The sequence below is a fragment of the Paroedura picta genome, chromosome 11 (genome assembly GCF_049243985.1).
Source record: "Paroedura picta isolate Pp20150507F chromosome 11, Ppicta_v3.0, whole genome shotgun sequence".
In the NCBI taxonomy this organism is placed as follows: domain Eukaryota; kingdom Metazoa; phylum Chordata; class Lepidosauria; order Squamata; family Gekkonidae; genus Paroedura; species Paroedura picta.
Window position 1 is genome coordinate 25,899,530 of NC_135379.1, and position 243,793 is coordinate 26,143,322.

General features: G+C 41.6%; 7 protein-coding genes and 1 long non-coding RNA gene across 16 annotated transcripts; 4 read left to right on the forward strand and 4 right to left on the reverse strand.

The window, feature by feature from the left end:
• Positions 1-16,256: 16,256 nt before the first annotated feature.
• CRPPA (CDP-L-ribitol pyrophosphorylase A) lies at positions 16,257-71,258 on the reverse strand. Of its 6 annotated transcripts, none has more exons than XM_077304719.1 (10): positions 71,059-71,258; positions 68,422-68,689; positions 57,425-57,574; positions 51,731-51,835; positions 50,175-50,220; positions 44,770-44,867; positions 44,496-44,588; positions 43,248-43,340; positions 41,130-41,252; positions 16,257-16,427 (listed from the first exon to the last, which is right to left on the reverse strand). In XM_077304719.1, exons 1-10 carry the CDS (start codon positions 71,256-71,258, stop codon positions 16,341-16,343), a joined length of 1,263 nt encoding a protein of 420 aa, XP_077160834.1. In that variant the 3' UTR covers positions 16,257-16,340. The 6 variants fall into 6 exon arrangements, with proteins under 6 accessions (XP_077160834.1, XP_077160833.1, XP_077160832.1 ...); XM_077304718.1 differs by lacking the exon at positions 16,257-16,427 and adding an exon at positions 21,704-23,269 and having other exon boundaries at positions 44,496-44,585; XM_077304717.1 differs by lacking the exon at positions 16,257-16,427 and adding an exon at positions 21,704-23,269.
• A 54-nt stretch (positions 71,259-71,312) lies between these two features.
• LOC143821097 (uncharacterized) lies at positions 71,313-79,155 on the forward strand. Of its 2 annotated transcripts, XR_013225665.1 has the most exons (4): positions 71,313-71,905; positions 74,655-75,201; positions 76,018-76,217; positions 77,974-79,155. It is a non-coding gene; the product is annotated as an uncharacterized LOC143821097 (long non-coding RNA). The 2 variants fall into 2 exon arrangements; XR_013225664.1 differs by having other exon boundaries at positions 74,655-76,217.
• Positions 79,156-83,598: 4,443 nt separating this feature from the next.
• SOSTDC1 (sclerostin domain containing 1) lies at positions 83,599-88,191 on the reverse strand. Its single transcript, XM_077303502.1, has 2 exons — positions 87,825-88,191; positions 83,599-84,815 (listed from the first exon to the last, which is right to left on the reverse strand). The coding sequence occupies exons 1-2, from the start codon at positions 88,018-88,020 to the stop codon at positions 84,400-84,402; spliced, it is 612 nt and encodes a 203-aa protein (XP_077159617.1). The 5' UTR covers positions 88,021-88,191; the 3' UTR covers positions 83,599-84,399.
• Positions 88,192-124,384: 36,193 nt separating this feature from the next.
• Positions 124,385-141,688, forward strand: LRRC72 (leucine rich repeat containing 72). The gene is made up of 9 exons (XM_077304009.1): positions 124,385-124,533; positions 126,419-126,492; positions 133,599-133,668; positions 134,055-134,136; positions 134,768-134,881; positions 137,080-137,169; positions 139,685-139,849; positions 140,231-140,258; positions 141,489-141,688. Exons 1-9 carry the CDS (start codon positions 124,489-124,491, stop codon positions 141,652-141,654), a joined length of 834 nt encoding a protein of 277 aa, XP_077160124.1. The 5' UTR covers positions 124,385-124,488; the 3' UTR covers positions 141,655-141,688.
• Positions 141,689-142,242: 554 nt separating this feature from the next.
• On the reverse strand, positions 142,243-161,117 carry ANKMY2 (ankyrin repeat and MYND domain containing 2). The gene is made up of 10 exons (XM_077304004.1): positions 160,810-161,117; positions 155,632-155,696; positions 153,152-153,290; positions 150,793-150,891; positions 149,470-149,630; positions 147,617-147,831; positions 145,309-145,444; positions 144,556-144,684; positions 144,264-144,405; positions 142,243-142,915 (listed from the first exon to the last, which is right to left on the reverse strand). Exons 1-10 carry the CDS (start codon positions 160,925-160,927, stop codon positions 142,701-142,703), a joined length of 1,419 nt encoding a protein of 472 aa, XP_077160119.1. The 5' UTR covers positions 160,928-161,117; the 3' UTR covers positions 142,243-142,700.
• Positions 161,118-161,295: 178 nt separating this feature from the next.
• BZW2 (basic leucine zipper and W2 domains 2) lies at positions 161,296-202,351 on the forward strand. 3 transcript variants are annotated; one of them, XM_077304005.1, is made up of 12 exons: positions 161,296-161,450; positions 178,039-178,103; positions 180,083-180,259; positions 182,628-182,731; positions 183,321-183,386; positions 189,794-189,929; positions 192,075-192,184; positions 192,559-192,729; positions 194,120-194,266; positions 195,548-195,686; positions 198,445-198,567; positions 201,906-202,351. In XM_077304005.1, exons 2-12 carry the CDS (start codon positions 178,046-178,048, stop codon positions 201,941-201,943), a joined length of 1,269 nt encoding a protein of 422 aa, XP_077160120.1. In that variant the 5' UTR covers positions 161,296-161,450; positions 178,039-178,045; the 3' UTR covers positions 201,944-202,351. The 3 variants fall into 3 exon arrangements, with proteins under 3 accessions (XP_077160120.1, XP_077160121.1, XP_077160122.1); XM_077304006.1 differs by lacking the exons at positions 161,296-161,450; positions 178,039-178,103 and adding an exon at positions 181,835-181,943 and having other exon boundaries at positions 180,148-180,259; XM_077304007.1 differs by lacking the exons at positions 161,296-161,450; positions 178,039-178,103; positions 180,083-180,259; positions 182,628-182,731; positions 183,321-183,386 and adding an exon at positions 188,929-189,070.
• Positions 202,352-211,783: 9,432 nt separating this feature from the next.
• On the forward strand, positions 211,784-225,607 carry TSPAN13 (tetraspanin 13). Its single transcript, XM_077303245.1, has 6 exons — positions 211,784-211,993; positions 217,096-217,263; positions 220,863-220,943; positions 221,951-222,064; positions 222,597-222,707; positions 224,429-225,607. Exons 1-6 carry the CDS (start codon positions 211,931-211,933, stop codon positions 224,501-224,503), a joined length of 612 nt encoding a protein of 203 aa, XP_077159360.1. The 5' UTR covers positions 211,784-211,930; the 3' UTR covers positions 224,504-225,607.
• Positions 225,608-229,305: 3,698 nt separating this feature from the next.
• On the reverse strand, positions 229,306-240,684 carry AGR2 (anterior gradient 2, protein disulphide isomerase family member). The gene is made up of 8 exons (XM_077303697.1): positions 240,560-240,684; positions 237,114-237,266; positions 235,253-235,316; positions 234,982-235,034; positions 233,809-233,882; positions 232,971-233,034; positions 231,831-231,914; positions 229,306-229,621 (listed from the first exon to the last, which is right to left on the reverse strand). The coding sequence occupies exons 2-8, from the start codon at positions 237,256-237,258 to the stop codon at positions 229,572-229,574; spliced, it is 534 nt and encodes a 177-aa protein (XP_077159812.1). The 5' UTR covers positions 237,259-237,266; positions 240,560-240,684; the 3' UTR covers positions 229,306-229,571.
• Positions 240,685-243,793: the final 3,109 nt, after the last annotated feature.

A 243,793-nucleotide genomic window follows, 5' to 3' on the forward strand; every position in this document is an offset into this window, starting at 1 on the left:
TCACAGCTGAGAAAACTGTTTTGATCAAGAAAGTCCAAAAATCTCTCTGTTTAAACAAGGTGCAACAATCCACTGCCTGTAAATGGCAAATCTTCTATTGATCTGAATGGAATTGGATGGGTGGTTTTATTGCTATTTTCAGGGGGGGGTGCATTCCAAAATTCCAGAGCCTAAAATATACCTGGAAAATGACTTTTTGGATCATCATGTATTTATGGAATGAATTTTCCCCCAGAATTATAACATGGGTGTGTGTGTAGAATAGGGGACCTATCCAGGGGACTGAAAAGAGTGTTTTTAGAGCACGGGCACCAAATTTGTGAGGAACCAAAACCCCTTCTCCCCTAAAGAGCCCCTAAGTTTGAAGTAGGCTTGACAAAGGGGTCTGACTTCATGGATCCTGAAGAAGGTGCCCCCAACTATTTGGGCTCCATTATATCCTATTTGGGGAATGCAGGATATTTCTGGGGATTTACAGCAGATGATGGCAGAGAAAATAACACCAAAACTGCAGGATAACAACTTCTCCCTGCATTTGAAGACCATCTAAGTTTTAATTAGATGGAGTCCAAATGTATGGACTCCAAATCAAAGTGTTCCCAGTCATCATGGCCTCCATGCCTTTGGGGAATACCATTCTGAAACCTGCCATCGGATCTATCAAAGCAATTTCCAGGTCCATTTGCAAGAGCACCTCAAAACACCATCAGCAAATAACAAGCCGGCACAAACAGAAACTGAGAAAAACTCCCCTCCAGAAACAAAATTCACCTTCCCAGAAGTTCGAAAAGCTCCAAACCCCCCCCCCCAAAAAAAAAAATCAAACCAAACCCCCAAATAGATGGGAAACAAATCTTTAAAAAATAGAAGCATGTAAAAATGCACTACAAACAAATCAACTGACAAGGATTCTTGCCTCTTATGTGGGACATAAGGCTTTCCCCGGAAGTGAAATCATGTTGCCTGCACTGATGGTGTCCCCAGGCCTATGGTCCCCATCTCCTGTTGCGTACTGGCCATGAGTAAGTTTGTCGGGTTTCCAGTACTGACACAGACTGCCCAGCATTTTCATAGACTGTTGGGGAGGGGAAGGAGGCTGTAAAAATACTGGGCATGTAAATGGGCAGTGTTGAGGCTCTCTTAGAGGCCCAGACAAAGACAGTCAAGCCAGGGGTCATGCAAGTATGCTGGCAGAGGGGATGAAGCCCCAGCTTCCCACATCTCAGCAAAGAAAGTAGATTCAGCCTTGTATTATTATTTTTTCCATGAGAGAGCCCAGATAGTGCTCCAAACAGTTGTTTTGTTTTCAGAAAAATCAAGGAGGCACAGTTTTAATAAAGCCAATTTAAAGTTTGTATCAAAACACCATAATGAGTCACCCAGATGCTGATGTTCAATGTACCCACCTCGTCGTGTTTTGTGTTCAGACTTAGAGTGCAATATCCATCTTCATCCAGTTCTTGGGTTCTTCAAGTTTGTTCTTGCCTCTTTGAACTTTATCTTCTTATCTGTCAACATCTAGCTTAATGAGTGCTAAATAATTATTATACTTTGCAAAGATCTAATGCTCACCTAAGGCATGACTTGAGTTGACGCTTTAATATTAAATTGATAGACGTGGAAACTGCTGACTGAGCTGACACAGTAGCATTTAGCAAGAACTCATAATAAACCCAAAATTATTCGGATCTTTGTGAGAAATCTCATGTCTTGGACATATGCTAAGGCAGGGTTAGTCAACCTGTGGTCTTCCAGATGTCCATGGACTACAATTCCCATGAGCCCCTGCCAGTGTTTGCTGGTAGGGGCTCATGAGAATTGTAGTCCATGGACATCTGGAGGACCACAGGTTGACTACCCCTGCACCACGGCACTGATAAAACTGTTCTCACAGAGCAGTGATATCAGGGCTCTCTCAGCCTCACCCACCTCACAGGGAAGGCAACTGTAAACCACTTTGAGCCTCCTTCGTGTAGAGAAAAGCAGCATATAAGAACCAACTCTTCTTCTTCTTCTAAAGTAGGATTTATTAATTCTACCTTCTGCAACAAGAAAAGTGAATCCTTCCCATTATGCGGGTCCTCTCAAAGGCTGCTCCATGGGGTTTGCAAACACTTAGGCAAACCTTCTCTGACTCCAAGCATGATCGTCTTCTATCTGCACTTTTACGAGCCTTCACCAAATTTGTGCAGGGAGGTGCTCCCATTAATTCATCCCTTCATATCACACGCTGTAGAGGTTCAGGAGAAGATGCACAGCACAGAGGGACTTCTCGTCCCTCTGGTTCTACTCAGCCAAGAATGGCCAGTTTCCTTGTGACCTATATCTCCCCATGTTACCATTAGCCACTAACTGGCCGCTAACCCACACAATTCCTGCTAAACCCAGTTAGGACCTCATCAACCCTTAGACAGCCAGTCATGCCCATCAATATGTAGGAGACACAGAAAGTTCTCTCAAATAAGCCCGCTCAGCCCCTACACAACCAGGTAATCCAACAGTGATCAAAGAAGGGGAAGGGGAAACCATCAAAGAGAAATATGCAGCATATGATACAGGATCTTATTTGTTCAAATATTTATATCCTACCTTTCCTAGTGGCTCAAGGTGATCTGGTGGTAGTGAAAATGCTGACATGGCAACCCTGTAGGGCAGTAGTCCCCAACCCCCGGTCTGGGGGCTAGTATCGATCCGTGGATCAGTCAGTACTGGGCTGCGGCACTTCCTCATACTCCTCCGCGGCTGCTGCCTTGGGGGCTGCCCTGCCGCTCTGCTGCCAGCTCTCCTTTGGTGCTCTCCAGTGGCTGCCATGGCTGGGCCTCCCCCTTGGCATGGCACTGTGCAGCTGCTGCTGGCAGCGCCCCCCAGGGGCACTGGTGGGAAAGCAAGTGGAGCAGGGGCTCAGGTGGTGATGACGTCCCTCGGCAAAAGACTACCCCCCCCGGGCCTCAGTAAAATTGTCAAGCGTTGACTGGTCCCTGGTGATAAAAAGGTTGGGGACCACTGCTGTAGGGTGTCCAAGGCAAGAGATGTTCAGGGGTGGCTTGCCATTGTCTGACTCTGCATTGCAACCCTAGCCTTCCTTGATGGCCTCCCATCCAAATACTAAACACCTGCTTAGCTACTGAGGTCAGACGAGATCGAGCTAGCCTGGGGCAGTCAGCGGAGGTACTTTACAACTCACAAATCAAAAATAGCACAATGTAAAAGCAGCATCCCTGCCCCAAAAACAGTTGCCCGAGGCTCATCAAAAGCCTGAACTAATAAAATAAAATAAAATTGCAGCACACCCACTTGCCCTGAACATTTCTAATGATGATGTTTGTCTCACCTGGGCAGGGAGACCATCCCACAAAGTGGCAGCGACAATAAAAAAAGGCACAGGCTCCAATTGATGCCAGGCTGAGTGCATGAAGAGGGCAAGCAGTTACTAGTTGTCATAGTTGCCCCTGATTGATGCATGGGTACTTATGGGAGAAAACTGTCCTTTATATATCTAGGTCCTAGGGCATAAAGGGATTTAAAGGTCATAAACAGCATCTTGAATTCAACTCGGAAACCAACTGGCAGAGAATGTAGCATTTAAGATGGGCTGGAGATGTTTGTATTGGATAGTCCCTGACAATACCCAGACTGCTTCATTCTGAACAAGCAAAAGTTTCCAGGCTGTCTTAAAGGACAACCCGAAATAGACTGCAATACAGTAATTCAATTGCAAGCTACAAATAACAGCCTTCCTGACCCTTTCTCTTATCCTGATTAAATGATGGTTTTAAATACCCTCCAGAACTGCCCCATTTCCCATTGGCTTCTGGACTAAATGGCCATGATTCCTTCCATCCCCATGTCTGCATTCCTCAAATCTCCTGGAGGGATGGGTGCCAATGTCATTGGCAGAGAAGAAATGTGCTACATTGAAATACACGCTGAAATGGTACAAACATCCCTTCAGGCATATAAAGCAATATACCTATAACGCTAACAATGCACAAACCCCTCCCATGTTTAGGACAGATTGCTAGGTTACATTTTTGTATATGTCTTTTGGCACACATATAACTACTTGCTATCTTCTAGAGAACACCCAGACTTAATTATGGCAGAGCACTAGGCACAGGGTTGCCTTTGAAGATCGGTCCGAAGCTTCAAGTGGTGCAGTATTGCTGCAAGACTAGTCAGCACACCTGCAAGAGGACATAGATCACCCGTTTTGGCAGCATCTCATTGGCAGCTGATTCGTTTTTGAGAACAATCCGAAGTGGCTGTGCTTCATTTTTGAACTGTGAAATGAAGTGGGACCTGGGACCTTGAAAACCACCTACTCTCCATCTGAGTATTTTGTTCTGCATCTGCATCTGCGGTCCTATTAGGGAAGCTTCACTCACTGGGGCAGGACAGGTAGATACAAGGGATAGAGCATTTTCTGCCAGGACACCTTGACTGTGGCACCCTCTCCTGACCACAATCCACCTGGCAACCTCCGCATTATGTTTTAGATGTAAGGGGAATTCTTTTTTTGAAAATCTATTCTGGTGTTTAGTATTTAATTCTTTTCGGTAGGCTGGCTTTTGTTTCTTGGTTGGGTGGATGGATTTTATTTCTTGTTAAGGTGTACATTGTTCATGGTCCCCTCTGCTGTGGTTCACTTAAACACACACATATTTGACAGACAGACAGATATGTGTGTATCTATGTAATATGGAAAAAGTTATTAAAAGATAGGTAAGGCAGCGACATGCTGTCTGAAGCTCTGACCATGAGGCTGGGAGTTCAATCCCAGCAGCCGGCTCAGGGTTGACTCAGCCTTCCATCCTTCCGAGGTCGGTAAAATGAGTACCCAGCTTGCTGGGGGGTAAACGGTGATGACTGGGGAAGGCACTGGCAAACCACCCCATATTGAGTCTGCCATGAAAACGCTAGAGGGCGTCACCCCAAGGGTCAGACATGACCCGGTGCTTGCACAGGGGATACCTTTACATTTACCTTTACCTTTACATAAGCTTGGACATGCCACAGTATTTCCAAAGAGGAAAAGTTCCATCCATGGAGAGCAACATTTTAACCTCTACTTCCTCAGCTGCAACAAATATCTCCAGTGCTGCTCCTGAGGGTCCCTCCCCCCTGAAAGCATTGGGGGAACACTTGGATCAGCAGCAGGAGGGGGAAGCTCCTCATTCATAAAATGACACTGAGCATAGCTTCATGCTGGGAGCATGGAAGTTGTCATTTCATCTCTTTCCCAAACTGAGTTGAGGGAAGGGGGAAAGGACTAATCCTGTGTCTCTCAGCAGGCTCCTGCCACCTCTCCAGGCTACCATCTTCTCAAGTATTTATTTTCTGTTGAATCTTTTTAATTTTCTTACAAGATGAATACTTTTCCAGAATTCTCTGCGGAAGCTGGGTGAAACAGGACATTTGTGAAGTGAGTTATGGAAAGCCAAACTCTAAGAATACCACTAAGAGTAGACAAGGAGCCATGGCCTACCTTTAAAGTTCAGAAACTTTCCTGGATAGCAGTAATGTCTACGACACCAGGAGATATCACATACACAATGGGGATATCAGATAGATGCCCACTCATGCAAATACTTGCAACATGTTATTTTCCCCATCCCCTTTTGATGGTAGACATTTCAAGGGCACTAGATATTCAGACAGTTGAGTGGCTGTTCTGGATCACCCACATCATGCATGATGCTTACATAATACATGGAAAGAGAGCACACCATCACCATGAAAGAATGACACTGAGCAAGTACAGATCTCAACCCTACTGTCTTCTCATCGGAATAGGGGTGTATATGTGTGCATGCATGCATGCATACACTTGGCATTCATCATCATTCATGTAATTAGGCTGCCAATGTCATCATGACGAACATTTACAGACAAAGGAAAAATTATACTGAGGGCAAAGTAGTGATATTCATTCCCCCCGTTTCAGACTGCATTGAAAGGTGGCAAGGGAGGGAAGCCGAAAGTCCAGTTTATTTTGTTTCTCTTAGCAAAACAATAGAAATACTTGACTTTCAAGCATGTGCAGAGTTCATGATCCTAATACAAGTCTGCTTTTTACGGAATCATTTTATTCCTGATGAGGAGTAAGCAAGCTGTTTCCAGTACTGAAATCAAATTCTTACCTTCCAATCCATGTGTGTGCGTTTGTGTGCTTTCACCCTTCACTACAATATTTCCCTTTCTTTCTGCAACTGACTGTACTTCCAAAGGAAAATTCCTGTTGGTTATACATCCCCAGGTAGTGAAAGCCACTGATGGGGTAACAATGAAGAAACAAACATGCAACGCGGTGTTTGCAGGAAAAAACACATTCTTCCCATCAGCCGCCATTTATAATGCTATAGTCCCTCTGCTGGACTAAAGGAATAACAACATGGTCTCAGGTGATGAAAATTTACACTGGATTCTACATATACATTCTTGTGATGGGGTAGTTGGAACCAATAGCTGTTAAGACATCTTTTGGTACTAGTTCTCCGTCTCACCAACGCCAGGATATGGGACAGCTCTTCAATGGGTGATCTCTTTTCTCCAGGGTTGCAAACAGAGGATAGCAATAGGAGAAAACCAATCACATCTCTGGCAACTTCCATGCATTGTGCCACAAGGACCAGCATTCCTATTTAGCATCTTTATGTGCCCTTTTGCCCAGGTGATACGGAGGTTCAGACTGGGATATCATCAATATGCAGATGACACCCAGCTTTTCCTAATGATGTTCGGCCATCCTGACTCTCCCACAGACTCATTAGCCAGCTGCCTGGAAGCAGGGATGGGCTGGCTCAAGCAGAGCCGGCTGATAATTATTCCTTCAAAGATGAAGATCCTGTGGTTTGGTAGGAAAGGTCTGAGTGAGGAAGTGTGCCCGCCCTACCTGTATGGCATGTAACTATCAGTTGTGCACTCAGCCAGGAACCTGGACATGATCATTGACACCTCCCTCTCCATGGAGGAATAGATTAAGAGTAGCTCAGCTGGCGTTCTTCCACCTGCGTCAAGCCAAGCTACTGGTGCCCTACCTGGGCCTAGAACACCTAATCAGAGTGATCCAAGCAATGGTCACCTCTAGGCTGGATTTCTGCAACTCACTCTATGCAGGCCTTCCATTATCCATGCTCTGGAAACTTCAACTGGTGCAGAATGCAGCAGCCAGGGTTCTCACAGGAATACCTTGGAGGGCCCACATCTGGCACACACTCCTGCACTTGCACTGGCTACCAGTTGACTACCAGATCAAGCTTAAGGTTCTGGTAATCACCTTCAAGGCCATATTTTGTCTGTACTCTGAGAAACCACCTACTTATGCCTCACAGAGAGCGCTTCGCTTCACCAACAGCATTAAACTGGTGATTGCCGGTCACAGGGAAGGTCAGCTCACCTCGAGTAGAGCCAGGGCTTTCTCTGTCCTTGCCCCTACTTGGTAGAATGAGCTGCCAGATGACATCAGGGCCCTGCTGAATGTAAAACACTTCCACAGTGCCTGCAAACTGGAGCTCTTCCACCAGGTTTTCAGTCCAGGAGAGTGAGCCACCACCAACCAGAGGCCTCTCCTACTGCCAGCTGTACTCATAGAAAAATCTGCTGAACAGCAAAACGGAGTTCCATAATCGAACATAAAACTGAAATGATAAAACAAATTGTTTTATTATTGTATTATGAAAGTTTATGGAAGTTCTTACTGTTAAGTGTATTATGCATTTCAAACCAATCTGTTATATTGTACCATACTAAGACAGTTAATAACTGTCAGTAAATAATCAAATAAATAAATAAATTCCAATGCATCAAATGATATTCATGAAGAATACTTCTGCAGCTGCTGCTAGTTACGTGCATCAGACATTTTGGCTGGTAGGATGGTTTTTCATACCAGACTGGGGAGTGGAGAGGGAAGAAAGCACAATTGGAACATGTATAGACATGCTAAAATAAGGGCAACATTTTGTGTGAGCCAGAGGCATTGCTCATGTCCATATACATCTGATTTGATCTCCTACCCAGGTTGCTTCAGATATAAAACCTTCTAATGCTCCCTGCTTGCTGTAAGCATTAAGAGTAGTGGTGGCTTCTAATCTAGATAACCAGGTTTGATTCCCCACTTCTCCACACTAGGTGACCGTGGCCCAGTCATGGTTTGTTTGCTTGTTTGTTTATTCGATTTCTTGCCCACCATAATCTCAAAGCATCTAGCAGTGGGTTACAATAAAAGTATATTTTAAAAACCACATTAAATAAAACCTAAACCAACCAAGTGAACTCTAGCAGCAAGTAAAAGCACCAGATACAAAAAGGACGAAATGTTAAGTTGCACCTCGGCCAGATCAGGCAAGCACGTTTCCTGCCCTGCCCCCTTCTTTCCCAGCCACAGGACCTCTGTCTTAGACGGGTTGAGTTTCAGTTGACTCTGCTCTAACCATCCAGTGAGGGCTTCCAAACTGGCAAATGTACCTGGGGGGGAGTCTGAGCGACCATCCCTGAGGAGAGAGAGCTGGGTGTCATCCGTATACGGATGACAGCCCAGCCCAAAACTCCAAACCAGCTGGGCCAGAGGGTGCATAAAGTTGTTAAAAAGCACGGGGAAGAGAACCACCCGCTGATGGAAGTTGAAAGGGGCATGAAAACTCTTTCCCCACAGTAATCCTCTCCTTCCAGTCCTGTAGGGAGGAAAGCAGTGATTGAAGGGCTGTCCAGAAGGGTGGTAGGCAAAAAGTTTGTGGTCGACCACATCAAATGCAGCTGACAGATCTAACAATTCAAGGATGGCCAAACTGCCCTTATCTGGCTGGTATCAGAGGTCATCCATCAAGGTGACCGATATAGTCTCCACCCAGTGGCCAGGATGGAAACCCAACTGGTATAGATCAAAAGCCGAAGCTTTTCTGAAAGCTCTCTCAACCTCACGTACCTCATAGGGTATCTGTTATGCAGAGAGAAAGGGTAGGTGGCTGTAAGCCACTGTGAGACTCCTTCAGGTTGTACAGAAGGAGGGGGTACAATAAACCAGCTCTTCTTCTTCTATGTATGGCAGAGGCCAGAACAAAGCCTTGGGAACAAATGCCCCAGGCACCAGAGGTGTGTGGGCTGAGACACTACACAGCCAAACCGAAGTGCGGTTCATCTGCATTAGTCTTCAAAGTCACATGACTGGCACTGCACACTAGATACCAAGGGGTGAATATTTAGAGATACAGGGAAGCACAGCTAATATGGTGAACAGAGAGGCGGCACCAGATCCCACCCCACTGATGGCATTATCAAGCCCTGCCTCAGGGTTTGAGATGGTGGTGACTTGGCATCCCCCTCCATGCCCTCATACCCCTCACCACAAGATGCCTGGTTACATGCTTGAATGCACAAGAAATGCCATAAGGGTATACAGGGGGCTTCTCACTGGGTCTGGATCTGTCTGACAGCTGAGCTTCCCAAATTGTTCAAAGCTGGGCCTGCTTTGATGCTTCCTGGACCTCAGCAAAAGCCAGGGACCAAAGCAAAATCCAATGGATAGATGCAAATAATGGTCCAACACACTCCACAAAGGCAAGGGACTTAATTAACATGAGGAAAGAACACATCCTAGCTAATAAACCAGAAATTATCATACTCTAAAATAGCTCCAATTATTAATCAAACATCATCAGAATAATCAAATAAGCAATAAGAGCCCACAATCTGAATTTCTATTAAACTATTCAGAGTATGTTGCTCCCTGCCTCTTTGCACAGATGTGCAAACAGGAGAGCAAGGTGTGTGATGTTGCTTCTGTTCCCCCATTATCCTGCAGCAACGAATTGTTTCACCTTGAAGGAAACACCTCTGAATCCAAGGGAGCCATTTTAGACTGGGGAATAGATCCCAAAGTCCAAACCACAGGTTGTTCAGCCCAAAGTCCATGTTTTGCCACTTCCTGCAGACCAGCATCTCTCTCATACACACCATTTCTAAAACAATGCCAAGGTGACTTGGTCTTTCGGCTGCCAAATGCAAGTGTCTCCTATGAAACTGCCCTATTTTCAGTAAACAAAAGTAAAATCGAAAATGTAAAGCATTGGGATTTTGGTATGAATGCAACTTAAAGTGCGAATCTGATTGATATTGTTTTGTCTAAACCTCAAAGGGTTTTAGACAAAGAAGAGTTAGTTTTCATACCCTGATTTTCACTGCCCAAAGGAGTCTCAAAGCGGCTTACAATTACGTTCCTTTGCTCTCTCTACAACAGACACCCTGTGAAGTAGGTGGGGCTGAGAGAGCTTTGATAGTACTGCTCTAGGAGAATAGCTCTGACAGGTCTGTGACTGTCACCCAGCTGGCTGCATGTGGAGGAGCAGGGAATCAATCCCAGCTCTCCAGACTAGAAGCTACTGCTCTTAACAACTACACCAAGCTGGCTCACTGGCCTCAACCACTACACCAACCTGGTTTTAGAAATGATGACGAAAGGGAAGCAGGTGGTGAAAGGGACAAGTGTTTCCTACTTCTGCCTTTCCCTGCTCTTTTCTGGAACAGAACTATGACGGACAGAAAAACCTACCTGTGTAAGCTAGCATCCCATTAACTTTATACAGGCTGTCCCTTTAAGTGCACCAGCACAATGCCTGCCTAGGCTATAGATATCTGCAGTCCTAATGGTACAGGCATAGCAGCTGTTGCCCAGCTGGGTATGCACAATTCAAGATCTCTTTGCCCACCAGCATCACTTTTAAATCAAGCTCCAAACTCTCCTTCCCCTGGAGAAGACCAAGCTGCCCCTGCTTGCATTAGGGGCCAGATTTCCCCCAAAGGATCAAGTTCTATTCACACAAGGCAAGACCCACTTTTGCACATACTGGATTCTATGGCATTATTTTCCCGCTACCCTCCAGGCTTCTCTCCAGCAAAGTAGAAGATTTCTTCCTCTGCAGCACTTACTCCCAGTGCTACTAGCACTGTCCTGCATGCAAGATCCACCTTTTTCTCTTATTGGTCTTCACCAATATAACATGCAGATTCCTCACATCAATTAATACGCAATGGGGTGGTTATAACAAGTTTCTGAAATTATTATTATTATTATTCAAGTATAAATGAAAACAAAGCATTCAGTGCAGGAGCATTTAAAGGATTTGTGGGTCCCTTAGCATCAGAGCCAGTTTAAGGATTTATGGGGCCCCAGCAGAGTACAACTGTGGTGGACGCAGTGAGACTTGGTGTAGAGCCCCCCCCCCCCCAGTGGAAAGGGGTCTGATGCTAAGGGACCCACAAATCCTTAAAATGCTCCTGCACTGAATGCTTTGTTTTCATTTATAAATCAGGCTAAATAGTTTCTATCACAGCCCTCTTTAAGGACACTGGGAAAATGGGAAAGGCAAAATTACAGCTCTCATCCATGGGGGGAAGGCACCTTGCAAGGCCCCTGGAAAAGCAGCCCTGATTCAATGGTTACTATATTACCAATCAGTTTCAAGATTTAAGAAAATCATCAACATGGAAGATAGAGCTTTAAGAGAAATGACAGAGTTCAAACAGCAGATTACAAAGCAAAAAGATCATTTACTACAATTTATTTTTTTAAACAAATTAAAATGTGTGATAAAATGGATGCAGGATTTTAGAGAGCAAGTACCCATGTGTTAATTAGAATGGTTATGGGGAAAAGAAATTAAATTCACAGCCAGTCAGGTGCTAAGAGAAAATTGGTACAATATGTTTTTTTTCAGAGGCATATTATTCCAAAGGATATTGAGAAACTTGATAAGAACTACAAAGGAAAAACTTGGAAATGGCAAGATATAGATGGAACCTTTTACCATATGTGGTGGACTTGTAAAAAAAAAAACAAAAAGACATTGGGAGGAAATACATGGAAAAATGCAGAATATATTAAAATTTAAATTCCCTATGGAAGCTAAGAATATGTTACGCCTAACAAATTACAAACATTTTGGAAGAGATATTTGAATATATGGTAACAGTGTTAGAATTCTCTATGCAGCAAAATGGAAATCAGATGTCTGTCCAAGCTTAGAAGTATAGGGAAATGAGCTTGTGATTATTGCAAATTTAACAATTTATCTGAGAAACAGATCAATTTCAAAATTTGAGGAGAGATGGCATGCTTATTATGTAAGCAGGAGACAAACTTAGAATGAGAAGCAGTTTAAAACTACATATAAATGTGTTGCAATACATATTAAAGTATTACAATGCAGAAGCAGAATGAGAACGAGTTTTTAATATAAAGGCCTAAGGATATAGATTCTGAACAAAATAATAGACTTCCTTTTGAACTTCAGTGTATTGGAAACTGCAGCTAAAATGACAAAATATGTAAAATGTAATATGTCGTAGTGGAATTAATAATATAAGTATATACATCAGTTATAAAATTTGAAATTTAAAATGTCTGAACTTGAAGTGAGGACTATTGCATTTTGTAGAGCAGGGGTAGTCAAACTGCGGCCTTCCAGATGTCCGTGGACTACAATTCCCAGGAGCCCCTGCCAGCGAATGCTGGCAGGGGCTCCTGGGAATTGTAGTCCACGGACATCTGGAGGGCCGCAGTTTGACTACCCCTGTTGTAGAGAATGTCTAGAGCAGGGGTAGTCAAACTGCGGCCCTCCAGATATCCATGGACTAAAATACCCAGGAGCCCCTGTCAGCAAACACTGGCAGGGGCTCATGGAAACTGTAATCCATGGACATCTGGAGGGCCGCAGTTTGACTACCCCTGCTCTAGAGGACTGTGATGAAAGAGATGTCTGGGAGAAATATCTTCTGTTCTAGATCTGGGAGACATATGTGATTTGTTATGTGGCCCCTCCCTTTCTTTTGTGCCTCTTCTATATTATTATCTTCTTTCTAAAATAAATGTATATTAAAAAAACTAAGCATGTATAATTATGAATGCATTTCTATTCTGTGACTGCCAATCAGACATCATCACATAAGTTTTACAATTTTGCTTTGGGTAGCATACGTGCAGAGCTTAACGTGACTGTGCTCAGATTGTACTCTGAAACTTGTACACTTCTGGGGAGGAAATAGCCTGCTCCTGTTCACCGACACCTGTTTCATGCACTGAGTTAGAAAGAAAACCTCTCAGGGTCATTTAACTGCACTCAGAATGAATAAATAGTCCAACTGCAGGGGGCATGAAAGTACTGCAGAACTGTTTGATTCAGAAGCCTGCAAGCTTTCTAAGCTTGCTTTTAGCCTCTGGAATCATGGAAATATTTTTTTTTGTTACTGATGTTTCCTAAACTGTCTTTAAGTAAAAGCGAAAAGCAAGGTGGAGGCATCCGCGAAGAGCAAGTCCTATCAGTTTAATAAAAAGGTTCCAATAAAATCACCGTCTGTTTTGAATGCATTTATTTTGTATTAGATAGATATTAGATGCTTGCTTACTGGAGAATAACAAGAAGGGACAAAGTAGTCCTTAAAGAGAGTGGAAAGTCATTAGGGGATGGGGAGGGTTAGATGGGAGGGAAACTGAAATTCTGATTATGCATTCAGTTCAATTACACATAATTAGATTTAACTTTAATTACACAGGAGGCCATCCGTGGGGTTAAGCCAAAGGCAAAACCACAGCAAAGATGGGATTTGGAGACAAACTCACTCTTTCTGAGCTCATCCCTTGTCACATTCTGAGGACACTGCTGTGGGTGTAGAGTGCTGCCAACTCACAACTGATTTACAGCAACCACAGCAAGGGGCTTTCAAGGCAGGTGAGAAGCAAGGGAAGTTTCCTTTTGCCTTCCTCTACAGAGTCTTCCTTGACAGTCTCCCTTTCAAGCGCTGACCCTGTTTAACATCTGATATGAGAAGGTTGGGTCTATTGTAGTCTATGGACATCTGGAGGGCCACACGTTACCCACCCCTGGGCTATACCATGCTTCTCTTCCTCAAAGATGTAACACTCCCCCATACACATCACCTGGCACTGGAGATCACTACAAGGGATGGAAGGAACTTTTGACTTGTGGGGGGGGGCTTATTCTGGGTCTTCTATTATGCCAAAGACCACTGACACAACAACATACTAAAACCTCAGCAAAATATGGTTCATCTGAGAGGCTGATTTCGAAAATATGACTGAGAGGCATAAGGAAAGGGCAGAATGGAGGTCTCTGCATCAGCCCTCCTAAGCACCACTGTTGCCAGGAACATCTGACCGGGAAAAAGAAAGAAGGGGTAAATGGGCATGAAATCCATGGAGTAGTGGTAGGTGTAGAGCCCAAATGTTTGGAGAGGATCTAGGCCTTGAAGAACTATGCCTGGAACTTTACTACATGAAAAAGTCATGGATTAGAATGCTGCTCAAGAATACTTCCATTTAAGCAAGTTTGGATAGGATCCTTCCCTATGCAGGTACAACATAGAATCATAGAGTTGGAAGAGGCCATACAGGCCATCTAGTCCAACCCCCTGCTCAACGCAGGATCAGCCCAAAGCATCCTAAAGCATCCAAGAAAAGTGTGTATCCAACCTTTGCTTGAAGACTGCCAGTGAGGGGGAGCTCACCACCTCCTTAGGCAGCCTATTCCACTGCTGAACTACTCTGACTGAGAAAAACCTTTTCCTGATATCTAGCCTATATCGTTGTACTTGAAGTTTAAACCCGTTACTGCGTGTCCTCTCCTCTGCAGCCAGCAGAAACAGCATCCTGCCCTCCTCCAAGAGACTACCTTTCAAATACTTAAAGAGGGCTATCATGTCCCCTCTCAACCTCCTTTTCTCCAGGCTGAACATTCCCAAGTCCCTCAACCTATCTTCATACGGCTTGGTCCCTTGGCCCGAGATCATCTTCGTCGCTCTCCTCTGTACCCTTTCAATTTTATCTACGTCCTTCTTGAAGTGAGGCCTCCAGAACTGCACACAATACTCCAGGTGTGGTCTGACCAGTGCCGTATACAATGGGACTATGACATCTTGCGATTTTGATGTGATGCCCCTGTTGATACAGCCCAAAATGGCATTTGCCTTTTTTACCGCTGCATCACACTGCCTGCTCATCAGCAGCAGCATCCACCCACATATTCGGTAGTGGATCCCACCTTGTAGAATGGCCTGTTTCCAGCACAGTGTGCTCCCTGAATAAATCGTATTGCACTGCCTATTAATTTTCTTAGTATGCCTTTCTCTTTTATACATTTTTATACATTCAGTAATGCTTGGAGCTCAGTTACAGTCTCTCTTTGACATAGCTAATTATAAGTAACTTATGGAATTCCCTGCCACAAGAGATGGTGGTGACCGGAGGCGAAAATGACTTTGAAATGGGATTAGACAAGGCCCCATGGGAAAAACCTATCCATAGCTATTCATTATGGTGATGACATAGAAGCACCATACTGAGAAGCAGTGTGCTTTGCAATACCAGTTGCTGGCTGGAAACAGGAGGGAAAGACCTCCTGCATGTAAGTTACTTTCATGGTGAACAAGTGAAAGACCATTGCTTTCCATGGTAGGCTCCAGCTCTATCCATGTTTTCCCTTCCCACGACACATACTACAAATCAGTTTACATGGAAACTGAACTATCGGTTCCTCATGGAGACACTTTCTGCCCTTCAGTAATTGTGATTTAATGCTTGTGGGATGGGGTGACCACACAAGGGCTGTCCCTGTTACCCACCAAAGTAAACTCTCATGCCCTTGAGTTTTTATGTAAGGGCAAGACTTGGCTAGGGCCAATTTAGAGAGGGACCATGACCACCCCATACTGAGAATTAGGTAAAGGTAAAGTTATCCCCTGTGCAAGCACTGGGTCATGTCTGACCCTTGGGGTGACGCCCTCTAGCGTTTTCATGACAGACTCAATACGGGGTGGTTTGCCAGTGCCTTCCCCAGTCATTACTGTTTACCCCCCAGCAAGCTGGGTACTCATTTTACCGATCTCGGAAGGATGGAAGGCTGAGTCAACCTTGAGCCGGCTGCTGGGATTGAACTCCCAGCCTCATAGGCAGAGTTTTCAGACTGCATGTCTGCTGCCTTACCACTCTGCACCACAAGAGGCTCTACTGAGAATTAGCTGGGACTTCTAAGGTAAGAAAAGGAAGAACCTTCTCTGAGAAATTCCGTTGCCAGACAATATTTTCCCACCAATTTGGTTTGATTCATTAAGAACAGGAAACACAGTAATTCTCACATTGTATTTTAAACCTTGGTGGGGAGTGGGGGGCAGGAAGAATTCATGTCCCCCAGTCTCTGGGTGGCATCCTCTACGGAGGCACACACAACACACATGGGATTAATGACGGATTGTTGTGATTTCAAACAATGCAGGAGACGGTGCCTTTTGTCCTGTGCACTCAAGGCATTACGGAAGCGTTTGTTTTCTCCAGCTTAGAATGATTTCCTTGAATGGGTGCTAAGCGGCCACTCCTCAAATCCTTTATAGACAGTTGATTTCCTTCCTCCCTTTTCTTCTCCCTACCAAACAGTTAGAAAAGAGATTACAATTTCAACTCTTAAAGCTTTTTAAATATTGTTTTCCTGCTGACTTTTAGAGAAACGTGTTGGAGGTCTGGAGTGCATTGAAGTTCGGCTCATTATTCCGTTACTGACATGCAAAAATGGTCTCAAGAAGAATTATTGGGGGCGGGGGGGGGGGAGCGGAATGAATTCCTTGGCAGAAGGATTTATTTCTCTGGCTGCTGGTGCACAGTGCTACCTTAACAGCTGTCCATGCTAGAGGTCTGGTCCTTCCACCAGCTGTTGATCATCTGGGCTCTAGTGGCAATAGAAAGGACATCTGCTCTTAGCCCCACCAAGTAGAGCAGAGAGGTGCCAAAGCCCAACAGCCTCAGTTCCTGATCCAGGCAGACAAGGAAAGGATTCTCGTGCCAGACCATGGCCCTGGATTAGAGCACAGAAGGGGAACGTTTCAGGCAGGCAGGATGGGCTGCTAAGAAGAGAGGCAAGCGGATGAAATAGGACAGGGGAAAGCCGAACAGGGAGACTGCAGGATGTCAAAGCATGACAAAAGTGACCCAGGCTCTGAGGAGGGGTGGGGAAGGGCAGGAGGTAAAGAAGATGACTAGATCACCTCCTTCTTCCCAGAAGCCCTGTCCTCTCACTGCATATTGAGCTACCACAGCCAGATACCCCCTTGTAATAGTGGGAATGGTGGGTGGGGCACAAAACAGTTTGCCAGGCAGTGGATGCCAGAGAAGCGAATGGTCTCTGTGGCTGAAGCAACCACCGATGCTCCCCTTTCCCTGTCCAGTCTCATTGGCTTGACCAGTTGGGACAACAGTGGCAGGAATGCAGCATGAAGGGACAACATCCACTGCTAGCCCTATTTAACCCTTTGCCCAACTGATTACATGCAACTGTTGTTGTTGTTGTTGTTAGGTGCAAAGTCGTGTCCGACCCATTGCGACCCCATGGACAATGATTCTCCAGGCCTTCCTGTCCTCTACCATTCCTCAAAGTCCATTTAAGTTTGCACTAACTGCTTCAGTGGCTCCATCCAGCCACCTCATTCTCTGTCGTCCCCTTCTTCTTTTGCCCTCAATCGCTCCCAGCATTAGGCTCTTCTCCAAGGAGTCCTTCCTTCTCATGAAGTGGCCAAAGTATTTGAGTTTCATCTTCAGGATCTGGCCTTCTAAGGAGCAGTCCGGGCTGATCTCCTCTAGGACTGACCGGTTTGTTTGTCTTGCAGTCCAAGGGACTCGCAAGAGTCTTCTCCAGCACCAGAGTTCATACATGCAACTAGGTGTGCTTAATTGTAGGTGGAAGCCATAAGAACAGTGAGTGCACATTTAATATTTCTAGAATTATAAGGTTACTCAAAAACAGATCTCAGCATCCATACTTTGGGTTTTATGTGTTGTCCTTAGAAATATTAGCTCAGTAGCTAATAGAAAACAAGAAAGAAGTACAGGTTCAAGAAATTGCATGTGAGCCTCTTGTGGCGCAGAGTGGCAAGGCAGCAGACATGTAGTCTGAAAGCTCTGCCCATGAGGCTGGGAGTTCGATCCCAGCAGCCGGCTCAAGATTGACTCAGCCTTCCATCCTTCCGAGGTCGGTAAAATGAGTACCCAGCTTGCTGGGGGGTAAACAGTAATGACTGGGGAAGGCACTGCCAAACCACGCCGTATTGAGTCTGCCATGAAAACGCTGGAGGGCGTCACCCCAAGGGTCAGACATGACTCATTGCTTGCACAGGGGATACCTTTACCTTTACCTTACAAACCAGAAACAAGACATTTCAAGCTCTTCGGCATTGCAGGCTTCTGATCAAATATTTGTGGATGCGCATCAGGAATGAAGTTCCCTCTGGTTTTATAATACCATATCCTAGACCTGGGTGACCCAGGCTCATCCGATCTTAAGAGCTAAGCAGGGTTGGCTCTGGTTAGTATTGGGATGAGAGACCACCAAGGACTTTCAGGGTTGCTATGCAGAGGTAAGCAATGGCAAGCCACCTCTGTTCCCCACTTACCTTGAAAGCCTTACAGTTCTGCTGTGACTAGGCAGCACTGTCCACCATTACCAACCAACCAACCCCCACCCCAATGGTCCTTGAACAAAAAAAATCACCAGTCATTTTAGAAAAACAAGGGGGACATATATATGGGAAAACTATGCAGGAAGAGCAGCAGAAGAGAGGTAAGTCTTGCTTGGAGATAACATCATAGAAACACACTTTAATGGAGCTGGGCATGAGCAACAGACCTTGTCTAACCGAATCTACTTGGCACTAATATAAAAGTCAGCAAATAACAGAAAATACTGTGAACCGGAACGCTTAAAAGGAAAGCGATCCTAAACAGTTACTCCGGTCTAAGTCCATTGATTTGAATGGGCTTAGACTAGACTACCTCTGCACAGGACTGCACCGCTGGCTTCTGTCCAAGTTTATTCAGAGGCAAAAGTTAGTTATGGGTTCAAACAAGCCATCCTTGAAACAATCAAGAGGAAACAGCATTGAATAGCATTATTATCAAAGTTATACAAAACACTGCTTATTCCTCAAGCCAGCTATTTCAAGTCAATAATATGCAGTAATACGTTTATTTGAAAAAGGAGACTACTGGGATTAGAACTAAGCGATTGTACTGTAAGAGAAGAATACAGAACCAGGTGGATTATTTAAGAGGTAAGCAAACAGAATATTTCTGAATGACATGTTAATATTAGGTTACATCAAAACTCCTATCCAGCACAGAATTGATCTGCATTGTTTACAGATCGTTTGTAAGTTTGCATTTTAGACAGAGGAGACCCGCAAGAGTTCTGTGGGGATCCCATCCTTCCCCTCTTGTTGGCAGTGGCTCTTGTTCCCCCCTCTCTCACTCACCCACCCCTCTCTCTCTGCATAGTTCATATGGTGGTGGAAGGGGCACAACAGCAACTCCCACTCTGCTGCCTGCTCACCACACTGCATTAGAATCGAGTTGGAAGGGGTCTCCAGGGTCATCTAGTCCAACCCACTGCACTGCACAAGGCAGGAACTCACAACTATTTGCCTACCCACAGTGTCCCCAATTCCATGCCCAAGTGATCCCCACACAAACCAGAAATCTCCAGAATTCAGCCTGGCCTGGAGAAAATTCACTTACCATCCCACAGTGGCGATCAGCAATTCACTTGTTGTACAAGGAAGGGCCACAAGAGACAAACACTGAAACATCCCTACCTGCCCACCCACTCACAGTCTGCCTAAGTTAATAAAATCATTTGTGTCAGATGACTATCTAGCCTCTGCTTAAAAACTTCCAAAGAACTCACCACCTCCCATGGAAGCCTACTCTACTGAGGAACTGCTCTGTCAGGAACTTCTTCCAGATGTTTAGCTAAATACTCTTTTGAATTAATTTCAACCCCTTGGTTCTGGTCTGACCAGAACCAGAAACCAACTCTACTCTATATGACAGTCCTTCAAGTGTTTGAAGATGGTTGTCATATTATCTTTTTAGCCGTCTTAGGCTAAACAGACCAAGCTCCCTCAACCTTTCCTCATATGACTTGGTCTCCATTTTCCTGCCTAATGAAGAATTTTACATTTATCACTAATAAATTCATTTTAGCCCAGTTTTCTAGCCTTTCGAGATCTTCTTATATTCTGATTCTGTCATCTGGTGTGCTTGATAACCCTCTCAGTTTATTGTCATTGGCAAATTTAATAATTTAATAAATCATTTATAAATGTTGAATACCACAGGACCCAGGACTGATCCCTGAGGCCCTCTACTCCTTACTCCTCTCCAAGATGGTGATGAACCATTAACAAGCAACCTTTGAATGTCATGTCAACCAGTTTTCGATCCACCTAACGGTAATAAGACCCATACTGCATTGTACCAACTTGTCAATAAGAATATCTTGTGGAACCTTATCAAAAGCCTTACTGAAGTCAAGGTAAACTATGTCAAAAAAGATATAAGGTTAGTCTGACATGACTTGTTCTTGAGAAAGCCATGCTGACTCTTAGGGGATTTCTGCATCTATTAAAAACAGTGAAATGCTTAACCTTTCGCTATCGTTATATTCTGGCCCCTCCATATGATGTCAACAACATGCAGCATCTGGGCAGTAACCGGCCAGCTACATCTTCCATTTTAGAGCACTTGTTGGTGAATCTGAAAAGTGGATTCACCAACCTATGTAGTGCTGGCTAATAGAACGCAACCAGCGGAGGGAAGTTATGGAGCCTTTAAAGCGTGAAAGGTGCCTGCATTTCTCAAAATAGCAGCCCAGATATTGCAATTTTTTGTTGTTGTTTTTTTTTCAAACCTGAAAGGTCTGCAAAGTTTGCATACAGCTATTTTTTTTAAAAATTCACTCAGGAGCCAGGTTCATAATTAGATCAATTTTTGAAATTTTGATTTCACAAACCTAGACTAGGTCCACTTCTGATCTTGCTTCCCTAATCTAAGGTGTCTATTTTAAAAACAAGCACACCAGATAACAGTGCCACCATCATGGTTGTTGAGGCTGCACTGGTAATAGATAAGGTTCAATTTGATTTAAGTGAGGTGCTGAAGGGAACACGTTAATATTTGACTTGTCTTCCTGCTGTGCTGTCCTCAGCTGATTTCCTGTGATGTCACAGAAGGCCTTGGGCAGCCCTGAACATTGCATAAACACATTTTGATAAATGAAGTTGCATATCTATTACCATCATATCATTGTTCTTGGGTTATTCTTCACTGGCACATACAATTTGTGGCATCTCAACAATACAAAGCAACACATTCCAGAGGAGGAGCTAATAGAGAGTATGGCTGTAGAGAGGCTCCATAATTTGAAAGGCAAATTTATTCATGTATCATTATTGAGACTTAATTTGTAAAATTTCTACTCCAATAAAAAACAGAAGGAAGAAGGCAATTTTGATGTGATACCTCTGCTGATACAGCCCAAGCCTGCAATTGTCTTCTTTACTGCCACATCACACTGTGTGCTCATATTTAGTTTACAATCCACAAGTACCCCAAGATCTCGTTCACACACACCGCTACCCAGAAGTGTATCTCCCATCCAGCATGCATTCTTCTCATTTTTGTGACCTAGATGTAGGACTCTGCACTTATCCTTATTGAATCACATCTTATTCTCAATTGCCCACTTTTCCAGCATGTCCAGATCACTATCTTCTGGGGTGTTCACTTCTCCTTCCAATTTGGTATCATCTGTAAATTTAATGTTACCTTCTTCCAGATGTTCAAAGCAATAAATGATAGAACTAACAACACTGGTCAAATTCAAATTGGTTTTACATGAATACAAATATAAGATTCTGCAGTTCTTATAATACATTTTTTCTTAGATGCTTGTTTAGCCTTTGTATAAAGCATGAAGTCACACAAACATAACTGAAGTTTACTTGTTCACAATAAATTCTTAATAATATACAAAATGAGGTTCTATTGACCTGTAACTGTTGTTTGTTGAGAGGTCATCGGTACAGGGAAACATTGGACCTGTGCTCTCACAGGCCAGCCACGGAGAGGAATTAGCAAGCTATAAAGAATTTAGCCCAACTGGGCCTTTCCCCAAGTATGGGTCTGTGGCACTTAAGGCCTTTCCCCAGAGTTACTTTTAGCCTGGTGGCTTTTCCTTCCTTAACTTTAGGAGTCATTTGGCAGCAGGCAAGACATGAGGTTATATGACCTTTGCCCAAACATAATAAGCATGTCTTATGCCATTTTGGCTCCACATTCTTCACACTTTTTGAAGAGTGTGCCATTCTGACCTTTTAGTTGAAGGAATCTCCTCAGTAGCACTAACAGGAGGTCAAAACTATGAAGCTTGCTGTGGTATGTCCTCTCCTTAAGGCGGCAGGACAGGAAACACTACACTGAACAGGAAAGGGAAGAGGGCACTCTTGGGATCTAGAATATTCTTTATATAGCTTGCTATAGTTCCTGGCTTGCAAAAGCACAGTCTCCATGTGTGCCTGCACAGAAGCCAAGAAGATGAACAAGGGATAACAACCCATAAACTTCAAGATAAGAATAAAAAGGTAAAGCACCGAGTCATGTCTGACCCTTGTGGTGACGCCCTCTAGCGTTTTCATGGCAGACTCAATACAGGGTGGTTTGCCAGTGCCTTCCCCAGTCATTACCATTTACCCCCCAACAAGCTGGGTACTCATTTTACCGACCTCAGAAGGATGGAAGGCTGAGTCAACCTTGAGCCGGCTGCTGGGATTGAACTCCCAGCCTCATGGGCAGAGCTTTCAGACTGCATGTCTGCTGCCTTACCACTCTGCGCCACAAGAGGCTCTCAAAAAGATGTCATAGGATGCTTCAAATATGAACCACCATCAGCTCTAAAAGCATTTCCTGAATTGAGAGTCCTATAGGAAAATGTCTATAGACATGGGAGTATTAAAGCCTGTCTTACTGGGGGGGGGGGGACATGACTTAACGTGCCACCCATACTATTTTGAAATAAATAACTCTGGTGATAGCTCCTTAGAACACTCTGTCAAACTTTGTCACACACCTTGTACAAAGGCAGTTAAGGCAATACTCATCAAAGCTCAGTACACCTTATAATAACTTCTGTTTCACATAAAATCTCCCTCCTAAATAACCAATGATGTTCAAAATACACTGGTACTAGATCATAATTGCAACTTTAAACATTCCACATTTTCATTAACCAGCAAAGGATTCCAGAATGCCTGCTTGAAATTTTGGCAAAGAACTCTCTCATGCTACTAGGAGCTGGCCAACAAAAGCGGGATTTCTGTCTCTAATCAATGCCATGATAAGTGAAGCAGCAGAATCACCAATCTCTTGAAGTTTCACATTGTCCTGAGGGGAAAAAGAATACCTATATCAGATCATTTTATTTCTAAAACAGCAAATTCAAAACATTCAATATTTACAACTTTCCTAGGGAAGAGAAGTCACACGTAGTAAGGTGGGACTATAGCTCTGAGATAAAGCACAAGGCACAGAGTCAAACCCTGGTGGCATGGAAATTAATAAAATAAATTGAATGGGGAATAAAATCATGTATCAAAAAGAAATGGGAATGGAGCTTGTTGCTGCCACATAAATCTTTCATTTGTTTCTGCTTCCTAAAAACATAATAGAACATAAGAGAAGCCATGTTGGATCACGCCAATGGCCCATCCAGTCCAACACTCCATGTCACACACTGGCCAAAACCCAGGTGCCATCAGAAGGTTGATTGAAGCCTGGCAGTCCACAGATTTCATAAGTATATGGAAGTAACAAAATCAGGAGCAATAAACAAACTTGCATTCTTCAATTATAATGGTCAAAAAGAGCTTGCCACAGAAAAGAATTGTGCAAGCTGTGCACACCAATAACACTGAAGGTTCTGTAGCTTAAGGAAGCCTTTCTTCATTCTGTATAAGCGATAGTGCCTATTCTCCTACACTATTCTGTTCTTTGGCACTTTGCTATTGCTATTTAGATAAAACCTTTTCTTCCATTTCCTTTCCTTTAGTAATTATTACAAGGTTAAACAACCAAGAGGCAAGGAAAGAGAAGACAAAGATGAAAATGTTGTAACTGCAGACACCAAGACCAGATGGTAGACAGAACCACAGGAATGGGGCAAAATACCAATGACTAAAGGAGAAGGATTTGAAAAATAACTCCCACACCAATCTCACAGAATGGGCAGATGGATTGGGAGGTGGCTTTCCCTCTCTTCTCCTCATATGCCTTACAGTCCTTGATCATGTTATTGAAGCCAACATATACACTCTTGTCACAGTGCTATCTGCTCCTTCAACCTCTTCACCAGGCGAAACACCTCTAGATCATGGTAGGCTCCTTTGGCCCCGACCCATACCTAGTGATGATTCCTACCAACTGTTGTCCTACACCTTCAGATAGAGATTATGTGGCTTAAGGAAGCAGTGGTAGCCTTTGCTTTACAGCTTGCGTTACCATGGAGTCCCACCGATTATGGTCAAGCAGTACCAGTGTTACCCACAAATGCCCTCATATCTCCTAGTGAAGTCCTCTTGGCCAAGTCCTCTTATCTGCTACTCTCGCAGTCATGTTTGCTAGGAGCGGGGGAAGCCTGGCCAATGCCTTTGGAAGTAGGTACACTTCTGCTCTGAAGGCTGTCAGCACAGAACCTCCCCCCTCCCTGCCATGTCTGGCACTGCATTTGAAGGCTTTTGCCTTCTGCTGCAAAGTTCTCACTGTTTCCTGCCTTCTGCCCACAAAAGTATGCACTTAATCTCAGGGGGAAGAACTTTTACTAAGGATGCCAGAAAGCCTGACTTCACGGCCACCGTGCACCTTCCTTTCCGTGCCATGGTGCACTTCTGCTGAGCCCTTTTCCTGCACTCTGTTGGTGGTCAAAAGGCAGTCCTCCTTGGCATGCTAAAGGGAAGACTTTGAACCCACTATGTTATGCTATCTCCCTTCTCTGGAGTGTTAGAAGTAAACCACCCTCTACCTTGTAACACTGCCAGTACTCTTCAGATACTATACATCTCTCTGTGCCAGCAATGCCATACAGAAATGTAAATGGCTTACAATACTAGGGAGGATTCTCCCATCAGTCTAGACTTTGGCCAGGATGATACACTGGATAAAGTTATAATCCCTAAAACCTTCATACAGACTGAATACAAAATGTTACAACTGGAAATGTGTTTCCTGTTAAAATGAATGGAAAACAAAAATGAAAGAACACACATTAAAAAAATAATGTGCACCCCTAATTCTTGGCATCTGCAGTTAAACTATCTCTGTTGGCAGACTGGGAGAAACTTGTTGGGAGGTCACAGACAGCTGCTGTCAGTCATAGTAGACAATGCTGGTTTACGTAGACCAACAATCCCCTCCTTGTACAAATTTGTACACACCAGGTTCCTTTCCCTCCTTCTTGGTTTCTTGCCCCATCACAGCATTGCAAGCAGATGGAGCAAGAAATATATATATTTTATGAAACAAGAGCTAGTTTCACAATTCATCCCACAAAACTACCAGTGAAATTAATTCCAACTGAAGAAACAGAGTACAAAGACATGCAGACAGGGCTGTTAGGGTCTTGTAAATGAGAACAAACTACTCTAATGCAAGACTATGGTGATCCAAGTGATACTGCAATTGATACAAAAATAAAACAAATATTTATGGAGATATTTATATATATCGTGTTTGAAGTCTACAACAGAATCATCCCATACTAAGTGGTTTAAAATATAGCTTTATTATGCTTATGTTACATTATTAGGCACCTTGGTAGCCCCTGAAAGGGCAGAAAACCAGGACACATATTTTTGTAAGTAAATAAACAAATGCTTTGCAAGCCTTATGCAGATGATCGGTTTGCATGTTCACTCACTGTGTGGGGAGGTAAGTGGACATAAGCATGCTGGCTGAATGGTCTGCATGGGGCAAACACTCAGAGGGAGGTGGGGGCTGGAAGAACATACTCATGCACACTCTAGCCATCTGTACGATGAGTGGCTTATTTGCATAGAGTTACAATCACAGGTTCTATTCCTCGTATCTAACTAAGGCTTATACACACAATATGTTTTTAGTATATGTAAGCAGTGCACACTCCAAAACTGAACTACATTGACCTTACACGCATAAGAGATAGCAACTTATTGGGTCTTCTTGTCCTCTTTGTATCTTTTAAAATAAGCAAGGTTGCAGAGATCACTACTAAGCCAAAGTAAAGTTCCAAGACAAAAGCCACATGATGCCTGAGCGATTCTCACATGGAGGCGTAAAACGCATGGCACATCCTGCTTGTAAATGGGCAATAGTAAAACTCATGTTTGCACACTTCCTGTGTTATCTCACCGTCTCGTCACAGCTTTCTGCCTCCTGGCGAGGAAGTGGAGAAGCAGGAAACGTGGACAAGCCGAAGTTTTGAGCCAGAGCTGCAGGTTGTCAATCAACGCAAGCCACCAATCCCTTCACAGCAGTGGTTTTGAGGACTCAAACTTCCGCCCTGAGTCGTGCGAACCACTGGTGAGCAACCAATGAGCAACCAGGGATAAGGCTGTATGGAGAGGGAAATGTGTGATAGTCTCGCAGCTTTCTCCAGCCCTCCCCTCTCCATTTCCTGCTCTGAATAAATTTTTTCTTTAAAATGGCGTGGTCTGTGTTGAAGCACAACAGCAAACCTACATTTTTTAAAGTGTCCACAGTCTCTTTGGGATCAGGCAGACAAAACAGAATCCCTTTTATGTTTTCTGGAAGTGGGGAATGAGCAGAAAAGAGGGGGCAAATGATTGGGCTGCCTTCTCCCAATCATACTGGTGTCTGAGCATCTTGTTTTAAAGCCAACCATTCACACAAAATGTCTTTTTGGCCTCCAGTTATCATGTTCAGGGTCTCAGCAATCCACACAGACAGAAAAAAAATTGCAAAAGAACATGAATTCCAAAAAACGGGGGGCATTTCTCCACAGATACTGGCATTTCTCCACAGTAATGGGGCAGTGTTGATTTCTATTAAAAATTCATCTGTGTTGTGGCATCACCACTTAACAATGTAGATGTTGCTTTTTAAAAAAATAGGGGGGGGTGCAGTGGGGAGAAAGGTTCAATCCATGAGAAAACTTCTGTGCTGTGATTGGTGGCTTGCTGTGATTGACAAGCCAAGAAGTTGAGGGAGAAGTTTGTTTTGCTTTCCCTTGCAGCCTTGTCAAGAGGCAAAAAGCTGCAATGGGGCAGAGGGAAAATGAGGGAGGGGTCTCCTGTGAGGAGGCCTCCAAATGCAAGATTTACCATCCTGCATTTGTAAGCAGGAAGCCACTCGTGTTTTACCCCTCCCTGCGGAAATGGCCACTGTTTCTCTACTAGAGTTGCACTTGGCAGGGATTTAGAATCTAGCTCAGTATTCCCTCTGCTATGTTATTCATGCCATGCTGGGTACATTCATGGTAAATGATACTCAGTGCACAAGGACACCCTCAGGGTGCTGACAGATCAATGAAGCTCTAACCTTCACTTTCTCTGCAGGGTTAAAAGCAATTATGCAAAACAGTTTTCACTGTGTCCCTAATAACTATATATTCAGCTCTTTTTTGTGAGAGACTTGTAAAAAGTTCTGCACACTTAAATATGTGTGTGTATATCAAAAGTTTGAACTGGTATTCTTGTTTACAGATGAACCTGTAGATGAATACTCAGCCCCAATGAAATTTTGACAGAAAAACTGTAATTCCTAGAATGTCAGTTGAATGAAGCAAGCGGGGAAAACTGACTTGATAAAGCTGATACAGTTAACTACATTTACTGCAACTTTTTTCCATGTCCATAAAAGCACTTTTTATTCGATGGTGCAATACTAAACTCTTCTGGTGATGTTTAGAGAATCACATATTCAAACACAGGGAACTTCACAAGCCTAAACATTTGAAAGATTTGCTGCAAGCCATAGGGCACAGAAGGATAGGCAAGCAAAATAAGCAGCCTATACCTATTATCTCACATTATCGACCACCCACTACAGCCTCTGCAATTGTGGCATTCCAGTATGTCATGCTTATGGATCATATAAAGCAAATTGATCTACTCATCAGCAAAACCTGTAACAAAAAAGACAATGATCCTGATAATAGCTTTTTCCTATGCACTGCTGGATGCTGTGGTGACCTCCCCCCACCTCAAAAACCCATCATTTTTTAAAATACTGGTTCAGCTAACCAAGTTTAGTAAAGATCCTGTTGTAAAATCTATCTTCTTGGACCAGGATAATTTACACTGTTATTTACGTGGGTGGTTTACTACACATACATGTATACCAAAGTACAAATACGGATGGATGTAATTTTCAAGAGAAAGCAGTCTGAGAACTTGCCGGTCATAGAACAATCCTCCAAGTTTACTTTTCTTTCAAGTAAGACAAGTCTTATAACTCAAAGAGGATTCAACAGCTGTGTGGGGAGCCATTCACAAATTGAAGTGAATTTGCACAGTTTAAGATTATTATTATTATTATTATTATTATTATTATTATTAGATTTATTTCCCTCCTCTCCCGATAGGCTCGAGGCGGGTCACAACAACTAATCCCATTAAAATTCCCATTAAAATATCAATCTACTAACTAACATGGCAGCTAAAAATCCCATCCCTCCCCCAATTATTAAGAGGTGAAGAGGAAAGGATAGGGGAGTAGCGTACACTCCAACTCCTAGGGGGGGAGCGATGTCCCTGATTTGCTGACCCCAGCCTCAACCATAGACCTGGTGGAAGAGCTCCGTTTTACAGGCCCTGCGGAAAGCTGACAAATCCCGCAGGACCCGCAGATCACCCGGGAGCTCATTCCACCAGGTAGGGGCCAGGACTGAAAAAGCTCTGGCCCTGGTCGAGGCTAGGCACGCTTCCTTCGGGCCGGGTAGACTGGTAGACTGTAGTCTCCTAGTTATTGTTGTAAAATAGTCTCTTATCTATCTTCTTGTGTCTTCTTGATGCTTGAAAACTTGATAAATCCAAATATGCACACCCATGGGTAGAACAGTTTTTAAAGGTTATTGCTTTATGATCTAAAATAAAATGTGGTAAGTACATGTTCAAATCCATTCACAGTGGAAAAGAAATGTAGCAGCAGTTTAGATATTTGAGTGGAGGAGTTGAAAAAGAGGAGGCATCAGAAAAGGTACAGATAATACGCACCAAGAGAAAGGTCAAGCAGAATGCATCACACGCTGAAACGGTCAAGTATGATAGGGTAGTCCAGTTTAGGACAGATATGCCATAATGCCAGGTTGCCTGCACATTAACCAGTTCAATAGCCAAAATTCCTCAAAAAGTTGACTCAGTTTGTAGACCCTGAACCCATTTTTCTGGGTAATACCTTCCCCAAACATTACCTGGACTTTTATCTGTTACAGTTCAGCTATTTGAGCTGACAGCTGAGCAAGGAAGGTCCTTCCAGGGGGAGAGAAGTGAAGGGGTTAAATGGATAGCAGCCATTACAGCCTAACAGGGAACAACAAGAGGAGAAGCTGGCGTCTCCCTGCCACACATAGACCTGAGAGTATCAGCTGGGATACATGGCGCTGAGAACTCCATGCCACATTGGCTTGAACTGGCTCTTCTTGCAGTTGGTCAAACACAGTATGTCTATGTAAATCTCTTTTTTTATCTTTCTCTTTTTTTATTCTTTCTATTTATATCTTTATTAATCACTCTCTTTCTACCATTCTTTGCTATTCCCCCCCCCCATGCTATTGCCTGTTGTATCAGCTACCAAGGGCTTTAATTCTAGTGTATAAATTTATGGCATTTTAAGATTATTATACGTTGTATATGTTAAGAGAAGCAGAAAACAAAGAGTTCCCCCATCTCTTCATCAGAATCTTAATAATTAATAGTTCTGACACAGAAGGAAAGAGATCAGTAAATTTAAAGAGATTCATTTTTTTCTTCTCACATGAGTTCTTCCCCCCCCCAAGAATTAAGCTACATATAGAATATAGAACATTAAATGGGACATGTACTTGTACACTAAAATTGCAATGATTTCAAAAACAATAAATGTGCAACTCTTGTATCCATGTATTAAGGTGAAAAGGGTGAAAGACTACCATACCATGCCATAACCTATATGTTCTGAGAAATAGACCAAGCTATGTTCTTATAATGTTGCAAACTACAAAGTCTTTGGAGAGACTGCAGTCCATTAAAAATTGCTATAAAAAAATAAGGAAGAAATCCATAGTGTACAGGACATTTCTCTTGTTTCTCAGGCACAATGAAATAATAAACAATAATCTTGTGTGATATGAAGGACTTTCCTGTCTAGACAAAAGCATGAAGATACAATAACCTATATTTATCTAAATTTACTATTAGTCTTTCAAATCTCCCATTAATCCTAACTCCTACTAACTAAGAATAATTTGAGAAATAAACAATAATTTGTAATGACTACTGAATTCATCTGAACATTCCTCTCATTCATACATAATCCATCAGAGATGACAGAGGAAATGCTGGGGAACTGCAAAGTTAAAAAAAGAGGAGGGTTGATTTCTGCAGTTGTATTCCCTTTTAGGCTTGATCCCTTTCTACGTGGAGATTAGATCTAAAGAACTAAATTTGCAAACTTCAGTGAAACAGAATCTCCGAGTAAAGAGGAAGTTTTTCCCTGTCAGCCCCACCCTGTTCCGTATCAGCAAAGCCTGATAACAGTTGATTTCTTCCCAAGTACTCCTAGGGCAATTTTATTATTAGGTACATGTGCTTCCTCAGAACCTTAGGGAAGCCAGAGTGTACATTAGTCAAATCCCTAAATTTACAAGTACACTCCTACGGCATTAAAAATAACCGGCTCTAGTGTCCACATTTTCAAAACACTGGGGGAAATTGTTTTAAAAAAAACACTATGCTTGGTCAGGCAGCTCATCAGACCTGAGTTCTGCAGAATTCAATCTCAGGACCAATCCAGGAGTGAGATGACTTTAATGCCACATCTATTATATCTGGACTTTGCAGTCTTTTTTTGGGGGGGGGGGCTCCAATGGAACAGAGAGAAGTAAAACTCTCAGCACAAAATTCAGCATGCTAGCTCTGTTGCTCTGGTCACATATACCAATTTAGATTGCAACAAGCTTAACAGAAGCAAAAAAAAAACAATACTAAGATATGGTCATTAAGGAATATGCTTTTTATATTGGATGCCTCTAGCCTAAAAATGTGAACAGAAATACTATTTACATCATTGATAAATCTGCTCAGAAACACTACCTTAAAGATGTAAAATCAAATGGTTCAATGCTATAAACTCATAGAAGGTACAACAAAACAAAATCAGAGTCCAGGGAAGAGTGCTTGCACTCAAAAGCTCGCACCTTGAATAAATCTTTGTTGGTCTTAAAGGTGCTGCTGGACTCTGATTTTGTTTTGTTGTGCTGCTTCAGACCAACACAGCAACCCACTTGAAGCTATCCTCATAGAAGGTCATTAGGGTCAAACTAGACATTATACTTAAATTCCATGAAATGCACTACCAAGTTCTTTTTAAAGAGAAGCAAAAACTTTTTTTGGGGGGGGGATAATTTTGATCAGGAAAGTGGCGGGGTATGGGTTGCCTAATCCTACCCCACCACACTTTTTCCCCTTTAAATTTGAAATGGATCCAAATGGCTTCCACCTGTTCTCTGCTATGGAAGTCAAAAGCACCAAGCAACAATGAGACTCAAAAGTTTCTCCAAACGTTTTTCATCATATATAAAACACACACCAAAAAAATGGATTTAGGCTCCATGCCAAATGTTAGGATGGCTTGCCATTTCAGGGCCCCTGCGGCTGTGATTTCATACGCCAGACTACCATAAAGCATAGCAAGCCAGTAACATCAGTATTAACATTGTTATCATCATCAAAATGGTGGTGCATAAAACCAATGTTTAGCACAAAACGGGAAGGTTAGAAATATTATTCACTACATAACTGTTCTTTAATATGCACAGAAATGAAATATGCAAGGAAAGTTGTCTACACTGTTCTGGCTGTGATTAAATCAGCTGCCCTGATGTCACTTCTCTTGGAATGGGTTGCAAGTGACTGCAATGGCAAGATCTTCCATGATAAAAGTCAAATGGCTTATTTATTTCAAGAGTGGTTTTCAGTGGACTTAAAAGACTGTAACTCTGTTTAGTATTGCACAGAATATATGAGTCAAGTGTTTGTAGTTAACAAGCTTTCATTCTATTTATCATGGCCTACTATCATGGAATACAAAATATAATTTGACTTAGTTATCTAACATCATAATTATGCTTCTTACCTAAGAATGGTTTTCTGACTTCAGTTATTTGGATTTAGCAAAACCAAGATCTTAGTCTTGTCCAAGTCCTGACCTTATCTTTTAACTATCAGTGTCCTAAGTATTTTGAATATTTTGTCTTCCCATAGGTGAACAAGGCTTAACCCCCATTATTATAATTTATAAATTACTTACTGTACAGCATGCTGTAAATTACTTACTGTACAACAAATTATAAATTACTTACTGTACAGCAAATCTTTGTAATACCAAGCAAAATCCTACTCTTTAAACCAGATGAGATACTTTTCTTACTGGCACTGTTCATTCACACTAAAACATTCAGAGATATTAACAAAGAAGACTATAAAAGTGTTCATTTTGCCAAGCATCACTAAAGGATAAAAATTAAATATCTCCAGCCCTTCCTTCTGCTAATAGTACCCAGCTAACTTGAGACAGTTTTTACCAATGTTCTGAAAAGCTAGGATTTATGAACGTAATGGAAAATCCAGTGTGGTTACAACAGTTGAATATGGGGTCTGAGGTTTACATGATCACATTAAATATTTGTTAGGAGTACAATAAATAATGCCATGCCAAAAATTAAAGAAACATAATAGCAGAGGAAAAGAAACGAACAGTAGAATGTAAAGCTCAAACACTTGAAGTTGCCTTATACTGCCTTATACAGTGGCCTTCCTTGTTCTTACAAAATAAAAGCATCCTGCACATAGGTCCTGCCCCCCCCCCCATAAAAGGATAGGTTCTGGAATATGCTTCATGACTGTAGTGTTATTTATGATGGAGATGGAATGAACCCTTAGAATTATGATTTCTTCTTTGCCCTAATAGCTTTCAGTTCCATCTTTTGTTTACAATCATGTTTCTCCTAATATTTCTAGAGGCTTGAGAGTTACAATGATGCTCTGCAAAAACTAATGAAAGAACTCGGAAATCTTTTAAAATGAAAATGCAAGGCAACAAGAGGTGTTTGGGATTAAAGTTTGACAGATATGCAAATATATAACAAAAAAATGAATGAGCCTTCATAACTTACTACTAAGAACAGCTACTGTGAATACTACAGGACCTTGTTAGAAACAGACAATTATCTTAAAATAGATAATTATTATAAGATAAGAGTCTTTTTGAGAAGGGTGGAATAAAAGCCCAAACAAAATCTTGTAACTATTTTATCAGAAGCAGTTTGCCTGTTTACAAAACAACTAAAAATACAATCGAACACATAGATAGACGGGCCAAGTTCTGTCAGATTTTTAAACAACAGGTTTAATAACAGTCATCATATGTGTTACAGGTGTTACAACACATTTCTGGTGGTGGTGGTGGAAGAGGACTGCATACATACTGCTTCTAGAAATAATAGGCTGGAAAGGACCTTCTATTTGTTCAAAAGGCTGAATGATTTCTGACAGTATTCCATGACCAAAGCTCTGTGGACTCAAAGCAGTTTTATTGTTCAACAAAAAACTTTATAACACTGTTTTCCAAATTTTGGAAATTTTACAATGTGAGCAGGTAGAGAGAGAGAGAGAGAGAACTCCAACAACCTGTGTGGTGTACCAGCTTTTCCAAATGCACTCAAAAGCATAATTTGTTTGTGGGCTAAACAGAGTGTTGCTTTCAAAGGGAAGGTCTCAAAGTTTCCCTCTGGAGTGGTTGGGAAGCATAGCCAAACACACCCCGGCATGGTGTCTGAGGAATATGGAGGAGCCCCATGCCCCTATAGGCAGAAGCTATTACATATGTTGCAGTATTATTTTGCTTCAGCCTGGAGCACTTTGGCCAACCTTTTTGTTTTTGTCAGGATGGGTCTCCAAAATATATGGCATCACTCCCATGGGAATAACTGGTAGCAGCCTATAATTGCCTCATAGTTGGCTAACCTGAGTGAGAGAACAGCCAATGTATCAAATGTGCATCCCTTCTTATCTACCTTTTGCTTATTATGGGTGGATTCCACAACCAGAACATTCGATTTTGGATGTGACAAGATACACAGATTTCACTTTCCGAATGGAAGTTGATAGGGAGGCAGGCTTCTGTCATAGTCCTGCTAACTGGTCTAGCAAACTTTGTACCATAGAGAACACCACTTGTCCCACAGACTCAGGTTGTAGGGCTATCAAGATAGAACCAGTGGCTTTTGGAGGCAATTAATACTAATAGGCACAGGTCCTTGTTGGGTGAAACTGGAGTGGGATCCCCCACCATTTATTTGGGGAATGGCTCTGAAGGAACTTTGTTGTAGTTACCAGTTAAAAGTATATTAGAACCAGTGGTGGCAAACACAATGAGACAGGGGGTAAGGAGATGAGTGGCAACACTGAAGAGAAGGTAATCGTGAAAAATCCAAAGGATGGTCACAAATCTGAGCAGAGTGATCCTTCCATATTAAAACCAATGGGAGGGCTGGTATTGTACATCAGTGGTCACAATTTCTGCAGTCTGTTTTCCTCTTAAACTATGAACAACAGCCAGTCTCAGCTAATTCCTTAGTGAAACTGGGGTGAACATAGGAGGTCCTTTGTGCCTTAGAATGGGTGGAACCACTCAAAATCTCAACTTCAATCTTGCTCTGATTGTGAAGTCAACTCCAAATCAACTTGATCTAAATGAGGAGAGGATATTTGGGAAGGAAAAAATGGTTTGGATACCACTGGTGGAGGGCTGAGTGCTGCAGAACACATCTTCCTGCTGGACTTATCTTTGACTCTTTGGTAGGAATTTCAGAACTACATGACAAACCTGAAAGAACTGAAGCTGACAGCTAAGCTGATTGGCCTCTTGTTGTCAAGGAGATAGAACTGATCCATGCTGCCCTATCTTAAAAATTGTGATGCTATTAAAGCGAGGTAGTTGATGGACTAAAAAACAACCCAGTTAAATCTTCTGTGACTAGACAACATGCTCATTTGCCCTCATGAAGATCCAGCTACATATTTGAGACCAAAATGGGTCACAAACAGGGAAAAGACACTATAGGGAAAAAAAGCTTAAGACAACACAAATGAGCAAGCCAAGGCACATTTTTAAAGAAGTTATCTAGACAGCTCCTGTTATCTAGACTGTTCCTGTTAGAAATATTGGGATTATCAGCTTTGTATATTGTACTTACAGTAATGGAAAAACAAGGGTGGCCACTTGTAAAACAGCATGAACATCGACATGTCCACAGAAATATGTTTTTAAACATCTGTCTTGTCAACATGCATGCACTGACAGGTAAGTTAATGTCTTCTGTCAATATAAAATGAAGGAACTCTGGCAATACATTTATAATTATAATCAGCATAGAATGAAGATCTATTGCCGGGTGCTGTAATTATATTAATAATATCATTGCTGACTGATGAAGAAATATTATATTTATGCTTGAGGGATTGAAAACGAAGACTCATTGACGGTCAATAGTTGAGCAATCTTGTCTTTGGTAAGGCATTTAACCACAAAGCAATCCAGCTGGTTAACTCTTACTCCCTTCATTATTAACTGTGTTATTGACTCATTGGCTTTATAACAATAACCACAACTATAAGACAAAACAAACAACACTGTGTGTCTGCAGCTCTGCACACACTTATGCAAGAATCGCACTGTCTCCAGGACTCGCCCTCCCAACTTTTTGGAAGCACTTCCATAACATACAGGAAACATTCTGAAATTTTAGTACACTTATTCTAGGCACCCCAATTAGTAGTAGAAATAATACCCACAGTTTAGGACATTTGCAGTACTTTTGCAACAGAAGGCAAAGTAAAACAGAGAGAATGTAAGCACAGTCCTCCTTATAGCTGAAAATATTTATGTTGGGAGGAGAAATTCTATTGAAAATCTATAGACTCCAATGTATGCAGGGCTGCTGGGTTCATGGGCAGCCAATCTGTATATATATACTTTGAGTGAGCCAGTGATAGCAAAATAAGAATTATGCATGTTTGTTCAGACTTCACTAGTGAAAAATATCTGCAAATTATGTAGCTGAAAGAATTATAATACATGCATGAAGCTAAACATTATACTGGCTGCTGTTTTGGTTTTAGCTCACCATTTCTAGTATGTCAAAATCCAGTTTGCATTAAATTAGAATGATTTCTTCAAAAGAGATGTTAATGACCTCCCACTAGACAAAAATGCTGTATACGTTGTCCACTAACTAGCAATTCTTTTTCCAGACTGATATTAGAACAATATAATTAACAGGTATCAAATGATTGCTAGTTATCTAAAAGTAATAACTGCACAGTAAAACTGAAAATAGAAGACTGTCGTGACATTGTCTACACTACATGCATATGTATGCTACACCTTGTTGTTGTTATGTGCGAAGTCGTGTCCGACCCATCGCGACCCCAATGCTACACCTAGATACACAATATAGTTGTCAGTAATTGCAGAAGGCAGCAATGAAAGCATTTCCCCCCTCAATGTACTGACATCACTACCACTAATTCAACCACTGCAGTCTAAGTAAAAGATTTAAAAAGTTAATTCCATTATAATTATTTGTTCACACACTAAGCAGTTTAAAAAATGTTTCAGTACCTTTATAATTATCATATTTACATAGAGAACATCAAAACAAAGAGCAATGAAATTTGCAGCCCTTTTACCCACAGCTATAAACTACCTTATGTCATTAAAAAAAACAAGTGGGTTCAAAATGCTGTTCTGGGTTAAACAATATTGACTGATTGATTAAAGGTTATGTCAAAGTATATTGCTGACAGATCACTGAAGTCTGCGGAGAATCAGGGCACGAACAGAAATGAGCCAAGAAAGACGGTAAAATCATGTAAATGGCAGTGGAAGTAATTTTAAACTGGTTATTTAAAACATTTGGAGACCACCAGAACAGAAATGTTAGATTTGTTAAAAAGTTGGAGGGCTTTCAAGGAGTCTTACTTTTCTCCCACTGTGCAAGAAGTTATACTGCTGGGAAACTGTTTTAAATTTGGACGTGTTTAAAACCTTGTTGTGTGGAACAGGAATAATCAGAAATGATACAATTCAGAAGAGACATGACACACCAAACTCGTTTGTATGCATGTGATGTGAAAGAGCTAAAAGAACCACATGCCTGTTTTGCAAGAAAGGTTGCAGTTACTGCAGGCAGGGGAAAACAAGAATATTAGTTTGACAAATGTATGAAAATCAAGGATTAGGTCCAGAGTTGGCTCAGCCATTTGTCACTAATGGCCCAATCCCAGGATGGATTTTCAGTATCTGGTCCACAAGGGCTAAAAATGATCGATCTGAGTCTGTAGACATAACTCATTTTAATAGCAAGGGTTCAAAACAGGACACCCAGTACAGCTCTCTGTTTTAAGGACATGTGAGAACAGTGACATACAGCCATAGTTCACAACTTGCAAGTCCCCAAGAAGGCAAGTCTTTATTGAAAAGCCTTTTGCCTCTTTGCATCTATTTTTCAAGAGGGAAAGGTAAAGTCTCTGCTGTGAATATGAGCTTAGTTTAGCATTACACCTAAAGATGGGCACGAACCACACAACAAGCCAAAATTTGTGCTGAATTCTAGCTGTACTGGAGCAAAGAACACAAAATTCCACACACTCATGGACTCTCGGGGGAACAAATAAGCTTTTGGGTGCAGTTTAGGGCAGCTCAGGAAACAAAACCTACCCAAAGACCCTTGTTGCAAAAATGCTAGACAGTGATGGGGGTGGTTTTCCAGCCCTGGAAACACAAAAAGAGACCCTCCAAGCTTGACAGGCACTGCTGCTTGCCAATAATACAGTTCCCATTTGTTACAATGGGATTCAGATCTATATAAGTTTAGGATGCGTGTGCCTTCCCTTTGTAGGTGTTGTGGTTTTGTATGGAGAGGGTGTAATCGTGAAAGAGCTTTGTTGCTGGGTATGGTGGGAGGAATGGCTTAGCAAGCTTACTCAGTCTGGGGCCAAGGGGCTTTGCTTTGCCCTGGGTTCCTCAGTGTTGGTATTCGGATTTTGTTTGCTTGCTGCAAAGAGTGGAAAAATCTGGATTTAATTCCTCTTTCACATATTTGTTTAGAGGGATTTTCCTGCTGTCTGGTGGTTTTCCTTCCTTTTTCTTTTATTTCAACCAACACATACACTTTGGGTTGCAGTAAGACAAGGGATTGCTCTTCAGGTATTTTGGGGCTGCTTTTTGGAGCCAGAAAAAATTTCCCCAAAAAATTGTAACACAAAGCATGACTCTCTAAAGTTCCCCTCTCCAAAAAAATCAGGAACAAGACTAATTTTTAAAAGTATCAAGACTCGTGATTCCATACAGGGTGGCGTTCAAAAAGCACTATGCATGTATGATTAGATGCATATACATTTAAATGGAGAAGTATTATTTTTTTTAAAAAATAGCGGGCATCGCAGGACCTTTAAAAATGGAGACAGGGGATTGGCTGCCTTGATTGATTGACAGGCGGAAGAGAGTAGTGTATAAAGTGTATTGCTCTCTTCCGCCATTTCCAGCAGCACTTGTGGAGGGTAAGAAGTGTGAAAAGGTAGCAGACAAGAGCAAGACAGCAAAAAGTTGCAGAGTGGCCGGGAGGCATGATAATATTTAGCGCTATGCCATTCAGCTGGTGTAACACTATTTTTCCCGATGTGCGGAAACACCCTGAATATTTTACATGCTTCAAGCAGCTGCTAATTTAACTTTCAAAATTAGCCTCTAATTTTAATCCTTTTCCATGAACATGTTTTCTTTAAAAGAAATACCACCCGCAATGAAACATGAAGCATTTTAATGATTAACATTGCCCTCAGTTGGATGCCGTAGAAATGGATTAAGTAAGGAAAAAATCAGCTTTTCAGCATCTTTACTTTCTACAGAACAGCAAAACCAAATGTCCAGTATTTTTAGTTTAAACTGGAAGCTTTATTCCTGTCATTTAAAAGAAAAGCTGTTGTACAGTTGCTACAACTTAAAAACTGTAACCCATGGTTAAATAAAAGCCCCAATAACATTTAACATGGCAATCCCTGTAAAAGGAAGCCAGGAGCTTGTAAATAGGTATGGAAACATACAAGGAACCACAGCTTCAGGAAGCACAATGTGCCTCTTGGAGCCTTTAGATGTGGTTCACATATGAGGTGGCAGACCCCACACATTCACTGTGTGCAAAGACAATGCCATGCTCACAGCTTGATGTATGAACAGAGGCTTCAGAGAGATGATATATACACAGTTGCTTGGATTTCTATGACCTGTTGGCATAAGGATGTCTATGTGGAGATTACATCTCTAAGGATGTCATTTCACTCAAAGACAATCTCCATTGTATGTTGTGTATGCTCCACTGCCTGTGAACAGAAGATTTGTCTTACTTAACAGGAATCTTCTTTCTCAGTGGTCCAAGGGTGGAGCAGTCTCCATTTCTGGGAAGAAGCTCCTCCCTATCAGCAGGCAAGGTCCCTGATTTTTTGGTATGATTCCTGAAGGGGAGGGACTTCTTCCTTGGGCTCTAGTCTGGTCCAGGAGCAGTAAACTCCCTCTCCTCAACACAATACAATCACCAAGAAGTTCACCAGAAAAGAAAGGCCTGCAGCAGGGTGAGGAAACCTAAGACCATACAGGACACTACTTCTATACCAGAAACCAGAACTGGAAAGCAACCCTTGGATGGGATTAGACTGCTCCACCCCTGGAACACTGTGAAAGAGATTTACAGTGAGACAAATCTTCCAGTCTCCTGTGGTCTGGAGCAAGGCAATCTCCAGCTCTGGAAAGGCTCTGGATGAAGCTGCTCGTTTGCTTGGGTCAGACACTTTCACCTCTTTGTTGTTGACTAAACTTTACAGAACACATAATACTATTGGGTGGATTTGATTAAAACATTTCCTCCAAGGTGAGGCACGGGGACTCAGCACAGTCACTCTGCCACTAATTCATTGTCATCATTGGGATTTCCCTTCATCCTGCATGACATCTCCTCACTACCCCCACAGCTGAGCTGCCAGCTGCCAAATATGAGAAGGGCAGGAGTGCAGATCAAGCAGAAAACAGGACTTTTTCCTGTAGCTGACCAGTGCTTGAGTTGTGATTGAGGTCTTGCTTCTCCCTACCACTTCCCAAGAGTTTGGCCACCGCATAAGCTCCACCTCTGCATATCCCAAGTGCGGAAGTCTGCACCTATCTCCGCAGCCACCCTGGTGGGAAAAGAGAGCAGCTGAGGGAGATGGAGGGGCTCAGGCTCTGCTGGGAAAGGAGGGGGATTAACACTGCTGTGGTCGAACTCACCTCCTCCTCTCCCTCAACACCATAGGTGGCTCAGGCACCAAGATGTCCAACTGAGTGCTCTGCTACAGGGGTAGTCAACCTGTAGTCCTGCAGATGTTCATGGACTAAAATTCCCATGAGCCTTTGCCAACATTTGCTGGCAGGGGCTCATAGGAATTGTAGTCCATGAACATCTGGAGGACCATAGGTTGACTACCCCTGATCTGCTAGGAGGCCAGTCACACTGGCAGCTGGTACACGACCTCAGGTATGTGCTGGGACATGAAGCACTGTGAGAGGGAGAGTGGCAGAAGAGCTGCAATTGGCCATGAGTGGGGTATATTTGACCAACAGAAAAAAGGTAGTCTGATTTCATCAGTGGCTGCTGGGTGGATCCCTCCAATTGCCTTTTTCCTATTGGTCAAATATCCCCCACTCAAGGCCAATTGCCTCCTGTTTTAAGAGGTGAGTTGTCTGTCACGGTAGCACATGTTTTATTATAAGGAAAGATAGCATCATCTGAGAATATATATATTTATGCTTGAAATTATGGATGCTGTTGAAAAGTAAACATAATCAGGCAAGCACTTTTACAACAAAAATGAAACTTGTGGCACTTGTTGCTTGGATTTTTATTCACTAAAAAGAATCAAGATTATGAAGGAGAGTATTCACAGATAATTTTTCTAGTACATACCTGTTTGTAGTGTATAATGATACCATAAAGGAAAATGTTTGCTTTGTTCACTTCCTTGGCAAGTTCAGCGAACTTGGGCATTTCATTTCTGCAAGGTGTGTCTTCTAACTTATTTAAGTGAACCTGCAAAGGGACAGGATGCCTTCAGAAAATAATTTAATTTCTCAAGAAAACACAACTTTAAGTAGAAGATTCCTTGCTGCTATTTACAAATGTACCAAAGTAAGACATCTATTTATCCTTTGTAATTTTAAGTAAATGTGTAGTTAATCCAGTAGCTCTCAAGTATTAACAACTTGTGGCATAAGATTTAAATGTTCCTGACTTTCAGATTCTCACTTAAAGTGACTTTCTGGAGAGCTTGCTGAACGTTTGTCCATCAACTTTAGGACCTCCTGGAGGACTGGAGAGGTGCCAGAAGACTGGAGAAAAGTAAACGTTACCCCAGTCTTCAAAAAGCGAGATGAGCCAGCAAACTACAAACTAGTGAGGTCTGACCTCAATTGCAGGGAAGATAATGAAGCAGATTTTAAAGAGGGTGATCTGCAAACATCTGAAGGGCAATGTGGTGATCTGGGGAAGTCAGCATGGATTTGTCTCCAGCAGGTCTTGCCAGTCAAACCTGGTTTCCTTCATTGACTGAGTGACTAGTTCGTTGATGATATCTACCTGGAGTTCAGTAAGGCAAGGTTCCCCATGATGTTCTGATGGGTGCACTGGAGGACTGAAGAATGGATTTTTGGAAGATTAGGTAGATAGGGAACTGGTTAGAAAACTTTACTCAAAGAGTAGTTTTCAGTGGTGTTTCATTAAATTGGAGGGAGGTGAGCAGTGGGGTGCCACAGGGCTCAGTACTGGGTCTTATACTTTTCAATATCTTTATCAATGATCTGGATCAGGGGTTGAAGGGAATCTTCATTAAATTTGCAGATAACACCAAATGGGGAGGAGTAGTGAACACCCCAGAGGTTCAATGAGATCTGAACATGCTGGAAAAGTGGGCAAATAAGAACAAAGACTTCAATAAGGATAAGTGCAGAGTAATACATCATGGTCCCAAAAATGAGAAGCATGCATACCGGATAGGATATACACTGCTCGGTAGCAGTGTGCGTGAACAAGATTGTGGGGTACTTGTGGACTATAAATTTAATATGAGCAGATATTGTGATGTGGTGGTAAAAATGGCAAATGCAGTCTTGGTCTGTATCAACAAAGGCATCACATCAAATCTGCAAGATGTCAGATTCCTACTGTAGATTGCATGGGTCAAACCACACCTGGATTACTGTGTCTGTTCTGGAGGCGTCAGTTCAAAAAGGAATTGTAAAAATTGAGAGAGTGCAGAGGACAGGGATAAGGATGATCCAGGGTCTGGGGACCTAACCCTATGAGGAAAGACTTGGGAATGTTCAGCCTGGAGAAGAGGAGGTTGAAAGGGGTTATGATTGCTCTCTTTAAGTATCTGAAAGGTTGTCAGGGAGCGGTTCCTGTTGGCAGCAGAGGATAGGAACCACAATAATGGGTTTGAATTACATGTAGAATGGTACCAGTTACATATCAGGAAAAGAATTTCTACAGTCAGAGTAGTTCAGGAGTAGAATCAGCTGCCTAAGGAAGTGGTGAGCTCCCCCATACTGGTGGTCTTTAAGCAGCTGGACAGATAATTATCATGGATGCTTTAAGCTCATCCTGCATTCAGCAGGTGGTTGGACTAGATGGCCTGTATGGCTCCTTTCAATGGTATGTTTCTATGACAAGCAAAAAGACAATTGGAAAACTCCATTCTGTTTAAAATATATATAGTCACAAGGCAGTCCAATTTTTGCCTGTCTCAGACATTATATGCGGCACACAGTAAAACTGTTTCCATATTGATGCTACCCTGTTCAAGTCCTGAATGCTCAGTCAAGATAAAAGATAGATATATTTTATAATAATATATATAATTATGATATATATAATAATTATATAATATTATATATATATATATATAATATTATATATAATAATATATATTATATAATTATATAATATATATAAATATTATAAAAAATAATAATATATAAATATTGTAAATTAATAAATCAATAAAAACTATGTAATAAACTACCTTACCGAAATTAGAACTATGGAGTATAAAACAGAAGCATTTGTGTTTTCAAGCATTTCCACTAACTGTTGGGTTTTTTGAAAGTCAGAAAATGTATCCTAAAGAAAATAGAAACTCATGTGAAGAAAAAGGCACCTGCATACGCACAGAAGACTATGTAATGTAAATCATTGTCTATATTTTCCCACTTCCCTTTTATAACAGAGTTATACATTCACAAGATATGTTAGGGACAAAAAACACGCGCAAGTCCAGTTGTCTCCTGCACGACAAGTTCATCTATCCTCTGTACACTCACTGATAAATGTTAATTCACTTTAGAAAGCACAGGGCCACACTGGAGTGGTCAAACACTGTCAGGCAGAGTTAGAGACAGTAGCTGCTTAACAGTAAACAAACTAAAAAGGCTATATTTCAACCATCCAAGATCTTCATAAAGACCTCCTGCTGTAGCCCAGTGATGCCAGTGAAATATGTTCTATCAGAGGAAGAGTGTAATTGGATATATCAATATCACTGAGAACTTTACGCTGTCTATTAACCACCTGTATATCTCCATAAACAAACTGCTAAACATACAGCTAGTGTAGCACAGTTTATGTCACAAGGCAGTTGTGAGTAAACAATGTTGGAAGAGAAATCCACGAGCTCTCTGGAAGGTTTGTATTTGAAAAAATAACATCATCACTCCAGAGAACACAAATAAGTCAAATTGCATACTATCGCAGATGATAAAAACTTACAGAGCCACCAATTAACCAATCTGACTGGAGAAAAATATCTTTCCAATCACTTTATTATCATTAGTCAGATTCTTTGAGTTTGATAGCAGGAAGGATTTAAAGTATATTGTATTCTACGGAATGTCTTCCTACAAAACATATGGTGTTTAGAGCAAGAAATATTGCACGGAATAAAACTAAATAAATAGGAATTGTCCTGTTTTAGAAATTCCCATCCAAATTGTTGAGCTAAATGCCAGAAAAACAATGACAACTTTGTATGGACTGTATCTGATTATAAAGTGCTCAAACAGTACTTTCACTCAGCCAACATTCAAACTGAGAACTGATGCCTAAATGAAACATATGGCCTAGTTTAACTCAGAATCCATTCTATATCATTCAGAGTCTGAATATCGTCAGACTGACGGTGAACCTTGAAAGCTGAAAAGAGGCCAGTTTTCCCAAGGACAATGATATAATGCTGTAGACATGCTTAGAAATTGCTATTGATTTTTCTACAGTACTTACATTTATGCAAATGAAGTTGTAACATTGTCCTAATAGGATATTTTGCAGATGGTTGTCACCTTTACATAGGGATGATGATAAACTTTTAACCTGCTGAAAAAGGAAATACCGCCGGAGTTACTGAAACATCTCAAAGAAAGTGCTGACTGGTAACATAATTGCAGTGTCAGTTACTTTGGGTAACAAGATGCCCAGTGTACAAAAACTCTGACAGTTTCAAACTGGAATTACTCTAATTTTGACATGCTGGTGAGAATCAGAAACTCGTACTTACTTGCACATGCTTCTTCAATGTTTTATGAAGGAGAAACCCCACCTGCACAGCATTCTCATTCATATCAGTGATAACACAAACTTGCTGTGATATGGCCTCTAATAAAGATAATTTAAAACCAGGAGAGAACATATGGAACATTTTTAAAAACATTCAAAATCATAAAATAATACAATAAAGACACAAACAAAAAATACCAGTATCAGGGAGGGAGACCAATAACAATTATTAAGGTATGCCAAACAAAACAAAAAAGTCTTCAGCTGCTGTTGGAAGATCCCAATAGTGAACTGATCTCCCTAGGGAAGGAGTTCCAAGGCTTAACTGCTACAACTGAGGAAGCCCTTTCTCAGGTTTTGCTACTTTGAGGTATTTTGAGGTTAGAAAATAAATCTGTTTGTTTGAATGGAGATTTATTTCTAACCTCAAAATACCTCAAAGTAGCAAAACTTCTGGGTGTGCATAAGGTATAATTCATAGACAACTCATACTGTATACAGGAACTAGTGTACACACACCCAGAGGTTCTGCTACAATTCCTATAGCCGATCGGATGCCCAGTTTCCAACCAATGTACTAAATTAAAAACATTGTACTAAACATAACAGTGTACTAAAATGCTCCCATAAACTTTGGCTGCAGAGATGTCTCCTTTATCCCTTCTGATGATTGTCTATGATCACTGACCATGTGAAGAAGAACTTATGAATGAGCTTTGATTTTATTTAGCATGTTTATGTGCAATCCTAAGCAGAACTACATCCTTCTAAGGCCTCTCACCTGGATAGGCCAGGCTAGCCCAATCACAACAGAGCTTGGAAGTTCAGCAAATTCTGATTAGTATTTGGGTTGGAGACCACCAAGTCCAGGGTCACTATTCAGAAGCAGGCAATGGCAAACCACCTAGGAACAGCTTTGCCTCAAAAGCCATTTGGGATCGCCAACAGGCATCTTTGACTTCCCACCACAATAAGGCCACTTAGAAAGGTGTAACTCCTGCGTAGGGCTGCACTGCTAGGCATTTAATTATGTACTGAAAACACATGCTCCATTCCAGTTCTTCTAGACTGAAGAGGCAGAGACAGTATGGTTGTCCATACTGCTGGGGATTATCTACAGCAGGGATAGTCAACCTCCAGATGTCCATGAACTACAATTCCCATGAACCCCTGCCAGCGTTTGCTGGACATCTGGAGGACCACAGGTTGACTACCCCTGATCTACAGTCAATGCCGTGCAATTAAGAATAAGAGAAAAATAATGAGCAATTGCTTTGGGGGTGTGAGCAATTGCTTTGGAGGTGGCAAGCCAAAGCAGGGCACCCTTAGGGCCAGTCCCAACAGAATGCAACAATTAGCAGCCAATTTCACTAAGTAAAGCTAAACATTTGTTACCACTTCCAAATTCGAATTTGGGCTCATTGCACCCAGAAATTTCAGGCATTAAACAACACATACAAATCAGAGCAAGACTTCTTTTTAGAAGACTATTTTCCCTCACCTATTTATGGATGTATATTTCAAGGTATACCTGAAAGGCAGGCAGAATGTTTACATGTTCCAACTAGAGGTTCAAAGATATACTTGCCCTAGGGGCAGAAATCCTTAAAGAGAATTTTTGAGGATGTTTTTGTACTACCTGCTACCTTTCTCAGTGAGTCATTCTAACTGCAGGATGAGGTTTCCCTATTTGCAGACTAATAATACAAAAAGATAGACATGCGCCACATTGTCTGCACATCTAGCAAGTTCTTACCTGTTTTGCTTAACGAGCATTAAATATTTTCCAACATTGGTTGCAAAAGACAGCCTTACAAAAGCTAAAATATCTATATCTTTAAGAAATAAATGTTCTCAAGATAGAAATTCAAACAGTTTACATGCTTGCAACCCCAATGCTTTGCATCTGAATGTTCATTATGCTTTTCTTACCTACATCAGTGCTGTTTAACAGAATGGAATGTGTCCTTGTTATGTTGCCGACAGCACTAAACATTGTTTGAGCTTTCTTAGAACATTCGGAACTCATTAGCTGTATTTGCATAGGTAGGATTACATTTGTAATACAGATTACCAAATTCTGCTGATATAATTAAAATCAGATGATATACATGTCACTTTTAAACTATTTTAAGACATCTTGAAAACTGTAATTTTAGTAATCACATTCAAACACTAGATAAGCAAGAGTTTACAATAAACCCAAGAAATATATTGTTATATATATATAGGTATTTTTTTCAAGAGATTAAAATAAATAATGTCTGAAACTAATGGAAAGGAATCCGATATATAAAGGTTTACTAACCAGCAACTTCTGATTACTGTGTTTTATATTGATTTATAGATCTATGCACCAAGGAAAAATTAGATACCACAGTAATTTTAAACAAGCAGGGAAGGTGTCAATACAAATAAGAAGAGGCTGAAGAAAAATAATAACTATTCTTAAAATGCAACAGTTGTTGTTGTTGTTGTTGTTAGGCGTGAAGTCGTGTCCGACCCATCGCGACCCCATGGACAATGATCCTCCAGGCCTTCCTGTCCTCTACCATTCCCTGGAGTCCATTTAAGTTTGCACCTACTGCTTCATAACAGTACAAAGGCTAAAATGCCACTCACAGTACAATAGGTGGAAAGATTAACAAAGGACCAGAAACATTTCATCATCTGTCTATTTCTACAAGACAACTGCATAAACAGCATAAAAACAAGTTACCACATAAGGTAAAAGATAGTAAAAAAAATTAAACTTCTGGCAAGCTATAGCTTGTCCCATTAAATCACATTAATCCAATTATTTTAATATTTTTTTAAAAAAACGAAAATGTCAAATTGTACAACTCCTGTCACTTCCAGTCAGGCTATGTCTACATTAAACTGGCTCAAAAGACTATGAGCAGAAATCAAGCTCCCACATCAGGACAAGTCTTTTTGATTTTCAGACGCACCACATCCCTTCTATTCTCATGTTGAGTGCGATGTCAAACTTTAAAATGTTCTAAACAGGAAAGTCTGTGTCATCTATATTAATCAGAGTTTGGTGTAGTGGTTAAGAGTGCCGACTTCTAATCTGGCAAGCCTGGTTTGATTCCGCGCTCCCCCACATGCAGCCAGCTGGGTGACCTTGGGCTCGCCACAGCACTGATAAAGCTGTTCTGACCAAGCAGTGATATCAGGGCTCTCTCAGCCTCACCCACCTCACAGGGAGTCTGTTGTGGGGAGAGGAAAGGGAAGGCGACTGTAAGCCGCTTTGAGGCTCCTTTGGGTAGAGAAAAGCAGCATATAAGAACCAACTCTTTTCTTCAGACTCAGATATCACAATGAAGTAAGCCTAAATTTGAGCCTTTTCTCACTAAGTCTTCAGTTTTGGCTCCATCAGTGAGGGGAAGTAGAAAATAAACAAGGTTCCTTCTCTTCACAAGCATCCAAATACAACAATGACTCTATGGTCACTTTACTAAAAGAAAACTACAAGGAGAGAAAAACTACGCTGCACACATGAATGAAGCTTTATTATCTCTTATTACTTGCCTATACTTCAATATGCACTGATTCACACAATCTTTATTTCATAGACGCCAAAACGGATACTGGTCAAACCTCACTTTCAAAAATGTTGTCAACCCAATGGCTTATAATATTACTATCAAGATATTAATTCATTTAGATTGCAGAATAATAAACACAAAAATTTCTTCAATACCTACAAATATCCAATCACCCATCTGGGTCTCACATTTAAAAATTTGCCACTTCCCCAGTACCACTTTTGAATATGAGACCCAGATGGGTGATTTTTGTGTTTATTACTCTACAATAAAAATGAATTAATATCTTGATAGTAATTTTATTAGCCACTGAGGATGACAACATTTTTGAAAACTAGGTTTGGCCAGTACCTGTTTTGGCTTCTATGAAATAAAGATTGTTTGAGTCAGCTTGATATTCGTCTTCTGCTTCTACTCGGCTTTATAAATTTATTTTTATTTATTTATTTAATTGCTGCATACTCCAATATGGGCTGCTGAGTTGCCACAGCTACATCCTATGAGAAGCAACAAATGATTTGCTCTTTCTTAAGAAGCCACAGAAGAAGTTATTCAGCCAGCATCACCTGCCTGTAAAGGAGCAGTAGGATTTCCCGAGGGGTGCCTGTATCTGAAGAAACTTTATATAAGACCACAGACACTTTGGGAGTCTCTCCTTCAACACCACTGCTGTCACCTGAGGAATTAACTCTTTCTGGACATGACTGACCACCTCAGAATAGCCCTTGAATTTCACTGGTCATAGTCTACATCAGAGGTAGTCAACCTGTGGTCCTGGCAGGGGCTCATGGGAATTGTAGTCCATGGACATCTGGAGGACCGCAGGTTGACTACCCCTGGTCTATGTGACAGAGAAAGATACTTTGACTTTCCTGACCTTCCAAGAGTGTGAGTACTCCTCGAAGGTCAGGATTGGGATCAATTTATTTCTTCAGAAATACAATTTTTTTCCAAGTCCTATAGACTGAAATGAAAAAAAAGTATCTATCTGTCTGTCTGTCTATCATCTATCACAATTATATATCGCCCTCCCCGAAGGCTCAGAGCGGTTTTCATGGAACTGAAGAAACTATACATGAAACATTACATATAACTAATTATAACATTAATAATATTGACTGATGATGATAACAAAGTAACTGTATAACATTAAACAATAATAATACAACATGTCCAGGAGTCTTGGTGGATTTCTGGGGGGGGGGGCGCAAGGGCCCTGCTGACTGATTGTGCCTGGCCTCAGCCGAATGCCTCGTGGAAGAGCTCCCTTTTGCATTTGTACACCCCTAATCTCCACTCTGCCATGGAAACTCGCTGGTTGACCAGAACAAGTCATACCCTCTTACTTTATCCTACCTCACAGGGTTGTTCTGAAGGTAAGGAGAAAGGAACAATGTAAGCTCCTTTGGATCCCCACTGGGGACAAAGTGAGATATAAATAAACTAAATAAATAAGACAATATTCAACTTATTTTAATTCCCTTATTTAAAACTGAAGGGCTTTCTCATGCAACTGTGTGTTTGTAAATGAACTAACCAAAGTGTTCAGTGTGATTTTATTATTTGTCTACTGGGAGGGAAGGCAGCATGGTACAGTCCAATCTCATCAGAGCAGGACTGTTATGTGGAAAGGTAACCTCCAAGGAAGGCTCTGCAAAGAAAGGGAATGGCAAACCACCTCTGCTTCTCACTGGCCTTGAAAGCTCATAGCTGGGGTCACCATAAGTCAGTTGTAACTTGACAACACTTTACAAACACACAAGCACACAATTTATTCGAATTTAAACTGTTTCAATACAGAATTAAGATTTCATCTTGGCTGTATGAACTGACAGGCACAAGGACAGACACGTACCCCTAATTAAAGATTCAGCTGCATACAGATCCTTCTTGTAGGTCACCTAAAGGGAACATAAAGTTAATTAAGTTTAACAGAATGAGAAAAATGTAATAAATAAATAAATGCCATGCCTGAGGGCAGTTATTCACACTGAAATACTGCTAACTGATAATATTGTCAATTTTTTAATTATAGCTAGTTGCAGCAGAAATCACAAGAAAAAATTCCGCTAAAAACGTATGAATTTCTTATTAAGCTTTTAAAACTAAATTATTCTAAATCATTTACTTTTAAAACTTGCAAGAAGTGCTAGATTTACTTGACTTTAAATATTTATCTCATTCACTCTTTAAGAATATACTTGTTAGTAAAACATAAAATGTGACAGCTGCATTTTCATATAAAAGGAGTTTCTGCACAACATAATCAGCAGAACCTAGAACTGATAAAGCAATCACTTTTAATAACCAATAGATAGATATGTAAAGCTCTAGGCAGCAATCCAAAACCACCCAGAGTCGTATGGAAGGGCTGTATACAAATCTAAATAAATAAATAAAACGATACCTTCCTGGGTGTAAATCCCAATAAATATCATGGTACTTACTTCTAAGTAGGCCCATTTTGAATTGGTCCTATAATCCTCTGAAACAGCGGCCCCCAACCTTTTCCAGATTGAGGACTGCTTCCGGGGGTGGGGGAGAGCCGGCGGCCCGGGTGCCACGCACACGTTGCAGCGCCATCCAAATGTGCATGCATAAAGCTGCCGCGCACACATGGTGTTAAAAAAATTATTTAGGATGCACCTCAATATCAGGAGCAGTTTTTCTTCTTTACCTTTTTTTTAATTGAGACATCCATTTTTCTGATGTTTTTATTAAGGAAATGTGATGGAATACTCCTTAAATATCTACTTCTAAGTGCAGCTTGTATCACTGAGCTGTACAAATAGATAATCTTGATCCTTCTCATATTCAAAACATTTCAGATATTTGAGTATTATCAGGTTTAAGATTTCACCATTGGTGACATAGCTCTATGCCTGTCCTGAAGCCTGTCTGAATATTTAAAACAGAAAGAATGAATTTTCTCCAAGAACAACCTGAACAGATCGAACAGGCATCTCCAAGGGTAGAGAGCAAAAATGTTTCTGTGTAAGACAATACTGGGATATCATAAAGATTCCAGCATGGATAAACAACTGTTGTGGCTACTAGCTCATGCCACTCATGGTTAGAAACACTTGGCTAGTATTTTATACTGCTGAATTCTATAACTATCCCACTGACAGATGACCACCATCTACAGCAGCTCCTTGTGACCCTGCTCCAAGGAATTGCCAAGTGTTGGGAAACTCTTTGTTGATGAGGAACCAGATGGGTCCGTGGCTGCCATAAGAAGCAGAATCTGATGATTGCCCCTCCCACTTCTATCAGTGGAAAAGCTGGAGGAGTCAACCCTTGTAACACTGAGAGATGCAACCATCATCTCCTTGACAAATATCATTTCAAAAGTAAAATCTTTCCTTATACAATAAGTAAAATCTTTCCTTATACAACTACATCTCCTACCTTCCATAGGTCTGGAGGGCCTTCAATGAGTTTGGCATTTGTTTTGCTGTACTTTAGAGCCAGATGCAAACATTCTGTTCCATAGTCCAGGTCATAGTCACTGCACTGTAACAAATGTTTACAAATAAGTTGGATTCCAGTATATATACATATATAAAATGCAATATTTTAATTTAAAAACCACGTGTTACATGTGCTAAAATAGGGCTGGCAGCCAACCCCAGTAGGTCAAACATAGAAATACCCAAAACACTAGATTATTCTTGACCCAAAATATTCTGCACTTCATAACGTTTGGAATTATCCTATGTCAACTGTATCAACTACAAATTATCCAAAATGTTCATAAAATATTGGGAAGAAATGTATTGAAAATGAACAAGAAATAAATATAAATTAATCTAAAGTTCTCCCTCTGAATGCCCCTAACCACAGAAGAAAAATTAAAGGCTGAAAACTATGCAGAGTCTTCAACAACCAGCAAATCTGTCAAACTGGTATAAACCAGCAAATCTGTCAAACTGAAATAACTAACAAAGCACCAAGATATATTCAAGTGGGTAGCTGTGTTGGTTTAAAGTAGGAAAACAAAAAATGAGACTAATAGCACCTTTAAGACCAACAAAGATTTATTCAGGGTGTGAGCTTTCGAGTGCATGCACTCTTCCTCAGACAAAATGGAACAAGTATCATAAGGCAGATATAAGGCAAAGATAAATTAGTGGAAAATTAGTAAACTGTGTCATAATAACCAAATTATACAGTATGGTAATTCTTAGCTAAAACAGCTAATCAGTCCTTTTGAGCTCAGTTGTAGTTCACAAAAACATTAGAGAAATAAAAACGTCAAGATTAGTAATTAATGGCAGACACTTTCCCAGTTGTGAAAAGAAATAATTAAAAGAGATTAGTTGGGACAGATGGGGCAAGCAACTAGTCTCTTTTAAGGAGCTGTTTTAGTAAAGAATTACCATACTGTATAATTTGGATATTATGACACAGTTTACTAATTTGCCACTAATTTATGTTTGCCTTACATCTGTACCCTTATAATACTTGTTCCATTTTGTTTGAGGAACACTACGTGCACTCAAAAGCTCACACCTTGAATAAATCTTTGTTGGTCTTAAAGATGCTATTGGATTCAGTTTTTCTTTAGCAAAGCACCTACTCATTATGACATGATATCTTGGCTTGGCAACCGCAAATATAACTATCAAAAGTAAAGTTTTCCCATAGAAATGTCAGAGTCTCAGTGCGTCTGTTTTAGTGACAATAAGAGTTGTATTTTTCAGAAGCTACATAGCGAAACAGGTCAGCAGAGCTGAAGCTTGGGATGCCAGAGACAGAATTCTCACCACCTGCCAAAGCCAAGCTTGATTGCCTCTATTAGCTATGATGCACTCAGAAGACAGGCTCAGTCTTGCTGCCAACTCCTAACACAGTGGTTCTCAACCTCCCTAATGCTGCAACTCTTTAATACAGTTCCTCATGTTGTGGTGACCCCCAACCACAAAATTATGCAAGTGTTCTTTCACAGAAATTAAACTGAAACTGACCAATGGCATGAAGATCCATTCTTCATGATTGTATATAAATTGGTTATAAATTGTATATAAATTAGCGGGTGCCTTCAGGAGGAGTGGCAACAGTGATGGCACCCCCCTCCCGGCCAAGCTGCTCGCTCTGCTGAGACCCCTGTGAAAGGGTCGTTCAATCCCCAACAGCAGTGGTCCCCAACCTGCGGGCCGTGGCCTGCTGCCGGGCCACGAAGGCCATGGCGCCGGGCCGCGGCTCCCTCTCCCCGCAGTAAAAAACTTCCCAGGCCACAAGCTTGCCGCCCGGGAAGCTTCTTACTGCGGGAGGGCAGGGAGAGGGAATCAGGGCCGGGCCGCGCATGCGGGCACGGCCCGATGCGCGGGCGTGGCACGTGCGGGCGCGGCCCGATGCCCTGCCGGTCCCCAGCCTCAGAAAGGTTGGGGACCACTGCCCAACAGGGTCCTGACCCCCAGGTTGAGAACCACTGTCCTAACACAAGGTCCTTCTCCATTTTCATGCAAGAGGAAAGGAAGATAAACCAACTAAGCTCCAAGTCTAACTCAAGGGAAATTTAGATTTTTAAAATTTTATTTACCACATTTTTAAAATTTTATCCTTCCTGCACAGAGTCATACATGGATTTCCTTACCACCATTTAACCCTTGCAAAAACTCTGGAAAGTAGATTCAGATGAAAATCTAAAGTCACACAGGTGAGGTTCATGGATGAGTGAGGATAGATGGAATACATATTTATATGAACTGTGTGGCTAGAACATTTAAAAATCATAGTAGTGATACTGAGCTTGCATTTTACAAGCTTAAACAGAGCAGAACTTCAGGTAGAACTTCAATGACAGTTTAAGCAATATAAAAATGATATTAACTGAACAATCAACCATCTTCACTCACAGGACCAACAGGCTTTGAACGACTAGATATATTCAGAATATTCTATTTCAAGGATAAATTTTTATTTGAACTTGTTATACAGGGTATGTAACAAAATTAACAAAACAGATCCTTTTTGACAATTCATGTTTCTTAGATATCACAATGGGACAGAATGTCCTATGAGAAGTATCCTACAAAAGCATGATCCCATTACCAAATGGCCCCCTGTTGTTATTTTTCTTCTTTCCAATGTAAGACATTTCTTTTTTTTAATCCTTTTCCCTAATTAAATGACAACGTTCATACTGCATCCTGAATCTGCCACTATGCCAAATATATAATCAAATACAGAGCTATCTGAAGTATTTGAATTCAGTTGGACCACCAATCTTGTTTTAAATTCTGAACACATTAAAACATTACTGAACTTAAGTCTCATGAAATTATTAATCAAAACTTTACAAGACTTGTTTAGACTCTGCCTTCCTGCAACACAATGAGGTGGGCAGATGGTGTATTCAAGCTTCCTGCTTATGCTTTGAGTAATACAAGTATGAATGGGAACAGCCATGAAGAAATGGAAATTGGAAGCAGATGAAATTCCCCTTGGTTCCTTTTTTTAAAAGTCAAAACAACTTGAGCCTGCTTCTTCCTTGTTCATGCTAGGACAGTATATATTCAAAACTAACCTTTACTACAATTTAAAAATCAAAGAGACATAATTGTGATGGGGGTGGAGGTAACATCACCTAAATCTAAAAATGTGGTGCATAACAGTAAGAGACAAAAAAAATGCTGTATTAACATTTTGTGCCTTTGTTAAGTCCCTGATGCCGAGTGTCCTGTTAAAACACTGTAATAATGTATGTGGTCTGTAGATACTTTGATGCTGGTCAATGACCGTAATAAATAATCATCATCATCATCATGTAAGAGACAAATGTTACCAGCAAAATGAGGAAATTTTTAAATAATTTAGGATAACTATGTCATGCATTTAGGGTAACTATGTCCTATCACACTCAGCTTAATGCACAAATGCTGAACTTTAGAAACATAAACCTAGAAAATATGTCATTCACATTAACCATTGACTATAAAACTACAAAAGGGTTTTCCCCCCAGCAAGTCAACTTCAAAAGAACATCTAGTTTTTGCAGTGAGTTAGAATACTGGTTATTTTTAGAGGGGAAAAATCAAATATTCTTTCTATTCTATTTTATATGCAAAATTGATTCTTTCCTTTGAGGTAAGTATGTGAGAACTGAAGAGTTCCCCTTCCCAAAGAGAAATTAGTATTGTTTAATGTCTAATCTTAATGAGCCTCTTGTGGCACAAGATGGTAAGGCAGCCAACATGCTGTCTGAAGCTCTGAGCATGGGGCTGGGAGTTCGATCCCAGCAGACAGCTCAAGATTGACACAGCCTTCCATCCTTCTGAGGTCGGTAAAATGAGTACCCAGCTTGCTGGGGGGTAAACAGTAATGACTGGGTAAGGCACTTGCAAACCACCCCATATTGAATCTGCCATGAAAACGCTAGAGGGCGTCACCCCAAGGGTCAGACATGACTTGGTGCTTGCACAGGGGATACCTTTACCTTTAATGTCTAATCTGTAGTCATTCATGCTTTCTTGAACAGAAATACTTCCACATAAATGATGGTCTGAATTCTTAGGTTATCCTCTTGAATTTTTTTTTCAAACACTGAAACATAAGCCAAATTCTCATTTGACATAGGCCAACCCTAGCACAACTGCCTCTGTCAGAATCAATACCTGGAGCAATTTTCCATCTTAATTTTCTGCTCATACTAAAAAAAATGCTGTTAGAGGAGTTTCTTAGTGGTCCATTTTGTTACATGGGCTTTCATATATACTTTCCTGATCAAAAGAGTTAGTTAATTTTTTTTTTACAGTAATTCCAAGATGGTTGCAAACCCTAGTTACCCTTAACCACTGTTCCATGATGCTTAAGGTTACAGCACATAGCTTACCTCCCTACAGAAACTTAGAACAGCTGAGATTAGAAGAAGGGATGAGACTGTTTATTGACTTTTTCTGCCTCTCAAGAAAAAATGTGAAGCACATATATTTACCAAAGTTTTGAGGACAAAGGGGTTCTAGAATCTGGGGTTGATGGTATTTTATTTTTTAATGAGGGGTAATGTTTGACCATTCACTTTGATTTCAGCATTTTACTTGCCTGAAAGCTTTATAGCCAAGTAGTGCATTTTTAAGTTTGTGTCTGTTTAAGCGGCATATAATAAACAAAGGGACAAAGCAGAAATGTTTTAGATGCATAACAAAACTGGAGCAGCTGCCTTTAAACAACTTTAGACTTACCTTTCCCAGTAAAGACAGACCCCAAACAAAAAAGCCAGAACATGAAACATCAAAAAGAATATCTATACTACAAGGAATTGCTGCTGCTACTGCTATTTTCTGCTGCAGTTGTTGTGCCAATGCCTCTAGCCCATATTAAAAATGAATGGATGTCATCCCCCCCCCCCCAACTCGACTGTGGTTCATCCTTGAGTCTCAAGAGCCCATGGGGCTCAACTCTTGTTCTCCTGCTCTCCCCTCGTTTCCCCTACTGCATGGTTCTTGGGCCACACATGGCCTGATTCCAGGAAATACAGTGTCCTTTGTGATGTTATCTATAGTTTGATATGTTATGATTTGAGTGCTTAGGCCTGAGCGCCTTTCAGCCACTAGATGTGAAAAAAGTAACTTTCGCCTTGTCCTAACTGAAGATACAAGTCATTCCACCATGGGAAGTGTAAATGGTGGGAATTTGAAATATAGATGGGGCAGAGGGGTGTCTATATCTAGCCTGATTCTGGATCTGTTAGTTATTCTTAGCAACAGATTCTCTATCATGAAGCTTCCAGATGTACCCTTTTAGACACAATAAAGCTCTGGATCTTTTTCTAAGAAGAACATCTTAGCTTTTCTTGCCTCCTGCAAAGGAGTAGCCTTGGTTCGTGACACTGGAGCAGTCTAAGTGTACTGTGAGTATAGACTGTGCTCATTCACACAAGGAAACTCTTCCATCTGGAAGCACCATTACCGTAAGTCTGACATGCAGTACTACAAGCATAACAGAAATACTTATATGAAGGGTTGCCACTTAGTAACAATAAATACAATTGTTGTAATACTTACTGTTTCTTCCTTCCAACAAATGGATGCAAACCAGTTCCCTTGACTGCACATAGAAGGGGGAAAAACAAGCTCCTTTTTGAAATGCCAAAATTCTTACCTGATGATACGCTTGATAAATTATATCAAATAAGAAAGCTTGAGGCATTTCACTTGCTCGGTACTTGGCACGATCTAGCGAATGGTCTAAACATCCGTCTGCAGACGAAGCAATAACAGTGGAGACAAGAGGACGGATTGCTCCTGCTGCCTAGGGAACAACAAAAAAGTATATTTAAACACAGATTTACATGTTTACTTTTGTTAATCTCTGCTTAAAGAGCAAGTCCAAACAAATTAAAGATTCTGGCATCTAAATATATTGTAAGCCAGATCCAAATGGACACTGAATTTTTCCTGAGGTACACTCCATATCCTAATTCAAAAGGCCTTGAATGAAAACACTGCATTAGATATTTATACTTGGCCCTATGCATGATCAGATAATCATATTATGATGCACCACAAAAGGGAATCCTCAACCTCGTCCCCAATAGGCCACCACACAGACACACTGGCACAGCCCTGTATATTTGTGAAGAACTGTTCAAGGCACAAAAATATTCTGAGAACCAAAATTTTAGAGTCTAAATAGTCAGTTCACACAATTGCTAGCTTATTCTGAAACGCTAAATAGTAGCATTTATTACTGTCCTATCCACTTCCTTCCCTTAGAGGCAAGTTTCCCCCTCCATTTTCCTTTTCTTTTCTGACTGAGCAGCCATAGTTGTCTGTTTTCTTCTTTCCTGAAGAACTATCTCAGAACTGGCTCAGATCAGGGACATTAACAAACTATTATAATCAACATAGGGGGGTAAAGTGAAATCTGGGGTGAAATTTCTGAGGTAACTCCAGGCTGTAATTCTTATGTTCAAACATTCCAGTACACTTTCTCCGAGTATTCATTGACTAGTTGAGTTTCCAAAAGGTTGGTACACTCTTTCCGGTACCCAGACACTAGTACTCATCTTGAGTTTTTAAAAGACTTTTAAGGTCTCTAAAGGCAGTTTCTAACTATACCAGAACATTGAGTCTCAGTGGGAAAGGGGAATATAAATCAATAGGAATTCATCAAACATTTCTCAATTGAAGGAATTGAAGTGAAGGAAACACTTTACCCCACTGAAAAAGTGTCTATTAGTGAACATAATCAGCCCATATAATTTCTAAACTAAAGTAGAATACCTGTGTATTTATGATTACAGCAGGTAAGAACATGCACTTCTGTTCAGACATCTGCACTCCAGCCAATTATATCTCTAGTAATCAACATGCTTCAGCCTTATACTGTAATTACCACTTCTGTTCGCAAAACTGTCTTGAAAGAATACTTATTCTAAGTTATAGTATACCACCTTCAAAGATAAAGCAACCACTGGCAATTATGAGATTAAAATATTTCAACTATTTGTAAAAAGTTGTATTAAACTTTTTGTATATTTGATGACTGAACTCATATCGTATCAATAAGCTGGTCTTCTAGCATTAAACTGATTTTAGAAACAGTTCTTTCATTTACGGGCCTGCAAAACTGGAGATGAATTCGCAGGAACTTGAAGTCACATATATGTATATGTATATATACATATATGTTTTTGTCCATGAGTTTTTTAGTTATTACATCATGGTATTATTGTGAGACCCAGAACCCTATTCCACTGTAGAAAATCTAGTCTCTGGTAATGTGTAGTGGATGTATTTCTACTGCACACAGAATTACTTCTGTGAGCCTGGTGGTTGCATGAAGTACCGTATGTCTGAGCTAAATAAGTACTTGTAAGTGTACAAAAACAAGGAAACAATTGCAATCATTGCTACACCATAGGTGATACAGTAAGGATGTCATTAAAGCAAAATGGCTAATACAGAAAAGACAACATAATTATCTCATACCAGCCACTGAACAGGCAGAATACTAGAAAACCTGTAACATAAAATTTCTAGTCCTTGAAAGGACATGACATTTTACATCCAGTGTGGGTCTTTAGTCTGCATAATGTGTTAGTTCTACAGAAACCAGTGGTTGAAAATCACATTTCTTTTTTCCAGCCCAGTTCCATGTAAGACTTTGCAAAAAAATAATAATCTGAATTTCAGAGACTTCTCATTTGTTCTTAAGTTTACCCAACTAGCTTTCCCTTTGGTTTAGCATCACAATAAGTGAAATGAAAGGGTAAGGACCAAACAAAATAAGTTTAAGCCCCTTCTATAGATACATAAATCTTTGGATTGGGGCTGTGTAGATAGATTTTTTCAAAGTTGGGGGACCCCCAGGTTAGCAGAAATATCTGAAAAGTTGTATCCAAAAGTGAAATAAATTATGTTTCCCATTAAAAGAATAGTGTTAAGCCTTTCCAAACCTGGAATCCACCACTACCCACAGACAGGAGCCACAGGCAGCCCCACTAAGTTGCAACCACTTGACATGAAGTAAAATGATTCACAGCACCTGACAGGAAAAGGGGGAGCTCTGTATTTGCTTAAAAGGAATTTTGCCTGCTACAAAGGAGTCACCTCTCTCCTACTGCTCGTTTCAGCGTATGTGCAAAGAGGGGCAGGAGACAGTGCCATTATTCTCAATATATATTCACACTAGCAGAAATTCTTCCATAATCAACATTAGAAAAAGGTGGCTCTATAGGTACTATCTAGCAGGTGAGCATTACGATACCAAGGAACTCTATCCATGGACTGAAGCTTAAAGGTAAAGGTATCCCCTGTGCAAGCACTTGGTCATGTCTGACCCTTGGGGTGACGCTCTATAGCGTTTTCATGGCAGACTCAATACGGGGTGGTTTGCCAGTGCCTTCCCCAGTCATTACCGTTTACCCCCCAGCAAGCTGGGTACTCATTTTACCGACCTCGGAAGGATGGAAGGCTGAGTCAACCTTGAGCCGGCTGCTGGGATCGAACTCCCAGCCTCATGGGCAGAGCTTTCAGACTGCATGTCTGCTGCCTTACCACTCTGCGCCACAAGAGGCTGTTTGCAGATTGAAGCTTAGAGGACTCATAATCCACTTTTCAGACCCAATGCCACTATAGATGCACAAGAAGCTGACTGGCCTGGCTGTTTGTAGAACGCATCTGTCAGTTGTAGAGAACTCAAAAACATACACATTTGGGTTGTCCCCAATAATAAAAAAGTCTTGCATGACATGGATTTATAATTTGTCTGAAGACCACCACAGCAACTTAGTCCTTATTTGCTCAGGTGAGTCGTACATTCAAAAGGAGATGGGATAAGGAAGATTTGTGTTTGTATTCAGCTTTACCTTATGCTTAACTTAGGTACACAAGGAGTAGCTGGAGCCCTGCCAGCACTAGGCAGATCAGCAGTTATGTATTAGCACCATATTGGGACTTTTTAACTGCCTTGACAGTATAGTAGTGCAGGCCTTGTTTTGCCAGCCAAGGAGATGAAAAAGCAAGTGAGCTAGAAATAATCATTTTTTTTCTAGGGCTCATATTCTATCTTGGTTTTTAAAAGAAGTTTGAATAAACAGGGTTTTTTGCTCAGAGGATTTGCTCTCAGCCACATGAAAGGCTGCTTTAATTGTCTTTATGTAATTGTCTTTATGTAAACCCTCTTCTTAGCAAAAGCATGAGAAAATCTAGAAATCAGATTAGTATCAATGAAAATATAGGCATTAGGTATTTTTCTTGTGGTTGCTGCTTCAGATCCTCAGTGGCAGTGTCAAGACTACAGCCTAAAAGTTGCCTATTTCTGAAACTTTTGTATCACTAATTCCTACAGTTCAATGAATTTGGTGTTAGAATATAGGAACAAAGGGCCTACCAAGTCTAATATCATGTTTCTCTTTGTGTGTGTAGATTCTGTGCTAAAGCAATCTGGCAGAGAAAACAGCAGCCCTGAACCTGCTGAGGTACCCCGTCCAGGGAACCTTAGGGGTTATTTACTGGAGAACCAGTTTTATTTTATATATATCTATCAGATGGCTTTCCCCTCCCCCAAGACCTGGAAAGGCTGCAGGTAGCTGTTAGGGAACTCACTGGCAGGGGCAGCTCTCATGCAGCAGGGATCTTCAGACTCTGAGCCTCAGAGGGAAGTGGAAGGAGGAGGAGGTGGTCAGGGGTGGGGGACGGAAGGTGATTGGCTGGCTGCTGGACAGACAGGCAAGCCAGTTGGAGGAGGAGGCACTCAGGGGCAGGACAGCTGCCCTGAGTGGGCGTTAAGCACTGAGTGGCATTTAAGCCATGAGACCAGCTCCTCCTCTTGGCCTTACTGGAAATATTAAGTGGAACAGATTTTAGTTAAAACATACTGTGTTTTCTAAACATAGTATTTCTGATGCTTATATCTATTTATTTATCATTGTATTTCTATACTGCTCTTAGAAACTGTGTCCTAGTGAGAGTCGTACCAAAGTGGCTTGCAATTGCCTGCCTCTGGGTAGTAGTGACCTTGGATTCCCATCATGAATAGTGTCTGTCCATGAAAAGAACTCTAATCTTCCCCTTGAAACAGGAGCACATTAAAACTCTAGACTCTAGTCCAAGGGTAGTCAAACTGTGGCCCTCCAGATGTCCATGGACTACAATTCCCACGAGCCCCTGCCAGCATTCGCTGGCAGGAGCTCGTGGGAATTGTAGTCCATGGACATCTGGAGGGCCACAGTTTGACTACCCCTGCTCTAGTCAGTTACTACATCCCTTCCTAAGACTGACTCTCATTCTTCTTCTGTATCTTGTCTTTAGATTAACCAGTCTTTTTTGTCACCTAGGTTTACCCAACAAAATCCTTTCACATACAAAGAGGCTTTGTTGAAAGCTTTTCTAGTGGAACAAGTTTCAGAAACAGTACCTACTACCAATGATTCATGATACATTCAAATGTAAAAGAATGGAATAAAGTGAGTCTCAGTTCATAAACTATTTTAAAGGGTTTCATTATCTTTTTTTAAAAAGCAGTATTTAAGAATTTGATGATGTACAGGAAGAGAAACTTGTTATAATACAAACTATACAACATATGTCTTGTAATACTGTGCTTAAAAGTTTGTTGGTAGCTTTATTTTTCTATTCCCCGGCCGAGCCAGTACAATTTATTACATAGTGATCTCTCCTATCCTACTGACAGATGTGCTCTATTTTGAGGTGGGTGATATCCCACTAACCGATCACTGTCTTCTAAGGCTCCTAAAAACAATACCCTAACATAGGCCATGAATAATCCATTTTCAGAAGTCTTATATGATACCGTAATAATTTGAAAATGGAATTGTTTACAATGTCCTTGAGGCAGGGCACTGACAGAGGAGTGGGGATTGGAGGGACAAAATTCAGGGGGATATTTGATGTGGATCCGCATCATAGGGGGGGAAGCCCAGATGGGATCTTGGACTGGGGATCCCTGGTGGCTCCAATAGTCTCTCTATTGAGAGATATAAATATGGAGATAGTTCCTTAATTGAATATATATAAGGAGGGAACTTACAAGGACTTGCAGAAGACATCTCATTTTCCTCTCCATACTATCTCTGCTTACTCTTTCCTAAAAGACCACAAAGCCTCTCTCCCTGCCCATTCCTGACAGAAACAAAAGCACGAAGGTCAGTAATACAGTTGCGATTGCCTAGCAAAACTACAGGGACTGCTTCTACTAGTTGGAGGGTTTTAACCCCCAATTTTGTGAGGTTTGAGGGTTAGATTCCAGATTTTTCTGCCATTTTTTCAGGTTTGTAAGAAAACAGATTGTCAGTTCACACCAGTCTACAGATTTAAATATCCACAGAAGTGGCCAGACGGAAAATTGGTTTTATAGATGATGACATGGTGTCTGAATGGAGATAACACTAGTAGCTGTTAATCTTTCCACCAGTTTCTTAACCTTTCAGATGATCACTAGAACCTTCTTAAAATGTAGTCTTCAGCCTGCCCCATAGCTTTCCATTCACCCAGGAATACTACAAATGAGATCCATATACCGGAGCACAAAATAGAAAGCCACAATACTGAATAGTCCACTTCCACCTGAACACAAGTTCTGGGTAAAGAGATTCCTGGAGATCTGGGGTGGACCCTGGAAAGCAGGGGTAGTCAACCTGTGGTCCCCCAGACGTTCATGGACTACACTTCCCATGAGCCCCTGCCAGCATTTGCTGGCAGAAATTGTAGTCCATGAATGTCTGGAGGACCACAGGTTGACTACCCCTGCTGGAAAGGACAGATTCTGAGGAGGGGAAGGAGCTCAGCAGGAATATGATTCCATCCAGCCCACCTCCTGAAGCTGTCATTTTCTTCCAGAAGCTAAGCAGTGTTAGCCCTGGTTAGTACTAGGATGGGAGAGCACCAAAGAAGTCCTGGGCCACGACTACCCAGAGGCAGGCAACAGCAAGCCACTTTGGTACGTCTCTCACTAGGAAAATGCAGCTGCAGCAGGAGGAGTCAGATTGCTGCCACCTTACTGCTCCAAAATTCTTCACTGCCTCTCTGGATCCTTCCACCAGCCCCGGGGGGGGGGGCATATTGCCCACTTAGGGAACCCCTAAATTTAGGCAGATTACAGAACTTGCTTTGTCTCTAAGTCACTTCTCTTTCTCCTCCTCTCCCTCTCCCCATCTGTCTTTCTACCCAATGAGGACCCAAAGTGGTTTTTACAGATTATTTTTACAAAGAATATACTTTTTCTAGACCAAAATAACGCCATTCACAATAACCAAAAAAGAAGTTTTTAATTTCAGTAGATCTAACACCAGGAAAATGGTGCATGTTTGAATGTGTTTGCAGGGATGGGGGTGCTAAAGATGTAGCCTGGAGCCAAGGGGGCCCAAAATTTTGGGAAGCACTGCTCTAAGCCCTTATTCAAACAGCAGTTCAACAGGTTTTTCCCTGTTTCTCCATCTCCCTTTTTCCTCTGAAGCTTCCAAGGGATTTCTAGCTTTCTTTCCAGATTTCCCCCATACACAGGGGACTGACAGATATGAAAAAATGGGAGGACTTGGCTGTCTATTATACTGTCCAACAGCAAAAAGAAGTCAATGGGATCACAACTGAAAAAGCTACAGTGGTAACAGGTTGAAGCAAACCAAATACATGCTAGAGAAAAGTGGTATCTTCTGCAGGCACCTCAATAAGCAGACTACACGACTGAGAGGAGAAGCATGAAGAAAAATCCTTGTATAGTTCTAAGTAGAGAGGAAAGTCATGTGAACCTGTGTTTATATACATTTTTTTAGCTGCATAAAAGATAAACATTGTTTTAACTAGTGAAAATGGCTCTTGAAACACATATTACAAAATCCAAAATTTTATATTGCATTTACACAAAAAAAGATTTTTCAGAAACAAATGAAGAAAGTGCAAAGAAGTGCTGATGACGGCCTATATACACAGTAATCCACAGAACTGTCACAGCTACGTTTGGAAAGGATGGCTGGCTTGAGGCCTAGTAGAAAAAATAAATGACGCATGGAATCCAAGGTACTTAAAACAATACCAAGCCAATGACAAACATATTTGAGGAACTTACAGCATTACTGATGCATAAACCCATACTGGACTGGATTGGAATGAATGGGCTCTGAGAATCTTTGTACCCCATATCAGTAGAATGTATAAATGTTTTACTAATTATCTCATTCTTGACTGTAGTGCCAGTAGGGAAAGCGTAATAGTCACTTCCCTAGTTCAACAAAATATCTCACAAATCCTGTCCAAATAGTTTTCAATAGAATACTTGTCCAAAAGATTGACAATAGCATTTTATAATGTAATAGTTGTATGGCCATTAGTATACACCAGTTGTGTACAGTCGTTAGTATACACCATTCTAAGGTCTGGCTGGTCCTAGGATCAGAAGATTATAGATGACTGTTTATCAGATACTCAGTCTTTCCATTGCATTTTTCTTCTTGCTTGCTAATCACTTAGAGAACACTATCACAAAATCAGTTCAGGAGATACTCCAAACAAACAGCCTTTTTATGTTCAAATTGTTTTCAGTCAATACACCAAATCTCCTTATATAGCTATTCTGGTCTAATGTAAAACGCACAAAAGTTGAACAACATATTAAATGGAAGTTGATCTTTAAAATAACTTCCTCATATGATCATGTTATTCTAGCAAGGAACTATCCAATCTTCATCAACAGGCTGCATATTTGTTGTGATGCTCTTTACTAATTTACTACTAATTTATTCTCTCCTCCTATCTGTACTCTTATGATTTTTGTTCCATTACCCGAAGTGTGTGCATACAAAAGCTCACATCTTGAATAAAACTCTGTTGGCCTTAAAGGTGCCTTTGGACTCACATGCTGTTCTGCTGCTTCAGAACAATACGGCTACCCACCTGAATCTATCATAAAATCATGGACATCTAAAACCACAAGCAATGTAGTAAAAAAAGTGTGCTATTATATATCTGATAATGAAGAGGACTCTAGTCCATAATGGCTTATGACACAACAAATTAATTAGCCTTCAAAGCATTGTATGACACTGCTATTACACATTGTATTCAATATGTATAACTTCAAGAACTAAACATGTCATCACAAGCCTTGAAAAACTCATGTTCCGTTTGCTGCCTCTCTCACCTAATAAATATGAATCTAAAGTGTTTTTAAAAGAATCATGATATCTCAATGTCCATTCAAATGTAGGTCCTAAAAATGCAAAAAAATATATTTATAATATAGCAGCAGTAAGAGATTGGTAAACAGCTCAAACCATGTTAGAGTCTCCATCACTCAATCCTATCTTTCAAGCAGGATTGACAAGATTAATTTTTAAAATTTGCTGCAAGCACTTTTCTTTGTGGTGCTGTTTAAATTGTTGGCAATAAAAAAGTTGCTGGGGGCTTTGGAAAACTGCCTTCTTCTGTTTCCACTATCTTCCACAGCTTGTATTGGCAACAAAAGCTGTTCGCAGAAATGTATAATTTTAATTATAAATAGCTTCAAAACCTAAATGGAATTTAATTGGTTACAAAGCTATATTCTAACATAATCAGGGGGATTGTTTCACACAATTAATTTATTAAGGCATAATTTAGTAGTTTTGGTAACTTGGGCATTTTGAATCCTGCAGGCAAATAACAAACTGATTAGTAAATGTAATAAAATAATTTATTCCACTGACAAGAGGAATTAGGGAATGCAATATCCTACTTGATCAATTGCCATTTTAAGAACATTGAAACCTCATACAATTATGCTATCTATATGGTATGCAGAACCTGAACTTCAATACAGCGTCATCTTTGTTGCTTGAGTGATTTAATGCAAGGTTTCAGCCAGGTTTTTTAAACCAGGAAGTCTCTTAAATATATTGTACAAAAGGAAATAATTACCTTCTAAACTGAAGACTTAACCCTATTTTATTCATTTAGAATCCTAACATCCTGTCTCTTTGCAGCTTCTCTTTCAGGCTTCTTCTTGTCCAAACAGCGTACCCCACCACACAAGAAGAGAAGACACAGAAGAATCAGCAGCCTTGCAGCAGCTTTTTGCTGCTTTCAGCATTCCCCTTGGGTGTAGAACAGTTAACTTTGTGACTGATATCCAGGATTTAATATAAAATACTGTTAGACTACTACTAGAAGACAACTACTGGAAGGCACCTAAAATAACCGTGAGGGTCATCCACTACCAAACAGTTCAGCACTAACATTGTGTTTGAAGGCTCATGGGCCACTGAAGTAGAAGAGCAACTTGGCCTTGGCATCAAGAATTGTGCTGGCCAGATTGGAATGAAGCTTGGACTTCCCTCCAGAGTGTAACCAATGACTAAAGAGATCATATATTTAATACTCTCTATGTACTCTGCCGTTCGCTTCTCCATGTGAAAGAAAACCGGGTGGGAATCCCCAAGGCCAAGTAAACAACTTCTCAGAGTTCACAAGAGAACGCGGAGAAGGAGGCAGTTATTTACCTAGAATGTTCACGAGTGAGCATACAAAAGCAAAATGACATAGATTTAAAATCTATAAAGATATACAAATAAAATCGAGTCAGACAAATATAAAAGGGATCATATGTTCACCAGAATATGGAGATCAAGGAGAACAACTTACCTGCCAAATATAATTCTTCAACAGACATCTTCACATGGAACTAGTGCATCTGCTATTTGGCCAGGTTACTGACCAGGAGAGAGTAAAATTTTGATTTATAACCTGGCCTATTCCAAAGGCTTGGTACCGGCAATAAACTTAATACTGCAAAGTAGAATAGGGTTGCCAACTCCAGATTGAGAAATACCTGAAGTTGGGGGGGGGGCTGAGGAGGGGGGGTTGGGGAGGGGAGAGATTTCAGTGGGGCATAATGCCATAGATCCACCTTCCAAAGCAGCCATTTTCCCCAGGGGAACTGATCTCTGTTATCTGGCTAATTCAAGCTACTGCCTGGAGGATGGCAACCTTAAGAGCATAATAAGATTTCATTTAAATCCATTTGAGAAAACTTGAATGAATTAGCTCTGAACCTCAGGTAAGCCTTACAATGCTTCTGAAAGTTGCAGTCTTGAGTTTTAGTGAATTAGCCATGGGAAGATGTTCTATAAATTAAAGAGAGGGGAAGCAACCATGAACAAATTCATTTCATGCCCTTGTATACTGAACAGGATACAAAGATAGCAGTGTTAAGAGAACTTTAAAAAGTCACTAATAGGACATAAGGCAATGAGAGTCTCTATGGTATGTAAGTCCTAACACTAGTCATCTTAACATACAGTCACAAATTAATTCACAACTGAAATAAGTCAGGCCATCTTCTTATCACAGCGTTAGAATTTTGTATTAGATATGGCAGGTTCATTCACCTGAACTAAGCCTTTTAAAGTGCCGCCCACAAGTGAATAAACTCTCACTTCTATCATTTCACAGAATGTGTAAAGCAGAATTATTCAGAGGACATTTTTTTAATAAAGGGAATAAGGTTCTAATGTCTGCAAAGTTTTAGGCAGTTTTTTTACTTTGTTTTTTGTTTTGTTTGCTGTTTTATAATGTATTGTATTTTTTTTACAATAACCACCTTGAGTCTCTGTGAGAAAGGCAATCTAAAACTAAAGTAAACTTAAAAGACTTCATACTTACCCCATGCTCTTTTGCAGCCATAACCACTTTAAAAAGAATATCCTTCTCAACAAATGGTCTCACAGCATCATGAATAATTATAACTTCTGGCTTCTGGATCAGGGAATGCTTTACAAATATTTCCAGTCCATTAAAGATTGATCGATGACGGCTTGTTCCACCTTCAACTATCACTGTTCGTTTGTGGCCGTACTGTTTTACGATAGACTTCATTATTTCAATGTTGTCTAAAGACACCACCACGACAATATGAGATATCCAACTGATTCTACAAGACAGTGAATAATTTTTTACACATTACTAAACTGCCTTGAGATTCTGCTAACAAACTAAATGAATATAGTTTCTATTACCTTCCAGATTTTATTTGCTATAGAACTGGAATAAGAAAACAATGTCTCCTCAAAGCCAGTGAAATACTGGATTTGTGTGCAGAGGTTATCTCATATAAGATTATATTGCCAATCAAAAACTCTTCACTTGCTCAGCTAAACAACTGTGTAATAAAAATTGATTTATGGCAGCCTACTAACTCAAATTATCCCAAGATATCAATTCTTAATTGTAGCACAGAAAACAATTACAGTATTTGCTGGCGTATAAGACTACTTTCCCCCCCTGAAAAACATGCCTCCAAGTAGGGGGGGGGGGTCGTCCTATATGCCGGGTGCACTTCTGTTGGGGTAGATATAGCTGCCCATAGTGGCCCATAGTACTGTAATGTAACAAACTCTATATATTTTGAGTGGAAATGCTGGGGGGTTGTCTTATAGGCCCAGTCATCTTATATGCCAGCAAATACAGTACTTCCTGTAACAATTATTTTAGATTTAGGAGGTTCTTAAGGAAATTCATGGTGGGATTACATATTTTCAGAGACAGACACTGTACCTATAATGCTTGCAAGACAATGATACAGGTGCCACTTTTCCATTTCCTGGATCTTCAGGAGAAAAGATGCTCCTGTCTCATCCTGTCCTGCAGCTATCCTAAAGTACAGGAATCTCAAGAATAAGTAACCCTACTGGCAGTTTCCCAAGCCCAGATGAGAGTCCAGCTGTTATGTATCCAGCCTGGTGGAATTAGTTGCCAGCCAAGATCTAGTCTTATCGGAGTTGTTACAGTTCCAAAGGGCCTGCAAGATGGCATTCTTCCACCAGGCATATGGTTGAGGCCAATCTATGCACAGCATGACATCCGAGAGTCCCTCCCCTTCCTTTAGTTTGTGACTAGGTAACAATTCTGCTCCACATACACATTTTATTTGGATAACAACCAGCCTGATGAAGAACTCAAAAGCTTGCAGTTTTTTTTGTCGTTTGGGTTACTTGTAATACATTGCTTTTGCTCATGCTTTTGGATTTCACTTTAGACTAGCATGAATGCCAAAAGCTGCTTGGCATAGGGAATGTATTCAGAAAGAGCTCTGAGTCAATGTGTTGAAAACCACATGTAAGTACATATTATTAGTAGCAGTAATGGTATAGCAATAGTAATGATATACATGGAATGGGAGGCATTTTTTTAAAGACAAAGAAAAACTTGAGTCACTGAATTATTTTTAACTAGTTTGTAAGGCTAGATTCAAGTGGATAGCCTGTTGGTCTGAAAAAGTACAACAAAATTTGAGTCCAATGACACGAAACTTCACGCCCTGAATAAATCATTATTGGTCTTAAAGGTGCCATTGGGCTCAAATCTTAGCTTGTAGGGAGAGAGTTTGAGAAACACTGAGTGTTGGTCAGCAATTAACTTTGACAACAAAATAGTAAGAAGATAATGTTGCAAGCCAAATTACTTGGAAAGACTACTTAGATTTCAATAGCATTTGCTATCTAATGCATTTAGAATTGCAACTAAACACTACAATCTAACACAGAGTACAGCAAACTTCATTGAATGCACAGTAAGGTTTTGCTTCCATGCAAGTGCAAATAAAATCTGCTAATACTTAGCAAAATTCAGGACTACCTGAGGACTAAGCTGTCATTACTTAGGATTGACAGCTCTGGGTCGGAAAATACCTGGAGACAGTCTTCTTGGGGAGGGAGCAGGCTATGAGGCCACAGAGACCACCTTCAAAACCAGCCATTTTTTTCCTGGGTGAACTGTACTTAATTGTGCAGGTACCCCCTGGAGGTTGGGACCACCTGGAGGTTGGGAACCCAACTCACTGCCAATGCTGACTTGATAGGCATTTCACACTATTTTATTTCCTCCCCTATTTCCTGCAAGCCAGGGCCTCCTGACCCGGCTATCTGGTTTTCAAACCTCCCACATGGGAACGTCTGCTAGCAAGGAGGACCCACCACTGGTGACCGAGGCTGGAATGATAAATTTAAAATGCGGTGAGTCTAAGACACCACCCCTAGACTCCAGTCTCATGCGTTTCCTGCACTGCTGACCTCTATTCCCTAACGGCTACCTATAAATTTGTATTCCTTCCAAGGCTCCTGAGGAGCCCCAGAAGGCACATTTCCCCGACCGCGTAGAAGGCCGAGGGAGAGGAAGAACACGCAGCTGCGCGCGCATCCCAGAACACGAGTCGGCACGCATGCGTGAAGCCGGAGCAGGCTGCCGGGTCCAGCCAAGGCGGCCCACGCAGAGCCGGAGAGGGAGGGCGGGGGCGCGTGTTACCTTTCCAGCGCCTGCACCGTGTAGCTAATCAGCGGCCTCCCCAGAATCGGGCAAAACTGCTTCGGAGTGCCGCCGCCCATGCGCTCCCCAGAGCCCCCGGCAGGCAACACCGCCGACACTGATGCCGGCAGCCGCTCCTCCGCAGCCTCAGCACCCGAGCGGCTCCCGCTGGACCTCTCGAGGCCAGCCTGCGGCTCCATTGCGGCAGCCTAAACGGCAATTCCCGTCGCGTTGGGAGCCCCTTTCCCGCCCCCCCCCCCTTCAGTTCAAGCGGAAATGCCTGCTTTCGCGTGCGCCGCCGCCCCGCGTCTCCGAATCGCCCCCGCCCGCGTCACTTTAGAAGCCAAGGACGTCTGTGAACCATCGCGGGGGCCGGCGGGCTCTGTGTTCCCGCGTCCATTGGCCCAGGCCCTTCGTCCCGACCCAGTCGGTCAGGACAACCAACGCCGATCCCTGCGCCCCTTCCCATCTCCGGTGGTTTTTGTTGGCTGGTTTTGTTTTGTAAGGAGGAATTGGCTTTTGAATAGTCTTGTCAGTGTTCACTGAAGGGAGCGAGGTTGGTGTTGCGCATGCGCGGAGAAGTTGGTCCGTGTCGGGAGCTGCGTGTCGGCGTCAGGCCGTGGCTCGTCGGACAAGCGGGAGGATCAGAATGAATGGCGAAAGCCCTCAGGCCGCGCAGAAAGGACGCGCACGGCCGCTTTGCTACTGGCCGCCCATTGTGGCATTTAGCTGAGCCCAGGGACTCAGGCACGGGAAGAAAACTGGGCTTTTGTTGCCCTGTAAAGACTTCGCGAAATTGAATTCCAGTGGGAGCTTTTATGGACCGCAGAACGCCTCTTCAGTAGCAGTCAGTGAATCCTCCTCCTGCATTCGTTTTATTTTGGAAGTGGGAGGTCCAGCAGATTTAAGAATGCCACAGCTCGGGTTTTGGCAGAAGCTAAGATGAGCATGCAAAATGCAGCTGCTAGGGTCCTCACAAGCAGGGATCCTCAACCTGTGGTCCTCCAGAAGTTCACGGACTACAATTCCCATGAGCCCCTGCCAGCAAATGCGGAAATGCCTGCTGGCAAATGCTGGCAGGGGCTCATGGGAATTGTAGTCCGTGAACATCTGGAGGACCACAGGTTGAGGATTCCTGCTCACAGGGACATCTTGGAGGGTCCATATTCAGCCTGTGCTGAGGCAGCTGTATTGGTTGCAGGTTGCTGCCCAGATCGGGTTCAAGTGCTTACCTTTGAGGCCCTGTGCAGTCTGGGACCCACATACTTGAGGGACCGCCTTTTGCCCTATGCCCGCTGCAGGGTTCTGTGCTCTGCGAGTTCAAATTTGTCGGTCATTCCTGGTCCATGGGAGTGCATCTGGCCTCAACCAGAGCCAGGACCTTTTCAGTCCCGGCCCCTGCCAGGTGGAATGAGCTCCCAGAAGAGTTATGGGCCCTGCGGGAGTTTTCAGCTTTCCACAGGGCCTGTAAGATGGAGCTCTTCCACCAGGCCTATGGTTGAGGCTGACTTGCTTGAGGAAGATCTGGACCCCCCCCCCCCGGGCTACTTTATGGACGGATTTGATTTGGTCTGGAACCCCTCTGTCCACCCCCAGGGATGTCATTAGATGGGAGGTGATTGTTTTTACTGCTGTATGTTTTGGATTTTCTGTGTGAGGAATATGATGGTTTTTTTTATTTTTTAGGGGATTTTATTGTGGTGATTTTATTGTTCTATTTTATATGTTGTAAACCGCCATCAGTTCAAGCACATACCATAAATAACATTGGCCTCACATTGGGAACATCGCTGTGTTGCCAGTCTAGGCCTCCTGCTGCCAGTAAGCCCCCCTGCAGATTATCAGGAGGAACTTGGCGACTGTAGTTGAATCATCTGTTCCCTGAAATCACTGTAGGATTGTTAAAAATCCAGTAGCAAAATTTGCACATTTTGTGGGGTCTCCACCATTGCTGTTCCAGGAAGAAAGGGGTATACAGGGTTCATGTTTGGCTTTAGCCTTCCTTCCCCTCTGGCCTCTAGCTGATTGGGATCAACAATCCCAAGTAATCCCATTTCCACTGCCTTGTCCTTCCCCCAATCCTCCACTCACTGCCCTGGCCTCCTCCTCCCTTCTCCCATCTCTCATATTTAAAGCTGCTCCCAATAGTAGTAGTTGTCAGCTCAAGAGTGTTGCTACACCACTGCAGATTGTTTCACAGTGGTCCTATAGTAGTCTTTTGCTGTGAACAAAATCATGCTGTGAGTCATCTTTTCACAGGAGGCAGGTGGCGCACATGCCAATGTTGGAACCGCTGACCCAGTTGGAACAGCTATTTCTATCATGCAGGAGATGTAGAAAAACATGTAGATCCTTGAATGGGAAACACCCTTTGGCTAACATAATGCTGCCATTGCCAACAATGATAGTTTTATTTATGTTGTTTCTTTCATAAGAATTTTTGTTAAATTTACAGCATCTCTTGTTCATTAGAAAAGCGAAACACTTTGCAGATAAAACCTCTTGAATTCATTCTGATTTAGACTCTACATTGGCAGAGACAGGACCAGATGATCTCAGGGCTCTGATTTGTTCCGTTCTGTGCAGTGCCATTCATCTTGTTCCATCTACAGTTTGCTTCCAGACATGAAAAAATGTATAACTAGCAGAGCATTGTGAATGATAGTCACAGCTATCCTGTCATCATCATTGCCACAAATATTACAGTGGCATAACATTTTATCGCCCTTTACATCTGACCCGCTGTCTTCCATGCAATCAGGAAGAGTAGGCATGAACATGCTAGCCCTGCCCCCCTTTCTGCATAGGCGGAATGTTCTGAGGATATATGTATTCCCTCCCCATGATCAGAGACACGGCTTTCCAAACATGGCAGACCAAGGGAAGGAAGCATTTCTCCATGTCCATGCACACAACTTAGTGATCATGTGGAGGCAGGGGAAGTACACTTTTGCCTATTCTTCCTTCCTTAACGGTCAGTCAATATACAGATGAAATATCTGTATATGGCAATCCTCAATAACCAGCGTAAAGAACTGTTAGGAAACATATTTCCCACCAAAGCCAACAGCAGCCCCCTGGGGCCATTTCAGATTGGGGAAACAGCACAAGGGAGAAGGCTTATACCCCTGCCCCTTCATCACATGGTTCCAATCCAAATTGGGTCCTTACAACCTGATAATTGGAGTTTGAAAGAAACAAAGAATTGCAAAAATATGCGTGTCCAGTTAGATCCTTAGTTGGTATCCAGAGGCTTCCCACCTTTCCAACAGTACATGGTGCTGTTAGTCAAGAAGATGAAAAATATATAGAATGTTAGGTTAACTTTTTGCCTAGCAGAATATCATGTAATGTGGGAATCACTGCCCGAATTTATTAATTCAAACCTAAGTGTGTGTGTGTGTTTGAAGTAGATGCTAAATAACCACATTTATAATTTCTAATAAATGCTGCTCAAAAAATGTGGTGCTTAATATTATGGACTGCTGATTTATTATAAACATAAGATAACATCTCATTAGAAAAGCATGAGTTGAATCCTCCCACATTATAATTTGTGCAAGTACAAACAAAGACTATTTCCTCTCCCTTTGTAGGAAGCTGCCAACAGGCATTGGGAAGAACAAGATACAGCAGTTTTATGCAAGGAGACGAAAGACCAGCAGCTAACTTAAGAGGCAATTTGCAAGTGAAGACTAAGAACTAGGGCTCTTAAAACATTGACTATAGTCAATTTTTAATTAATAATTTACACTTTCTTATGACAGGCAATATTATTTTTGCATATTAATTTTCTTCTTTACATTGACTACTTTTAAAATAGATTTTCAAACTTATAATTTAAATGAATGTAAAATGTATCCATGTGCTGTTGTCTCATTTGATATATTTTGTGAACCGTTTGTATGTTAAATTGGAATATTTGGTTAATATAGCAGAGTTTGCCCCAAGACGTATATTGCCAAAAAGGTGAACTTACATTTATTCAAGTAGATCCAGGTCACATTCAGGGAGCAATTGAAAAGAAAGAAAGAAGCCTAATCTAAAGATTACTTTCCCTGCCACAATGGCCAGCTAACCTGACATGAGTATAAGGAAAGACTTGCAAAGACATGTGTTTTGATGGAAGACCATGTAAAGCAGGTGAAAGGACAAAGTGAGAGGAGGGGTCAGAGGGCTGCTACCAGATTAAGTCAAAGAGAGGCATCCCATACAAGGGGATACCACCTTATACAGTCTTAAAGTGATATAGCATCACCCAATGTGCAGACATGCTGAGTCACTCAAACAAAACCCTTCTCAGTTGACTCTCAATGGCCAATTATGCATGGCAGTGGCTGCGCTGGATCACTGCCAGTGCCTTGTAGCAGGGTACAATTCTTCACATGGGGGAAGAGATCCTCCGGCACATGCGGATAGCCCCAATGTGCGTGCACATGTACAATGCTGGGACTGGAAGAGGCCATCACGCAGCAGTGGCAGCAGGGGGGGAAGTATGTAACCCTTCTGCACAATGGCAAGACGGAGTGTGCCCCAACCCACCATCATGGGAGTGGGAAACCACCCCGTTCTGCTTTGCAGGGCTGCAAAGCCGATGGGGTCAATTGGGATTACGTATGGGGCTGTCCCAGCAGGGCTGCAAATGGTGACCATGGCATCTCTGGGAATGTGGAAGTATCGCTTGCCCCAGGCCATCTGAAGCCCTGAATCAGGCCAGGACTGGGAGGTGGCCGGGATGGCAGCAATGTCATGTATACTCAGGCATTAGGCCCACGGGCCTTTCCGCCCTGTGCATAATCGGTCAAGAAGTGCTAGAATCAAAGTTTTTATTATTGTTGCTGTGGCTATTTTGCTTCCATTTTGGGACTTTAATGTCTACCCCTCTAGTTTGTGATCAGTTTACCATTCCTGCTCTCTTGGGAAAAAAATGTTTCCTGAACAGAATGTTCCTCCTTGTAGAACATGTCGTCTGAAGTATTTATCACTGGAAGATGTTCTTGCAAGACAAAGCAGGCTAAATTGGTCAGAAGAAAGGCAGAAGCAGACCTTGTTTGAATGACTGAATATTAATCATGGACTACCAGGGCCAACTAGTTCAGCCATGGAGAACTGAAGCCTTGGTTCAAAAAGTCTAGAGAAATGTGTTCCTGATTCACTTGGTATGTTTCTGCACACTCTTATTATCATATTCTGGGAAAGGTTGCATGGGGAAACTCTGAAATCTTTTCTGTGGGCTTTCAGTTTGGTGATTCTGTAACCAGTGTTCCATCTGGCTAAAAAGAAAATGCCCGATTTTGTGGTCCCAGTAGTGACTAACAAGGAAAGAAGAATCTAGGGAGTGCATCCTATAATTGAAGGAGGATATTATAAAATCATTGGTCATGAACTTCCTGCCCTCTTATTCGATTTTAACCCAGAGTTGGTGTGCTTCTCATAAGTATTCTCATAAGTATTGCTCCTCATAAGTGGGATGAATGCTTGTAAGTGATGCTTTAACTATACACTTCTAACCTAGGTCAAGTCTGCATGGGGCTTTTTATCTTCTCCCAGCCCGAATAAACCCCTCCCTTCTGCACTGAATTTGATTTCCATTTTGATTTTGGGCGCTTTAAATTTTTCCTCTGTAACATGCATGATAGATCCACGGTGACCCTACCTTTCTCACACAATATCCAGGAGCTGGTATAATATTTGAAAAACTGGCTTTTAAAGCCACCAGTATAATTGTAGATGTTTTGCTGGGTTAACTTACTCCAACGTTGATGTAGCAAAGTAGTCTTCCCTGATTGGCCAGAGCATCAGTTCAAAGACTTCCTGGTTCCCAGTTGCAAGACTTCCCTCCCAAGACTTATTTTTACCCTGTGCTCCAGAAGCCCACACTTCTTTCAGCAGAGATTTGCCTCGTTCTCTGTAAGGCTGCTGCTGGATCCCCTCTCCTCCCCTCTCTAATTCCCTCTCTAATAAAGCACTAATGCGGCAGCCGCCTGAAAGCTTTGCCCATGAGGTTGGGAGTTCAATCCCAGCAGCCGGCTCAAGGTTGACTCAGCCTTCCATCCTTCCGAGGTCGGTAAAATGAGTACCCAGCTTGCTGGGGGGTAAACGGTCATGACTGGGGAAGGCACTGGCAAACCACCCCGTATTGAGTCTGCCATGAAAACGCTAGAGGGCGTCACCCCAAGGGTCAGACATGACTTGGTGCTTGCACAGGGGATACCTTTACCTTTACCTTAATGCCTGCTAGACTTCACCTGACTCCCCCCCCACACACACACACTTGCTTGTTCAAGAAAATAAATAAAACAGCTTCGCATCTATCGCTCCCCTCCCCCCTCTGAGCTTCCCCGATCAAGTGCAGAATGCTTTCTGTTTCAGTTGGGGGGGGCGTTAGGAAGGAGAAAGACCCAAGTTAAAATCGATCTAAATTCAGCAGGATCGACAGCAGAAAAAACAAAGTAAGTGCAGAACCAACCCTAGTCTTGAGGAATACTTGGATTGGCTGCCATGATTGTGGTTTGTGAAACATGTAGTTTAGGCAGATCCAAGAAAACATACAAGAAAAAATGCAGATTTTTTTACGAAATGTATACACTATGGTTTGCTTAATTCTTAAATAGTGCATTCCACAAACTTGTAATGTAACCGTAATCCTAGTCCAACCAGAACCTTTCTTTAGATACATGGAAATGAACATGGCAGTGAGCACTGACGAGGGGGGAGGTCTAATCTGTTCATATCAGGGATTCTGATAGGTTACAGATCTGTGGCTAACACAGGGTTAATTTGTCAGGGAAATCAGACACACCCCAGTAGAGAACTTGCAGTCTAAAATGTCCATTCAACATGGTGTCCCTGACTGCATTTCATATCTTAAGATGATGTCTGCCAAATTCCAGACAGTACTGTTTCTAATTTCAGGAAGTGGAAGATGAGAAGCAAAGTGGAGTTGAATAACCAAAGACACTGTTCACTCATGTGGTCAAGATGCTGTCATCTCCCAAATGTAATAAGAATGAAGATTTCTGATTGTTTTTATTATACTCCCCAGTTAGTGGAGACAGGTACAAATAACATCTTTTTATATATAGATGGGTAGCTCAAGAGGTAAAATCTCTTGTAAATTTATCAAAGCGCATGTAATGAGGAAGGAATAATGGATTGGATCCTATCAGCTTTTTCAAATTCACTAAATTCACCTCTTTACTGGACCCCTGACCAGCGTGGATTTTTGTCTACATGGTTCCCACAATCTCTGCCTTTTCGATAGTCAAAAGAACCTCCTCCTGTGTATTGCACAAGTTGGAAAGCTGGAAGGATCCAACCGAGTAAGGATAGGAAATAGTATACACAAAACATGAACTTATTTGAAAAGCTGGATGCCTGTAAATGATGCACAGGCAGGTCTGTTTGCAGGGGCAACAATGAAGCAAAGTGAACAAGTCTAGTGACAGAATGTCTGCCTGTCTCATAAATCTGCAGACAAATTTCAGTTTTAACCCGAAGCTACATTTACAAGTATGTCAATGAAATTAAAATCAAAGCCCCCTTGCCTTGCCTGTGGGAAAGGAAATGCATCATGAGATGAGAATGCTTCCCAGCTCTCAAAGGTTCTTTCTAAGTTTCTGCAAAACCTCCAAGTGAGCACTGTAGCAACAAGAAACCCAGAGTGGAATGTGTTGAATGCATGATTAATGTTGCACTTCTTCAGGAAGGATGTAAAGGTCAGGCTTAGGAGGGTGCTGGTTATTTACGAGCAGAAATCTTTTAGGTATTTGGAAGGCTGCTATTCAAAAGTGGGTCTGATTGTACTACTGAACTTGGATTTGGCATTTCTAGGTTTCAAATGGCCAAGAACATCAGGTTCTGTGAATGCCATTTTTTTAAAGAAAAACAAACAAAATATAAAAATCAGTTTCTAATTTTGATGGCAAACATGCTGTAGACATTGTCCCCTTAGCACAGACTACTTCCATGTCATTCAAGCTCACTCGCTCCAGTCAGTCTGCTGTTTATCTGTATTTCCATGGCACTATCAAAATAGCTACCATGCCTGAGGAAGAATGTATTTCCTTTCATTAAAGTAAGCCTGATTACTCCTTAGCTCTGGGCATTTTTCATCAACAGATAGTTTGCTAATGACAATGGTATTGCTTTTTCAGCTTTACTCCTTAACAAGTGCCAGTTCTGAGCTTGATCAATTAAGGAAAAGGAGAAACCTTTGACTGTGAACATAGTTTGCACTTTAGATACCATGTGGAAGATCAGTCATGGACTTTTATTTATTTATTTATTTATTTAGATTTATATACCGCCCTCCCCGAAGGCTGTAATTTTGTCCATTACAGCAGATAGATCTATTTGGGGTCTGCACAAAATACTTGCTCAGCAACTGAAGAGGAAGCATCAAATGTAAGATTCCTTAGGACAATATGTGCTGAGGTCAAGAGTACAACCCAAAAGGGGGAGAGAAAAACTTCCCTGTACAAAAAAGATTACAAAAAAATTTGATCAACTTCTATATTTTTTAAACAATTACATGGTGAGAGCACATGCCAAGTTAAATACACTATGGGAGGGAACCTAACATCTAAAATCCCCATTGACATCAGAATGAAACAGGAATGTATTCTTGCTCCACATACGTGCAATTTTTTCCTTAGCAATCTACCTACCTGGATTTGCCTACCTGGATGGGCACCCTCCCCAAATAAAAGACCAACCACATTATTGCTCTATACAGGTGACATTGTTATCCTCTCAAGAACAAAGATAGGATTAATTCATTATTTAAAAGAATTTAGTGACTATTGTACTAAACATCGGAATAACTATGAAAAAACCAAAATAATGGTCTTATCGAAGGCAAGATACAAATATCATTGCCAGGTGGTAGGAAATCAGATTGAGCAAATGAATAATTTTAAATACTCAGATTTCTCCTATAATAGATGGGCAAGACACAGAAGGGAAGTTATAAGAACTGTAAAACGAAAAAAAATATTTATTATATATTTATATATATATATTATTTATTATATATTTATATACCACCCTCCCCTTAATGACCAAATTCTTCCATCAGAAAGGGAATAAAAATTTTACAACAGTACCTAAAGTATTTAAAATGAAATTAATCCCCCAGTTCCTTTTTGGAATCCCAGTCTGGATCAATGAATAGGAAAAATTACAGTTTTCTTTCATCAGGCAATTATTAGAAGTTCCTAATTGTGTATCAAATATGATTCTTATAGGAGAACTTAGACAACAGAAGCTAGAAACAAGAGCATCGCTGCCCATTTTTTTAATACTGAATTTGGATACATTTCTACCCTCAACCCTATTCATTGCTACCTGCTGAGTGACTCAAAACTCCCTAAGGATTTAATAAAATAGTCCTTCAGAAACTACAAAACATGGGGCTAGCTATTTCCTTTCTGGTTACACAAGAGGAACATACAGTTAGGAAGCAAATAACTCAGAGGTTGGAGGATTTGGACACTCAAGCCTTAGCCTCAACAATTACAAGTGTATGTTCTCCATGGAACTGGCATGCATTGCCAAAATACAAAGGTATGCTCCCATATCCTTATCCATTGTTCCTCTTAATATTTGTGAAACATCCCTGGAGGTGGAGAGTGTCCTTGCTGTCTGAGATGGAATGGGGCCAAACAGGGTGCGGCCAGCAAAGCCTGATTGGCCCTCCCTCTCACCCTCCTTCCCTGGACACTAGTCACTTTGCTCTCAGATGCCTGAGAGAGACACAGAGAGCCCTGCCAAACCACAAAGGACCCCTGATTATCTCCTATGGCTCCTGCTGAGAGAGAGCTGTGCCTGCTGGTGTCCCCTGGGTCCTAGAGTCCATTGCATTCCTGGTTGCAATGGGCTTTCTTGCTAGTTTACAAATATTAGGTGATCTGTCAACTAAAAGGGCTTACCTTAACATCTTTCCCTCGAATGTAGTGAAAGGTCAATTTTTACAAATTCCCTTAGAGTGCCAAATACTCTGGCCCACATTTTATTTGACTGTGTATAATGAAAAGACTTCCAACTCAGAAAAACAATCAGGGCAATAACCGGTATGGCTGCCTATACATAAGGGAAGACTGGGAACAAGCTGCTGCGAATTTCTCTGCTCTTTTTTTTCCCTGGCCTGTCTACTCTATGTCCGATCTTAAGACAACCCTGACTCAACAGCAGCAAACTGATTGATTTGCCTTCCCCCTGGTTAAATGTGCCAGGTAGACTTCTCATATGGACTCTGCCAGGCTTAAATAATAACTTGATGTGCAGCCATTAACCAAAGACATTCATCTCCATGCTAATAATAACACAACTATTTGTGGTCAGCTGCCATCCAGGACTCAGATCTGCAAAATCACTGTTCTGTTTTTGTCACTCTTCCAGCATATGATGAAGCTTGCTCAATGTGTTGGGTCTTTTCTTCAAATGTTTGCAACTTTTTTTGTAGCTGAGATTAAACTGCCTGCCTCCTGGTACCAGGTTCCCACTCCACTTTCAGTTTCCCCCATCCAAATCCTGTGCTCCCTGTTCAGTATAGTAACTGCAAACACTCAATTGCATAATTTTGTGGTACTTAACATGTTTCTGAAGCACTTTGCAGGTGTGCAAGCTTCATAAGTACACAGATTTCTTCAGGCTGGGGGGAGGGGGAGTTTTGAAAGGTTGCCCAGGTGGCCTAGAGCCTTTTGTATTTTTTGTGTGACAGATTTCCTGATAGCTGCCTAGAGCCCGTTGTATTTTTTCCCTTGATCAGGATTCTGTGTGTCCCCCCCTTTCAGGCCTGCTGTGAAGGGATCCTTTAAGGACCACTGACAGGGTCTGTGGCCATGTGTGTGCATCCCTTTTGAGGGGGAAAGCTTTCTCCATCTGCCTAATGGTTGGCTGACAGGAAGGCCACAGAAAAGCCCCTTCTCAGTTAAAACACTGCTATCCCTAGCTTCACTGTTGGAAGGAAGATGCAGCCAAGCCCCCCACCCCTCTCCAAATCAGCCATTTTTGCCTGGAGAGCTGATCTTTATAGAGGAGCAGTAATTCCAGGAGATCTCCAGGCCCCTCCTGGGGGTTAGCTGCCCCTGGGTGGAAGTGAGGCCTTAAAAGGATATAATGCCTCCGTGACCACCCAACCAGCCATATTGTACCCCCTGGCCTATTTCAGATCAAGAAAAACATTGCAGAGAGGAGGTGAGGCTGCCAGATAGGTGTAGGTTCATGTTCTGGAATTCCACATTTCCTGGGTGTGCAGTCCTTGAGTCAGGACTGCTGTGGATAGAGAGATATCTTCTTTTGGGGTTGCCAACTTCCCAGGGAGGGACAAAATCCACACCAAACCACCAGCTAGTGCGCATTGTATAACACACAACAGGCTTTACTACAAGTGGTTTCATAAAGCACAAACATTGTGCAGAGTTTTTAAGGTTGATTACAGGTTTTTTTTTGAATGGCAAATAAAGCCAGTTTGATACTCAGGAAAGTATCAGAATTCATTGTATATATCTAAATAAGGTGCTAAATTTTGACTTCAGGAATGGCCACACTCAGCACTATAAATATATGAATTGATCGTCTATACCCAAAACCAGAAAGCAATGGAGTAATTTTATTATTTTCAAGGAGTCCATATTTTTCATTTCCAAATGTACAGTGCAGAAACCTAATGTTTGAGGCTAGTCAAAACTATTAATAAGTACCAGCTGTTAATAGTTTCCCAAGACTTTTGGAAGCCAAAGCCATCTACTGAAATAGTTTTGTTTACACTGAATACTGCTACCAGATTTGGTTTCACACATGTGTTTTAAAACAATGTTTCATCACCTTTTGTAACATATATGCAATGAAAGAACCCAGTGGCCAATAGAAGCCACTTAGACCAACCAACCTTTATTGGGTAAGAGCCTTAAGGTGCTGTAGTAGACAACCATTGGTCAGTGTATGAACACTATGCACACTTTGTTCTCCATCATGAAGCCTGGTCCAAAATATTTTGTCAGTCCAAGGTCCAATCACAGACTCAGGAAGTGATAGCAACCATCTCTAATGCCATTGGTAGCTGGGAGGGGGTAAGCTAATCCCTTTGGTGCACCAGTCTCCTCATGCTTCCTCAAGCAGCCACTTGAAAGACTGGTTGAAGAACCAGCCTTATCATATCTGTCTGCAGAAAGTCCTGTTTGACCAAAAGAAACATTGTTACAAAAGAAATGAGAATGTCATCCACATGATAGGATGGCTTTCTATTATTTTGTCTTTAGTGAATTTTTTGTTACTGCTATGGCATGGGAGTTGTGCTTGCGGGCAGATATGTTCACACTATCACAGATGACCTCTTCAGAAAGGCCTGGGGTGGTAAGCAGAAATAAAATTAATCACATGATCCAGCAAAGCACACAGATGAGCTGCCACATGAAGCAATTTAGTCACTTCTACATTGCAGCTACAATCAGGAATATTGGCTTTTGTCTCTGCAGCATGAAGGGGCTGGTGCCCTGGATGTGTTATTGTATGTGCCAGATAAAACAGACAATGCTATTGATTTTTTAATTTTATTTTAAAAGGATGTTGGTATGAAGCATGAGCTATCTTTGAACGGCATACTTAAAAAATACATATGCATTTGTACAATTTATTTATAGAACATTTTTCAAAATGTCTTGTGTTGAAAATTATAACAAAACAAGATAAGAAATACCTATCTTACATTATGTACAAAATGTATATTCTAGTTTGATCACAAACTATAGGAAAATACTTTGTTGCATGGGGAATATGTGGTGAAACATCTTAAAAACAGGAAACACATACAAGCTTGTTAAATAATTACATTGACAAATAAATAGAATTTGTTCAGGTTAACTTTTTCAGCTGCTGTCATGCAGTTTTTGTTTACTAAACATCGTATGGATGAAGACATTTGAGTAGAAAGATCAACAGGCATGGTGCTTTGGGCTGACTGCAGTGTATTTCAAGGAACTTCAGTTGGAATATGTGGGTGCATCAGTAGACATGTTGATCTGGAAAATATGCTTTGTGGAAACTCATAACAGCAACTCTCTACAATATAAAATTTGATCAAGTGTCTATAGCAACATCTGTTTCAAAAAAAAAATCCCAGGGAAAAATAGAGTTTAGTAAGCAGAGATGGATGTTCATCTTGACATCATGGATGATTGCCGGAGAGATCCTTATGCACATAGTGCCCTTCTGAGTTTGGCCAAAGTACATCCAGCTGAGAAGCAACAATGTGTTTTTTGTTGTATTTTCAGGCAGTGATATCTATAGAAGCAGTGGACTATTAAAGAGTTCAAGTTCTATAATTCTGATGGCTAAATTCTAACTTGTGGTGTGCTTCATGGATTTGGTGTTTCTTTTCCTCTCTTTAAGGTGTTGTGCGGGCTTTGTTTGAGATGGTCCTTCAAAGTTGTGGCTAGATTCATTGTGTTGCCTGGTGTATCTCTTGCACTTACATGCTGTCACCACAGTTACTTTGTAGGTTCTTGTGCTTCCATCTTGGCACTGAAGCTGAATCCTTTGGGTACGGGTTTTGTCATTGACACACCTCCACTCCTGCGAACTCCTTCTGCTCCAGTACTTAGTCCCATAACCCCCTCCAATCCAGTTGGGTAATACTGGCAAAGGAAGGCACTCCCCAGCACATACCAACTCTTTCAGGGGATTTATACTGGTGCACTGGCCATCTGAAATGTATTTGGTAGATCTCAGTTCCCTGCAACCAACTTGAACACGACCTGTAAAAGACACGGAACACTGGAATCAATGCTCAGGTTCTAATGATTTATATTGGCTTATTAATAGCATCAAACAAAGGCCTGGTTCAGTGCAGAGTGGGTGACACATACACACAACCCCCTCTTTTTCATCATACTGATGATTTAATATATAAGCCATGAACTCCAGAATCCCAACCAAGATGTAGACTCTAAAGGTGAAACCTTGGTTTGTTGCACACTGGGAAATTTACTTGAACCCCTGGGTAGTTTCTTAGAATATTTTCCCCCTTTCATTTACACCTATTGTGTGCACTATTAACCCAGTGGAGGCTGGACATTGATCTGAGCCCTCTGAAGCTCCAGCAGTAATAAGTCATGTTCTGGATGAGCTTGGGAGCAATCCAAAGCAGGTTTACTTGGAAGCCAGTTCTACTTTATTTAATGTGGCTTACTACAGGGAGAATATCCTTTTGACTGGTTCCTGAATCTATAATGTACCATTTCAGAGCAACCATGTCAAAGTCAATAGGTCTGCTTTAGATTATTGACTGTAGCCTCCCTGCACATTAGTGATGTCTCAGCTACTGATGCTATCAGAAGTAATTTCATTTTATAGGTTCCCTTTCATCTGCCGTCCTTTCATGAAAACCTTGTCCTGGGTGTTGATTCAAAATGGATCTCCTCCAAGATGTAGAGTATAGTTGTGTACAAAAATTTATGTGTCAGTTTGGGAAAATGATCTCCCATATCCACATATAGAAATGCATTCTATCTCTAAGGAAAACTGATGCTTACTATGAGGGCAATGCTAAACATCTGTGCTCTGGACACTTTTGGGGGTGATAATGGGCAGAGCTATTTTTTCCTTCAGGCAACAGTATTACATTATTGCAACACAACCTGTACACGCTCTTTCTGGAAACAAATGATACTGTAAAATTTAAGGCAACAGTATTTCATCTTTTTTTTTAAAGGCAACTGACATTGTATCAGGAAGGTGCTGAACTAGCTGCAAATATGGGCAAGTTTGTGCTTGCTTGTATCTGTAGATATATCCTCACTGAAGTGAGCACCATTCCTTATTTTAATAATTACCTTTGGAAATGAACATACCAGGAATTTCTGTGTGTACTCTTTTCACACTTGCATTTTCATTGTCCACAATGATACCAGGAAGTGTGTGTTATGTGCTGCTAGCAATATTAAAACAAGAACTACCTTTACTGTGAATAACTATGGTTATGGGAACCCTGTTGGCTTACATTTGCTTGTTTGAAAAAAGGAAATCCACATGAACTAAAACTGCAACAAAACTTTTTCCTCCGTTAGCTCCTCAGACAGATCCACACAGAAGCGTTCCTCTTGTACAGGAGCCACACAAGCCAACTTAAAGTTGCCAAATAGTATCCTTTGTTTACTTATGAATGAAATCCTGAGGGCCTTTTGGCCCCATTGACACTGGATTCTTCTACCTGTCCTACCCCTTTTCTCAGGAACCAGCCTGAGTTCATCAGGGGCACAATTCACGAGCAAGTTCTCCTGTGAAACAGAAAAACTCTCCTGTCAATTGTGTCCCAACTCCAGATTCAGATATGCCGACCCTTCCCACAACTAGTTGTATCTCCACTGTGAACTGACTGTGGAAAGTCACCTTTGGGGGCGAAAAATTATCAGGTGACTGCGTTAGTTTTTGAAATAATCCTGCTTTAGAAAAATTCCACTGTGCTGGCTGCTTGACAAGTCTGAGGACGCCACCAGCTATGTCTCTTCTGCTGAAGACTGTTTCTGGAGGATGTTATTTCTGAACATCATAGCCTGCCTAAATCAGTTTGGCACAGGTTTGCCTTCTGCACCTGGCTCAGGAATGTGTCTGGAAGGAGGTGGTTACCACCTTGCATTGTCTTTCTTTTGGGATGTCTTTTTGCATGCCTAGTTAGCTTTCCCCCCCCCCCCAAAAGTAACAGTTCACTGACCATGAATGCCTATTGGGGTTGTTTTAGTAAATCTTGGAACTGACATTCTAGTCCATCAAAATGCAGGCATGCCTGGTGAAAGCCCAGGTCACCCACCTCTTTCCTTTGAGAGATATTTAAATCAAGGCAACCCTTTAGAGGGGCATCCTGACAAGCCAGGTAAAAAGCTTTCCTGCCTTTTTGCCCTTTCCCCCTTTTAAAAAGCAACAGGCGGCAGAAACACTATTCCAAGGACAAGCTGGAGCAGAGCTTCCAGGTAGGTTGCGAACCTGCTTTGTTTATACTGACTGAAGGAGCGACCCAGGTCAATGTTACAATCAGGAAATAAAAACAAAAGTGCTGGAACCCCCATCGAAGCCTTGCCACTGCAGGTAAATGATAGCTCTGGGAAGCCCCGAGAGGAAGTGGCGAAAGGGAGGGAGTTGAGCCTCTGCCCGCCCCCAGAGCAACTGAGCTGGCCAGGAAACCGATCAGACCGGCAGCTGGAAGAAGGCACAGCTGCAGAGGGAAATCCCGGCGCTCTCCGTTTTCTCTCCCACTCAGGGGGGTTCGTGCCTCGGACGCACAGCCTACCTGCTGCAAAGCCGCGGTCTCACTCGGACCTGGGCACAGCCCGGCCGCACGGGGAAGGGGGCGCTTGGAAGACCCTCCAGTACAGACGAGACGGAGCGGAGACTCCCTCCCACCCCCGATCCACTTCTAAGGGAAGCATCACGAGTGACAAACGAACACAATAAAGCCAGAGTCCAGCGGCACCTTGAAGACCAACGAAGATTTATTCAGGGCGTGAGCTTTCGAGTGCAAGCACTCGAAAGCTCACGCCCTGAATAAATCTTCGTTGGTCTTCAAGGTGCCCCTGGACTCTGGCTTTATTGTACTAAGCTCAGACCAACCCGGCTACCCATTAGAGTGGCAAACGAGTCCGGCTCCGGGATCACCCGAGGCGTGAAGCTACAGAAGGTGAAGCTACCTTGCCCGGGGCCGGAGGGAGAGGGAAAGGGAGAGAGGGAGGAAAGGGCGGCCGGCCGTCTGCCAGCTTTTCAGCGAGACTTACTGTTCCGCTCGAAGCCCGCGTGGCCGGGGTGCCTGCCTCCGTTCCGGGCTTGATTCAAGGTGCTGTTGCTGCCGGGGCTGGCTTTAGCCACTTGCGAGTAAAGGATCTCCGTGGCGTCGTTCTTGAAAGGCAGGCAGCTCTTCGGGAGCAAGCAGGCGAGCAGGAACGCCGAGAAGGGGAGCGTGGCGGGGATCATGGCGAGCTCGAGCGTCGGTCGGTCGCCTGCCTGCCTGCTCGATCCCCGGCCCTTCTCGCCTCGCCTGCTGCCTCCTTCCCCGCCGCAACTGGCCGGTGGGGCCTCCGCCGCGCTGCCTTTATAGAGCCCCCGACCGCTTGGCACGCGCTCAGGTGCGAAAGTTGGGGAGCGCCGGTGAGCGGCGGGGAGGGCGGGGGGTGGGATCCCCGGGAAAGAGCCGGGAGGCCCCGGCCAATCAGAGGCTGGGGGGAAGGAGGGGCCTAAACCGCTCCCTCCTGGCAGGATTCCTCGGGGGAGGGGGGAGAGGCTGTGAGCGAAGGGATCTCGCCCTGCGTGTGAGCGCCCAAGCAGGCTCACCATTGGAAGACTCGGCTTCTATTATTTATTTTATTAGATGAGATTTTTAAAAAAACAGCGCTCTGTTCTCCTTCCCCCTCCCTGCAATATGTGAGTGACTGCCTGTCTTCAGGCTTCCCTTATGCAAAGATTCAATGAGTAGCCGTGTTGGTCTGAAGTAGCACGATAAAATAAGAGTCCAGTAGCACTTTGAAGACCGACAAAGATTTATTCAAGGCGTGAGGTTTAGTCTGAGGAAGAGTGCTTGCACTCGAAAGCTCACACCTTGAATAAATCTTTGTCGGTCTTCAAGGTGCTACTGGACTCTTCCCTTATGCAAAGTTACTCCACAGGTAATGTGGCTGGGGTGGGGAAGGGCTTGCTGGTCTGTGAAGGGCGCACAGGGTTGCCAGCTCCAGACATTCTTCATGTTTAGGGGAGAAAAACATTCCAATGAAGGCAAAGAGGACTTTTGGGTCTCTCTCTCTCTCTCTCTCTCTCTCTCTCTCTCTCTCTCTCTCTCTCTCTCTCTCTCTCTCTCTCTCTCTCTCTCTTCCAGGCGCACTGAATCCACCCAGGGGACCGGTGCTCTGTGTGCTGCGGATAATGTAATGATGGCCTGGAGACATATTTTAATAATGCAGCTTTGATCACAGCCTTTCTTTCCCAAAGCAATGTTTGCGCTCCAGGATTCTCTCTCCTCGATCTGCAGGGTGTCTGCTGAACTTCTTTGGCGGAGTTGACGACAGCCTAATTTCTCTGGGGTTCACAAATCCGTGCCTGTTCTCTACAGTGAAGAAAAGTTTGTTGGAGAACATTTCATGACTCACCTGCCTGAAGCAAGCCTCATTAAAACTACTGGCAATCAGAACCAAAGTGGGACCCGGGGAGGCCAAAAACTATGTCACGTTTAAGAGGACCCCAAATGTGTATGAATCAGACACTGAAATTTAGTCTTTTGATATATTGCATTTACAGGCCAGTCATAACCAGAGGCTGTAGTTAATGTAACTTGTGTGTCACTCCAGGTCTGGTGGGAAACATCTTAGAGCAAGTGGTGCATGATGTGTGCGGCATTATTTTGAACAGATGGCATATTTAAAGAATGCTAAATTGTGTCTCGCTTAACAAGGTACTTTATGGAGAAAGGGAAAGCTCATTGGGGCTATAGTGATGATATCATCGCTGTATCAGAATAATCTCTTTATTAAACAAATACAGTGACCATAAAAATAGAAGAAGAGCCCTGTTGGATCCTGCCTCACGCACTGACCAAAAATAGGGTGTTGAGCCGAAGTCCTTCTCTTAAAGTTGCCTCCTGGCACAAGTGTTCAAAGATTTTCCATCTCTGATCACTCCATTCAACAAAGTTGAAAGGTTTTCTTTCAACATCAGAAGACTTCTGTCAACGTTAACTGGCTCTCTTGCCAGAGGAAGCACTACTTAAGTTGGCGGAAAGAGGAGTTGCTTAACTTGGAAGACGGTTTCTAAAGCTGGAGAAAGGCTTCTGACTAGCTGAATGGAGTGATGGCAGATAGCTTATCTTACTATAATGCCATTGTATTATCAGATTTGGGGATGTTTCATGAAAGCAACTACTGGTACAGCCAATTTTAACCATTTACATCATATTCTAGAGTGACAGGATATGCCAATACCATCTGCCTGGTGGATTTGAAGAGATGACCCAAGAAATATTGGGAACTCTTACATTCTGGATTTCCCGTCAATGGAGTGCTATTAATGTTCCCTCAGTAATATGCACATTAGGGTGGCCATTCTGAACTGCAAGATGGCACACCTACTTGGCTGTAATTCAGTCTACAAGCTGGTCAGTCAGCAAGCTTTACCACTTGCATGCAAGCATATCTGTTTGCAGATTGATGAGCATAGGCTTTGCACACATGAAGAGACAATAAAAGACAAATCTGTTTGTGTGGCTAGTCTCCTTTGTTTCCTGAGCAAGTTACAGTATGTCGTTGATAAATGGGCTGTCTGAATTTTTAAACAGAGGCTAGATAGCCATCTGACGGAGAGGCCGATTCTGTGAAGGCTTAAGGGGGTGGCAGGTAACAGTGGATGAGTGATGGGTTGTGAGTGTCCTGCATAATGCAGGGGGTTGGACTAGATGACCCATGAGGTCCCTTCCAACTCTATGATTCTATGAATCATTTCAAAGAAGTACAGTTTGCACCTCTGTGGTACTTTGTCATAGGCATCTCTGCTGCCCTTCACTGCAGAAAAGACCTGAAGGTTCTGGCTGGTCCTATAACTGTTCTTAGCTCCTGAGTAACTTATTGCTCAACTACAGGCTAAACTGCTCCCAGACTGCCCACCGCTGCCTGCTGACTCAGTTGGCGGCCCACCTGCTTGACTATTTCCTGGCTTGACTCTTTATTTGCATCAAGGCCACCAGCCTTGAAATGGTTGGGAAAGGTTACTTGGGCCAACTGATTTGTGGAACACTGCCATAGGAACAAAGCTAGCAGGAAGATTCATATCTCAGCATAGAGCAGTAAGTAATAAATAACTAAATAAGTTGAAATGAGTGGCATTCCTGTGTATTGGCTCAGTTTGAATTTGGTGGTGGAAAGTGCTGTCACGTCTCAGCCAAGTTATGGCAGCCCCATAGGGTTTTCAAGGGGAAAGAGGGGTGGCTTGCCATTGCTTTGCATCCCAGTGTTCCTCCGTCATCTCCCATCCAAGTACTAATGAGGAATTATCCTGCTTAGCTTCCAAGATCTGACAAGACTGGTCTAGCCTGGACCATCCAGATTAAGCTAGCATGTTTTATACCATCATATATTTATTGATCTGCGGTATTTATATAATCTATTGTTTTATCGACTTGTTTCATTAACTCGATTTAGTCATGAGCCACCTCTGGCAAGTCCAGAGAGATGGCATACCATGCTAAGTCCATAAATAAATAGATACTATCTGGGATGAGAACCAAATGGTAGCACGAGCAATTTCTAGTCACCTCTTAAAGAGAATCCCCAAAGCCATGGAAAGCATTTTGACTAGACCAGAGACTGGTTGCTAAAGGGCCCTTTTGTACAGCCCTTGTTCTTTGATTTACATTTCAATCTATTTTAGTCCCATTGGCTTGAGTGGGACTAAATTTGGCTTAAACTGCAAAATACATGGGATTTACTGTGTGACATATCTCCAAGCCTTTAACTTGGTTCATTCAAGTTAATGAGAACAATGTCGCTAATGTGACAAATGGAGGATCAAGTTACGGATCATCACCGTGTGTGTGTGTGTGTATGTGGAAAAGGCAGAACTGCATGAGTGTTGAAAAGCCAAAGTGAGCAGTCTTGGCAGTTGTAAGCAGGAAGGCTCGATCGGTACCTGCCTGCATTAGAACTGGCCACACCCTTTTCTGGAATAGCAAGAATGTTGCAGGGTGGAACGGAGGTGTATTAAGCAGAGCTTTGTGTGGAAAAGCTTGATCCGGACTTGGCGGTCTTGTGTCTAGCCACAGACAATGAGTTCTCTGCTTTAAAACACATCCAATTTTACCCGCAAAAAATTACAGACATGATGAAATCTATTTCCCCTTTTAAAAAGCAATTATGAAGCAAGGCTCTCCTGAATTAAACTGTTCATAAGGGCATGTTCAGCAAAGAACCAGCTGTATCAGAAAGATATTGTGTATTAAAGCACAGCAAAAAGCACACATTTTTAATGCATTACCTGTTTTCTGAACATTAGGCAATAGAGACCTCCAAAGGCTCAAAAGACTTGAACACCCTGACCTTCAACAGTCTCAGCAAAGGATGTAGCTCCTCTCCTTGCAGAGCTGTGTCTAGAAAGGCCGAACCTCTTAGGCAGCCCCATTTTCAAGGAGATCTATTTGAAACTCAAGAACATTCTGTGGGCCTAGGGCTGTCAAGTCTGGGCCGGGACATTTCTAAAGATTTAGGGGTGGAGTGTGGGGACAGCAGAGACTGAGGAAGGAACTCAGCAGGGGTGTGATGCTGTCGAGTCCACCCTCCAAAGCTCACATTTTCTCATGGGAATTGATCTGGAGATCAGTCATAATCCCAAGAGATCTCCAGATGCCACCTGGAGGCTGGCAATCCTATGTGGGTCACAGGTTGGCATTAGTTCACTTGAATCCTTTGAAGTTAATGGACTGGAAATAGTACTTCACAATCTTTGGAATGCTGCAATCCATATGTGTCTTGAGTTTTGACTGTAGGGCTCATCTCAAATGCTAATTCTAATAACAGTACTTGTAGCTACCATGGCAGTAACCCCAGCTGTTGCATCCAACAAGCATCTCATTCTGCCTGAGTAACCAAAAGGTCCAGCAGTGCAAAATGCTGCTGTGTGAGGGCTGAGGTTGCAGGACATATCTGTGCATCCATCTGATCAGGAGGATACTCAGCAAACTAATTAACTGATTCTGGTGTTGATTTCCAGAAGCAAACCAGCCCTAGTCATGGTTAGCATGAACACAGATTTATCCTGAATCTGATGTTTGACTGTGCATGCAGGTGTGTCTGCATATACACAAGGGTGTATATATACAAGGGTGTTGGGTTATTGTTGTTTTTTAATGCTAGGAAATTATACTCTTGCAGAACACTGACTGTATGTATCAGGATGCGCTCAGAATTTACTCTGGACAATTCTGGCTAATTTATATATTGTCAGTGTGGGAAGATGTGGACATAGTCTATTAAGGAATTTTTGACTGTGACAAAGAAAAATGAAAACTCAGTGCACCACTAGAGTTTTTCAAATAATCTGAATCTGCGCCCTACAAATTAGTGAAAGTGTCTAAGCCATGTTTTTTCTAATAAAATTCATGTTTGCTCCTCGTTTGATATTTTCCAGATGTTTTGATATCTTTTATAGACTGTTGTGGTCAGAATTCTATCTAATGCCTGTGCTTCAGGAGTTATTAAAGTTTTTGTTGTTGCTTTTGTAACACATGGGTGTCTGTCTCATGCACATCAAATCTGCAGGGCACCATTTCTGTGATTTTGGTATATGGCAACAGTTAGGTCAGAGAAGCTGGAAATCAGGGTTGGTTACCAGGCAGACACACCTTTTCTTAATGGACTCTGTAATCTGGTTCTGAGTGACCATCTGGCTCCTGGATTCTAAATACTGTGTTTTATCTCTGTCTTTGATCAGAAGACTGTCAGCATAACTCTGATGAAGCTTTGCCCAAGTTACCAGTTCCTTTGTGCTCTCATGCCTCGATTGAATAAGTGAAACATCCTGTATATCAGTTGCTTGCAGTGTGGAGCTTTAAAATATGGCTCCTTGATTAATTAATAGGGTATTAACCATAGGAAGTATACAGCCTTTGAAGTCTATATTGCCTTCCTTTGTGCCTCCAGGAAAAAAAAATATTGCTATTGATCTATAAAGACCTAACTAGTTGGACTTATGCCTGACAGATCTTCTCTCCAAATTGTTATCACAGTGACAGATGACAGTTGCTACTTCCCCAAAGCTCTGACTACTTTGGGACCTGGGGGTGGACATTTACTCAATAAAAGTCGCATTTGCCTGTCAGGACAGCCAACAATAAAAGTTACACCCATCTTGCTTTTTTCTGCTGCTTCTTGCTAGACTCTGGGGATGCTACGCAGCTTGTATGGAGGTGGAGTTATTTTCTGCATACATATTGAATGTAACGTCAGGTGACTGGGCAGCAGCTGAGCTACCTAAGTTGGCCCTGGGTGGAGTTAAGAGCGTGAATTCTGAATGAGAAGTCGTCTTCCCCCTCCCGTTCAGATCATGGTTCGTAACTCCCTGGGTGGCCTTAGACAAGCCACTGTCTCACACCCTTCGCTTCAATCTGTAATATGTGGATAATAATACTGCCCGGAGGGTGTCTTTAATAATGCATGTGAAGCAGTTGAAGAACATAACAAAACAATGCTGTGCTCAACTGATCTATGGGGGGAAAGCTGTCACTGCAAACAGTTATGACTGATGATATACCTTCACCTGGACCAGAATTTGGCAGCCAAGCTACTGTCAAGTGTGGGATACTAAGATCGTGTCTTCCCTCTCCTAAAAGATCTGCTGCCTGCCTAGCTTATTTCCAGGCACAATTATAAGTGCCAGTACTTGAGAGTCATAGGGTCCTCACCGGAATGCCTTGGAGGGCCCATATCCAGCCTGTGCTGAGGCAGCTGCATTGGTTGCCAGTTGCGGCCCAGATCAAGTTTAAGGTCTTGGTATTGACCTTTAAGGCCCTTTGCAGTCTTGGACCCATGTACCTGAGGGACCACCTATCACCTTTGGCCTTCCAGACTGTTGTCTGGCTGTTCCCCATCTTTCTCTTGGCTTCCACAGAGATTGTTGTGAGTTGGAGCATGGAGGGGGGCTCTCAGCTTGAGCTGGTGAAGTCATTAAATATCTATTTTTTTAAAAATCCAGTCTTTCCAGTGCAATCCATTCTGATCCACTGAACAGATCTAAGTAGGATACTGCACAAACCCGCTTGGGATTGCACTGTGAAAACACAATCCCAGTAGAGTTGCACCCTTCTAAGCCAATAAAGTCAGTCAGTAACTCTGTATCCTGAGCTGACTTACTCAGAATCCTACTCAGGTCTGCTCAGTGAGGCTTACTCCCAGGAAAATGATTTTGGGATTGTAGTGTAAGAGTCCCTAATATCTCAACTGTCCAACGCTGATGGAGAGTGGAAGAAAGGAAAGTTGGGCTGTTTAGACTCCCCAGTGTAATTGAACTTGACCAACTGTGGAAAACTCATTTTGGGGAAGAGAACATCACATTATTCTCACATGGTTCAGCGTTTTCTCATGCTACAAAACAAGGTATTACTATAACTCGTTCAAAGTGAGTTATAGTAATACCTTGTTGAGCAGGGGGTTGGACTAGATGGCCTGTATGGCTACATTCTATGATTCTATGAAAGTGGAGATGTAGAATCAATCCCAGTATTTCTTCTGTTGGTTCAACATAGTTCTTTCTTACTACTAAAATGAAAGGATACATTTCCTCATTGACTGACTGAAGGAAAATTGCTGGTAAATGATGATTACACATTTCAAAATGATTCCCCAGTTCGTCAGGACCATTAATTATGCTTGTGTATTTCAGCAGAGTTGGGCAACCACATTTCTCTTTAGCCATTAAATCTTGCGTCTGGCAACTTCTGGGGATGGGAAAACACCCCTCCTTTCTTCCCAGTGTGCACATAGCAATTCACAGGATAAGCCCCGCGAAGGTCATGCAAGAGAATTCCCTTCCGACATAATATTATGGCCATTTATAAACCTGTCAAGATCCTGTCCCTGATGTGCCCCAGGCATGAAGACAATATTCAGAGGGCAGTGTATTTTTCAGAGCAAACACCTGTCTGCCAGCACAAAAGGTCCAGAGGGGGAAAGGAAGATATGCAGAGACAAGGATAAATTACCAGAGCAGAGGATTGCCCCTGACCATTTATGCACTGGAGGTTTCATGCTAGGCTGCAGTCTGGAGTTTTAGTCATGGCAGGTTGGCCCACCTCTTCCTGCACCCACACGGGGGAGCATTTGGCCCGGTGCACCTCATCCACCCCCAATTTGTGCTCCTGCACGGGAGCTGGGGCAGTGAAGTTCCCAGTGTATAAACGGTCCCTGCAATCCTCACTTTCATCAGTGTACATAAAAAGAAAGCTGAAGTAATTCCTACACTTCTCTAGGAAAACATAGGGAATGCTTTTGAGCAGATTGTCAGGGGAAAATAAAAGTCCAACGGACAGCAGTAGAGCTATTGCAAAGGAGACCCTAGTAGTGGAAAGTGCATGTTGGAATGAAAGCAGCAAGGGGCACGTCAGTCCTCCTAGAGCTAAGCTGTATGTTTCACCTCTGGCCAGTTTTCAAAGGGAAGGTGCTTGTAGGCTGCATAAAAAGGGAGAGGAGGCCCTTGACATTAATTGCTGTACTCATTGCAATAGCAAAGAAAGTCAGGCTTTTCCTCTCCATGAAGAGCCCTCACCCCAGCACAATGTGCTTCAAAGCAGAGTCAACTGCAGCTTGGAGCAGGATAAAAGAGCAAATCCAACATGAATATCAAGTCGTAATACACATAAAATTTTTCAGGACTTGAAAGAGCAACAGGTTTACATCATTTGAAAGGCTCATAAAGAATACATTAGAGCTACAAAATAGAAAAATGAAAAATATAACAACATTTAATATATTTTTTAAAAAAATAGTTCCATTTTCCGAGGGAATGTTTATTCCAAACATTTCAGACATTTAATAGAAAACAGGAGTATGGATTTGATGAGCGCGGGTAATCCTTTCTGATATGTGTTTCCTTTTTGAGGATATTTGCATACAGAGTTCTGTTTCAAGTTCCTTTCTGTTATACAGAATTTTGGCAGCCTAAATTGGGTTACGTTTTTTTATGCAGCCTCAGGTTTCTCCTAAGAAACATACTTTTCAGTTATGATGGAAATGACACTAGGGCGGAAAGAAAATCTAGGGACGTGTCCCATTCAAGGTTTGCCTTCAACTGAAATAGGGCTACTTCACACACACACTTAATTTGTCTACCTGAATAGACACATAGTTGGTCCTATAAATATGAAGGAAAACATTTTGTATGGAGTGATCTGCAAAGTATAGTTGTGATGCCCCATTCATATATGTAAGTCACTGCAACTTTCTTGCCAAATTCTTGTACACTTCAATTTTTGACTGCCCGCTACAAACAGATGAAAATATTCCACTGCTGAGGAAAGGCAGTACAATCACAATATGGTTATTATTTCAGGATTAATTTTGAAAAAAAATATGCCCAGAAATTTGTAACCAGGAGTTTCAAGCCAAGGTAGGCTCTCCCATCTTGGCAGCATATCACGCCAGGCATAACTACATGCTGCTGTTCTATAAAACGGGAGGTCAGGAGGGAGATTTTAAGTGCAGCAAGAGAGGGCTAATGGAAGGCCAGGGCAGAACACTTCCTGTTTTCACAACCAAAATTGTCCCTCCCCAATGGACTATTTGGGACACAGTATTCAACATGAGCAAAAAAAGGGAGCTGCTTTTGGATGGAAAAACCTGGGAAGGGGACAATTTTGGACCATTTCCTCAGTACAGGCTTACTTCTTTTTACTGGCAAGTTGAATTCACACTTTGACCTTGCATAAAGTGGCCAGAATTAAGGGAACCTAAGGCGGGACGCGCCACCGGCACCGGGGGTGCAAAATTCAGCTTTACTCCTGAGGAGGCAAAATGTGTGGACATTTTTGCATAGTTCAGTGATTTAAGAATGTTGATGCAGGGGGTTGCTCTTGTGCAAAAATAGTTAGTCTTGCCCAACAGCGATTTGTATCTGTCCCCCAACTCCGCATTATAGAGAATCTGCTGTGACTGAGTTACGAGACATTGATCTGCCACTACTATATCTAGTTTGGCCCTAAGAGTACTTAGTATTATAATATCTAAAACTGTAGTTGGCTGTACTGAATCACATATTATGGAAATACTGGTATGGCTACAACACCATGCTGTATGAATTAAAGGGACAGACGCATCCCATTATTCTTTGTACAATCCCATTCTGACATCTGTTACTAGCTATCAGAAGTATTTGCATTAATGCAAATTTTCTGCTTCCAATGTAGTTAGATATATAATATGTATGAAGTTTTTTTTTTGCAGTGTAATTTCCTCAGTAACTAGTTTGGGCATACTGGACTCTCCAAATGAGTGCAAATGTATAATTATTCAGATTGGTTCATTATAGTACCATATAGCCATTGATCGTGGTGTTAAGCCAAGGCAGGAATAATTGCACCCGTGGTTAAAAGCTTGCAACCCAGTCCTGTGCGTGTTTTCTCAAAAGCTCTCTCCCTCTGCATTCAATGGGATGTTCTCCCAAGTGAAATGGATATAGACTTCCAAGCATGCCATAAAACATGGGAACTTTGCAGAGCAAAGAGGCACAACGTTTTGAGACTCTTGAACTCCAAAGGACATGACTGCTGAGGAGGTGGTAGGGAGACTAAAGGGACAGAATTCCAGGTGCCTGGATCAATTTGAGTGTCCATAGCGGAGTTATGTGATTTGCTTTCAGATAATGCTTGAGTTGGATCTGGGTGGTGTTAAGCAGGGGCCTATAGGAATGTTTGTCCGGGGGCCTGTGGTGGTTCTAGGGTGCAGCTTAAATAAGGTTGATTAAAGCTGGGGAAAAGTGACTGAGGAGTACATCCTGCTAAGTCATGGATTAAACTTTTAATATAATATTGTGCTAATTGCGTTTAAATTTACTACTTTGTTTCTAATTATCTAAGTGTTTTGAAATGATTGAAAGGGTGCCTTAGAAAAATATGTACTCAGCAGCAAATCCATCCAAAAATCTGGCACCGTTGCAGGGTTTTCTAAACAAGCACTTGCCAAACCTGTTCTTTGATCCAACAAAACAGCCATAATTTAAAATAAGGCCTACAGGCTTTCAAGGAACCAGGGAGGGATTTCATTCCTTTCTCCTTCCTCTTTTCCCCAAGGGGACCACTTCACCTTGCTGGGAGTGTAATCTACAAAGTGCTGCTCCTTCCTAAACGCTGCCAGAATAAATTGGGTCTTTCTTTCTCTTGCTGTGTGTGCGGGGAGGGGAGCCCGGTGCCTTGTGTGGAATGCGACACATTCTCAAGGACCACATTCTTTATCCAGATGCAGAGCTGCAGCTTCCGCTGTACACTACGGGACAGGCTATGGCTACTTGTTTCAATTTAAGTAGCTGTACAGTGAATGTCGCTGAACAAAGTATTACTAAGATAAATGGCCTTGGCTTAAACTATAAAATCAGAAATATATAGAATACATCTAATTTAAATATATGGAACACATCTAATTTAGGTATAATTCAGTTTTACATCATTTGCAGAAAGCCAGGAGGATGGTACAGACATGGCTTCTAATATTTAGAGGGGTTTAATGCCCATTTATTTGTATTTCAGATTTTTCTGCAAACACAGGATTTTCCTTAAGTATATGAGGAAATCCCTCCTGCCTGTTTCTGGCCTGATCTTATGGATATTTAATCTACATTCTAGAGCTCAGTTCAGAATTTTATATAATTATGAGAAGGTACACAAGGAGAGCAAGAAAGCTGTAAGATCCTTCCATGATTCTCTCCACCAACTGCTATTTCCATGGTGTTCTGCCTCTGAAAATAAGGGTTGGGGGTGCCCAATTGATATGTCTCTTATAGAATGCTTACTCCTCCAAATATGTCTCTGCAGGGTGGTTCTTGTGGCCAGAAGCAAGCTAAACCAAGCCTCAGTACTGCTGGCAGAGACCTTTTCAGTCCTGGCCCTGACCTGGTGGGATGAGTTCCCAGGAGAACTGAGGGCCCAGATGGAGCTCACTCAGTTCTCCAGAGCCTGTAAGATGGAGCTCATCCACCAGGCCTTTGATTGAGGATAGAGCAGTTAAGATCAGCCAAGTATAAGCCATATGTTGTTGACACGGTATCTAAACTGAGCAGCTCCTGCATTGACTGAACTGGGCCCTAGAACATGAATTAAAAAATCCACATGGATGGTCTATGGATAGACCGGAAGAATTGTAATGGCCCAATCTGTGCCTGGTATTAAATAATCTAAGCCAGGGGTAGTCAACCTGTGGTCCTCCAGATGTTCATGGACTACAGTTCCCATGAGCCCCTGCCAGCAAATGCTCATGGACTACAAATGCTGGCAGGGGCTCATGGGAATTGTAGTCCATGAACATCTGGAGGACCACAGGTTGACTACCCCTGATCTAAGCTATTTGGAAATAAGTCTTACTACTATCAATGGGGCTTATTTTCAAGTCAACATAGATATGACTGGACTGTCTGAAATGGTTCCCAAAAGTAATTTTTCCCAGTCTCCTTCATAAATGAGTTCTTGCATATGCATATCTGTGCATCTCCTGATTGCCAGGTCTACAAACTCAGTTATGAACATGAAAGCCAACCTGTGCTTTTCCTGGCTCAGACATTTGCGTAAAGCTGAAAATTATCACCAGTAATCATGTTTTGGCAATCACAAATTTCGCTGATGATGCAGGAAGCAATTTGGCTTAATTATCATGACAGCCACTATCATAACATTTATTTTTCACTTTTCTCTGTGATCCAAGTCCACCTGTCCTTTATTGTAGAGCTCCATGTTACTATAGCCCAGATGGCAAGTGCTCACTTTTTAATAAGGATCTAATAGTCCCTAATGTTCCCTAAATGAGATGGATAAATGGGTATATAGCCATGTCTGTATTATAGTTCATCAGAAAGCGAACACTAAAGTATTTGATTTTTAGCCCACCTCTTTTGAACAACTTAAGGCAGGTTACATCAGACATAAACCCCAGAAAAAAACCCTACTCCATAAAACACAAAATTCCAGCAACAAGATGGCTAAAAATTGTCCTCTACCCACAGTCAATCCCTGAGGGAGGTTGAAAGATAGTACAGCATAGCCTGAGGGCAGGGGCCCTAGAACTTACTCCTGGTGGAACAGCTCCGTTTTATAGGCACAAACAAAGACCTGGTGGAACAGCTCCATTTTATAGGCCCTGCAGAACTTTGACAGCTCCATCAGAGCCCCCAACTCTCCTGGGTGCTCAGTCCACCAGGTCAGGGGCAGGACCAAAAAGGCCCTGGACCCAGGTCGAGGCGAGGCATATTTCTCTGGGGCCAGGGACTTCTAACATATTAGTTCCCACAGAGCAAAGTGTCTTGCGGTGGGCATAAGCAGATAAATAGTCCTTCAGATAGGCAGAATGGCCTTAAAGGTCAAAACCAAGACCTTGAACCTGATCTGAGCCACAACCGTCAACCAGTGTAGCTGCCTCAGCATTACTGGTTCTGGTCCACCCCTGTGAGGCAAGAGAGAACAACTTTGCTCCCCCCTCTACATGCCAGCCTTTTAAAAACTTGAAGATTGTTATCAGATCTCTTCTAAGTTGCCTTCGCTCCAAGCAAAAAAGACCAAGCTCCCCCAACCTTTCCTCATATGTCTTGGTCTCCAAACCTCTCACCATCTTTGTTGCCCTCCTCTGGACATACTCCAGTTTGTCTACATCCCTCTTCAACTGTGGTGCCCAAAACTGAACACAGTACTCCAAGTGAGGCCGAACCAGAGCAGAGTAAAGCGGTACCATCACCTCCTGTGATCTGGACACGATACTCCGTTTGATACAGCCCAAAAGCCCATTTGCCTTTTTAGCCACTGAGTCACACTTCTGACTCATGTTCAACTTATGGTCTTCTAAGACTCCTAGATCCTTTTCACACATACTACTGCCAAGACAAGTCTTCCCCATATTGGCGTATATGGTTTTTCCTACCTAAATGCAGAAATTTACATTTTTCCTATTGAATTTCATTTTATTCAGTTTAGGAATAGTAGAAATATATATATGCCTAGAAACACAGAGACAGGGAAGAGGGCTAGTATGGATTAGTGAGGGAACCCCAAAGAAAACATGACCTTGAAGGGCCCACATCTGCATTGGCCCACATTGGAGGGCCCACATCTGAAGCAGCTGCATTGGTTACCAATTGCGTTCTGGATCAAGTTCGAGGTTTCTGTATTAACCTTAAAGGCCATTTGTGATCTGAGCCCCACATATTTGAGGCACCACCTGTCTCCTTATGCCCTCCATAGGGTCCTTCACTGTGGGTTTAAATCTGCTGGTGGTCCCTGGCCCATGGAAGGTACACCTGCCTTGACTAGGGCCAGGGTCTTCTCTGTCCTGGTGCCAACCTAGTAGAATGAGCTCTCAGAAGAGCTGAGGGCCCTGAAGGAGCTCGCGCAGTTCCACAGGGCCTGCAAGATGGAGCTCTTTGGCCAAGAATTTGGCTGAGGCCAGGCTTTGGAAGATCCAGGGACCCTCCTCAGGATGCCTGGTACACCTAGGGCAGGAGGTGCTCCTTTGCTAGGCCAGCTGGGTGTGGAGTATAAGCAGTGGGCTGTTTCAACTTGCACTAGACTGATGGGTTCGGAGGGACGAAGAGAGATTATGCTGCCAGGGGTTTTATAACTGTATTTTATTGTATTTTATGGAGGTTTTATTGTAAACCGCCATGAGCTGGCTTGATAAAGTAGTGGCGGTCAACGAATTAAATAAATAGATAAAATAAGAACAATTTCTTCTCATAACTCAAAGTAAGCCTTCAGTATTGAAATAATTTCTCTGCCAGCCCCCTGCAGCATGCCACTTCTTGCATACTGTAGACTAGAAAGTGCAACTCTCCAGTGAAATCCTATGCAGTTATTTCAATCTAAACCAATTGATATCAAGGGTCTTAGTACGGAGTAACTCTGCATGAGATTGTACTGCAAAATTGGAGCAGCTGATTTGCGGCTAACCTTTGGAGTGACCATTTCTAACTCTGAAATATAAACTGATTTCTCTAAACCAGCATTTCTTAAATTTTCTACCATTGAGAAACCCCTGAAACATTCTTCATGCTTTCAGAAACCCCAGAAGTGGCATGATCAGGCAGAATATGATTGGGAAGCATAGCTGTGTACATGCCAATCCAGGGCTCCTCTCTTTCCAACCCCCTCCAAGCCCATCCTTCACCATGGGGGGCAGGTCCAAATTACCATATATAGTCATACCACTCAATAAATGTTTAACAGATTAAAAATAAAAAAATTAATTAACTCCCACCCATTCAGGAAACCCTTCCAAGGACACCAAGAAGCCCTAGGATTTCACGAAACCCTAGTTGAGAAAGCCTGCTCTAAACATATTAGGTTATGAGATTCCCGGCCATAGATTGCTTCCACATGGAGGTTTTGCTCTGCATTCCAGCCCTCAACCAATTTTTTTTTTACATCTGTACAACATCATCATATAATTGTTTAATTTCTGGTTTTCCATAACTTCACTGCCTTTCCCCAGATCTAAATAAGGAGTCATGTCGGTCTGAAGTACCGGAACAAATTTTGAGTCCAATGGCCCTCCCTTTCAATTAATAGGGAATAGGTCTGGAGTGTAAAATTATATGATAAACGGGCAAGAAGTAGATGTCAATAAGTGGATATTTAATTCTTTTCATCACTGTAGCTTTTTTTTGGGGGGGGGGGTTAAAAACACCCCAAATTATTCCAGCATCTCTGGCATCTTTTTGTTCCTGATGTGAGGCAAGGCAAATGATATTGGCAATGATTTTCATGGCTGGGCAAGTATAAAGCTATTAAAGCCACTGTACAAACATGCCATGCGCGTGCCAAGCCCCCTGTAGAAGGTGTGTGCACAGAGGAGAACTTATTTTTCTTTCTGCTTGTCAGCAATCCACACTGTAAGACATCTTAATGAACATTTTTGACAATTTAGTGTTGAAACATTTAAGACAGACAACCCGTTTCATAATGGAACAGATACGGGAGCCGTCTGTGGTTTCATTAAGGCATCTCTTGCTTTGGTACCTGAGGGTCTGTACCGAAGCCCACTGACGTCAGTGGAAGTATTTATTCCCTTGACTTTAAGGGTCTTGGATCCGGACATTAACTACGTGAAGAAGAAAAAAATGACAGAGTGTGCCCCAGGTGGAAACATTCCTGCTCCTTTCCTTGTTCTTAGCATGCATGTTACAATATGAAATGGAGTAGGAGGCAAAAGAAGAAATCTGGAGGGTAAGATGTACGATGAAAAGATTAATACATGAGAAGGAGCGGCTTTTAACCATTAAGAAAATATTTTTTTGTCAGTTACAGCACATTGATTATGGCTGTGCATCTACCTTGGTTACCACTGGGTCAAGACTCTTTACTAGAAATAGTCAAATGCAGGGAGAGGGTCATAGTATGAGGTCTCTCTTAGCAATATTGTTTCTCTATTTTATGTTATAGGTCAGTAGTCCCCAACCTTTTTATCACCGGGGACCACTCAATGCTTGACAATTTTACTGAGGCCCGGTGGGGGGGGGTAGTTTACTCCTCTACTCTCAACCACTGCCCTAACGCGCTCTGATCGCTATGGTAATGTTTAAACATCCCTTCAAAATAAGATACAGACACGCCACAACAATGAACATAAGGAACATTTTATTTTCATGGAAATTTTAACTCATGACAATGACAAATCAATGGGAACCCTGAGCTTGGTTCTCTGCAATGAGATATTCCCATCTGAGAGTGATGGGAGACAATGACATCCGAAGTATGTTGTAAAGGGCCGGGGGGGGGGGGAAGAAGGCGTCCTTCAGGGCCCACCTCCAATTAGTCAAAGGACCACATGTGGTCCACGGCCCACAGGTTGGAGATCGCTATTACAGGTGATATTCTGCTCTTCATATATATTGCTTCTCCATATAAATATGTTTTTTTAATGTGGCAGAAGCATCATTCAGAAACTTGTTCCTCTACTAATCAAAATCTGGGGCACACCTTAGCTTGTACAGATGGTTTGGTGCTACAAGAACAAACCTTCATCTCTCTTTCCCTTGCATAACAAGAGCTACTCCCAGGTTTGTGGCAAGCCATTGTTCATTGTTGCCTTAAAACCGTACTAAGGATTAGATAGAATCCATTTTACTGTTGGTGAACAAGAAAAGAGAGGTTCCCTTTGACTGCCATAAAAGACTGTGCTGGGGGGTCATAAGACCTATGTGGGCAAAAGCTATGTACGTCCTTCACATTGTGGTGCAAGAATCAAGGTAGGGGCTGAAGCTACCAGTTCTAAAGATTAGATGTTGTTCCAGCAAAGGTGAAGGGTGAACTGAGGGCTAAAATACTCCTGCAAGGAGGTGGATAGACAAGCCTCACCCTTCCAGGAGTAGGCTACTAGCTCTCAAAGCCGCCTTGCCTAGTTTTGATGGCAAGTATCCCAATGGGGAGGGGGGGGGAGGCTGAGGTCTTTGCAAGGCATGAGATGTCAATTAGGAAAATACTTCTGGTTCAAAGGAAGGCCCTGACATTAAAGGTTCAAGATTCACATCTGAGTCATAAGGCAGGAATTTATCTCAGGGTAAGAGAGCTGACAGTCTCATCGGGTTGCCTGGCATGTCAAAAGTGGTCCTTGGAGGTGTCTCAACTGTCTCCTTCTGTGGTGGTATCAGATGCTCAGCCTTCTCCTAATCCGAGCCTTCAGGTTCCGTATCTGGTGAGGAGTCGGTACTCTGGTCCACAACAGTCTGATGAGGACTTGTAGTAAGGAAGGAACTTAGTAGAGATTGAGTGAAAAAGCTGGCTGGGTCCAAGCAAATGGCTTCTGCTCACCACCCAGGCTAGTGTAATTTTATAAAGAATATTGATGGAAATCTGATCTTTTATAGCAAATATCCTTTTGAAATTTTGAGAACCAAGAGTGGGTGCCACAACAATATGGTTTTCATATTCACTGGAGCTAATTATAGAAAGTTCAGAGGTTCATAGCCAAGTATCCTCCTATGAGGAAGGCAGCACTTTCTCATCCACTGCTCCTTACAGACATAACAGTGATGCTTCCTTGATCTTCTGAAGCACATCCTGCTCCAATGAGATGGACTGCTTTGGAGAACAAACACTTTCAGGGAAAAGGAAATGGACTCAAGGAAGCACATAAATGAATGAGCCATGTACCCAGGGAACTGGATCACTGCTGGTTAATACTGGGGAAGAATGGTTGTTTATCCAGCCAAGATATCCTGTTAATGCTTGAAAATACCATTTTGGGATTACACCTATCCCCCCTGAATGAAAGGATCAGATCAAACATTTTCTAGACTTTGTGAGAGGTTACGTTTTGGACTGTGGGCAGAAACAGGCCTATTCCTAGATATACTGTAACATATTGATGTCGTAGGAAAAATTAAAATGGAAAACCTTAGTCATCTGTTTTGTTTTTGCCCTCTATTTTTTCTCTTCTTCCTCCTCCATTCCTTTTCCAATCTCCTTTGGGATTTTATCCTTCTTCTGAATGGTTGAGAAGGAGGGGCTTTGTTTTGTTGCATGCATTCATAAACTTTAATGTTGATTTATAGCAACCAAAGTACGATTTAATGCAAACCTTCTTCCTTTCTCCAAATTTCCAGTTTGGCTCAAAATAAATTGCTTTAATCTCCCCTGATGATGAACTGGAAGCAAAGTTACACTCAATAAATTTCTCTAAACTTTTCCCCAGTCATGCACTGTTCACACAACCTTCTGCACGCAGGCAGATGTAATAAAATAATGCATTGCTTGTATAAAGGTTCTTGCATTCTTCTTGGGTTTAAGAAGCACCAAAGAAATGTGATAAAATTGCTGAAGATGCTTTGTAAACTGAAGTGTGGCTTGAGTGTTCAGCCACAGCGGCAGCTGCTGTGTCAAAACACTAAAAAGGTAGAGCTAGATGAATATGTGGCTCCATACCACGTCCAGATGTCCTTTCTTTAGACACTGGCTTAATGCCAAATTAAATTCTGTGGTAGAAAACCTTATTACAGCTTCATTTCAGGATCATATTTTCAGCATTCTCGCCATAATCCTAAAAGTCAAAAGTATTAGTTCTGTTAAAAATTAAAGATCTGATGCTTAAGTTGTTTAGAAATACATCCGGAAGAAGTTCCCGACAGAGCGGTTTCTCAGTGGAACAGGCTTCCTTGGGAGGTCGTGGGTTTGGAAATTTTTAAACAGAGGTTGGATAGCCATCTGACAGAGAGGCTGATTCTGTGAAGGCAAAGGGTGGCAGGTTACAGTAGATGAGCGATTGGGATGTGAGTATCCTGCATAGTGCAGGGGGTTGGACTAGATGACCCATGAGGTCCCTTCCAACTCTATTATTCTATGATTCTGTTCTATGATTTAGCCCTATTGGGGATTAAATATGTTAAATGAATAGGAGAAAATGAGATACAGTGGTTAGAGTCACAGACTAGGATGTGGGAATCTTGGGTTCAAATCCCAACTTTACCATAAAGTTTCCTGGGTGACTTTGGGCCAGTCACTCTTTCAGCCGGAATTCCATCAAAGGTGAGGACAAAATGGAGGAGCATGGAAGAATGTGTTGGTTTCTGAGCTGCCTGGGGGAAATGGGGATTATGAAATGAACATATAAAATAAATTAATATCATGGCAATCCTTTGTGTATGTGGCTCTCTAGAAAATAAGTGGTCTGGAGATAAACTCTCTGCATGTGGGGGAGGGGGGAATGGACATTGTTCCTTCCCAGGGTACCTGTTTTGCTGTTAAAATCAGACCACCACCACCAATCCAGACACACACACACTTACAACTGGAGTATCCATCTTGAGTTATTTTGGAGGCTTCTTGTCTGGTGCCCCTTCTCAAGTTGGGGTCTACTTATGCCAGAGTGGATTCTATCCCTTCTACAGTGTCTGCAGCTAGGGAACAATGGTGCATAATGGCTTGACAATATTAAATCTGATCCATTTTCACATGCTAAATTATCATTTTGGGTCATTCCAGGCCTAAAAATTGGGAAGAATTTTTTTTAAGCTTGGACTGACAGGGAGATTTTTACATTGGATCAATTGATTAAGTATGATGATGAGTTTTTGTAATTTTCCCAGATGAAGTCTAGATATCACTTGTCAGCTTCTGTTGAATGGCAGTATGTGTAATTCCAATATCTGCTAGTATCTAAATATGGCCCTGTGACATTAAATGCCTCAGAGTCCCCTTTGCTCTTAGGAACTTAAAAGGAATAAATGCAGAAAATTAAACCTAAAGTATTTGGTTATAAATATTTGATGTTGATTAGTAAATATGCATAGTCTCAAAAATGAATGGAATAAAGAGCTAGATAGCCCTATTTTGCCAAAGCAATGGGATATATGCCTTAAAGTTTATACCATCTCTCTCCCTGGATCTCAAATTTTGACCTGTTCTACAAAGGGTTATGTTTAGGATATACTGGACATCACAGCAACTCTTTAGCAAAGGATTGCATAAATTGTCTCCTTGTTGGGCTTGTAACCCACAGGATGCATCCTTTACGCATATGCTTTTAGTGGGTTCAGTCATTCATTTGGGGGTGGGGGATGGAGTTATTACTCATAGCATTTTTGTATTGGAATATTCATTGATTTTTGAAAATGTTTATGAACTTTCTCCCCATCTCCTGGAGGCTAAGCAATGGTCAATGAAAACGGACTCTCCGTGGCTTTAAAGGTAAAAGGTAAAGGGATCCCCGGTGCAAGCACCGAGTCATGCTACAGCTAAAATACTCATATTACCTCTGGTAAATCAAATGGACTGAGGACCTTAGAACTTTTTGAATGCACGACACATAGATGACAATTGCCTGTGGACATTTTCGGGTATTTGGAAACCCTTTATAGAGATTTATGTGTAGATCTGCCACCTCTTTTGTTATATTTTTGCCTCTATGCATGCCTTATTTTTATTTTATTCAATTTAGTTGCTGCATTTTGATTTCTCCCTCTTTTTTTTTTCTCTGCTCTTTTTAATTTTTTTTTTTAATCAGACCTCCCACCCACTCTGTCAATGTGATCAGGGCATGAAGTTCCATGTTTAAACAGACAGAACTGCTGCTGACACGTCTAAGTTGGCCCTGAGCAACAGCATTAAATCCACTGTTCCAACTGATTGCCAAAACAAGCCACACATGCTGAATAACTAGAAAGACTGTCACATTTTGTAAACAGGAAAATCTGACTCCTTGCAAAGTACTGTGTGGAAATATCAGGTTACCGCTGTGACCATTCTTTGGCAGGTTAAGAGGAACTTGAAAAGACACACTGGAAGGACAATGGCTAAAGTAGCACAAACAAGAAGGTGGATATGGCTTGATGGATCACATACACAAGTTCTTAATGTATACCTCACCAAATCTTGAGATGAAAAGCTGTAAGGAAAATGGAACGAAGTTGAAAAACATCAGAGCACAGCATAATCAAACAGCAGAGCTTTCAATTTCTGCCAACTTCAAATGGCAGCAGCTCCTCTTCTTGAAATTTCCATTTTGATTTTCTTTCGGGTTAGGGAATCGAGGGATCTGTCTCCAGTTCTTATTTGGTTATCAAGCACCAAATCTATCCATACATTCCAACAAAACATATCCCAGAGCAGAACCCTCCTCATGACATGGTGTTTTTGCAAAGCTGAGTAAAATAGCTTCTATGAAGCTATTCATGGGGAGAAGAATAGTTCTCCTTGTCTTGTTGAACCGAGGCTTGATTCTAACATATATGAGAATGAAATGGGAATGAGACAGTAGAATGGACTGAACCACTTCAGACTGCAGGGGGGGGAGGGAGTAAAGTTCAGTTGTTCCGTAACATGTTACTCCACGGAAACAGAAAACTAGTAAAGTGGGGAGAAAATTTCTACCCCCTCTCTTTCTTGGTTATGCTGGTGTTCTGTTCAGAGAATTCCCCCCACCCAAGAGGTGTGATATTTCATAGTTCTTCACCTACAGTCTGACACTGGGCATTAAGGGATTAAGCGAGATCTCCTCAGGGGTTACACAGTCTTTCTCAGAGGTTTGGATGGACGCTGACATCACTAGACATCACTGGAGCCCAGTTCCCCTGTTGCTCTACAGGCCCAATCTCTTTCTCTAAAATGGAAATGGTAAATGATCAGTGGATTGATTGGTCGGTTCCCACATTTTACTTCCCACCTACTTCTCTGAAGGGGCATGTCACCACTTTGGGGGTTCCTTGAAGCCTGAAAAATACTTCAGGGGTTCCTCTATGGTCAAAAGATTGAATAAGGCTGACATATATAGATACAGGGTCTTGACCACCCCCCACAAGCAAAACCTCTCTTCCCTCAAGGGTCAGGTTTATTGGGGTAAGTGTTGTGGAACTCTCGGACCAGCCTGGAAGTCTTCACAGAAATGGAGAAGGAATCCTCAGAGGCTGGCTTATTTGCCTCCTGGGCCAGGGCCCTGAGGGCCACAGTCTACTGCTTTGGTTGAAATTCAGAATAAACAGCAGAACAAACGTTTTTTGTGCAAAAGAAGAATCGCCTTTGGGCGAACACTTTGACAATGTCCATTTCCTCTACTCCTCCTCTCTCAGAAAAACTCTGAATTCATACCTGGCCATTAGCATGACCAGAGGTCACTCTAATATGTAAACTGTCATTTTCAAAGGCTGAGGGTCAATCAGCCTCTGATGTCAGTGGTGGAACAGGACACTCTCACAACATTTCAGTAAAATGTTTGTTTATATGACTGTTTGGAGGCCTGCAGGAAATTGTGGGAAGAGAGATAAACAGGTAGGACCTTGCCCTTTCAAAGCACTAACACTGCAGAGTAGCATCCTACTTACCTACCCTTGAAACTCAGAAAGTTGGTAGGATAGTGCTGAAGTTCAGGGACAGTTCGTTTGTTCGTTCATTCGTTCATTCATAGATTTATATACTGGCACTCTCAATTAGTCTTGCGGTGGTTTACAGTAAGACTTTAAAGTAAAGTACAACCCCTAAAAAACCCTTAAAACATTAACAATAAACATTAATTGATACCGATACAATCAGAGTTCTAAATTCCTACTCCCTGTTCAGCTTGCGGTCAAATGAGCTGAACAATACGATCCTCAACTAGACATGGTATGGTGCAGGAAGATTTCCCATACCATTCCCTTTTCATGTAGTATGAGAAGTGAATTAGGACTGGAGAATCCATGCTTCAAAATATGCAGGCCCTAACCCTAATTGCACTCCAGGATGGCGTAGACTTCTTTTCGTCCTGCCTCTTTTGCACTTCAAAAAACTAGGACAGAAGAAACTTTTTTTTCCTTCTCTAATTCATTAATTAACCTTTTTTGGAATAATTAATCTGCACCATTTTTTTTTCTGGTAGGGTTACCAGTTCTGCAGTGGCAAATGCTTGGAGTTTTTAGGGTAGTGGCTGAGAAGGATGGAGTTTCAGGGAACGTAATCACATCTTCTGCTCTGGGAATTCTTCCAGTCTCTATGTTTTGGCTGTATCCCTATTAATAGGCACAAGGCCATCAGCTTGAGTATTAGACGGTGTAACATTATGGGCCATTCTGGACAACTAAAAACATAGCGTCACACCCCCACCCCCCGCCATTTCTCACCTTCTTTCTCTCTTGCTTTCTTTTACCGCTTTTTGGCACTTCCTGGCACTCCGCATCGCTGCTTGCAATGGCAGATGAGAGGGACATGCTATACACGCAACTCTCCCCCCACCTGTCTATCATGCCAGACAGCCAATCATCTTTCTCCCTGTTTTAAAGGGAGCACGATGCAAGTGATTTTGTTAAAAGTAAAACTTCTCTGTGCTATGCCTATGCATCTGATCATAGTTGCATGGTGCTTATTTTAATGCCACCACTTTTGGAATAATGATCCTTGAAGCTTAAGAAAAGTAATTTTTCCCAATTTTTTGTTTTTTTGGGGGGATGAGATGCATGCTTTGTGTGTCAACTGGTGGTGGAAACTTTTGTTTTGCTCAGCCTGGATGAATCAACGCATATTCGTTGCTCCAGGCAGTCTGCTACAAAAAAAAAGGCCTCATCCTTGGGAGAAGGGAGCCAGGTGCAAGGGTGGGCACTGAAGGCAGAGATCACGCTACTTTGCCTCCACACATTTCCTTAGCAGGTGCCTTGTTGGATGCTAGCGCTACATAGTTGGGGGAATCCAGTTTTGTGGATTCCCCAACTAGCGCTTTAAAATGGAGGATGTAGCTGCCAGTTTGCTGCTGGGAAGCTGGATGCTGATGTCATTTGAAATGCCAAAAATATGGTGTCTGCAAAAGGTAAGTATCTCACTATATTTTACGGGCGCAGAATGGCTCTATGTCAGTACTTCATGGAACACAGACAATATAAGGCCTATAAAGAGAAAAAATAGCAAGATTTACACATATTTACACATGTTGTTCATCTTATCTGCCACTACTGCTAAGTTTAAGTGAAAACTATCTTATCGCATCTTGGAATACCTAGAAATACATTCAAAATTATTAAGCATAGAAGGAAGCAGCAATTCTTTTCAGTCAGCTCTAAGAACAGATGTTTGAAGATTGCCATCTAGTGTCTATAAGGAGTGAGAACAAAAGCCTATTTTATCATTGGTATAGTGTACCCTTACATATACTCACCTTGTTAATCAAATATTATAATCTATACCTTGAAATGTGACCTTCAGTGGTTCATAATTATCATCAATACCATAACTTGTCCTGGCCAAGCTTTAATGTGGGACAAAGGATTAGAAGAAGAAGAAGAGTTGGTTCTTATATGCCGCTTTTCCCTACCCAAAGGAGGCTCAAAGCGGCTTACAGTCGCCTTCCCATTCCTCTCCCCACAACAGACACCCTGTGGGGTGGGTGAGGCTGAGAGAGCCCGCTTGGTCAGAACAGTTTTATCAGTGTCGCAGAATCGAACCTGGTATGCCAAATTAGAAATCCGCACTCCTAACCACTACACCAAACTGGCTCTCATCAGAGGGGTCAGAAAACTACTCAAGGGTAGAGAAGTCTCCTCCATATAATCCCCGCTATGCCTGAGAGCCTGTGTCCCTTAGGTTCTTCAGTTAGAGGCCACTTGTCCTCTCTGCAACATCAAGCTCTCATTCAAGATCCAATGGAACAGGCAAATTAAGAACCCCCTAAATGGATCTATTTACCTCCAGCATCCCCACAGTCTCTGACAGGACCTTAGAAGCAAAGAAGGTAGAAGGGGAGCATAAGTTGGGGAGCATAATAGTATGGGAGGAGAAAGAAACCAGCAATGAAGTTAACGGTACTAGAGACAGATTGTTGTTGTTGTTGTTATGTGCGAAGTCGTGTCCGACCCATCGCGACCCCATGGACAATGATCCTCCAGGCCTTCCTGTCCTTTACCATTCCCCGGAGTCCATTTAAGTTTGCACCTACTGCTTCAGTGACTCCATCCAGCCACCTCATTCTCTGTCGTCCCCTTCTTCTTTTGCCCTCGATCGCTCCCAGCATTAGGCTCTTCTCCAGGGAGTCCTTCCTTCTCATGAGGTGGCCAAAGTATTTGAGTTTCATCTTCAGGATCTGGCCTTCTAAGGAGCAATCAGGGCTGATCTCCTCTAGGACTGACCGGTTTGTTCGCCTTGCAGTCCAAGGGACTCGCAAGAGTCTTCTCCAGCACCAGAGTTCAAAAGCCTCAATTCTTTGACGCTCGGCCTTCCTTATGGTCCAACTCTCGCAGCCATACATTGCAACTGGGAATACCATAGCCTTGACTAAACGCACTTTTGTTGGCAGGGTGATGTCTCTGCTTTTTAGGATGCTGTCTAGATTTGCCATAGCTTTCCTCCCCAGGAGCAAGCGTCTTTTAATTTCTTTGCTGCAGTCCCCATCTGCAGTGATCTTGGAGCCCAGGAAAATAAAATCTGTCACTATCTCCATTTCTTCCCCATCTATTTGCCAGGAATTGAGAGGGCCGGATGCCATGATCTTTGTTTTCTTGATGTTGAGTTTCAAGCCAACTTTTGCACTCTCCTCCTTCACCCGCTTCAACAGGCTCTTTAGTTCCTCTTCACTTTCTGCCATTAGAGTGGTATCATCTGCATATCTGAGGTTGTTGATATTTCTCCCTGCAATCTTGATCCCAATTTGTGACTCCTCTAATCCCGCATTTCTCATGATGTGCTCTGCATACAAGTTAAATAGGCAAGGTGACAGTATACAGCCTTGCCGAACTCCTTTCTCAATTTTGAACCAGTCAGTGATTCCATGTTCAGTTCTCACTGTTGCTTCTTGACCTGCATATAAATTTCTCAAGAGACCAATAAGATGCTCTGGTATTCCCATCTCTTTAAGAACTTGCCACAATTTGTTGTGCTCCACACAATCAAAGGCTTTAGCATAGTCAATGAAGCAGAAGTAGACGTTCTTCTGGTACTCCCTAGCTTTCTCGATGATCCAGCGTATGTTGGCAATTTGATCTCTAGTTCCTCTGCCTCTTCGAAATCCTGCCTGTACTTCTGGAAGTTCTCGGTCCACATATTGCTGGAGCCTAGCTTGTAGGATTTTGAGCATAACTTTGCTAGCATGAGAAATTAGTGCAATGGTGCGGTAGTTTGAACATTCTTTGGCATTGCCCTTCTTTGGGATTGGAATGTAAACTGACCTTTTCCAATCCTGTGGCCATTGTTGAGTTTTCCAAATTTGCTGGCATATTGAGTGTAGCACTTTTACTGCATCGTCCTTTAAGATTTTGAATAGTTCAACTGGAATGCTGTCACCACCACTAGCTTTATTGTTGCTCAGACTTCCTAAGGCCCATTTGACTTCACATTCCAGGATGTCTGGCTCCAGGTCAGTAACTACCCCACTGTGGTCATCAGGGATGTTAAGCTCACTCTTGTATAGTTGTTCTGTATAATTTTGCCACCTTTGTTTAATCTCTTCTGCTTCTGGGAGGTCCCTACCATTTTGGTCTCTTATCATACCCAACTTTGCATGAAATGTTCTCTTCATATCTCCAATTTTCTTGAAAAGATCTCTGGTCCTCCCCATTCTATTGTTTTCTTCTATTTGTTTGCACTGTTCATTTAAGAAGGCATTCTTATCTCTTCTAGCTTTTCTCTGGAATTCTGCATTCAGTTGGGTGTATCTTTCTCTTTCTCCCTTGCCTTTCACTTCCCTTCTCTCCTTAGCTATTTGTAAAGCTTCCTCAGACAGCCATTTTGATTTCTTGCATTTCTTTTTCTTTGGGATGGTTTTAGTTGCTACCTCTTGTACAATGTTGCGAACCTCCGTCCATAGTTCTTCAGGCACTCTGTCTATCAGATCTAATTCCTTAAATCTATTTGTCACCTCTACTGTGTATTCGTCGGGGATATGATTTAGTTCATACCTGAGAGGCCTAGTGCTTTTCCCTACTTTCTTCAATTTAAGCCTAAATTTTGCAACAAGAAGCTCATGATCTGAACCACAATCAGCTCCTGGTCTTGTTTTTATTGACTGGATAGAACTTTTCCATCTTTGGCTGCAGAGCACATAGTCAATCTGATTTCTGTGTTGACCGTCTGGTGATGTCCATGTGTAGAGTCGTCTCTTGGGTTGTTGGAAAAGAGTGTTTGCTATGACCATTGTATTCTCTTGACAAAATTCTACCAGCCTGTGTCCTGCTTCATTTTGTACTCCAAGGCCAAACCTGCCTGTTATCCCGGTTATCTTTTGGCTTCCTACTTTAGCATTCCAATCCCCCATGATGATAAGCACATCATTTTTGGGCGTTGCTTCTAGAAGGTGTTGTAGGGCTTCATAGAACTGATCAACTTCATCCTCTTCAGCAGCAGTGGTTGGGGCATAGACCTGGATCACTGTGATGTTGAATGGTTTGCCTTGGATTCGAACTGAGATCATTCTGTCATTTTGGGGATTGTATCCCAAGACTGCTTTTCCTACTCTCTTATTGATTATGAAGGCTACTCCATTTCTTCTGCGAGATTCTTGTCCACAGTAGTATACCTGATGGTCATCTGAATTGAATTCACCCATTCCTGTCCATTTTAGTTCACTGATTCCTAAAATGTCGATGTTCAGAGACAGATTACGTAATTATTTTATTAACTGAAACAGGATTAAAAAGAGCTTTTTGGGCAGTACTTAAAAATGATTCTGATAACCAATTATCTATAGACATTGACAAAACTAAAATGATTTCTTCTGGAACTGCCACTTGCCCTTTAAACAACTGGATGATAGGGAATTATACAATTGAATAAGTTTGGTCATATAAGTACCTAGAAGTTATCTTTGATGCTAAACTAAGCTGGAGGCTGTATATCGAAGCAAAGGGAAATTGGTGCAATTGGGAAAAAAGGGTTGTTTTTTCCCACAACAGGAGCACAGTATATTCCTGTGGTTTTTCAAGTGTTTACAACTAAGATATTAAATATGCTCCTATATGTGGCCCAAGTGATTACTCCTTTTATTCAATTAAAATTTCTGAGAACAATTTTTAATGTACCTCAATGCATAACTTCAATGGCCCTTAGATTAGAAATTGGCTTTATAAACTTGGCCTGGTTAACAATCTTTATATATAGAATTATTATTATTTATTAAGCATCAGAAAATTGCACTGGTGAGACAAAATAAGCCTTGCACCAGCTATATGTTCATGAACTATAATACTTTCCAAAACAAAGTATGCTTTGCCCTAAATTGACAAGCACTTTGGGTGGTACCTGTGAATGGTCAAACCAAGTCCATTTCAGAAAAATAGTTCAAATAGGTCTCAAACTGTCATTGTTAAAAACAGATTATAACTGCTTGAAAAAGGTAAGGTTTTATACAGCTTCTCTTTTCACCTTTTCCTAGCTGCAAAGAGAACTGCCACAACTATGTTGGAGTTTAGCTAGCCGTACTGTTTTGAGCTTTGTTGTAGGAGGAGGGGATATAGGTCTGATCCAGCAACCTCCCCATCTCCTATCCAGCTTTCAGGGTTCCTTGCTCAGACTTCTTGGGATGTGTTGTGTAGATGCCTCTATTCAATTAAAATAAAATCAGGATTTATCTGCAGCAGGAAATGTTCTGGATGATTCTCACAATGTTCTGAGAGAAGGGAAAGTAATTTATTTCCTGTTTTGTCTAAATTACTATGTTGATGAAAGGATGGATAACATTGTTTCCTAACTAAGTCAAAGCTCATTAAAGTGATACATAAATTTGACACATCTTTGGAATGAAGAAAAGATAATTTACTACCTGGTATAGGAGGGTAAAGATACAGAAGATCAATTGAATCTTATCAAGTGACAGTTGATACCAGTGGAACTCACTCCAGGCCTTGTGAAGAACCACATTTACCTTAAAAGATAAAGGTAAAGGTATCCCCTGTGCAAGCACCGGGTCATGTCTGACCCTTGGGGTGACGCCCTCTGGCGTTTTCATGGCAGACTCAATATGGGGTGGTTTGCCAGTGCCTTCCCCAGTCATTACCGTTTACCCCCCAGCAAGCTGGGTACTCATTTTACCGACCTCGGAAGGATGGAAGGCTGAGTCAACCTTGAGTCAGCTGCTAGGATTGAACTCCCAGCCTCATGGGCAGACAGCTTCAGACAGCATTTCTGCTGCCTTACCACTCTGTGCCACAAGAGGCTCTTTACCTTAGCATCAGCTAAAAAGAGCCAAATTTACTTATATCCCTGATGTGAAGTCTGCACCTCAGGAAGACTCTCAGCTTACCCATTCCTCCAGCAGTGGCTGTTTCAAGGTGGAAACTACCTACAAATCATGAGCCTTACTGAGTAGTGGCCTTGCTTACATTCCTGAAATATAAGATATTTGCCACATTGGGGAAACCATGCTCAGTAAAGCCACATGTTGATCCTGAGCTACTGAGTGAATATCACTGGCTTATACTCTTTAATCTGTTGCAGCTACTTACCATTTTATAGCTAACAGAAAGCTGTGAAATATCATACAGGTACAATGAGTTCCAGACTGCATGTCAGAGAGTGTTAGATTTTGGAAGAACCTTGCAGGTAATCTAATTCAGCCTCCTGCTCAGTGCAGGAATATGATGCTACAGGACTCCCAACAGATGACCACCCAGCTAATGCTTAAAAGTACTCCAGATAAGGCATGGCCACCCATCACTCAAGGCAATCTATTCCACTGATTAACATCTGTGTTTGTTTGAAAGCCTCTCCTAACATATAGCCAAAATTTGTTTGTCATTTCTAATACAGTCCTCTGGTCCAAGAGAGAACAATTCTACTACATCTGTAATGTGACCATCCTTCTGCTATCTGTCAACAGTGATAATGTCTCTCCTTAGTCTTATCCAGGCTAGACATACCAGCTCTTTCAGCCTTTCTCCACAGAACTTGTTTCTTGACTCTTTTTCCATTGTGGCTGTCCTCTTGTGGGTGTTGCCCTTCTTAAAACACAGAGCCCAGAACTAGACATGGTGATGAGGCCTGACTAGTGCAGAATACTGGAACTATGATTTCCCATGAACTGAACTCTTAACTTCACTTGCATGGAAGAGGGGAGGGAGGGTGGTGGCAGTAGTGGTTAAAGCCTAAAGATACAGAACTAGGTGATAGTAGTAGTGGGCTCACCATGACACTGATAAAGCTGTTCTGATTGAGCCACTCAGCCTCACCTACCTCACAGGATGCCGGTTGTAGGGAGAGGAAAGGGGAGGCAATTGTAAGCTGCTTGGAGACTGCTTCGGGTAGAGAAAAGCGGCATATAAGAACCAACTCTTCTTCCTTCCTCTAAAGGCTAAAGATACAGAGCAAGTAAGTCCACAACTGAAGGAATAAAATTAAATAAATAAATAAATAATGAGGAAAATGTGAAGTTTTAAAGAAAACCAAGAAAGTAAAGCAGGAATAGGGAGGAATGTGGAAGGAAGTGTGGAAGAAAGGAGTTCTGTATCTTTGTAAGCTAATCTGAAAGACCATTGGAAATTGTAATAGAGAGAAGAAGATATACCAGTAAAAATGCCTGGTATAGATTCCCACTCACATCCACTACATGTCATCCAACCAGTAGAATTAGGGTTGCCAATTCCAAATGGAAATTTTACTGGAGATTTCATGGATGGAGCCTGTAGAGGGCAGAATTTCTGGAGGAGAGGGAGCCCAGCAGGGTGCAATGCCATGGAGTCCACCATCTAAAGGCAGCCATTTTCTCCAGAGGAAATTATCTCTGTCATATGGACATCAGTTGTAATTCCAGGAGATCTCCAGACTCCATATGGAGGTTAGAAAGCTTAAACTAAATAAAGCTAGTTTTGTTATCCTTTTTCCCAGTTTCTCATCTTGTCTTAATTGCTGAGCCAGAGTTTATCACACCATGCAATTCAGTGCCTTAATTCTGCAGATGTTTCATGGTTTGCTTCAACAGGGGAAGGACGCAGCACTGGAATGGGATCAAGGCAGATTGAGGATCATTATTAAGGACTGCCTGCATTTAATATACTTTGTATTTCAACAAAGCAAAGAAAAAAAATCCACTGCCAAATAATAACTTGCTCACATTTTGCGCATGGCAAAATTCCCAGATGTAAATTATGCTATTAGTACCACCACATGACTTCTCACTGAAATCAGTGAAGCGGTCTCCAGAAACAACTAACTGTATTCTAAGATCTTACACGAATACTACAATGTCTGATTGAATATTTTTCTTCAAACCATATATTATAGGTTCAAATAATATCATGCATACATCGCGGACACGGAACACTTCTATTTTATTTATTCTGTTGCTGTTTCCTGCCTACTTTGTGTAGAAATGCTAAAAGTAACAATATCAGATTTTTCATATATAGTCATGCAGGTCTGGATACTTAAGGACACTTACTTTTTCTTAAGAGGAATGATTTTTGCTAATTGTCCCTCAGCTCCAGGCCACAGCTGGCCCATCCAAATTTGGTTCCCTGTGATCAGTAGACCCTCAAGATCAGCATCAGGACCAAAATTGAGATCTACGATGTGAGGAGGGACTTGTCAGAAGGTATCACATCTCCTTAATAAAATCTAACTGTGATTGTGTACAGGCCAGTATAATAGCTTTAGATTCAGAGGTCATTAAATTAACACATTTGGTTGATGAATATACGAAACTGTCTTCACACCACTGGTCTATCTGTCAAGACAGAGACCAGTGGTGTGAAGACAGTTTCATATGTTCATATCTGTCAAGACAGAGATCTTTTTTCTCCCACGTGACCATGGTGGCCAGACTACAGCATCAAGATGGAGAAAACTAGACCTACCCAACATTGACTCTTGGTTCAAGATACTAAGAGAGTACGCCAGGATGGCTAAACTCACCAACTTGGTGAACAGAAGACCACCTGAAGAATTTTATGAGCACTGAGACTTTTCCTGGAATGTGTTGCAATGTAGTTTGTGTGACCAGATGTTAAATTTCTATTTTCTATCCTTATGTTAAAATATTCTATAAACATTTTAAGAGAATTTTCTAGTCTTCTCCAGGTGAAAGGACACTGTCCCCCAAGGTACTCCACTGTTCTACACTGTTCCTTGATTTACTGCAGGTGCTAGGTAGCCTCCCACTGGCAGATATTGGACAAGGCCTGCTAATTATGCTCACATAGTTCAGCTGTAGATCTAAAACAGGAGGGAGGAACTCTCAGCTGGAACATTTCATGGGCACTGGATTGGTTGAGGAAGATGGGAGGCTGTGATTTGCAGTTTTCTATAAAGGTAGTGAGTGAGAACAGGCATTATCTGTCTCTCCTTTACCCTTTCCTCTCTGTGCCACAAAGAAGACATTTGTATTATGCTCAAGGACTCTTTGCTTCTAAAACTAACTGTGCCATATTAGGACTCCAGCTATCATTTGCTTCCAGAACTCCGATTATGCTTGGGAAGGGGGCCCTGCAACAGCATCAGTTGTGCTCTGCTGAAGACCCACGAATCCTTAAACCAGCTCTGGTGCTACGTATTTTTAGCTCTGGTTTTAATTGGCTTACTGGTGTGTACTATTTTAATTCTTAGCTTCCGAGATGAGGCCAAAAATTGGGATATGTTATTTTTAAAAACTCAAAAAATGATAAAATCAGAGTCCAGTAGCACCTTTAAGACCAACAAAGATTTATTCAAGGTGCTTGCACTCAAAAGCTCACACCTTGAATAAATCTTTGTTGGTCTTAAAGGTGCTACTGGACTCTTGATTTTATTGTGCTACTTCAGACCAACATGGCTACTCATTTGAATCTAAAAAGGATGCCTCTATTATGAATAAAGAGTGCATTTTCACACCATGCTACTTATAACCTGATAGGCCTGAGTGTTTGTTGTATACACCTCCCCTATACACACCAAATGAGCCTCTTGTGGCGCAGAGTGGTAAGGCAGCGATATGCTGTCTGGAGCTGTCTGCCCATGAGGTTGGGAGTTCAATCCCAGCAGCCGGCTCAAGGTTGACTCAGCCTTCCATCCTTCCGAGGTCGGTAAAATGAGTACCCAGCTTGCTGGGGGGTAAGCGGTAATGACTGGGGAAGGCACTGGCAAACCACCCCGTATTGAGTCTGCCATGAAAACGCTAGAGGGCGTCACCCCAAGGGTCAGACATGACTCGGTGCTTGCACAGGGGATACCTTTACCTTTACCTTTATACACACCAAAACCATTCAAACAAGGTAACAGTTATCTCTTTTTGATTTACTGCTGATTTGTGAAACCATGATGTTGTTAATGAGCCATAGCAACACAGCTGACACAATAACACATCATTTAAGTGGTGAATTCAGCAAGGTTCAGTCAGAATTACATTCCAAATGTATGGAACATCTAATAGCCATTTATGTTGAGCTGTTGACAGAGAAAGGATGCTTCATGCCAGCTTGTAAGCTTTATGCAATTGGGTGGCATTGTTCTGTTGGAAGATAGAAGTGAAATTATTACATAGCCCCAAGGTATAAAGAATCATTTAAGTAATATGAAGGTGACAATGGATAAACAACATTATTTATTGAAAGTCACATGAATGTTTTTCAAGTTTCCAATTAATATATAATAAAATTTTGGCTCCCTCCTTTACAGATAATAGATTTCATACCTTCTTTTCAAAGACAGATACAATACTGACATGCTTTATTAAAAAAAAAATTAGTCATTTTAGTGACTTATTCATATAATAGACATGTTTGGGTCAATTTTCCAGTGGGTCACAGACCCTTATGGCTGGGAGCCTGCTTCACAAAGTTAAGAATCATAAAATATAGATCGATCCTACCCTAACCCATTCCACCCCTTTTTGTCATTGCCCCCTAGTACAGTCATCCCCACTGTGGTACCTATATGTGCTATTGTGTCCACCCATGTGCTTCCTGACACCTATATAAACAAACAAATAAAATATGCACAGTAGCACTGAAAGTCAGGGGCATATATTAGCACACAGCTGCAGCTGTAATAAGTAGAAAAGGACCAATATTTCTCTGTTGTTCCAATATCTCTATGGTCAATCAGTCTACAAGCTCTATTTTGACCATACAACACTACTTTTTCAAAGTTACTTGGTTTGCCATTTCCTGTGATGAATGCGTGATATCTAAATTTAGACAAGGGATAAATTACTATCCTCCAAATGCATCCAGGTGGTGATGAAGATAACATTCAAAACATTAACGATAAAGAGATAAAACTCTTGGTTCAAACTACAAGTTTATGCACCCTACCCAGACTGAATGTCTATTAGTCCAATGAGTCAGACTTGAACAGAATCACCTTCACATCCAAATTTCAGTGAATGTTTTATGTTGTCAATAATGACTTCAAAGTTAAAGCCTAAGGTATCCACTTCCCTACAGTTTTAAGTAACATTTTCTAGACTTAAGACTGCTTAGTGATTAATCCTGCTGTTGGATATGTTTGTGATGACATAATTTTACTGTAAGAAATTAAAGTTTATTTCCATTCCGTTGTCATTTGATCTGTCCTTGTAGCGTTCCAAGATAGCAGCTTTATTTCAGACATGGTTTTTGTGACACCCATATGTATCATGTTTTGATGTTTAGCTTTGCCTCAGAATTGTTTTCTTCTTCTTGCTGTAGGAGCCATGTTGAGTGAATTACTTCAGGGTATTTTAGCACTTTAAAAAAGACATGGTGGTATCCCTACTGCTGTTCATAAATCTTTAAGGAATCAAAGTGTTTTCACTGGAGGTGTGTGTTTTTAAAAGCACTGCAAATAAAATGGAGGCTGCCACACAAAAAATTTATGATTAACTATTTTTAGCTTTGTCTAGTCATGAGCCTTTTTACAGGAGTAATGATTACAGGAGTAATGATAAGGAGTACGGACTCATGTGGAGTTAATTCATTCAGTCATCTTTCTAAAATCTGGACAACAATCATGTTATATATGGTGTTTGATGTTTGATGTTTGCTCTGCACTGGTTTCATGAAGACTAGCTCTTCTTATTGCATAGAATTTGTGTTAAAACCTGGTACTCTGTAATTACTTGTACAGTACCTTGGTGAGTACCATCTCCAGATTTCAGGGATGTATGAGCTGGGATAGTCTAATGCTTATTTGGGGGTTCCTGAGTTTCTTATTTTGGTCAGCAAAATCAAATGGGATTCCTGAGGTCACCCAATTTTGGAGTGTGTGTGTTGGGGGGGGGGGGGTGGACAGGCACTAAATGGCATATTTTAGAACAGATGCTTCTAATTTCAGGGATGTATGAACTGAAATTGTCCTTATTTGGGAAGCACCATGTTTATGAAGTATAAATATTTGTGATTAGACTGGAGACTATAAAACAGGAAATACAAATCTGGAACTGGAAACCAATTTTGGGGGGGAATCCACGTTTTTGCTACTACTATGCCTAATGTAAGACTAATGCCTTCCTAAGTGTATATAACATTGAAATTTTTGAGTGAGTTTTGTCTTGATGTGCAATTATAAATTATGGGTTGTCAACTCTGGGATGGAAGATTCCTGGAGATTTTGTGGCAGAGTTTCGGGAAGGTGGGTTTTAAGGAGAGAAAGGTCATCGAGGAGATATAATGCCATATAGGTGACCCACCAAAGCATCCATTGTCTCCCAGGGAACTGATTTCTGTCACCTAGTTGTATTTCTGGGAGACTTCCAGGCCCTAACTGGAGATTGGCAACCCTAAAATATAGATTCATGCACTTTTGATTATTTGGGCATAATAAGTACTGAACTTGCTGTACTCCGCTTTTTACTACCCGAAAGAGTCTCAAAGCAACTTACAGTTGCCTACCCTTCTTCTCCCCACAACAGGCACCCTTGTGAGGTAGTCAAGGCTGAGAGAGCTCTGAAAGAACTGACCGAATGAAAAGGAGTAGAGGAATCAAACACGATTCTCCAGATTAGTCCTCCGCTCTTAACCCCACTGTCCCAAGAGGGCGTTGGCAGAATCTGGACGCACGTCCATTAAACCAGGCCCCTTGCTTTCGCCCTCACCTTGCAATGGAAACGCAAAAACTCAGCCACACCAAGGAGGCACTCTTCGGGCCCCGCTCAGCTCGCAGAAGGGCGCGACTCTCCCCGTCAGTCAATCCGCTCTAATGCGGTTAAACTGGACGAGGGCAGCTAAAGGCGCAGAAGCCGCGAGGCCGTCCCATCAGCTCCCCCCCTCCCCGGTAGCCCTCCAGCCACACCCGCAAGGCCCGACAGTCGCGGGTTCCAGCCTCTCCTCTCGCTTCCTGATTGGCTCTTCTGGCGGCGAAGAGGCTGTGCGGGCGGGTTGCCCTGGAAGCGCCCGGCCAAAATGGCTGCTGCTTCTGGGGGCAGCGGGAGGCTGCAAGGCGAGGAGGTGAGTGAGGGGAGGCAGGAGGCTCCGGCACCGACGCCTGGCCCTGGCGGGGATCCCGGGGCCGGTTTCTCCCGAAAGAGGTAGAGCCGGGAGGAAAAAGGGCAACCACGACTCTCTTCCTGCAGGGGTCCCCGTTTCATCAACCGCATCACGACTCTCGTTTGTTTCTTCATTTGTACCCCGAAGAGACCGTAGACGCTGTACAGAAATAAAACAAGTAATCGAGGGGGAGATAAAGAAACCCATTATGATCTGGGTCAGGCTAAAAGGGAGAGGGAACATTAGAAAATGATGCCTTCAAAATTAATGGTGGTTCTTTTTAAAAGGTTAGAGGAAAATGCACCCGGTGTTAGTGATTATGTCCGGGACAAAGAGACTCCTGGTTCATGTATTTACTTTCATATATTGACATTAGGGCTGCCGGCCGCCAGGTAGGACTTGGAGGTACAACTCAGCCCAAGGCTACAGAGATCAGGTTTCCTGAAGGTGAACTCTGTGGCATTGTACCCACCCCTGTCCTCCCCAGGCCACATCCACAAATCTCCAGGAGTTTCTGGCAACCCCCACCCCCATTCCTTGCTGTTAGTTGGGGGACATGACATGTGAACAGTTCATAAGACAAGGGGGCCTCTTCTTATCATGCAGAAAGCTTTATGTGCAGACAAGAGTCAGTGTTTGCTTGGAGCATGTGACTGGGAACCTGGCAAATGCAGGGCCATGACTCTGTGTACATGGCTTATACAAAACACTCATCAGGATGGATGAGCGCATTCAGTCTTACTCCCCAGTACCTGTGCCCACTTTGTCAGCAGAGTAATGTGTGAACTATTCTACAGCTACAAATCAGTCCACGCCCAGATTGTTTTACACAGTGAATCACCCTCTGCCAGTGTCAACATGGCTTAACAAATATGACTGTCAACTCATATATTCTTCATATCTCAGCAACATAAATTTTCTTCCTTTTCGTTGACTGTGGATCCTAATAAGAAAGAAGTGCTAGTAGATCCCTTCCAATTTCACCATTGTTTCCTAAATGGAAAAAGGAGATTTGCACTACAACATACACTCTTCCCGCATCTTACTTCCAAACTTCCTTCTGATGGGGAACCCCTTCTGGGGTTCTTTGAAGCCTGAAAAATATTTCAGGGGTTCCTCCATGGTCAGAAGGTTGAAAAAGGCTGTCACTATCTGTCGTTACCACAGATAGTTTTATCTTGCCTACAAATAATTTTTTTCTGAGTATTCTCTGGGGTATGCCAGCTCAAATTTAAGTACATTTATTTTTAAAAATATGGTTATCTGAGTAGTTCATAATGACAAAGGATCCTGAGGTAAGTTGAACAGTTATATTTTGCTGTCAAAAATTTAGACAGAAGAGTTCCGGCTTCACGCTCAGATGTTATATGACTTCGGTGACAACACAGTAAAATTGTGCCAACATAAACTTATGTTCAAACACCAGTAGTTGATTCATTAACTTGAAAAGACTAGAATATTTGTAGCCATGTGATTATAGACAAAAGTTTGAATATGTGACATGTAGGAGTGAAGCTTTTTCAAAATCCGACTCCTTTAGGCTGTCCAATGACTGAAAGCAAAGAATTAATAGCTGAGAGCTAGATGAGCAATTCTCAGTTTCTTTCCCCATCTTCTGGGAGCCTGTTCTGCCTGAGGACATTGAGTGCTTGCCTTTCCCACAAAAATGTACTAATGTATGTACTGAACTTAAATGAAGTAATAAAGATAAAAACTAGAATGTAATAGCTACAGATATATTTAGAAACACTAAGAAACAAATCCTATGTTTTCACTATCTATCTAGTATATATAACAATATATTTTGTTTGATCATAGGTATAATTTCCTGTCGATTTATTTTCAGGTTTTAAAAAATCAGTTGAAGATATGTGGGTTTAAGAAAGATAATGATGTCACAGAGTTGTATCTGGGAGAAAGGTAATTTGTTTTGCTGCTACAAGGGAAAGTTATGTTTGATAGATCCAGTTTACAAAGTCTGAATGAGTTAACTGAGAAGATTCAGTTATGAGCGACTGATTCACTTCTGCACTTAAGGAAACCAGAACGCTGCTTTGCTTCTTTTAAGACAAATCTCACATTCAGTTTTCATTTTATGGGATTAGCATAGTTCTTAAGACTCAACGGAGTCCTAATATAAAAGTCTAGTAAAATGGTTTAAAATATTGTAATATAAAATCATCGCAGACAGTGTCATATGAAAATTGCTTCTTCAAGAAAGGTTGGTTTTGGTTCAACACCTTCTGTATTAGAATGCCATCCAAAATTATACAGCACCCACTGCTAGTAGAACATTGCATACAACTAATTTTGTAGCTGGGACATCCTGAGAAGAGTATATAGTAGGTTCTTAAGCTTTCTCCACATTCTTAAACTTGTTTATAAGTCCTCCCCCACCCCCACCCCTATCACATTGTTAGGATCTCTTGCACTCTCTCTGCCACCCTACACAGAGAGTTGCACCTACATCCATAGAAATCATTGGTGTACAAGAGTGTAACTCTGTTTTGGGTAGCATTGACACTTTCCCTTTTTACATTCTTGGCTCTGACAAGTGAGGGTAAAATCAGACATGATATACTTTATGCTCTTGATTTGTTTTGAGGTAGCCTGGAAGCAATGAAAGTATTGAAGCCATAGCCTAACTGTGGTGCTACCGGGATGGTAGAAAGACAGAGCATCACATGGAACTAGTTTTGTGGCTAGGTCATCTTGAGAAGTAGAGTAGGTTCTTAGGCTTCCTTTCTTAAACTGGCCATTTCTTCCACCCGACTCCATCCTGTAGGAGGTGACAGGCTAGAAGATCCCAATTTATCTTGCTTGTGGTTACCAAGAATAGCACAGTCCCACACAGAGCTGCACACATAGGGACTTACTGATGCACACCATAAGGTACAATCAGGCTGTAGGCTTTCCTTTGTCTTGTTTTCTCTTCTGCACTGCATAACTTTGGCAAGCGTACAGAAAACTTGGCTTCCAGATGCCACATTTGGCCTTGAAAATGCTGGTTGCTAACCCCTAACTGGCCTGATTGGATTGGTGGCTTAGACCAAACATTTTCCGGAGTTTAGGGCTCAATTGACACTGAATGAATCCCATGATATATCAATCGAAAGTACCTTTACAGTTCCACTTCTGGTTTATGGTCCATTTACGTTAGATTTAATGCTGCTCCATTAAGCTCTGTCATTAAGTATCATTTGGTCTTCATGAAAATGCAGGTGACAGAACATAGCGTGTTGTGGCATTGCCAACTGCTGGGCAAAAAAAAAATGTTCCTTTAATAGAGGCTTAACTGGGTGTTATTCATCAAGTGATATTATTTACCTTGATGTGACAAAAAGCTTCAACTGCCCTTTTCCATACATTAATTCTCAGTTAAAGAGACAGGACATTTTTCTTCAGGCCTGTATTGCTTGGTGTTATAGTATAACCCGACTTTCTGCTGACTGGAATAGAATGTTAATCTGCTAAAATCTGTGCATTAAAATAAACTTTGCAGTACTGTTAAAGGACCTCAGTGTGCTTCAGAGAGCTGTCATCTTCAGGAAATTGATTAGTTTAGCAGTTAGCAGGAAGGGACTGCTGGAGGCCTAAAAAGCTCAGTTTGTAAAGGACATGCAAGGACTAGAAATCTTTTCATAAAGGGGCAGAGTTTTAAAAATATTGTTGGAATTAAACTCTACTTGGAGCAAATTATATGCCTTTGGGTACAATCCTTAGATGAGTTTCTCAAGTTCTGTTCCATTGATTTCCCTGGAATAGCTCAAGACCTAGGTGGTTTGAGGATTGCAATATGATCATCAAAAGGAACAAAGTAAGCCTGGAGATACAGGAAGAATTAACCCAATTAAAATAAAGTTTAAATTTTTAGAAGGGGACACAAAGTAGCAGAGACTGTGTGCTAGAGTCAGTAAAAAGATGCCTTAATTTTGCAATCTGTGAAGCATTTCAGTAATTTTTTAAAAACAGAGATGAGAATTTTGTCCAGAGGCTTGTTATTTTTTTAAAACATTTGTGTTGTAAATCATAACTCCAAACAGAATAAAAAATAACAAAAGGTTACAACAATGGTGGTAAGTCTACAGACACCCCCCAACTTGAGAAGTAAATAAAATGCCCCAGCAACTGTTCACACAATCCTGCTTTGCCGTGCCTCTGAAAATGCCAGCCCCATTTACTGGCAAAACATCAGGCACTAATGCTACCAGACCATGGCCATCCAACCCAGAAAACCTACAGCAACCAGTCTACAGATAAGCATCTACAAAATGTTTCCAAATATCTATGCAGTACATTCAAATGGCTTACTGGAGGAAGACATTTATCTTTCCAGTTTTATAATATTACGTTTTTTGCAATGGTAAGGACAAGGGGGTGCCCATTTTTGTAGTCCATCCATCTCTAGGAGATAGTTTAAAATACAAAGCATTCTCAATAATCAATTAATATTCTGATGCAGAATTTGTATAATTACTTCCTGCTCCAAAGACTTAACAGGATAGGACCGAAGCATATGTTCAAGAGACATGATGTGTGAATTACAATGCCAGCATTTAGACACTTTACCTGTTCTTTTACTAAAAAGGTGCTGTGGTGTCCAGTTGTCCTAAACTTAATATTTAGCCGAATAAACTGCAGATTGAGGCCTCCTAGAAACAACAGGTGTGGAACCTGGTCATGTATAGAATCATAGAACCATAGAGTTGGAAGGGGCCATGCAGGCCATCTAGTCCAACCCCCTGCACAATGCAGGATCAGACGAAAGCATCCTAAAGCATGTAGATTTTAAAGCAGTGGTTCCCAACCTTTTGGCATACGGTGGCCGCATTAGCCAGTGCCTTAAACCAAAATGCATCAGAATTATTAACCTATTTATTTAGGTCAAAAGTAAACATTTTATGGAAAACGCAAGAACTACCTTCAATAGAAGACTGGTTGAACAAACTAGCTGACTTTGCCAAGATGGCCAAACTGACACTGATAGTCAATGGAAGAACAGAAGAGGCCTTTCAAGAACAATGGGGCCCTTATCTGACTTACTTAAGAAAATAATCTAAAAGGAGACTGAAATGGGGAATTAAGTGTATCAAATGAAGAGCATAACCTATTTTTTCTGTATTAATAATGTAGATTATTCGTACTGTATCATCTTTAATTTTGGAAAATAAAATAAAAATTCTGCTAAAAAATAAATATTCAAAGGTAAATGAAGAAATGTTAACTTTAATGCAATCCATTTTACTGTAGAATCCTTTAATTTAGCTACGCATGCTTACCTAGCTAGTGTAAGGCATTGATATCCAAGCTAGTGTTTGTGACAGACACTCTTAAAATGTCTTGGCTTACACTTTGATTTCACAGTTTTGATCTTGGAAAAGGTTTGTTCACAGAAGTATGTAGTGCCAAAGACTGTGAACATGCTTGCAGCAAATTTCTTTAGGTTGATAAGTAGACCAGGTAGACCAGAATAGAACTCTTTAACAGACTATTTTCTTTGTAAATGTCTCTGAGATTATCATTGGCTTGCAAATCAATTAGTTCCATCTGAAAAAAGTTTCTTGCATCTTCTGGTGCTACTTCAAATGTATTCTGAAACATTCTTATTTCCCTTCCAAGGTTATGGCAATCAGTGAATTTGTCCTGATATTCTACCTGCAATAGGTTCAGTGCTTTCATGTGTCTTTCAACATTGAATTGTAAATTCCCATCCTTCTCAAATTTTAGTCCATAGCAGCATGAGAAGTTTGAAAAGTTACCTTCACTAACTTGCTTCATAAAATGTTTAGTTTTGCTTCAAAAGCTTTCAATTCATTATACATGCCACATAGAAGCTTTCCTTTCCCCTGCAACCTTAGATTCAATGTGTTCAGATGCTCTGTGATATCCGTTAAGAAAGCCAAATCAAAAATCCATTCAGGGTCAGAAGGTGCTTCTTGACCTTTTCCTTTCTCTTTAAGAAAGACATCAATTTCATGATGAAGACTGAAAAAACATTTGAGGACTTTGCCTCTGCTAAGCCACCTGACTTCTGCATGGTACAATACACCCCCATATTCTGCATCTATCTCAGAGAGAAAATTTTGAAATTGATGATGAGCAAGGCCATGATGCCTGATGTAATTAATGATGGATACAACAATACGTATCACACTTTCCCACTGAAGAATCTTACTACACAAGGCTTGCTGATGGATGATGTAGTGAAATTGCATGGGAAGTATACCGTTTAATTCAATATCTCTTCATTGACTTTTGCAACTACACCAATTTTACTTCCCACCATATTTCTTGTATCATCAGTTGTGATGCTTTTCAATTTATCGCAACTCAGACCAAGATTTTCTATTGACTTACATACTTTCAAGAATATGTTTTCTGCAGTTGTGGTGCCTTTCAAATTCTGCAGTGCACACAACTCTTCTGTTATTCTGAAATGGGAATCTATCCCCCTGATAAAAATTAGTCTAAAATATCATTGCTCTTCTAATGCCAAAGGAAAAAAATCAAAACTTTTAGCCTTGACAACCAGTGACATATGCAGCTCTTCTCCTAGTTCTTCAACATGCCTGGTGATTGTAGATGCAGATAAAACTGACAAAACTAACACATCAGGGCACATTTCCTCCATTATTTTAACCATTCACTTTTTAACAAATCCACCATCAGAGAATGGTCTACCACTCTCAGCAATACATTTAGCAACATGATAGCTGGCCCGCACAGTAAACAGGTTCTCTTCAACATGCTTTCTAAAAATATTTTGCGGTAAAAGACATTGATTTTTTAAAGATAGTTTATCTTGTTCACTTGTGCCTCTCCTTGATATATTGAGTAGCTCTTGTGATAGGATTGTGCTTCTTTGGAGGGCTGCACAGAAAAAGGTTGGGGGCTGCATGTGGCCTGCAGGCTTCAGGTTGGGGACTCCTGCTTTAAAGGCCATGGCGCCAGGCTGCGGCTCCCTCTCCCCGCCCCCCCCCGCAGTAAAAAACTTCCCAGGCCGCAAGCTTGCGGCCCGGGAAGCTTCTTACTGCGGGAGGGGGGGAGAGGGAATCAGGGCCGCGCCCGCGCACCGCACATGCGTGATTTCGGCCACGCATGCGCAATGCATGGCCGCGGCCGCGCATGCACGGCATGCTCAGGCGGGCAGTTGCCCTGCTGGTCCCCAGCCTCAAAAAGGTTGGGGACCACTGCTTTAAAGTATATTTGAGTAATTCAGATACCATTACTAAAACTGAATTGATTATCTTGAAACTAAAATGCAGCTGATATAGTAACTAGGGTCCTTTTTCTAGAAGAATGAAACCAACCTCAATTGGCTTCCATTATCACATTAAGGTTCTTAAGGCCTGGCAGCAGAACAAATAGAAGACAGTGGTGTGAAGGAAAGGTAGGAGAGAGAAAGGAGGTCTTCTTGCTAGTTTTCAGCTTGTGAACAATGGTAGTGTCAGAGCAGGTGGGAAGAGATGTCCAGTGGGACTCTTAAGTAGTATTGTGCAGTGTTCAGAGCTAGCAGTGTTCCTGAGTGCTCCAGACACACCAGATGGGATGCTGGCATATTGGTGAGTGAGTTTAAGTGAAAATTTCAGTTGTGAGATATATGTTTGTCTCAGGGCCATAATATTGGGGGGGGGGGAGAAGCGGAAGGAGTGAGTTAACCCTTTCCTTGTTTGTCATTTTACTGATGACCAAAGTGTTATTTGGCCTGCAAGAAGAAGCATAAAGGTATCTGTATAAGAAAGCAATCTAAGCCTACTGCTGCTCAGAAAAGGCAGCCAGCCCACCATATTCCTCAGTGTTGTCTCCAGATCGAAATCTGGTTAGTGGGAGACAATGCGTTTGCCAATGTTCTCTTCGTTTAAAATTATTCCCAGCTTTTGATTTGTTTGATATGCTCAGAGAAACATTCAGGGAGCAATCCTAAGGAGGTCTACTCAGAAGTAGGTCTCATTCACTGTAGGTTATTGCCAGGAAGGTGTTTATTGAAGCCAAAGAGCTGTGATGATGTGCACTGGCTATAATATATGGAAAATTTAAAAATAATTGTGCAATCATATTCAGTTGGTAGGAAAGGAATTAATATAAGGGTAACTTGTTAAATGGGTATGTTTATGTATGAAAACTTCCAATATCTGGCTATTTCAAAGTAGCAGTGTTGATAACAGACAAAATTAATAAAACAAGCAGGGTTAATTTTAGTGGTATTATAGTTAAATGTTGTTAGCATTAGGGTCTATATTGGTTATCACTTTTTTGTGTCACTTTAAAAAATATTGTGAGTGTACTGAAAGTCAGGATATAAATAATATAAGTAAATGAAGAACAAATACATTGTTCTGACAAGTGTAATATTCAGTCCAGGCACTATATTTATTCATTTTTACATTTATACTCTGTCCTTCTCCAGAGGCTCAAGATGGCTTACAAAATTTAAAATATACGACATTAATACATACAATTTAAAATTCATTCAGTTTAAATTCAAACCTGTCTATTCCACCTTCAAGCCACCTCCTCTTTGTGGGAGTTAGATTGTCAGAGAACTGAGGAAGAAGAAGAAGAGTTGGTTCTTATATGCCGCTTTTCCCTACCCGAAGAAGGCTCAAAGCGGCTTACAGTCACCTTCCCATTCCTATGAGCTTCTGTGGGTGGACTTTCAAGCAGGGAGGCTAACATCTCAATGTTGTTTCTAGACCTCAACCATAGGCCTGGCAAAACAGCTGTTGTTTATAGGCCCTGCAGAACTTATTAAGGTCCTGCACATCCCTGATCTCCTCAGGTAGCGTGTTCCACCAGGCCATTGTCATGGGTGAAAAGCACATTTAATCACAAAAGCCCACTCCATACTAATGTAGTTTTATATCCTCCTCATAATTTGCGTATTAGTCTTTTGTTGTTGTTGTTAGGTGTGAAGTCGTGTCCGACCTATTGCGACCCTATGGACAATGATCCTCCAGGCCTTCCTGTCCTCTACCATTCCCCATTTAATTGGAAATTAAATATTGAAATTATATGATTTATTACAGAGGATTAAAAGAGGTCCCTGATTTATCGCAGTTCCGGATACTAATATATTTGTGGCTAAACAATAATAAGGTAATAAAGCTTTTTTCATTTCATTTTATATCCCTAGTGGCTACAGTCAGAACTGCATATTATTTTTAAAAATTCATTCCTCAGTATAGCATAATTCTGGCTCCAGCCCCCTCCCCATGACAGCAGCCATTATGTAAAGTCCTCTTCAGTTTAAAGATGATTTCTGAAGACATGTTAGCCAGCATGGAAATTGTCTGATGTTACCAATACTTTATACATTGATGCTTAATGTGTGGAAATAAAAGCATGTACTTTTATTTGCTGTCATATTTCTGTTATTTTAGAAATTTTGCAGAAATATTTGACTCCTGCATCAGAGACAATATATTCAGTTACATTTCTCATTAATACAAAAGCATAACCGTCTTCTGATTTTCACATTTTAGATTGAGAAATTAACATTTTTGAAGCATAACTGTTACTTGAGAGAACTGTACCTCAACAACAATGAAATCAGAAATATAGCAGGTATTCTGTTTTGTTTCTTTTATACAACAAATGGGTTGTGATTTCTGTAAACACAGATGTATTTGAAATACTTGGAACAAGGACTGAAAGCCTGTAGAGAGAACTAAAACGTGCAGTGATTTCTGTGAATATAGTGCTCTAAAGCAAAAGAAATATACTTGAAAGTTGCTGTGATCTTTTGAGCATGATTTAGCACCATAAAGTACCTGTGACAAGATGGATTCTCTGTGAATTAACCCTTCTCTTTGTGAGGAGGGCATCCTTGATGGAAGAGCAATTCCTTCCATGAATTCTGGAGTCCTAAATAATTTCCACGTTCCAGTGTTTACTGTTGGGACTCACCCTCTTCTTTGCTTTCTCCCTTGGTCAGGAATTTGGAGATGATAGAGATTTCTGTCTTTAAAGCTTGCCCAGGCTACGATCTTTCCAGTCTTTCTTTCAGCTTCTTTTGTGGTCTTTCTCGTTTTTCTTTTGTTATCTTTCTATCTTGCCTGTGGCTATTAATGTGGCTATTAGACTGGATTACTTACAGGTCATATTGCCTTATTTGTATTTGTGATCCTAAGATTACCAGCATAGTTCATATTATGCAATAAAGCATCAGGTAGATCCATTATTGTTATCATTCTAGGTGCTCTCAGACATGCACATTCATTGCAGATCCTGCTGCTTCATAACAACCAGTTGAAGAACCTGGAAACAACTGTGAAAGAGCTAAAAGGAATGATGAGTCTGCAAACTTTAAGTAATGTATTTTCTGTATATTGTGTGAATGATAGGACCCCACTCTAATACGTCTTAGAAATCCAGTATTTTTAAGATGGAGTCAAAATTCAACCTTTTTTGAGTGGTTTTTTTTTGCTGAGCAAATAGATTCTATAATTAAACATACCAATATATGTTTTAACTAGTGTAGACATTTTTTTAGTATACTGAAGAGAGCAAAGGGGTGAATGAAAATGCCTGAGTCTCTTAAATTTCAAATTAAGATAAACAAGACAGTGCTGGCGCCACTAAGTTTTGCTGTATGAAATTGCCTTCAGGGAAATAGGATTATAAACTGTTGCCTATTGAAAGTGAAAGTGTAAGCAATCTTTCTCCGTCTCTTCTGAAAGAATGCACTCATAGATCATACCAGGCTTTCAGAACTTTAAGAAGCAGGAACTAATTTCATGCCTTCATAAAGTAATTAATGGAGGTGTTTAATATCATCGAAATGAAGCTGAGCCAAGTTGAAAACAAGTCAAGTGCCAATCAAGTTATTCCCTTTCTTGTTTTCAAGATATAGCTTTGAATAACTAAACGCATCAGTCCATAGTGATTGTCTTGAAAACAGATTATATAGTAACAAAATCAAGTTATCTTTGTTAAATCCACACACCAGCAGCATACCATGAATGGACATACCCAGTGATTCTGGGAAATGAATAATTATTTGAGATGTTGGGAAATAATTCCATATAGTTGTGGTTAACTTCACAGCAATTAAACTTCACATTGTATTCAATTACTTATTTTATTTAGTTTTCAATTTATACTCCACCCCTCCTGGCAGATTTTAATATTTCAGAATCATCTTTTTGCCGAGGACACCCAAAGAACATGCAACACTAAAATCTATTACAGTTAATTAAATACAAAATACATATTAGAATACAGAATCAAAGCCAGCATCCCTCTGTGCAAACATGTCATATTTGCATTCGTTTCTTTACCCGAATTTGACCTTTCACCCATTTGTGTTTAAACTGAAGAGTGATGTAGCTGCCCTGGTAAATGTGCTATATATTTTCTCTTCCTGTGTGAAATCAGAGACTGTGTGCACTGTTCAGCATTAAGCTGTTTCAGAGCTAATGAAGCAGTGATCTTTCTACTACTGCCATCTTGTGGTTATTTAAAATGAAATTAATTACTATAATTTTCATGTTTATAGTTATGTAACAAGAAAATTCACAAAAGGAATTTCTTTTTAAAAGGTGGATATGAATGCGATGTTCTGTATTGAAATACTGTTCAGGAACATCACATTATAGACCAGGGGTAGTCAAACTGCGGCCCTCCAGATGTCCATGGACTACAATTCCCATGAGCCCCTGCTAATGAGCCCCAGCCATAGACTGATGATACATACACATTGCTACTATTAAACAGGCCACTTCATGTCTTTCCTAGAATAATGTTGGTTCAACCACTAGATGTTAAGGGTACTATGATTTAGCATTGGATTAGCAGACTTCCTGTCATATTAAACTTATATCTGGGTAACATCCAAACAAGGAAGTGATGTAACTGGGTTTAAATCTTATGGCAATAATGTAGCAGATTGTAGGCAGAACTCCCGATGTATAGTGGAAGTTTTCAGGCTTTGGAATGAGTCAGCGACAAGTCTTTTACTAGTATAGGCAGCTTCTTCATGTAAAGCCGTACTAGGAAAAGAAGATATGGCCATTGCTATATATGCCTGGGCAACATTCATGCTGGGCTACTGTATGTGAATCCTGACAGTGGTCTAGAAAATTGACCTACTAAATGTGATTATTTGGATTGGCTTTGTATAACAAAAATTCCTTGATGTATGGAAGAACACCAAGTAGTAAAATGGGTTTGGAAATAGACCTGCTTTGAATACAAGTTGAGGAAAACTTGTGAAGAACACAACTGAACATAAGGACCCATCCGTATCCACACTATGTCATTGTTAATAGCGAAGCAGATTCCCTTCACCGCAACCATTGCATCTGTGAAACAGAACTTTGACCCAGGTAGCATTTCCCTTGATTTATCCAAGAGTTGCAACATACTGTAGCCCACAGAAGAGTTTTGCAAGGCGTTTTGCAGATAAAAATAACTCAAGTTCTCTAATAAATGAATACTATCCATTGAAATATTGATTGCGATTTTGCAGTTTTTGCTCAGTTAATTTCTTTGTTTCAATTTCTGCAGATCTGTTTAATAATCCACTGTCACAAGATTGCAGATACCGTCTTTATGTAATATACCACCTCCCTGCAGTTCTATTGCTTGATAGAAAAGGTATAAATTGTTTTTATTTTCTTCATGAACAAAGATATCATGGTCAGTAAACAAGAAAAATGTATGCATTTAAAAAACTAAATAAAAGGTTCATTTCATTAATTTTGTAAACAAACATGTCTCTTATAGGATTTAATTTATTATATACAGTTATTTGGCCCTAACTTTAAAAATCTATTTGTAAATTAAGCAGATGTTGTCTTCAAATTGTGCAAGTTTCAGCAAACATACTGCACCACACAAGCTGAAATAAGTTATCTGTTATAATTGCACAACTAGAGTCAGAGTATTTCCAAGTAGTTTTCCTAAAAATCAGTCAGAAATTTAGTTCTCTTTAAAATTTATGTTTCACAGACTGATCTATTTTGTTAACTTAAAAGATTTGAAAAACTGCTTTCACTTCTTGACAAAACCCGGGGAAAGCAGACATTTTTGTACAACACAGTGAAGCACTACTATCATTGGTTAAGAATACTAATCATTTCTAGCTGGTTTTACCAAACTGTGCTCTCAAATATGTGTGGTTAAAACATGAATACAGTGGATTCCTGAGAAGTCTATATTTCAGGCAGTTTTCTAGGCGTGAGGAATAGTGGGTCAGCACCTCACACCCAAGCGCCTAAATTATGTGATGTACAACTTGTTGGCAAATTGAGATTCCTGGTATTATTTGTGGTTGGATTTGGCTTTGGGGCTTCCAGTTGATGCTTGGATGCATTATTCGAAAACTTATCTGTAGCCTATACCCTAGGTCAGGGGTAGTCAACCTGTGGTCCTCGAGATGTTCATGGACTACAATTCCCATGAGCCCCTGCCAGCAACTGCTGGCAGGGACTCATGGGAATTGTAGTCCACGCACATCTCGAGGACCACAGGTTGACTACCCCCCCTAGGTATCTTAAATGTCTCTTGATCTTTTTCAGGAGTAGCCATTTGTTGGGTTAATTGGCAATATTAAGAGTACCCATTAAATCTTAGTTTTAATTGATGAGAAAACAAACTTTATTCAGGTAATTGTGTAAAAGTAGAGTTCTGAATGTTAAACACCTCTCTTAAATTCAATGGTAAGGAGTGAATATTGTCTAAACCAGCCTTTCTTAACTTTTTACCATTGAGAACCCCCTGAAATATTCTTCAGTCTTCGAGAAACCCAGAAATGGTGTAATCATGCTGGATATGTTTGGGAAGCATTGCTGTATACATGCCCACCCAGGACCCCTTCCCTTCCCACCCCCTCTAGGCCCATCGTTGGCCACTTTGAGAGGGGGGAGGTCAATATCACCACCTGATAAATGTTTAACCAATTTTTTAAAAATATGAAAAATTAACTGACTCCCACCCATTCAGGAAACTCTTCCAGGTCTGTCAAAAACAAAATAAAACAACATACACACACACACACAAAAACACAGGGCCATTAAGAAATCCTCCTTTGTGGAAATTAGTGAAAGCAAATTAGTGCTTAAATAGTTGGATCTTGGGTAGGACTTTTAGAGATTGCAAGATTTTAATAAATATTTTTATTTAGTGTTTTCATCATTTATATTAACTGGAGCAAAACTTGTCAAAGTAGCCACCAGCATATTTATTTAGAATATATTTATATACCGCTTTTTCACTGCACCTGAATGAAGAGAGCCTATGTAGTCTAGTGGTTAAAGCGTCAAATGATGATGATTATTAATATTATACTACTAGATCTAAAGCCCAGTGGCTATAAAATGATGAGAAGATCATGTATGCTGCTTTTAGCTCCTTGTGAGGATGGGTAGCATAAAAAATAGTAACAGATACAAACCCTTTCGCATAGGAAATTTCTTCCTTGTAACCAGACTGGCTATATCAGAATAATAGACTATTTAGTGTTCCAAAAGAGGTTTTTAATGCAGCATGGAAAGCCTGCTACCCAAAGAAAAAGATCATTTTTGATAGGGAAAATACAACTGGGTGTTTCAGAAGGAGGTTTTTTGGATTGCAACCACAAAGCTTCATTTGGCCATTAGGTTCTTGACTGTAAATCATACACTCTGCAGAGTCAGTCATGTTTTCCAATTGTTTTCATAGGAGCTGCTTTTAACATTATAAAACTGATAAGTGTTTAAATATTATCTTTACTTATTGGGATTACAGTTTCATTCAAACTGATTCCTTGATACCACTTTTAAAAGAGTATACTACATCTAAAGAGTCTGTCACAGTGGCTTGTTCTAACTCCATGTCTTATATTTATCTTTCAATGAAAATGTACTGAGCAAGTATATACAAGATTTGTCTATCAGAAATACTGATCAGTTTTACTGAACTACTGTTAAATTTTGGATTGTTAATCTAGTAATAGAGTATGTAGCACGTGATACTTTTACTCCACTTTCTAGCTTCTTTATGACTTAATGGATCTGTGCCATATCTTATTCTAGTTGGTAGGCTAAGAAATATGAGTTGAGTAATTACTTTCTCCATTATATAAGGAGAATACTTAAACTTATAGAGAAAATCATCTATTTATGTTTTACAGAAATAACTGCTAAAGAAAGATCATTGGCCCTGAATACCCACAACCACCAAAAGACCTTTGTCCTCCAATCTATAGGATTTGGGAAGAGAATAGATGTACCACTATTGCCTAAGGCATCACTTAATAAAGGCTGGTCATTAACCAAAGTGTTGCGCTTGCCTCCAGGTATTTACAGTAATCTAGGAAAATAACACCTCTGAATAATCATTACTTACTCCTACTTGTATTAAGTGGCTTCATTGTATAGGCTAACTTTAAGCAGATCTGTTGAGAGTTTGCTGATATTTAAATTACCCATCTTGTGTTTGTTAAATAAGCTGCTATGGGTTCTAGATCCATAGCTTCATCAACCAGGCTAGCCCTGGTTACTGCTTGGATAGGAGACCACCAGATCAGAAGAAATTAGAAATAATTTTAATTGAGGAAATGGCTTAGATTACATTGTTAACTTCCTTTTATTTGTAACTGGCATGTAGAATTGGCTATTATAGTTTATGGACTAAAATTATATACCAATTTTAAGAACGTATTCTACACTTGTTTTAGGTTGTGAATTTGGAAATCACTTGGTTAAGTAAGTAGCTGGATCATCTTTCTGTATGTTAAACCTAGTACAAAATTCCCAATGGGGATATTTTCAAAAAGTATATTTAAAGTTGAGAAACACAACAAAAAGTTCATACCCAAGAACCATCTACTGCTATAGAGACTTATAAGATGACTGCAGTCATCTTCAGAGGCCCTTTGGATGCCCCTGCTTTTTAAGGCTAGATGGGAGGCAACCTGAAAAAAGGCCTTTTCAGTTGTGGCACTGAAACTATGGAATTCCCTCTCCAGGAAGATCCATCTGTCCCTCACATGTTAGCGAGTGAAGATTTATCTGCATAATCTGGACTATGACTTGCATGCTGTGAATTTTAAAGCTTGTTTTACAATATTTTTTTTTACCTTGGGGAGCCTAAGCTGTGTGGAAAGATGGCATAATGATGCTCTATTGGGCTTATATTTGCACTTCAAAGAATAACACATTTTGTGTCGGGGTATGAGCTTCCATGAGTTCATATACTGCCACAAATTTTGTTAGTGGGGGAAGTCATCTAGCTCCACAAGCTTGTATGATTTCTGCTGCTTTCCAATGCAGATCCTCATGTCATCATATCTCATATTTTTCCAGAGAGTTCCCTGACACACAAAGCCCAAATAGTGTTTTTCAGGGAAGCAGGAAAAGGGAGGCAGATATGGCTTCCACGAGCAGAGCTCTACTCATAGTCCAGTCCATTCAACCCAATAGTTAAAGAAACCCAAACTCATATCTCATACTTCTCTAACATGCACAAACAAGGTTCTTGCATAAGGTTCTTACTATGTAGTTTGTGTACTAGAAAGGGTTTGTTTGACTACAGGTGTAAGAACATTCACATATAATACAGTTGGTTGCATAAGATGGTTCTTGCTCCCAAATGTAAATTAGTTTGGTACTGAATTAGCTATTAAGTAGTTGTTTTCCTAACGAAATTTTAATAAAATATTTGAATTCTTAAAGAGTTCAACCAGATTTAATTGCTTTAAAATACATGGATTTAGATGGGAGAAACTGATTCTTTTCAATAGTAGCACTTGTGCTTTTTGTAGCACTGTTTGGCTCCTGTTATATATACTTTAGAGACTGCTTTATTTCATCGTGATGCTACATTGTTTTGTATCAAAATATTCATATATTCACAAAATATTTGATGTCAGCAATCTAAGCTTTAAGTTACTTCACTATATAGAAAGTTATTTTGTAATTTGTTCTTCATTTAAGAATTCCATTTGAAAATCCAGAAGATGCTGTCTTTGTGAGGGCAATGAACCGTTCTATAGTGGAGTTTTCTACTGTTAATTGGGATAAAGTGCCCACATCTGAAGAAAAACGTCTTGGCACCAAGCCAGAAAAAAAGCCAGAGAAATTGACAATAAAATTCAGATAAGTGGAAGTTTCATCAGGAAGCTGTGTTGTAAGAACCTCTTTTGCCATTATGTTAAGCGTTTTTTGTGATAACCTTTAAAGATATTACAAAGCAAGTAAATCTTCAGTTTTATCATTTCAGCATTTAAGACTCCTTTCCCATAACAGTATTGAAAAACATTCACTATTGATTAAATGCAGTTTCTTTGCCCTCAGCTGGTTAAACTGTGTTAAACTGAAGTAAAACAAATAGCTGGAAAGCACTTGTATGCCAGTATCAGGCTACTTCTACTTTTGCTTATGTATACAGAGAGTTTAAGGAAGAAACTAAACTAGAAGTTATGAGACAGAACACTATACCTAGTGATATTCTTCTTGAATATCAAGTTACATTTGTCTATTCTCCTTGTTCTACAGAAGGTTATCAAATTGTAGCTATATCACTGGATAGTATCAAAAGATTTAATTGGAAACAGTGTCTAATCAGATTTTGTTAAAATGTAATGTTCTATAACTTAATTCAATACTGGTTTGTTTTAAGAAAGTGCAAATTCAATTGCGTTAACATGAGTATCCGTATTTGTTCAATTAAAATAGATATAAGAAAAAATAGCAAAATCATTTTTAATATTTAGGTGAAATACCAGAAGAGTGTAATAGTTACTTTTTAGATGTTACAATGCCACATAATTTAATTTACTTCCATTTATGTTGCAGTGAAACCTATTGTGATTTTTAAGACGTGAGTTATTTCCATTTAACACATGAGTTTTCAATTTGCTAAGCATATGCCTCTACTGTCCACATACATTTGAAAATCTACACTTGCTCAGTATTGCTACAAAGACAGCTGAGCAGGGTATTCTGATTTTGACCAGATGGTTAAGCTCTTGTCCTCAGAATCCAGGATTATATGACACAATTATAGTGGACAAACAAGTTGCCATATGTTGTATCACAGTGAATGTGATTGAGTGAGCACAACTGCATTCTGTGGACTTATGCTTCACAACATTGTAGTAAAGAGTACATCTTTTTAAAATGTTTGGCTCCCCAGCTAGGCCCCACTTATTCCTCCGATTCATGAGCTTTTGCAATAGCTGTATCTGTTAAATTAGTCTCGTCTTTAGAGAAACTGTCAGCTGGAGATGATTGCACAGGCATTTGCTTGCTGGGAATGGTTTCTTCCATTTTGTCTCCTTCACATTTGGGTTCTTCCTCTTTACTATCTCCAGAGACCAAATGTTCTTGATTTGAAATGGATTCTGCTGCTTGTGTGGCTTCTAGAGAAAAACCAACAAAAACATATTAAAATCATATATATGTTTTAATAGCCAAATGTGAGCCAATTTCCAAATATCTCAATATGCAGACTGAGCCCACGTTGATACATTTTTCTAAACTTGGGAGACCCAGGTTTGCAGATCTTAAACCTTACAACATTTTATCCACCCTTCCTGACAATGTCAGAGCTTGTGCAAATTAGTTACCTAAGCAGCTGACACATCAGGTGCCAGGGGCCTTGTTACAGCAGTACTCTGAGCAAGGACAACCCCAGTGGCCCAAGAGGTAAGGAGGAGGAGGAGGAAGGGAATGAGATGGTGGAACACTGTCAGAGAAGGGGAGGGGGGGGGAAATTAGGGAGAGAGTGACAGAGAAGGTGCAGGGGAGAGAGGGGGTATGATTACAGAGAAGGGCAAGGGGGAGATGGATGGAGAACAGGTGGGGGAGAAAGACAGGTAAGGAGGGAGAGGGAAGGAAGCAAAGATAGGATGTACCATCCTTGCAAGTATCTAGTGGGCCCCCACTTGTACATGGGCGAAAGCATAAGAGCAAGCAGGTGCACAAGCTAACATCAACACCCTTATCTCCAAAAAAAATTTGAAGGCATTTTTTATAATGAAGTAATAATGGGATGTGTAACCTGACAGACTATTTTTAAAAGTAGTGGCAAATTTGTGGGAGAAGCACAATAAAGACCTTCCTCTGCTCCTCCTTATTAAGCTTCTGGGTCATTTTGGGATAAAAGAGAAAGGACAGAAAAGGATGTGTTTTGTCAGTCAATTTATTATGAAGGAATACTAAATGCAGAGATAAATTGTTAAGGTCTATAGGCCCAGAACTGGTCATTGATTGATGGGGTTTTGTTTGGTTAGTTCCTCACCCAGCTACATGCACAGACTTACTTCTATAAATATATAGATTTACGGTATATGCCAAGTGGGAAGAATATAAGATGACTTATCCCTTAGATCAGTGGTTCTCAACCTAGGGGTTGCAACCCCATTTAGGGTCGCCAGGCCCCTTTGTTGGGGTTCCCTGGTTGGTTGCAGGGGCGGCAGTGGCCGTCAGCTGCTGCAAGTGGCAGCAATGGAGCAGTGGAGGCAGGTGGTGGCAACAAAACAATTGTGCACATGTGCGTGCATGCTCGCATGTGCACGCTACCCACATGCACATGCCACTGTGACCCCGCTGCCACAGTTGGGGTTGTGGCATGGGAGTGGTTGAGAACCGCTGCCTTAGATTAACATGGTAGTGTTGGTCAGACATGGGTGTATTAATAACATGGTCTTTAAGACTCCCCCAGTGAAAAACATCATTATGAATGGTACTGTAAAAATGTGCACCAACCTCTTTTTTGTCTTCTTTCTTGCCGCTTCTTTTCTTTGGTAATTTCCATCTCCTGCTTTTCATGAGCCTCTTTTAGCATCTTGCATGTTTTCTTGTGTGTAAACCAGTGCATTTTCTGGCATTTCTGATCACAGTAGATCACCTGAGATTGACCAAACAAATGTTTTACAAGTCAAGACAGTTAACACCACTGCATGTATTAAAACAGGGTACAATATGTACATTCACATTTAGATGAGGAAGACCAAACTAAACTGATAATTGATTTTAAAATAAGAAATACAATTCTTACCATTTTGCATGTTGAACACCTTTTGGCTGCTCCCTTCTCCCCACATGTTGTGCAAAACTCAGCCTCCACAAAGCCCATTTGGCCAGTAATGGCTTGTGTCAGTACAGAGAAAGCAGTAGGATCAGAGCCCTGAAAAATGGGGGAGGGGAGAGGGAAATAATAGTGACTGAAAGTCCCAGTAAACTGCACTAAGAAAACCATTTAGAAGAGTATATCTATGGTATTTAAAAATACATGCAGCAAAAATTGTGCTTGCGGTTCAAAATTCTACTTTTTCCAATTTTTAAAAATTATGACCAATAATTTTTAAAAATCCAATGCACTCTGTTAATGATTATTAAATTCTACTTTTTTCATTTTTTATTTGACTTTTTAAAAATTTGAATGTTCTCCTTTCAATGATGAAATATAGCAAGGGGGGCATATTATCTTAAGCAAGGATATTGGTTGTAGCCTGCTAGTGAAATATCAGCAACACTAGGTTGGCTACATTAAACAAGTTCTACAGAATAAGCAAGGGTTTACATCACAGTTGGACCACCTCCATATCACTTGGCTACAGATTCTTCAGAGCAAAATTACGTTCAATTTTTACGTTTGAATTATTGGAAAGATTGTTCGTTTAGTCTACCATTTAAGATCACCTTACTACAAAAGGTTTGGGGGAGAGCAGATTTACCTGCATTTCTGCATTTCAGATACTTTGCTGAACAGATGCAAAGAAGAATGGGCTGCTCAATCCCAGATACTCACAATTTCAACTGGAGCAATGCTTCTCACAAGCTGCTGGAGCAATGTAGCTTCGCAATAGGGAAATTTTCGAATGCATTCTCTGATGAGTTTTTCTTGAAATACTGGAAAACCATCTTTTTCTCTGCCTTTTAGCAGGCTAAAAATATTAGAGCAAGAAATGGTAACGAACGGTCATGGCTTTCTACTAAATACTTCTTTCTTCCACTGTTTGTAGCCCACACTAGCCACCTTCCCTAACTTTTTTTTTTTACTTGAATTTATATACTGCTGTTCCCATTCAGGCTCACGGCGGTTTACACAATAAAAGAGTAAAAATGCAATAAAACCCTAAAATACCCCAACTACATTGTTAAAATTATTAAACTAAAAGATGGCGGCACTAATAAATCAATTTATCCCCTCGACCAGCCAGGCCACAGTCTTACCATCCTACTGACAAGAGTGGGAACCGATGGACAAGATGGAGATGGAGATGGGGGGATCCCAGATTGAATGGCGGGAATGTGCCCTGTCCCCAACTATATGCCTGGTGGAAGAGCTCCGTCGTACAGGCCCTGCGGAAAGTTAACAACTCTGACAAGGCCCTAAGCTCTTCCGGGAGCTCATTCCACCAGGTTGGGGCCAGGACCGAAAAGGCTCTGGCCCGGATCGAGGCCAGGCGAGCTTCCCGAGGGTCCGGGACTACCAGTAAGTTCATACCCACAGAGCAAAGAGCCCTGCGGGGGGCATAAGGAACCAGGCGGTCCCGCAGATTAGCAGGACCCAGACCGCGTATAGCCTTAAAGGTTAAAACCAAAACCTTGAACTTGAACCGGAAACAGACTGGTAACCAGTGCAGATGTCGAGTCACCGGCTGGATATGGGCCCTCCATGATATCCCAGTGAAGACCCTAGCAGCCGCATTCTGTACCAGCTGTAACTTCCGGGTCAAAGACAAGGGCAGGCCTGTGTAGAGCGAGTTACAGTAGTCTAGTCTGGAAGTGACCATTGCATGGATCACTGTGGCCAAGTGTTCTGAGGACAGGTAGGGCATTAGAAGCCTAGCTTGGTGAAGATGGAAAAACGCCATCCGGGCTACTTTAGTGACCTGAGCCTCCATAGAAAGGCAGGCATCAAAGGTCACTCCCAAGTTCCTGTCAACTGGTGCACTCTATCCAGGCATGGGAGATGCGCTTCCTGATCCTGGCCTTTTCTTGCTAGCCACAGGACCTCCGTCTTGGAGGGGTTGAGTTTCAGGCGACTCTGCCTGAGCCATCCAGCAACTGCTTCCAAACAACTGGCAAATGTATTTAGAGGGGAGTCCGGCTGGCCGTCCATTAGGAAGTAGAGCTGGGTGTCATCCGCATATTGGTGACATCCCAGCCCATAGCCCCGGGCCAGCTGGGCTAGAGGGCGCATATAGATATTAAAGAATGTGAGGGAGAGTATTGCTCCCTGAGGAACTCCACATGGGAGCCCGCAAGCGTCAGATAGCTCATCCCCCACAGCAACCCTCTGCGTCCGGTTCCAGAGGAAGGAGACCAGCCATTGCAGTGCAGTCCCCCTATTCCCAGTTCCGGCGAGGCGGTAAGCCAATATCTCGTAGTCGACCACATCAAATGCAGCCGACAGGTCTAACAACACGAGTATGGCGGAACCTCCCCGATCCAGCTTGACTTATAATCTATTGTGAGCCATGATTTAGCAGTCTAGCTGAATGTCTACAGCATAAAAGAAAAACTGTCAATGCAAGAAGAAGCCTTTGATTCATGTACTCTTGCCCTTGCCTCTACATTTTTTTGGCAAAACACAATGTGTGGTATTTTATAATGGCTGATTACAACCCCAAAAATGCTAACTAATAAAAGCCAGAAAACCCCACAATAAAAAAACCCACCATAAAAAAATCCCAAAAACAACAGAACCAAACCCCAGAACAACCAAAAAGACTATATACACCATTGACCAACACATGGAAGGGGGTCCCACTTCTCATTCCTTGGTAGGAATTAGGGTTGGGTGCTTCAGCTGCCAAAGCGGCCATTCGTGCCCGAAGCAGCCAGCAATGCAGTGGGAGGAGGGAGGGGTGGCACCAGAGCCCACACCGCCCCCTCTCCCCCCGCACCGCTGGCTGCTTTGGGCATGAACGGCCACTTTGGCGGCTGAAGCACCCAAACCTAGTAGGAATATCATCCTGCAAATGATTCTACATTTTGTATTTCAACGTTTCATGGAAAAAAAATGGCAACAACAATTTTCTAGAGCCCTTTGTATTTTTTCACACACTGGGCTATATTGCTAGTTACGTATCATATAGATAATGTTATACCTTTTGATTAATCCATCCAGTTGATCATCACGTTCCTTAAGGGAAAGGATGCATTTCTGTAAAATACAGCTGATGTAGTGCATTTTCATTGCCAGTACTTCATTCATATCTCTCTGCTTCATACACTTCTCACAAATGAGGTCCAATATATAGTAGCATCTTTGCAGGGCTTCAACTTCAGTCAGAAGAGGATTCTCTTTCACTAGCAACACTATCTGCAATATAAAGATTAACAAGAGGTTTACCTTAAAAATTCTGAAAATTCTAAACAGAGGCAACATGTAACTGCCAAGGACATATAATCTAAAGTCTTGTTGCTCTTCTTTGGATGGTGCTACTTTACCTAATGCAGGTTGTTATTTTATCCAAAGCAGCTGCACTCATTTTGCAATACATGCACAAGGCATGTAGGAGGTATCATATCGGATTAATTCCACACTGTTGAAAATGGCTGTTTATCATCTTTGATAGCCAACACAATGCAGTGTTTAGAATGCAAGACTCGGAAGACATTGGTTTGAATGTATATTCAGCCATGAACTTCACCAGATGATTTAAGCACAATCAATCACACTCAACCTAACACATGTGGTTACCGTGTGTGTGTGTGTGTGTGTGTGGCGGGGGGGTCCTTGGTTTTCCTAAGATCCTTGGAGCCAGCTTGGTGTAGTGGTTAAGAGCAGTGGCTTCTAATCAGGTGAGCTGGGCTTGATTAACTGCTCTTCCACATGCATCCAGGTGTAAGATTTTGGGCTAGTCACAGTCCTGTTAGAACTATTCTCACAAAATAGTCCTTTCCGAGCTCTCTCCATTCCACCTACCTCGCAGGGTGTCTCTTGTGAGGAAAGGAAACAAAGGCAATTGTAAGCTGCTTTGAGACTCCTTTGAGTAGTGAAAAGTGGGGTATAAAAACAAACTCTTCGTCTTGGAAGAATGGGATGGCAGTGTAATACATACCTGCAGTTATGTATTACATAGTACACAGTAACTGTCCCAGAGCAAATGCATCCTAGTACTTTCATTTTTATTCAATTTACCATGAGATTTTGTATAGCTAAAGACCTATCTTTACAGTCAGGAGCTTCTTGAATGCGCTCTTAGGTTTAATTTATATACTACAGGAAAAGAGACCCAAGTTAAAAAAAAAACCTGCACAAATCCCAGAAAAAAACATTTCCCATCAATCAATGTGGAGGAGAGTTTCTTCACTGTTAAGCCTATTGAATACAAACATTTTGCTATGTAGAAGTGAAGTGCTAAAGCATGCTGCGTGGGCAAATTCAGAACGATGTTCTAACCACAGGTCAAATGTAGCCATCCAATTCCATGGATAAATACTTCCTTTAAAGGATTTAACTTGGTTATTTGAAATAGTTATATGCCTGACTTTCTCTTGACCAACTCAGGATCCAAACTCAATTAATATAAAATACAATAAAAATATACAGTCAAAACATTGCCACAATATAAAACACATTAAAAGCGCTAATCTTCAGCATACCTTATAGACAGCTAAAAAAATCCAGTCTACCATACTCAGACTGCCCTCAGATGCTCTCTGGAATAATTGCTTTGTAGCCTCAGTGGAAAGCCAGGCTTCTGTTCCACAGGCATGAGGCTGTCACTGGACTATCCACAACCTAAGCTACTGAAGAATGTGCTTGGACAAAAGAGGCACTAACAATAGTACTCTCTGAACAAGTAAGGCCAGCTGCAGGGGAACATGCAGGAAGGTCCTTCAAAAAATATGAGACCCAAAGGTCAGCACCAGAACCTTGAACTGAAATGAATATGACAAATCAGCAAGATCCAGATATTTCGGTGTAAGGCCAGAAGCACAAGCCATAGTATACCTTTACTGGGTGCAAATTAGTAGTTGTGATGATCTTATGCAGAGGCCCAGCTAATTTAACTGGAAGTTTGGGTTCTTTATCCAAGCCTTGCGGTTTTGTGTAGTAGTCTAGCCTTTCTCGAGAAAAGAAGTTGTTGATAACAGTTACGCAATCATGCTGACCTAAAAACAAAAAACAGATCTTTATGCATCTTTAGGAAGGAACAAACCAAGGCCACAGTGAAACCAATCATGGAGAAGTTAGGGAGGTTAATTGTTTGCCCAAAAGCCCTAACAAATCATTATACACTTTTAGCGTCAAGGCCAAGCCATGGTAAGAACGAGAATTCTGAACTTCATGATGAAAGCACAAAACATGCCCTATGAAAAGGTCAAATTATATGACCATCAGGTTACAGTAGGGAGGCTACAGCAGATTCAGTGTACTACACATAGAAGTGAAGCACACAGTGAACTCTGACAAAATATAAAACCAGTATTTCAGTATTTAATAGTGATGTGTGGGGCAATTTAAATATTTTAAAAGTCAGTTTGATAGGGGTAGGATTTTTGTAAGAGAACATAATGTGAAGACCCCTTACTGTTTCTAAGAATTGCAGAATATACCATAGAATTACACTAAAATTGTATTACACTGAACCCTAACAGTTCCTTTCAAGAAAAACAATTAGAGTTTATCTGCCTTCCTGAACAGGCTTCATAGCCTGCTGGTTACTGTTCTACACTCTGATAAAAGAAAAAGCAAATAAGAGGCATAGAACATGAGATAATGCACACCACTAATTACAAGCCTGCCATTTTAAGCTTTAAGGCATGTATTTTGTATATTTTCCAAGTTGCATGCTTATATCACAAAGTGCACACTTCTTTTTACTGTAGTATTTAGAGAAGAAACACAATTCTAATAAATGGACAAGGAAAGGAAAAACCTTTTTATAAAGCTGACACAATGCTTAAATTAGGCACACATTTCTCTCAGCAGGAAAGTGACTTAAGCACTAAACTTTAAACCAAAAGAGATATGTCAGGGTTATGGTTCTGAATTTTTTCTTGCTCACTGAACCAATTCAATCTAAGACACAAGGAAGGTGTCATATTGTGCTGGTAACCAATCAAGTTTGCCGTCATCCCTTCTGGGAGACAGTGTAGTGCCACATATGAAAGTGGCTCACAAGGAATTATATGATTATATTATGCCCCCTTTTTTAAGCAGACAGTTGGAGTACAAAATTTGTCTTTTCAGAGAAACTAGCAGTAAAATTAGGGCAGGTGCTTTCATCCCCCAGCCTCAGTCAAGGCTAGGATGTAAGGATGGTCCATTTACCTACAAAGGCAGCCATCTGAGCAGCCGTCCTTCCCACAGAGTTAACGACATCTGTATCTGCTCCAGCCTCTAGCATCATCCAGGTAATTTCTTTGTTGCCTAATATAAAAAAGAAGAAAGCGTACATTTCTAATTGTACAGAAAACTGTTGCTTAAAATATAGTTTGACTATATTTTTGAAATGGAATAGTCTGCTACATGTCTTAAATAAATAAAAACCTTGCACACCTTTATTAAAAGCTACTTAGGTTGCTCTCACTGAAGATTAAGTGGGAATTCTTTAGGAACAATGAATCAGATTTCCTCTTGCCATGTTTAACTCCGCCATTTGTCAGCACAACCCATTTCCATCAATGGCTAGTAGCTCTTTAGTCTATTCCCAGTGGGCACCATTAGATAACCAAATTGATTGGTTGATTAAGCTGGATAGTACTTTGTAACTGCTGTACCTTCCCAAGTGAAAACAGGATTTCAAAAATCCCAACTTCAAGTAGAAGGTAACAGGGTCTGAACATGCAGAGACTGAGAGGGGAGAAGATCAGAGTCATAGCGGATAGCTCAATGAAAGTGTTAATCCAGTGTGTTGCAGCAGTCAAAAAGGCAAACTCTATATTAGGGATTCTTAGGAAAAGGACTGGGCCAATAAGGGCCTTATACAGATCTGTGATATGGTCTCATTTGAAATGATGTAGAAAGTTCTGAGATACCTTATACAAGACATGTAATCCAGGAAAAATTCACACCCTTTCTATACTCAAAATCTGGACCAGGATGTTAAAATATAAAGATACAATTGTGGGAATCTGAGCCAGAAAAATAATTTAATTCTGAATACCAGCTTCTCTAATTGCTCTCCTTCTTGGTGCTCTAGAACAAGATGTATATGATAAAATTCCTGTGCCAAATAATGAAATCAATTATTGCTATAAGACATGACTCTGAGCCACCAATGTCTAGTGCAGAATGCAGTAATTTTCTAACATTTCTGTATGGGGGTTCATGATCTTACAGTCTTATTGTGGAAAAATACCTGGACAACATCCAGTTCTTTCTCCTCACTCCTACGAGATGTTTAATGCATTAATGAATACTGTTTATCATTTGTCTGTCATCCCTCCACCTTTAACATAATAAACTGCCCTTTTACTAGAGAAAGACGTTTACCAGATACTGGAATACAAAGCAATTTAAAATTTTACCTTGTAAGGAAATGCAGCTAAGTCTCTCCACCCAAACAGCTAATATTGTATTCACAGATAATATTTTATTTTGGCCTAAGAAAAGTTATGTTAACAAAATAATAGCATCCCCATATATAAAATATATATATTTAGCCTTTATTCAAATAGCTTAAGGCAACATATATTGTCCTCCCTGTCCAGTTATCTTCATGAATACTCAGCAAGGCAGTTTAGGTTAGCAGAGGTCATTCACTAAGTTCTGTGGAGAGTGAAGACTTGAACCCAGATATCTCAACATGCTTCCACTGTCACATATCTACTGTGAAATTAACAGCCTCTCACTACATGGGGCAGCTGAGTTTAAAGGAAATGCTGAAAACACCTGAGTCACTGCTGCCTGTCTTGGCTCCTGGATGGAGACAGCTTGTTCCAGTGCCACATGCACACGACACTGGTGCCCGATTTTGTATTTTCCCTCAATAAAATATTAATATTCTAATTTGTTCCTAGCTTATAGCATTTTTTCCTTTTTCAAAGAAATGAACAAAACCAGAATTCATCTTAAAGATGCCTCCTGCACAGTACAAAACAGATTTCATGAACTTGGACTAAAAGCATGTGAGCTTGTAATGTACTGGCTTATCTGTCTGAACAGGACCTTTCATTCAGTCTCAACACTGTATATCATGATTGACATTCAAGTCACCCAATTCCCTAAAATTGCATGCCTCCTTTCACCTTCAGTGACCAGGCATATTAAAAGAAAGCTATTGTAGACAATTTCAAATCCCTTGGATCATTTCTGGCAAGATATACTGCTCCAAATAAGCAAGATACCTGCTTCAGCTTTACTAGACCACCAAAGTTAAGATTTTCCAAGCTGCGGAGTAGTCACCAAGCACACATATATGGTGCCCTATTACAAGCCACTCCCTGCCAACAGGGGCAGTTGGTGCAGACGTTGAGAACAATTATCCAAAGTAACTGAATCTCCTGTAACTCTCAGCAGACTGAAAGTGACATATCTAAATAAGGCTCAGGCTATCACAGGCCATGCTCAGAACCAGTATCAAGCCAATCATTGCAAAACTACATCCAACATGAGCGATTTGGCTGTGCAGGAAGCTTTGCCTAAACAGTATAAGACCCTCTAGCATATGCAAAGGAAGAAAGCCTACCTGAGAGTCCAGCAAACATCAAGGCTGTATATCCCTGCTCATGTTCATTGCAGTTTACATCAGCACCATGTCGCAACAACAATTTGCACATGTCAACTTTCCCTTTGTATGCTGCATGCATCAGAGGGGTCATCCCATGCTAATAAGAGAGGGGAAAAAATGAATGCAAAAGTTTTAAACATATCTTTTTGTTCTCCTCCACTGGTATTCAAATGCCAGTGCATAAGGCTGATCTGCTAAATGAGTTGAGGCAAGAAAAGCTGTGCCGAACTGCTGAAATAAAAAGGCTATATGCCTAGCAAATTAATCTTATGTTCTTTTTGTTATACCGGGTCATAAAAATATTCTTAAATATGTTCTCTCTATACAATTAAACTTTCAAAAAACAAGTTATTCCTTTTTTGTCATAATACCTTTGTATGTATTCAACTTTAACGATAATTATGTGTTTCTCCCCCCTTCCTATTTGCATACTGAATTTAGAACACGGCTGTTTGGAAAGCTTTTCAGCTTATGTTTCTGTACAGGCAAATACACCAACAGATCAGGTTTTTAAAATGAATAATGTTCCCTTATCTATATCAAAGATACAAGTAATTAAGTTGATAAGTAACAAAGCAGCAATACTTCAGATACTTTTTAAAGAGGAAGGCATATGCAATCACATGGCTGCTGCTTTTTACCCCGTGTAGCGATATAGGTTTGCCAGCCTCTAGGTGGGGCAGGGGTAGTCAACCTGTGGTCCTCCAGGTGTCCATGGACTACAATTCCCATGAGCCCCTGCCAGCGTTTGGCAGGACCACATCTGGAGGACCACAGGTTAACTACCCCTGGCCTAGAGAGCCCTGTCTACTACAACTGATCTCTAGACATCAGTTCCCCTAGACAAAATGGCTATTTGGGAGGGTGGACTCAAAGACATCGTATTCCACAGGCTCCACCTCCAAAAGCTCCCACTCAGCCTAGCAACCCTACTGCAACGTGTTTTATACCCTTCCAAAAGAACTCTTTATATTTGACATTCTAGTACAGTAATTTATATAGAAAAGCAAGCTTTATAATTTAGAAAAGCCACAGCTTCGGTTCTACTTTCTTATATTTGATTAATAATGGAACACTGACCTTTTAAACAGCAATTCACATATTTTGTTTATATTATGTATTGTGTGTTTAAGAAGCCAACAATGCAATGCATAAATGCGCTTAGGGGATCTGCTGGAGTTATTTTGAAGTTCCAGCAATTTTGTCATGTATTCAATATAAAATGCTTAAAAGAATAATTCCACACTTATTTCTACCTCATACTGAGACTATTACTAAAGCTCGAAATTAGGGGGAGAATATGCTGCATGCAAAGCCAAGCCTATTAAGTAGAAGCAAGATACATATGTGCAGGCCACCTGCCTAGAATGCCTCCCTTAGTTTTCTCTGCCTTAATAGAGCCCTTGCAAATTCATAATGAAGATAAAAAGGACAAGTTATCCATAAGCATTTTCTGAAGAAAACTACCGGAGTACCAAGTATGCCATTACACCTCCTTTTGAGCATTAAAAATAACTAGAGAAAAATCCACACCCTGAGAAAAAGACATTAATGTTCAGATGTGTTGTGCTGTTATGGGTACAGTCAGAGTCACACACAGACAACATTCAGATGTAACCATAAAACCTCTGTTTTGGCCATTCTCACATGCTCCTGTCCTCCTCTTCCCTGCCCTATATGAAGCTGGGCATTAATCTATCAAAATTATTCAGCTTACCTATTAATCAAATATATTAGAACAATAATCATCAACAGGTTTAATACTTATCCTAATTCCAAAAAAGTTAACCTCCATTGTAAAACAATGTAATTAATTTTTAATTGTATTGTAGGTGAGTTTTCCACAAATGGTACCTTGTGAACACATGAAGCTGCCTTATACTGAAGAGATCCCTGGTCTATCCATGTAAGCGTTATGTAGGCTGAATGGCAGTATGCAGATGATATGCTTCCAGCAGATGTCATGAAGGCTAGGTACTACTGGCAGGCAGAAATGGAGGCATTTCCTGTTCTAGATGAGGTTACACTCCCCTTAAAAGAACAGGTTCATAGCTTGGGAATGCTGCTGGACCTGGGTTTTTTGTTGGATAAATGTAGTAGCAGCCAAGAGCACCTTTTACCAGCTTTAGCTTCTGAAATAGCTACGGCCTTTCTCCAGGCCATTGTGTTGCATGCCTCGGTAACATCTGACTACTGCAATTCATTCTACGTGAAGCTGCCCTTACAGAATATATAGAAATCTTCTGTAGAAGCCACAGAACCAGAGGAATCTGTGTACCTCCTCCTCCACAGGTGTTAGAATCTTCCAGTACCTGTTGCACATGTGTTTACATTGTTGCCATTAAGATGGAGTATTTTGGATTCATCGGCATATTCACACTTTTTATTAATTTAGGCATTTATATCCCAGTGGGGGCCCATTCAGAATTGTCATTTACCTCATCCAAACAACTGACACGAACATTCTTGTTGCCCAGTAGCCTTGCAGCTTCTTCAGTGTTTCCTAAAAAATATATATTAAAATTAAAAACATTAATTCTGAAGACTTAACTGTTTAAAAAAGACATAGCTGACTACATACCAAGCTGTTTTTACCCTTAAGCAATATTTGTTTCTCTCCAGTTTGGTGTAGTGGTTAGGAGCACGGACTTCTAATCTTGTGAGCCGGGTTTGATTCTCCACTCCCCCACATGCAGTCAGCTGAGTGACCTTGGGCTAGTCACAGCACTGATAGTGCTGTTCTCACAGAACAGTAATATCAGGGCTCTGTCAGCCTCACCCACAGCACAGGATGTCTCTCCGTCGTGGGAACAGGAAAGAGAAGGCAATTGTAAGCCACTTTGTGAATCCTTCTGGTAGAGAAAAGAGGCATATAAGAACCAAAGAGACTCATTTTGGAAATGGAAGGAGAACTTTATGACCAAGGAAGAATATAAATAAATAACCAATGCTTGTAGGGAGAGTGTTAGAAAAGCTAAAGCTCTGTATGAGCTTAAGCTAGCGAGAAATGCTAAAAATAACAAAAAAGGGTTCTTTAGTTATGTTCAAAGTAAGAAAAAGAGTAAGGACATGGTAGGACTATGGTAGGGACAAGAAGGTGAAATTGTAAGAGGTACTGAAGAGAGGGGTAAACTGTTCAATCCCTGCTTCTCAGTCTCATCTCAAGAAGGAAATCATACTCAATGTGGCAAAACAATGTCATATGATGAGGGATGGGAGTTATGGCCTAGGATCAATGGAATTAAATTAATTCAAAAAACATTGCGGCTAAACATCTGGAAGAAGTTCCTGACAGTTAGAGCGGTTCCTCAGTGGAACAGGCTTCCTGCACTGTCCATTATTTTGCTCTCCCAATATTACAAACACAGGAAATATACTCTAAGATTCATACTTGTGTGTCAATAAGCCTAGCTAGAAACAAGAGTTTGAAAGGTTCATGTTTAACCTTCGAAATAGTATTGTTACATATCCAGCTTGTACAATAAGGTATCCTTGCTGGCTAGAAACTAGCCTCTGTGGATACTAAAGTGGCTTTTTGCAGGCCTAGTTCATACACTGTATGTAGCCAGCAATATGGATAAGTAGGACAGTGTTACTTGAACAAAAGTTTGATTTTTTTAGCAAGACTAAAAGACAAGGAAAGATTTTATGGCATTTTAAATGACTATACGATTTACTGAGACAAGAGTTTGTAGACTTGAATTCACTTCATCAGATGCACAACAAAGCCTCACTTGGAGGATTATATACACTGAATGGGAAAGTAGGATGTTAAAAACATGAAAGTCAAAAGGGCCATGAGAAGGTTCACTGTGACATTTTGACATATAAAGTGATCACTCATAACTGCAGTAACTGGCAATAATGGCCACATTGGGATAGAAGAACTTTTCTACTAAAGTAGTCTTCAATCTGTCCATACATAAAACACCATGAACATGGAACCCACTGAGCTCCAAGCATGTGACAGAAGTCATATAACATCAGAACTGGATACATGGTCAGATGTCAGCTCACTGGTGACAAGGAAATAGGACCATGGACAGCAGACCACAGAAGCTACAAACAGAAAACCGAAGCTAGCACTGGAAGAGGTACCACAGTCAAAAACAAGCCAAGGGTAAGAGCTGTGGAGGAACCTTCTCCACTACTTGGCAAACTTACCTCACTGCTACTCTTCAGCATGCACAAAGTTACACATTGACTATACTTCATATTGCTCACATAAGTTGGCCACTTGCATAAGAAATAATTTATGGTACTCTAATGACTCCTGCTCCAGTTTGGTGCATTGGATGGAGTAGCAGTTATTAACCACATCTCCTGCCTTTCTTTCCTTAAATACATGATAAAATTAAATTTTGAAACCACTAAATGACCTAACCAAACATTGTTTTGAGTGTTTTAATACTTGTTGCCACCCACCTAACCTCAAAGGCAAGAGCACTCAAAGCAGAACCTCTGAAGATGGTCATAGTTATAGGACATGCCCACAAGGGAACAACATCCACACAGCCTTGAAGCTGCTTGGACCAGTCATTGTCTCACAGTCTTTCCCAAGTTTGGAGGGAAAGTGGGAATACAAAGTGCAATTAAATAGTGATATGCAGTTGTAATGACAGGCTTTCTAGGAGACTATTTCAGCTACTCAGCTACATGGAGCCAAATTATCTGAAATACTAGGCTCAAAGTCCTTTGCACCCAGTTATGCAACAGGCACTAGCGGCAGGAGGGCATGAATAGTGTGGTGTCACCCTACCTGAGGTCAGTGTTTGCGGCTCATGTGGCAGCAGCAGTAGGCGGCCTCACAAGCTGGCAGGCAGCCGGCTGGCCGGATTAGCGGACTGGCCAATATTAGCAGCAGGTGGGCTGGCCACCGTGCGAGCTGGTGGCCGCTGGACAGATCAACGCTCTAGCCAGGGAGTGCTCTCCCCTGCGGCCATGGAGCAACTGGGGCACCTCATGGCCGGTTCCTTAGGGCAGGCATTCCACAGGCTGGCCTGGGTGCACCAAGATTGGCCCGTGCAGCTGGAAGCGGTGTCCAGACACCCAGACATGCCCCAGATACCGCTCCACTCATAGTGGCTCTAACAAAATATTAGAGCCACTAATGGTTAAGATATCCAACTAGAGGATAAGGTTTACCAGATGCAGTGGCTGGCTATACATGTTGGCACTGGAATCCCTCTCTCCATGAAAGAATTCTCATAGAGACAAACTGGAGCACGTCCAGAGGAGGGCAAAGAAAATGGTGAGGGGTTTGGAGACCCTCACAAGATGTATGAGGAAAGGTTGAGGGAGCTTGGTCTGTTTAGCCTGGAGAGAAGATGACTAAGAAGTGATACGATAACCATCTTCAAATACTTGATGGACTGTCATATAGAAGATGGAGCAGAGTTGTTTTCTGTTGCTCCAGAGGGATGAACCAGAGCCAATGGGATGGAATTAATTCAAAAGAATTTTCAACTAAACATATGGAAGACATTAGAGCAGTTCCTCAGTGGAACAGGCTTCCTCGAAAGGTGGTAGGTTTTCCTTCTTTGGAAGTTTCTAAGTAGACGCTAGATAGCTATGTGACAAAAATGCTAATTTTGTGAACTTAGGCAGATTGTAAGTAGGTGGACAAGAAAGGATTGTGTAGGTGCTTGGCTCTTATGGCCTTTTCCTGCATTCTGCAGGGGGTTGGACTAGAACCAATGGGATGAAATTAATTCAGAAGAAATTTTGGTTAAACATCTGGAAGAAGTTCCTGACAGTTAGAGTGGTTCCTCAAAGGAACAGCCTTCCTTGGGAGGTGGTGGGTTCTTGTTCCTTGGAAGTCTTTAAGCAGAAGCTAGACAGCCACCTCACAGAAATGCTAAATCTGTGAATTTAGGCAGATTGTAAGTGGCTGTGCAAGCCTCTTGTGGCGCAGAGTGGTAAGGCAGCCGTCTGAAAGCTTTGCCCATGAGGCTGGGAGTTCAATCCCAGCAGCCGGCTCAAGGTTGACTCAGCCTTCCATCCTTCCGAGGTGGGTAAAATGAGTACCCAGTTTGCTAGGGGGTAAATGGTAATGACTGGGGAAGGCACTGGAAAACCACCCCGTATTGAGTCTGCCATGAAAACGCTAGAGGGCGTCACCCCAAGGGTCAGACATGACTCGGTGCTTGCAGAGGGGATACCTTTACCTTTAAGTGGCTGTGCAGAAGGGATTATGTCCATCCTTGGTTCTTGTGGCTCCTTCTTATATGACCAGGGAAATACCAATCACCACTTCTGGGGTCAGGAGGTGAATTTCCTCCAGGCCAGAATGACCAGAGATTCATTTTTTTAAATGGGGGGCATCATCTAGACATAGAACTGGGGTCACTGTGGATAGGCAGGTAGTTGTGAATTTCCTTCATTCTTCTGGGGGTTAGATGACCCTGGAGATACTTTCCAATTCTATGATTCTGTGTGCTTTCCCAAAATGTCTCAGATGCAAACCTCATCTTGAATTACGTTGCTAAGATAGCTGGCATTACGCACAGAACTCTGAATACATGGAGTTCCAACAATGTCTTTCAATGACCTAAAATTCAGTGGACACAGATCTGTACACCACGCTGCCTATCACCAGACCTACTGGAACTCCAAGTACCAGCTCTCTGCAGTTAGCATGAGAGGAGGCTGATATTCTTTGAAGAAATGGACTCTGCCGTGGCCATCATAAATTGCTGCTCTACAAATAAGAGGAACATTGGCCTGGGGGTTTAACTGTCACTAGCCTATTGTGATGGAAGTAAGTGCATGAACAGAAGTAAAGGCCTGCTCTAAACGCACATTAACCGGCCCCTTCATCCATGAAGGGCATCTTTAGCTAAGCACAAGAGAGGCCTAGTAGCAAAAAGGCTACCACTCCTCTAGGCCCAAATTTAGAGTCCAGTGGCATCTTCAAGACCAACAACGTTTCATTCATGATGTGAGCTTTTGTGCCCATGCACAACTCCTCAGATACAAGGCCTAGGCCACAAGGAGGTGGTCAAGGGGGAAGGAAAGGATAGCAGCCTAGGGAGTCTTGGGCTTCCATCTCTCTGGGCCGCTGCTATCCTTTCCTTCTCCCTTGACCACTTTCTTCAGGGAGCTGAAAACCGCTGGGAAGCAAATACACAGAACATCATCTGCGGCAGTGGACAACCACTGCAGAGGTCGACGAGGCGAACCCAGGAAGGCCTATCTCACCGCACGCCCCTCTCCCTAAAAAGCGCCACAGAAAGACCCACCCCCATCTCGCTAGGCTTCGGTGAGCGCCACTCTCTCGCTCCCTTGCCTGTTAGGGAGCCCCCCTTTAGCGCTCGCTAAGCGGAACAGGCCAGAGGCCCCACAGCAAGCGGCTCAAAGCAGCCCGAGGCTGGCCTGTCGCAATCCCCCTTCCTCCTCCCTGGATCTGGTTCGAGACGAAGGGGCTCGCGCGGCCGCGATTTACGGCCACCCGGCAGGCTCTCCAAGGCCCGAGAGGCTCAGGGGCGGCTTGCCAATGCCTGCCTCGGTGCAGCGACTCGGGACTTCGGGGCCGGTCTCCCATCGCAATTCTAACCAGGGCCGACCCTGCTTAGCTTCCATGAGCAGGCATACCTGGCCCATCGCGCGCGTCTTACCTTTCCCGATCACTTCCAGCAGTTCTTTTTCCTCCTCGCTTAAATCGCCTCTCTTAGGAGGCGCCATGGCTTCCTTCCAAGTAATAAATGCTTGTCCTCCTCCTCCGCTGTTTTGCATTCACAGCCCCCCTTACCGAACCTTCTTTGGCGTATTCGCGTACCCCACGAACAAAACCCCACGCTCAGCGGGCGCGTAACAACCCTCCCAAACTCCCGCCCCCCCTGTTCCGTTTGCGTAAATGCGCCCGCTCAAGCTCCTCGATCAGTCTGGAGAAGTGGGCGGGGAAGCGGCTTAAACCACTTGCCTTTAAAAGGGGGGGCAGCGGCGGAAGGGGGGGGGGTACGCAGCCTGGAGGCGTTATAGTTTCTTGAATTGAATTGCGCTCGGGACACAGATCTATTGGGGGTCGATTGCTAATAAAATGCCTGCGTTCTGGAGGCGCCTCGCGTTCCTAAAGCTTTCCTCTCCTCCCCGCGTCATTGGCCGCGTTGATCCAGCCGGGAGGCGGAGTTAGGGGCGGCTCCGTGTGTCAAAGTGCCTGTCCTTCGCTTCTCCATTGTTTCGTGTTGCCGCTTTCTGCTGCTGCTGCCGGTTTCCCTTTGCTTCTCCTCCGTAGATAAGCGCAACTACCCCGAGAGAGGTAAAAGCTCCCAGGGGGCGACGGGGTGCGGGGAAAGAAGAGGCGAGCACTAGGTGGGGATGCCCAAAAGAGCAGGGAAGAGACGCTCGGTCCGGGAAGGGCGTAAGGGATGGAGGGTCTCTCCTGCGCCCCCGCCACCCTTGACATATGTCGGGGTCCAGCCTGCAGAGGCCCTTTAGCCGCGGTGCCGCGGCTGGGGCGAGGGTCTCTTTGCCAGTCACCCGGGACCTGGCAATGGGGGGGTGGGCAAGTGCGGCTCCCAGCCTCGGTGAACTTGGGGGAGGGAGCAGGGGGCAAGGCGACAGCGAGGCAGCTTGAGAGGAAGGCCGTTGCTTTCCTTGGTTAGCCTGCGAGTTTAGATGTCGCCTTTGTGGGCTGAGAGGGCGACCGGCAGCGGCCCTTTGGGGTCTGCTTCTCATGGCCGGCTTGGCGGAGCTGGCCGCTCTGCGGAAGGGCGCTCTGCAGCAGCCGGGACGGGTTCAGGGCGGCCCTTGCCTTTGCTAGGGCAGGTTGGTGGGCGCACCTCGGGAGCCCGCCTTGAAGCCCCGCTGGAGGGCACTGATGGAGCCCGTCGCCTTGCTGCTGAGGGTCGCCTACAAATCTGGCGTGTGAGTGGAAGGCGGCGGCGGCGGCGGCTGTGTGCGCAGTGCCGTTCCAGAGGCGCCCACTAGCGCCATTGGGGTTCAGAAGACCTCCACCTCGTCTCGGGGAAGCTGGCCTCCTTCTGGCTAGGGGGGATCCGGGGTTTAAATGTGCTTCTCTCTGCGTTTTCAGTGCGTCCGGCATGCATTAGACTTTGGAAAGCAAAAGCTGGAGGGTTTAAGTTCCTCTAGTTGTTGCAGGGGTTGGGGGCTTGGGCTTTTTAAAAAACTTTATCCAGGCCTGGTGTTTTGTTGTTGTTTCCCCTCACACCCTGCTATTAAACTGGAGATCTGAGTTTACCAAGGAATTTTCTCTTCTTCCATTGAAGTAGAATGGAGGCTCCATCTGGCATTTGTGAAATGGTCTCCTTTCTGAATAGTAATACAAAAGATTTGAACTGAATTCAACTCTTAAAATCTTAACAGAGTTCAGGTGAAGCACACCTTGATCCCAGTCTTGGAAGTTCCACCATATTCTGTAGAAATTGTGATTTAGGATTTCAGACTTAAAAATTGCATTTAGACATTCTTGTACTCTGTCCGTCAAAGCTCAATCTGGTGGGGAAAGTGGCATTTTACACCTCATTCAGCACTTACAGGTGGAATGTGATAGTAAGCAACCTTTGTGATCTTTGAGTATGAGATATGGAAGTATGATGCTACCCTTATGGCAGTATGTGCTGTAAAACTTCATCAAGGTTTGCACATAGCGGCATACATCCCAAATGTAGAGGACCATAACTCTAAATGTTTTTTTAACTTATCAGTTGCAGAGTTTGTACCTTTGTGAGTGATGATTGAGATACAACTGAAAACCATAGTTTTGTTATTCCTTTGTTTTTTGGGTGGCTTATATATGCCTGGCCTGAAAACATTCTTCTTGCACAGTGCAATCCTAAGCACAGGCATACCATTGGCATTAGATGGGTGAAATTCTGCTCAATACTAAGCTGTGAAGTACTTTATAAAAAGCAAAATACCATGGGATGCATAAATGGCACTTGTCCTATGAATAATAGAACTTAGCTTGACAGAAGAATGTATCGAAATGGGCAGCTCAGTGTTATGTTGTTTAGATGACTTTCTTTCCATTGTAATTGAGCTTTTTGTTTGGTTGTTTGGCTGCTGGAGGAATTTTCCCTTCTTTGCTAGCAAGCAGTTGTTAAATACTGTTTATACTTGAATCCATTATGCCTATGGCACAGTCTGTTGGTACTTGTACTTAGATGTTCTTCAGACGGGTTCCACATTCTTTGCAATCTACGAGAACTGAAGGGAAACCTGGAGAAAGGGATGTTCTTAATTTCTTTGCCTTCTGTCTCTGGTTGGGCTCAAATTTGGTGTGGTTTAAGGTGTAAGATGCATCATACACAGACTTATGCATATTGAAATAAATAGCCTTAGAAGGTTGCAACTCTGCTATCAACTGCACTGGAAGTCATTACGTAAGTATGTTCCATCAAGTTACGACTCACTCATGGTGACTCTTTTAAAGGCAAATGAGATGCAGAGATGGTTTGCCATTGCCTTCCTTTGCAATCTTCTGTGGTAGTTTCCCATCCAGGTACTGAACCTGGTTAGCTTACAAGGTTGGGCTATGAGGCCTTCTCTTCCTCAAAGTCCCAAAGGCTACTCAAAATGCTTGTTGGTTCCCCCTCCATATATGCATGCAGTTATTGTCAAATGATCATTTCTGTAACATTTGTTGTCTTTCAATAGTTGTCTCATTTAATAATGAACAAGAAATGACAAGTGAATGCCATAAAATGGGGCATGTTCTAATCGTATTGTCCTGGTGTGTTGGTTTTAGAACAAATGGTTTCATCCTGTTATAGTTATATAGTGAGACGATCCTCTCTCTCCTTGTACTGTTTTAAACTAAAACACAATTTGATGCCCAGCACAAAGTGTCCAGCTGCTACCACTGCTGCCTCCCATTGTACAACTCTTGAATCTACCTAAGATTATTTTCTAAAAAGCCAGGATCCAGTGAGTAATTGAGGGATAAAATGGTTGAAGGTATGGTTTACCAGGTTCTGCTTAAAGCAAGTAGCATGTTACTTGGCAAATGTAAGCATGACCTGCTATTGGAATGAATTCTGTCTACGAGAGGACAAATATAGACATTCCGCTTGTTGTCCTGCCCATTTGTGTGGATCGATTAAGTAATTGTTGATTCAGAACACATTTAGAGCCCAGTGGCACCTTTAAGACCAACACATTTTTATTCAAGGTATGAGCTTTTGTGTGCACACACACTTTCTCATACCTCGAATTAAACTTGGTTGGTCTAAAAGGTGCCCCTGGACTCTAAATTTGTTCTGTTGCTTCAGACCAACATGGCTACCCACTTGAATCTAATTGTTGATTCTTTCATGATGGGGAAAAAAACTTTGCTTGTAACTACTTTTCCCCATTTAAAGTGCATAAAGGTAAAGGTATCCCCTGTGCAAGCACCGAGTCATGTCTGACCCTTGGGGTGACGCTCTCTAGCGTTTTCATGGCAGACTCAATACGGGGTGGTTTGACAGTGCCTTCCCCACTGTGCATAGTGCATAGTTAAAATGCATAGTTAAAGTGCATAGTTCTTGTGAAATGTAGTGCTTGAAATAGTAAGTGGCACATTAGCAGACATTTCTGTGTTGGGCAAAACCAAAAACTGATCTGTGGCCTTAAAGAAAATAGGAATTTAAACTAGTTTCTGTTGCAAAATGACTGCCTCCTTTACAGCATTAAAAAGTAATGACTGCTAATCTGTAATTTTTTTTAATGTAGTGATTTTCCAGACCAAGGTCATTGAAGTCGTGCTAGAAATAGAAGCTTGCGTGGGAAGAGCATATCATCCAAGGCCTCTGGAATTATACGCATGGCTAATTTTTAAGTACCATGCCGTCCAGTTCACTGTGCAGAAATGGGCTGCGATCTGTGTTTGGGTTGTGCATCTATTTTAACTTTTCTTCTCACAGTTTCAGAATTAGAACATAATCTTTGCATTTGGAACAATGCCTTTCTGAGACTCTGGTCCTACACTCATGAGTTCACTTTTGCAGTAAGATGCAAAATATCCCTTGGGTCTTCAGTAACAAGAGCAATGTCACAAGAACAGAAAGATGGGATCAGGTCTCAGCAAACAGTTCTAGCACCATTTGTTGAGTGATACCAAGTGGTATTTTAAGGAACAGCTACACTGTACCCATTCCACAGTCTGTTCTTTTATGTTGCTATTAAGCAGAACATCTTATTGATTTTTTCAGTGGAATGTACTTTCCACTAAAGCATTGAGGATTAGTGTGCTTGGTGGATTCTTGTCTTAAAAAAAATTACATTGTTACTGAACAGTGTCATCATGCTTGAGATTTAAGTAACCCCCAGATGTATCTTGCATAAGTGCTTCTTTCTGATCATTTCCTCAAAAGAAGCACATGCCTTATCAATAGGGTTAAAAAGAGGCCACCTGCAGTAAAGCAATTTGACTCTGATTGCCGGTTAGCAACAGGAGCAGCAAAATGTCAGCACAGAGAGAACCAGATTGTGTAAACAGATGATTGTTGGCTTCATTCCTATAAAGGCATAATGCTTACTTACCAGACAACTACTCTGGATAAAAATCTGGGTTTTTCTAATGTTTAAAATGTCAGAATCTAACATCTAAATTTCATTTCTTTTCAGTAATTTTCTCTTATCAGTCAGCAAAATGTAATAAATGTATAAATGCAATAAATAAAAATCTGCAAAAATGTGCACTTACCTATATTTATTTATTGCATTTTTATACTGCTGCTCCCAGAAACTGGCTTGAAGTGGTTCACAAAACAAGAAAAATACATCAATATCAGTTAAAAATAACCCATTAAAACAGCTCCAACACCTACAACTGCGACATGGCGGTATACTAAACGTCCTAAAAATATCTTACCCCATATTCTGGGCATCGGCCTCAGTATAGATGACTATAACCAGCTGGGAAGGTAGAATCAGGCTCCTAGCACAGTCTAGCACTGCAGTAGGAGCCGGAGGGGGGCCCCAGGGCTCCCACCCGGCCTCAACCAAGGCGGTGGAAGAGTTCCATTTTGCAGGCCATGCAGAACTGGGAGAGTCCTGACAGGGCCCACAGCTCGTCCAGGAGCTAATTCCACCAGGTAAGGGCCATGGCAGAAAAGGCTCTGGTCCTGGTTGAGACTAGGTGCTCCTCCTGAGGCCCTGGGACCTTCAGCAAATTCATACCTGGGGGGCATAAGGAGGCAGGCAGTCCCATAGGTCAGTGGTCCCCAACCCCCGGTCTGGGGACCGGTCTCGGTCCGTGGATCAGTTGGTACTGGGCCGTAGCTCCTTCTCATCCTCCTCCCTGGCTGCTGCCTCAGGGGCTGCCCTGCCACTCTGCCACTGATTCACCTTTGGTGCTTTCCAGCAGCCACCATGGCTGAGGCTCCCCCTTGGCGCAGTTGCTGCTGGTAGCACCCTCCAGTGGGCGGCGAGAAGTCACGGGCACCGGCAGGAAAGCAAGTGGAGCAGGGACTCAGCTGGTGGCGGCGATGTCCCTCGGCAAAAGACTATCTCCCCCGGGCCTCAGTAAAATTGTCAAGCGTTGACCGGTCCCTGGTGATAAAAAGGTTGGGGACCACTGCCATAGGTAGATAGGGCCAAATTGGCCTTTGGTTTTAAATGTATTTCTCCAAGGTTATGTAAAATTTGAAGGGAATAAACCCATGAGTATAGTGGTTCCATGCTAGTGAAATGTAGTTGTTTCCCTTATTCATGCACTTAAATTGATTGTGAGTGACAACCTAGGAAAGTTTTGTAGCAGATAGGGATTTGAGTTGGGTCCCTAGTTCAACATTCCCTATGTGTACCTCGGTCCTGTGTACCTCGCAGGCTCGTTAAAAAAAACAGATCAGGAGACCTATTGCATTTTAAATATCATGGCGTTCAAATCTCAAATTATATGTCCCAGAAGCAAGACTTAAATGTCAATTTCATGTTGAAGAAAGATCCCCTTAATAAAAACTGGGGGAAATCAGATAGCATGGTAATTGAGCACCTTTTACTAGCTCAAGCTACTTATGTAGATGCTCAGGTTTTCCAGCTCTTGCTCTAGGAGTGATCCCTATGTGGGTTGAAGTGTGGTATGATTGGTTGCTGCCTGTATAGAGGCTGAGAAATCATTGTGCACACAGCTTTCTCTATAGGAAAGCCAGAAGATACCAGAGATGTTTATCTGGCACTCAGTGCTGGATATGATAATGGTCCTAGTAACAGTAAATTTCTAATCTTTTGGTGTTTCCCTTCTGAAGCAATTTATTATCCCCAGCACAGGGAAATGTTGGCAGGAAATAATCTGCAGTGTGGGGCAAAATCATTCCTCATACACTTCTGCTCATTTCAGAGCTGCACAGTGTGTAATATACTGAAAAGGCCATGAACATACATTTTATTTTATTTACATTAAAAACATTTATTCACCACATTTCCTTGTTATGGATCTCAAGTTGTCTTACAACGTAGGTAAAATACTTCAAAAATTTAAAACCACAAATTAGAACTGCTAATAGCTTAATCAAATGTGGTGCTAAATAAAACCTCCTTCAACTGTTTCCTAAAGATCAAAATGAAAGGGTCAAGTGGGCCTCCTTGGGGAGGTTGTTCCATAGTCATGGGGCTGTTCTAATGAGTTAACCTGGATTCACTGGAATCAGGTACCAGAATTTAGAATTGACATGTAAGGAAATAAAGTTTGCAGATGTTCCTTGCCATATTTATCTTTATGGCAGGCTAGTGGATTGATTTTAGCAGCTTCTCCAATTTTCTGATCTTTCTGCTCACGTGTGGAGTCTTTGGGCGTCCTCTTGCAGATGTTTTTAAATTTGCACAAATGGTAGAGATGCTGAGGATTAGATAGCTCTGTGAGGTGTTGAATCAATGTCACAGTCTGCAGATTCTTGCTTACATAAAGTAATATTGCTGCTGCTTTTGACTGGGATATTAAACAAGCAGCACTCTTAGTACTTTCACATGCTGAGAACATTGACTAGCTTTAGATATTTGTTCCATGAGTGCAGTCTGGGAGTTTGCCAGCCTATTGCTGCTACAACACAGAAGCAAGGTTTTGGCACAATATGGTCTCGTATTCCTCTTATTCCTCATCTGTCCCTGATTCTTCCATCTACTATGTTAAATACTCATGCAGTAACACTGCCATGTGAAAGGACTGAAAAGATGTGTCCCCCGCCCCCCAAAAGCCACACAAACTTGCATTCAAATTGACATGGGGAGTAATCATGTACTTTTGCAAACCCACCTCTCCCGATTAGAATTTGCTGCTCTCAACTACTACCCCAAACTGGCTATCGGTTTGGTGAATGTAGCCTGAGTATCAATTAACCCAAGGCCCCCCACATACACATACGTTCACTTCATTTTCTGAGATGGGGGCAAATTATTCTGGTTTTCAAAGAAGCCATGCTCAGTCATTCAGGGATAGGAACCTGCATCCTGTTCCTGATTCTAACTTATATCTGAACAAAGGCTATGTCTAATGCAAGCAGTGGGGGCAACACAGCCAAGGAGGCTCTGAATGCAGCTAGACCCAACTCTGCTTCATGTGAAACACTTCTTTTGTTGTCCCAGGGTCCTTTTTACCTGTTCTACTTGCTCCTCTCCCTAATGTTTGGATAGTTAGATATTTCAGGGTCCATGACAGACCACAGTGTGACCTTGCTCTTGTACCTTCCATGCTTGATGACTGCATTGTGTTATGTTATACACAGACTGGCATGTTGAACAGGTGCAAAAATTTGTTGCAAGCCGCTGTTACTGAATTGGGGGGGGGCATATGCAGCTATTTTCTTACACTTCCCATGTCCCTTTGAGGTCATTTCAGTGTGTTGATATTAACTTTTACCTTCAGAGTTAGAACGCCTGTTTAGGGAGAGACCATTGCTAAGATCTCAAGCCATGCTTCACATCTTCAGAGGAGACGCTATCTTAAGCTATAAGCAGCTGTTTGGATCCTGTAGCACAGAGGTAGTCAACCTGTGGTCCTCCAGATATTAATGGATTACAATTCCCATGAGCAAACCCTGGCAGGGGCTCATGGGAATTATAGTCCATGGACATCTGGAGGACCACAGGTTGACTACCCCTGCTGTAGCATGATCCCCCTACTCCAATCCATGACCTTAAAAAAAGTTTCAGTACTTAAAAAAAACTTCTTGTAGCCTTCCCTTCCCATGAGGCTCAGGGTGGGTAACAGCAACAGTAAAATACGGTTATAAATAACTTTAAAACACCTTTTAAATTAAAAACATTTTATAATCCGTGCCTCTGCCAGTTGATATAATCATCGAGGAGGGTTTCTTCCTTTGGGTAGATGGATCAGGTCTGCGTTTCCCCAGGGAGCCCTGCTGATTTGATCTTATTGGGTGTTATATTCCTGGCTTCAGTCATAGACCCCCTGGGATAACTATGTCTGCTGACCATAATGCTCTTTTGGGGATATAATGGGAGAGGCAGCTTCAGTTCTTATTTACTTTGATTACCTCATTGATACAACTAGAAATTAGTTGTATCCTAGACTTGGTGCATTCAGTGCTTTCTCTGAGTAGTCACATTTTGTTATGGTGACTAATGTACTTTTTAAAACCCAAGGCTTTGAGCCTATGGAAAACCTGGCCTACAAATCGTTCTAAACAAATGGTGAATGTATTTCATGAAGCGTATTGTCCCGATGCGGGTATGGTTCTAAAAGCTTCTTCTGACGAGGTAACCAAAATAAAGATGGCAGTGTGCATTTGCAAGTTTGTCTGAATACATCCTGTGGAAAGCAATTCACTGCAGATAGATGACATCCGTATCTGGATATGTGTGAAATCTGTGATTCCTCTCCCTGAGAAATGACGCACATGCAGATCTTCTTGGCTGGCTTGGAGTAAATTTGTTCCACCTCTGATCTGGATGCTGCATTTGACAGATCCCAAAGTAATGGCTGGCAGTAATAGTGCAGTCGGATTACAGCATATGCATGATGAATCCACGATCAGAATCCCCATTTCACTGAAACAGGAATTTCATTGATGAGGTAACACTCTTTGGGGGTTAAATACTGCAGAGAATATGCATTTTTCTATCATTTACCTCAAGGAATCTTATTCTGGGAGCATTTAATTTGAATTAGTGTATAAAGATGCTTAAGTAATCCTGTTCACTGACTAAAATAAGAGCATATACTTTTATTCATATCACAGATTGATTTAAATATCCGGCTAAAAAAAGAATGATTGAGTTCATAGTGCGAATACTGTCTAAGCCTTTATTTTTGGAGATTTAATATGTAAATGATTTAATATGTAAATGATTAATATGTAAATGATTTAAGATTTAATATTGCAAATCAGTTCCTTGTGGACTTTTGTTATGTACCTGTAAGCATTAAGCTGTAACTTGTTGTGACTATTAGTGCTCTGCAAAATGTCATATAAGACTTTCTTCCTGACCATAAGCTTGCTTCTCTTTTTTGCGATGAATTTTATCTTATGTAACCTGTATAGTACAATAATGACCATATAGTATGTCTCAAGTTGTTCAGCTGGGGAATATTTAAAGTCAGAAGGTATGCCTGATTTGCCTTTTGACAACTCAGTGTTCATAAAATGTTTTGCTAACACAACAGCACATCACGTGAAAGTAACCTTATTTTTCATTGAACATATATTGTAGCCACTTTGGGTGCCTTTCCAGAGTGGAAGCTATAGGTTCTAATCAGAAATTCGCTACTGAGCCAAGAGGAATGGTGGCTATAAATGCTTTAGTAGAATAAATAAATAAAATTGTAGTCCTTTGGGTAAATAAAAATGTGTGTATGTGTTAAATGTTGTCAAGTCACCTCCAACTCATAGCAGCCCTTTGAATTAATGCCCTCCAAACATCCTGTTGTTAACAGCTTTGTTCAGGTCTTTCAACTGAGGGCTGTGACTTCCTTGATCAAGGTATTTTTTGTTCTTGTCCTGGTTTGAAATAATTTGGAATCTAAATACCACCAGGGGAGGGGTCTGATGTGTTTAAATAATTTATGATCAAGCACTTGAGAAATCCTGCCAGCATAGCTATTGTTGAAAATATTCATCAATAGGAAAGACTATCAGAGGAGCCCATTAGGAAGCTGACTCATTCTGCATAATAATAGAACAAAATCATGGTGATTATCAGAGTCTGTCTTAAATGGTTAACCCAGGGGTAGGCAAACTGTGGCCTTCCAGCTGGCAGGGGCTCCTGGGAATTGTAGTCCATGGACATCTGGAAGGCCACAGTTTGCCTACCCCTGGGTTAAACAAACAGGATAAACATGTATCAAATAGCCATCTCTATGAACTGAACAGGTTGAATATTTTCTCTCCCCCGATGCCTTGATATATAAATTAATTGGGAATGTTAGAGTCATCCTCCCCTTGAAAGTATCTCATCAATTAGGCTGTTTAGGTCACTGGGTTTCAAAAATATATTTCCTGAGAGACTGAACATCAGCTTGGCAGTGACTCTCTTTCATAAATAGCCTGATTATTAACGAAGTATATTGACTTGGAACTACATCAATAATTGCCTGGAGACTTGTGGGCTGACATAGTTGTAAAAATGGTTTCTCCAGGCCTTTAATTATCTACTCTCTCTTTAATATGTTGTTTAGCAATAACCATGACAAAATCATTACTGGCTCCTCAAAGCGTGCTTCATAAATGTGTTTCGCTCTTTTTGTGTGTCAACCATTTCCAACAAATCATGAGAAAAGAGGATATATCTACATGGGGAACAAGATACTTGATTAATGGACAAGAGCTTTTTACCGGATAGTGGGCTTAATCAACTGTGAACTTGTCTTGAACAAACCCCATAATGAACATTCACATAAATGACATCAACTCATACAAGTTCCAGTCCCCCTTGTAGCAGAGCATTGAAGGACTTCTATCCAAGACCTTAGCGTAGGGGTGAGTAGAAGTTGATTGGGTTTGTTAGGTCCTAATAGACCTCAAGAAGCTTCTGAGATCATACTGTAGGGATGCTTCATTGGCCAGTGCTCCTTGACTTAAATATACTGTAGTTCTTTGAACAGCAAATCTGTTCTTCTCCCACCAGAAATGTCTCCATCCCAGAAATTTTCCAGCTCAGTTAGCACTGTTGCTATGACAACCAGTTTAGGTGGGTACAATGAGATGTTCCTCTCTGATAAAGTTATCAATAAGAATGCTGACACAACCTGATGTTCTTACAAAACTGGACTCATTTTTCCTTGCTACAGTGGTCCAATGTTAGAAGAAGAGTTGGTTCTTATATGCTGCTTTTCTCTACCCAGAGGAGGCTCAAAGAGGCTTACAGTCACATTCCCTTTCCTCTCCCCACAACAGACACCCTGTGAGGTGGGTGAGGCTGAGAGATCCCTGATATCACTGCTCGGTCAGAACAGCTTTATCAGAGCTGTGGCGAGCCCAAGGTCACCCAGTTGGCTGCATGTGGGGGAGTGTAGAATCGAACCCGGCATGCCAGATTAGAAGTCCGCACTCCTAACCACTATACCAAACTGTATTAATTAGTTGTCTGTGAATAGATCTTGGTGTGTAGCACTTTTAAAGTTTGAAGTTGGAATACCTCCCAAGTAGTAATTTAGTTGTGAATTTGTAGTTGCACAGGCACATTAATGGCTTATGCGGTGCAACAAGAATTATGATCAACATCACTCTCTGTGGGAGCCATTATATAATTGGCCCTGCTCCAGAAGGATTAACCCCCACCCCCTGGCACTGACTGGTGGCATCCAAAGCTTAGGTTGGGTGGAAAAAAACAAATCTCTCAAGCTTGAACTCTATCCACTCCTTCCTCTGAGAATTGCTGCTACTTATATCTAATAACATGGGACTAGATTACCAACAATCCATTTTGGTATGCAGCAGCTTCATATGTTTATATAAAAAAGAAAAAGTGGATCAAATCTAGGTAGCCATTATTAACTTCCTTTGAAGTGTGGCAGAAAGCAAGCCATGCTATGAAATATAGTTATGTTTTAATACTGATAGCCATCACATGAGACAGATTTCCTGGATGATATTGCTTCACAATTGGGAGGGGGGGATTTTATTTTATTTTTTGGAAAAAGAAAAGGAATTAATTCACCAGGTGGTGGGAAAGCTGGGCTAGGGTGCTTCTGCCTGGCCTGTTTGTTTTCCATGAGCTTTTAATGATAAGGTCTAATTTAAGTGGCACAAGAGAGTGAAAGAAATCTGAAAGAACTAGATTCGTTTGTTTTTTGTTAGATGAGGAGAGGTTTTTTAATAGTGCACTAACTGTGCATTTGATTTTGCAATGGCCTAGTGCAATGAAGTTGGCTTTCTTGCTTGCTTATGATGTACTAAGATACTTCTCTTTCTTCCTGGGATGGGACATGGGTAAAAAACAAAATACAACTATTCACTAGCAATGCTTGATAAGGATTTGGCAGTAAAGTGGGGTTCCAGTTGCATTCCTATCTGTCAGAATGCTGTGCTTCTGCCATTTGTTTTGATTCTGTTCGGTGTGTAGATCTACTTTGATGTGCAGATGCAGAGGGGTTATTGCACCCAGCTTCCTTCCCTTCCTTCTCCTTTTCACACTCTTCCCCCCCCCCCCATCCAAGTCCCCAGTCTGCAGAACACAGCACCAGGACCTTCAGCACCTTGCTATCTGCCTGGTCGGTTCCCTTTGAAGAACAGCTACCAGTTTATGCCAGCTACCCTGGATGTGGAAAGAGATGAGCTGGTGTAGCCAAGCATATTTCCATTGTTCCCAGACTAATACGTCACCGAAACGACATTTTAAATTTATTTTTGTTTATTCATTTTTATTTTTTATTTATCCGTCTATACATCTAATTCTCTACCTGCAGATATCTAAAGCCACAACTGAGGAGTGCACTCACTCCAAACAGGCTTTTCTGCAAACTTGGGTGACCCCCCCCCCCAAGATTTGTAGAAAATCTGAGTTAAAAAAAATACATTGGGAGGTTTAACTCCCCTCCCCCTCAATAAAAGGGGTTGTTTGTCTGCTTGCAGGCAACACACTTGGCATAGAACAACTAGGAATGAGCCTGGTGGTTTTTGCAGCAACAGAGCCTTAAATCTGCTGGCAGGGGGTGGGTGAAAGCCTCCTCAGGCCCACTTGGAGCAGCTCCAGGTGAGCTGCCAAGGTCAGGGAAGGAAGCTCTCGGTTAGCTTGCCCAGAGCTGCTGTGGGTGAACTTCAGGAAGCAAGGAGGGGAAGCAGCAGGCCTGCTTGAAATAGCTCCAGGCAAATGGCCAGCAGCAGGGGGGGGGGGAGGGAAAGGAAGCATTGGTGAGCCCATGTGGAACAGGTCAGGGCAAGCCACTAGGAGCGACAGGAAGGAGGCAGTGGGCCTTGCAGCTGCAGGGGAGCCTGGGGGCTACACTGGACTGGCAAGAAAGTCTGGGGGGAGAGATGGGACCCCCTCATGAGTCTCGCAGCATGTTGTCATTTATTCCCCTTTTCCCCCCCACAGTTTCACCAAATAATGTAGCATACATAATTTCCCAGTGTCTTTAAAATCTCCATAATAACCTTGTGGGATAAGTTAGACCGAAAGACAGCTGCTCAAAATAACCAGTACGTTTCATGGCAAGCGGAGATTTCAGCTGACAGGGCCTAGTCTCTTGAACCACTTCATCACATTTGAATGGCTCTTTGGGAGCTATCTTGTTGTCATTAAAATGCAAATACAATAAATAAGTAAGCATGTCTGATTCCCAGGAGTGCCTCAGCAGTTTTATGATTTTACTGGTATATTTTTTTACATTTCTCTGTAAAAGGGATATCAGCTTCTGACTTGAGATTCCTGAAGCAAATTTGAAAATCGCTGCTGACCGGCCCCTTCTTTCTTGTCTAGTTTTTATTAGTCCATGACCATTGCTTTAGCGACTACTTTATAAAGCCTGGCCAAAGCAGATTAGAGGGCAATGCATTTAAAGCTAAATATAGAAGGGGGCTGATCTTGTTCTGGTACTAATAGCTTCTGGAGTGATTGTCCTGTGTTGTACTAAAGCATGGTTGTTAAATTTGCTACAGGTGGTGAATTTTGGAATTTGCTTCATTCTGTTCAGTTGCTGCACTGTTCCGAAGGGTTTTTTTTAACATATTGTGAAAAGACTCCCTCTCAGTTTTCCCTCCCTCTTCTCTACTGCTCCCCCCTCCCCCCATAAATGAATAGAAGCCAAGATGGTGAACAGAATTTGAGGCACGCGCTAAGACATTGTCCTGTGGAGAGGTTTCCTTGGTGAAGTTTTCTTAGTTTGACATATACTCTTCTTGCCCCTAGAGGAGAAGAGAGATCACCTTACATATCTTTCGCCACTACAAAGTCAAGCAGCTGGTGTCTTTACTCAAGGACTGGGGTATGTCGACACCAGCTTCTTGTTAGTTTATGCTCAGACAGGCTCCAAGCCTTTTTGAGCTGTTCTCTCTCTGTATGTGTTTAATTAGCCCACTTTGCATTATTTGAACCTTCTGCTTTCTTGTTGCATAAAGAAAATGGTGTTTTCAACCAAGCCATGAGATTTTTCCCCCCAGAAGGGAAGCAAGTGATAAATTGTTGCTGATAAATCACACTTAGAGGCATAGTTTTGTTTGTCAAAGCATAACAGTATACATTTACTGCCGTATCCCTCCCTCCCAAAAAAAGAAACCCCATTTTCAAGGAGGCCATTTATACACACACACACAAGTTGAAGCAGATGGATTTTCTAGGTATTCAGCTGGAAGGTAGGAGGTTTAGAAAGATCCTGGTGTCTTTATTTTTCGCATGGACTGCAGTTCTTGTTCTTGTTCTCTCATAAAAAGGAAATGGAGCTAAGTGGTTGTAGGAATAGGGGGGAAATGTCTATAAACAAAAGAAGTTTTTTAGGGGCAAGTAAGATGAAATTGACATGGAAGCTTATACTATGTTACACAACTACTTACAGCGCATAAGATAGTCCTATGTCATGTCAGATGGTGCCTGGGCATTCCCCAGCTGTTGTGCTGTTAGTTAGAATAGATGAAGAAGAGAAGAGAGGAGGTCTCTGCCTCTTTTTGAGGCAACAAAACAAAATCAGAGTCCAGTGGCACCTTTAAGACCAACAAAGATTTACTCAAGGCGAGAGCTTTTGAGTGCAAGCACTCTTCAAAAGCTCACACCTTGCATACAGCATTGTGGTGCTAACTGAGGTAGAAAAGGACCAGGTTGATTAAGTGGACAGGGAGTAAGAGGTGGCTACAAATGTGATGTAAAATGGCACCCTAGTAATTCTTGTTTTATGCCTAAGAAAAGTACTTTTGAGGGAAAAACAAAAATGTCTTAGTGAATGGACAGGCCCTCATGTGACTGTTGTGAAGTGCCCACACCACATCCACAGTGTGGACACCTCTAAAATGCAGGAAGAATGATTACGGTCTCAAAACAGTGACTACAAAGAAAGAAGGCATAGTAGGAAGGATGCCCTCTTATGTCTAGTGCTTTAGCAGTTTGGGTGTGGGCACTAACATTTTAAAATGTGGAAACATGTCTGTTGTGTGAGGCTTCCAAAGGATAATTCTGTTCTTTGGCATTCCAGGGGGAAGCATAAAATGACATTAGGTTTCCATGATCTGTTTAAAATCTGAAAGCTAGATTTCCACACTATGTCATGCAAGATACCATGATGCTAATTTTAAACATGTGCTTCATCTAAGAGCCATTGTTATGAGGTACTGCCTGTTCTTTGTGTTTTTAATTGATTCTCCTGTTGAAATGTTTTCAGATATCTGGTGACTGAACCACTCCAGGGAGTTACTGCCTTTGCTTTTTTTAAAAAAGCCTGATTAACCAGTGTTATTTAGTTAATATCATAAGGATGTTTCTTGTCATACCATACCATTATGATTTATATTTCACATATTCAAAAGGCTTTTTACATTATATAGTACAAAAGCCACGTAAAGTAGGCTATATTACATAGAAGATGAAGAAGTTGTACGCTGGTGGCTTGTGGCTTACTTAAGGCTGTTTAGTTGGGGGGAAACTCTCTGTAATGTTTTGTAGCAATTGCATGTTTCATAGGATTTACTCTTAGCCATTGCTGTCTGGAGCTAAGTAAGTGCTATGATCCAATGACCAAGGGGGATGGATGATAATGAGACTGAAGATTGCAAAGAGGGTGATGGATGGCATGGATGGAAGTAGTACATAGAAATTAAATCTGTATGGATAAGAGGCCCTACATGAAGCATTTGGCACTTACCATGCAAGAGCAGACAATTTCAAATGTTATAATCCTGCATACCTGGAATAGGGTTGCCAAGAATGGTCTGGAAATCAATGGGAGACAAGGAGGTGGGGATGTGGCGGGACAGTCATGCTTCTCTAGGAATCATGGGAAACTTTATAGTTTTACTATAAAGTCTCCTTTGATTCATAGAGAGGTGTGACATCCATTTGGGAGGAATAGAGACAGGTCCTATAAGTGATATTATGCAGTTGGCCTAATGGCTGGTGTTTAAAAATAAATTCTGCTTCTACTCTGTGTGGCCGTAGGAAACAGGAGCTGGGAGTGGAGTGTCCCCCATCTCTACTAGGCGCCTGGCAAACCTGATTTGTATTGGGAGTGTGTGCTGCCCACAATCCTCCCAATATTCATGCATGCTATTTTTGTCTGAAATAAGCGCTGCAAAAACTCTGCTTCATTCTCCTTGGATGAAGAACTTGGATGGGAACTACTTGGGAGGTCTGTAGGAACAATTACGCCTTTTTCCTGAATCTCTTTCCTGAATCAGGACCCAAGATGTAAAAGATAATTGGTCATAAACTGTATTTTATAGTCAGGTCATGCTGTGTTTTCTTCTTATATCTTTAATTCTAAAGTCTAAAATGTATTCTTAATATTTTTAACTTTCCCCTCCCAGAAATTTTATGAATAAGCATCAGAAGCCGGTGCTAACAGGCCAGCGGTTCAAAACTAGGAAGAGGGGTAGGTTTGATATTTCCTTTTCCTTCTGAAAATTACTGTAATTACTTATGATACCATACAATATTGCAGGACGGATTAAAAAAAAAGAGAGAATGCTGTGCATTTGGGAGGATAGTCTTTCCCTTTTGCAATCTCTTAATTGGTCGCCAGCTTGTTTCCCGGATGTTGCTGCCGCTACCCTCCCATCTCCCCAGTATTACGATGCCGTCAGCTGTTGTTTGTTTGCAGGTGTTTCAAAATGTTTTTACAATGAAAGCAACTATTGACAATCACTTTAAAAAGAACTGTCAAAATAATTCATCATTTTCTTTTAAAGTTGATCTCACTTTTTTCTTGGTGATTTGAAGGCCAGTTGAAATAAGTCCCTCCTGCATGGTTTCATGCTGTTTGTCCAACAACTTTTAAACTGAATGGTAGACTGTAAAAAATGTAGGTTTCATTGCCTGTCAGTACTTTACTGGAAATATAATTAGCAATTAGTAAATATATGGAAAGTTCAGTACGAGATGCTTTTATAGTAATGTCCATTTTACTGTTGTGTTCTTAGGGTTTTTTCTGCATGCTTGATTTACTCCTGATTGTCTCTCCACAAACACTGGAATTTGGTTTGGCCATGGTTGTTTCATGGCCTTCCCTGTGCATTTTTTCAGTTGTGGAGTCAGTTAATTTTCTTCTGTACATACCTTCAAACATGAGGATTTTCAAAGGAGTGTGTTGTTGTCATCAGTAGCATCACAGCACCTCTTTTTAAAGACAGCATTAAAATATCAATATATCACCAGATCATTGTAATAACTTTAGGAGGTACTCTGAATCCCAGCTTTCTTAAAAAAAAAATCTGTCTTTCTCCTTCCCTCATGGAGATGTGTTTTTCTCTGATAGCTCTGTGAGGAAAGAAGCTAGAGAATTACTTTGAAAAAAAAAGATAATTGGCAATTCAAAGAAACTCCTAAGCCTATTGTTACAATGTTCCAGTGATACATTGATATTTTAATGTTGTTTTTTTTAAAATAAGAATTTACTTTGGATGGGGAACAGAGGGATCACGACAGTCCAATCACTGAGCGGAGGGCAGAAGGTGGATAGGAGTGGGTGAGACAAAGAAAATCAGCAGAAATATTGCACATGAGGAAAAAGTCAACTCAGAAACCAGCTTCTAGAAAAACATTGGGGCAAAAATTATCTCAGAAGAACTGGGGTGAGTGGGAACTGAAGTGAAAACTAAAGCACAAAAATTAATGCAGAAATCAGGGAATAAACTGAAGCTGTTTGGGAACAGAAATCATAAGAAGACTTCATGAGGAAACCCCCTCAATAAAATACCTTAAAAAAAACATTAGAGAAATTTACAGAACAATGCTATCTAGTTATATCAGTTTAAGCCAATTGAAACTCTTGCCTTGAATAGTCTGATACACATTGCTTTCTTCAATAAATGTAATTTTTGAGGCTTTTCTTAAAGGTCATGAAAGTCTAATGCAATTAAAAGGAAGTTTTTAAATGGGAAAATCAGGCATGCGGAAAGCTTTTTAAGTTAATTGGCAAAGGATGTTAATTTAATAAAAATGGAGTTCTGTTCATCATGAAAAATGTTTTTAAGTGATATATTTTGTGAATTCCACATCACTAAAGATTAACTGGATAAAAAGCATAAACCTTCCTGTTTTGGATAGCTCCCACCCCTATCCGGATTCTAGTTCAAGTAACATGCCAAGTTCAATTATGCTCTCCCACAGTGCGCCTTAGAAAATAAACTCCAAGAAAACTGCCATGAATTAGCCCCTTTTTTCAAAGAACCTACTTCCTGTTTAGAAGAGGGGCTTATCCTTACTACACTGGAGAACCCAATGAATGTTAGGAAGAAAAACAAGAACTATGAAATGAGGGTCATTTGGTGCTCATCCAGTAAATGTTCTGAAAGCAATAGAGGAATAGCCATGCAGACTTCATATGGTGATTAGTGATAGTTTCTGCTGTAGATGAAAAGGAGAAATTTGAACCCACGGTCTTCAGGGATACAATTGTCCAAGGCCTCAACGAAGCTGGTGATGACCTGGAAGCTGTAGCCAAGTTCCTGGATGTAACTGGATCAAGGCTAGATTATCGTCGCTATGCTGACACTCTCTTTGACATCTTGATAGCTGGCAGCATGCTGGGTAAGTATGTTGGATTGAAAATTTCAGAGCTGATACCAATATCAAGGTGCACATGCCACCTTGGTTTCATTTGTCTGGCAAATAATATTAGTTTCACTTCCTTCTTGATTTTGTTTTATTTTTGTTTGTTTCATATTGTGAAGCTATATTTTTTATTATGTTTTGAAAAATATTTGATATTTATGGCTATTATAATAGAAATACTGTCCAGTATGACACCTAAAATTACATTAGATGCAGACTACAATGCACTACTACAATGACCTACTAATGGGGATCCAGCCAGCTTTTTTGCTACATCTTACTCAGTTCTCCTCCTTACTATTGTCTGTCAACCGACCTGGACTGGGCTTCTCCTAGCTGCCAATTTCTCGTCTGTACCGGGTCTCAGCACCAGGTTGGGCAAGCACCAAATGATCGGTTTTAAAATGAAAAAAGAGCTGCACCAGTCATGGGAGATTAAAAAATGGAGTCAAGGTCAATGGTGCAAATCCAGGTAAAATATATTTTATTACTCAGTTAAATATCCAAAAAATTCTTTACTTATTTAACCAACAGTCTTAGTCAGATGAATCTGTTCATCTTGCAGTCATGAAAAAGAGTATATGATCAATGATTTTCTACTCTTTTTAAAGAGCACTTGACAAAGGCTGTTGGTGAAAAGCATAGGGAATTCTTTGATATTTAACTAAAATAAAACACAAAAACCCTTTCCCCCATCAGAAGATTTGAGGGTTCCTGAGGCCAGGACCTATCCACCTTCTTTTCCATTTGGGGTACCTCTTGCCTACTAGAGAGGATTGTGTGTGAGAGAGAAAGGGAGAGGAAGAGAAACTGAAAAGAATTCACCTTCTCCCTATGTCTGTTGGAACTGTCCTTTCAACCCATCTCTATATGGTGTCCAAGTTGCCTAGGTGCATGTGAATGGTATCTTCCCAAGAAGGCAGTCTGAATAAACCTAAGATATCAAATTTTAAAAGAAAGCAAATTTATTAACTGAATATGCGTTCTAGAAAGTATAAATATCTGGAAAAAATAAGCATTAGAATTAACACAAAACTGGTAAAAGAACATAAAATGTAGTTGCTTGCCGATCTTTATCTATAAAAGGATATACATCTCTCTCCCTAGGGTAGAGTCCAAGACTGTGTGGTCTAGAGGCCAGGCATCTAACACTTCTCATCTTTACTCTGATATAAAGTTCTCCACAGATCTGGATTTTCCACCAGGAGGTGTTTTGGCCAATTGTTCCAAAAATATAGTTTAAAGGAGTACTCTGTTCTACACCAAAACTGTCCTATGCACATTTCAGAGCTGGGGGCAAAAAAAAAAAAAAAAGCCTAGGGGCCAGGAATAATTTTTCAGGACCAGTAACAGGCAAATGATGAGATTTTGTCAGTGGAGTCTGCTATTTTGTGGCTTCACCACCACCACAAAAATGTTGCTCTGTTGCTGAAATGTAGCTTGGGGATTTTAAGTTACTAGCTACTAACGGGCAGGCCTGTGTTATTCTAAAATTATATTTATACTTCCACAACAACCACAACTGCCATCCACATGACTTTTTCTATGCAGGTCCCTTGGTCCCCAGCATAACCATTTTGGATTGTTGAAAAGGACCCTCTCTTCCCTTTTTCACCAGCAGAAAAGGTGGTTGGAGCTCTCCTGCTACGGACCCCAAAAGGTTGTCAGCACTGAGTTATGTATTGTACCATGCAGATGCATTTGAGGCCCTGAATGCCAAGTGAATAGTGAGACTAGCTTTGGTACAGTACAATCAGGAAATCCTGTTCTTGCTCATAATTAATGCATTTCTCACGTTTTTGGTTTCTTGTGACTTTATTTCCTCTCCGTCCTTTCTAAGTTTTTGTAGCTTCTTTACTACCAGGGGTATAGTTTGTTAGATTGCAGTATTATCCATGGATCATTGTCATTATTTATGGATGGTACAGAGGAAGACAAGCAAAAAAGGACATAGAGGAGACACAAACAGGATAAATCTTATGCTGATTGTGATGCAGGTAAACATATCTGAACATACCAAGCTGCCTTCTACTGATTTGGCCCATTTACCTATCCAACTCACTATTGTCTACTCTAATGGGTAACAGCTCCTCAAGGTCTTGGGCAGATCACTGCCTGCTACCTGAGTTCCTTTAATGGGAGATGTCTGCGATTAAACCTGAGACCTTCTGTAAGCAGAGCATGTTCTTGCCACTGAGCCTACACTCCATTCCCTATAAAAACAATGATTTATGCAGGGAGTACCTATATATAAAAGAATGAGAACAGACTGGATTATTTCTAGTTTAGAAATGAGCGAAAGGGTTATGGAACATCCGTAATTTTGTTGTTTGCCTCTCTTTAGCCCCAGGAGGGACAAGAATAGATGACAATGATAAGACCAAGATGACCAATCACTGTGTGTTCTCTGCAGATGAAGATCATGATGGCATCCGACATTATGCCCAGGTTAGGGAGTAATTGGAATGGATGAACGGACCACAAATTTTGCAGGGAATCTTTTGTACACCAGTAGTTCATATTGATTGCTTCTCATAGTACACACAGTTGGTGCATAATATTAAGAAATGGAAGTCCCTGCAAATTCATCCTTTTATTACTGTCGTTGTTAGTAAGAAAGTGTGAAACTGCCCTATTATGAGAGGATTTAACTAAAAGTGTTGATTTGTGTTGTTGAAGTGTGTTGTTGAAGTGTGTTCAAGAAATGACTCAGTTGATTCCTCTATTGCTTATATTGTCAGAATTTGAACACAGCATTACTAATTAGATTAGTTTAAGGATGCCATTGGTTGGCAGTGAATTATTTAATGTTATCAGTGAATTATCAAAATTCATAGGTGTTGAGATTGTTTTAAAATCCCAGCAATTATTTTCCAATTAGAGAAAGAAACTTTTGCTCATTTGCCATATAAAGGCTATCTATTTTAAATGTATTTCACTTTTATTATAGGTTAATTAAAAGAACATTTTATTGACACTGTAAGGAGAGCAAAGATCTGCTTTTCCTGCTAATAAACAGGCTGTATCTTATATTTAGGTCTTCAACAAACTCATCCGGAGGTATAAATATCTGGAAAAGGCATTTGAAGATGAAATTAAAAAGGTAATATTTCTAATATTCTGGAAATTAATTGCAGTTGTCTTTTGAATGCAATGTGGACAGATTAGCTACACTGGAAGAAGTTTGCCAAAGTGCGACACAGAAACTTCCCACTAAATGGTGAAGTTGTTGCATTTCCATACTTATGCTAAATAAATCAAAATAAAAAACAAACACTTTCCATGGAAATGAAAATTGGAATAAACAGCAGAGAATCCTTTTCAAACGCAACTGTTTTACAGAGCGTACAACAATCTTACAGAATTGCAGCTGTCTGTTTTATGCAAAACGAATTATCCTGATAATCTCTGTTTTCACTCAAGTATAAAGTTAGAATGCTTAAGATGAAATACAATTTATAAGAGTGTGACCAATTTGAATCTCAAAAGTGGAATGTAATCTCAGAAGGAAATGAAGCAGGATTTCCTATGCTGAAGGACCATCTGTGTCTTACACAGTTGCATGTGAAACAGTAGATGTATGCAAACGTGTGCTTTAAATAGTGTGTTGAGGGTGCACAGTTTAGTTGTCTTGGTATACAATTAGAAACTTTGCATGAGAATGAATACTTTATGGATAGTTTGCCCATTCAATATAACAACTGGAAAAGTTGTTAAGATTCATACTTCTCTTACCTGGGACTCAAATGAGGAATAGCTGGGGAGGGGAATGCCTTGAAGTGTATGAGAAATATTGGCATTTATATTTATTAAAACATTTATAGCCTGTCTTTCTTCTTGGTTCAAGGTGGCTTGCAATAAAACTTAAAACATCCTCCATTAAAAGCGCACAGGGACATATGTCAGATTTAGTTTTCTGCAAACCTCTGTAAAAAGTGACATCTTTAGCAAAAATATTTTTTCCATGTCATTAATTGATTAAACATTGTTCCCCTACTGATAAAAGAATGATGCCACTTGCCATACATCCTGCCTGTGACATTAAAAGGCATTCAGAATTTGACTCTTCGCTTTGAGGGGCCATATGGTAGAAATGGTAGAAAATAACTGCAGGACTTCCATGCTCTCTCAAGCCCTAGCCAGGTGTGTTAACATAAGTTTACTTTGCCTATGATCATATGACTGGTATAGTTTTGGAGAAGAGATCTGCACCACCTTTTGGATAGCAGGCTGCTGTACCTTCGTGGCGCCCCCTGTAGGGGTGGATCTTCTGCCCTACCCCCAGCAGGATGACTCAGATCCAGAGATGGTGTCAGTGACTTCTGAGGGCCACCTGGGTTTATTGTAGGTGTTGTCTGGGGTACAGAAGGTAAGAAGGAGTAACCAGGGAGATGTTCCCTCACGCTTCCTGTGGAACTCCCTGATGAGTCATCTGGCCCACTGGCCCTTCACTGTCTCTGTCACAGACCTTCCACTTTGGAGGTGGGACTCTTCTGACCCCCCAGGCCTCTGGGTTGCCCAGTGTAGTCAGCTTTACTGTCCTTTCCAGCTCAGTCTTCCTCCTTCTCTCAGCTCCCTCGTTCTCACCTGACACCTCTCTTCCATGCTCTCATCACCAACCTCCTCCCCTGTGCTCTCCCTCCTTTTATCCCCTCCCCTGCTAATCCCACCCTCAATCAGCCCAGACTGTGATGTCAGCCCTGCCCTGTCTTCCATATCTGATGCTCCCATCCCATCCCATCCCACCCCACCACAACCCTACACCATTCCCAAGAATGGCCTTCCTTAGGCTCTGGTGTTGTGGGGAGGCCTTGTCACCCACAGCCTCCCACCCTCAGGAAGGTGAATTCCCTTCTGAGGCAGGGGTGGAGGAAGGTCCACCCAGTGGCTCCCTGACCACTAGCCCTGCAACTCGGGGCTTTCCCGGCATCTGCTGTGCTCCCCTGCATGGCATTGGCTTCCAGATGCCTGCAACAGCTGCTTATGGTTTCCCTGTCATCCGCTGCTTTCTCCAGGATCAATGCCACGGCCACAGGATCTGTTGGGGCTTGGGAGGAGTACTTCGTGTTGGCAGCTGCTGGGGCCCTGGTGGCTGTGGCAATAGGGAGGGGGCCTTTCTCCATCTGCACAGAGCCCCCATCCAGCCTCTGGGAGCTTTTTCCTTCTCCCGCCCAAGATCCAGCCTTGTCCAGACTCCTGTTCAGGCCTCCTGGGATGGCAGCCCCCATGGGAGAATTCGGACATAGGCATTACTTCATTTCAAAAGCTCTATAAAGCTCTGCAGTTCCTCCTTCAGAAATCCCTCCTCCGAAAAGCCCCCACCTTTGACGGAGGATATTCTTTGTGTGCCAAGAAAGAAATGCTCTTTATCTTCAGAGTACATAGTGGGAAGCTTTAAATGGATTAACCAAACACTGCTTCTGTATGCAAATGTGAGCAAAATAGCCTGTTCTAATTCTCTTTGTATCCAAGTGGTAAGTGCCATCACCTGTCTTAAATTCAAAGTAGTATTATCGATGTTCTGCATTGAATTGTGTGTGTATATATATATATATATAGCAACCATTGCATTCCATGTGCCATCAGCCCAGGTTGTACCATAATATAATGCACCGAGAAATACCTGTACTAAACACTTTCCCTACTGGGCCAGTCTCATTACAGAGATGGACTTGCATCCTTTTGCCACTGTTTAATTACGTGGTTTACATGGAACGGGCCAATTAAGATGTGTGCTTTGTCTTTGTTTTCTTTAATTCATTGCAGCTTGTGTCATGGGGATATAGGACTGTCACCGCAGACAGTTTCATACATCTGTGAATGCTCACCACAAAATAAATCATTAAATAATATTTTGGAGCAGAGCATGTGGTCTTTAGTATTCTTTGATTCTCTCTCTCTCTCTCTCTCTCTCTCTCTCTCTCTCTCTCTCTCTCTCTTTATTTATTTATTTATTTAGATACATATACTTTGCTTTTCCCCCTAATGATGGCCCAGGGCAACTTATGAAATTGTTCTTTTCACCTCACAACAACCACCCAGGGACATAAGTCAGGCTGAAAGAGTGATTGGACCAAGGTTAACCAATGTGCTTCCATGACAGAGTGGAGATTCAGATCTGGGTCTCCTAGAACCTACCCTAATACTCTAACAATCACACTACATTCATCATGTCCTTGGCCAGAAATTTGGGTGTGATTCTGGATACCTCCCTTTCGATGGAGGCCCAGGTCACAGGGGTAGCACACACGGCATTCTACCACCTTTGCCAAGCGAGGCTACTAGCACCCTACCCCCTCAGACTGTCTGGCTGCAGTGATTCATGCAACAATCGCCTCCAGATTAGATTTCTGTAACTCGCTCTACGCAGGCCTACCCTTGTCTTTGACCCGGAAATTACAGCTGGTACAAAATGCAGCTGCTAGGATCCTCACTGGTACATCTTCAGTCTGTCCTTAAGCAGCTGCATTGGTTACCAGTTGTGGCCTTGATCAGATTCAAGGTTTTGGTATTAAATTTTAAGGCCATCTGCAGCTTGGGCTCTGCCTATCTGAGGGACCGCTCATCTGCTTATGCCCCCCACAGGGTTCTTCGCTCTGTTGGTGCTAATAGAAGAAGAAGAGTTGGTTCTTATATGCCGCTTTTCTCTACCCAAAGGAGGCTCAAAAGAGCTTACAGTCGCCTTCCCTTTCCTCTCTCCACAACAGACACCCTGTGGAGGTGGGTGAGGCTGAGAGAGCCCTGATATCACTGCTCGGTCAGAACAGTTTTATCAGTGCCGTGGCGAGCCCAAGGTCACCCAGCTGGTTGCATGTGGGGGAGTGCAGAATCGAACCTGGCATGCCAGATCAGAAGTCCGCACTCCTAACCACTACACCAAACTGGCTCTAATCTGCTTGTAGTCCCTGGCCCCAGTGAAGCATGCCTGACCTCGACCTGGGCCAAGGCTTTTTCAGTCCTAGCCCAGACCTGGTGGTCCTCGGAAAGATGAGGGCTTTGATGGAGCTGTCTCAGTTCTGCAGGGCCTGTAAAACAGAGCTTTTCTGCCAGGCCTTTGGTTGAGGCCAGGTTTTAGGGACAACTGGGGATCCTCCTCTGGCCAATGCTATACCAATCTGGAATCCTATACCTATGATAGTTGATTGGGGAAGGATTGGGGATTATCCTGCTGTTTTACAGGTTTTTATGGTATTGGGGATTTATGATTGTTTTAATTTGTTTTTCGTGTAACCCGCCACAAGTCTATGGAGAGTAGCAGGCTATAAGTCAAAATGAATAATAATAATAAATCAAGCTGACTCATCTAGTTCTAGTACTGGCTCCCACTTGCTACCCACATTTGGGTAATCAACATTTTAGGAACTCAGCAAGCTCTCTAATCCCCAAAAAGAAGAAGAATGAGATCTGATAAGTGTTTCTAAGGTTTATGGACTTTTTGTAATGTTACAACAGGACCAGAAATGTTGTGCTTTGATGAAACAAATGTAGTTTTAGACATGGAGATGCATCATTACTTGGCACACTTGTTGCAAACAAACAGGTGTTTAAACATTCCAGGAATGCGGCACTGAGGTAAGAACCAGGCATGTTGCTTTTCTTGAAAGCAGTTTTGTGTTCGTAGTGCGTATAGCTATCCTGGTGCTTATCTAATGGCAGATAAATTGGTCTTTGGCGGGTGGGAGGCCAGAACTCTGAATTAGTTCAGTGTTCCAGGATCTCCCCTGCAGAGCTGGTAACTGAAAGTACAATAGAGATCGGAAGGGAAGAACTCTGAAAGCAATCAGTGTCACAAGCTGGTGATAATAAGAACTTAGAACTGAACATCGTGTTCATTTCTGATAGGTCCTAATTAGAATTGGAAATTTCTCCCAGAAGCTAATTTGGGCTCTGCCTAACAATTGAGCAAGGAACAAAATAACATCTTTTGAATAAAATAAAAAATGGTCTCATATGTAAATAGAAAGAAGCCCTGGCGCCTTCTGACGCCAAACACTCAGATGTTGTTTACATTACTTCAAAGGCGAGGAGAATGACACAGTACCTGACCTCTGTTAAGTATTACTGTTCAGTGCTATTCAACTCAAATGGGGATTGATTATTATCTCTCAAGCTTCTGGGAGTGAGAAGGAAAATAGGTGCAGGAATGGACAGGATCAGGGCTGAATCCAATTGTAAATCCGTAAGTGGTGTTTATGTATTACATGTTATGAGACCTTCAGTAACAGTGAACTTATACATTCAGAGGTGGCATGCTCTTATTATGAAATGTGACCTCGCCCACTTACATAAAAGAATATAAAACAATGTGGTTAGTGAATGCTTTGAGAACTGCAACAGGGATGACACTTATGTTTCGCCTCCCTCTTCCACAACACACAAAACACACATCTTCATTTCAGAGGACTGCAGGCTCTTTCCCATTACAGCCTGCCTGAAAACTGTTCATGGCACTGCCTGCATTCTAGTTCTTATGGAGCCTGCATGCCCAGATACGGTATGAGCTTGCCTCATCTTTTATGTTCTAGCCTGCAAAAGTTTCTTAAATAAGCATCATTGGTTATTGCACTAATGTAATTATTCATCCTTGAATTTCCCTATCCAGACAGAATTCAGGTGGTGAATGATTACAATAGAAGAATATCCAACAACGTCTAAATGTCCACTGTCCAAGTTATAAAATAAGTGAAAATTCTATCACCATGATGGACTGTGAAGAGAGAAGAAGAAAGTCAAGAACATGTGACCAGAGTCATTGAGAACTGCACAGTGCAACCTCACATAGTTGAGGCAGGTGGTTGATATTCAGGTGCTGGGGGAGAGGATTCTCTCACATATCTGGACTGGAATTGCTCTTGGATCTCTGGCAGCTCTGGCCCAAATGCTGGGGGCAAACATTTAGCCACATAGTTCCTCCTGTATCTGCACATCTTTGTTATGGATTCTGTTTCATGGGAATGATATGGTGATAGTATGTGGCGGAACCCTAGAACTGCTTTTTATTTATGTGGTGCTATCCTGGACCAGGAAGTCATAAATCCTGTACTACTTTTAACTTTGGTAGATCCTTATTACCCCTTTCAAACATTTCAGAGATGGAGTTTCTTTCACCATTTCTAAATAGTTCATCTGCTGGGAAGCAAATCCTTCATGGGTCTTCCTATTCATGGCAGAGATCCTTGGATCCAGCCAAGTGGATTACATATCCATTAACTTCTACCTTTTTCTTCAGTGCAGATGGGGAAACGTGTTCTTTGAAGACTGATAACTAAATCATACTTCTGACCTTTATGGTTCCTAAGTCTGGATCTTCAAACGTTGCTATGTTTCTTTTTCCTTACTCAGTATGCTTTCTTCTGTAGACCAAACATATCCAGTAAATAACATCTTCTGATCAGCTTCCAACCTATTTCAAGTCCTTTGTTTCATAGAATGGAGGCTTTCTTTGCAAAAGATTTAAAATCTGAGTACTCACAGGTGTCTCTTGTTTCTCCCCCACCTTTTGCCTTTCAGCTCCTGTTGTTCCTTAAGGCCTTCTCTGAAACGGAGCAGACAAAGCTGGCAATGCTCACCGGCATTTTGTTAGCCAATGGGACACTTCCTGCTACTATTTTAACAAGCCTTTTCACTGACAACATTGTCAAAGAAGGTAAACCCCCTGCCATGATACAATGTCTGTGAGATTTTTTTTAATGCTGCTTTGGCTAGAGGGAAGTCTTGTCAGTAGAAGAATAGAAAGAAAGCATTACAAGACATACTCTTGAGTGTCTTTGTTTGATCATGGTTTGAAAGGAAAACCATAGCCATAAAAGCGGAGGAGAGTTGCCGTTCCCGCCTGAGCTTCCCATGCAACCTATCTGTTTACACTGGGGCACAGGCAACCTCTGAGCACTCCTGGAGTCCAGTAGCAAGACAGGAGGGTGTGTGTTTCCTGCACATTAATTGTATTTTACTGGCTTGCTCCTCCCATCCCCACAGAACTAACTGCAGCTTCAGGGAGCAATTTAGATTGGGAGAATAGCACAAAAGGAAAGGACTTCATCCCTCTTGGCCTTCCTCAATTCTGTATCCATAATCTTCAAAAGAGCCATGCAGATCTGCAAATAAGTGTTTTTTTAAATAAAAAATCCCCCAATATATTCTGATTTGACCCTTTCACCTTTGATTCTAAGCAAGTTTCCTGGAAATGCATCCCACGGATTTCTGCATGTGTGCTGAGAGCCTCCACCTTAATATGGAGTGCATATCATAATGGCAGGGGATTATTACCCTAAATGAAAAACCCTGGATGGGGCAAAGGGGAGGATTCTTAAGACCTCAGTATTCCTTTGTATTGAGCTTCCTGCCTCAGCCATATAGAAGAGATTCTAAGAATGGAATAGCAAGGTACCTTTTAATCATTCTCAACGGATGATTACCATGGCAACTCAGCTGACGAGTTCCTGCATCTAGGACCTGTACTTTTGCTCTCGCTGTGGGTGTGTAGAATAAAAGAGTTGGTCATCCAAATATTTATACCTGTTTTTTGAAATGCAAAATTTTCCTCTTACCTTTTCATATCTGCGAATCCATACCCTTTGTTCAAGTGGACAAGCAATGAAGTCATCATGGCTTCTCAAATCATATCAGCCAGATACTTCCAGAGTTTATCAGGCAGAGGAAGATTACAATAGAAAGACTGTTCTTCCAGACAAGGTTTTGGGTCTGCAGAAAGGCGAATGCTCTTAAGGAGCAAGCTTGGACAGAAACAAGAGGACAATGTAGCTATTAATGCTCCTATGTAGCTGTAGAGAGCTGCATTGAATACATCAAACAGATATAAAACTCAGGTCCCTAACAGATATCTGTGAAAAGCATAACTATTTCAGATTGCCTTTTGTTTGTTTGGTTTATAATTACATATATCTTGGAAATTACATATATCTTGGAAACATAATGTGTAAAAGTATAATTAGCTTTCCTATCTGCTTTTGGCTCATATCTCTCTTTTAGACCCATTATGCACGGGGGTTTTAGCGCACATTCGGGGTGGAATGGCGGCGACTAAAATCACGGATAACGCACGGAGCCGGCTGCAACCGGCTGCAGCTTCGGTGCATGCCGCCGAAAAAGCCGCGTCAGTGAAACGCGGAAGAAAGCGCAGCTTCCGGGTGAGCGGGGCGCAACCAGAAGCAGCGCCCGGATCGGCGCGTGCATAATCGGTTACTCTGGGTTTTGCCGCCGCCGCGCCCCGCCCCGTGTATAACCGGTATGCGTCGCGTCTTCCCCCTCCGCGTTTTCCATGTGACCCGAAATCGCCGTTTCGGCGGCCGTGCATAATGGGCCTAACACATGATCCAGATTCCAAAGTTTTAGTAGGCTATACTCCTTAGGTTTGTAATATGCCAGGATCACCTATTGCTCTCGGACTATGGCTCCCCCTTGCCACTTCCCCTATTGGATGTTATTTGGATAGTTGACTTATACCGCCATGTTTCTTACTCATATGTTCTAATTTTTTATGTCCTGTCTTAATTTTAATGGGATTTTATCGGGGGGGGGGTTATTAAGGACTGTTGTAACCCGCCATAGGCCAAGTCCAGGAGTGGCGGGGAATAAAAATCTAATAATAATAATAATGATGATGATGTCTTAATATTGCAAAGCAAGCTATAACGTCAACAACTTTAGTCTGTGTCAGTGTACAACTCATTGTTTTGCCTTCAGGTCTATATTTGTTAGATTCTTCCAGTTCACTGTACATTGAAAATGCAGTTTTACTGCAACTTACTTTGTTTCACTGTTTCCCCCACAGGTATTGCTGCTTCATTCGCCGTAAAACTTTTTAAAGCATGGATGCTAGAGAAAGATGCCAATTCAGTTACCTCTTCATTAAGGAAAGCTAACTTAGACAAGAGGTTGCTAGTAAGTCTTTTCCTTTTAAAGACTGTGATGTTTGCCTAGTAAGCAGGGAGAAATGTATGCAGGGTGAAATAGATGCAGTCTTCTCAGCACTGCATTCAACCTTGCTCCTACTAAAATCTGAGGAATACTTGGACAGCTCTGAACCCCCAAGTTTAGCACTCTGTAAGCTATGGGCCACTGTCTTCCCTGCAAAAACATGGATAGTAAGGGAAATGAAATTCCTGCTCTAATGTGTTCTTCCCTGAGTCCCAGTGAGAAAGCTGGTCTATAAATGGTGTCAATAAATATTTATGCAAATAAATTCTTGCTCAGGTGATGAATGACTCTGTAATTTGCTTAACCAGTTGTTCAGAAAGGAAATGTCTTTGTTCCAGGAACTGTTTCCACCCAACCGACAGAATGTGGAGCATTTTGCCAAGTATTTCACTGATGCTGGTCTAAAAGAACTCTCAGATTTCCTCAGAGTCCAGCAGTCCCTGGGGACTCGGAAAGAGCTGCAAAAAGAACTCCAGGAACGTCTTTCTCAGGAATGCCCAATTAAAGAGGTAAAGGAAGTGCTTTGGACAAGGCTGGCTTCAAGAGAAAGGTGAAAATGTAGCTCTTGAACAAGATATAGTCAAAGCCATGAATGAGGGGAAAACTGCAGTTTCAAAGGCTTTTCCACACCCATTAAATATAGTGAAATGTTTACCTTAGGTAACTGTTATATTCTGGGTGCTCCATATGACATTGCCAGCATCCAGCATCCAGACAGCAAACGGCTGGCTACATCCTCCATTTTAAAGCACTAGTTGGGGAATCGCATAAAGTGGATTTCCCAAACTTAAAGTGCTTTCCCCCAGTGGACAACCAGCACACTACATGCTAAAGAAATGTATCCTGTCCTCACACCCGCCTCCCTCTCCCTTTTTCCGGGGATGGGATTTTTTTTTAAGTGAATGCCTGGGGCAACGAATAGTGTGCAGGCAAAAGTGTGCAGGCAAAGCCAAAAATATTTTTTCCCAAAGTTGTCACACAAAGCATGCCTCTCCACAGTTCCCCAAAAAGTAAGGAACTAGGTTAATTTTTAAACAATTCAAGACTCGTGATTCTGGGTTTGCAAGTAAGGACCACAAGAGCAAAACACTAGCACATTCCTTCCTGCTCACATACTCACAATCTGCCTAAGCTCATAAAATCAGCATTTCTGTTAGATAACTATCTAGCCTCTGCTTAAAAACTTTCAAAGAAGGAGAACCCACCACCTCCCGAGGAAGCCTGTTCTGAGAAACTGCTCTGTCAGCAACAGAAAACAACTCTTCTCCATCGTCTATATGACAGCTCTTCAAGTATTTGAAGATGGTTAATCATATCATCTTAGTTGTCTTCTCTCCAGGCTAAACTTCCCAAGCTCTCCAGGCTAATCTTCATTCTCCCACCCTTTCCAGGACTGTCAAGAATAAGTCCTGGGTTTTTCCTGTTTCTTTTTGGAAATATAAGGGTCCTTGAGGGGGATAGACCTAGCTGTTAATTGGAAGTTATCCCTTTAAAATGTAAGATACCACCAAACAGCTGTTCCCCCAGGGCTAGTTTACTGTCTCCTCCATCCCCAGACCCAAAAGTCTCTTGAAATTCTAGGATATAACATTTTGCTATTCCCAGAATTCTGAGTTTGGGTCATTTTAGGCATTTTCAAGCCAGCTTCAAATAGCTGCTTTTGTGACTTCACTGTAATATAAAGATAAATACATACTTATTGCTTGATATTTGAAAAGCTGCGAAAATTAGTCTTTTATCTCAAATGAATTGCTTTCTTTGGAATTTGTTTTTTAGCTCTTCATTTTGACAGTACAGCGTGGACAAATGAAGAGCTACAGGGAACAGGCCGGCCACTGGAGAACTTTGCAACAAAGAGGAGGTGTTCAAGATATTTTTAATATGTGCCTTTCATTGCAGATGGTGCTTTATGTGAAAGAAGAAATGAAGAGAAATGATCTGCCAGAGCCTGCAGTGATTGGACTCTTGTGGACTTGTATAATGAATGCTGTTGAGTGGAACAAGAAGGAAGAGCTAGTTGCAGAACAAGCACTTAAACACCTGAAGGTGCGCATGGACAGCATGGTGCAAAGACAGCATGCTTGTATCATAACATGTGACTGGAATCAAATAATTATGGCTGCTTTCATTTTTCCCTTGCAAGGAAGGACACCTTTGGATACAGTCATATCATGTATGGGTTTCCATGCATTATGTCTGTTTATCATCTATATGAAATTTATGACATGTAACCAACCAAAAAAATCATTTTGCATATGCAAATGAGGTTTGTGTTATGCTCCAGTCACAATGACTGATGTGTCCCCTTTCTCCCAAGTACTAATACCTAAGTTAAATTTTCAATTGTGTTGCAACATCTGGATTTCCCAGATCTTTAAACTCCAAGGCTCAAATCACATGTTATATGTTCTAACGGTGGTCATTTTAAAACACTTTTCTAAATGCAGTTGCTGGATTTTTCTTTTTTCAAGGAGGATGCAAGGGGGATCTTTAACCCTTTTCTATCCTGCCATTATCTTATTGAAAAAGTACCACCCAAAGTCACTTTTCTCCATGCTGTGAAAAATTACTAGCTTTCACCAGCAGAGTCAAATACAGCTTGGCAGTGGTATATTTCTTCCATCCTCAGGAAACCAGCAGGGGAGGAAACAACAAAAGCCTTTCCCTTGGGTACCAATGGTCACATTTCAAAAAAAGAAAAGGAAAGGAAAAGTCTTTTAGACTTTTCATAGAAGGAAGTGCAACTTTTTTGCTTTATTAGTTTAATTGGTTTCCTTTACAGTTAGGTACACGAGCTTTCCAAGTCATGTAGAGCAGGGCTAGTCAACCTGTGGTCCTCCAGATGTCCATGGACTACAATTCCCACAAGCCCCTGCCAGCTTTTGTTGACGTTTGCTGGCAGGGGCTCATGGGAATTGAAGTCCATGGACATCTGGAGGATGACAGGTTGACTACCCCTCATGTAGAGGGCCCTACAGCAGTTGCACTCTTCTGATTCTGGCGATCGAGGTTGTAGCTGTGGCAGGCAACTGTTTTATATATACCCGCATCTCTTTTAAGGCAGGTTCTGTGGCTCAGTGAAAGAGGCTCTTCTTTGCATGCAGAGGATCCCCAGCAGTCTCCAGTTAAAGAGGACCAGGCAGTAGTGATGGAAAAGACCTCTACTTGAGACTCTTTAGAGCTGCTGCCAGGCTGAGTAGACAATATGGAGGTTGATGGATCTGCTCCCGTTTAAGGCAATTCCATGTGTGTTCCACACAGTGAAATAGTCGTCTCTTTCATAGTACTAATTAAATGCAGCATTTTCTCCTCGCATTTTCTTTCCAGCAATATGCACCTTTGCTGGCTGTGTTCAGCACCCAAGGCCAGTCGGAGCTGATCCTTCTCCAAAAGGTTCAGGAATACTGTTACGACAACATCCACTTTATGAAAGCCTTTCAGAAGATCGTGGTGCTCTTTTATAAAGGTATGATGATGATGATGATGATGATGATGATGATGATGATGATGATGATGTTCCGCCTATGCTTAGCATAGGATGTTCACGAAATAATGTCTTGGCCATTATATACCATGATGTTGCTATGTGCCATAATATACCACCTTGCTGTGTATCCTCAGGAAACCTCTTGCTCGTGAATATGGACAAGGCACAGCTGGGAACTGATATTGCTGCAGGCTGGGCCTTGTACATTGTGAACATGCACGAAGTGAAATGGGGCAAAATTATATACTGACTCTATTTGCAGTACAAGAAAATACCACTGGGGTGCTTAACCCCGGGACTCTTCCAATGAAATTGTTATATTGCACATGAAAGAGACTCTCTCTGTTCTGCCCTGCCCCCACACCTTAGGCTGGCTGTTCTTCATTAATAAGCTCATTTAAACATCTGAACTGGGGGGGGGCAGCCTGCTCTTGTAAGTCAGCTGTTTAAATGGGCTTTCTTGGGATGCTAGCCCTGGTGGCTGGATTCTCAAGAAACTTATTCAGTCCATCAGGGTTACTTTTGCCTTACTGATTTAAACCTAAATTACTTCCACACCCCAACCTACAACCCTGCTTTTTAACTGGTCCTAAAGGGTCTCTAACTTTGCCCTGCATTCTTCATTATTATGCATTTAAGTTTGAATGAATAAATCATGCTGGCCAACATAGTATTGCTTAAGTCAACTGCATTCATATAGGTGACTTTTTAATTATATCCATGATACACTTCTTCAGCTGGGGACATCAGACACTGACTCGCTGTTTCATGCTTCTTTCTCTGTGATCATTCTTCAGGATTCAGATGGAGTGGTTGGAGTTAGAGCTGCAGGTTGTTGCCCCCCCCCCCTTCAAACATGGTTTCATGTGCTTCACCCAGACTGACACTGCTTGAGGTGCAGTGAAAAATATACTTCCCACCAACGTTCAGTTAAGATTGCAACAGCATTTAAAATGTCATCTTAATCATTTTTAATTAAAGATAGCCAAATATAAATTCCCTTCAGTGCTCTTTGTGTTCAGGATATGATTAACTGTGCCTTGTCCTGCCTGATTGCTTAATTGAGCATCTCTCTGTTGACAAGAGAATATAACCTTCCTTGAAGTACTGAAGGCATGAATAAATTAGTAAGAAGCCCTCTCACGATTAAAGGGAAATTCAGTTGACCTTTTCGTACCGACCAGTAACTTGTTTTGTTTCTTTTCTATGTATATTTCTGGCTTATTTAAAGTCTCCTTTTTTTTTTTAAGCACACTTTCTTAGTTCTTCTCCACTTCCATATGGCCTTTCCCTCCTCCAATGATCCTTTCTTTTTTGTTTTTCTTATTCTGGCAGGAAGGCCCCATTCTTTATGCCTTCAATCCAATAAGTTTCAGTCCCAGACAGCATACAGAGTCAGAATCAGGGATGAGCATGCAGTTTGGTTCTTGAGCTAACCAGAATTCCCATGGACTCCCAAACAAACCTCACAAGCTTTGTGCCTGAGACAGCGGAGCCTGGCGGTATATAAATATAATAAATAAATAAATAAATTTTAAGGCAGCAGGTCTCAACCTGGGGTTTAGTCCACAATAAAATCACCTTAAAACAATACATTAAAATCACTGTTAACCATTTAAAAATCTACCCATGGGTGTAGAACCAGAATCCAGGGTGGGGTGGAATATAACAGGGAGGTCAGTTAGATATTAATGTTGACTGTGTTACTGTCTGCAACCATGGGCTGGTGGAAGAGCTGTGTTCTACAGTCCCCGAGGAACCGAGTGAGCTCCAACAGGAACCTGATGTTTTCTGGGAGCTCATTTCTGGGAGCTCATTCAACCAAACCAAGGTTGAAAAGGTCCTGGCTCTGATTAAGGCTAGCTGAATTTTTCTGAGGCTGGGGACCAGTAGCCTGTTTGTATTGGCTGAGTGCAAGGCTTTTCTGGGGATGTATTTGGAGAGGCGGTCCCACAGGTACACAGACTGTGTCACTATTAACTTGTGATTAATGTTTTATTGTTTTCGTATAGCATAGAAATCACCTATTTCCGAAGAAGAGTTTGTTTTTATATCCCACTTTTCACTACCTGAAGGAGTCTCAAAGTGGCTTACAATTCCCTTTCCTCTCTCCACAACAGACACCCTGTGAGGTAGGTGGAGCTCAAAGAGCTTTGTGAGAACAGCTCTAACACAGCTGACTAGCCCAAGGTTACCCAGTTCAGCAGATTAAAGCCTGCCACTCTTAACCAAGCTGGTTCCCATATAAAAGAAGTGCCATGTAGGGTTTTTCTGTATGCCAGAAAAGTCCCTGAAACTGAGGATTTAGTTCCACAGCCTATGGTGATGAGCATTAATATGAATGGCTTTGTAAAAAAAATATTGGTAGAATAAACCACAGTGGTTGGTAGGGCCAGAAGCTAGAAATGTAACCTTGATGTTCAGAGATTGAATACTTGCAATACCAAGGATAACTGTTTATGTTTTCAGAAACTTGGGTGGACCAGACCAGATGGAGAGATGACTGACCTTGATGACAGTTCTTATATCTCAGTAAACTGGAATGCTCTGAATTGTTAGATTTTTAAAAATTTTGTGACCAGTAACAATTTTTTATATGATATGAAATGATGCTGCTAATGTTTTCCTTCATTATTTTGTTTTGAGTTGCAGCTTAGGATCAAGTAGTGTGACCTTTAAAAAGTTATTTTGCAGAGATATTCCAAATCTATTGATTTTTTCTGGTTTTGAATTGCAGCTGATGTCCTGAGTGAAGAAGCCATCCTGAAGTGGTACAAAGAGGCACATGTTGCCAAAGGCAAAAGTGTGTTCCTTGACCAGATGAAGAAGTTTGTGGAGTGGCTACAGAATGCTGAAGAAGGTATGACTATTAGACTGTTATAGTTTCTTGGCAGATCTGTTATCAACTAATTGGATTGCAATTCTTTCTGAATCTCACAGCAGTTGTCTTGTGCCACCGGTCTTCCCACCGCATTACCTGGGTTTATTTCCTATCATTAAAGAACCTTTGTGCAAAGTGTCAACCACAGTCATGTTGCATTCTGCCCATTATAATATGGCAGCACAACCATCAGGAGACAGTCATGAGCTGTGGTTCTAAAACGTTAACAATGTTTTTAGGGCCCAAGGCCTTGCCTGCTGGAGCAAGAGAGAGAGAATACTACAATGTAAGTGGTTGGTTATTTATTAAATATGGTAAGTGCACCTAACAACAACAACAACAACAACAACAATACTTCTTAATGCTATGGAATATTGGCCTGTTCTTTTTAGAAAGCCGGCTTGGTGTAAAGGTTAGGAGCATGGACTTATAATCTGGTGAGCTAGGTTTGATTCCCTGCTCCCCCACATGCAGCCAGCTGGGTGACCTTGGGCTCGCCACAGCACTGATAAAGCTGTTCTGACTGAGCAGTAATATCAGGGCTTTCTCAGCCTCACTGGGTGCCTGGGCTGGGGAGAGGAAAAGGAAGGCGATTGTAGGCCTCTTTGAGACCCCTTCTAGTAGAGTAGTTGTGCAGATTTTAGTTCTCCTGGACATGTCTGTGCATATCCATTAGGGCTATTGATTGAAGCCCAAATCCAGTTTCAAGTCAATGAGCAAAGTTCCACCTGCCTTGAAGTCAAAGGAGTAGAAGAAAGAAATGCCACCTTCTTGACTGGACAAGGAATTTTTTGAGGTTTACAGTTGAACAGTAGAGTCCACCAAAAGTTAAGAAGGAATGACATTAAAAAAAAAAAGATTTTGTGTTTTCCTAGCCCCAGAAGTCACCCCCCCTCAATCTCATGACCTCCCATGGAGAAACACTTTTGCTTTCTGCTTTAAGCAAACACACACAGTCTAATCCCCTATTAGCCACCTACATAGTTGGCAGGCTGTAATTAGCTCCCTGGTACTTCCCCCGCTAATGGCAGAAAGTGAAGAGGAACTAAAGAGCCTGTTGATGCGGGTGAAGGAGGAGAGTGCCAAAGTTGGCTTGAAACTCAACATCAAGAAAACAAAGATCATGGCATCCGGCCCTCTCAATTCCTGGCAAATAGAAGGGGAAGAAATGGAGATAGTGACAGATTTTATTTTCCTGGGCTCCAAGATCACTGCAGATGGGGACTGCAGCAAAGAAATTAAAAGACGCTTGCTCCTGGGGAGGAAAGCTATGGCAAATCTAGACAGCATCCTAAAAAGCAGAGACATCACCCTGCCAACAAAAGTGTGTTTAGTCAAGGCTATGGTCTTCCCAGTTGCAATGTATGGCTGCGAAAGTTGGACCATAAGGAAGGCCGAGCGTCAAAGAATTGAGGCTTTTGAACTCTGGTGCTGGAGAAGACTCTTGCGAGTCCCTTGGATTGCAAGGCGAACAAACCAGTCAGTCCTAGAGGAGATCAGCCCTGACTGCTCTTTAGAAGGCCAGATCCTGAAGATGAAACTCAAATATTTTGGCCACCTCATGAGAAGGAAGGACTCCCTGGAGAAGAGCCTAATGCTGGGAGCGATCGAGGGCAAAAGAAGAAGGGGACGACAGAGAATGAGGTGGATGGATGGAGTCACTGAAGCAGTAGGTGCAAACTTAAATGGACTCCGGGGAATGGTAGAGGACAGGAAGGCCTGGAGGATCATTGTCCATGGGGTCGCGATGGGTCGGACACGACTTCGCACATAACAACAACAACAACTTCCCCCGCAAAATCTAAGCTTAGTATTGCTTCACTGTTTCCTTCATCCTTTTGGTTTCTTTACATAGAGTTGCTAAACAAGGAATGTGCTTTTCCCAAAATGATAGTTTTTTCAAGATCTTGTAGAAATGTCACTAGAAAGATTATTTAACAATATAAATGGTTTTTGGGCTCTATGTATTTTAGGGATTTATGTATTTCAAGCAACAGTAGGACCTCTGAAGGCGATGTTTTGACTTTGTGCTGCTTTTCACATGGAAATCCCCCCCAAATAGGATGGATACCTCAATCCTGCTTGCTCTGGTAGATACTATCACTGCAGTGCAAGAGGTCTGAGTCAGGAGGTAGGACTCCGAAGAAAAACAAACTATTTTCTTTCCTGAGATGATAAATTTTGCGTAACACGTTTTTTATGGTAATTAGATACGTTGATATTGCTGAGTCTACACTGCTGAGGGGCACATGGAGAAAGACTAGATATCAAAGCGGGATCAGAAGAGCTAAGACTCCCATAGTCTTGAGTGTTGGATTCCAAAGGGCTTCTGTCTCTTTAGTAGAAGCTTGTAGAGATCAGTTGTGCCAATTAATAGGAAGGTTTAAAGCAGATTAAGGCCCTTGCTTTGAAGGGATGTCGGTGAAATTTAGGCAGACGGTCTTCTCAGAAATCATGAACTATAATGGGAGTAAAAAAATCACAGTTGAATAAAGATTACATGATTGTATCTAAATACCTTTTCACGCAACTCTTTCATCTTGCAGCAGCTTCAGAGTAAATTTAGGCTGATTTTCCAGTTGGTCATCTTAGGCACTCCATGCTCCATATTCACCCCCGTTTGTCTCTAATGTACTGCTAAAGCTCCTCTGACAAGTTTTTTTTTTGGGGGGGGGAGGGGCTCAGCAGAAGCCAGTTTCAGTTTTAATCTTGGGGCACACTCAACAGAGTCATTACAATCTGAAACTTTCCCATGATTGCCTTGGAATATAACAATTGTATGAGGTACATCAGTCTTCACACTTCTAATGGAACTGTATGTCTTGACATCTGGCCCAATAATTGTGTGCTGTTGTTCCACTCACCAGTCCACTCTACCCTTTCCTCCTGTCAATTTATGTGTCTGTGCCACACTCCCCATTATGGGACAGGTCTCAATGGGCTGGAGCCAGCCACTTTTTCTGCTGGTGAAACAGGCTGGGGGCATTCTCTTTGTCCACCCAAAAGTTTGCTGCACTAAGGAGCATGGGACCTGGATGTGCAAAAATTATGTGAAATGGAAGCTGTTGTATGGAGGGGCATTGAGATTGGGACCAGCCCCAGATTTGTTCAACTGAGTGGAGTATGGTGGCTTCATCAGACTGGCAGTCCATTTATAACTGGTCGGCTTCAGCCAAACATTTTATCCAGAGGATGGAATGCATTTGACTACAATAGCATTAAGGCTAATTAAATAAATTATATAAATGTTACGGTAAGATTTCTTAGAAGTAGGAAATGATCACTTTTATCCCCCTCTCTCTCCTTTTACCTCCTAGAATCTGAATCGGAGGGTGAGGAAAACCAAGACGGTTGAACAAAGCACGAATGTATAGACTGGCTGACTGCTTCTTCTTGGGGATTTTCATACCGTTCAAGCAAAAGACTCTTACTTCAGTGTCATACCGAAACCTCTAGGCTAGGCTTTCCTTTTGTTTAGAAGACTAAAATATTGGAGCCCTGAGGCATTAGATGCTGTTCTTGGGACTCTTCCTCGGGCTCGCTGTATGCTCATGTAGGCAGAGGCATTCATCAAGGGAGACCTATAGGACAAAGATGAAATAAAATACTTATGGACTCCTTTTTTATTAGCAGTCTTTTCAGGTACTATATGTGAACACGTTGGTGTCTGTTCATACAGTGGTTCTGTGCGTGTAGCTCAATATTTGCTTGTGTCAGTGACATCACCATGATTTTTTTGGAATTAAATGGCTTTTATATCTTGTGTCAAGCTCTTGTGCATTTTTAGTGTACAGCGGCTTGTATGTTACTGACACCACTTCCTCAGTCTGACTCTCTGAACAGGATGGCATGGAGCGTTTCCACCAAACTGATAGACGCCCTTTGAGGCGTCTAGTGATGGAGTGGAATTGGGAATTTCCATGTGAAAAGCAGTTTTGCATGAGTTGCCAAGATTTACTTTGGGAAGCAGTTTGCTGCATGACTAGGTGACCTATGAACTGACGTCAAGACTTGTGGATTAAAGGAAAGTCTCTAAAAAAAGAAAGAAAGTTATCGAAAGCATAGTAAATGCAACTGGGAAGTAAGACTTAGACATCTTCTAATTGCATAGTGACTTTTGTAATAAAGTAGAACAAATTTTGAGTCCAGTGGCACGATTAAGACCCACAAAGTTTTATTCAAGGTATGAACTTTCATGCACAATTTGTCAGATATAGCGAAACAGAATATCCATAACTCTTACATACAGCCTTGGTGGTGGGGAGGTTGTTAGTTGCCAGGAAGGGATAACGTGACTCAAGACCCATGAGTAACAACAGTGGAGATTGGACTGGGGCAGTTGTCAAGAAATGGTGAACTGCCTGGAGCAACCAATAGGTGGACATGTGTGTAGGCAATGCCAGAAATAATATTTCATGCAACAAAGCATGCCTCTCAAAAGTTTTTACCCCCACCCCAAATCAGGATAAATTTATTCATTTTATCAACAGACTCAGCCACTTTGGCTTCAGCACCCTTGGAAGTCAATGGTGCCATAGACTGTAATAGAAATGTCATTATTCCCGCCTTTCCTGGGCTCTGGGGAGGTGGAGGTATGAGGTACAGCCTCCAAACTTTCAGGATAGCTCTGGGAGGCTCTTCCCTGACTCCCTTCCAAATTTCAAAATTATTGGTGCAAGGGGTGCATATTGGGGCTCTCGAAGAGGGGTGTCCCCATCCCTCCATTATATTCAATGGAGATGACTCCATTATTGGGAACACCAACATTCCCATTATAGTCTATAGTGCCACTGACTTCCATGGGTGCCGAATCGGCCAATTCAGACCCTTTGTGCACAAGTCTACTTGAGATCCCATAAAGGGTGGTGTTCAAAAGCACCATGCATCTATGATTCTATGCATAGGCACTGCAATGGAGAAGTATGATTTAGAAAATTAGCAGGCATTGCAGGTCCTTTAAACTGCATCAGAATATGGAGGAAAGGATTTGGCTGCCTGAATTGATTGACAGGTAGGAGCACGATGCATATAAGGCGTGTTGCTCTCTTCCACCTCTTCCCACAGCAGGTGAGAAGGTAAGACGGACAAAAAGAAAGCAGACAAAGGCAAGACAGCATAAAGGTGAGGAGGGCGGGGGCGGGCGAGATAATGTCGCACTTTGCCATTCTGTGGGCATGGCGCTATTTTTACTAATGTGCGGAAATACCCTGTAAGTCAGCATACAAATACAAGAGTTAATGAACAAACTTTCACTTTGGTCTTGGGGCTACCACAGGTTTCTGCATCTTTCTCAGCAGTGGGAATCAACTGCTTGTTTACATATCATTAATCTTGTATGCTTTATTTATGCATGTTCACTTCTCTGGAAGAAACAAGGCTTGGAACTTTACTGACTGACAGCTTTCAGCAAAGTAGTACTTTAAAGGACATGGCTCTGTGAAAGCAAAACATAAAGGGCTCTCTTACCTAGTAACTATGACAACCAAATAATGAAATTGCTAACAGAACACAGCCAAGCCTACTGTGAAATGGTGTGATGCTGCAGGGGGCCTTTCGGCAATATCACTACTGTGCAGAATGACACTTGTAGTCAATGCTATCTTGAAGGTACCATTATAGGCTATAAATATAAGATCCTGAGCTTTTAGCTGAGCTACTTGTGCTCTAAAAACACTGGGGGAGGAGAAGGGTATGCATTTATTTAAAATAGCTACACCCAGTCTCATCAGCAAAGTCTCCTGAAGCAGCTCCCATCCAAAAAAAAAATTAAAAGATGAACATAATTACACAACAGATTCACATACAAAAATCAATAACCCCATCTGGTTAAAAATGTACTAAACCAAATCATTCAGTGCCTTTTGCAAGGATATAATTTTTTAAAAGAGCATTAGAACCAATAAGCATAAAAGGGGCAAGCCTCTGACAATCCCAGGAGAGAAAATGTTGGTTCAAAAATCCTATGCTAGGGGCCCTAAGGATGGACCAAGGGGAGAGTTCTGTGGATGGGGTGTCAAAACAATGGTCCCTCTCCATGGAGCTCCCTGTTATTCCAGCAGGTGCGGGCACACATGCCAGGGCTGTGCATTCAGATTTTAGCTGTCCGTCAGTCCTATATTGGCAGTGGCTGTCCTTTTCTCTCTTTTGGAGAGCACACAGGAGATACATTATCATTTTGTTTTGTTTTCAGCAATTTACACTGTTTTCTTGATGAGAGCAATAGCTTGTGAAACCACTTTTTAAAAATGGCTCTAATTATTTTTTATGCCAATCAGAATTTTGAAGAGAGATTCAAAGGCTTTGTGCCTTGCACAGGAGTTTCTGTAAGAGGAATGAAGGAAGAAAAACAGAGGACCTTCTTAGTCAAGAGGTCTGTTACTGGATGGTTATCATAAAGTATCTGATTCTGTAGCAATTTCCTAAGAATTTGCAAGGAGCCAGAAAGAAATCTCTAACGTGTCTGCATTTGGTGCTTTGTTCTCCTTGCAGTTATATTCTACAACTCCAAATGGGTTTCAGTATCTCTGCATCTGATGAAAAGGACTGCTTACTGAGATCTTGGTTTTGGCACTGTGAAAGGAATCAGCTGCCCAAGGTGGCTGCAATTTTTATTGGCCAAATCAGCCCAACTTCAAAGTACCTCCAACATCTATATGGGCCAACTGCCCAGCCCATATCTGGGGTTCCCACCCAAACCATTTGCCCCTATCTTGAGCCAGGCCATACAGTAGAACATCATGAAATGTATACTTGACCTGTTAGAGCAGCCTTTCTCTACTTTTTTCCACTGAAAAACCCCTGAAACATTCTTCAGGCTTCAAGACGCCCCAGAAGGGATGTGATTGTACAGAACATGGTTGGGATGCATAGCTGTGGACACACCCACCTGGGGCCCCTCCCCTTCCTGCCCCTTCCAGGCCCATCATTGGCCATTTGGGGGGAGGTCAACATGACCATATATGGTCATATCACCTTGAGAGGGGACATGATAGCCCTCTTTAAGTATTTGAAAGGTTGTCACTTGGAGGAGGGCAGGATGCTGTTTCTGTTGGCTGCAGAGGAGAGGACACGCAGTAATGGTTTAAACTTCAAGTACAACGATATAGGCTAGATATTAGGAAAAAAAATTTCACAGTCAGAGTAGTTCAGCAGTGGAATAGGCTGCCTAAGGAGGTGGTGAACTCCCCCACACTGGCAGTCTTCAAGCAAAGGCTGGATACAGACTTTTCTTGGATGCTTTAGGATGGTTAGGGCTGATCCTGCGTTGAGCAGGGGGTTGGACTAGATAGCCTGTATGGCCCCTTCCAACTCTATGATTCTATGATTCTATGATTCTATGAAAAGTGTTTTAATTAAAAAAAAATATTGAAAATTAACTCCCTCTTATTTGGGAAACATTTCCAGGGCTATCAAAAAAAACCCCGTGGTTTTACAAAACCCTGATTGAGAACACCTGCATTACAGCATGATTTGGGGACAAAGCGATTAGGTGACAGTAAATATTGTAACATTTTTAAATGAATTTTCATTGTTTTTAATTGTTTTGAATTTCACTGTTATCTACTGCTGTCAGCTGCCCCAAGGCCACTTGGAGCAGGGCAGTTTAGAAATCACATAAATGGGGAGTTGACCTGTTCTGCATCCAGGCTGTTGGGATCAGGGTTAAGGATGGATTCTTTAAGATGCGTGAAGAGTTTTATTTTCATTATTTTATTTTCTTGTAAGCTATCTTGAGAGCCATCCATGGAAAAGTGCCAACGAAATAAAGCAGCAGTGGAGATGTGTGTGATAAACATTCAGTCTTCCACGTGCCAGTCTCCTCACCACAAATTTCTACTTAAACCTCAGGTGAAATAAAGAAAAAAAATGGTTTTTAACTTGTATTTCATACCCACCACATCTGAGGAGTTGGTGTGTAAAAACTCATTAAGTCCAAATTATCTAAATTCAACACTGGGAAATTGTATCCTTATAACAAAGACAATTTCTTAACAATCCTTGAAGACACCAGCTGTTGTTCTAGGTATAGGTATCCTGCGCCCCCTAGTGTGTGTTACTGATTGTCACATTTACATTTGCATAGCTTGACAAGGGACGGAAACCGACAATTCTCTATTACTGTTTTTCAGTGCTGGACTCCTGACAAGTTAAAACTTGGAGGACATTTTATTTTTTCCTTTTCAACATATATTTGAATCTGGCAGTGATCTGCCTGCCTTGTTGGGTTGTGTAGCAAGACACTGCCTACCTATAATTGTCATTGTGCTGGCAACTATCACTATTGTTATCTCTGGTCAGGCTTGCAAAGTCACATGATCCACCTGGCCCTTCTGAAGAGTGGAATTGATGCAGCCAAAAGTGCAGGTGAGTTTCCCATCAGCCCAGAATCCCTCTAACACAGTGGTTCTCAACCTTCCTAATGCCGCGACCCTTTAACACAGTTCCTCATGTTGCAGTGACCCCCAACCATAAAATTATGCAAGTGTTCTTTCACAGGGATTTCCAAACTGGTTCCTACTCCTATGGCTTCTTGCAGAGCTCATCTTGTTACCCCCCCTCCCCTAACTGATCTCTATTCAAGACACCTAATGCAACTGAAAGCACCACTATTCGAGAGGCTTAGATGGATGAAACCTTTTGGATGGATGAAACCTTTTGGAAGATGGATGAAACCTTTTGGACAGCCTTGCCCTCCCCAAATAAAAAACGAGGACACCCTCTGTTATTTGTCAATGCAGTTGACTGAAGCACAATCGTAGAATGTCGAGTGCAAGGTTTCTCTGCTTTTCCATGAAATACACGATTCATGCTGTTTAGCCATTGTTCTGCTGCCAGCGATGCTATTGAAAGACAACCAAGAGGCACAGCTGGGACAATGGCCATGCGTGAGACAGACCAAAGCAAAAGGCAACTTTAACAAAGCAAGGCAAGCAAGGAGAATTACGCAGGCAGGGGAGAATCAGTGTGTAGCTGCAATGCTTCATTGGTACACCAGAACGAGCAGCAAATAGTTTAGCCCAAATACAGTCAGTAGGCAGTGAAGCTGGGTGTTATTTGAACTGGAGCATCCACACCTTTGTTATAAAAATGTTCATAGCTGTAAAAAAAATATTCCCAGTGGTAACAGTCTGTAACTATGCTGAGCTATGTAGGCATAGTGACATGCCATGTGATTTGAGTTAGCCAGGCCCATCCTCCTCTGTTGCCAGGCTGTTGCTTGTCACCTAGCAAGATGTGCTGTTTGCAAGTAAAAACCCAGGGTCCTTTAACAAGGACATGCAATTTAGCTGAGTTGGAGGAGGCATTTTTCCACTCATATCTATAAAGTTAATATATATATATATATATATATCAGGTGATGTGACGATATATGGTTATGTTGTCATTATTATTAATGACATCCCACCACTTTCTGAAGACTTGCAGTGGCTTACAACATAAAATCCCCCATTAAAATTCCCATATAAACCCCAGGGCATTTCCGCACACTGTTAAAAATAGCATTACATCAGCTGAGTGGTGTAACGCTAAATAAAATTGCGCCTCCTGGACCCTCCTCGCCTTTTTTGCTGTCTTGCTCTTCTCTGCCGCCATTTTGCACTTCTCCCCCTCCACAAGTGTTGCTTGAAATGGCGGAAGAAAGCAATGCGCTTTATATGCAACTCTCTTCTGCCTGTCAATCAAGCCAGGCAGCACCTCCCGTTTCTCCATGCTTTAAAGGGTCTGCAATCCTCACTAACTTTTTTTTTAATTCAATACTTCTCTGCTGAAATTCCTATGCATCTAATCATAGATGCATAATACTTCTTTATTGCCACCCCTTATGGAATCACCTCTTTGTATTGTTGAACCAAACAAATACCTTTTTAAGGCTTGGTAAGGCCTTAAACCTCAATCTGCTATCAGTTCTGTACTCCAAGAGGGAAATGAATATTTTAAGTAAATAAAGTGAATGGGTACATACATGTATATGTATGTGTGTTTATGTGAGTACACACAAATACCCTGCCTCTGAACTTTATTTATTTATAGAGGGCTACAAGGAGAGAGTTGAACCTGAGTGGTTGGCTTTGAAGCTGCCCAAGCAAGGAACTGTCTTTTCCTCTCCCATTAATTTCAATCTATACTAGAGTCCACTCGTGGTTGCTATTTATTAATTAAAAAACACTGGGGACTTTTGAGCACAGAACCCCCAATGGTGTATCTGTTTGGGCTCAAAAATCTCTAATATTATGCTTATCCAAAGGCAACTAAACTCAATGCCACTGCCCCGGGAGTTTCACTACTTTGAACAGTATGGGGCACATGCATGGCTGTGATCTGAACTGCAAAAGATTCCTGGATACAGAGTTTGTGCAGCTCTTCAACATTTTACCATCATGGCATCACAGCCTCCATTGAGAACAGACATGATGTGGTTCTGTTATTATCATTCTGACATGTTATTCCGTAATAGTTATATCAAACCTTGGGAAATAGAGGAAACTTGAATAAACCATTTCAATTGTGGGTCTGTGGCTATTATAATTGCTGGATTCCCCTTCAGTGTTTATTTTTATACGGTAAGAAAGATGAAAGTGATGCTGCATTCTAGAACCGGCAAGGGAAAAGAGTCCTGACTCCAGCAAAGTGAACAGCTTTTCAGCTGGCTATATAGCCTCTTTGTTTTCTGGAGTTTTCATCAGCAAGGTTAACATTAATTTTCAACACTATCTTGGCATTTACATCGAGGCTAAGTTTTACAGGGCTGCAATCTACAAATATCAAGTTCTGTGCAGGTGCTTTTCAGTGCAATCCTTAACAAAGTTACATCCATCTAAATTTGTGACTTCAATGGGTTTAGAAGACTACAGCTCTGTGGAGGATTGCACAGCTAGATTATGAGAACTAAAAATGGAATCCAGAACTAGAACGGCCAGATTCTCAAGAAACAGGCACTTAGTGAACAGACTGTTGTTTGAAACTAGGGCAGCCACATAGTGTAATGATTGCATAAGAGGGAATCTCAGTTGATGCACCTTTATATGAAGAGTAGGGTAACTGATCTACCTAAATTTCTATGTCCAGCAAAATAATTTACGATAATCAAATTAATTCAAAACATCTAGGAAAAAGACAAGGGGAAGGCTAAAAATAACACTGTGACATAAATATTAGTAAAAATAGAACACAAACAGATATACATTAATAGAAAGTAGAAACATCAACATGGTTAACATAAACATTAAATTAGAATCTAGAAATAACAGATGTTCATTAAATTTTAGCAAACAATAACATGAACAATTGATTCCAATAGCACCTTTAAGACCAACAAAGATTTATTCAAGGCGTGAGATTTTGAGTGCATGCACTCTGCCTCAGACAAAATGGAACAAGGATCATAAGGGTACAGATATAAGGCAAACAAAAATTAGTGGCAAATTAGTAAACTGTGTCATAATATCCAAATTATCCAGTATGGTAATTCTTTGCTTAAAACAGCTAATCAGTTCCTTTGAGTTCAGTTGTAGTTTACAAAAACATTGGGGAAATAAAAATGTCAAGGTTAGTAATTAATGGCAGCGAAAAGGAATAATTTAAAGAAACTAGTTGCTTGCCGCACCTGTCTCCAGCCAAGCATGGAAGCATCCACACAAATGACAAGACACTCAGTTTGTTATCTTGTCCTGAGACCAGAGAGTTAGATTCTGAATTACATTACATACTACTTACATCACATTACAGTCACATTGTTCCAAGTAAATTCAAAAGAAGAGGGGATTGTAAGGACTGTGGATATAAGGGTTGAATGAGATTAACATATAGTGGGAATACAAAAAGTAATTTTAAAAGTAACAAGATATAGGAAAAAAGTCTAAAGAATCAATGATACAGGAATTCTGTCCCTAGTTCCCTTATAGGTATCTTTCTCCCTATGATACTTTTTAGTTCATTTGTTTTAAACTGTCTGCACTAAAACATAACATGTGACACTTATCAGGTCAGGTGCCAGTTTGCTCTTCCAAATATGCCCCTGTTGCAGCGAACAAATATTGACACATGATTTTTACCTTTCCACCCAAGGGAGCTGGCACATCACTGCACCTTGAGCTACTCAAGACCGCCCAAGTTTTCATGATTGTTTGCAGGACTCAGTCCAGGGGTTGTAAATAAAGTTAAGTATTTTGTGGAATGGGAACTTGGAGAATTTACGGTAGAGCATGAGACCTTGAACAGGTCCTCATTTGCCTTTGCTTGTTTTTACTGGTGTGACTGAACAGCACCTCTACAACCCTAGGTCATGCTGACGTAGCAAGAGATGGGAGGGAATGACATTTTACTCTCAGAACAAAGCCTGAGACCAGGAGCACATTTAGGACCAGCCAAGTTTTATTCAAGACATAAGCTTTTATGTGGATCTGAAGAAACATGCCTTCTATAAAACTTGGTTGGTCTTAAAGGTGCCCCTGGAATCAGGCTCTGTTCTGGTGCTTCAAACCAACATAGCAACCCACCCAAATCTATTTTAGGCTCAGGCTACTGTGGGACCCTCCCTCCTAGATGTGTTATATTTTCAAGTTCAGGAATGTGAAGCATCTTGGGAGTTTGGCTCTTTCCCCCCTCCCGGAGTTATTTGCTCTTATATGAAGAACAGCTGTTTATTTTGAACCCCGCTTTTTGCTACCCGGAGTCCCAAAGCAGTGGCCTGCCCTTCCTCTCACAAGACACCCTGTTGTGAGGTAGGTGAGGCTGAGAAAGCTCGGAGAGAACCGTGACTGGGCCAAGGTTATTCAGCTGGCTGCATATGCAGGAGTGGGGACTGAAATGGTTCTCCAGATGAGAGGCCGCGGCTCTTAACGACCACACCCAGCCGGCTTTCTCTCTTTACATGGAAAGAGGCAGGCAGGCAGGCACGGGAGGCAGACCAGATGTGTAAATCATGGATCCACTTCCGACCAAGCCGCTTCTGGCTTTCTAGAATAACACATCAATTGGGTTCTCAGCGGTTAGGAGTGCCGTTTCTGGCGGCTCGCGGTGGGCTCAGGCCTCCCCTCTCCAGTGCAGCGTCCACAGGTCCCCACAAGTCCCCCCCCAGCCCAGAAGCCACTAGCCAGGCGCGGCCTATTTGCATATTTTTACCTTTGTCTCTCCAGAGCAGCCAATGAGCGGGTGCGGCTGCGTCTGGGCGGGGCCCAGTGAGAGTCCTGCAGCCCGTTTGCCACAGCGCCGGAGGGAAAGCGCGCTGGGCTCGTCGCCGCACCCCTTCCACCTGCTGTCTCCTGCCGGCGGCGCGGGGAGCCGAAGCCCGAGGGGGTGTGGGGGGCGCGCGGGCGGCGCTGCTGGGGGCTCGCGGGGCGCGATGGTGTGCGGCGGCTTCTCGTGCTCCAAGAACTGTCTGTGCGCCCTCAACCTCTTGTATACGGTGAGTAGCGGCCCCTCCGGCTCGCCTCTCCAAAGCGCCAGCTGGGGGTCGTCCCTCTGGCCCTCGCTGGGCGGCAGGTGGGGCGAGCGAAGCCGGCGCCACGGCCTGAGCGCCCGCCCTGCGACCGGTCTCCGGACTGGCGGCGCGCTCGGGTGGGCTGCGTCATTCCCCTCCACCTGCCGTGCGAGGAGCCGGGGAAGGGGCTGGGCTGGGGCACCTGCAGCGGGGAGGCCGGGAAGCTGCTGGAACAATCGAGGGCAGCCCAGGGGCGCTAAGCAAGCCGGCGGCTGGAAGGGAACCGCTTGGGGAGCGCCTCTCGGCTTCCGCTCGCCTCCCCTTTCCCCCTTCTCAATATGGCTGGTGGTGACTTTAGGAGCCACGCGGCAGGTAGAGAGGCTGGCTTGGCTGGCTGGGTGGCGCCGATGGGAATAGCTTCCCGTGTGGACTGGCTGCCTTCGGTCGGCCCCAGCGTAGATTCCCACGAGGGAATGGGACCGGGCATCCATGTCAAAAAGGAAACGCTTCCCTGGGCACGTTCGTCTTGGAGAATTAAGGCAAAGAGCGCGAGACGCCTGCTTGGTCTTGTGCAGTCGGGGGAGAGGGGGTGTAGTTTTAAAAATGGGCAAGGGCCGAATGAATTGGTTCAGCGTTACGCTTTCACCTCCGGGTAAAGAGTTGCGTTCGGCAAAGAGAAGAAATTGCATCCCCAGGGATGGTTAAGGAAGCTCCCCTATTCTTATGCAGCCCAGACCTTGTGATTGTGTTTTCTTTGGTCAGGTGTAAGCTCTACAATATCTGCATTTGTCCTCGGGACTGCATATTGGACTAAGTTTGTGAACAGTAATGAATATCTAAAGCATAAGCAGGGGAACGGTAGCAATTTTTGTTTCAAAGCATTTGGTTGAAGGGTGAGAGGCGGTTCACATGAAGACACTTGAAACTGGCTGGTACTGAGTCAGTCTGCCCAGGTCAATATTTGTCTACTCTGACCAGCATTGGCTCTCCAGGATCCCAGGTTGTGTCACCTTTTACATCACCTCACCTGATTTTTTTAGCTGAAGAGGCCAGGACTTGAACCTATGACAGTGTATGCAAAGCAGATACTCTGCTACTGAGCCACACCTCCTAAATGGTGCCCTGTTGTATATTCCAAGCTGTGGTCTAGATTTTAAAGGATGCTGTAATTTTCATATGTATCCCTTTGCATCTAAAATGCTTTACAGCAGGGGTAGTCAACCTGTGGTCCTCCAGATGTCCATGGACTACAATTCCCATGAGCCCCTGCCAGCATTTGCTGGCAGGGGCTCTTGGGAATTGTAGTCCATGGACATCTGGAGGACCACAGGTTGACTACCCCTGCTTTATAGGTCCCATTCATGCAGTCCCCTGGGACATAGCTTTTTTATGTTTCACAGACTATTGTTGCATACTCTTGGGACATATCTGATGGAGAACTTTTTAAAAAATCCACTGTTTGCATTATGCGCCCCTATGTCACTTACTGCCTAATGCTTAAAGCAGTCAAGATTAACTTGGTTATGCTATTGGAAAGGAAAACCTGGTTGTGTTATCCTGTGATGTATCCTATACTTTGACACATTGAGGAAGATTTCATGTCTTTGTGTTTTAAACCACATGTATAGAAACTAGCGCACACATGTTTTAGCAATGTCTTTGTGTGATACATGAGCAACAAAGTTACAGTGAAAAACATGTATGTATTCCTGAGGTTAAGGTCTCATCTGCAGAGCATTTGACCATGCAAGGTAAATGTTACCTGGGTCAGTTTGATCATAGCTCCTTGTTTTCTTGGCCTAGGAAACTGTAGTCACCATGAAATGAGCTCAACTAGGCTAGTAAACAAGGGGTCTGTATAATGCTGAGAACTGAACACCCCTTTGGGAATCTAGAGGTTCTTACTGAAGCCCTTAACAGTTAAAATTTGACATTGATTCAAGTTCTAGGGAGTGTTTTGATTTACTTCATTTTTTATTTCCTCGCTCTAAGGAGTGGCAATTCAGTCACAAAGCCAGCACAAATGGAATCTCAGGGCTGAGGAAACCCACTGACCTGTTTGTGCAGGACATGGAAGTTGCCTGTCCTGCAAGCCATTTCAAAATGCCCCTTCTGGAACATGGACTGCTTTGGAACATGAGCCAGCTCGGTGTAGTCGTCAAGAGTGGTGGTCCCTAATCTGCAAACTGGGTTTGATTCCCCACTCCTCTACAGGCAGCCAGCTAGGTGATCTTGGGCTTCTCAGAGCTCTCTCAGCCTCACCTATCTCACAGGGTGTCCTTTTTGGGAGAGGATGGGTAGGTGATTGTAAGCCACTTTGAGACTCCTTCAGGTAGTGAAAAGTGGGGTATAAATACACTTTGTTGTCATTTTTTTTTTTTAAATGGCTGCTCCAAACATCTGCTTGTCTTGTCTTTGGTGCCTGAATTTCCAGCCTATATTGGCTTAATGGAGGAGGGAAGTCCACTGACAGTCTGGCAAGAAGTGGGACTCTCCGTAGTTCACCTTATATCTTTCAGTGAGCTTATGCAATGCTGTAACATAATCACTCAGGCTGCTGCTGTGCACAGGCAGGTAGAACATTGGGCATCAATAATGGATGGAGAGCCAGTAGCAGAAACATAACTTTGGCTGCTAGCTTTCTGCAACAAGTGACTTGTGCTTACTCAGATCTTTAGAGAGTAGCATACTGCAGATCTTGAAGCACGCTGCAGAAAAGGTGTTTCCCTGTGCAACTGCATATGACTTATTAATTTTTCATGAATTTTTATTCATTTTTCTTGGGTTGCTCAGTAAAATCCTTACTTGAACTAATAAACTTTGTGCTCTTCTCTAGCAGTTTAACACAAAAGCCCAAGAATGTTAAGGAACAATGGATCATTAAAAGTATAATTGATGTTTAATTAGTTTCATTTCGCGCCAGACACAAATGGGGAAAAGATTTGACTCTGCAATCTAATGCTAGGCATGTTTTATATACAAAATAAATCCTATTAAGTATGCTTAAAATTGTAGCCTTAATCTTTTCACTTCTCTGTGCGGGTGAAGGGTTTTCTCTGATCACTTTATGACAAGTATATGGCCATGGGCAGCTCACACGCAGGGCAGCCTTCTTATGAAACATCAGTTTGAGGCATACTGCTATATGGCAGCATGTTAGCATCTGTGGTTATTGGGTAGAGTTGGTCATCTAACTAGTTAAAATACTTAGTCAGTTTGGCTAGTAGTGGACAAAAGTGCAAGGCATGCTTGGGACTCCCTTTCATCCACATTTAGTCTGTCCTGGCTCCTTATTTCTGAGTTTGGGCCAATTGGTCTGCTCACTCACTCAGCTGGGAGCTTTTCATCCTCCCAACTACCTGAAATCATGATATAAGCATCTGTGCCAGCCCCGGATCACCATTGTGTTGAGGGCTGAAAAGCACCTCAAGGACAGCTTATTTAATGAAAGTTGAAACAGGAGTTATGGAATCCCTGTGCACTGAATGTGAACTCACAGTGTTGAACTCACAGTGTTGATATAACATTGTTGGACAGAAGCATTCTTTCAGTGTTTCTTTACATGAAGCTGCCCCCTATAAAATCAGACCCTTGGTTCATAGGGTCATCCAAAGGTTTCTCATCCATCATCCAGTCTCAGACCTGCTTCATTTATGTCAAGTTGCTGCATCACGTGTCTTCCAGCCAGACTCTTAGCTTATTTCCCACTACTGCATTATTCCATTTTATAGTAGAGATATAGGTGAATTATTATGCCTGGGAATCTGTCCTGGCGTTTAGACAAACACAGGAAAGTCCTGCCTTTCCTGAGCATAAAATGTGATTTCCTAGAATCTAGCTGAGTCATATTTGCCCATTCAAAAAACCATCTTGGAAAGGGAAGACTTAGTGAACATTTTAAACTTGTATTGAAGATTTGTGTGGTAAATGAGAGCCAGTGTGGTTAAGAGCAGCTGACCCTAGTCTGGAGAACTGAGTTTGATCCCCCTCTCTTCCACATGAAGTCAGTTTGGGTGGCCTTGGGTCACTCACAGTTTCTCTCAGCCCCACGTACCACACAAGGTAACTATTGCGGGGAGAGGAAAGGCAAGGCAATTGAGACTCCTTAAGTTAGAGAAATTGGGGTATAAAACCAATTCTTCTTAGCAACAGTACTTGATAAGCAGTGGGACATCTTACTTGATGGACTGAGCTTCATTATCCCCACATCAGCAGTATTTTTTTGAAAGTTACTGAAGGCAACATATTCGACCATTATCAGCAATATCTGCTGTGAGATATCTCAGGCTATTGGTGTCATTTACATTCCCTACACCTATTTATTGTGAACTGAAAACACCAATTTTTACTTCCTCACAAGTGCCCAAACTACTGATCTTGACCTGCTACTTAAATTGACCCACATTATTTATTCTTGTAGGCTATTATGCAAAAGATTTGACAGCTCATAGAACTATGTAAGCATGCATACAGCTAATTTAATTAGTTATTTGTAGCAAAAAGGGAACTAGAGTTGCCAGCTGGGGAGGGGAGGGGGGCTAAAGATCTCTTGCTATCACAACTGGTCTCCAGACATTAGAGCTTAGTTCCCCTTGAGAAAATGGCTGCTTTTGGGGGGATGGTCTCCAAGGCATTGGATCCTGCTGAGGTTCCTCCCCAGACTTCACCCTTCCATTCTTCCACTTCCCAAATCTCCAGGTTCTTTCCAATCCAGAGTTTGGCATCCTTTGCTATTAACGGTTTTCATTGCAGTTTTCAATTACTTCAGCAACAAAGTGAATAACTTTGTTTACTTAGGGTAGAAATTTGCACTGCAAACTCATAACATGATAAAAACAGAATTAGAGAAGAGGTTTCCCATGTCTAATTATCGTTTTCTACTTGTTTGAGATAAATTAAGTAGGATATGTTTTCACGCAGGATTCCAAAAAGAGAGAGCTGTTACTCAGTGCATGCTTGGAAGTAAATCTCATTGAGTTCGATGAACTGATCCTCAAGCAAATGTGCACAGAAACATAAGCTTAGAGCTGCATTTTAAAATCGTTCTGCTTTTGTTAATAATAACCTTCTCTTGTGGTTCCTTTCAGTTAGTCAGCTTGCTGCTGATTGGGATTGCAGCATGGGGCATAGGTTTCGGCCTCATATCCAGCTTCCGAGTCGTCGGAGTAGCAATTGCAGTGGGGATATTCCTGTTCCTGATTGCTCTGGTGGGATTGATTGGAGCTGTCAAGCACCATCAGGTGTTGCTGTTCTTTGTATCCTTTTGCTGGGAAACCTTGTCACCACCCCACCCTTATGTTAGAAGGACTTCAAATCCTCTTATCTGCTTCCCTTCACCTGTCCCAGATGCGGCTTGTATTCCATTGCTTGCTTTATTGAAATGAGGAAAGTTCATTCCAGTGAGCTCATTGAAAGTACAAGGAGCACATTAATTAGCTGGCCCTTGACCCAGTTATGGCATTGTTTGGTACAGCAAACGTTTTTCCGTCTGTCATAGTCACAAGACTCTGGTGGTATAACTGGTTCCCTTGAAATTGTAACAAATCATGGATCTGGAGTGCAGGTGGCTTCCTGTGCAGGGAAGACTTTGTTTTTTTAGCTTCTCAGAGGTAGTTTGTTTATTTTGCTCTCTGGCATTAATACTGAATTCTTAAACCTGGTTTATTTTTATTTTATTTTATTCTTTAACAAAAGGACTTCATATGTGGGAGAGATTTTACTTGAAGTGGCTAATTGACAGTGCAGAGTTATTCCAGCACAAGCCCATAGATGCTGGGGATTGTAGAGTTAGGCCAGCAAATACCCCTTCCTACAACTGGCCATATACTGATAGTTAGGTAATGGGCTTTCTTTGTGGTCAATCAAAGTGGACAAATTGCTGGGGTCAGTGAGAGCGACCACTTGCCCCTTAGATTGCCATCATGGTCACCAGGTGTGTTGAGTTGGCAGTGTGATCATCCAAAAAGGAATTGTGTACCTTCCAGAAGGATGCAGTAACCTTGTGGTTAGATCCCAGTTTCATCCCCAAGGTCTACTCCTGGTTTTGCCTGGAGCAACCGGTGGTCCTGCCATCATACCATCCCAGACCTCAACGCCTGGACAAAAAGCTCTGTTGTAAGCTGGACGTTTATAGGACAGTTCAGATTTACCTCAGCAGAATGGCCCCTTTCAGGTGTTCTGATGGTCTCTTTCTACACAAATCCTAGACAGAAAGGTTTCATTGGCAACCATGGCCTTCTTGGTCACACAAGACATATGAGTCCCAGGGCAAGATTCCCCCCGGGCGAATTACAGCCCATCAGGACCACTGCTTCTTCCAAGGCACTAGTGACAGATATTTGCAGAGCAGGTACTTGACCTTTCTCCTCATTCATATGGCACTGTCACATCTACCAGGTGGCCTTGACAGAAGCTGCCTTTGGACACAGAGTACTACAACAGATGGAGTCTACCCACCCCGGCATAAGCTTGGGTACAGCTGACCATTTGGATGACTTCGGCTCCACCGAAAGAGAATGAAACATTGGACCTTACCTGAAGGTTTCTTCTCTTCGTTGGGGTGAAGTGATCCATTTCCCACCCAAGCAAGGATGTTGCTGAAAGGGATGCGGGCTGTTTCACATGGAACAACTATTTAAAGACAAAGTGAACTTAACTACACAGCAGGGCTTAGACAAGAATGGAAAGGTCACTCAGTGGTCTCTCAAGGAGGATTCCCAAAAATTTGCATTTCAGTTTGCCCTACCTGAGCAAGCAGAGGCATGATCTAACCACCTGGATGACTTTGCCCACTGAAGAGCCTTCAGATAAAGCCCAATGTTTCATTTTATTTAGCTTAAGGTACTTTGTACTCTTCTATGCTCAAAAAGTATCCAAGCATTAAAAAAAACAAGGATAACAGAATAAAATGAATGCAAAGATACACATTGGAATGCAATGTTGTCCTCATTGTGCTACTAGAAGAAACAAAATAGACTTCATTTGGAGGGAGGGGTGGGATAGCACAGCTGCTGTCTAACCTTTGCTCAGCATCAGCTAAAGCTCCCCCCCCCTCAAAAAAAGACATGAAGGTTTGCCTGGTGTTACTGGGGAGGGGTGGGATGGGGGAAATCATGTTGAGTCGCCCTAGCAATGGCCCACATTGTTCTCCATTGACCTGGAAGAACACACCAAATTGCTTTGTATCATTATTCTGTGAAACCATTTTTATCCTAGCTTAAACCTGCTAAAATGTCTACTGCAAAGCTCCAGCTCAAACAGAACATGTAGTTGAAGCTGCAGTGACCATTTGGGTTTCTAGGCAGTCAATACCAGCCTTGCTGAAAGTGTCTTAAAAACAGGATCATAACAGCAAAATAGATCTGAACAGGAACATTCCAGAACAGAGAAAACAAAAGATTTAATCCTTTGCTACCACAATCTTAGATCTGCTGAGATTACTTTCTCTGCTAAGTCCCTGAAACCAGGTAATGTTTGCACAGCAGGTACTAACTGCTTATTAATATTGTCCAGCAGGGCAGCACTTGATCATGTTTCTCACGATTCCCACCCTTTAGAGTTTGGTATTTTCCTTATTGAAATAGGAGCTCTCTGAAGCAGGTAGATTTCCATTGCTCTGAGGTGTAGGACTCAGCTGGAATTTATATTGTCTCCTGACACACTTACTGCCTCAGACAGGACTTCCAAATGATGGTGTTTTAGTGGGGATGTCATAAACAGGTTCTCCAGGGACAGGTAAGAGGTTCCCTGTGTGGGAAGTTGTGCTACTACAGAGAATAAAAAAAAAAGGCAGCCCTGAACACTGCTGCTTCTGCACCCTTTATTGTGTGTAGACAGTTGCCTGTGAGATTATACCCGCACCATTCAGCAAGAAACAAGGCCCTTCTGCTGAAATACAGATGATGGCAACAAGTGGATTTCTTATTTTTGAGAGTTTGTTACCTTTTGTTCTGGGCTAGGAGAAACACTGCCAGGGCAGAGGCTTAAGAATTTAATGTCAGCAGCAGTAATACGAGAAAACAATCAAGCCAAGCTTCTTCATTCAAAGAGCAGCCTGATCCATGAAAGATCAGCAGCAGCTCACATATACAGCTCTGAGAGATAAGCCAGTATCCAACTAAATAGTCATGTTTTGGCAGGAGAGGATTTGAACTGAGGTCAAATAATGAAAAGCAAAGCATTTGAGTTCTAAATGTAAGTTGGCAGATTTGACCGCACTGCCCAGTATGGAGACCTGCATAGCCCCTGATCCCCAGTAAGGAATAAACTGCAGCGGTTAAGAAATAGGACACAGAGTTCAGTGATGGATATGAGCTAAGTAAAACAGCTTCAGTGTGTCAAAAACTGAAGGCACAATTTATTTTGATTTTGCACTTGAAAAGCTAGACAGCATACCTTCTGGAATAGTCTGTGTTTACATGGGGTTACCATCTGAAAAGCAGTCCCAATGTCATGCATAGGAAATTCAGATGCAAACCAAAGCAAATATATTGTCCTTATTTAAATAGCTATTTATAAATAAATACTGTTAATTATTGGAGGGAGGGGAATCCAAGACCTGCCCAAAGCATCAGAGAAGTGAAGTGGAACTTCCAAGTGATGTTTTCTTTTCATCCATGAAATGGGGGTACAACCTGTCAGAAGGAACTTTTGTGTGATGATAGCTGAGGCAGGAGAACTTCCCTCTGGGAGTACCCCATGATTTCCTCCCTCTGTCTGCCATCATGTGCTTTAAAATTGCTATCTTGCACTGTCTTGTTTAGGATTTATGGCAAGAATTATACTTTTTCCTGTGCAGTGGCTAAACTTTGCTTGTGAAAATTCAATTTGGATGACCTTAACACAATCATTTCAGTACATGATTATTCTCTTGCTAGTGTTTATTATACAGTTCTCCGTCTCCTGTGCTTGTTTAACGTTGAACAAAGACCAGCAGGTAAGAAATGTCTTGTCACTTTTTCTGTCTAAAAGCAGCAGTGATCAAGTTATGGTTAGTGTGTCCAGTGGTAATATATCTGTATGTCATCAGAAAGTCATTTTCATTGGGAGCAGCTGTATCTGATGTAGCTATCACACCCCAACCCCTTAGTAGAAATGTTAAGAGTAGAGACTGGCCTCTGTGCTTTCTTCTTCCTTCTCTCTTGTTTATAAAAGGATAGTGTGAGTGCCTGGAGGGGCAGGACTCCTAGGTTCTTTCTCTCTTAAGGTAGGGAGAGTGCTGATTAACTTGCAGGAAGAAGAGCGAAATAGCAGAGAGGGGAGTTGTAAACAAGCAGCTGGAGCCCATACAGCTTTGCAGGGGATATACATAATTTCATGTTATGTCTGGCCTTGATGTTTTAATTCTTGACATCCAGGTTAAAAACAAAGCAGCAACTCCTTAAAACTTTTGGTTCTATATCTGAAAATTGTTTTATTTACCTTTGATTTAATTGAATGAGCATTCCCCATTTTCCATTACTAAGAATCAGGCTTTTAAACAAGTAATTGCCAAAATGGCTTGTGGGTTTCTGGCACACAGAAATGATCACAGTGTTTGCAAAGTGGGGCACTGAGTTCAAGTACGGGCTGCATCAAACACTATCAACCAATGAGCAATCATGAGTTTGGTTATATCTATTCAGAAGACAACAGCAAAAACGGTGTTACTTTCACCTCTTCTGAATGGACAGACTTAACAATAGTCATGGGCTGTGTATGTCTTTGCCACTCAGATTGCTGAGACTGAAGGGTCAGACTTGGTCAGTGTTGTCATAAATTAATAATGTTGACATCAAACACAGAACAAAGACTAAAGCAGGATTCCCCAATATGGCACTCGTGGACACTGGAGTAGGGTTGCCAGGTACCCCTGACAACCAGCAGGGGGACCAGAACTTCCTAGGAGCAAAGAGAGGCCAAATGGAAATAGTACTAAATCAAATAATTTTCTTTGTCTTTTAGAGCCAGCTTCTAGAAGTTGGGTGGAACAACACAAACAGTGCAAAACAGGATATTGAGAGGAATCTAAATTGTTGTGGGTTCCGAAATGTCAATAAAGATGAAATTTGTTCTGCTGTAAGTAGATACCTTGTTTATATTCCAAATCCTGGTTTAGAAGAACTTGCATATCTTTGTAATTATATCTTTCTGTTTGGTGTAGTGGTTAGGAGTGTGGACTTCTAATCTGGCATGCCGGGCTCGATTCTGCACTCCCCCACATGCAGCCAGCTGGGTGACTTTGGGCTCACCACGGCACCGATAAAGCTGTTCTGACTGAGCAGTGATATCAGGGCTCTCTCAGCCTCAAGCAGCATATAAGAACCAACTCTAATAATAATAATTAATAATAATAATAATAACTTTGCATGCTGATTTTCTTTCAGTTGTTTTTAACTTTCATAACTTTGTGACTCATGCAGATTATATACAGATACCATAATATAGATTGTGGCTGAATTTTTGGAATTTTCGCACCATCAATTTAGTGAGACCACCCCTTGTACATGGAGAATGAATAAGGAAAAGTAAATCAAAGTTACAGTCTTACTAATTAAACACACTGGAAACAAATAATACCTTTAAAATGTTGAACTTTGCTTTATTGTAGACTTGTTTTAAAACATCAAACTGCTCACCCTGTGCACCCATAATAGAAGAATATTCTGGCATGGTCCTGAGATTTGTAGGAGGAATTGGGCTGTTCTTTAGCTTCACTGAGGTAAGTGCAAAAATGGCTCTTCTGATGAACAAAGAGTTTCTCCTCAAAGATGTTCTTAGTGCAGGATGTTTTCCGTAAATGAAAAATATAATCACTTCTCTGGATTTTTAGTTCGGTAGTGGTAAAATTCACTGAGTGCAACATTAGACAATTGGTTTACCAACTTACACTATTGTAAGTTACTATTTGATGAACTGTCTTCCAGTTGCATAAAGGTAAAATGTGCCATCAAGCCACAGCAAGTCATAGTGACCCAGTGACGTTCCACCTCATGCAGTTTTCAAGACAAGAGATGAGCAGAGGTGGTGTGCCACTGCCTGCTTCAGCCTAGCAGCCCATTTTCCTTGGTGGTCTTCCATCCAAATACTAGCCCTTCTCCTCCTCTGAGCTCTGATGTCTAGTTGGGGGCATCAGGGCTTGTTGTCCTCTTGTCGTGGCCTTTTAAAATCCCTGTATGCAGTTCTGAAGAGCTAACTAATGCTGTGCCATACGGCCAGCCATGACTATGATTTGAAGTTGTGCAAACCCAAGGGAAACTGCGTTTCTTCCTCCATAGCCTTTCTTCTGTAACCAGCTCCTAGGCCAGAAATTTACTAGAAAAGTTGGCGACTTCGGTATAATTATTGTTTTTTAGATTGTGATCAATTTATCAGATACAAGTGCAGACTGCTCTTGACACAGAGATCAACAGATGAGTTCCATGTGCGGCAGTGTTCTAAGATAATGTTTTCAGAGCAGTCTGCCAATGCATAACCCTTGTCTCTAAACAAGATTCCAGTAAAATACCCTCTGTATGTAGGGTTGCCAGGTCCTCCCTGCTGCTGGCAGGGGATGTGGGGGTAGGGTGGCCAGATCCAGGTTGGGAAACTCCTGGAGATGTGGGGATGAACTTTGGGGAGGGCAGGCACCTCAGTGGGGCATGAATGCTGTGGAGCCCACCATCCAAAGCATCTATTTTTTCCTCACGGGAACAGATCTTTGTAGTCTAGAGAAGAACTGCAGTTCCACAGATGGCCAGGTCCCACCTGGAGGCTGGCATGTGTGTGTAATTTCTGAATAATTGAAAGTGATCTGCCACACTGAAGAACAAAAGGGATGTGTGTGAGTGAGAGAGAGACCAACAAATCGACATGCAGCTTGCCACAATTTTAAAATAGTTTTTCCACTGTCAGTGAAAGGCATGCAAAGTGGGACTACCAGTGAAGCAACCCCATTTTGCCCACTGGGTAATTTAATTTTTCACACTCAGAATTGTTGTGGCAAAAGACACAAATCTAAGCTATATGTGTGCAAGCTAGGCTTGAAGGCAGTTATTAGATTGGAGGCCACATATTTATCCACATAACCAGCACTCATTTTCGTTTAAGAACAAAAGAACACACCTGCTGGATGAGAGCAAGAGTTCAGGATGCATCTTCATGCATTGACCAACCAGTTGCCCCACTTTCCCTGAAGGGCCAGCACACTGACCATTAGAGGCCTGATGTAGCTTCCTATTACTTATATATAGATGTTTACTGCTTCCAAATGTGGAGATCCCTTTAGTTGTCATGGTTAGCAGCCATTGATGGACCTATCCTCCATCATAAGATATCTGAGAAACGAGATGTGTTGTCATCTAAAGGCTATTCTGATCAGGTGGTATATTGAATGGCAAGGCTATATTTTGTTTTATGCATTTTACTACATGGCTTGTTCCTTTGTTCCCTTCCTCATTTCAGATCTTGGGGGTCTGGCTGACCTACAGATACAGGAATCAAAAGGATCCTCGTGCAAATCCTAGTGCATTTCTTTGACTTGGGAACCTTCTTAAGGGACTGAATATCTCTTTTTTCTGTGTTTAAAAAAGATGAGTTATCTACTGATTGGCTGCTGTTCACGTTAAGTGAGGCTTTGTGCACTCGAGATAATGACTGATCACCTAAAGATGCCTCCTACTTTGGTTTTGGGTTTTGATGTTTTCTTCCCCTTGGATTGGCTGGTTTGAAATGTTTATGTCAGTCATGTAACTAAACAGAATGTGGTACTCTGAGATGGTGAAAGACAAGTTGAATAGAACTATTGTAGTCTTAGTGTAATACTTCTGCTATTTTAATTGTTGGCTACTGTTGCTCTTGGTGATTAAAGAAAAAATCCGTTTTGTGTACTTCATCCACCAGAAAAATTCCTATTCCCATGGTTGCTTTGAATACCTGGTGCTTTGTGATTCAGTTGAAATCTATGGTAAAATTATGTTGCTTTTTTTCCTCTTTCAGGGAAAACCAATGTGAATCATTTTACATACACAAATTTATCTTCCAGCTGTATTTATGTGGATACAAGTATGTGGCGAATATACTTAAACAGGTTTCTGTAGTCCAGCTATTTCAGAATTACCATGTAATCCTAGAAATTTCATTTCAGAACTCTGATGGTAATTCCATGCATAAACATCTCCTGTGTTCACATGTATACTTGTTCACTGCAATTTTAGAGTTGTACTGTTTACCCATAGACCCAGTGAACTGCACAGAACTCACAATAGATTTGCCATTGACTTAGTCTGGATTGTATCAGTAGGGGTGAATATGAATTTTCATTGTATATCCGATACTTTGGTTTGAATGAACTATGTAATTAAAATGTTGTAAGGGACGATTATCTTCAGCTTACTTGTCATTTTAAAGAAACTGGTCTTGGTGCCCAAAGGGGTCTTGTATCTATTTTTGAAGTTTGATTTAATTTATCATTGTAGTAAAGTTAACTGTGATACTGATCTTGGTCTTTACATTTAACAAATTATGTTAATTCAAAGGTATCTTAATACTTGGTTATATATGTGAATTAGAATATTGTAAAGTGATCTTTGTAGTGCTTTAATAGTATACTTTAAATAAAAATAAAAAAAACTTTTGACGAAATATGTTTAATAGTCAAGAAAACCTTTATATGGCAGTAGATATAAACATGGACAATATGATAGATACCTTGACTAGAAGACCTTTCAAAGTCCTATGCAAGATAGTGATCTAAAATGGTTTTTCTAATGAATTTGAATAAAGGCTTATTTCATTATGGAAGGAAATTGCATGTGTTCTTACAATTAAGTGCCAAGCAGGCGGGAAACATAAGAAATATGAACACAAATAAAATGTAAGTTGACAGATAGGAACAGCATTGACAATTTGGTATAGGAGGGACCATTGAAAGTGTTCATGAAAATGTGATGAGGCTGTAATAAATAAAAATGAGTGAGACTGAGCAGAAAAGCTAGACAGTCCCCAGTTTAAAAAGCAGTTCACTATTGAACCGGAAGAAAAGTCATGGAACAAAGGTTACAAAACAAAAATAGCACGACAGTTCATTAGAAAGACAAGAACAAAAGCAGACATGGAAAACACAAGCAAAATCTGCCAAAATACTTCACTCCTGACTAAATGCCCACTGAAATGAAACTTGTACACCTACAGAATTCAGTAAGTGAAAGTGGCTTCCATGTGTCTTCTAGCCCTGCTACAGAAATAGCCTGTGGTCCAAAATGGGTCAATCCTAGCTGAAGGTATCACTAAAAGAAGGAATTGTGGGGAACATAGTTTGTGAATCAGATCAGTATTGAACATGGGTGCCCCATCTAACCTGGGAGTAAACTTTTGGCAAGTAAGGAAGCGTGGCTTTCAAGTCTCATAGAAACGAAGTACACTTAAAGTAACCATGAGTGCTAATGGCCAAAAGTTGTCTACAATGGAGAACAATGGGTCTCTCATGGTGTTTGAGAGAGATTACCTTGAGAGATTCTAGAAAAGTCTACAGCATTAATACTTAAATGGTTGTAGTGCTGATATTTAATAGATGACCATGCTTTGGTTACAGGTTATTGGCTTACGTGTTCTTATGTAGAACGTGTAACATGAAAAGCAGACAATCCGAAACATTAAATATTTAACAGATTATGTAAATTAAACCTTCCTGGGAGGTAATGGAGACCTTACTTTGACTGTAGCTCATGGAAAACAGGGTTTAATTTCACAAGAGTTGTTTCAATATAGGCTGCTTCCATTTGCTATATGAAGGGCTTTCTCTTCTGGCTGACAACTGGACTGAAGTGGATTTAGATACAATGAGAGTGGGTGAAAAGACTGAGCACTCTGGTCTTGCCATTGTTGAATGAACTGCATTTTTTTGTGTGGTTTTCACAGTAACTGTTCTTCAAGCAGTCATTTTATCTTAATGCATGAAGGCCATTCACGGAAGAGTGGGGTTTCCATGGAGGCACAAGTTGGGTTGCCAGTAGAGAAAAATGTATTGATTCATGACCCTCTTGAAGTCTAGGTAGATGCTTTATGTGTGAGAATGGTCTGATTTAAGTTTTTCAGGGCATATATAGTGAAATAACATACAATTAAGCTATTTAAGGGATTAAATATTTTCTCCAGGCCAGTTGGAAACCATAGTTATTCAAGTATTTGCCTTGTAACTTGGGACTTAGCTAGCCAATTCAAAACTAGCCAAATTAACTCTGTTCTTAAATGTTATGACTAATCCATACTTGCAAAACTCACAGATTAGTCGTATCAGAGGATGTAGGCTAGATATCAGGAAAAAGTTTTTCACAGTCAGAGTAGTTCAGCAGTGGAATAGGCTGCCTAAGGAGGTGGTGAGCTCCCCCTCACTGGAAGTCTTCAAGCAAAGGTTGGATACACACTTTTCTTGGATGCTTTAGGATGCTTAGGGCTAATCCTTCGTTGAGTAGGGGGTTGGACTAGATGGCCTGTATGGCCCCTTCCAACTCTATGATTCTATGATTCTATGTTTGGATCTGCCTGTTTGCTCCTGCCCATGAGATTTTCCATTGCTTGCTTCTCTCTCTTTCCCTGTCTGTCTATTTCCCCAGTGAGTACCCAAAGTGGCTCTTACAAAAGAATTTATATATTTTGTCCAGCCTAAAATATGGCCACTGCACAACAAGCAAAAAAGTGTAGGCAATATCATGTGTTTTGGATTTGTATTAGATCTTGCACCAACAAAGTGGTGTGTGTTTGCATGTGTGTATGGGAGCCTTGGGAGCCTAAGGATGTGGCCTTGGGAGCCAAGGGGGCTTACGCACAAATAATGTGCAATTGCTTTATGGTTGGATAAGGATAAAGATAGGAGGCAGCTATGTTCAAATTACCACTTAGCCATGAGGCTCACTGTGTAGCCTTGGGCCAATTAGTCTCTCTTAGCCTAATATATAATACCTTAATGCTGGAAATAGGAGAGATTTATAATTTATCTGTCTAGATCAACATCTTCAGCTTGTTCTGAATTGTCAATTTTAGTCTGGATATGATGGAGAAGAGTAGTTGGCAAGAGCATTCTGTGTTGTGCTATATATATCCCGTGCAAAAGAGTTTCTCTTTTTTAAAGGACAGGATCAGTCTACTGTTAATTTCAGGGTATTGTTCAACTGAAGTACGTAGAACGGTTTGGAATCCTAAAGTGCTCTGTTCTGTATGTTTTACGTGGCCAGGTTTCTGTGATGCAAAGGGGAAATCAAAGCCCAGTTTTAAGCTACACTTTAACTCCTGCTTCCAAATACATTGTGAAATTTACAGGTTTTGAAACTGACAGTTTTAGGCTTGCAATGTGATGGATTCTTTGTTTTGAAATTGCTTTGAATTTTTGGATTGTGCATTGCCTCAGTTTATCTGATTTTACATTTGTTGGTCTTGGTCTGTTTAACCTGGATGCTTCTCTGATTTGACACTGGATTGGATTTGACGTTGGATTGGTTTCTTGGGTTGTACAATTGTTATGCTAAGCCTGCTACGTTGTCCTACACTTCTGCTGGAATTCCCTGCTTTGGCATTGGTTGCTTGATCTTGTTGGTTCTGTCTGCTTTAAGAGACTAGGCCAGGGATTGCTTTGCCTTTTCTTATGTCTTTGGCTATCCTTTACCCTGGAGAAACATGGGATCCCACACCGCATAGGAAGCAATGGAGGATGGCTGAGGGCACCTTGTTTGGGGGCCAATAAAAGTGGACCTCTTGGTCTAATTCACTTGAAATCTAGGCTTACATAAAGGACATGCACCTGAAGCTTTGCTAATATTTTGGTGTAATTTTCACAAAATGCAACCCCCTCCAGCCCTCTAAAAAATATTCACAATAGGGACTAATGGAGCCAAATAATACCAACATCCCCCCCCCCCAAAAAACCCCTTGGATACAAAATACCACTTTGGTAGATAACAGGAAATACCAGTATTTTTCAGCTCCCCGATATCTAGATCCCAAAGGTACCAATCTTTCTACAGTGTCCTTGCACTGGCTTTGACATGTTGGAGAAAAGGTTATTTATTGTTTGTGCTAGTCTGTATCCTGTACCTATTGTTTGAATATCTTAACTTCAGCCTAAGTTACTTCTGCACATATTCTGCATGATCTAGCACTTCTGGGGGTTCTCAGAGCCTGAAGAAATTTCAGGGGTTTCTTGATGGTAAAAAGTTGAGAAAGGCTGCTCTATGGCATCACAGCAGCATCCCCCCCCCCATCTCTCCAGATCTTTTTCTCTGTATTACTTTTTCCTGGGAAACTATAGAGCTGGTTCTGTCCAAAATCACAATACAAGACAGGCTGTGTTTCTGTAAACATCATGAAGTACATTTATTTTTTAAATCCTGATTTGCAGAAAAGAGCATACAGTACTCTTCTATGCGTAGTGTATAAAAGCAGTCAATACTTAAAATTCCATATTGTACAAAACCAGTCTTCACAACACCACTGAGCTGTTAGTTATGCATCCCATGGGCTGATGTGCATATCTAAGACCAACTTATATTCTCTACTCAGAATAAGTTTTATAGGAATAATTAGAAGAGGGAGATGAGCTTGCTGGGCTCTTTGTTCACAATTCAGTCTTCAGGAGCTTCAGTGCTTTCTGCATGTTTGAGAGCACTAAACAAAAACAAATCCAAAAGTTATTCTCTCTCTCTCTCTCTCTCTCTCTCTCTCTCTCACACACACACACACAGAATTAATACGAAATCAGTACTCTGCAAGTGTTTCTTTGCCTGTGATCCCAAATTAGGGAAACTGTGTGATCTTACATTTCTTTTCACATCACAAGTACAGTGACAAGAAATAATAATATACACTTCTTAGTGGTCTGTCTTGAAAGCCTCGTTCTCAGTTGGAATATTCAGATTTAAGTGGGTATAAGAATGCTCTTCATGTAACTCATCCCACCTGGAAGCTACCTGAACTTCCTCCTTCAATGAGGCATATCTTGTCAATTGGTTCTGATGATGATGATGTTTGCGAAATGGTTATTATGTCTCTTAATGTGATTTTAAAGTTTAAGATATTTGTAAATTTAATGGTGTGCTTTATATGTTGTAGCCCACCCAGAGACTTTGGGGGAGGCAGGATAGAAATATAATTCTGAGTAAATAATAAAATGAGGATCGAACATCCCCCTCCCCCCTATGTGGCTTGTGTTTGATACAAAAGCTGCAGCGGGGATGTTTGGCTTGGAGGCAAACTCTCGATAAATCACCTTGTGGAGATGGTTGTCAAGTGGTAGTCCTATCGTGAGAAGCAGATCCTAACCCTAATTGGGTTAGTGAGATTACATCAGGTTTTAAGAAGAAATCCTCCTTGACTAGGATGCAGGCAGGATTCTGCATCCTAATGACCGAACTAGATGTTCCATATGACACAAGAGGCCAGGTAGGTCCTTAGTCATATTTATGGAGCCAGGGAAAAGAAAAACAGGACCCTGCACATCCAATTCTGCTAGAGGAAAGGGTATGAGTGTGTGTGAGGGGGGGCAGAAGTCTGAATCACCTCCCCCCCCCTCTGCTTTGCAGCACTCCAAAGTCAAACCAGAACACTTTCAAGGTAAGGTCCTCCGTTAATACATGTGACTGAGAGTCAGGTCAGACACTCCCACCCAACTTAGGTCACATGTAATTCTAGTTTGGTCCTAAGCAGTAGGTCAGTCTCCATACTTGTAAACCTCTGCATCCTTTTCTTTCAAACCAGAGTTCTTTTGGTAAAGCCTCTAGAACGAATTCTTCTGAATTGAAGATTGCATTGGAAATGTCTTAAGCTGTGTATGTATGATTAAATTACTGGGAATGTTTTAGTTTAATGGATTAGAGGATGTAGTAGGCTGGATCTGACCAACTGTAGATGGCATGCGTTTACAGAACAAATCTTTCGACCTTTCCTCTGCCATCTCCCAGTGCACTCCAGCTGCTTCTGGGGATTAGGGAGACTTGGCTGGGGATATATCCATAGAAATTTCACACATGCACAATAACAAAAAAGGGGACAAAAGTATCCCCCCATACACGCATACGCAAGCACTTGCTCTCCTCATGTAGGAGTTGGCACAAAAAGGGAGTGACCTTGCCAATCTCTCCTTATACTGAAGTCTCCTGTGCAGCCTTTCCTATATGGCAGGGGTAGTCAACCTGTGGTCTTCCAGATGTTCATGGACTACAATTCCCATGAGCCCCTGCCAGTGTTTGTAGTCCATGAACATCTGGAAGACCACAGGTTGACCACTCATGCTATAGGGCAGCCTTTAAGGGGTTCTGGTGGCTGCAGCTTATTCCATGAACTCATGCATTTCGTGGCTTGTAGAAACCCAGACAACAGAAACAACTTGAGCCCAAGTGATGCAATGCTTACAAGGGGACAAGGGCTCAAATCCACCCTCGGCTATGAAACCCACTGTATACCCTTGAGCTAGTTGTGCACTTTCAGCATGACCTATCTCATAGGTCATTGTGAGGATAAAATACTGGAGGGTAGAATCAGGTACACTACCCCGAGCTCCTTAGATGAAAGGTGGGATAAAAATGTAATTGATGGATAATAAATATGGTTACTATTGATTTCTTTCTATACAAATGGGGGCTGAGGTTTTGGAATTCTTTGCTTAATGCCACCTGGTGACTTTGTAAGTGTCATGCACTAATGTAATATATAACACATTCATGGGAAGGGTCTGTAGATTCTTTCTTGTGTGATTTTACCCATATTGTAAAATAGGACTGTTGTGCTGTTGAACAGATAAGTGGAACCCTTATTGTAGAATGACCAGTCCATTGCAAAGGTATGTTGGATACAGCAGTACAAAGCAGACAATACTTACGCAGTGCAATATCTGAAGGTTCATAAGCATAGAGGCGATTGGAATATCTTCCAGTAATATCTGCTCTAACTGTCAGTGAAGGATCTGGAGAAGAGAAGTGGTAAAAAACTGTTTACTTCCAGTTAAAAACAATGGAATTGGTTTCAATGCAGATGGCTCCTACTTTTGTGCCTACCAGGCATAATCAAGTTTTGTGTTTCCACATGGTTAATCTCACATTATTCTGTTCCCTGAATTACCCCTTCCCTCCATATTATATGAACAGACTGCAAACTGCATGTGTCTGGGGAGGGGATGAACAGAGGCTTAAAGCCTCCACTGATGGTCTTAAAATCATGTCAGCGGGAAGAATCAGAATGAATTCCTAGGGTTACATTCTTTGTAATGCACTGCAGTTTAGGATTGCACTGTTAATATCTTTTTTAAAAGAGAAAGGCAGCAGGGGGTGGGTACACATATTTGGAAAATAATTAAATTTGGAGGGATATTGCTATGGAATAGAATGAGTAGCTTTGAACAACTTATTTTTAAATGGTTAGATTTCTCCCTCTCCCTTGACTGACACACATGCATAGAAAACCATGCTGAACTACAGAAGGTGGGGGGAGATGTGGGGACATAATGTTGTGTGAAGGATCCATTTAGTGTCACGACAGTCATGGAACAAGAGGTCCTGCATTTGTGTTTGATGGACTTGGTAATGTCCTGTTGGCCAGAAGACCACCATCAGTGAAGGATGCCATGGGCACACTTATTTATACAGCCAAGGAGAAAACACAGGTACCATAAGGAATGAGCTAAAATATCCACCTGGCTGTGTGTATTTCAGCATAAGATTTTATATACTTATGTACTTTGGACTTGTGAAACAAGATTATCAGTTGTTGACTGGTAGAAACATTCTCCTTGATGACATAGAAACACTTAAGAGGGTGCATTTTTTTCACCATAATGGATCATGTAAAGGAATCCATACCTACAACTGACTGTTTAGTTTTTCTTCCATTCATGCTGAATGATATGAGGAAATTTTATTCTACAATAAGTACTATTATTGGAAATCATGCACTGAAATTGGTATACATAATCACACACTGGAATGGGTTTTTCAAACAGGTATCTCTGAATTCTAATACCTACCTACAAACAGGATTCTGGGAACATATTGGCCATCAGGGGAGAGATGTTTGTCTGTGGTTTCATACTAAAATACAAATAAAAAAATTAAAATTTCTTTTAAGGTTTACCTTTAAACCACACAATTGGCTATTTTAGTCTCGCAAATTAATGGATATACATTTGCAATAAACCACAGTGCTAATATTGGCTTTCCACATTTTTTCCTCCACAGAAACAATCTTCATGTAAGAAAACTGTACCAAATATGTCCACTAACCTACATGAAGGACATCTGAGTATCTATTTTGTCAAGCATGTGTGTTTCAATATAAGAACACTGTTTCAATATAATAACATAAGGACTTAAGAAGAGCCCTGCTGGATCAAATCAGTGGTCCATAATCCTGTCTCACACAGTGGCCAGATTGCACAGTGGTCAGATTGCACAGTTCGTCTGGAGGGCCAGTAACAAGGTATAGAGACTGAGGTCTTCTTCTGATGTTGCTTCCTAGCATTGGAATTCAGAGATTGGCTTTAAATTCCTGCCCAGGACTAGAGGTTGACTGCCTCTGAATGGGGAGGTGCCCCTCAGTTAGTAGCTAGTAGCCACTAACAGACCTATCCTTCATGAATCTCTCTAATCCCTTTTTAAAGCTGTTTATTCCTGTGGCCATCACTACATCATCTGGCAGCAAATTCCATGTTTTAATCACTGTTTGTATATCATTCAGAGTACCACATGACAAACTCAATATTTGTGTCTTTATAAGTTTGGGCAGTTAAATTTCTCAGACTCCCATTGATAATTACTTGAGAGGACTAAAAACAGGGTAGTTAATGAAATGTCACTTAAACTTACGACGAGATTGAGGAGAATAAATTTCTCAGCCAACTTTTGAATTTCTTTGTTTTCAGAAAACACTTTCTTCAGTGCTAAGAAGGAAAAAAAAATAAAAATAACTCTTTTTGGAGGGGAAAGGAATTGAGAGGGTTGACGTATGGCACAAACCTTATAGTTATACATTCCAACAATTGTCATGATCTCTTGTATAATGCTGGAAGCGAGTAACTGTCTAAAATGAACTGTAAATCAGTCTATGCACAGGTCTTGAAACAAATGTAGTTCAAGGTAATCACAATCAATGTGTATAGTTTTGGAAAGTCAGATGTCTTAGCCTAGTACATACAATTACTAAGCACACAGAATAAAAAGCTGAGACTGAAATCTATACTCAGTGGACATCCTTTGCTCCTTCTGGAACTGGACCTCTGGCGCACCTTGAACAATATAACACCCGGAAGAAGTTCCTGACAGTTAGACAGTTAGTGAAACAGGCTTCCTCGGGAAGTGGTGGGTTCTCCATCTTTGGAAATTTTAAAACTGAGGCTGGATGGCCATCTGATGGAGAGGCTGATTCTGTGAAGGTTCAAGGGGGTGGCAGGTTACAGTGGATGAGTGATAGGGTTGTGAGTGTCCTGCAAAGTGCAGGGGGTTGGACTAGATGACCCAGGAGGTCCCATCCAACTCTATTATTCTAGGATTCTAGGATTCTATGATGATTCTATGAACTAAAATTTCACTTCTTGAATGAGGTGCTAAAATTTGAACCTGGCTGAAAGCTACAACCTCTGATGTGGAAATCCTGCTACCAAATTTCAATTTGGGGTGGGGAAAGAACATATGGTCTCAGGCTCTTGTTATCTGTGAGAATGCACAACACAAACAAATTTAGGTAGACATCCCCACTCCTTCATACCTCACACTGATTTACTTTTAACTATGGGGCAAGAGCAGGATTGTTCACTTTTAGAGGATATTTAAACAACAACAACAAGAGTTGGTTCTTCTAAGCTGCTTTTCTCTACCTGAAGGAGTCTCAAAGTGGCTTAAAATCGCCTTCCCTTTCCTCTCTCCACAACAGACACCCTGTGAGGGAGGTGAGGCTGAAAGAGCCCTGATATTACTGCTCAGTTTTTTTTAAAGAAGCAATTACTTTGCTTAAGCACATGCCAAAAATAGAAATAATTGTACCTTGGCTATGAGGACAATCTTCCAAGTGGTGGATGATCATTATAGGTTTGTTGCTGAAATGGAAACAAAAATTCTACTTTAGAACTTCACCGTTGATTACAAGAAAATAAAGACTGGTGAGGGAGATTAATATCCCAAATTGGGATATTAAATCTGAAGAGTTCATTCAAACAGTTCTCATTGTCTATGGCTAAAAATGATGAGAGAGAAGAACTGCAGAGTTGCACAAGGTGGTGCTATTTTAACACCTTTCGGAGATTCAAGAACTTACTTTGACTTGGCTTTGAAGAGAGCTTCTTCATAAGTCTGAGTCCAGATAAGATAATCACCCCAGCCTGAAGCAAAGTGACAAATTGGGTTTAATTTTAAAATGCATTGTGATTGAAAGTGTTAATTTCATGACTAATCAGACACAAGCGATTCTAATTTTTAAAAAATGAATTGTTGTATCTGGTTTCCTTTAGCCTGCCACTTTCTTTTGAACAAAGTCCAGGGACACTGTTAAGAGCAACAAAGTTTTATTCAAGGGACACAAAATAAAATTTTGTTGGTCTTAAAGGTGCCACTGGACTCCAACTTTGTTCAGCTGCTTCAGACGAGCATGGCTACACAACTGAAACTTCCTTTTGAGAAAGTGTTTGGTTGTGATTTAATGTAAGAGGTACTGAAAAGCCGGCACTGAGATGAATTAACTTCGCCTCTTTGCTTACTGTGATATTTAGAGAATTGATTCCTAATATGGCTCCACTTTTGAAGCGTTTGCTACTCCCCAGAATCCTTATATAGTTAATTACTTACTGCATTTTTGCTAGTAAGTTATTAACTAAAGTTGTTGGTTTTTGATTTGATAAGAACTCTAAACATAGACCAGTTGTGCTCGTTTATAGAAGAAGTACAAAGGGTGTATCCCCATGACAGAGATTCTCTATTTTGGGGTCATTGCCACTGTAGAGGCATGCCCCTTGGCAAAGGGCAACCCCATGGAAGTGTTTTCTGCACCCTTTCCTCCATCAGCCGCCATTTCCCCCCTCTCTGTACCACTGGGGAGGCGGGGCTGTAAAACAAATCAGCAAACGATACAATGTTATTGTGCTGTAGTCATTGCCACCTGATCAGATCTAAGTAGGGTTGGCCTTGTCTAGTATTTGGATGGAAAACCACTAAGAAATCCAGGGTCTCTACACGGATGCAAACCACTTATGCACATCTCTTGTCTTGAAAACCCTTATGGTATTGCTGGTTGGCCGTGACTTGATGACCAAAAAGAGCAATTATATGTGCATGTGTGTGGGTAAATGTGGAAGAGAAAATGGCAGCCATGAAGGACTGATGGAAAGAAACTGGTTTTGGGGGTAGCAGACAGGACCCCTGGAAACTCATGCTTTTCCAAAAGGCTGTAGCAAATCAGGTTTGGAAAATGGTATATTCAGAATGAGAAGAAAAAGTGATTTTTGAGCACAATTAGAACAAAAGATAATATGGATAATATATAACTTCCCCAAAATAAACAAAACCCCACTCTTCTCTGGATACCGAAGCAGAGAAAACCCTCAGGGAGGATGGTTTGAGACAAACACACATATGAGCACATTGCAGAAGTAGGACTTCAGCTCACCCATCCAGCTCACACCCTCTTGGTGTGTTTTTTTAAGACTAAATAGGTAATGAAACTGAACTTGAAGTAATAAACATATAGAATTGACCAATAATGAAGGTAGTTATTTGAGCAAAATCTAAATAAAAAGGGGGTATATATAAACATGTAATTTTGGTTTGAATGTTATCTGTGGAAGCCTTTTTACTTTGTGCATTCTCTTAGCTTTTGTTCCCAATTTGGGGGAAATTCAGTATGAGAGAGCAGGAAAAGGTAGAATATAGATGTTCTTGGGTTTGAACTGCACAAGGGAAAAGCAAAAGAGGTGGATAAGTCTGAGTCAAAAGAGTGCAGCTGTGGAACTTGGTGCCATTCCTAAATATAATCAAGGTAACCATCAGGTCAGAAACATAAATATCTGATAGTATATTCCTGAAATTATTTCCTTTATATGTATAGGTGGGTCAGAGTAATAACTCCCAGACAGGTAATATAGGTGGCAAATTAAGAGACCAATATTTAACTAGCATATTTTTACCTCTTGAGAGAGTCTGAGGCAGTTTTATTTTGGGGTCTCTGGCTTCTTTGGTGTCCTTTTTCATGTCTTTTGTTGCAGCATCTTTTGCCAAGGTGTATGCGACAGCAATGATCAAAAGAAATACAGATACTAAGTTCTTCTCCATTGCTAAAGCTAGAGGGTAGAAAGAGCAAGAGGATTATTCAGTCTTTGGAATGTGCCAGAAGGAACAATGGCGGCATACAACAAATGTGCAGCTGCCTACAGAATAATAACCATAGCTGTGAAGTTGTGTAAATTCCTTGATAACCCCCCCGCCCCCCAAAAAAGGAACAACCGACTGGTAAGAGTTGCTTACCACACTTTGGTGCATGAAGCTTTGAGCATCTCCCACTATTTGTGTGGAAGTTTGATCAGTGTTAATAAAATCAGTAATTATTGGCTGGAAGAACATTCAGTGTAGTGTGTAGTGGTTGGAGCGCTGGACTAGGGCCTGGGGAAATTGTGTTCAAATTCCTACTTCTGCCATGGAAGCTTGCAGGGGGCCCTGGGGCAAATCTCACAGTCTCAGCCTAACTTACCTCACAGGGTTGTTATGAGGAAAAATAGAGGAAAAGGGTATGATTTGAGCTGCTTTGGGTTCCCACTGGGCAGAAAGACAAGGTATGAATAAAATAATAATAATAATACTCCAATTCAAGTGTGAATATACCTTTAAAGAATTATTCATCAACAACCAATATATCATCTAATTCTCAACATGGTCCCATCGATATCCATGTTTGGAGACTAAAGCCGTGAACATACCAGACAGATCTTTCTACAAACCTGAAAAAGGATCCAGGTTTCTTAAAAAAAGAATTTTTTTTTAAAGGAATCAAAAAACCCGGAGGTTAAAAATATCCAAAATAATAAAATCAATACCTGCAGCTTTAAGAAATGAATGCCCCCTGTGTGGACGGTTAGGTGACCACAATAACATTTCTAGTTTCCTATCCTTGGTTTCTGTCAATAAAAGCTTTCCAGGCTGTTTTGGCATTTAAGGGAGGGCTTATTGGGGCCAGGACTGGCGGCAACTGCCTGCAACTTGCTACCACCTGACCTCCAGGACTCACCCAGAACTGGGATAGGCCAGTGGTCAGTGAATCATTGCCCCTCCCCTGAGGTGCTATGCCTTAGTGCATTCTGGGAAATGTAACCTTTACGCGATTGACTATGGGCAACAAATTAGATGCTAAATAAAGAGTTTTCAAGATGGTTCTTTGTTCAGACTGAAACTTAGATTGTAGGCTGCCTGCCCAGCCTAGCCAATTATAATACAAACCTTCACAGTAGAGGAAAGGAAAAGGGAAGGAGGAAACCAATGGAAAAAAAAAGCAAATTAGCAAATCAAACCGTGGTGATGATGAAAATGACAAAAATGGAACTGTTTAAAAGTGAAAAATTGAAATGAACATGTGACCCCTGCCTCCCTTCTTCTTTAATGTTGAAATCTTTGCCTCCTTGGTGACCTGGACTGGGTGGAAAGGCATCAGAGGAATGTTGTCATGAAATAAAAATTCTTGAGGGTATACTTGTTTGACAAGAAGGTTAGAAATGAATGGTTAAAGACTAAATGCTATGAGTTATATAAAAGGCATGGAGCTATCCAAGGGTGAGAATATTTCAATTCTCCCAGCAGGATTATTCTATGATATTCTTTCTGGTTTGATAGGAAATAGATAGTTCTGAAAGACACTGATCAATCCCCATTTTAGTCTGATGTCAAAGAGACTATGATGGGATCCATCACTGAGAGATTCTCTGCTCGCTAGCTCTATTTGACAGACTACAGATTTGTGAGAACTGAAATGGCTTCCTAGCAGACTTAGTAACAATTAACACAGCTGTTTTGGAATGTAGAAATGCTTTACTTGGTTGGTTCACTGGTAAAGTGGCTTTACGCTTGCTGTTTAAGCATAGACTATGGGGCTTTTTGCACGCCTTCAAAATAGCACAATGGTTGCCAATTGAAAACGCTACTGATTTGCTGTTATGCACAACGTCGTCGACAATCTGCCACACACCTGAAACCAATCTGCAAAAAGCGCTTCCTTGTAGCGCTTTCAGGGAAATCCCCAAAAGTGGATTCACCCTCCGGAAAGCGATACACTCCTGCAACCAATCTGCAACACTAGCGAAAAAGACCTTATCTCAGATTTGTGAGAAGGTGGTGAACCCAGGCTTCATATGGCTAAGGATAATTCACATGCCTGAATCACATTTTGATAAGTATCTTGATTAAGGCTTAAATCATACATTGGCAGCATCAGATTTTTGTTTGTATTTTAAATATGGGCTCTGCCCTGATCACATACAAAGGTGTGATTTACATGATACTGGAGACAAGCATAACTTATGACCCGAGTTTCAATAGTACTGCCCTATGTGTGATTCTGGTTCCTTTGTAAGATGAGCATTTTAACACAATGCCCACCTGGGGCATAGATCTCTGGCATGCTGAACTTGCATGCAAAATTGCTGTGGGTCCAATTTAAACAAGAATGTGGGATATTCATGAAAAGATTGCATGAGTAAGATCTTCTCCACCAGAATCATGTTTAAAACAGGTCAAAGTAGTCCAATTTAAAGAGTAAAAGGAACATAGGGTAGATGATCTTTGAGGCCAAGGAACAGTTTAAGCAGGGAAAAGCATATGCCAAGTTAAATATTCCCAGCACAGCATACGACAAACACCACTTCCAGCAGCAGCATAAACAAAGAAGCAAGAATTGGGCTGGGTCCCAGACAGCCTTGGGGATCAAATCTCCACTCAGCTGTGAAGCTTGCTACATGTTTTTGTGGAGGTTACTCTTTCTTAGCTTGACCTGCCTCACAGGGTTGTTGTGATCATTAAATAAAGGGCAGGAGATGTCACTCTGATACCTTTGGAGGAAGAGCAAAATAAAAACCATATGACAGCAGTAGATTGATAATAGAAATAGGAAAGAAAGAGTACAGAAAGATAAATTTGTCCCTTTAAACCATGGATGTGCAAACCAGGAAAGATTTAGCTCTGGTGCTAATCGAATCTACTGTGGATGTCAAGCCATAAAAAAAAACAGCTTAAAAAGAAGCAGTAAGAATCAGTTTTTGCTGAACAGGAAGTCAGATGGCAGAAAATCTGAGGCTATTACTGGATAAAGAATGGAAAGAAATAAGTGAGAAGCATTATGTTGCTTTCTTAACGCAATATACATATTCACAAAGCCAAATAAAATAAAATCTCATCCTTCAGCAAGTTAGCTGAACAGAAAGATAAAGGCTGCATTATCTGGTGTGTGTTTTCTTTAGCCAGCGATGCTGCTCTGTTGTTTCCCGGCTAGGTGCCTTTCAGCTCCTCTTTTCTGTGCTTTAATAAGTAACTTGACTCTAAAGGTCAGAGGATTCTAACAGGTGCATTGCTAAGCAAGAGCTCCTAGGCTTACCTTTTCTGCCCTCCTCCTCCTTTGAAGAACAGGTGCAGTGCTCCAAGTTTCAGTGTGAACAAAGAAGGTGCGGAATGCCTATTTATGCTCCTTGTAGCACCTCATCCCCACCCACAAAGCCTGGCATTTAAATACTTTTGTTATCGGGTCAAACTTCTCATTTTTCATGCAAGAATAAAAAGTTTGGAAGTGATTCTTAAGACTAAGAATGTTATCACCATTTTTATCAGCTTAGTTACATTTAGAAATTAGAATTTGTAGGCATAAAGGAGAGTTTAGGAATGTATCTATTAAAGTTTGGGCAAAGAGCCAAATCCAGGTCAGCATAAATCAAGACTTCTGATTTGCCCCAAAGCTGATCTGTCTGTCTTTGATTGGGCAGAAGGTTTAGCCTGAGGCACAGTTTTATAATTCCTTTGAGAGTGTGAAAATCATTGCTGGGATCACTCCTTTAGGCGAATTGAATGGCTGCTGGTTTGTCCCTGCAACTACATATAAAGTTATCATGGATACAAAAGCCAACTTCCAGATCAGGAAGTGCCGTTTGGTATCACTGTCATATCCTGCAACTATTTCTTTAAAATAACAATAATAATAAAAAGAATTCCATATATTTTTTTAAAAAATCCAGTGATCCTCAGTTTTCATATGGAATGAATGCAGTACTTGGGATATATACTGTTTTGTGGCAATAAGAGAGACCGAATTCTGAATATGAAGTTCCAGGTATCCTCTAAAATACCAGAGACTCTGAGAGCTTCAGCGGGAATGTGATTGCCAGCCAAAATGTGATCAAACTGTCTTACTGGATCACCTTGATGATGCTTAACACCAAGCTGTTTTGCATTTGTACAATAACCATTCATGCTGCAGAGCCCTGGCTGGGTCATGTTTTAGCAAATAAGCTAAAACTTGTAACTGATATATTACAATGTGTGGCCACTTTTGAACTTGTACAGTGAGTGTAGAAAGCCTTCTCCAATGCCAGTGAAAGGGTATATCCCCTAGTCGTTGAGTGCAGAATCACTCTAGTTTCATCCCCTCCTTGCTCCTGTACAGTCCAATGTGTTACTGACATGACTGACACTGGATATCTTGTGTGCAAAAATGCACATGTGTGAATTTATCCTGATTAGGACTGTTCAGCAGTCTTTCCCTTTAATTTCTAGAGTTAGGATTGTGTGCTTGCATTTATAGGTTTGCTGCCTCTGAACTTGGAGGTTCCACTTAGTCCTTAAAGCCAACTAACCCATCTTGCATATCATGACTATGAATCCCACCAGTGAAATACTTGTAGAGTGAAGAAATACCCTCTTTTCGCAGCCCTGAATCTCCTGCCTTTATAGTTCATTGTGTACTCCTGAGTTCTAGTATTGTTGTTGGGACAATTGTCAAATCACAAGGCACAAGACATTGTTCCACCAGGCCTGTGGTTGAAGCCAGGCAGACTAACAAAAAGTACTGGTCTCGCTTTTGGGAGTAGAGGGAAGACCTGCTTTCCCAAGAAAGAACGAGAAACATCTCCCCATAGACACCCCATTCTGCTGAATGGGGCTGATTTAATAGAAGTTTTAATGAATATCCAAATAATCTGTGGGTTTTAATCCATGCTGTTGCTCACCCTGAGCTTTTAGGAAGGGCAGGATACAAAAACAAAGCTTATTATACTGGCTATTTATTTCTTGTATAGTTCCTCTGTATATTTTGATTGTATTCCATCAAAGAATTGAGACTTTTGAACTCTGGTGCTGGAGAAAACTCTTGCGAGTCCCTTGGACTGCAAGGCGAACAAACCGGTCAGTCCTAGAGGAGATCAGCCCTGACTGCTCTTTAGAAGGCCAGATCCTGAAGATGAAACTCAAATACTTTGGCCACCTTATGAGAAGGAAGGACTCCCTGGAGAAGAGCCTAATTCTGGGAGCGATTGACGGCAAAAGAAGAATGGGACGACAGAGAATGAGGTGGCTGGATGGAGTAGGTGTAAACTTAAATGGACTCCCGGGAATGGTAGAGGACAGGAAGGCCTGGAGGATCATTGTCCATGGGGTTGCGATGGTTTGGACATGACTTCACACCTAACAACAATTTATTTCTTGCATAATAATTCCCAGTAGAGAATTTGCCTTTTCTCAGATGTCATATAATGTAGAGGCAATTTCCATTCCCATTCATGTAGAAGTGCAGCAGCTTTAAAACTCTTATATTTGTGGCAATGGCTATATCATCGAAGTTATGATATCAAAAGAGCATCTCTTTGCATAAGTAGAACATCTTGGACAAAATCTCAGCAACTGCCCCGGTAAAATCATTGCCGCAATAAAAGCCAGATAGCGTGGGTAGGTTGTATTATTTGCTTTCCCTGGTGAGAAATTCCAAAAGGGCAGTCTGTTGCAAAAGAAACCCATCCACCTTAAAGATGAGCATATTTGTAATAGCCTGCTTCATCAAATGCACAATATAATCTATGAAGTTGCTAGAGACCTAAATGAAGGCCAACAACTGAGTCTGTGACGTTTCTACTCTCTCTTTGTAGCAGCTATTTGCTTGAGTTAGAATCATTTATCCCAAATTTATTTGTTACACATAAACTTTAGTGCTATATGTATCTACTAGCTATATCCCCCCCCTCCACACTTCCCAATAGCAAACATTCTTCCTAAGGGGTGGCTTTTCACAGCCATGGTCATTTTTATTCAGGTGGTCACTTTGGCTAGAAACCAACTCCACGTCATAATCAGCAGCATCTGTGACACCATGTAGAGGCAACACACATTTCCTTCCTATGTTACTATAGATTGGCCCCCATTATAGTATTCTGCGCTGTAGTCTTGAAAGAAAGGGACATGTGCATTGGTTACAAGCTACACTTCCATGCTTCCAAACTTGAGAATGAGAAGCTATAAGGACCTGGCTTTGAATGTCATATCAGTCAGCTCAGTGTAATCTGTGCTACAGAAGCAAAAGCCCCAGAGTATCTTGTACCACCAGTTTTTCGAAATACATGTTTTAAAAGAACTGCACCCTAACCAGAAACTTAATTGGAGGATATATGTGTGCGTGTAATTTCTGCAATACGTCCTGCTGTGCTTAGCTATGACGATGCCTTTGCCTTGCTCCTGTTACTACTGTATGTCCCAGCCCTGAAAATAAACAGTAATAGTACATTGTTAACTCTTAAGGCCTAGTCATCATTCCAAAGCTTGTGCGATAGTTCTGTTGGCCTGAGGCCAAAAA

Bases quoted from the DNA above. Each gene is read 5' to 3' on its own strand.
- ANKMY2 (XM_077304004.1), bottom strand. From the start codon at position 160,927: ATGCAAAACAGCGGAGGAGGAGGACAAGCATTTATTACTTGGAAGGAA. The intron at 150,892-153,151 runs GTAGGCTTTCTT...TTTTTATATTAG, and splicing joins GATGTTTGCTGGACTCTCAG to GCAACAAAGAAATTACCTGG. The intron at 144,406-144,555 runs GTAAGAATTGTA...GGTCAATCTCAG, and splicing joins GGTGTTCAACATGCAAAATG to GTGATCTACTGTGATCAGAA.
- TSPAN13 (XM_077303245.1), top strand. From the start codon at position 211,931: ATGGTGTGCGGCGGCTTCTCGTGCTCCAAGAACTGTCTGTGCGCCCTC. The intron at 222,065-222,596 runs GTAAGTAGATAC...GCTTTATTGTAG, and splicing joins AAGATGAAATTTGTTCTGCT to ACTTGTTTTAAAACATCAAA. The intron at 222,708-224,428 runs GTAAGTGCAAAA...TCCTCATTTCAG, and splicing joins TGTTCTTTAGCTTCACTGAG to ATCTTGGGGGTCTGGCTGAC.
- CRPPA (XM_077304717.1), bottom strand. From the start codon at position 71,258: ATGGAGCCGCAGGCTGGCCTCGAGAGGTCCAGCGGGAGCCGCTCGGGT. The intron at 57,575-68,421 runs GTAAGTATGAAG...GTTGTTCCCTAG, and splicing joins TGGCTGCAAAAGAGCATGGG to GCAGCAGGAGCAATCCGTCC. The intron at 51,836-57,424 runs GTAAGAATTTTG...CATTTGTTACAG, and splicing joins TTTATCAAGCGTATCATCAG to TGCAGTGACTATGACCTGGA.
- SOSTDC1 (XM_077303502.1), bottom strand. From the start codon at position 88,020: ATGATCCCCGCCACGCTCCCCTTCTCGGCGTTCCTGCTCGCCTGCTTG. The intron at 84,816-87,824 runs GTAAGTCTCGCT...TGTCTTTTACAG, and splicing joins CGCGGGCTTCGAGCGGAACA to GTCGTGTTCAAGTTGGTTGC.
- LRRC72 (XM_077304009.1), top strand. From the start codon at position 124,489: ATGGCTGCTGCTTCTGGGGGCAGCGGGAGGCTGCAAGGCGAGGAG. The intron at 134,137-134,767 runs GTATTCTGTTTT...TTATCATTCTAG, and splicing joins TGAAATCAGAAATATAGCAG to GTGCTCTCAGACATGCACAT. The intron at 134,882-137,079 runs GTAATGTATTTT...CAATTTCTGCAG, and splicing joins GATGAGTCTGCAAACTTTAA to ATCTGTTTAATAATCCACTG.
- BZW2 (XM_077304005.1), top strand. From the start codon at position 178,046: ATGAATAAGCATCAGAAGCCGGTGCTAACAGGCCAGCGGTTCAAAACT. The intron at 192,185-192,558 runs GTAAGTCTTTTC...TCTTTGTTCCAG, and splicing joins ACTTAGACAAGAGGTTGCTA to GAACTGTTTCCACCCAACCG. The intron at 194,267-195,547 runs GTGCGCATGGAC...TTTTCTTTCCAG, and splicing joins AAGCACTTAAACACCTGAAG to CAATATGCACCTTTGCTGGC.
- AGR2 (XM_077303697.1), bottom strand. From the start codon at position 237,258: ATGGAGAAGAACTTAGTATCTGTATTTCTTTTGATCATTGCTGTCGCA. The intron at 235,317-237,113 runs GTAAAAATATGC...ACTTTGCTTCAG, and splicing joins GCCTCAGACTCTCTCAAGAG to GCTGGGGTGATTATCTTATC. The intron at 233,035-233,808 runs GTAAGTTTAAGT...TTTGTATTTTAG, and splicing joins TTATTCTCCTCAATCTCGTC to TATGAAACCACAGACAAACA.